Source organism: Coffea arabica, chromosome 6e (genome assembly GCF_036785885.1).
Source record: "Coffea arabica cultivar ET-39 chromosome 6e, Coffea Arabica ET-39 HiFi, whole genome shotgun sequence".
In the NCBI taxonomy this organism is placed as follows: Eukaryota; Viridiplantae; Streptophyta; class Magnoliopsida; order Gentianales; family Rubiaceae; genus Coffea; species Coffea arabica.
In genome coordinates this window covers 829760-1084773 of record NC_092321.1, presented here as the reverse complement: position 1 = coordinate 1084773, position 255014 = coordinate 829760, and the positions used below count along the sequence as shown (strand labels likewise).

At 36.8% G+C, this 255014-nt stretch overlaps 32 protein-coding genes, 3 long non-coding RNA genes, 1 other non-coding gene and 1 pseudogene across 57 annotated transcripts; 18 read left to right on the top strand and 19 right to left on the bottom strand.

Annotated features, from left to right (window-relative positions):
* The first annotated feature begins 7188 nt into the window (after positions 1-7188).
* Positions 7189-11125, top strand: LOC113697066 (PHD finger protein ALFIN-LIKE 1-like). 2 transcript variants are annotated; one of them, XM_027216507.2, is made up of 6 exons: positions 7189-7424; positions 7606-7722; positions 7893-7925; positions 8612-8834; positions 10101-10221; positions 10665-11125. In XM_027216507.2, exons 2-6 carry the CDS (start codon positions 7629-7631, stop codon positions 10914-10916), a joined length of 723 nt encoding a protein of 240 aa, XP_027072308.1. In that variant the 5' UTR covers positions 7189-7424; positions 7606-7628; the 3' UTR covers positions 10917-11125. The 2 variants fall into 2 exon arrangements, with proteins under 2 accessions (XP_027072308.1, XP_027072307.1); XM_027216506.2 differs by lacking the exon at positions 7189-7424 and having other exon boundaries at positions 7443-7722.
* A 515-nt stretch (positions 11126-11640) lies between these two features.
* LOC113695803 (protein PHR1-LIKE 1) lies at positions 11641-14114 on the top strand. Its single transcript, XM_027214963.2, has 6 exons — positions 11641-11951; positions 12098-12174; positions 12913-12952; positions 13130-13190; positions 13332-13401; positions 13491-14114. The coding sequence occupies exons 1-6, from the start codon at positions 11777-11779 to the stop codon at positions 13893-13895; spliced, it is 828 nt and encodes a 275-aa protein (XP_027070764.1). The 5' UTR covers positions 11641-11776; the 3' UTR covers positions 13896-14114.
* A 4370-nt stretch (positions 14115-18484) lies between these two features.
* LOC113695056 (jasmonate-induced oxygenase 1) lies at positions 18485-21497 on the bottom strand. Its single transcript, XM_027214013.2, has 3 exons — positions 20167-21497; positions 19061-19391; positions 18485-18815 (listed from the first exon to the last, which is right to left on the bottom strand). The coding sequence occupies exons 1-3, from the start codon at positions 20676-20678 to the stop codon at positions 18567-18569; spliced, it is 1092 nt and encodes a 363-aa protein (XP_027069814.1). The 5' UTR covers positions 20679-21497; the 3' UTR covers positions 18485-18566.
* Positions 21498-22672: 1175 nt separating this feature from the next.
* LOC113695633 (F-box/kelch-repeat protein At3g23880-like) lies at positions 22673-23284 on the bottom strand. Its single transcript, XM_027214757.1, has one exon. It carries the CDS (start codon positions 23282-23284, stop codon positions 22673-22675), a length of 612 nt encoding a protein of 203 aa, XP_027070558.1.
* Positions 23285-29091: 5807 nt separating this feature from the next.
* Positions 29092-30121, bottom strand: LOC113694704 (uncharacterized). The gene is made up of 2 exons (XR_011817267.1): positions 29636-30121; positions 29092-29335 (listed from the first exon to the last, which is right to left on the bottom strand). It is a non-coding gene; the product is annotated as an uncharacterized lncRNA (long non-coding RNA).
* A 7162-nt stretch (positions 30122-37283) lies between these two features.
* On the bottom strand, positions 37284-43315 carry LOC113696189 (calcium-dependent protein kinase 13). Its single transcript, XM_027215569.2, has 7 exons — positions 42451-43315; positions 41182-41325; positions 40844-40996; positions 39479-39594; positions 39211-39378; positions 37810-38040; positions 37284-37731 (listed from the first exon to the last, which is right to left on the bottom strand). Exons 1-7 carry the CDS (start codon positions 43085-43087, stop codon positions 37582-37584), a joined length of 1599 nt encoding a protein of 532 aa, XP_027071370.2. The 5' UTR covers positions 43088-43315; the 3' UTR covers positions 37284-37581.
* An 11028-nt stretch (positions 43316-54343) lies between these two features.
* On the top strand, positions 54344-56226 carry LOC113695345 (trihelix transcription factor GT-3b-like). The gene is made up of 2 exons (XM_027214401.2): positions 54344-55154; positions 55521-56226. The coding sequence occupies exons 1-2, from the start codon at positions 54873-54875 to the stop codon at positions 56088-56090; spliced, it is 852 nt and encodes a 283-aa protein (XP_027070202.2). The 5' UTR covers positions 54344-54872; the 3' UTR covers positions 56091-56226.
* A 3812-nt stretch (positions 56227-60038) lies between these two features.
* Positions 60039-63025, top strand: LOC113696143 (selT-like protein). The gene is made up of 4 exons (XM_027215510.2): positions 60039-60426; positions 60565-60638; positions 61245-61563; positions 62612-63025. The coding sequence occupies exons 1-4, from the start codon at positions 60235-60237 to the stop codon at positions 62732-62734; spliced, it is 708 nt and encodes a 235-aa protein (XP_027071311.1). The 5' UTR covers positions 60039-60234; the 3' UTR covers positions 62735-63025.
* A 987-nt stretch (positions 63026-64012) lies between these two features.
* LOC113695889 (uncharacterized) lies at positions 64013-77078 on the bottom strand. The gene is made up of 24 exons (XM_027215078.2): positions 76881-77078; positions 76475-76602; positions 75558-75642; positions 74771-74824; positions 73648-73739; positions 73454-73545; positions 73017-73092; positions 71489-71939; positions 69967-70299; positions 69654-69860; positions 69382-69480; positions 69223-69292; positions 68232-68359; positions 67845-68124; positions 67526-67758; positions 67327-67451; positions 67018-67135; positions 66725-66780; positions 66518-66611; positions 66240-66429; positions 66081-66152; positions 65896-65999; positions 65754-65816; positions 64013-64670 (listed from the first exon to the last, which is right to left on the bottom strand). Exons 1-24 carry the CDS (start codon positions 76944-76946, stop codon positions 64563-64565), a joined length of 3324 nt encoding a protein of 1107 aa, XP_027070879.1. The 5' UTR covers positions 76947-77078; the 3' UTR covers positions 64013-64562.
* A 2768-nt stretch (positions 77079-79846) lies between these two features.
* TRNAA-AGC (transfer RNA alanine (anticodon AGC)) lies at positions 79847-79919 on the top strand. Its single transcript has one exon. It is a non-coding gene; the product is annotated as a tRNA-Ala (tRNA).
* A 789-nt stretch (positions 79920-80708) lies between these two features.
* Positions 80709-85441, top strand: LOC113697179 (acyl-coenzyme A oxidase 4, peroxisomal-like). The gene is made up of 13 exons (XM_027216669.2): positions 80709-80880; positions 81690-81797; positions 82014-82120; positions 82300-82377; positions 82469-82592; positions 82710-82783; positions 82869-82928; positions 83031-83140; positions 83457-83616; positions 83873-83949; positions 84425-84596; positions 84677-84769; positions 84936-85441. Exons 1-13 carry the CDS (start codon positions 80853-80855, stop codon positions 85065-85067), a joined length of 1323 nt encoding a protein of 440 aa, XP_027072470.1. The 5' UTR covers positions 80709-80852; the 3' UTR covers positions 85068-85441.
* Positions 85442-89233: 3792 nt separating this feature from the next.
* On the bottom strand, positions 89234-90774 carry LOC113695630 (protein ZW2-like). Its single transcript, XM_027214754.2, has one exon. It carries the CDS (start codon positions 90301-90303, stop codon positions 89536-89538), a length of 768 nt encoding a protein of 255 aa, XP_027070555.1. The 5' UTR covers positions 90304-90774; the 3' UTR covers positions 89234-89535.
* Positions 90775-91805: 1031 nt separating this feature from the next.
* Positions 91806-99238, bottom strand: LOC113696123 (phosphoinositide phosphatase SAC8). Of its 5 annotated transcripts, none has more exons than XM_072054222.1 (20): positions 98700-99238; positions 98409-98480; positions 97492-97619; positions 97294-97385; positions 97134-97191; positions 96318-96374; positions 96141-96172; positions 95886-95968; positions 95678-95784; positions 94780-94884; positions 94583-94660; positions 94118-94182; positions 93644-93742; positions 93444-93543; positions 93289-93334; positions 93011-93083; positions 92844-92937; positions 92667-92753; positions 92188-92254; positions 91806-92111 (listed from the first exon to the last, which is right to left on the bottom strand). In XM_072054222.1, exons 1-20 carry the CDS (start codon positions 98851-98853, stop codon positions 91975-91977), a joined length of 1734 nt encoding a protein of 577 aa, XP_071910323.1. In that variant the 5' UTR covers positions 98854-99238; the 3' UTR covers positions 91806-91974. The 5 variants fall into 5 exon arrangements, with proteins under 5 accessions (XP_071910323.1, XP_071910324.1, XP_071910321.1 ...); XM_072054223.1 differs by having other exon boundaries at positions 93226-93334; positions 98409-98505; positions 98700-99237; XM_072054220.1 differs by having other exon boundaries at positions 93226-93334; positions 98700-99234.
* A 4466-nt stretch (positions 99239-103704) lies between these two features.
* Positions 103705-105827, bottom strand: LOC113697117 (bifunctional monothiol glutaredoxin-S16, chloroplastic-like). Its single transcript, XM_027216585.2, has 2 exons — positions 105262-105827; positions 103705-104300 (listed from the first exon to the last, which is right to left on the bottom strand). Exons 1-2 carry the CDS (start codon positions 105679-105681, stop codon positions 103797-103799), a joined length of 924 nt encoding a protein of 307 aa, XP_027072386.1. The 5' UTR covers positions 105682-105827; the 3' UTR covers positions 103705-103796.
* A 4161-nt stretch (positions 105828-109988) lies between these two features.
* On the top strand, positions 109989-112323 carry LOC113697116 (protein trichome birefringence-like 3). Its single transcript, XM_027216584.2, has 6 exons — positions 109989-110524; positions 110611-110848; positions 110945-111116; positions 111225-111424; positions 111529-111687; positions 111840-112323. The coding sequence occupies exons 1-6, from the start codon at positions 110353-110355 to the stop codon at positions 112171-112173; spliced, it is 1275 nt and encodes a 424-aa protein (XP_027072385.1). The 5' UTR covers positions 109989-110352; the 3' UTR covers positions 112174-112323.
* Positions 112324-115386: 3063 nt separating this feature from the next.
* LOC113694965 (uncharacterized) lies at positions 115387-117283 on the top strand. The gene is made up of 5 exons (XM_027213904.2): positions 115387-115543; positions 115659-115757; positions 116647-116708; positions 116846-116895; positions 116981-117283. Exons 2-5 carry the CDS (start codon positions 115678-115680, stop codon positions 116996-116998), a joined length of 210 nt encoding a protein of 69 aa, XP_027069705.1. The 5' UTR covers positions 115387-115543; positions 115659-115677; the 3' UTR covers positions 116999-117283.
* A 390-nt stretch (positions 117284-117673) lies between these two features.
* On the bottom strand, positions 117674-129214 carry LOC113694951 (AMP deaminase). Of its 11 annotated transcripts, none has more exons than XM_027213881.2 (20): positions 128392-129213; positions 126150-126328; positions 125740-125923; positions 124923-125101; positions 124706-124757; positions 124483-124610; positions 124200-124379; positions 123949-124016; positions 123672-123814; positions 123292-123368; positions 122406-122519; positions 121238-121378; positions 120716-120868; positions 119904-119957; positions 119723-119833; positions 119470-119643; positions 119307-119387; positions 118742-118840; positions 118111-118232; positions 117674-118008 (listed from the first exon to the last, which is right to left on the bottom strand). In XM_027213881.2, the coding sequence occupies exons 1-19, from the start codon at positions 128798-128800 to the stop codon at positions 118164-118166; spliced, it is 2595 nt and encodes an 864-aa protein (XP_027069682.1). In that variant the 5' UTR covers positions 128801-129213; the 3' UTR covers positions 117674-118008; positions 118111-118163. The 11 variants fall into 11 exon arrangements, with proteins under 11 accessions (XP_027069682.1, XP_027069681.1, XP_027069683.1 ...); XM_027213880.2 differs by having other exon boundaries at positions 117674-117934; positions 128392-129212; XM_027213882.2 differs by having other exon boundaries at positions 117674-117934; positions 123307-123368; positions 128392-129211.
* Positions 129215-135825: 6611 nt separating this feature from the next.
* On the top strand, positions 135826-141022 carry LOC113697261 (chlorophyll synthase, chloroplastic). Its single transcript, XM_027216809.2, has 15 exons — positions 135826-136080; positions 136221-136265; positions 136440-136540; positions 137464-137551; positions 138051-138136; positions 138231-138317; positions 138395-138460; positions 138529-138612; positions 138702-138763; positions 138962-139037; positions 139112-139174; positions 139266-139347; positions 139985-140061; positions 140470-140517; positions 140734-141022. Exons 1-15 carry the CDS (start codon positions 135966-135968, stop codon positions 140794-140796), a joined length of 1143 nt encoding a protein of 380 aa, XP_027072610.1. The 5' UTR covers positions 135826-135965; the 3' UTR covers positions 140797-141022.
* Positions 140500-141872, bottom strand: LOC113697262 (protein SLE1). Of its 2 annotated transcripts, XR_011816629.1 has the most exons (3): positions 141655-141872; positions 141155-141486; positions 140500-140942 (listed from the first exon to the last, which is right to left on the bottom strand). XR_011816629.1 is itself a non-coding variant. In XM_027216810.2 (2 exons), the coding sequence occupies exons 1-2, from the start codon at positions 141770-141772 to the stop codon at positions 141260-141262; spliced, it is 345 nt and encodes a 114-aa protein (XP_027072611.1). In that variant the 5' UTR covers positions 141773-141872; the 3' UTR covers positions 141146-141259. The 2 variants fall into 2 exon arrangements, 1 of the variants encoding a protein (XP_027072611.1); XM_027216810.2 differs by lacking the exon at positions 140500-140942 and having other exon boundaries at positions 141146-141486.
* Positions 141873-144323: 2451 nt separating this feature from the next.
* Positions 144324-147686, bottom strand: LOC113695525 (wall-associated receptor kinase 2-like). The gene is made up of 3 exons (XM_027214651.2): positions 146557-147686; positions 146241-146411; positions 144324-145681 (listed from the first exon to the last, which is right to left on the bottom strand). Exons 1-3 carry the CDS (start codon positions 147494-147496, stop codon positions 144465-144467), a joined length of 2328 nt encoding a protein of 775 aa, XP_027070452.1. The 5' UTR covers positions 147497-147686; the 3' UTR covers positions 144324-144464.
* A 6335-nt stretch (positions 147687-154021) lies between these two features.
* LOC113696092 (uncharacterized) lies at positions 154022-168608 on the bottom strand. Of its 6 annotated transcripts, XM_027215429.2 has the most exons (26): positions 168058-168608; positions 167805-167914; positions 166685-166757; positions 166431-166492; positions 165313-165454; positions 163905-164123; positions 163713-163779; positions 162370-162769; positions 161501-161648; positions 161245-161405; positions 160026-160125; positions 159587-159661; positions 159322-159456; positions 158656-158745; positions 158067-158243; positions 157869-157973; positions 157631-157789; positions 156889-156933; positions 156550-156771; positions 156014-156120; positions 155865-155921; positions 155675-155732; positions 155336-155593; positions 154523-154636; positions 154366-154411; positions 154022-154219 (listed from the first exon to the last, which is right to left on the bottom strand). In XM_027215429.2, exons 1-23 carry the CDS (start codon positions 168196-168198, stop codon positions 155432-155434), a joined length of 3015 nt encoding a protein of 1004 aa, XP_027071230.1. In that variant the 5' UTR covers positions 168199-168608; the 3' UTR covers positions 154022-154219; positions 154366-154411; positions 154523-154636; positions 155336-155431. The 6 variants fall into 6 exon arrangements, with proteins under 6 accessions (XP_027071230.1, XP_071910313.1, XP_027071229.1 ...); XM_072054212.1 differs by having other exon boundaries at positions 154366-154636; XM_027215428.2 differs by lacking the exon at positions 154022-154219 and having other exon boundaries at positions 154239-154411.
* A 6881-nt stretch (positions 168609-175489) lies between these two features.
* Positions 175490-180171, top strand: LOC140009250 (dnaJ protein ERDJ3A-like). Its single transcript, XM_072054211.1, has 7 exons — positions 175490-175826; positions 176336-176391; positions 177140-177213; positions 177528-178048; positions 178133-178474; positions 178612-178965; positions 179535-180171. Exons 1-7 carry the CDS (start codon positions 175740-175742, stop codon positions 179820-179822), a joined length of 1722 nt encoding a protein of 573 aa, XP_071910312.1. The 5' UTR covers positions 175490-175739; the 3' UTR covers positions 179823-180171.
* A 403-nt stretch (positions 180172-180574) lies between these two features.
* On the bottom strand, positions 180575-181430 carry LOC140009251 (uncharacterized). The gene is made up of 2 exons (XR_011816627.1): positions 180947-181430; positions 180575-180756 (listed from the first exon to the last, which is right to left on the bottom strand). It is a non-coding gene; the product is annotated as an uncharacterized lncRNA (long non-coding RNA).
* A 2838-nt stretch (positions 181431-184268) lies between these two features.
* On the top strand, positions 184269-188950 carry LOC113697320 (dnaJ protein ERDJ3A-like). The gene is made up of 7 exons (XM_027216900.2): positions 184269-184605; positions 185115-185170; positions 185919-185992; positions 186307-186827; positions 186912-187253; positions 187391-187744; positions 188314-188950. The coding sequence occupies exons 1-7, from the start codon at positions 184519-184521 to the stop codon at positions 188599-188601; spliced, it is 1722 nt and encodes a 573-aa protein (XP_027072701.1). The 5' UTR covers positions 184269-184518; the 3' UTR covers positions 188602-188950.
* A 5631-nt stretch (positions 188951-194581) lies between these two features.
* On the top strand, positions 194582-197987 carry LOC113694903 (pyruvate decarboxylase 1). The gene is made up of 6 exons (XM_027213809.2): positions 194582-195356; positions 195462-195625; positions 196202-196852; positions 196938-197055; positions 197253-197441; positions 197550-197987. The coding sequence occupies exons 1-6, from the start codon at positions 194838-194840 to the stop codon at positions 197718-197720; spliced, it is 1812 nt and encodes a 603-aa protein (XP_027069610.1). The 5' UTR covers positions 194582-194837; the 3' UTR covers positions 197721-197987.
* Positions 197988-198528: 541 nt separating this feature from the next.
* On the bottom strand, positions 198529-202582 carry LOC113695831 (transcription factor bHLH140). Its single transcript, XM_027214997.2, has 6 exons — positions 202391-202582; positions 202074-202225; positions 200962-201917; positions 199404-200166; positions 199125-199295; positions 198529-199011 (listed from the first exon to the last, which is right to left on the bottom strand). Exons 1-6 carry the CDS (start codon positions 202428-202430, stop codon positions 198685-198687), a joined length of 2409 nt encoding a protein of 802 aa, XP_027070798.2. The 5' UTR covers positions 202431-202582; the 3' UTR covers positions 198529-198684.
* A 2474-nt stretch (positions 202583-205056) lies between these two features.
* Positions 205057-205609, bottom strand: LOC113695833 (uncharacterized). The gene is made up of 2 exons (XR_003449631.2): positions 205473-205609; positions 205057-205334 (listed from the first exon to the last, which is right to left on the bottom strand). It is a non-coding gene; the product is annotated as an uncharacterized lncRNA (long non-coding RNA).
* Positions 205610-206862: 1253 nt separating this feature from the next.
* LOC140009249 (receptor-like protein 6) lies at positions 206863-210018 on the top strand. Its single transcript, XM_072054210.1, has 2 exons — positions 206863-207000; positions 207432-210018. The coding sequence occupies exon 2, from the start codon at positions 207556-207558 to the stop codon at positions 209890-209892; it is 2337 nt and encodes a 778-aa protein (XP_071910311.1). The 5' UTR covers positions 206863-207000; positions 207432-207555; the 3' UTR covers positions 209893-210018.
* A 5341-nt stretch (positions 210019-215359) lies between these two features.
* On the bottom strand, positions 215360-216024 carry LOC113692077 (transcription factor bHLH87). The gene has a single exon (XM_027210416.2). The coding sequence runs from the start codon at positions 215941-215943 to the stop codon at positions 215458-215460; it is 486 nt and encodes a 161-aa protein (XP_027066217.2). The 5' UTR covers positions 215944-216024; the 3' UTR covers positions 215360-215457.
* Positions 216025-219638: 3614 nt separating this feature from the next.
* On the top strand, positions 219639-220570 carry LOC113694494 (uncharacterized). Its single transcript, XM_027213311.2, has 2 exons — positions 219639-220188; positions 220372-220570. The coding sequence occupies exons 1-2, from the start codon at positions 219745-219747 to the stop codon at positions 220444-220446; spliced, it is 519 nt and encodes a 172-aa protein (XP_027069112.1). The 5' UTR covers positions 219639-219744; the 3' UTR covers positions 220447-220570.
* Positions 220571-222423: 1853 nt separating this feature from the next.
* LOC113697322 (BAG family molecular chaperone regulator 4) lies at positions 222424-224606 on the top strand. Its single transcript, XM_027216902.2, has 4 exons — positions 222424-222748; positions 223404-223660; positions 223743-223889; positions 224222-224606. Exons 1-4 carry the CDS (start codon positions 222610-222612, stop codon positions 224417-224419), a joined length of 741 nt encoding a protein of 246 aa, XP_027072703.1. The 5' UTR covers positions 222424-222609; the 3' UTR covers positions 224420-224606.
* A 617-nt stretch (positions 224607-225223) lies between these two features.
* On the bottom strand, positions 225224-225843 carry LOC140004479 (ammonium transporter 3 member 3-like). Its single transcript, XM_072055663.1, has 2 exons — positions 225660-225843; positions 225224-225570 (listed from the first exon to the last, which is right to left on the bottom strand). The coding sequence occupies exons 1-2, from the start codon at positions 225841-225843 to the stop codon at positions 225224-225226; spliced, it is 531 nt and encodes a 176-aa protein (XP_071911764.1).
* Positions 225844-225968: 125 nt separating this feature from the next.
* LOC113695623 (ammonium transporter 3 member 2-like) lies at positions 225969-227419 on the bottom strand (annotated as a pseudogene).
* A 1979-nt stretch (positions 227420-229398) lies between these two features.
* On the top strand, positions 229399-230758 carry LOC140009248 (uncharacterized). The gene is made up of 3 exons (XM_072054209.1): positions 229399-229726; positions 229820-229917; positions 230034-230758. The coding sequence occupies exons 1-3, from the start codon at positions 229645-229647 to the stop codon at positions 230223-230225; spliced, it is 372 nt and encodes a 123-aa protein (XP_071910310.1). The 5' UTR covers positions 229399-229644; the 3' UTR covers positions 230226-230758.
* A 285-nt stretch (positions 230759-231043) lies between these two features.
* Positions 231044-233330, bottom strand: LOC113695622 (uncharacterized). Its single transcript, XM_027214748.2, has 5 exons — positions 232608-233330; positions 232424-232500; positions 232272-232308; positions 232017-232125; positions 231044-231815 (listed from the first exon to the last, which is right to left on the bottom strand). The coding sequence occupies exons 1-5, from the start codon at positions 232849-232851 to the stop codon at positions 231257-231259; spliced, it is 1026 nt and encodes a 341-aa protein (XP_027070549.1). The 5' UTR covers positions 232852-233330; the 3' UTR covers positions 231044-231256.
* Positions 233331-239679: 6349 nt separating this feature from the next.
* On the top strand, positions 239680-244600 carry LOC113691450 (ethylene-overproduction protein 1-like). Its single transcript, XM_027209583.2, has 5 exons — positions 239680-240015; positions 240101-242171; positions 242657-242948; positions 243041-243350; positions 243858-244600. The coding sequence occupies exons 2-5, from the start codon at positions 240124-240126 to the stop codon at positions 244088-244090; spliced, it is 2883 nt and encodes a 960-aa protein (XP_027065384.2). The 5' UTR covers positions 239680-240015; positions 240101-240123; the 3' UTR covers positions 244091-244600.
* A 2361-nt stretch (positions 244601-246961) lies between these two features.
* Positions 246962-251663, top strand: LOC140009247 (importin subunit beta-1-like). Its single transcript, XM_072054208.1, has 3 exons — positions 246962-247290; positions 248177-250601; positions 251155-251663. Exons 2-3 carry the CDS (start codon positions 248182-248184, stop codon positions 251348-251350), a joined length of 2616 nt encoding a protein of 871 aa, XP_071910309.1. The 5' UTR covers positions 246962-247290; positions 248177-248181; the 3' UTR covers positions 251351-251663.
* Positions 251664-255014: the final 3351 nt, after the last annotated feature.

Below are 255014 nucleotides of genomic sequence, written 5' to 3'. Positions count from 1 at the left end.
TTTTTAAACAAAAACATTTTGATATCAAAGAATTAAAACACTGAATAAATTATTGACGTTAAACAAAATAAAAATTATTAATTCACGAGTAGCTTCTTTAATTTTGCTTGCTCTAATCACTGTTGGTAAGCTAAAATGGAAGGGGAAGGGATATATTAAGGAATAGAATAGTATGTGTTTACTTTTTTAACAAAAAAATATAAGAATCTATACATGTTTAGAAATTATGAGGTGATTGATAAATATGTTTGGAGGGGCATAATCAATACAAACTTTTATCAAGTGAGAAATTAAAATGATTGATTGAAAGTTGGAGGTGAAAAAGAAAAAGAGAATAAGTGGAAGAATAAGTAGGTGAAAAAAATAAAGATATAATTGATTATTACCAAAATTAAAATACTTAAAAGCTTTGACAGTTGCTAAATTTAAGGACGTGTAAAAAGAAAGGAGAATCGTTGATGATACTGCCAAAACCATAATTTTCTTATTAGAGCAATTTTAATTTGAATGCCAACATTACCCTTAGTTAGTCAGTCTCATTTATCTTCATTGATTATGTTGGGATCCATTGTCCACTAATTACTCTTTTTCTTCTTCCTCTTATTCGTTAACACAACGAGGTTTTGTCTGTTTCTCTCATTTACCCTCCTATTTCCGCCTTTCAATCTCTTTACATCTTTCCTTTTTTTATAATTTCTTTTCATTTTCTTAAGACCTCTACAATATGTGCTCTTGCTATTTTTCCATCACTATTAGAAAGATTTTCTTGAATTTTTTTCTTTTTTCCTTTTATTCCATTATTTTTTTTCCCTGCAACCAATACATTACCACAAATTGATGAATTTTTATCAATTTGCTTGTAACTCCTTCTATGTTCCAGGTGCTTCTTATTACAAGCGCTTTATCTACTCTTGCACGACTTCATCAGTTTTAGCTAAACTTTAAACCGTTATGGTGTAATGGTTATTTTAATGGACAAACTCATATTCGTTAGCAAGAGAAGAGAGAGGCCATTAGGTCACATCTAATCCTCCATACTATAATCTTTTTTCCGTATTATAAAATTACAATATTGAGAGTCTACTATGTTTTTTTATTAAAGACCATGGGAAAATTGTGTGATTGTTATTGTGATGTCAACTCAATTGCATGGTACATGCAACGCGTTTTATTTCTCTGAATTTTGCTTATTTATTGTACTTGTGTGTGGTTGATCTGTTTACAAACTTCACAATTTTTTTTTCACTTTTCTAATTATTATATAAATATTGACTTCGACATGTGTCCATATTTTCTTATAATTAGATTAAAGTATGTTTAAATTGCATTATGTTCTATATCCCATGAATATTGAAGGGGAAGTGCATCTATATATATTTTTTGATTATTTTTGTTTTAGATTGTTAATTGTTTGAGTTAAATCTATTGTATTTGCAAAAAATAGTAACTTTTAAATACAACCTAAAAAATTAAAAATAATAGTGCTTCAAAGTAAAAGAATTACAATATAAGAACAAAAATATGGTAAAAACACAATATAAGAAAAAAATATGGTAAAAACTCAAAATCAAATCAATGAGTTACAAAGATAATTTTTTTTTTCAACAAGGTATACAGATCTGACTAAACCAAATAGGTGCTTCGGCCTTCCTTTGGATTTTTTTCAATGCGTACCCTCGACCTACAGTCCAAAGAGGGACTTAATCCCTTTTTGGTAGCCACAGAGCCAATACTCAATGGTTGAGTTATAAAGATAATGGATAAATAAATTAGAGAGATAGAATAATAAGACAAACTAGTCAATTAATTAGAAAGAGAAGAAAAAGAGTAATTGGTGGATAATGAATCCAACAAATTAATCAATGAGAATATATGGGATTGACTAATTGAGGGTGCCGTTGGTATTTGAATAAAAATTGCTTTAACAATAAATTATCATCCTGACAGTATTGCCAGCCAAAGAGAATAAGTAGGTGAAAAGATAAAAATAGAATTAACAGTCACAAAAAATAAAATGTTTAAAAGCTATTCAAATTAAAAAAAATTTAAACATTGACACATGACGAAAAGATAAGAGCATCTAATTGGCAGAAACCAAAATAGGAACACAAGAGTGTGAGGATCCGAAAATTTTCTTATTTTCATCATATATTACTGGTTTATTTAAATAGTTATTCACTCATTTCTCCGAATTATTTAATTCGACTACTTAAAATCCATTTATATGAAAAAACGCCTCTCTTATGTTTTTAAAGCATTTTGTTAGAAAATTTACTTTTCGAAAACTCGTTCAGTTCGGAACAACGAGTACACGTTTTTCGAGACTATATTTGAATCGAGAGTGTATTAATTTTGGAGAAGTAAGAATGATCAATAGTAGATTAAGAAAAGTTAAATTGAGATTTGAGGAGTTAAAACTCGACTCACGTGAGGACTCACAAAATTTATCTAATTTTAAACTCCAAATTCTAGCTCATTTTATTATTTACTTGGCCATTTACTCCGAATATTATTTTCTAACCTCTTGAGACCTAATTACATTGATCTATGACTTACTTATATTTTTAGAGTTGTTCGTTTCAAAATTTAATTTCTGAAGGCTCGCTAAGTGAAAATAGTGAATACGAGATTGGAGTAAATAATTGAATTGAGAATACAATAAAGTTGAAAAATTGGAGACTTGTACATTAGTCTCAAAATAGGTATTTTTATGCTTAAATGCTCAATTATTAGTTAGTAACACTATCGTTATAAGAATTTCTTAGAGATTTCGCTCTATCGCGTATAAATTGGAAGTACACGTTTTTACGCGCGCGATTAATTGAAGGACCTTAGATTTTTATTTTGGGACTACTAAGAGTGAATAATGATGATATGAATGTAAGTGCATTAGAGGTTTAGTGCACTAGTGCAACAAATTTAAGAGGAATTGAGCACAAAACGCGCGCGTGCACGCACTATTCCTAGTTGACTTTGAAGCAACTTTTGGCCACAACTTATAAAGCTTCTCACGGAAGCTTACCTTCAGCATTAGCTCTTCTTTTTCTGCTCCAATTAGCCGACCAAGAGGAAGAGTAAAACAACCTCAATTTCTTCTCAATTTCTTCACTAAACCTTCATCATTTCACCTCAAATTTCAACCGTAGTTAGCTCAACACTTGGAGATTACATCTAGCTAAGAAAAGGAGCTGTTGTCCGTGGTTTTTCTTGAGCACATTTGGACCGAAATTTCTGCTTGGTTCATCTAAACAAGTAAGAAACGATTAACCCTTGGAAACTCGATTTATGGAAGTAGTAGAGCGCATTTAAACTCATGCATGCATATGGGTAGTTTGTTTATGTTGGAAAAATGGTTGTGTGGATTCTATGAACTTCCACCTTGGATATATGGACTGATTTGTAGTGTTTTACTGGTAATAATGTTTATTTAGTGCCTAAACTAGTGGATTAATGTTGGGTTGTTGATAAAAACTCAAGGTGGTGCAATAACCAAAAGTGACCATTTTGCCCCTGCTTTGTTCGAGCACTTTGGTGTGAAATTTTGAGGTTCTAATAGCTTGTTTATGTTGTTTACATGTTATATTGTGTGTGTAAAAAGTTTCATTGAAAAATAACTTGATTTGGTCACCCAAATGTTGGAATTTCGGAAGCTTAAAAATCTGGAATTGGTTCCCGTCACTGCCCAGGCAGTCATCTTGTTTTGGCTATAACTCATCGCTCCGATATCGGAATCGAGTGCCGTTTGTGGCACTGGAAATTAGACATTCCCAGCTTTCCGTTGGAATAAAATTCTTGTTCTGGTCCCACTTGAGCATACCAAACCATTCTTTTGAAATTAGCTGTCCTGTTTCGTTGCTTCCTGTAAGGCAGCACATGAGCTGTAACTTGATGCTCACGAACGAGCTAGTTATGGATAGATTTTGAAAATGGTTTCTTCTGAGAAAATCTAGCCTTATGAGTCTATTTTCCAACTCCACCAACCATGCTCAATTCTAAATTAAATTGAGTAAATTATGACCAGATTTCGAAACCGACTCTGTAGGCGAAAACCCTCATTATGGGCAGATTGTAACCAATATTGATTTGGGTCTTGCTATTTGAAAGTTTTGGTGTAAATCACCTACCAAACACATCTTGGATGATTATTAGACCTTGTCAACACCAATGAACCATGTTTGAGGAATTTTCCTTAGCCAAATGCTTGAAAACGGAAAAACGGAAGTCCAAGGCAGATTTGCCTTGAAACTCCTTAGAAATTTAATGGTTTCGTTAACCATCTTCCCGTACGTATTTTTCTACGAAATTTTTCAGAGAAATAGTCCCTATATGGTAGTATTATACTGCTAAATTTGGTACCATTTCGAATCCGTTTCGCTACTCAACTAAACTTCCAAAGTTCCTGATTTGAGTTTGGAAAAACCCTTGATTAACAATGAAATCTTAGTAACTTTGAACTACCATATCTTGGTGCTCAAAACTCCGAATCTCGTTCCGTTTGTATTGTTTTAAGCTTGGATTGCAACTCTAATAGAATACCAAATTTCAGAGGTTAGTTCGGATCAAGTAAATTTTTCCAAATTTTCAAAGTTGGTCAAAAATCAACCTAAACCTGTCTTCAATGCCCCAGAACAGCAACTTTGAGCTAATTTTTGGATACCTTCCATTTGGAATCATGGAAAATTGTTTTCTAAGAACTTTTAGTACTTGGAAAGTAGTTTCCAATGGTCCAAGTTTTCCAATTTTGGACATTCAGGGAGTGAGTTATGATTTTTTCAAAGAATGCCCAAAAAATCGAAAATTCTTGGCCGGATTGTGACGTGGCCTCTTCACTTCGATTTCGATCGTTCATCTGAAAATTTATTTATATGATTTCATACTTACTTGTTTCCATCCAATGATTTTTAAGGATAAAAGTTAGATTTTTCTTGGGTTTTTGAACCCCACATTTGAACTCGATTTACAAAGAAATTAATGCTCGTTTTTGCGATATCTTCTAAATTGTACCAGTGTACGATCTTTCATGATAGTTGGGTCTTATGAGTGATGGTTCATTATCAATTACTAATTGCTCAGGTGTTCAAGAAGACATTCAAGAGGATCTCGAGGGAACCACCTAAAGGCTTAATTGCACACTCACTCTCATATTTTGATTGGTGAGTGTCAAGTGCATGAACTTGTTGTTAAGTGGTTATCTGTTTCTTATCCGTTATATGAATTTGAAATTTTGAGAGGAGGGTGTACTTTACCGCACTCGTTCTCTTTTAAATGAAATTATATTCGTATTTTGCTATGAGAATTTATATCCGATTTGTACATAGTAATGTGGATATGATTCGAATTTGTGATTCGTATTTGTAATTCCTATTTGGAATCGTCGATTCGAGCGTTGCTTATCGACTTATATTCGTATTCGTATTTGGGGGACGCCCAAACTCGTTGGTTAACTTTGCGAATCGAGCCAGCATGGGATTGGTCGATAAGCTTAGCAAACCATGAGATATTCGTAGAGCATGATCTATTGGAGAGATCTTGTTCGGCATTACTCGTGTAGTATTGCCATGATATATTCGAGTATTATCAAAACTTTGATAAGCGGGCCCGGTAACGGGGGTGTAACGGTGACGGGATTCGAAGAAAAGTGGTGTATCTACGGATTTGATACTTATATGGTTGACAGAGTGTCAACATGAGTTGTGATCAAGATTTTAACTTGACTACGTGGAATTTAGCCCCTGAGAGTTACAGTATCCTTGAATTGTTTCTGTTTAATTTTCCTAATCGAAATGTGAATTATTCGAATTTGATAGCTTTACTTACAATGTAATTGTTATTACTACTTGGATTATGTGTTTGCATGTGTGTTTCTTGGCCTCACTGAGTATTGGCTCATCCCATTAGTTTGTTTTCCTTAACAGGAATGGAGGAAGTGAACTTCGGAGGAACCCCTTTTGATGTATTTTGGTATTAGGGTTTCAAATGTTTTGGCTAGACTTGTGATTGTTGTATAGTTTGGGGAACTGATGTATCTTTTGGAAACTTGATGTAAGGATTGAATAACTGATGTATTTTGAACTCGTGGTGTGAGTCTTGGATGGTTAATTATGGAAGCGACTTTTCTTTATTTGACTCGTATTAATTGTTAAATATCGATAAGATTGAATCGATTTGTCTGGAGCCCTAACGAGAGTTGGGCAGGCGTCCCGCGAATACCCTTGGATTCGCCCTTGGAAGAAGTGGGGGTGTCACAAAGAGTGTAAGAGATAATAACATAATTAATATGAACATATGAAAGGTATAAAAGGCAGGTCATTAATAGATTGGTCACAATTTACAATATATAAGGATGTGCAAAAAAGATTAAAATCAATTATTACCAGAAAAAAAAACATAAACTAAAAAATTCAAGTGGCACATAGATAGAATGTCCATTTGGCAGAAAATTAAAGCAACCAAATCAACATACGGGTGTGTGTTGCACTCGTTTGGTTCGATGATGATTTAGTTTTCATGGGTTCTCTCGACTCAATTGGGCCACCCTTAGAGCAAGATAGAGTAAGAGTAGAAATAGAATAGGAATGATTAGATGTGCAGTTATAGGGAAAAAAAAAACTCATGCACCTGGTTTGATGTGGGTTGCGAGCGGACGAGTCATCTCCATTTAGTTGGTTTTTTCTTTTTCTTTTGGAACTTAAAAAAAAAAATTCATGAATGCATTCGTGGGTTAAAAAGATTATCTTAGTTTTAAAATCTCTTCAATGTTTATAGAAACTAACACGAAATAAAGGGATATTTTTCAATACAAAAAATAGTATTTGTGTTAATTGAAAGCATGTGTTGTGAATTCTTTACGGATCATGCAATTTGGTGTATTTGAATGGCAAATTATTTAAAAAATTTTTTGTTGCATTACAATATGTTTTCTTTTTTTCCAAAACGGTAACATGCATTACAAATATGTTTCCAAATCACCCTTTTATTATTATGTCAATTATTTTTTTTATGCCACAAATAATAGAAGAGAAAAGTAGTATAGTGTTGTTTTAAAATTTCCTTTGGCAAAAAAAAAAAGTTTTTTTTTTGGCTTACGACACTCAAAAGTGTTTTTGCTTATCACACTCCGCATTTATTTTGACCTAAAAAAAAGTGACACGAGAGGAAAGAGAGTATAATTAAGAAGCTTGGCTTGAGTAAAAATTAGGTGCTCCAAAATTGATTCTTGCAGGAAAGAGTTAAAAGCGATAGCGTTAATCCCACTTCTCAAATTCCGTCCTCTCTCTTCTTCCCCTTCTTCTTTATTGTCTCCTCTTTTTAAGTTCAAAAATTTAACTTAGCGGTATTGGATTGGGCATGGAATGGATCCAATAATACGCTAGTAAATACTAGAGAGTACAGTATTACTACGCAAACACAAAGTGAAGCGGCAGGTAATTTTTTAGAGCTGTGCTCGTAATTGTAATTAATAAAATCCTTGTCTTCTCAATCCTCCTCCTGCCTGTGGGTGTAAAATTAAATTGGTTTTTTTTTTTTTATAAATAATACTACTCAATAGAATAATTAAAAAAAAAAAAGGAGCGGGTTGAAAATCAGTTAATTTGGGGTTGTTAGGAGGAGGACTTATAGCTTCTAAAATGTCTTCGGTTTCCTCAAACCCCCGAACTGTAGAAGAGATCTTCAAAGATTACAGCGCTCGTCGTGCCGGAATAGTTCGTGCTTTAACATACGGTACTCAATCCCTACCTACCTTTCTTAATCCATTCTAATCTTTTCCTTAGTTATTCAGTGTCTAATTTATTGTTATCATTTTGCTTAATTTCACGCTGCAATCAGCCTTTTCTCCATTTTTTATCCTGGTATTCAAAAAAGCTCTTTTTTTTTGGGTTTTGTGTGATCAGATGTGGATGACTTTTATGGACTTTGCGATCCAGGTAAATTCTGCTTTTACGAGATTTACGGTTTTGTTTACTGTAGATCGGAGCGTGTTGGTTAAACTCAGTTGCTTTTCAAGGAAGGTACAAATATTTAAGATTGATCCTATAGTAGTATAAAACTGCATTTATCCTCGTATCAAAAAGGCTCTGTTAATTCAAGGAATTCCTACAATTTAAAAGCCGGTGCTCTGATTTTTTGCGCTCTAACATTCATATTTTGATATCGAGCTATACGCTTTTAAATTACTTTTACGTTGGAGATTTGAAAAGATGATTGTATCGCTGTTCCCTGGGAGAATTAGGGAAAACTTTTGACTGATCATGATGATAGTATTATTTTTAGCATTTTTATTTTCTTGAAAACATATGAGACAGAAAGTCAGCAAGTGAAGATTCCTTTGCGCAAGAAGAGTCATTTACCTTGAATAAACGGTTGGAACTGTCTACTGAGTTGAATTGCATTATATGCTTTGTTTTACGCGATACATCGAACCAAAAAGAATAAAGCACCTACCTGCAGTATCTTCGATTGAGATATATACTCCTTTTCATTTCTTAAATATGCATAAACTAGGCCCTTCTGTTCGACTTCCATGTTCTAACTTTGCTTCAGATTTTTTGGCTTTATAGTTCTTGCTTTCTTTGTGGTATGATCAAGTCGGTCTGTTTTCTGGGCTGTGTAGAGAAGGAAAATTTGTGCCTGTATGGTCACCCAAATGAGACCTGGGAAGTGAATCTTCCGGCTGAAGAAGTACCTCCAGAGCTTCCAGAGCCTGCACTCGGGATCAATTTTGCTAGGGATGGAATGAACCGTCGAGATTGGCTCTCGTTGGTTGCTGTGCACAGCGATTGTTGGTTGCTCTCTGTGGCTTTCTATCTTGGTGCTAGGCTTAATCGAAATGAAAGGTTAGCTGTTTCAAGGCACTGTCTTTGGAATTCCGGGATTAGACTGTCAATGATAACAATGACCTCATTTGAATTGGGTAGTCTCCAAAGTTGGTGTTGCATGCTTAAGAATGTTCTATGGCTGCATTATTCGCATCGTTTATTTCAAGATTGCTTCTTTGTGTGTGATGTGTGAAGAAAATGTAATGTATATAGATTTATTTGCCTTTTTGCAAGCGATCTTAATTACTCAAAGGCAAAACAGCATATCTTCTATGAGTTTAAGCAACGTTTCTGATGTGCCATCAAGCTTTTGCAGTTTGCCTGGAAATATAATGATCCTTGTGAAACTTTCAATTGGTCAGAGATATGTTTGTCTATCTGATCAAGCATATTTTGCTTAGATATGAGCGCTGTTACTAATATCTCGTACGCAATCAAGTTCATCAATCACTAATTATTCTGTAAATGCTTACACACACACACACACTCTCTCTCTCTCTCTCGGGGGGGGGGGGGGGGGAGGTGCTCGCTGCGTGGGGTGGAAGCTGGGTTGCGAGGTTTTGGATGCTTAATTGGCTTGTTTTGGCATTAATGACTAAGCCTTTTGTCCTGATCTCACCTTCAGCCACTATGGCTTGTTATCAATATGTAAAATTTAACTTAAATTTGCTATGGTGCAATCAAATTCTTCTAAAGATTCAAGATGTCCTACACATTGTTTTGACTGGTATACCTTGATTCAAAACCAGTTATCTGTTCCTTCACTCCAGCTCTTTCAGTTCTGGGACTTCTTAATATTGCTTGATCTTAATTTGTACAGTAAATCAAAATTAGGTATGGTAATTAGTCAAATTCTTTCCAATATGCAAGATGTCCTAATCTGCTGTTTTGGCTGGTATACTGTGATGCCTTGATATTTCATAGGTTGTGCACTTATCTTCAAGGTAGTGAGCTTGCCACATTACTAGAAACAATTGTTAATCCATCGTTTTTACTCTCTCTCTCTCTAGCAGACCAAGCATGATATTATACTAATTCGAGCTCTTTCAGAGAGGTAAAGTATCAAATCAGCAGTTGCATGATATTATTGTGAAAGTTGGCATATGCCTATGACGTGAACTAATGTAGTGTTGTGTTGATATGCATGACCGCCTCTTTTTGATCCTCGAACATTTAGTTAATCGTTTATGATTCCATTATTTCTGTGTGTCTGTGTGGAACCAGATTAACAGATTGTGGTATGAAGTTACTAATCCAAAACTATTTATGCTGCTTTCTGGACAGGAAGCGTTTATTCAGCTTAATCAACGATCTTCCAACTGTCTTTGAGGTTGTGACAGACAGGAAACCTGCAAAAGAAAAGCCCAGTGTGGATAGTGGAAGCAGATCTCGTGGCAGCACAAAGGTATGTCGATAGTAATGAAGTTCAAGTGGCTGTTGTTTGTTCTCTAATTGTATTTCTTTCTTTCTTCCCATTTAAATTGGGGTGACTTCTTTGGCTGATGAATTATGCTGTGGAGATAATCTTCTAATTCTGATTGTATGACCAGCACTTAATGGCGCATTTTATATAACAATGTGTAACTTTTAGATACTTTTATTTGAAGTTTGATTTCTGCAACTGGCTTTTTCAAGGAACCAGCACAACTGACCCAAATTTGTCTATTACCCTTTCCTTGCGTGTCCTCCTTCCAAGGACTATATGCTGCATTGTCATTTATATACCATGAGACAACTAGATTACCCTCAGTCACGGAAACAGAAGAAACTAATTTTTTGAACATTCTTCTGGTTTATATTTGATTTACATTTGCACTTCCATCCTTGACGTGTGATCTTTATTTGCAGAGATCAAATGATGGTCCGGCTAAAAGCAATCCAAGATTGGCAGATGAAAGTTATGAAGAGGATGACGATGAACACAGCGAAACACTTTGTGGCAGCTGTGGGGGAAATTATAATGCAGATGAGTTTTGGATTGGTTGTGACATTTGTGAGAGGTGGTTCCATGGGAAGTGTGTGAAAATTACCCCTGCTAAAGCTGAAAATATAAAGCAATACAAATGTCCATCTTGCAGCTTGAAGCGAGGCAGGCAGTAGTTGTCACTACTCAAGGCCAACTCAGGATCAGTGGTGTTTTGACAAAAGTAGTATAGAAATATCACTTTATAATGTCTTTAATGGACTTATATTATGTTTGTTTGCAATTTAGGGAACAAAAAGCTTGGCTGCTTCCCTACCAAACCCTTGCTCTGATGCTTTGTTATATAGAAATCTCTTCATTTTAATAGATATTCTTACAATTTCAATGGTTGGTTTTGTTGTTACATCATCATTTAATGAGGGGTGCGCCTATCTTCAGTTTGGTTGCATTACTATGTGAACAGGCCACGCAAGAAATATTTATTTACGGGGTCAAGATCAAATCTTCTGATCCTGTGAAGTCTTGTTTATGTTTTAGAGTCTTACCATTATCTTCTTTTAGAATTGTTCGTTAGCAAGTTGGCATTGTCGATGTAAGCAAATTTGCAGAGAATCTAGTCTGTCGAGGCCCCAATTGGTAAAAGGTAAGCAAATTTTTTAGGATCTCGCAGGTCAAGGCTCAAATGGTAAACGCCACAAGAGTGTAGACAAGAAAAAATGACTCTCGTATCTTCTATGTCATAACTTTATATAATTTGCAGTAGATTTGATTTGGGCATGAAGATCACGCTTACGAACGTATCTTGTCTGTTTATGTTCTTGTTCCGATCTTTATCCATAGATTTCTTCACCAAGCGATGCTAACTAGAGAAACAAGTCTCGAGTTTGAGAAAAATAGGACTCTTTTCGTTGGCTTGGTTTGTTCCGAAAATTGAAGACAATCTACGGCATCCCACCCCACGCCCGCTTAGTGCCTATCGCCCACATAACATCATCTTCACTGGCAACAAGTCCTTTAGTGCCTTTTTATCTCCTGCATGACAATACCGAGTCCGGAGGGGCGGGTTGCTGCACATTTTCATGCCCGGGAGACTAGTGAGGTCAACATGGGGGCGAGTCGTTCCGATGGCTCTTCGAAAGAGCGCTTGAAATGGACCCAAGAACTTCACAGTCTCTTCGAGAAGGCGGTTAACCAGCTTGGTGGTCCAGACAGTAAGTGAGCCAATTGAGATATTCTTCTGCGCAATTTGGTGCATGCATTAATGTTCTTCTGCGTAGCCTGCCGAGTTTCTCCTCCACAATCTCGTGTGTTGCGGCAGCTGATTGATTTTGTCATCCTCTTGATGTCTATACTGCAGGGGCAACACCAAAGGGTATTTTGAAGGCTATGGGCATTCCTGGACTCACTATTTTCCACGTTAAAAGCCACTTGCAGGTGCTCTCCCCTGCCTTCATGAGTCACTCCGCTCCATTCAAATTTTTTGATTGTTCAATTTGATCCAACATTTTGGCTGGAATCTTGCTGCTGCTTCTCCCACCCTGCCCTTCTGTCTGTACACGGAGAAAACAAGATAGAATATGCATTAAATGGTGCGGGAGGGAAGGACTTGCATTTCTATGATCGGAAGCAGTTAAAACTCTCTTTTCTACCATCGCGATCATCATGGGAAATTTTCGTCTCTGTCACTAAAGAGTTTCTCTGTTTCCCTCCCGTCTGCACTTTTTTACCGTTTATGCATCAAAAATAAAATCCGATATGCAAGTCGTCGTCGTCAGCCAGCCGGTATCATCACATATTCGCCTGAGATGCACCATAAATCATGCATATAGATCGATCAGGATCAGCATATAGTTAAGAACTAGTAGTGAAGAAATAGTAATTGTCAAATATCTCTGAATGGCACTTAATAATTATTAAGCCTTCTTGATTTGGCGCAATATATAGGTCCAACTTCACTTTAAAATGGTGCTGTAAGATAAACCGAAATAGTGAGAGCACTATTTTAGGATTGAAATGAGATAATTGTTTAACCAAAGCGTTTTGCTTGGCGTCCTGTAGATTACGTCAGATTTTTAGAAACTTCAGTACATATGACTTGGCAACCATTTTGGAGGCATAGCTTTAATAATAATATATTTGCTTGTATTCTATGTGTCTTTTTTATTATTCCAGAAATACAGGATGTCAAAGTTCATCCCAGAATCACCCAACAGTAAGTTTATCCAGTTCGAAAAAAAAGTATATATATTTGGCTTTCATTTCCCTTTCAGATCTCTGTTTCCGTACGTCCACCAGGAACAGGAAGAGAAAGGGCCATTCCCATTCGTTTAGTTTAGTTTAGTATATTGATTTGATGAATGATGGGTCTCCTCAATCCATTCATATTCAGGGGGCAACAGGTTTGAAAGGAGAAGCATATCTGAAATATTGCCAAACTTCAGCGCAACATCGTAAGTAGCAGCCATCACTGTTGATTTTCAGATGAATAGCAGCAAGTCAGATTCCAATTAACAAAATCTATTCTCCCCCCCCGGCGCCGGGGGATCCAACCTTTTTTTTTTTTTTTTTGCCCTTTCTCCCTGTTATTACAGAGGCGCTCAACTTAACGAAGCACTGCAAATGCAAAAAGAAGTGCAAAAGCGGCTGAGTGATCAGCTTGAAGTAAAGCAAATCGTCCCCTTATTCTATTCCCCAAGTTGGAACTTAAGATCAAGTTGGAATTTCATTCTGCCTTTCTTATCCTATTTCAGGTTCAAAGGAGTTTGAAGATGAAAATCGAGGCTCAAGGAAGATTTCTAGAGAGAATTGCAAACGAACACAAAAACAGGGCGGCAAATGCAAAACCAAGCAAGCCTTACTCTCCAGCTGCATCCCTGCCTTCTCTGTGCGAGGAGTCCGACTCTGAGGTAGACAGAAACGAAATACGACCTGCTGTTGCTGCTGCTGCAGAATTTCGAGCAGCAAAGAGGATAAGGATAGAAGATGACGATGCTTTGCTACAAAAATGCGACCTTGAATCCTACAACAACGGCCATCAGAGCCCGTTTCTCCTCAGAGGATTGAACAGCCCGTGTTGGGCTCATGAAATGGGATATCCATGGGGCGTTGCAACCCAGTCTCCCATGTTGCCAGCACTGTATGATCCTCTAAACTGAAAAAAGCATTTTAGAGCTTTGACAAGATAAATTTGCAGCGGGAAAGTATAGGCATTTACTCTTTCCTTTCCTGCTGAGAATCAGTCCATGGCATGGGATTGGACCAGGTGGAAATGGGCTTAACTGGTATAGGTGTTACAAACATGTCATGAATCAATCAAATCAGATCGTGTGTAATTCAAATAATGGCGATTACAACAATAAACTTGATTTAATCTATCCCAAGTTTTCTCTTAATATCATTTAGTACTCCTAATGTTTTAAAAATATTACTACCACCTCTTATTTTTGTTATTTGCATAACAGAGTTTTTAAAAATTCTAAAGTACCCTTTTGCTCATTTTGTTAAATCAAAATATTCCTAATGCTTACTTTTAGAACTTTATAAGTGACATTAAGAAAAACTTCAGGGGAGGTTTCGGATATTATCCAAAAAAGGGAAAAACACTCTCCTCCTTGATAATTAAGCACGACTTTATACTCTGTAATTTGTGCTTAACCATCGGGAATTATTGGACATTGATCCAATGATTAGGGAGAACTTCTTTAAAACTCTTCTACAGAATAGCATAAGAGTTGACGGGATTCAAATCCTGTTTAGTGCATCACGCAAGAGAAGCAAGCATAGGTGCTTCCTATTTGTTCATAAAAAATGCAGTTATACACTTAGTTTGCCTTTTGGAGTAGGACTAAGAATAATTGCCTTTGCAAATTTAAAAAGAAAAATAATGAAATGGGAATCCGGATATGGACAATGCCTAATGGGCTTTGACACTTTCTTTCTATTGCGAGGGGAAGCTTTGGGTCTTAGACGGTCAACTTTCTTAGCCCCGAATCCATTATTGAGCGTCCAGTTTTTAGATGAGTCCTAGGGAACTTAGAACATTTACAGTCGACGAGGGATTTCCACTTGATCCAAATACTCGATCTGCTCGTTTTAGGGCCCCAAACTCATGGCTCAACAGGAATCTTAAAAAGGAACAAAAATGAAAAAGGGCAAGGGATCTTTATCACCTGGAAATCTAATAGGAAAGCAAAAAATATGACTGTACCAAAGGAGCCCAACATTTACTTGCTCCACTGAGACAATTCGCCCAACTTATTCTTCATTCTTTTTGGAAATATATTTTTAATCCGTTTTGGAGTTTATTCACAAGAAATGGCTGGGACATGAGCAAAGGAAACCATTTGCATCAAACAGCAATGGCCAGTACTAATCTAAGGCCATGAAATATTATGATCGGTCGCTCCTTGTCTGGTGACGGACACCGGACAAAAAATGACGCGTCATCATTTTCCGTTGATAGGTGCTTGGTTTTAATACACCGTATCATAATCCAGCTAATATCTTCTCACAAAGCAGATCGTTACCTAAATTTCATTGTAAAACAAGCTTTTTCCATTTGGGTTGTTCCTTAGTATTCCTTTTGGGCCTTTGAAACTCAGTTACAGGTCGTTGGTGGCACGAGGTATCCCACGGGCGTACAAGATGAAGTAAAGAGGTCGTTTTGTGCCCTACTGAGTTATCTAAAATGAGTAAACTACTTGGATAGTCACTAAAAATTTTTTGAATAATCGAGTTTTGACCACTCAACCATTAATAATATGTTTGTATTCACTAAACTATCAAAAGTGTAAATTTTGCATCACTCCGTCTATCTTCACGTTGAATTCTGTCATATTTAATTATTAATAGTATGGCTCGTGAATCGTGTGAACTCTTAAATTTGACAGAGTAAACGGTGGAATAAGATGGAATGACTCAAAATACATACTTTTGATAGTTCAGTGGATAAAAATATACTATTAATAGTTGAATGGTCAAATCTTGACTATTCGAAAGTTCAGTGGCTACCCGGATAATTTGCTCTATTTAAAACCGTTTAGCTTTTCTTTTGGTAAAAAGAAAATTTTATTAACGAATTATTGAAAATCGTCCAACATGCTTTAGTATATGTCAGTGTCGTAATGATAGGTTAAACATGTACTAAAAATTAAAAATCTACAATTTAACAAAAACAATAAATCTGAAAAATTATGAACAGGATTGAAAAATACAATAAATTTTAAAACTGTCTTCTAATAAGATAAATAGCTGCAACTCCCTTCTATACATGTTACAATTACAAGATCTGCTAATCAATAGTTTTAAACTCCAAAATGACGTTCAATTTTGTCGAAACAGATCCGAGATTCGAAAAAAATTTCACAACTAGATTTGAAATAAATTTAGATCTAACAACAAAATAAGAAAAAATAATGCAAAAATCTCCATAGGAAGCCCTTGGAGAACATAAAATTCTTATTAGAAACTAGTAAGAGAAACAAAAAATTCTCACTAAGCATGTTACTTATAAGAGACTCTATTTAAAAATAATTTTAAAAAAATTAATGAGAGGAAGACCATCAGAACGGGAGAAGAAGGCCTTTAAGAAAACGAGAAAAAGTAGAAAGAAGTTGGAAAAAGGGAGAAATAAGGAGAAGTATTTAGCTAATGCAATAACAACTGTAGCAATGTACTATTAATTATAGCCGCAGATGCTAGATTCAGCAAAGAATACGTAGTTCATCTTCCTTGTTATCGACCTCAAGAAAGCAAGTCACCCAAACACCACATAAAGTCGAAGCTAGTGTTAGCCAAGTGTTGCTCTTACATTGATCAAATGAGATATTCTTTCTGATGTATTTTAAAAAGGGGGGAAAGAGAGAGAGAGAGAGAGAGAAGGAATATGATCAATTACGTGTTTCCTTTTTCCCAAGATTTGTATGCTTGAAAATTGAATTGCATTAAGCAATGGTCAATTAATGACTAAATGGACATACTGGCTATCCTACAAAACCTTCCGTGATAGTCACGGATATGCGTGTGTGTGTGTTTTTTTTTCAAAAAAAAAAAAGGGAATGAAAATACAGGTCGTAGGAAATTTGCGTGGCATTGGTTGGTGAGTAACAGGAAAATTGGGCTTGAGGCGATTGGCCATGGGATTTAGAAGAGACTTTGGTGATAGTTCTGGTGTTCATACTTAGCTGTCTCGGCTGAAAAGTGAATGACCGTGACTGTCATATTACCATGCCAATAAAACGTGCTTCTTTTCAGAGCGCCTAACCTCTGGAATGTGGCAAATAGCCAGCCAGCCCGCCCGCCCTACAATATTTACTATCCACAGGGATAAGAGTAGGCAGTAGTATTACTTTTCAAAGCTGACTAATTCTCCAAACATTATTGCCTCCGACCTTGATATTCAATGAATCGAAGGGTCCGCTATGCTTTCTCAATTTGACCGGTAACTTCTCCCCGCCTCAGTTGAGTTGAGGACGATTAATTCAAGCTATCTACTCGAAAGACACTGCAGCGGCATATGACGAAGCATTGCGAAGACAGGAACGAGGAGCAGTGCGTAATAGATAAACACGAAGGGAGGAGTTAGACACTTGATCCAAGCAAAAAGGATTAAAAGAATCAAAAAATTTGAATTCCAATTTGTCGACCGGTCCCAAATTCTCTCTTTTTTTGAAAGAAAGAGTAAAGCTCAAAAGGGAGGGAGATTAGCCTATTGATTCTAAAGTTCGGCGGTCCCAAATGGAGACATACAATACTTCTTACACAATAATGTTTATTGACGAGGGAATGAACAAAACTTGAATTCAAATTTCTCTAAAACTAAATGGAGGATGTTCGAACTTATTATTTCATCCGAACCTAATTAAACTATATGAGTCCACCTGCACAAATCGATTGAAAATCACGGCATTTTTTAGCAATAGACACAAATTAATGTGAAATCCCTAAAATCAAGGAGGCGTGTTATCTTTTAATTTCATTTTATCATTAAGTTTCATGGTCGCTTAGTATAGAATTTTACTTAAATTATTTATATGACCAAAAAACAAGCGGTTTGTTCAAATCAGGCCGAGCCCAGAAGAAGATCACTAGAGTCTACGCTCTCGTAAGCCCCCATACTGGTAGGAGTATACAAAGCATTTGTTGGATTTTGAACGGAGGCATCGATGTGTAAAATAGTTTGCAAATTTTAATTCATGTATTCACTCTCACCCACTTGAATTTAACAAGTAGCCTCTGCCGCAACTTGTATTGAATATGCGTTTGGAATGTAGGGGCTTTAAAGCCCTTCAATGACCACCCCCCCCCCCCCAAAAAAAAAAAAGGGAAAAGAAAAGAATATATATTTCCTTCAATTTCATCGAAGAAAATTATATGTTCATACAACTAAGTTGGTAATTACACCAAAATTATACGAGTTTATACCAAATGTGATAAAAAAAAATTACACGAGTTAATTTGAACTGGATACAACTCAACTTGTGAGACCTCTGATCCTTACATGATTAGGTTATTGTTCAATTTAATCATCTTCATAAGTTATTAGCCTAAAATTAAACATAATGTTTAAATTATAATATTGTCAATGACGTGTAGTAGTTTTTGTTTGAGAATTGGAATTGTATCCTGCCATGTGTCTCATGTAAATTAAATTTGCTCAGATATGCACGTGTGATTAACTATGCTGGCCGTCCAGTTGATTAATTTTATAGCATTTGTTCTGGAAGTCAAACTTGCACTAGCAATGTGAAACTGGGAAAATAAGGAGATTGATTAACTATAATCAAGCGCTTAGATGAATACAATACAAGATACAATGGATCATTCATCTACTTGGGGGATTTGAGGGATTCAACTTGGGACTTGCCACAAGGGCCCCTTGTTCTGATGAAAACTCTGTATTCATTGTAGGTCATGGGCGAATATAGGGCAGGGGAGTCCTCCGCGACCAGCTCCGGCGCAGGTTGGATAAGCAAGTCACCCCTTGGATTGTAGAAAAATGCCAGCGACACTCGTTCTTTGACCGAATTCACGATTACTCGGTGCTCCACGCTTCTGTACCTCGCGTTGCTCAGGACCTGCAAATTCCTCGCGTGCTTAATTCATTTTCTATACTTTGACTAATTACGGCTCGAGAAAAGACAGCGATGAACATAATGCAGAATTTCTAGAAAAGCAACGTAACCACTTTTGTCCCCTTTTGGTAATGTTTTTCTTCTCTTTTATATATACATATATATATATATATAGAGAGAGAGAGAGAAGAAGAGGAAGACGAAGAGGAAGACGAAGAAGAAGAAGAAGCAAGCCAGGATGAAGAAACCTGAATTTGATCTCCAATGTTGACAATGAAGGCATTAGGAACCGGTTTGACCGTTATCCAATTACGGGCACGGCGGACTTGGAGGCCGGCGACATTTTCGTCAGGGAGGAGAAGGGTCATGCCACCAGGATCAGAATGTGATGAGAGGCCCAGTGTGAGGTCCGGTTGTGGACATTTCGGGTAAAAATTTATCCTCAAGCATGCGCCCACTTCCTCACCTCCGAAAGCTTGCTGAAGGTACTCCTCTTTTAGTCCAAGATTCAATGATAAAATCTTCGTCAACTTCCCACAGAGTTTAACCAGTTCCTCGTTATACTTGCCTACCAATTCCCTGCGTCGGACACCAAACAAATTCCTAATGTTAGAATGAATAAACAAATTCCTAATGATAAACTTAATTTTAAATTGTAAAAATAAATCACCGCCGTCTTTTTAACCTCCTTTTTTTTTTTTTTTTTTTAAGTTTAAAGGGAGATTTCAAATCTTACAAAAGAGAGAGAAAATGATAAGGCTTGAAAGTCAGATGCAGGAACTTCACCGTACGTATTAATACTAAACGCACGTTTTGTAATAAACAAGATGCCTCAGATATATATACCGTGGATCAATTTTTAATGGCCGAAGACAGCAGTTCCTTTTCAAGTTATTGTGGTGCAGAAGTCTAGCTACGAGACGACGTAGTATTACACGAAGTGGTACATGCTAGCAATAATCTCGAAGTGGTACTATTGAGTTGATGTTGCATGATCAAGAAGGTATATATGATGCATCAGAGTATCAGCAAGCATATCTTACCTTACTAAACAAGTAAGGTTAGACATGGAAAGCTCACTTTACTTATTTGGTAGAAAGTAGCTGTGCATCTCTCACTCTCAACTCTCGAGTGACATATTTTGAGCATGCAATATTGAGATGTACGCATGTCAAAGCAATCTTCAAATCAGATGATCTCACGTCGATTACTCCGAAAGACGATATGACATGAAATCAATTTGGGGAGGGTTGGATTGGATAGACTTCTCATGCAAAAACATCATCCATGCCGCAACAACTGGCGGATTGGAAGAGGGTTCAAGTGGAAAATAAGAGACGCGATCATTAATTACCTGCATGAAGATGGAAGCTTAGGCCACTTGTTTTGGTCCCTCAGGGAAGTAGGAAGGTAATGAAGAAAGAAGTAGTCACTCCAATCCAACTTTGCTCCTTTCTCCACCCCGAGCCGGCTGCCGTAACCTTCATAGGTGCTCGGGGAATTAGCATATTGCTGCTTCTCCTCCAAGGGAAGGTGAAAGAATTCGCGCCACACCTCCCGAGTGCGGGCCATGAGCTCATGGCTAACCCCATGGTTAACCACCTGGAAGAAGCCCCACTCGCGACACGCAGTGGCTATGCTGTCCAAGGTTTCTTGGCGCAGCGAGTCATCCTGCGGCAGGCCAGAAAAAAGACTGTGGAGGTCAATCACGGGAATTTGCACATCGCTGCCTGCAGAGGATTCTATAAGCCGGGAAGGCCTATCGGATGGACCTTTCACGTAGCGTTTGGGGATTGCCCGAATGCCACTGTCCGACAGTGATTGGACCCTCACAATTGGTTCCGGCCAACTCTGTAAGCAGTTCATGCTTGCTGCTACCTAGTTGGTGTACAAGCTACTACTCAGTGAGAGCTTCTTCTGCGTAGTAGTGCTTGTATAAATTTACCAAAAGTTGTGGGTATAGTGGCGGTGGTGGTGGAGGGGTAGGGAGGCGGATGGTTCTTGAGACTTGGAGTCAAGTGCAAGCGTTCTTTTTAGCAACTAGTACCACTACCAACGAGTTCAACGTGACTGAAAAAGTCCCAAAAGGCAAGGGAAGCATCTATGCAAATAGCAGCAGTAAAGTAGAGTAGCAGCAGTAGATAGTGAACGTGATATTCGTGTGGAGTTAAACTTAGAATAGAAGTAGTGGTGGTATTACTACTACTACCTATATATAGAGAGCATAAAAGTTGGAGGCAGTGACAGTCCAGTCCAGTCCAGTACTTGTCCACTCACTCAGACCATACAGCTAGTCTTATACATGCATGATTAGTGGACATTGTAATGAAGGAAATGATCGACTTCCTGATGGACCTTTATGCATGAAGATATATGCTAACGATGTTGCTAAGGGCAAACTTGGGATCTGGCTAGTATGAACTGAACTAAAAGAGTAGATGGAGGTTACATGAACACTAAAAACATTAGAAAAGTACACGAGCTGTAAAAGTAGGGTTGGTGAGCTTTTCTGTGCAAAGAAAGCTCCTTGGAGAGACCGATGAGGAGGAAACAGACCAAAACCATAAACTAATAAACTAACAAAGTTCGTGTTATATGGTGTGCCTCGATGGCTGGCTACCTGCCTGCTCAATATCCGTTTTGAGTGCGGTGACTGATGGCTGATGGAACTGTGATATACATTACATGAGACACGCACTCATATATATACACACACAGAGAGATAGAGAGAGATGAATAATGGTGGAGCTCATATTTCCGGCGCCGTGATGGTTTTGACTAGCTCTCTGCCTATGGGACAAGTACAAGCACATGCACATAAATGTTTAAGATGGAGAATTTTGGATTGGATTAGATGCTAGTGGCACATTAACGCTACCTTCCCTGTGGCCTATACCAACCACTTCATTCTTGATATGGATCCAAGTGGTTGCACCTATTATTAATTTGGTTGGCCGGTATTGATTACTATTTAATACTATGATCGGTTATGCCTCAAACAGGGCATAGTTTCTGGTGTTACAGCAACAGGGGTGTCCTTACCGTTATCTCATGTCCTTACTGTTAGAATTTTTCCCAAGTTTGTGCTTTCAGTGATTAATTTTGATTTATCAAAAGTGGGTTCTGCTGATCAATTTTATTTTGTAAAAAATGAATTGAATGAAAAATGATAAAGTTCACTACAACTTGGAATCTACATGTAGTCAATTATTAATGGAATGCACTTGGTATAGGAATAGTTATTAAGATTAAAGTTAAGATTAAAATTTTTATGCACTGACACTCTGACACTGACAGTGTAGTGATTTTTTTACACTAGCAGCTTTAGATGTATATTACATGCATATGATTTAAATTTTAAATTTGAATTCATGCGTTGTGATATAATCTAGCGTATGAAAAAATTATCCTTAAAATTATTTTAATAAAAGATCCAAATATAGAGTAAGGTTACTTTAATGGGAGGTCACAGGTGTACGAGTGATCATTACATACGCCATAAACTTTGTGGAAGGAGGAAAGGCAAATTTTGAATTTTATAAGGACCTTATTATATATTTTGTTTGATCTGCATGAGGGAAATTTTACAATTTAATTTTTGATTTTATGAGGAAAAATTTAGGGCAAATTACATTTTAGCCTCCTGTGATTTTCGCAAAAACCACATAACCCCTCCATGATTCAAAAAACTATACATAAACTCTCTGTGATTTGGGTTAAACTGTCAAATAGACGGAATGAACACTTCGTGACGGTTCGTGGGCAAAACGCGCTTGTACTACTGGTATCAATAAGAACCATTCCCATATTACCCTTTGACCCTGATGTGGACAGGATGCTAACTGTATACAAAAAGAATGCTAACTAGAAGTTTCATTACTCGTGGGTTCATCACACGAGACAGTAACGATCTTGTAATCATCATTAGAACTATCATAACCCAATGCACCCCCAATTCGAACAGCCTCCCGAACCAAAGGGCTAGCGGGCAATTTCACGAACTCCATGGTCGTGGGGTTTATCAAATACATTGTATCCCGGAAGCCTATCTCCATTCTGAATCCTAACACCAACACCAACCCGTTGCAAGAACCAACAATTGAGGCGTACTTCGAAGATGTATTCTCTAAAATGTTCTCTGCAAGGGTGAGCTTTTGCAAAACAGCTTCGGAACCAGGGTTGTCAGCGGTAGTGAAAGTTAGGGTGTAGATGCTGCGTGAAGAGAGAGGGACAGGGGAAGAAGAAAAGAAGATGAGTTTTTGGGGGTAATGGAGATGAAGAGTGAGGTAGGCTGTGATGAATAGTGGGTCGGAGAGTAGAGATCGCCATGACTTCGAGACGCACCTGAATTTACCGATAGATTTCGGCGGAAGACGTAAGAGTATGTCGACTGTGAGTTCTTCGGGAATATTTGGGGCTAAGGCAGCCTTGGCCACCGACATTTGAGATTGATGGAGTTTCTTTGGGGACATCGATTATCGTACTCTAGTTATGTACTGAATTGCAGATGGGGAAGACCCTGCGTCCACATCATGGGTCAAAGGGCATCTCTTGTTTTGATTGACTGGTCCTTCCATTTCTGGTTCCGAAATTCACTCTCATTTCAGGGGTGGCACGAGCTTGGGTTGTCGGCGGTGTGAAGGATACAGTAGAATGTTATGGTGTGAAGACACAGAAGAAGAAGAAGAAGCTGCTAAGTCCTCTGGCTGTGTCCTACCATATCTCCCCAGTGGCTGACAGATTCTTTTTACAACACAATTCTTCACGCTACCCATAAATAACAAACCCCTTCACAAGACTCAAAAGGAGGGAATAAAAAATAAAAGCGAAATAATACAAAAATAAGGAAAGGAGCTGTAAGAAGAAATCCCCAAAGCAGCCAAATTCCGCAAGCCAAGATCCCCACCACCCTTATCACTACCCACCAGTCACCGAACCTTCTCCAAAGTCCGAAGGTAAAAGCCGATAATCTTCTCTTTCTCACGACAAAGGCCAGAGCAAGGGAGAGTCTGACTTCATCTGCTTTCTTTTTATATTTATATTAGGGTAATTTGGACATTTTGCCCACGAACCGTCACGATGGCTTCTTTCCGTCTATTTGACAGTTCAACCCAAATCACAGGGAGTTTATGTATAGCTTTTTGAATCATGGGGGGTTATGTGATTTTTGTGAAAACCACAGGGGGCTAAAATGTAATTTACCCAAAAATTTACAATTCTTGGGAGCTTAGGTTAGCAGCTGCTCCTTGCATTCTTCCTTGTTGGTTTGGATGTGGATACATTTTAATTCTGTGGTATCATCATCATGGGAAAGGATTTGTATTGTCGAATATTATTTGGAAGTCCTCGCGAATTGCAGTAGTAGGACTATGAAAACCCTGAGCGCTTAACAAATAAAATCTTTGATTGAATATCAACTGAATTTATACCCTCTAGGCTATTATTATCAGACGCTAAACCTTTTTCCAGCCAAGGATCTACTCAAGCTATCTATCGAACTCAACCTGACCGTAGTTGGTTTCATCTTTGGAAATTCAGCCCAAAAGTCACGTTGACCAAACACCAAAGTGGATGGTTTTGGTTTTATTAGCAAGATATCTAGGAAAGGAAACCATCATGCTGTTGTAACTTGATGGCATACAAGTAGCTTCATTTTTAATACTGCACGTTTTAATAATTTTAATTCTCGGGTTTAAGGTAGAGATGATGCAAAATTAATTATGCCATGTTTGATGTAATAGATGACAGAAGTTGTACGCATTTCCTTCTTGTTGCCGATGATGCACATATAACTGGACACACAAGAACACTGATTGTGAATCCAAGACTCGCGTCTGGATTGCGGATCGACAGAAGAAGAATGATACAAAATTTAATTATGCCATGTTTGATGTATACCCACGCATAATAATGATCAATGCTGATATTTGATCCAGAAGAAGAATGAAGATTGCACGCCAAATCCCTTTGTTGCTTGCTTGTATTTCGTAGCATGCACTTCGATTGACTCCTTGTTTCTTTTCAGACTTCCTAATCACGAGTAAGTGTTTTAGCCATTCTTGATCATCTAACTTTTTGCCAGCTTTTCTAAAAGGGAAATAAAACTTGTAGTTAATTCCATCGTCCAGATATCGTCCACATTCATTTGAGGATTATAGCATAACAAACGAAATGACTCTCGATCTTTCTATTCAAATATGCGCAAAATAAAACCAAAGTGTATATTATGCAGACACACATTCATTTGCCTAAGTTTGTACGTACTACTCATGTCTATCTCACTATTTACATTAGTCAATTACCATAGTGAAATTTCTACATGTGTGGTTGTCAATCCATTTTTGTCAATCGACAACATCTATCTCACTGTTTATATTAGTCAATTACCATAGTGAAATTTCTGCATATGCGCTTGTCAATCCATTTTTGTCAGTGGACAACATCTATCTCATTATTTATATTAGTCAATTACTATAGTGAAATTTCTGCATATGTGCTTGTCAATTCATTTTTGTCAATCAGCAACATCTACTCTACTCCTATTCCTAGTATAGTTTATCGAAAACAAGACTTAAACCCCTCATCTTCAATCCCACCAAAACTTAAATCTTTAGTGGTGATCAACAGCCCAAAGCGGGGTTGGCTTCATCATCATGCCAGTCCCAAGGGTCTAAGATAAATGTTTGGCCGACTTCAATTTCAAACTCTTACACAGGCGGAGTCATAAGATATGTCCACGTAAGTATTTCACGTGGCCAAATTGCAAATCTTGGTAGATGCATCCAGGAACTGCGAAATCTTCATATGATGACCCAGGAACTTATCATCGAAATCATATGATGATTATAGGAAGCGATAGAGTGCAATGGATCCAAAATCACTGGACAAATCGGGGTAAACGGTTTCGGATCTACCTATTTTTGAAGCATCAATTGAGTTGGGCAGGATAGAAGGCAATTGGTACAGATGAGTGTATATGGATATAGAATTGATCTACATACTCGTACAATAATTTCATTGGGCAAAAAAAAAAAGAAAAAGAATTGATCTCCATAGCTAGGCACATTACTTCACGTTGGACTGTTGGAGGATAGCAATGTGGGAAGCATGAAGTATGGCGTATATACAGGTTCACCATACTATCTTGGCAGTCTGCACCCAAAAGAAATAAAAATCTCAAAAAAAAAAAAAAGGGAAAGGTATAGGAAGGGACATGTCCCACTTTGCGCAGCCATTGCAACATAGGCAACTGACTAGATTATGTCGAAATGATAGACTAAACCCGAAAAAAGTGTTCATGGATTTTTTTTTTTCAGTTTTCTTGGGAACTTAAGGCTTAGTTTGGCAGTTTAGGATAGAAAAGAGAAGGAGAAAAAACTGAAGTTACGAGAGAAGAGAAGGGATTGTTACGTACGTTGTTTGATAGTTTTAAGAATTAGTGAAATGATTTTGAATATGAAAGTTATTAAATATTTGTTCAAGATCATTTTAAGGATAAAATAGGTATTTTAAAAAAATTTCACAAGTTTCCTCCAACTTTCTCTCCATTTCTCTTTAATTTAGGAGAAAAAATTTTACCTATTATTTATCCTTCCATTTTTTTTCTTTTCTTTTCTTTTTTTACTAAAAACTCACAAACAAGGAAAAATCAAACTTTCTCTTACTTTCTTTTCTTGCCCAAATCCTTAACTCTCAAATGAAGCCTAAGAGCATAAACAAAGAAAAAGAAGAAAAAAAAAAATCAATCATATGGAGACAAACAATACAAGTAGGGATAAGGATTGGCGCAACTCAGTCAGTTAGAATGTGTCATGTCGACGCTGCCACGAGCAAGTTCGGCAATTGTCCAACTCAATTTGGATTTGGACAGCAAATTTTATCTTTAAGCTCTGGCAGCCGACAACCAGCACGAAAAAATATATATAAAAAAACACACACACACACACACACACAATATCAGTCTTTATATATATTATTGTAGTGTTTGAAAACAAAATTCTCAGATTCGCCCATTTGCAAGTACGTAGTAATGTGCGCGCGTTACTAACACACAAGTATATATATATATGTGTGTGTGTGTATATATATATATATGTGTGTGTTAAATGCACGCATACATATTAGTCTAATAATGCAACTGCAAACACAAGGTCACAAGCCATGGGCGCGTTTGAAACGTCCAGAAAAATGAAAAAAAGAGGCCTCTTGGGTTCTATCCAGTTCAGTGTAATTGGTGTTAATTCCCACAATTTTTATATAAATTCACATAATTCTTGTGTAATTTTGGTAAATTATACACTAAAAGTAAAAGCTATATGAGTGGACAAATTTTACAATTACATCAATATGATGCAAGTTTATGGTACCAAAATTGCAGGACTAGACCGAAGTGAAGCAGAGATCCAAAAAATGATGCGCGTCTTACGTCATAAATCAAGCGTCATCTCATTTCATATTTCGCATCATCTATACGCGAGAGGTCGTTGGTTCACACCGTTCAAAACTGTCATGCTGCTGCCTAGTGCCTACAGCGAAGGATCGCACGGATTTTATTACCAATCGCGCAGGGGAGCGTCGGTGGTGGTAGTCCAGCACTTTCCGCTGCTGACTTTTTGTCTTGTCATAGACAAATATATGGTTTAGTTATCCTACTTGTCTTCTTCCATGCCTTAATTTCTAAATTAGACACCGTAATTGTTTGTTACTCAAGATTGATAGATGATTGGACGGTGATTTTAGCCCTATCACTTGCATTACATTGAAAGCGTCCTATTTTTCATTTTAAAATGTTTCAAAATATTTATCTTATTAAAAAAATCAAAGTGTTTTTTAGTCCCTTTTTCCAATATAACCCCTCATTCTAATATGCACGTTATCATTCAAATTCAAATTGAATTTGAATTTGTGGGAGTAAAATTGAAAAGAAAAATGCAAATATCACGATCAAACCACTGGGTTTGTTTGGATAGGGGTTTATTTGAAATAATTATGATAACACTTTTTATGATGTGATGTATGTAAAATAAAAATTAATTAAAATTTATGAAATAAATTATTTTATCTCAAATCATCTCAATCCAAACACACTCAGTACTATATTTAAAAAGTTTGATTTTCAAAATAGGAACAGATAATTGAGACGGAAGGAGCATTTGAAAATGATGATACCTCTTTTTTAAAATGATGAAACTGAGACTGATGACCAGGCCCACTCTCATCTCTTTTTTCTAATTTTGACGAGCGTGAATGAATGTCAAGTTTCGCTTTGATATTTTGGACTTTGGAGCCATCAGCATTTAACTTGAGGATGAAATAAAACTAAAGAATCTAAATCAAGGACGTCACGGTTTTCTTTTCTTCTTTAGTTTTAGTGATGCCATGTTTTTTGCAGTTCCAATGAACAGCAATGGGTAATTGATTCAGCACCTTCTCGATAACGAACGGCCATTGGAGGGTTGGACTTCTTCTGTACGAGAGTGGAAGTCATGTACAAAATACTCAATAGGTGATCTGGTGGATATGTCTGATTGATATATTAACTAGTAAAATCTCTACAAATTAATACCTGATAATATCAAATAACATATAGCCAATGAGATATGTACTTGATATATCTTCTAGTCCCAATTTGGGCCAATGCGATAAATTAGTAAGATAATAATTTCAACAAAATAATAAGATAATAATAACTTTTTAAAAAAAATCTTATATAATACTTTGGTTCCATTCATACCATAAATTAATAATTCACTAAAATTACATATCATATTTTCCTAAACTATGAGGCTATCATTGATTTATGAATATCTTTTTGAGATGGAAAGCCATACTTTAACAATGAGATATTTACGAGAAGACCTTATGTTTGTTTATTATAAGAAGACTTCTTTGTCATTTATACACATAATGTTGTTAATTTGATTTATTGTATTTATTTAATGAAATGGAAATATTTCTAAGTCTTTTAACCTTTTTTTGTCAGAATATCAATTCCTAAGACCTAAGCTAATCCCACAAGCCCAATCAAAAGGCAATTGCTGACTTCTGGCTACACTTATGGAACCTCTTGATAATAGAAATATGATGTTAGTTAAGTATGTACATTGAAAACATTAATAGAATTAAATTACTCTTACAAATCAAGTAGATACGATTAATTTACATTCTTGAGACTTTTAGCCTTATTTTATTAATAGAATAATTCATATTTTTTATAAAAAAAAATAAAATTTTAGTTGATTAAATGAGTATTTTTTGAGTTGTAAGTACACTTGATAAATTAATAAATTATAACATGCAATTTGTTCTATGTGTAGCTACGTATATTGGACGGTACAATTATCACTGACAATTCCAAATATCTATAAGTGTAATGTCTATATTTGTTCTAGCAGTAGCTTCCACTGCAGAGTTCGGTGCAATTACAACTGACAATTCTAAGATCGCTTCATCCTCTGCCACACACTCCCTCTTCGGGAATCTTCCCCCCAGTCCCCACTCCTCCGGCCAGAACTGACTTCTAGCTGGCAAAGACAATAGGTAAACAAATTCCAGAAGGAACACGTGAAAAGTGATTCCGATCAACTTTTAATGCTTAGTACGGTCGACGTACACAAGATTTTCTTTCATTCTGGGTGCTTCTTTTTAACCCTTTCATCCAATTTTGCTGTTAACGTCGACGGAAAATACATCACAAATTGTTCAAGGGACAAATCGAAGGGGTAATTTTGTCAACATAGTACAGAGATGAGCGAAACCCAAAAAATCTTTGAACGAGATGTACTTGGACAAAAAACAACCACAATTTCTGCCTCCTTTCTTACCTTAGCCATGCCGGGATCTGGTGGATAATTGGAAAAAGCTTATGGGAAATACGTCGTCTCCCCCAACCCTGACCTCTCCAAGATTCTCTTCATGAATCTTCTTCTTCTTCTTCCGGGTAGTATTCTGCTGGACCCCTAGTGGTTATAGATGATTTGAGGGCGTATTTGCAGATTATTGATGTGGCTTCAATATTGATGTTTCATTATGACATAATTGGTCACGCATTTCGCTTGAGAGATCAAAGCGTTGAAGCTCTTGCTATTGTTGTACCTGTTTAGGCCATCAGAGAAGCTCGAGAACCCAAAACCCTATGGCATTATAATGGGTTTGGGTCATAATTATATTTGATGATTATCTTTTCATGCAGGAAAATTCCCAAAAAATTTTGAAGACTTTTAGGTTTTTTCTTCCTCGTTCTATGCTGACAAAATCACCCCTTCAATTTATCACGTGAGTAGTCTGCGATGTATGTTCGTCAATCTTAACGGTAGGATTGGACAGAAGGATTATTAGCATATATATTATTAGTTGGAGCACTAAATAGGAAAAATCATTCAAAATATCCCTCATATTTTGTAAAATGGCTTTTTTCGTCTCTTACTTTTAAAACTGTAATTTTACGTCCCTTACAAATTTACATTAATTAAATTTGGTTCATATCTAAACTTTCGACTAGTTTTTTTATCAAAATTTACCACATGCCTTGCACGTAATCATCTTTTAAGGGCAAAATTTTCAAATCAAACTTTACACAATTCGATCTATAGCCTCTCATATTTCACAAAATAAATTTTTTTGTCCCTCACATTTCACAAAATATTTTTTTTTTGTTCTTCACATTTTATAAAATAAAATTTTCCATCCCTCATATTTTACAAAATAAATTTTTTCGTCTCTCACATTTTATAAAATAAAATTTTCATCTCTCATTGATCATGTGTATGAATAATTTTTTTTTTAAACTCATGTATGTATCTATTGAATTTTATCTAAACAATACGAATAGCATGTGTACGACTATAATTAGCTATTTAAACAAAATCAAATAGATATATATTACATGCTATTTATATTGTTCAGATGAAATTAAATAGATATATACATGAATTTTAAAAAATTATTAATTTCTCACTCATGTTCATTTCCTGTTACTCAAAAATTGAAAACAAAGAAGAGATTTAATTCTAAACATTATCAAGTGTTTATATCAAATTAAAATTGGACAAAAAAATAAACAAAGGAAAAGTATGATAAAAAGAAGTAAGTAATTGGCACTTTCAAATTTTAATATAATCACAAGACAAGTAATTCAACTGTTGGTCTTAAAAGTGGCGAGTAGAAATTTTAGATTTAAATTGTAATTTATTAGCATGACTATAGAATTCGAACTAGAAACCATTAATAAGATAATCTTATTATATAACTCAATAAATAAATTATTTTCAAAAGAAAAAAGGCCACAAATATTGAACAAGTACACATGGTAAAATTAAATAGATATATACGTGGGTTTAAAATAAAATTGTTAGTTTTAAACTTATGTATATATCTATTGAATAATATGTGTACAATTATAATTAATCTGTTTAGATGAAATAAAATAGAGATATATTACATGCTATTCGTACTATTCAGGTCAAATCAAATAGATATATGTGTGAATTTTTTTTTTAAAAAAAATATTCATATACATGGTCGATGAGGGACGAAAAAATTTATTTTGTAAAATGTGAGGGACTATGGATCGGATTATGTAAAATTTGATTTGACAATTTTATTCTTCAAAAATAATCACGTGCAAGGTGCATGGTGGATTCCAACCAAAAACTAATCGGAAACTTAGGTAGGGGCCAAATTTGATCTCTGTGAGTTGGTAAAAGACGTAAAATTATACTTTTAAAAGTGAGAGACGAATAAAGTTATCTGGCAAAATGTGAAGAACGTTTTGAACGATTTTTTCCACTAAATATACACACTTATTTGTTGAAGAGTGAAAGTGCGCCAATGAAAAGTTCGAGGACCATCGGGGTTTTTTGCCCCTAATTGTAATAGTAAACTAATTAGGAAACGGAAGTGAAAAAAAAAAAAAAAAAAAGAAAGAAGGGTCAGAACTCAGAAGGGTTAATTATACCTTTGATCCTAAGCAGTAACTACTAGAATTGCTGATATCAGAGTAGAGTATTACTGGAGTGAAACCTCTCACGTTTGCTGGGAAGGTTTCTGAAATTATCCTTATTTGTTTTCTGCCCAACCAAAGATCCCTGATCTATCAGTTCATGTTCTATCTTTCCTTTTGTAAGCGATCATTCGTGACTGATCAAAGTCACACTATCCACGGTCAGGCCATTTGTTGAGTTTATTGTATAGATATTTAGATTGCCTTCTTGTTCCTTGGCTTATTTGTTGAGATTTCAATATTACTTTTACTGTGTAAAAGTTAATGCCAGCAATGCTGAAGGCATATGGCAGAGCACTTTGATGGATACACAGTAGTATAAGCTTTCTCCGGCAAATACTTTCTTGTCTTTTCAAGAAATTGGAGAGGTTTGTCCGGTGCTTTAGTGGAAACCTGAAAACAAATTGCTCAGAAAAGACGTGCTCTCTATTCAGGGCGCACGTAACCATGTCGGTCGCACGTGAAGAGATGAGATACACATTTATTTGCCATGTTGATCAGAAGCATCAATCATTGAGTTCCTCTTCGGCAATGCTTATTAGTATTAAGGTATAATCAGCCAGCATCTTTGCCATGTTGAATAAACACGCAGTCAAAGCATTTCAGCTATGGTCTATACTTCTCTTAAAGCTAAAGCCCTGCAACTCTTTTAACATGCGTCCCTCGATCTGGATTCTTAGGGGTGTGTGTCCTCATCTCAATGTTGGAGTTGGATCGAGTTCATCTTCATGTTCATCTTCATCATGGGCAACTCTTTCATGTGGGCAATGCTAAATTATCACTTTCCCATTCCCAGCCACACTTCCTGAAAGGGAATGGGAATGCACCAATCACTGAGTTGGTTGGCCCTTCATTATCAGTACTTCGTCCCAAGTTCGAATTAACCCCGTATTATGATTATCTCATCAGCATTTTGTTGACGGGATCACAGTAAATAGTACTCCAGTATCCTCTCTCTTTTTTTTTTCAATTAAAGCAGATTCCCTTTCCGGTATTTGTCCAAAATTTGACAGTGACAAGGAGGCCGTGATTCATACCATTTCATACTTGCCGACTTCATAAAGAAAGTGCTGCTATCAAGCAAGCAAGCAAGCAACAGGTAAAATGTGCTTTGAAATTTCAATGTCAGGCCGATGCCACCACCATTCTGACGCATTGACAATGACAAAGTGGCCATACCTTAATTATCAACCAGCACACGCCTCCCTCCATTACATTACGGAGAAACCTTTCGATCTTCCCGTGTTTTCAAAATAAATATAATAAGCACACACAGTTTTTAATTTGGCGTGGAACTCGTTCTGGTCCATCATCTATTAATAGTGGGACTCCTCGTCTTTCCACCGCTCTGATCCAGATAAGGTGTACAAAGAAAAAGAAATAATCAAATTGTTCTAGTTTTTAACTTGTTCATTGATTTTTCAAAGCAGTGATGCCTGTGTGATGAATGGTATCTACAAGTTACACATCAATCATAAAATTAAATGCACATGGATGATATGCCGCACAGCTGAGGTGATCAGAGTCAGATGAGGCCCCTGCAGATTTCAGGTCAAGATTTGGTACTGCATGCTGGAGACGTTTGAGCTTTCCTTTGCATGTGCCTAACAACACCAAATTAAGCCGGCTCACTATCCACGGCAAAACAAAAAACCACTGAGCCAAGCTCAGCCGCCACAAAAAATGGACTAAATCCTTCTTTGGGTTATAGAGAGGGAGTTCGAACCCCATCTGAGGTGAAAAAAATTCAAAAGAGACACCAGAACACTTATTTGATCTAATCAGATTCTTATACTTACTAATCCCTCGTACATAGCCTCTTTAGGTTTCCCTCCATCTAGATGCTAACTCCTTATACATAGGCTCCCCTCCATCTGGATTGTTGCTGTAAGAAAAAAAAAAAAAATTATCCACGGCAATTATTTTTTGGCACTTTTAGTAACTTCACGAATATACATATAGTTGACAAGAATACTTAAATTTCACTTTAGACAGTTCAGACAGAACCGATATTGGTGCTCTGCTTCAAATTTTTAAGAGTTCTTCAGCTATATTAAACAATTTCGGGGGGAAAATATTTGCTTGTCCACAAAATATTCTGAGACGATCGGGACCAGGGATAACTTACTCCTTTTACCAGCTTTTCTTTTTGGAAAAAGAAAAAAATGATTATGATCAGTATTTTGCTTTAAAAAAAAAAAAGGACAAACTGGTTTGAAATTTTGCTCCTGGGCTGTTCCTGTTAATAATGTGAGTCGGAATGGAAAAGAATTTGCGAATGAATATGAGGACGACTAAATCATTTCACCGACATCTTTTACTTGGACTAGCGAGAGAAGAGGGTAGTATTTGCATTTTTCCACGGGAACCAATAAAAAAATCGAAAAATCTTATTGTCACTCTGTCAGATTTCACATTCAAATTGGCTACTACCCACTGAAACGACGGCCTCATATGTGCTCACATGTAGATGGTCTTTCTCGGCAAGCACATGTAGAGATGTAATTGAGCCGAGTCGAGTCGAATTCGAATAACGAGTCAAGTTTAAAAAATTTGGACTCGAGCTCCTCGATTTTTTTAAAGTCGAGCTTGAGGTCGAGTTCGATTTTATTTTGCGTTACTCGAATTCATGGCCAACGAGTCCAATTAAGTTTATTTTGAACTTAATCGAATCTAATCAACTTTAAAAATTATAAATTTATATTTTTTTTACACAATTTTAAACAAGGGACAAAAGACATTTCATACTAATAAATAAAAATTAATATATGTATGTGTGTGTGTGTGAAGCTTGATTGAATTGGATTAAACTCAACGACCTTTCAAATTTCACATATTAAGTTCAATCTTGACTCGTCAAGCAGTTCGAATTTGGTCAATGCAAATTTGAACTCGGGTTTTGACCGAACAAGTTCGCAAGTTATTCGATTAAACTTGACTCATTTACACCCCTCAACCCACAGATGTTCTATACTCATTTAGTCATTCCCTTGGAAAAATGGGAGGATTTCAAATTTGTTTGGATTGTAAATTATTTACCAAATTTTATTTGTCTGCATCATCAACACATCTTTCAACTATCTTTCTATCTCATATACATCATATCAAAAAAGTGTTACAATAATTTTTTAAAAAAATTACCTCAAATAATTCACTATCCAAAAGTCTGCTGCTAACACCTTGTGTTTTTGGATCTCGTGGCCGTCTATTATTTGCATTTCAACGCAAGAGTAGTTTGTAGAAAATTAGAGAAAATTGTTAAAAACACCCCTCATATTTCGTCAAATAAATTTTTTCATTCTTGAATTTTAAAATGTTAATTTTATATCTCTTATAAATTCAAGTTAGTAAAATTTGGTCTCAATCTAAATTTTTTTAGCACTTTTTTTAACCTAAAATCACCATATAACCTACATGCAATCATTTTTTCATAAACAAAATGGTTAGATCTCACTTTGTTAATAGCAATAATAAATATGAATATGATCAAATTTCAATTTTTTAGAAAAATAATGTATACAGTATGACTTAGATCCTATTTTTTTTAGGAGTAAAAATGAATATATATTGGGCAATTTATTTAACTACAAATGGGATCTAACCTTTTTGCAAAAAAAAAAAAAAAAAAAAAGACCATTTGTTTAACTACATGCAATCATTTTTTATGTATAGAAAACTTAGACCTTACTTTTTTAGTGGCAAAAAATGAATATGAATTGAATCGAATCTGACTTTTTTCAGAAGAATAGTGATGGTTCTGTTTATATCTTATTTTTTTAGGAACAAAAATAAATATGGATCTAGCCTTTTTGCCTCTAAAAAAAGGACCATGTGCGAGTTATGTAATGAATTTAGGGTAAAAAATGGTCAAAAATCTAGATTGAACCAAATTTTACTGACTTGATTTTGTAAAGGACAAAATGTTACTATTTTAAAAGTAAAGGACAAAAAAATTTATTTGACTAAATGCGAAGGACGTTTTGAACAACTTTTCGTTAAAATTGATGATTCACTTTTAGTTCAATTTCAACTTCCTCCTCTATTGTAAAAACAAAAATAAAAAGAAAATCATTTCCTCATTTTTAGTGCAAAAGAGTACAATTGTTGGGGCCAATATAGTAGTCATGAAACCCTCTAGGTTCCACTAGATTTGCATGATAGATAAGAAGTTAGAATTTAGAAACAATTCCAAGCTCTATGCTCAAAAAATGCAATGCTGTAAATGCATAATGTGAGTCAATCTAGTCCCAATCTGGATTTTCATTCACTTTTTAGTCTGAATTTACCACGTGATTTATACATAATGAACTTTTTAGGTGTAGAAAAGATCAAATCCCACTTTCTAAGGGAAAAAATGGATATGAAAGACATATGGGTCACCTTTTGTATTTGTGCTAAAAAAGTGTGAGAAACTTAAAACCAAATTTGGCTAACTTGATTTTTGTAAAGGATGTAAAATCGATATTTTAAAAATGAAGTACAAAAAAATTCATTTAATAAAACATGAGACACATTTTCAACAATTTTTCATTTTGTGTGTCATTAATCACTGTCTATTGACCAAATTCTGGGTATAAAGGATAGAAATCCGAATTTCATTGAAAAACTAGAATGCAGCCATAAAACTAAAGGTGTCAAAATAGATGATTCAAATAGATTTGAACAGGTCATAATTGGATAATAGATATAAATAAATACCCTTTAATAAATAAGTATGGATATATCCCAATTATCAATTTACGAGTCAGTTAAAATTTTACTTATTTTTTCTATCTTTTCACATATTATTGACAAAAGATAATGGTATTTTATTACTATTAGATTGATAAGAAATTCAAATTATTTACTTAACACTAACTAAAAGTTAAATTTATATTTGTAATTATTTTTAAATAGATATAAATGAATAAATCGAATCAACTCACTGCCCATCAATTAAATGAATTTAATTGAATATCCTTTACACCCATTCAAAATTAATTAGCGAATTTGGATGGATTATTAGTGAGGGAATTTGGATGGATCATTAGAAAGGGAATTTGCATGGATCAACATAATTAGATTGTGATTGATACCTCTACATCAAGCACGACTCCAAGCGCTAAGCCAGCAAGAAACCAAAACACAGGGAAAAAACCAAAATTGTGAAATTATAATTGGGTCCAGATATACACTTCATCAATTTACCAACAACTTATCCACATCATAGACTACTGACTAACTTATGGCCAACAAAGATTACCAAAGCCAAATGTGCAACGCTGAAATAAAAAATCTATAAATGCAAAGCACTCATATGACATCAACTCCTATATATGGATAAAAGGCCACCCCCGAGGAAGGGGGGAGAGAGAGTGGGGGGGGGGGGGTGTTGTGTGTTTGAAAATTGAAACCTTCTCTGCAACAGAAGACAAACTTTTTCAAAAGTAAAAATTCCCTAAAACATATGAGTTCCATCCACACGCTCAAGAGATGCTAACAGATGTCCGCATTAACAACACCGAGATCACAATTACATCTGACAAAAAATAACACTATACCATAATAGAGAAGCGAGGGTAGAATCATACATGGCAACTCAAAAGGCCAGAAGACTATGAGTTCCCTACTCGGTTTTCGATGAGGCTGGTGAGTTTACCACCATAGTATGAACCTCATAAGCCACCAATTAGATGGAACCCACAAACAATGAAAAATGCATCAAGTAAAATACATATCGGCATTCACTCGATACTGTGTAGCTGAATGACATCGAAGCTAAGTGTTTCGTTATTCACTTCCCAAGTTAAGAGAACCATCCTTGATCAATTTTATGCTCAGACTGTTGAATCTCCCTCTCGAGTAATGCCTAGAAGCCTTCCTCCAATCGGTCCCAGTTCTCATCATGGCCACAAATTCGTCAAAGCTGATTCGCCCATCCTGCATTTGTTATCAATATTAGTGAGGTTGAAATCTACTTCATCTAATCCAATGAACCGTACTGAATCTAATATTCACCTTGTCTGTGTCAACTTCCTGAAATATATCATTAGCTACATCTGTACAATCATCTACTCCATCCTCCATTAGGGCATTTCGTAGTTCATCTGGCTCTATATAACCATTTCCATCCTTGTCAAAATATGAGAAAGCTTTATGGAGATGTTCATCGTTAGCCATCCTCTGTAGATGGAGTGAAACCGCAAGGAATTCTCCATAATCCAAACTTCCTTTGCCGTTTGTATCTACCTGTGAAAACCAAAGTGTTTTTTGCTCATTTCATGTCTCTTTTACAATGGGGAGGGAAACTGTAGCCAGATTTAAAAAATAAAGTACATAAGCGGCAAAAGTTCTTTGTAAAGCTAGTACTCAAGAAAACTAGCATTTACTACAATGCTTTTCTTCTTCATGTATCGATACCATGAAAGTTAAGGACCAACAAAATGAAATAGTAAATATAAATTTCACCTAAGACTTAATGGGGGGGTAAAAGATTGAGAAGAATCACACCCAAAAGATGGGAACTGTGGATAAAGTAAAACAAGAAAAGCAAATAAACAATTTCCCGCAAGTAAAACAAAAAAAGCATAACCAAAGAAATGTAACAAGAAATAGAAAAACACGTCTCAAAAGGTAAGGGCTGACAAATAACACACTGTTATCCAAAATAAGCATGTATCCTAAGTTAGCTTGTTAAAGAATTGCTGCACAGACCGCTGCTGCAACCAAAGATCAAAGAAATGCAGACAGGTATGCATAATCAACATAGATTCCAAAGATACACCAGATGAAATGATATAGATTTCAAAATCAAGCCCTGTACAGAAAAATTGCTCTATTACTTCTTTCCAATTTCAATCCTCATCCTTAGTATCTATTTTCCTTTTAATTATGTGTATTTTGTATCAACTTCCTCCACCAACATATATCCTTTGTCATTCTGCTCCACCACCATAACAAAATTGGGGCAAAATGCATAACCACCACCAGTCCTCACTCCCCATATATTCTGTATCTCACAGACAAGTCATGACACTGAATTAATCATGAAAAGACAAATTACCCACCTCACCCACATCACCTTCCTTAAACCTTGGCCAGCAATGCAGTCTTCTTGAATCAGCAGGTCTTTAAATTGACTCCAAACAAGAGACTGTCCACCAAGAATAACTAATCCCAACTCGAACTCACTAATCCACTCACAGCACCCACTTCCAGATGTGACTGAACTAACTTGTAGTTTGACTTTATGTCCATTACCACCTTTTATAGAGAGAGGTGCAACTACTTCTAAATAACATCATCGATTAGCAGCTAGCCAGCACAGTCAAGGTGACAGCAAGAGTACAGTTCACGAATGCCCATATGCATAATATATTCTATTTCTATTCAACAAGACAGGCAAGGAAGAAAACTCACAGCTTCGATAAGCATCTGTATTTCAGATTCAGCCAGCTTTGAATTGGAACTCTGAAGTCCAATTTTTAGTTCTTCAACAGAAACAATCCCATCATTGTCAGTGTCTATCTTTCTGAACATATCCTTTATATCCTCAACTTCTTCAGTAGACAAGAAATCAGCAATGACCTGTGTATAATCCAAAGTTCAAAAAGATTCTTGAAAAAATGAAAAATATGTTTCAAAGAAAGGGTTTTTAAGACTAGAACATCTAGATTGATGAACCAACCCTCAAAGCTTTTCTCTTGAACCTATTCATCAGCGAGAACTGCTTGAGCCTGGACTTCACAACATCTCCAAGAGGTACATTTGGAGCCTTTTTTGCATTTTGCAGCCAAGGATGTTCTGTAGTCATAGAAAAGCTATTAGTGAGCAAATAAACCACAAACATTTAAGCTACACGAGCAAAGGCCAATGGCACAAGTCATTTATCCGAAAATAACAGCAAGCTACAACTACATTCATGTGACTCAAACCTGAAGAAAGTCTAGCATGACTGAATTAGTCGAAAACCATACAGCTGTTAGGGCCTAAATCTTGTTCAATTACCAATTAAACATCCACTATTAATCTGAACGTCACTTCTGATCCCACAACCTCTGTTACACTAGTCTCAATTAAGTGTGGTTTCTTCCACAGCAACCAACTTCTCAAATGTGAAAAAATGCCTCTGTGAACCTAAAAAAGCAGCTCGAAATTAATCACCAAGACCTACAAAAATCAACCGCATTGCCAGCCACCTAAAGGCTCAACTTTACATGCATTAGCAAAAAAAGTGTAAACCAAAATTAGTTTAGTTTTCCAACATTGAAAATTGAACATTAACAGGTTTGCCTGCCGACTTGAGAAATCGATAACATGCATAGAGAAGATCCACTCTCAACTGCCACTTCCATCATCATGACTACAGGTTGTGTATTTTGACTATCACATGGTATGCAACCTTAAAATGCTAGACTAGATAAACTTTTCTCAGTTAATAAGTATTTATTATATTTTCTCCACCAATGTCTTACAAAACCCTTTCTTCTATACCAAGAACTGCATGACCACATTACGCAATCTCATTAATAGAGGTGACCAAGAAGTCTTGTATCTATAGAGAATACAATTGACAGATCAGAACGCATCAACAATATAAATTGCCTTTTTTTCCCAGAGGACCAAAAAGCTTCAAATTCTTCAATTATGAAGCATAGGTGGAAAAAAACTGTTCATCTGTTCATTTCCATATGACCCAATTTAGTTCCAGGACCAAAAGTTGTCAACTCTATCTAATACCCAACCATCATTCCACTAATTAGGTACAATGTGTTTACAGGATGGAAAATAACATTATACCCAGGCAGAAGTTATCCTAACATCCCAGAAACTATTCTATAACAAAATCTTGGGCATGTTCAAGCTACAAGTACTTCTGTATGAAAGGGTTCAAATGTACACAGTTCAAGCACATAAAAAGAGTGCACAGCTGTGTTTTAAAGTCGAAAGACTGCTTTCATTGTCAACATACAAACCAAATAGTAGAAGTGCAATAATGAAATTGTTTTGAGGAACTCAAAAGGAAAGCACGCAAATACATAAAGCAACTCACCAAGAACTTGCTTTGCAGTAAGTCGAAGTTTAGGATCTGGCTCCAACATTTGCCGTACAAGACTCTTGGCACTCTCTGAAATACTTGGCCATGGTTCTCGTTTGAAATCTATTAATCCACGTAATATAGCTTGGGCAACACCTTGTTCAGACTCTGTACCAACAAATATCATGTAAGAAAATGAGAACTATTCACTAATAAAAGAGATAAAATGAAACACGGTGAGACAGGAGGGAATCAGGAAATCATTATTTCTGTCAAGAGTTGCAAAGGAAGAGCTTTGGGACTAGGGGATTCAGGCAGACATATACAGAGAGCACATTAGTAATGGAATTTACCAGCCCAAAATGGAGGAACCCCACACAACAATATGTAGAGGATAACTCCTGCGCTCCATATGTCAATTTCTGGCCCATAATTTCGCTTGAGCACTTCTGGAGCCATGTAATACGGGCTGCCGACAATCTCAGAAAACTTCTCACCTACAAGTTTATTAGATAAGTAGTTAAACAACATAGTGACATTAACAACTAGTAGACTGACACTATTGGAAGCTCATTACATACCAATTACCCCATTGGTGGATAACTGGTAGACACATTATAGTATCATTTAAAAGGTCACTACAGCATATTATCTACAAGCACAAGAGCTTAACTCATGATTGTCAACAAATAGCAAGAGTAATAAATTATATATCCGCATAGACCTCTGTAGAATTGAGTCTATAGCTAAATGTCAGATTCTTCAAACCATAAGATATTAGCTTTGGAGGAACTGAACTTCTTCAGGATTGACAGAAAGGCACGAGAGTTAATTCCAAATGGAATCAACAGAAAGTATAGCTAATAAGTTGCCACTCTCACAATAACTGCATAAACAGCTAAATGTTGAGCATAGGTTCTTATAGACCATATTTTTCAAGCAGCTTTTCATAATGTCAATCACTGTAAAAACCATCATCACTTACAATTCATGGCATCATCATAATTTACCATTCATGACATCGTCGTAACTTACTGTTCAGTGCAAGTCTTGCTTATTGTGAACGTCACAAGGACAGAACAATAAGGCCAATTACTTCCTAATCAGATGCCTCTAGGTTTCATAATTGTGCGACAGAATGCACAAAGGGAACAAAGACAAGTTGATTCAATTACTGCAATAGAAAAGATTAACAAGCACTACTCCAGCTACCTCAGATAGCACCACACGGTACAAGCTTTTCTTGAGTTGTGCAAATAGGAGTTAGAATCCAGAGAGGTCAGGGTGAGATCATCAGCTGCAAATAGTCCTTAACAGGGCGTGACTCTCATATCTAAGCAATTTCACTCGTTATCTAGTTTTTTAGAAATTGCACCTTCCAAACACCCTCAAGTCAAGTTTCTCCAGTTTAAGTTGAACTCACCTAAATCATTCTGCCCCAAAAAAAGTATCTAGCTTATTACAGATGGTGCATCTGGAAGCCCAACGAAAAGTCAAATACAGGAAATATTTCTGTGAAACTGGCATCAGTTTTCAACATACTCAGACTCCCAAAAGCTCTATTTGAAATTCAGGACAAAAAAACAGCTGGATAAAAAGCATAAAACTGCAAATTCATTTACCTGGCTTAAAGAATATCGACAAACCGAAATCAATTGCTTTGAGAGGCGAATTTTCCTTTTTATTGGCGAACAGAAAATTTTCTGGCTTCAAGTCCCTGTGGATCACTCCATGCTTGTGGCAGAGTTGCACGACCTCGACGATTGTCCTGGTGACCGCGGCGGCAGCTCGCTCGGTGTAATGTCCACGGGCCACAATCCTGTCAAAAAGCTCACCACCCTCGCACAACTCCATGACCAAATGAACGGCATTGTCATCCTCACAGGCCTCCTTCAAGGTAACAATGCTGGAATTCTTGGGCAGATGCTTCATTATAGCCACCTCTCGCCTGACGTCGTCCACATCGACGGCCGTCCGAAGCTTCCTTTTGGAAATGGACTTGCAAGCCAATAGCTCCCTGGTATCTCGATCAATGCACAAATAAGTCACTCCGAACTCACCACGACCTAACTCCCTGTCCACCAAGTACTTCTCCTCGACGTTCTCCTTCTTTAAATCAGTTAAGACAGTGATGGGCTTCTTGCTGTTGCCGGGGCCGGGGCCGGACTTGTCCTTGCGGGCGTGATCGTGGGCAGAGAAGTTGGAGGACTTGACGTCTTCTCTGGCGACTGCGGCGGGAGATCTGCAGCAGTTTCCCATGGGAATGGAATGGAGCCGGGGATAGGAAGAAATTGGAGGTGAGTGGAGCAAAAACCCTAGGCTAGTCCAAGACCTGAGCTAGGGTTTCACATGACTGGAAGAGTAAAGAACAGTAGCGTAGGTGGGGGAGGAGTCTAGACAACTTCTTCAACCAATTATGGTACTCTACTTGTGTTCAGGGATCAAAAATGGCGAGGAGGAGAGAGAAGGAGAGGAGAGGAATGGGTGGGTCGACGGAGGGCAGATGGCCTTGGGTTGGCTCCTTTTTTTTTTTTTTTTTTTTTGTTTCTAAAAGCAATCAGTGGGGGCGTACGGTAACGGCTCAGATGCTTTTGTGGAGAAATGGCCTTCTTCTTGTTTTCTTCCTCCGGATTCATCCCAGACCAGACCACTGCGTCTTTTATTTATTCTCTAATAATAATGCTAATTTTAAGTTAGTTATTAATTCCTTCTTTTTTTTCTTTCTATATATAGTATATGATATAATAACTAGGGATTAACAATTGTTTATGGTAGGACTTAGGAGACGGAGCACAGGACCGGATAATTTATACGTTTTAATTAAGGTGTGTATCATCCTTTTTCTTTTTTTTTAATCTCTCTTAAGTATCAACCGTCCCTGCCAATTTTAGCTCATTTCAACTGCGCGTAACATTGGTTCAATTGCGCGTAACTTTTTTTTCACAGGATGTATTTTCACAACAGATAGTGGTGGGCCCCACACTTGGCGCGAATTTCGAGTTACATGGTGTTATTTCAGCCGCACAAAATTTTGAGGGCCAATTTTCAGCCGCACAAATTTTTAACCGTGCAGGGACGGTCATACTGATGACCGTCCCTGCCCCAAATCCTGTTGTTGTAGACTTGTAGTAGTAAAAAAATACGACTACTACTAGTAGTACGTAAGTGTGTGTGTTGGTATGCGTGGGATTTTTTTTTTTTTTTTTTTTTTTGTCAAATGTGTGGGATTTTGTTGGTTGTGTGAGTTTTGTCGGATAACTCAACGGTCAGGACGGGACGGCGAGAGGAGGGAGGGGAGAGTTGCTTTTCAGCTTTTGGGTTGGATGGATCTCGACTTGCATTCCTTTGTCTCTTACTATTATTCTTCTCTCACACACACACAAACTCTCTCTCTCTCTCTCTCTCTCCACGGGACGACTGATTGCGGGCCTGCGCTAGCCTTTTTCTGTTTTTCTTTTTCTTTCCCCCGCAACCAAACTTAAAAGGGTTGTTTGGACCAATCTAAAAATACAAAAAAATAGATGTCATAGCCAATTTCTCCTGTACCTATTCTTTGTTTCAGAAAGGAAAAAAAATGAAAAACTGAAATGAACCGCGGTTGAGAAAATGATCAATGCACTGGATAGCTGTAATCTTCCCCCCCCCCCTCACCCCAACAAAAAAAATATAGACAACTGTAACTTTTGAGTTTGACTATATGTCTGCAAACAAATCGAATTGTTCACTAATCGATTCGATCAACATTCAGCACGAGTCAAGTTCAAGTCAATCAGATTGAACGGTTAAATTTGAGGCGAATATAGAGAAATTCATCTCATTAATTCGTAAATCGATACAAATGTATATATTTATTTTAATAATAAATTTATATATTCCTAATATTTTTATTATTGATTAAGAAAAATAAGTATTTTATTTATTTTTTACAAAGTAAATTTTTTTTTTTTTTTACTTTTTGAACTCGAGTGGGTTCGAATTCCAGTCAAGAGCTCTCAATATACTTCGAATTTGAGTTTGATAAAATTAAGTTAAAACTCGGTTTGATTAAATGAAAATTTGATTCGATTCAATTTATTTATAGCTTTACTTGAGTAATATTTTATTCAGATCAAACGACAATACAAGGCTCTCTTTTTCTTGTATACATTCATATATATACATATATATACTTTTTTTAGTCTAGTAGGCTGTTTGAAATAAATTTTAATCAATAGATCAAAAGTATACATTTTTGAATAGTTTAGTGATCAATAAGGTGTAATAAAAAAAAGGAATAGAGTGATCAATAACATTTTCTTCTGTTCTTTAAAATACCACTCCTACTGTTAGTATCCTACATGATGAACCATCAGCCTTTGGACTGGTGGCCACCATCAAGCTTTTAAGGCTTGCCTCCCACCAATTGTCACATTATAATGTGGATTTGCTTTAAAAAATTCAGGCGGGTGAGTAGTGCAAACTATTTGATCCGATGGTGGTTCAGTCCCCTCCGAATTTCCCTTAGACCTCATTAGGTCCACCCCCTCCCCTAATATAGAATAGATTAGGATATACTATAGTTGTCGTATCTGAAAAAAAAAATCTTACATAATGACGTTAAAAGCTATCAAAGTATAGGATTTTTTTGACAAGCTAATTCGTACAGTGGTAAAAAGGAAACTATTGAAGGATTTAGCTACTCATAGGAAGCGCGAGCCAATTCACTTCGCTGAACCCCCCAAAAAAAATGAAATAAATAAATAAAGAAAATAATATCGTCAGGTGGTCTTCGATAAGTGGATAATTTAGTTTATTGAAGTCAAAGACTAGTCCATCCCAGTAAATAATTAGGAAATCCCTTAAACAAAGGGCCTTCAACAGACATTTTTGAAAACACACAATTTATTTTTTTTTAATATATGAATCTACCATGGCCTTAGGCAGTTACCTTGAACTTGAAGGACTAATTTAAGGATACAGATGCAACGCTGGGCTTCTTCTTTTCTTACACCTTTCCGAATCTGAATATTCATTTACAAGCTACTTATTAACCATCATGTCTTCCATTGAGATTTTTTTTTTCATTTTTGGATAAAAAGAATTATTTAGTCTTCCCCATGAGATTTGAGACTTGAATCCTCTTTAATTTAGGGGCATCATCTGGTTTTGCCGTCGCGTCCATGTTTTACATGTGAAGATACTCAGTAGGGAAGGACACAAAAAATGTAAAAATCAAAAGCATCATTTCAAGGCCCATTGGACCATGTGGTCCAAGGATCTGGGCTAGTCATTAAAATATGAAACTTGATCATGATCAAAATTAATGATGATGCAAATGCCATTTGCGAGAGTTAAAAAAGGAAATTTATTTTTTAAATGGAAAAAAAAAAGAAGAAGAAAGAGAGAGAGAGAGGGGTAAGAAAAGGAAGGTCAGCACTGATTCCTATGTTTGATGACTCAAACCCCTCACTCTTTATGATGTTTTCCTTCTCTCTCATACCTTAGTTAAGAAACACACACACACACACCAGATATAAACTAAACCCACGGCCCAACCCAAAAGGCAATTGCTGACTGATGGGTTGAACCGAGGAGCTTATATCCAACACACACACACCTCTCTCTATCGATGTGGGAGGGAGAACAACGGAGGGAAAGGGGACGGGGATGGCTTAGAGCCTTAAGGAAGAACCCACACCACACACCAACACACCTCGCCTTGATTTTGTTTTCCTTCTCTCTTGGTTTGTAGTTTTTTTACTTTACAATTCTTCTTTATCTCTGTACCTCTCCCTTAATTCTTTTTTCTTCTTACCGAAAAAAAAAAGGAAGGAAAGAAGATCCTAATCATTTTTTTCAAACCCATGCTTGCGAGCTTTGTATGGCTTTGTGGGTTCCATGTAAAAGACAGACCTGAAGCAACAGAGGTTCTTTTGGGCTTGGCCCCATGGTTTTTTTGACTGTAAAATGGTTTGAAAGGTGATAGTAATACATGACTAATGCTGTGCAGCAAAAGAGTTAGTCTGCCACACTCGGTTAGCAATGACGAGGTTGAAGAATTATTTTGTCTTTTAATCAACACATATGACCAGATTGATGACTTTTTCTTCTTGACTTCACCACCAAGCCAGATGTAGAAGATTTTTTAGTAATGAACCTTCGACTATTCGAGTCAGCTCATCATTTTGCCATGCAATGTATCATATTTTTATGGGTAAAAAAAAAAAAAAAATTTCATGTGATAAATCTAATATATAGAAAAGTCTCTTATGATTTTAAAATGTACAACGTAACACCTTATATTTCGAACAAAATTGTAAAGGTGATGGAATCCGTTAAAATTAATAAGGACGGACAAAATAACAAAAATGCCTTGATATAACTAAGTAAAAGATAGTTCAACACTTCAACAAAATTATTTGTTTTATTATTTGGAGAGAGAGAATTGGTGGTTAAGGGATAATTTTAACGAATTCCATCATCTTTACAATTTAGTTCAAAACATGAGATGTCATTTTGTACTTTTTGAAACCACATGGGATTTTTCTATAAATTAGGTTTACCACAAGAGACTTTTTTTTTTTACCCTATTTCTACTATACTACTATTTTCATATTTCATACTAAAGAATAGAAAGCCTGTAGATAATAGATTTATCGTGCGTTTGATAAAACTGAAATCTGAAATCTGAAATATAAATTCATTAAAATTATTAAGTATTAAATCTAATACATTTGAGTGCATATCATATTCAATGATAAGTGAATAGTTTATCACTTCATTTTAGGAGCAAGTTTTGTTTAAGAAATTCAGTGCCACTTAATGAATTCAGATGTTCAATATTTGGATATTAACTGTCTAAATATATTAAAATACGAATCCATTAACTTTAAATGCTGAACTGAGTTATCAAACAGGATCTTAGTCTTTTTTTTTTCTCTAATTCAATGAAAAGTCATGAAAACAATGTTATAATTCATAAGTAGAAGATATTTACCACCGACTATAAGTTTCTTGACCATACGAAAGATTTACTAGCATTTGTGATTAGTATTACCTCTCTCTCTCTCTGTTTTTTGGCAACCTTCCTTTCCTCAAACCTCACTAGTGTTTTTAACACCTCAAATTTAACGTACTACTAAGGCTAGAATGAACTCCCAACAAATCCCGAAGCCAAATACGAGGGGCATTCATCAATTTATTAAATACTGCCGCTAAATGCTAATTGCACTAGCTCCTGTACTTTGAAGTTTGAACCTGAACTAAAGCATGGAATTCGCGAGTCTCATAAATTCTCCACCGATGTTTGGCAGACAGACGACATTTATGTGTTGGCAAAGCTTGGGGAACCAGCCGACAAATCCCCGCAGCAACTAAAAGTCTTTACATACATTTGCGATACATAAAGATGACTGCCATTTGTCTTGATTGCAAGCGAATGAAGTATAGGGTCAATGTACGCTATAATTTCACATAAACAGTCCGTTTGAATTAGTTATTTTTTGAGGTGTTTTTAAAAAATTTTACGTAGCAGAGTTTTTATAATATATTTCAAATATTTTTAAAAAATATTTTGAAATATTTAAGAGCAAAAGAGTTTTTAGAATATATTTTGAGATATTTTTTAAACATAAAAAAAATTAGACTACTTTTTAGAGTATATTTTAGAGCATTTTTTAAAAAATTTTATATGTATTTGAAAAACTCAGTAATCCAATCTAGTTTTTTGTCCGGTTTAAACCGAAAAATAGTTCGTTGTTTAATCGTTGGTCTAGCAAATAAGGGAGGTAGGTAGATAGCACACTCTATGGTCTAAGTTTTGTAAAATTTTCAACCACGTTTCATTCAATACCTTGCTCTGTATCAATTGCCATAAAAAGTACAAACTCTTCGTTGGATATCTAGAATCTTGGTGAATGGACAGTCAGCACTTAAAACCTTTGGAAAATAAGAAAAAGAATGCACGACTAAGAGGAGAGAAAAATGCATGACGAAGACTAATTACCACTATTGAAAGGTCAATTACCACTTTTGAGAGCATATTGAAGGAGGTTAACTTTGAAAATCAACGACATTCAACGGCCAAAAAATAGTAAATAAATGAATGAGACAAACACGAGAGAGTTGTACGTTGAAAAAACCAGACAAAGGAAAGATGGCAATTGGTAAACTTGACAGAAAATTTTTGACAAATTGATACAACACTGCTGTTCTTAGGCGAAGGCGGCATAGCATGCGTTGGACAAAAGATGCCTTTGCTGCCCTTTTTTTTTTTGGGTTAGAACTAGAATAAATGTTAATTATCGGACCCACAATCTAGAGAAATCACTCGTGATTATTGCCACCATTCTTCAATCCGTAGCCAGAAAATAAGGAGGAGGGTAATCCGACTATGGTAGGGGTTAGTGGGTATACAGATCCAACTTAATCAAGAGAGTGTTGTGACACAATTTTTAAATTTTTTTCGCTGCAGGTGAAGTTTGAACCCTCAACTACAGCCCAAGGAGGGACTTAAACCCCTCCCTGGTTGGCCACTGAGCCATTGGCCCAGTGGTTACTGTGCGTTGCCTTACTTCTTATTCTTTTTTTGGCATAATGCCCATCGCTGACAACTTCCCTGTCACCATTTTTGTTGGTAATCAGGCCAGCGGGCACCCTCAAATCAAAGGCCAGTGGGCACCCCATGAGTCCATGACCACAAAACGCCACTGTCTTGGGCTCTCAAACGTGGATCAAAATCCTACCATCCAAACAAACAGAAATTTGGTAAACGATTTACTATCAAACAAACCCAATTATTAATGTTTGGCTATAAAAGGCTGACACAGGGGAAAAAAAAAAAAACAGGGAAAAAAGAAGCAACAATTAACTTTCAACTCCTGGTTTAGACCAAAAAAATGCCATGTAGCAATGGAACTTGGTGTTAAAAAAAAAAAAAGGAAACTTGAGCTTCTATTATTTATTTATTTATTTAACAACAGCAATCTACTCTACTCCTATGCTATGGAAAAAGATTTGTATAGGGTTGGAAGTGAGCTTTCAGATCAGAGTCATCAGACAAATGTACTACTTTACTCTCTGGATTTTTTAACAAAAGGAAGCACTATGCTTGCCTTTAATACACTAAGGGAAGTTTGAACATCTGACTTAATGTATGGAAAGTTTTAAGAAACTCTCGTTGATCGTTGGACTAAAAAGTGCTCAAGGTTACACTAAGCCCAAGAAAGCAAAACACTGAAACAAGGTACACTACTACAAACAACAAATTAATTTGGAAGGCCCATACAGTTATTCTCCTGATAGAATAGAATGCAACAACAGCCATTCCTGGCAGTTGCCACTCTTTTGTAAATCTGCTGTGCAGACATAGCTGTAACTTATAACATATACGGAAAAAAACAGCCATTGCGCTTTGCCGTCCTGACGAGGTCAATGTGTGAAAGCTAGCTGACGGCCTCTACAAGACAGTCCATTCATGTCTGCGGCCATGGCGCCTCCTCCAGTCTGAAATATAAGCAGCAGCTGCTGCAGCCGCCGGAATAATCCATGATTTCATTCATGAATTTTTGATAGCCAGACATATAATTCAAGAAAACCCATTCTCCCGTACGTATCTTTAAAGCTGCAGTCTAGATATTGGACAAATGTAGAACCATAACGTAAGCCGTTATATTCCCTTTCGACATAGTCATTTAGTGGTTTCACAGCTCGAATGATTGAAGCCATATTGGCTCCAAAACTTAACGATGAAGTTACAGGAAGATGGGCCCGGGAAGGGGGGTGCGGGATTGGTGGTCAACGGTCGCGAGTCAACAGTCTCAAGACTCCGGACTTAAAAGGGCCACTCCTCGTCTTCCCCCCCGCCCCCCCCAAGGACAGCCCGGGAAGCAGCGGCGGGGTAAAAAAAAAAGGGTAAAATATAAAAAATTTCAGTGGTAAATTTAATATACATAAAAATTCTCCGTAGTTTCAAAATATGTAACACGACAATTCATGTTTTGAACTAAATTGTAAAAGTGATATAATTCATTAGAATTAACAAAGATGGATAAAATGACAAAAATGTCCTGATATAACTAAACAGAAGACCGTCCAACAAAATCATTTGTTTCATTCTCCAGAGAGAGAGAGAGAGAGAATTTGGAGTTAAGGGGTAGAACATATATATTTGTTGAAAATTACGTATAAAAAATTTATTTTTAAATTCCAATAAGTCATTTTCATTAATTTTAACGAATTCCGTCACTTTTACAATTTAATTCAAAACATGAGTTATCATTTTGTACGTTTTGAAATAACAGGGGTTTTAGTATATATTAAATTTATCACAAGGAATTTTTTTATTTTTTTACCAAAAAAAGTGGTTTTCGCCCCTGCTCTATACAAGGTCAATAGAAGAGCAGTAACGTGTAATTAAAGCTTGTAAATTTTAAATGTTACCTGTCAAAATCTTCTTAATTTCACCCAGAAACCGGAAGCGTTTATGATAGGGTCCGTCAGCATAACTCATCAGTTAAAACTTTTGTCAACTTGACGCATATCTTAGAATGTTAAGTTGTTGAAATTACATCCAAATATCCAATCATGTTGGAAAACATTTTTGTAAGCATGCCAAGTGGTTGGAATTTTAAAAGAAAGAGAATATCAGGAACTCGTAAAATGCTTATTAAGGGGCCTTTTCCGGTTTAATGAAAGCCAAGGATGACAAACACAATAAGATAAAAATAAAAAAGATTAAAAAAAATAAATGCCATTTTTAAAAGGTTAAGAAAAGGGTACCGCGGCCTGTGTTACTCATGGCACGCAACGACATACATTATGCGGGAATACAAACACAAAATGGTTTGTTAATTGTGGAATAACATGTCAACCCTACTGTTCTGTACCATGAGGACGGGCCAAAAATCAAAGTCGTTAAGTGTGAACTTGGGGAAGGTGGGTCCGACAAGTTCAACTCGCTGCATGATCGCCACCTGGATGGGGCCGAGTTGGCCGTCCACACGTGGATAGTGGGCCAAAGCAACAGAATAACGCGTAGATTTTATAGCATTCCAAGCAAGCAAGGAGTAGTAGTACTTTGATTACGAACAGCAGCCCACAACATATCCAGATCCACGATTATTATTATTAGTACAGTAAAAAGATGGCATCCCATTCCTGCCGCTGCCATCTCTAGATTTGGAAAAATTCTCACAGCGCATCGAGAAATAATCGTGTTACAGGATACAAATAAGTCCTGTTACAAGCTCCAAGAAGGCCTTCCTTTTTGCATCCCAATACGCGGTTTATTTGGAAAGGTCATGTACACATACAAAATATATATTCACATTGTGTGTTCCATGTACATGCATTTAACATCGGCACTTCTTGATTTTTTGCGTGCAACGTCACGCATCATAAAGCTAAATGGGAACGGGAACGGATTAGATGATTCTCACTTACATTTTAAGGGCGAAAAAAGACTACTCGAGAAATATTTTATGGTTATTAATTATGGTTGTCGTTATAGTTTTTTTTTTCAGTATTTTATTTCTTTTTGTTACTTTCCCAGTTCATAGTGTGTTTGGGTAGTAAATTATTTGAGATAATTTTGTGAATAAAATACTGTAGCACTTTTTTGATATGATGTACGTGAGATAAAAAGATGATTGAAAAATGTATTGATGATGCAAGCATCTGTTTTTTTTTTTTGTTGCTAGTAATATCCGTAATTTATCTCTTACTACTAGTTTTGTACCTATACATAGGCCTAGTTGTAATACATCTTTTGACAATTATTATACAATTTTGGTTGGTTATTCCAATTATTCGCAGACAAGATTCTTTGAATCTTGCTTATTAAGACAATCCTTTCGATTCTATATAAGTTCAAAGAGTTATGTATATATTTATTGCTTGGAAAAAAAAGATCCATACAATTACCGTTGTATTGCAGCACCATCAACGAACAGCAATTTCAAACTTTAACGTTCTTGCTTTTCTTTTCTTAGATCGATTAACAAATGCTACGACTTTCAAGATTGTGGAATTATTACGGGAGCTAATTTGGCCTCCGTCGTTGAAAAGTAAAACATAAATGTCTAAATCTATCCCTCCGATATTTACATGTAATTTTCAAGTAATTACTCCGATCATGACTTTATAACAGCCTGGATTCGCAATCTAATTTTGGTTTATTGTATGCAGCTTATACCACTTTATTCTTTGTTGTGTAAAAAAAAAATAAAAATTCTTGGATAAGTATATATACTCCCAAATGGTTTTTTTTTTTAAAAATTTTGTTGGATCCACTACATGAAAGAAAACCAGATTGAGGTTCCTAAGTGGCACGCATACAGCCGTACCGGGGACAGTTGAGTTGGAATTGCATCCGATTCATTTTTATGCACGCCATGACAGGGAAAAACAAATAAAATAAAATCTGTATCTACTATACTATCTAGTTTAATGTATGGAAAGAGATACACTTGCCTAAAAGAATGAATGGCATTGATCGGAAGATCTTGAAATTAAATATGCTGAAATGGAATATCAACGCTCACGTTACCGATCAAATAAACGTAACGAGTTTGACCAAAGAACAGAAAATGAAAAGATTTTTTTAAAGGGAAAAAATGAGAGAGAGGGTGGACACTGGACAGAAAGAAGAAACTCGCTTTTTTTTTTTTTTTTTTTTTTTAAAAAAAAAACCCACGGGTTATAAACTGCTGGCATGCTCATGTATAAAGAGTCCATCTTAAGTTTCAAATCCGTTGATATCGAATACCCGTTTATAAAACTCTTTATAATGCCCATCCCTTTTATTTATTTATTTTTTTAGGCCTAGTACCATAGTTATGAGAATAGACATTATGAGCATAATTTCAAAAATAGGTGCTCAAGGGAGATTGGATACATACAACACACAAGTTATAAAACTCTCTGTTTGTGATGTAATGTACGTGAGATTAAAAGATGATTCGAAAAATAAAAAAAATATAAATAAAACAAGTGCTTATGATTGAAATACTACTGTAGCACTTTTTTGATGTGATGTGTGTGAGTTACAAAGGCGATTGAAAAATGTGTCGATAATGCAAGCAAGTCAGTGTGTGTAAATAAGATGTAAATAATTAATGTGTATACAAAGCATACTAACTAGTACTTCGCTAACAGCTAATTAAAGAAAATTTGGCAAATGAGATATAAATTTTGATCCATAGACAAAGTAGGAAGGAGGAGGATATGTTTTATGTTGGATGTTTTGTGTTTTTGGGTGGCACAAGTCACAACAATTAGGATAGGATAAATTGATGGATGGTAGTTTAGGATGGGCAAATGGGAAGGGAAGCTTAGAGAACAAGAAGGATTAGCACTGGACACACAGAGACGGGATAGTATAGACCACCCGAGGGCCAAGGCAGCCCATCCCCGGATCCGTTCACTCGGCGTAAGCGTGACGACAGCAAAGCGCAATATGAACAAATGTGGATGTCCTAAAAATAATTTATTTTAGAAATATATAAATAGAGAGACAGAGTAGAAAGAGTTTCCGCGTAGAGAGATGAGACTGGAGAGTCCCGGGGGGGAAGGATACTACTGTGTAAGGGACGAAAAGAAGAAAACCAGGGGGAAGGGAAAGAAAAAGCCGCTTCTCCCCTAAAATTATAACCTTTTTGCCTTTGGTTTTCTTTCATTTTCTCTGATATCTCTGTGCGAATTCTTTCGAGACAAAAGCATCAGCAGAAGCAGCAGCAGCAGCAGCAGCTCCACAGCATCACAACGCTCCCCCTCCCCCCTTCTGACACCTAAGCTTCTTTCAAATCATGATACTAACTCTTTTTCTTTTAACGATTCACACCTCGTATTCACACCCCCTCACCATCCTCTTCCTCGTTTCCGTCTACCACTAAAATCCTCCCTCTCCTATTCTCCTCCTAAATAACACAATTATTTTTTGATCTTCTCTTTTATGACTCAAGAATCATGACTGCGTTCTTTCCGCGGCAAAAGTGATCGATCCGTCATCACCCATCACCTTCTACTCATATATTTTAGTAGCAGTTGCTTTCGATCTTGACCTACTATGGAAAGTCATCAGCATCATCATCATCATCAGTATGGCAGCAGCAGCAGCGTTCATATTGACACGGGTGGTGGCGGTGGTGGCGATAGGTTCCCTCAATGGAGTATTCAAGAAACCAGGGATTTCTTGATGATTCGGGCAGAGCTGGATCCTACCTTCATGGAAACCAAGCGGAACAAGCTTCTCTGGGAAGTCATCGCCACCAAAATGAGGGAAAAGGGTTACAATCGCAGCGCTGAGCAGTGCAAATGCAAGTGGAAAAACCTCGTTACCCGATACAAAGTTCGTCCCCCCATAATGTTCACTACTAGTATATATTTATTTATCACTACATTCCAGCTTCACAAAATTAAAAAAAAAAATAAATTCGAGTATTCTTGATCAAGGTCCTCACTCATGACGGACTTACTTCGCCTGCAGATTAAACTTTTTATGTCCGAATAAGCACACATATGCCTCCTTCCTCTTTTTTTTTCTTTCTCATTTTTTGTTTTCGTTCTTCAACAAGTTTTGCTTTTGAGTTATGACTTATGTGCTTTTTTACCATTATTCTGACTTTCGCGGTTGACGGGTATCAGGATTCAAAACTATAACCGTGTGCTGATTTCTTTTTCTTTTTTTTTTCCTTACAAAAAAATATATATTTAGGGATGTGAAACCATGGAACCGGAAGGCGTACGACAGCAGTTTCCATTTTATAATGATTTGCAAACAATTTTCGCTGCTAGGATGCAAAGAATGCTATGGATGGAGGCCGAGGGCGGAGCTGGCAGTTCGAAGAAGAAAGCGGCACAGCTTTCCTCGGACGACGAGGATGATAACGACGACAGCGAGGTTGAGAGAGCACATAAAAAGAAACGGAAGCTTAAAGCGGGTGGCGGTGGCGGAGGTGGAGGGGCGAGTAGTGCTTCTGCATCCGCCGCAGCTGGAGGAAATGTTGTGAATAGTTTGAAGGAAATACTGGATGAATTCATGAAGCAACAGATGCAAATAGAAATGCAATGGATGAAAGCGTACGAGGCAAGAGAAGAGGAGAGAAGGAAAAGGGAGACGGAGTGGAGACAGACGATGGAGGCCTTGGAAAACGAAAGGTTGATGATGGACAAGAGGTGGAGAGAGCGGGAAGAGCAAAGAAGGATTAGGGAAGAAGCCAGGGCCGAGAATAGGGATGCCCTCATCACAGCTCTTTTGAACAAGCTTCAAAGGGAAGACAGGTGAAGAGTCACCTGCTCTAGTCTTTTCTCATTCTTTGATCTTTTGTTGTTCTCGAAAGATGAAGAGCACCCTTGAGAGGTTTGTACTGCTCCATCTAAAAAACTCTCATCTTTAGAAATGAAACATTATGCTTATTAGACATCGTTTATTACTAGGACAAAAATTCAGACCTGCTTTCCTCACCTCCATAAAATGTTTCCCTTAATTTCCTTGGACTGAAATCTTTTCCATTTCCATCTATTACTGGTGCTTATGTTTTTCTGCATCCAAGATATACTACTGACAATCAGTCTTTTCCCTTTCTAACATGAATCAGTAGTTTAAAAGCAGAAAAATATGGTGATATCCATACCCGTCCCGAGCACTTGCAACTATCTGTCAAAATACAATTAGGCTCCTTATGTTATCCCTTGAAATTAACCGATCAAAAGGAGTCAACATTGATGCTTAAGATTCTATTAAGGTCAATGAATGTTGTTGAAGTTTGACGATTGAGGCAGTCCGGGGGCGTGTCAAAGAGATCTGCTCGATGTTGCTCCTGCTCCTTTAATTTTCCATTAAAAGTTTTCAAATCTGTGCGTGTTGCAGTTAGAGGTTAGAACATTAAGGCCGACGCATGCATGTCCCTGTCCCCACTGCTCCAAGTTTTACACTGGTGAGTCCTTACTTATATCAAGTTCTAGTCTTCTTGACACCCATTAGATCAATGGCCACAACTTAATGTGATTAAAACTATTATATATGCGGCCGTACAAATAGAATCCAAACTGATTGGCACCACCCATAAGAATGCCTACCACTGTGATGCCTCGTCTTCCCATGCATCTTGGACATATTTGGCATTGCTTCGGTTTACTCCAGAAGAATATATACAAAAGATGGCAGATTATAGTCTAATTCTTCTTCGACAAAACTACAAGAGTCTAGCAAATTTGCCGTTTATTCATCTCTACATACTTTCGTTTTTTTCTTAGGACGTCCTTTTTGTGTTTGCGTGCGTTTTGTTTTGTTGCCCCCCGCGGGGGGGGGGGGGGGTGTTGGTTGTGTGGAGCGTGGGGTATTTCATCTCTACAACAAAATAGTGAATATCTAAGCTAACGCAAAATTCGAGAATTCTTAAATTACCGCAGAATTTGTGCATGCATGTATCGTAAAAAGATCGCATGCATGCATGCTTGAGGGTTTGATTAACTGGAATATTTGACAGAAAAAGAAAAAGAAAACAAAGGTGTGCAGCTCTTCCTAATATTTGTGATAGTAAAAAAACACAACACAAATAAAAATGATGTATGTTCCCTGATTATAAGCTCAAATCAACCTTTTGTGCATTAAGATAACGTGCGACCAACGTACACACTAGTATGATCCAGGTCATGAGAGAAATTCGGGCATTTCATCTTCATGGTTTTAACTTGTTTCGAATGTTCTGTAGCATGAGATTTCATTATTGGTAGTAGTATGAAGTTAATGGTATATACTTTTGATGAGCAATGCATAGGCAATTATAATGTTGTTCAATTTTCATGTATAGTTTGGTTACCTGATCTAAGTTGTAGGTCCCTTGGAAGGGCATGGCCTGGTACATATAGCTATCAGTATCAGGTGCCAATATTTCTGTCTCAAGAGATGTGGAACTCACATTTGGTGCTTGTGCTAATCCGCAATATATGGTTCTTGGAGAGAAGTGTTTTTTTTTTTTTTTTTTAACTTTTGCGAGTATGCAGTAATACAGATCATGAAGATATCAGCCTAGCTACACGGTAGTCTTGTGTTTGCTTTAAATTTCATTAGGAGGCTGCAGGTTGGGGATATTTCATACATTTAGACTTCAATTTAGATCCAATATCCATGTATATACCAAAGAATTTGTTAACATGTCTGAGTAGTACTTTGATAAAATTATATGACGGTTTCCCCGGAAGAATTAGTAGACGATGAGGAAGATTTGTGATGATATCTCGTATTAGGGTAGAGAAGTATAGTAGTGCTATGTCTTAATAAAAAGGCTCATAATTTATGTTTAGGAGATGATGCTCCAACCTTGGTGGCATATACCTGAAATAAACGCTACATATGGATTTAAATCGGATTTTATGTGCGTTTAGAACAACTACTAAACATACCTGATAATACTATAGTAGCTCGTCCAAGATTAATAGGAAAAGCTCCACGTCTTGCTAATTCGCATGCTAAGTGAAGTGAGATCACTTGACATGTTAAATTAAACTATATATAACGCTCCACGTCTTGCTAATTAAGCTGGTAAGCGAAGTGAGGCCACTTGACATGTTAAATTAAACCAAGTGTAACGCTTATATGTTCACATGAAACTCGTTAATTAGTTCGAGAACAACCGCTAAATATGTCTAGTAATTGCTTCAGACCCACTTAAAATTTTCCTTCTAATTGGTTTTCTAATGATTGGGATTGGACATCCGCACCGTGCATAAAGGTTTAATGCTCCAATTGTTCTTGAGTGGAGTTCCCCATTCTCACTCTACTTAGTACGGGTTCAATCGATTCGTGTGAGCAGCCAAGCGTCTCTGGTTGAGAACTCCCCCTCCTTTCCTTCTTTTAATCGGCAATACGTGTAGTATCTTCTAGTTTAATTCAAGAATTCAAAATTAATTTTATGAATCTTCGGATTCAAAGTGTTTTTTTTTTCTTTTGACGTTTGTACCTTTTTCGAACTGATTGAGCATAATGTTTGACGGCAAAAGTCAAAATTATGCGTTGATGATTTCCCGACGTAGCCAGGGAGAGGGAGTCGAGGTGTGGTTTTCGTGCAAGTAGCACCTGGAAATTCTTCTCCTTGAGATTTTACCGAAAGCTACGGTCAACGGTGGTGACGTCCGGGATGACCTTCAAATTTGCTCTTTTTTTTGTTTGTCATTATTCAACATTAATGGCTAAGTTTTGGTGAAATTTTTGCTTTGACGACAGGTTAGGAATTATTTCATTCGCTTCTCATCGTTTCTTCTTTCCTTTTTCTCTCGACAAGAAGCTAGTGGTTTTGTTGATTGGGCCAGCTGAATGATACGAGGTGGGCTCACACAGGGAAAGTCGGTTATTCTCTGTCTTCTGATGGGAATGCTCAAACATTGGCGAGTGGTTTCCATCCCTAGGCTGCAGGTGCATGGTGCACCTTTCATGACGCGGCCCAGAAGCAAGATCTGGTGGAGGACTACTTTGGGTGGGCCTCTAGTCAATTAAAACCATGCATTCTTCAACTGCGAGTGTTTGATTAGTGGGAGAAACTGATGAAACGGGTGCAAATTAGAGAACGGCGACTAAATCTGTCTTTTGAAAAAGTACGAGGGCTATTTTCATTTTTGAGTGCGTTCCGCCAAATCTATATCCATATGTATCGAAGGGCGGAGGGTTTCTAATTACAAGCCTCCACAATTTCAATCCCTTTTTTCTAGAATTTTATATTTATTTTAATTTGAAATTGTTAGTTACTAGTAATTAAAATATCAGACACAAAACTAATGAAACTAACCAAAAAAAAAAAAAAAACTTGTAAACACGTATAATTGTAAAAGAATTCTTATACAAATGGGTTAAGAACTTAGTCAAATATCCTCATAATAACTAGTATACAAAATTTTAGAGGTATGAGATTAATCCATGCGAAATCTGATATAATTTTTTAAAAATAAAGAAATAGCGATTGTGTTGTGCCTGATACGTGATACAAAATTATCTCAAATAATTTATTATTCAAACGCACTCGAAGTTAAACTAGAAAAGTTTTCAAAAGCTTTTTCAAAAGAAAAAGGTTTCAATTTATTTTTGGGTTTTTTGAAAGGGGAGGAAAATGGAAGAAACAGATTTCTTTCCAAACACGCTGTCGCTTGTCAAGACGACAGCGTTGGGGGTGGTGTCATGTACTGCTACAGTGACAGTCAAGGACACTTTTTTCACACGATCGGATTCTTTGCACAATTGCACCAAGCCACAAAGTGAAAAGACAAATTTCCCCACCCGCCCCGACTCTCTCAGCCAACTGAACTAAAGTAGCGATTCAGAATTTTCTGACCACACCGTCGCTCTGACCCGTGGGGTTTAGGCCAGCGAGTAGGGAATAAGAAGAAGAAGGCCTCCCCGCCCTTCCTCCGGCGAGCATAGGATATATAGATAGGCTATGATGGACCGGACTCAGCTTCTCCTGGTGGGCCTGCCCCTCTTCCTCCTCTGCTCAGACCTCTTCAATCTCTTCGCACCACCTCCTCCCAAGCCGGCCCACCACGACCACCACCACAACCACCACCATAATTACCAGCCATCCAAAACCCAATCCACGATCCAACAACCATCCCCGGACTTCACCACCCATGTAAGATATCAGAACCCCTCTCTCTCTCTCTCTCCCCCCCCCCCACACAAAAAAAACCCCCAAAAAAAAAATCCTTGAAGAAGAAGAAGAAGGAAACTTTATTCTTTTTCTGGATTTAATTTTTAATCGAATTTGCAGGCAGCGAGTGGAGCTGGAGCCATTGGATTTGGTAACACCGTTAATATTGACTTCTGCGCCTCTTGTTCTTACAGGTTCTTTTTCTACATATATGCTACATCTATGTTCATTATCTGATTGCTTTGTTGTTTTCGTTGCTGCGGGGATGTTTAGAGTACTACTGCTCTTTGTCTGTTTTTTTTGGGTTACTATCTGTTCACTTGGAAAATTGGGTATAAATTCTGTACTCGAGGAACGGCAGACTTTCTTGAGGGCTTGACAGTTAATGTAGTGTTACAGGATAAATAGCGCTGGCCTGACTCCTCTTTTATTGCATTAAAGTAAATGAAGATTATTATGTAAGCTTCTTTGACAATTTAGATACCTGATTACCTTAACCACTGTCTATGTGACTCGAGGCTTCTCCTTTGTCTTCCTTAACAAGAATGCGTCTAGGGAGGTAATGGTGTATACATGTGCATATTGTAGGATTCATTTCGCTCTATCCTAAACTCACTGCAGAGCAGGAGAACGTTGAATGGTTGACTCTTACATGTTATCTACATCTCCTTTTCTTTCATATGGTTACAGTCTACATTAATGTAATGCTTTGTTTCTGCATTTTATTGCACTTGTCACACATCAAATTTTTTTACTTGCTGCTCCCGAGTCAATTACATAGTTTTGAATGAACTTGGCAGAGGAACTGCAGTGACAATGAAGAACATGTTAGAAACTCAATTCCCTGGGATCAATGTTGTTCTTGCTAATTATCCTCCTCCGCTTCCAAAGCGTGTTTTGAGCAAACTGGTTCCTGTTGTTCAGATTGGTGTAATGTCTATTGTATTGGCTGGTGAACATATTTTCCCACGTTTGGGGTATGCAGTACCACCTCCGTGGTACTATTCGTTGCGTGCAAATAGGTTTGGAACTATTTCAAGCACTTGGCTCCTCGGAAATTTCCTGCAATCATTCTTGCAGAGTTCTGGTGCTTTTGAAGTATACTGTAATGGAGAAATGGTAATGTCGTTTTTTCTTGAATCAACAGCTAAACTTTGTCTCTGTCATATTGGGGTTTCTTTTATGAATATGCTTTTTTAAGTATGCAGTATATATTTGCAAATAACTCCAAAGTTTATGTTATTGGAGAACTTTCAGAGAGGAGGCTCATGATTTATGTAAATTGGAGCTAAGGCAAAGCAAATTTTACCAGATGAAGATTGTTTAGCAAGGACATAAACCCTGTCTTTTATTGCTGATGCGTCTGAGATTGCTGACATGCATAGTTTAACCATGCTAAGCATATTAAATGTCCATGAAGCACCTCATAACGTGGATACTGTGTATCAACTTGGCAGATAGCTAGGCATTAGAGTGAGGAAATTGTGTGTCATTGACACTAAGTGGGGTTGCCTTCTATTGTCCTGTCACTTGAACCTATCTAACCGATTATTTGCTTGTTTGATGCATCCTTTGTGTGCGGTTGATATAAATTTTAGGCTAGGAAAAGAGATAAAAAAGAGCAAACTCACTGTACAGCTAGGGTTTGAGGCTGAAAAATGAAAAATGCAGGGGATGTCTAGCCCTACTTGCCTCTGTAACCCTAGAGGAGGTGATTGTGAAAAAACATCCTTCCCCTCAAATTGGCTTCAATGATTCGATTTCCCTTTAACTAAATAAAGGAATAGCATAAAGATCTTTAAAAAGAAAAATTAATCTTTTATATACTGATAACGTATGCACTGTCAGGTTGGATAAATGACAATTATGCAAAATTTGAATTTGAAATCTAACTTTTACATGTATTATGGATCTAACGATGATAGTATATACATTGTCAATATATATAAGATTTACTCTTAAAAGAATGGTTTTTTGCTTTGTGTGTGTCTAGTTTAATCAGATAAATGCACTTGTGATGATCTTTTTTGAGTTCAAATTGTTCGCATCTTAATTGTTCCCTGCAATTGCATCTCATTTAGGATTTGACTATTGTCTAATTTGAATTGGAAGGGAGTGCATGATCTAGTTTTTTTTGGTTTATTGACTTACGTTTTGTATAATCCAGGTATTCTCTAAACTAAAGGAGAGCAGGTTCCCTGGGGAAATTGAGCTTAAAGATCTCGTAGCCAGGAGGATTGCTAGTTCACGAGTTGTGCATGGTCTGGGTGGAGCTAACTGGTCTTCCTAAAATAAGTTGATCACCGTTCATACAACTACGTTGACCGAGTATTAGCTTCATTTGATTTTGGTATATTCCGTGTATTCACAAACGGAGTTTGTACTTGTACTATTGGCTTAAAGATTTTCCTATTTGTTTAAACTTGTAATTTTGTAGGCTCTAAATGCCAAAGTTAGTGAAATTGCAACACCCTTTTAAGTGGACGGATATGCTAGCTGCTGGGGCAAACATTTGTAAACTTTTCTTGCTCCGTTCATTCATGCATAGGGCATCGGATCAAGGGATCCTAGTTTTTGGGTATATTACCCTACTGCCTCTTGAAGTTCTCCTTGTATTACGTTTTGTCCCAAAAAAGCTTAAGTTTCTTAATATCCCACCACCCAAACCATTAGTAACTTTACAAGTGAGGATTCCTGCCAGTGTCCTTGATTTAAACAAAAGACAGTCATTTTGGTTATCTTTCTTCATTCCTTTTGGACTTTTTTTTTCCTACCTAGTTTTTTGCACTTGTGTGCACTTCATAAAACTCAAATTAACCATGAATATAGCTTAAAAAATGACAGAGTTTGTGAGGAATAGCTTATCCAATTTACTTCTTTTGAAACAAAAATAATGAAGACAATACAAAACCATCAATCTTCCATTGAAATCAATTTGTTTAAGCTCCGTATTCTATAATTTGGGTTTTGAGAAGTTCTTATAATTTAAAATCCAACAACATATCAAAACTAATGTCATGAATAATTTAAAAGGAAAGAAAAAGAAGATGGAAGGATGAGCAAGCATTAAACACATAGAAAGTGGAAAATGTAAATTGGAAATGTGCAACACATTAAATGATATCAAAATCCTATTAACAACATATCATCAATGATTTCATGAAGTTTTAGCGATTTCTCTTTTTCTCTTTTTGCTTCACAAAAGTTATAACAGGATATTTCTATGAATTAGCAAAAGAATAAATTCAAGCCACTTCACATAATCTTTGTGGTTTTAAGCTATTCTCATTGTTAGTTTAGATTAATTTGACTATCGTGCAGTGGATGAAATTGCATAAAAGCACAAAGTAAAGAGGAAAAAAAAAAGAAAATGAAAATGGCTTCCATTAGTTTTAGCATCAAATGTCCTTATTCGAAACATAATATGGGATGTGACAAAACTTTGTTAGGGGAGAAAAAATACAACATGGAAGCGTTCAGGGGGCACCTGTGTAATTCATCCTAGTTTTCAATGTTTGAGCATTTACCTTTGTACATAAAAGCTAATCGAAGTCATTTAGGCCAGGTATGCCGAATCTATTTTAAAAGACTGAACATATGACACGCAATTGTCTTCCAGGTGATGATAATTAAGGAGCAAAATCACATCCCTAAAAATAGTGAAGACCACTATAGCCAGATGACCACCAGTTTCCGTGTTGCATTTTTCCCTCATAATCCCAAGACAAGTCTGAATTGAAGTCAGCGGGTTCCTCTGGACTCCAAGCAGTTTCCCGACATTTCACTAGTACAGGACTCATCATCACCAGAGAAATTTTACAATACTTTGAATTAGGCCATATACAACTCAATCCTACAAACAGACACTCCAAGTTTAGAAACAAGATAGTAACTTTTAATAGGAGGATGTCTCCACATCCATCCATCCCATGCACGGAATCAAACATTGGTTCATCGAGCTACTGCGAAACCAAGATTTAGGCCGACGCCTTTGATATAGCTGGTTGACACGAGGAAAGAGTGCACACACATCCATACTTCCACATTAAATCTTCTCCCAGCCAGCAGATGAACAAATTATTGCTTGAAACCACAAGTTGACTTAATTTACAAAAGTGTCATATCTGCCACCATTTCCTGTTTTCCATTACTTTTACAAGCTCATTAGCTAAAGATGCAAAGTCTTCAGCTCCATTTCGCAGATCCTCTGTTTGTTTACTGATCCTCTGAGGATGAAAAGAAGCAGAATAAAGTATACCGTCTCAAAGCCCATTTAACTGGTGATACAATTAAAGAAAGTGACACGGTAATGCTAAGTTGTGTCCGTAAATATATCAGAAAGAACAACGAAGAAAATGCATAAATATGTGGATCTCTCACTTGTCATCAAATATTAAACTATAAGACATAAAGCAAGGCCCTGAGGTATACTTGAATGAACAGGATGTTGCAGAAAAGGTCCCCATAGCCATAGAATACAGATAATCCAAATTTCATGGCAAAGAAATCGATGACTACCGGTCTACCATCACCAATTGCTGTGAAGTATTGAGGCAGGGAGCGCTATCATCTGAGAGCCTTAGCCTAGAAATGAAAACTGGATGTACTCTCTCCTCTCCTCTCTCTCTCTCTCTCACACACACAAACAAAAAGAAGAAAAATGAACTTATTATGAAATGGAGTACTATCATACAAGAGCCTGAACTTAAATTTAGATATACTCTCCCTCTCGAACAAAAAGAAGAAAAAAGAATATGCTCTGTTATTCTGCAAGCGTGAATGTTCTTGCATAACATTTTAGAGCATTTACAGCCTACAGGTCAATTGAAGGGAAATACTCTCAGAGCAAGCATCCCCCTTCCTCAATCGGTAACAGATGCTTTGTCACTCTAGAGTTGCAAGGTCTTTTTAAATCATGGAGGAAAACAGGAAAAAGATTCTCGATATACGAAAAATGGTCTCTCATCCTTCTGTGAACAGTGAACCTACATCCTCTAGTACCCATTCTCTACTCTGGAAGGCACCAAGCATATATTATCATTGAACCCATACCACCTAACAGTATCAACACCTTTAACAATGCCATGACCAAAATACCACTAACAACCGCAAATTTCTATCTTCGTATATCTGCTAATGTATTCATTATATATGCTATCAGTCCCTTCATGGGCTTCTTCCCTATTTTTTATTTAACTTTTTTGGGTTTCTTCCAACTTTACAGCCCTGCCTCATCTCACCTATTCTCTTGAAATCTAACTTTGAGAAGACAACTTTTATATGTCAACTGCAATAATAGTAACCTTTACCTGAAGTTTTTCCTGGCGTTCCAAAAGTTTGTTTCTTGCTTGTCCAGCCACTGATGAAGCATCCTGCAATGAAAAACCAGATCAAATGACCAATTAGAAACCAATTCAGTATTCCAGTCCATAAGCCAATTGATGAAATCACCCCAGCTTTTCTGTATGTTGCTAAAATTTCTTCTCGAGTTCTAAGTCTCGGTTTCATGTCACTGCTGTCCTCATTAAACAACTTCTCTCGATCCTTTCTACCTTCTGCACAAAAGTAGACATCTAAATTCCCAGAAACTGAAATGTTTCTGAAATAGCTATCATGTAAAATAACATCCGAGTTACCTCTATTATCATATTGCACTTCATGAGATGAAGTAGGTGCCAGATGCACAGGTTCATCAATTTCTATGTCATCTGCACAAGAATAAAATCTTCAGTTCTATAGATTTCCTAAACAGAAAAGAAAACCCTCAAGGTTATAGAACCAGAAAGACAGAAGACCTATATTAAGTTCAGCAGCATCCTGATAATCTTTAGACATTGCTGATGGATCGGGGGTTAGATTCCTCACAAAGACGTCTTCTAAATGACTTGAACAAGGTTCAGTAATACAAGCAAGTTCCATTGCTTGGTTTAGTTTTTCTCTCTTAAAACCTTTGACAATACCACTGAGAATTCTGGGGCCACCACCCTGCAGTTCGAGTAGTAAGCAAAAGGGAAAAAAAATACTAAAGAATATTCACAACACAAAAAACATGAAGCAGTAATATTCTCCCAACTGGTTTTTTCTTATGCTTCAAAGAATACGTAATAGCAGCCCTGGTTGCAGATGCAAGCACTTCATCATGGAGAGAAGGCAAAGAATCTGGAATCCTAGCACAAAAATTACAATGAGGATTAGCTTATTGTTGGATGTACAAATCAAGCTTCTGAGACCGCTTATTGATGCACATGCACATTGAGGTTGCCAAATGCAAGTGAAGTACCTGTAATCATTTTCACTCAGCAATATGGAAAGGAACACCAGCTCAGACCCATTTACCTATGAATAGTACTCAGTTTGAGAAAGAATAGTCGACAATAAACAAGGAAACTGCAAATATGCCTTAAATAGATACTAATTGAACAAGTTGAACTAAAATGATCCAAATTCCACACTTGCTCTCAAGATTTGAGAAACCTGAAATTTAAAACTGGGCCATAGATAAAAATCACTTTAAATACTGATTTTGCATCAGATAAATAAGCCTCTAGAAAATTTTCAAGTAAACACATTTACCAGTGTAAGATGCCCAGTTTCTGTGGAACTCATTGTCTTCTCCATATTTGCCTTGAAATTCCACCTCAAAAGTGAGGCCAAAGAGGTCTCTTTTACTAGTTCTAAATAGGGTATAGATCTGCAAGAACATATTTCTAGGCTTTAGTTTCTTAGTTGTGTTCTGCCTATGTAAATGGCAACTCATTGATCTCTGACAAATAGGAAATCTTGGATATGAGCAGATAGTTTTCTCATTACCAAACACATTGAAAATTATTAAATGAAACTGGAGAAAACTATCTTTCATTGGCAGCTAAAAAAGTAGAATACCTGATCTCAATTTCTCCTGTTTGATAGAGCAGAATCAGTCCACAAACTCTATCATCTTTCACAAAAATCGTTGTCCAACAACAAGGCTTTGTCAGCTTGACTTTGTAAATGGGTTTTTTGTCTCCCTAATGGAACAATATAAAACTTTAGTTCAGAACAAACACTAGTACAGTGAAAAAAGATACTGGATAAGAGTTACCCGAACAATATGCTTTGCAGTACATAAATGCAACATATCCTTGCAACAAAGCAAAACCAGCAAATCCTCTAAATGCTGGGAGGACTTATTATCTGAAGACTGATTTTCAGTCTCAGATTTGTCATTTCTATTCGTACTGATGTCCTGAGTAGGTTCATTAGTGACCATTTCATCCTTGCAAGCATGTTCCTTCTTCATTCCAAATGATGTACTGGACTCTCTGCTACAGCTTTCTGAAAAGACCAACAATATTCTAGTATAATAAGTCCACCCCAGAGCGTGAGCAACTTGATACCACTATATCAAAGGTTTCACTTGCCTATAACATGCATGGAAACTGCAGTTCTATCTTTGCTCAAGCGCATTGGTCGAGAGCTGATTAAGTGGCCATTATCAGCATCAATTGTATAAACTGCTCCATCCTTCGTTAAAATTACCATTAGATTCTTTGTTTGATCATTTGCATTTGACCCAGATCGGTATGAACTACCAACTTGGTGTATGACTATGTCGCAAATTACTGACATCATGGAGATTGGGCAGGATACTGTGTCAGCTAAAAACAAGGTTGAGAAGGAATTCATATCAAGCACTGCAATCTGAAAATTGGAGACATAAGAACCAAAGGCCTTGTAAAGGGAAAGCCAAGTAACATATAGAATCTAAATTACAACTAGAAAAAGATGAGAAAGAAAGTCAAACTTACACGACCACATTCATATCCGGCTGCAAGTTTGGCCCCCGAGTTTGTAAATTTTAATGCTTGAACTTGGGAATCAATAATATTAAATGCAGCTCTGCAAATGGGTCCTTCTTCCTGAGCCAACTGTTCAACTATAAAATGCACAAACAATTTGGATAAGAGGGTAAACTATAACACTAAAGTTGTATTGGAGATGAACCACCCACCCTACAACCCCAAATTTAGAAATCAAGAACTATTATGAAACCGACTTCTGGATATAGGTCGTGGATGTGTGTGGTGCCTGTAAGCACAATATTCTTAATCCTGTTGATTAAAAAGTCTTGTTGGCCAAAAAACGGTGCTATATATTTTGGTATAAGATGATTGCACATCACCTCAAGCACAACTATCCTGCAGGACAAGAATGTTCCACTTTCTAAATATGATTTCCAGAAGCAAGTTGATATGCTACTGCAACAGAAAAGTTTTATCACTCTATATTTTCCATGAAGACTTTTCCATGGGAATAGGAAGACACATTTTGATAAGAAACTAAGAGTTTTACGATCTTTGCACGGAAACCACCTCCTATACTATATATTTGAATGGTGAATAACTGCCCTCTAAGTTTGAAATGTTTAAGGCACTGTCCAAGAAGTTCAATGATGCTTCTTGAGACATGTTAACCTTCCACATACGGACAAATGACAATTAACATTTAGATTATAGATGAATTTCTTATCATGGATGTAAGTTTTCAACGGGCACAGGAAAATATACAAAATACTAGGTCTCATGTCATGGTCACTTGCAACCTTCTCGTGCAGAGAATACCATAGCGATTGAGTAGCCAAAACTTGGGTACCAGCCTCTCAGGTAATTTGATACATACTGACTAAGAGTTCCCAAATCATCCAACTTCAGAACATCACATATTCTTCCCATCTAAAGGGAGGATACATTAATCAAATACCAAATGGATTAAAAAGATGATTAACTGTTAGATATTTACCTTCATTTTTAGTCTCTGTAACAAAATGGAAGTGTGTTTCTTTGCTGCTATGCAAATCGTATATCCGGACCTACATTAATACCAACAGCGCACACAACTGATATAGGAAAAGAATATAGATTTCCAGGGAAAAGATCTAAACAAAGGGAAATTTCTGACCAGACCACATTCATCACCAACAGCTAATCTAAGAGTATGGATGCAAAACTCCAATTTTGATACTGAAGCAATTGAAATAGCTGCATTTGTGCCCCTAATCTGTCAATTAGAACGTTATCCTCAGAATGAGCATGATGAATATATTTTTGAGACTAGAAGTAATGGAGCTACATAACATTGTTCATGAGTGCTAAATAATAGTATAGCTTGGAGAAACAGCATAACGTTCTGTTGGAGAAACTGAACAGTTGCACGAATTATTTGATTCTCACCTCATTTTGCAATACACATAAGGATGACAGAACTGGATAAGTGGCATCCCATATACGAACAGATCCATCGTGATAACCAGCTACATATACTCTCCAAATCCGGTAATCTTTGTCAGATGATAAATGAGTGCATACGCCTCCAGTCAAAGGGAAGCTTGTGCCTCCAGACAACTTCTTTGTTGAACTAGATTTCCTAATTCTGAATATCTAACAGAGGCCACAGTTACCTCAGCAAAACAAGTATAAATAAAGCAATTAAGTGCAGTAGACGAGGAAAATTGAGGAGTTGCTTGTGTTTATACAAATGAATTACCTCAGCGAGAGCCTTCGACGAGTCTTCATCTATGGGTAAACAGAAGAGATTAGCCACAGTTATGAGAGGATTTATTGTCGGTACTACTGGAGGGATATCTACAGCAGAAACAGATAATTTCTTTTCCTGCTGTGACTCTGAGGCAGATGAGTCAGCAACTTCAAATATTTGTAGGTGCCCAGGGTTTGTCAATACAAATAGAGAAGCAGTTTTTGCACTCCTCAAGGTCCCAGCGGTTATTACTACATCAGCAAAGGGACCAGAAAGAGAGAGGTCCACACGACTAAGACATTGGATAGTCCCCATTCCAGATGACCACTCAACACTGAGAACCTGTAATAGGCAAAATGCATTACATGACAAAATAATGCTAAATTTCCTAAAACCAAATAGACCCTTTTAGCTCAATAGATATGAATTGAGTTGCATGTAGTTGACATCCAAAATTACAGAAAACTACCATTTTCTTGCTTAGCTTCATTTTAACTTGTTCTTCTTCATTTTTTTCTAAATCTTTTGGGGCTTTTCTAAAAGAAAGCTTCTCCTGCTTTCATAGTTACATGGCCACCATTCTGATTGCCACGTATATAGAGATAGCAAATTTTAACACTTGCTGGCTGGAGATGAAACGTGGTTGCACCTTGATAAGACATCTAAATATGATCAAACCAAAAAGCTAAATCACATGTTTTTTGTATACTCATGAAAGCATAAAGATTATTTGAGACCTATAAGGCCCTATCCTAAGACTTCTTGAGAACTGAACAAGGACAGAGATCCAGCTGTCAGCTGGTGAATGAGGCTTTGAAAGGATAAGAGCTGTCTTCAAGTGCATAGTCAATTGACTACAGAGATACAAGTTTTTGCTCGTGTGTATCAGAGAGAAAAAGAGGTGGGGAAGTAGGAAGTACTTCAGACAATTTATTAGGATACAATTGAGAATGCTTATGAATAAAAAGTTGCATGTTCATATTGATTTTTAACCTTCTTTGACACAAGAAAAGCAATGAGCATGATAAAATAGTTCATAATTTCCTTGAATTGAGCCATTCTATGTATATGTTCCTGTTGCAACCTTTCAAATATTTGATGGTATTTGAATAGGTTTTGAAATTAATGATGCCTAGAGACTCTTCCATCCCCATAAAGTTTCACTGGAAGTTTATTTCGTAAAACCCTTCAACAACAATTTAAATAGCTAGCTTTTAAACAGTTTTAAACAACAATGATAGAAAACTAATATTTTCACAGGTGTAAATGTGGAAATCACAATGCTGCAATTTTATTCCATAATCAATTCATACATTTTTCTGCCATCTTATGTTACTACTTCTCCCTAAAGTAATCATATCGAGGAAAAAGATAGTTTTTACAAACATATCTATTTACTTTTCTGAATGTAGAAGGAAATTGGTGGTAAAGAAGATCAAATAAATTACGGTTACCACATGTTGAAAAAAGTAAATGCTAGTCTTATATGCTTGATTACAGAAGTCTCTATATAATTAAGTAAATTACCCACCGTCAGAACCTCCTCAGATCCTATCTCGTCACCGCCATAAATAAGTAGTTGACCATCACTGTCTCGGTGAGACTTGTAATTTGCCCACCAGTGCAACACTATCACTGGAAGCCTCTTTTCAGCAGATGATAATTGCAGCTTAACCACCTGCTCTGATAATCCAGATTGTTGGCCTTTACCAGGGACAGAAGTCGACGTTTTCCAAAACAAGATATCTCCATCTATATATCCAACAGCAAGAATGGATCCGTCACAGGATGCCCAACAAAGAGCAGTTATCTCTTTCTCCTCTAATTCATGAGATGCATCATGTGGAAGGCCCAAATCTCCATTACTTGGATTGTCAACTTCATTCTTCAACCACAGAACCTTATTACCTCTAACAATGACAATCTGAGCTTCAAGAACATCCCAAAGAATAATTAATCCAGTCTGATAGGCAATTAATACTCTGCAATAGAAAATTTCAGTGACATTCTTCATCAACTTCCAAATAGAACGTTTTAGTTGACCCAAAAGAACAAATAAGCAACTAGATAAGCATGCTAATAGATTTGGATTTTATTTCTTTCCCGTTACTTTTATGGTTCCAAAATTAAACCTAGTAAAAATTTGTTGAATTGCAAAAATATAAGAGGACACGCAAATGGACTTGATAATTTTCAATGAACAGTATACGTGCATGAATAACTTTGTACCTCTTTAGTGACTCACTTCTGATACTTTTCGATCTTAATTAGAAGCCTTTGTTAACTTAAAAAAATGAATGCAAGATGTTAGAATAACAGAGACCCAATGAGCTCAAAATCGTGTCCATAAGGATCTGCACCAAGATAGTTCTTCAGAAAGGTTATTGAAAAATCAAAAAATGGATACAAATTCTTACAGCTTCCAAAACAAGAGAAACTTAGCTTGCAAATAAGGTATGAAAATCTCATAATTTCCATGCTAGGACAGATGTTAACATATATATGGCAACTAGTCTGGATAAAACCACACGTCATTTATCCCATCTGGTCAATTTTATATGCAATATTCAGCCTAGGACAGAGCAAGGACACACCACAGAATTGGGCTATATTTGCCTTTTAGATACATTTATACAGAAGATCACTGAAGGCCACCATTAACATAATCCAACAAGCTTAATAAGGAGCACATTATGGATCCAAGAATACTATTATCGGTGAAGCTACTACCATCTTGTGGTGTATATTGGGCAACAATTTAAAATCAAATCTTCAGAACTTGGCATTAAGATCTACTGCTTCTTCATCAATTCATCAAAACCAGAAATACTTCTTGATTTAATTGGTAAAAAAGCCTTGCCTTAAACAAGAATACATCCAAGTTGCAAGCAAAGATGGCATCCGAAAAGTTGTAATCAATTGCTTGATCAAGAACTCAAACTAGGTATCCTTGAAAAGACTAAAGGGAAATTAAATGGAGACCGTTGTTGGTCCTGATTTGGGCTACTACAATAATACAAAGCAAAGGCAACAGAGACTCAAGTGAGAACACGTCTTGCCTAGTTCCAGAAGAACAAGGTTGGGGAAGAACTCCAACTACAGGTTGATGAAAAGGAACTGAAAATCCAACTGCCTCTGTGAAGTAACAGAAAATGGTGCCATGAGATGTAAGTAAAACCTTGTCAAACTAACCATATGCACTTTGAACTTTAAAAAAAACATACTAACACATTTATCTGTTGCAAAAACAAAAGCTTAAATTTGAGGATTGGGAGAAGAAAGTTTGAACTAAATCTGATGCAGTTAAAAGAATTGCTAAATTTTGAGCATTTACAGAAGGATAAATATTTTCACAAGTCTCTGACTGCAGAAGATACTAGTTGTTATCAAATAAACTATTCAACACAAAAATTGGAAATTTGTTCAAAAAAAAAAACTAAAAATTGCATACAAGTAATATCAATTGAAAATGTACAATTATGATCAGAACGAGAACCTGAAGGTATATGATATGGCAAGTGCAAAAGCTCAGCGTTTTCTGCGTCATACTTCACAACAGAGATTACTCCATATTCATCTCCAACATACCTAGTGTAGCATGGAAATTTCAAAAACAACCACCACTAGCCCTTTAGCAGCCAGAATCATTAGAGATAAAAACAATGTGGAAAGTCATTGTAATGAGCATACATAAGATTGGAGCTGCTGATTATTGAGAAAGCAGTTATATTTGATTCCCAGCATAAACTGCATGCTAGACACCTACTTTTCAGATTCCATACCTGCAAAGGAGCGGTAAGGTAGTAAGCATACAGAGGGAGCGAACTTTCTAAAAAATTGCTAACCACAGGGCTTTCACAGTATCCATCATGTTGACTCTTTCCAAGAGATGAGATGCAGGAGCATCTTTCACCAAATCTTATGGTAACAAAATGTTATCCATATCTCAGAATTAGGAAAATATATAAGAAGATGAAGAATTTAAAACAGAACATACTTCATCATCTATTGGAACCAATTAGGACCACAAAATACTCATCTTTCTAACAGAGTGAATAGCTTGATGACAACCTGATCAACACCAATCATTTAACAATCAAAATTGCATCAAGTTATATCTAAAACTAACATAGGCCGACATGAGTAAGCAGTTTGGTTAGCTCTGACACCAGATGTGCATGCAAGTGATAAAGGCATGTTGCTAGGTGAACCTCTTTGACATCTCTCCGGAAGTAGAAGGGTAAATAGTAGCCATAGAGATTCAAAAGGTTTTTATTTATTTTCACATTGCTTTTATAACCGTGATAACTTTTCTCTATCTAGTTATTGGTCCAGCTTGCAGCCAGAAGCCAGAAAAAGTTTCAATCAAAATCCAATTTGGCTTTGGATGGCATCATATTAATCACAAGAAAACCACGACTCATTTGAAAGTAAAGCTACATGACTGGTAAACATAAATATACATCAGTTAGGCCCAAAATGTTTCAAAAAAGACTTAACCAAGTTTAGTCTTAGAGGGTGGTCTTTGTAAGTCTGAAAGAGATTTTAATCAAGCATCGATCAGGAATATGTTGGAGTCCATGGAATACTTCAGCCACCAAAAGTAGTAGCATAAAGAGCATTATATATAAAGAATATAACATAGAAAATTTGATTCTATGAATGTTTAATAAACAGTCTAATGTTGGTGACAAGCAGGCACGTTGGAGGAAAAAATGCATCTAGATGTCTAATTAAAACATCATTGATCTACAAGCTGCATTGTGCCATCACAACATATCTAAAAACCATATGACCCACAAATAATCAGTACCTGAATACTGTTATCAATAGTTATGCTGATCAAAGAACCTTCATTGTGAATAAACTGCCAAAAAAAAAAGATAGATAGATAGATAGAATCATAGATTATAGCAATGCGTTTCTTCTGAAACAAAAATAAAGCTAAAATTCATGAAGAAATATGCCTTAAATTGTTAGGTAAATAATTGGAATAAGTAACTGTAGATAGCACCATCAAGCGGAAAATATTGCACAACCTTATAATTCAACATGGAACGAGCTAATAAAAATGTGGCTATTACCGACTCACAAAAAAATCAGATCGAAGAGACATCTGTGCTCCATCTCAGATAAAAAGGTTAAGAGAAGTTCCTTATGGTTTGAAAGCCACGATAGAGAAAGAGGTTAACGAAGTATTAACACCTAATCTGAGGATCAGTCTCATGACTAGTCAATTTATATATGTAGGTAAACATGATCTGATAGGAGAGAGTAACAAAAAATTCAAACTGGTAAGATATGCAAATAAAGAGGGACACCTCTTTGCAATTCTAGTTAGGTGAAACTCTCAAGGATACATCAATTCCAAATAGGCAACCAGTCTTCCTAGAACACCAAGGAACTCCAGGTTGGAGCATATAATATACAGGAACAGAGAAACAGAGAAGTTGGAACCATGATAAATCCCAGATTCAATTGAATTACGGAAAGAGTCCTAGAGGCATCAGAAGACATGTAACACCAAAATGACATGGAAGCAAAAATTTTCATAAAGACCACAGGGTTGAAAGACTTTCTATGTAATATGAACCACGCACCTCCAAATATTTGTATGCATGTTGCTCAGGAGAAATCAAGAGGCCTTCTATATTATCACCACCAATCAATTTTATCCTACCATCCCTGCATGGGAATGAAAGAAGAAACATCAATTGAAAAATATAGAGTTGAACATGTGTCTTAAACTAATGGAAGTTTCATATTGATTCATTAATAAATCACCAGCAAGTGATGCACGAGATTTTATGTTATAAATGGGTTGGCAGGCAAGCTATAATTTCCCACTCCAAATCCCAAATTATAGAAACAAAGATACAAGAAAAATGTAAGCTAAATTTTTGCACTACCCAATGCCATGCTATACATCCCCCAGAACAGTCCAAAACAGTTTAAATGACATATGTAGCTCTCCATACGTCATATGTGAATTTTAGAACATAGCTACGACGCTATCAACATTTGGCTAAAGGATTAAATGATTTCCTTCTCATTTTGTCATTTCCTCCTCCAGTTTCATTTTGATACTGCTTATTCGGGTCTAGAACTGAATAGATTAGTATTAACTGGCAAGGCACAGCTTTAGGACCTAATTTAGGTCATGTAACACATTATCGCATTCAAATAATTATCATGAAAGAATGAGTGTGCATTTAATGGTTAAAACAGAAGAATGTTAATGAATTGTAACGAAAGAAACTAGAAGTCCAGGATGCTGCTATTGGTCAATTTTGCCCTAAGCCTAGAACCCAGAGGATCAATCTGGCAAGTAAAATTACAATTGTCGATTGCAAATAACTCTGCAATGCACTCAGTATATCGGACTGCATAGTCGTACACATGACACAATATGCATGTGCACAAACAGAAATAATAAGATGGACTGAAGGAATTGATGGAATTTTTAATTGAAATTCACAAGTTATCCCATGTAACCTTGAGAAAGAGCTAGACTTACAATGTCCCAACCGCCAATAAATTCTGAATAGGATCAAAAGCGAGAATGGATGCTGTCGACGGGATACCATGATGTACATTGATGCGGAAATCCACATCCTCCGGTGTAAGACAACTGCCTGCGTTGTGCTGAATGTAGAAAAAGATAAGTAACAGAGCAGAGCCCATGGCCCAAAATTCTCCAAATATTTCGAATTTGGTTGTGAAGAACATGATAAAAAAATTATTATTCCCATGAAAATGTATGAATTGTGGATGACCGGCCGGCTAAGGTCGGACGTTGACTAAGTCGCTGCTTTGCAAAGCAACCCAACTATGTGGTAGAACAAATAATTTAAGCGTTCGATCAAATTACGGTACTGACGAGATATGAAGCAAGTAGGAAGGCAATAGAGTGGTAATTGTACCGGAGGCGGGGGATGATGATGGTGATGAAGCGCTGCGGCCTTCTGAAATAGGCGTTTTGCCAACATGCCTGATGCTTGATGATGATTATAATGCTTAGCAACTGAGCAGTGATCAAGGAGCAGACTTGTTTCTTTTTTTTTTTTTTAAAGGAAGATTTGTTTCTTTAATGGTTTGGTTTTGATCACATTTTATTGCTTGCTTTGTTTGTCGGCTTCCTTCCGATTTGTTTACCATTCCTTTAACATTTTTGTTTTGATGTGACGATATTGCGTGCCCCAAAAAAAAAAAAGATTTTTTATTATTCTTCTTTTATTTTTTAAATATTTTTTATTTCATATATATCAAATATTTTTTCTTTAAGATAAGTGCGATATTTCGAATTTGAAATATTTTACTTATATTTTTTCCTTTGTAACACTCAATTCATTCCTTCTTCGTTATATACATCGCATGCTTCCGAGTAGCCAGCCTCTCACGACCCGAACTCTCGACAGTGTTACTTCAAAAAAAAAATTCAAATAATTTCTTATCAAAACACACTCTAAATGAAAATATATAAAGAATACGAAGACATAAAGAGCAAAAATTAAGCATATAACTACTATGTTCATTAATTGAAAATATGGAAAGAAAAATATATTGTGCATGTCAACAATAGCATATTCAAAGATATTTACACAAGTATTACATAGAAAGGACATGATGCGGACGATTTTTGGCAAAAACTTTGGTAGATCTGGTGTAATATAGACCGTATACATACACTGGATCTATCCAATTGTTTGTCAAGATTTTTAATTGCATTTGCCTGTATATGATGTGTGTGTAAGCGGCGGGTAATTAGCTCTATAGCTCTATAGTTATAGTAAATTTGTATAATTTAATTGAAAAAATCGTTCAAAACATTTCTTACATTTTGGTAAACGAACTTTTTTGTCCTTCATTTTTAAAATGATAAATTTACATCTCTTATAAATTTAAACTGGAGGAGAATGGGATGGGTTGTTTAGAGAGAGGGCGAGTAAGTGAGAGGTTCAAGTTCAAACCCTCCCACTTATACTTAAAAAAAAAAAAGCAAATTTTGGTCCCAAATTAGTCTCCAACCAATTTTTAGTTTGAAATCACCATTTAAGTATATTTTTTTATGTGCAAAAATATCATGTCCCACTTTTTTTTGTGGTAAAAATGAATAAATATAAATTTGGTACAATCCCTTTTTTTAGGAAAAAAAATGTTCGGGTCAAATCCTTTTTTCTAGGGATAAAAATAAATATGAATAGGTTCATTTGTTTAACTATAAATACAATCTAACATTTTTTCCCTAAAAAAAAATGATCATTTGCAAGTTACATGATAAATTCAAAGTAAAAAGGAGTTGAAAACTTAGATTAAGACTAAAATTTACTGAATTAATTTTATAAGAGATGTAAAATTATTATTTTACAAGTGAAGGACCAAAGAATTCATGTCACGAAAACGTAATGGATGTTTTAAATGATTTTTCCCAGGTTGATCATAACTTTAATTTGGAAATATATGAACCATTTCCACGATTGCCTGTTTTGTTCATTTACAATGGCTAACGACATTGTTTGGATTGGATTGCGGTTTATTTGCCAAAATATATTTGCTTACATCATCATTACAATTTCCAACGCACATTTTTATCTTTCCAATTACCTTTTTATCTCACATACATCACATTACAAAAAGTGCTACAGCGAAAATATCTCTAATAATTTATAATCCAAACAAACCCGTTGACCAATTTTTATTCAATTATATATGATATTAAACATTTACTAACATAGAGTAACTCATTCAACTTTGTTTGACATGATACATACCGTTAAGAAAGTACATGGCTAACTATAAAAAGTGACATACATTTTTTAAACAAGGATTACGAAATAAATTTCAATTGTGAAAAATGTCAAGGATAAAAATGTATAACAAAAATATTGGAAAAAATGAAATTGGAATTAGAACTAAAGATATCATTCCAAACCTTCATTTTTTTAAAGTTTTAGCAAAAGTTAATGGTAATATTAAAAAAAAAGCCCTCAATGGTTTGACATATATATACACTTTAGTTCTCCGTAGTTTGAAAGCATACAATTTAACCACTTAGTGACTATAATCAAAGTGAAACCATTAGATTTTCCATTAATTTTGAATAGTCAAACATATCAAATCAAATTATTATAGTATTACAGAATCACTCCTCAATCCAAGGTTAATATAATATTTTAAAAAATGAGAGCAGACTAATTTTTAAAAAATTATGAGTTAAAAATTGAAAATTCAGAAAAAGTTTATATTTTCCTCATTTCAATGCTATTTTTGGACTGTTACACCAAAATAAAAAAAAAATTATCTGCTTATCTGCTTTATCGTTGTCACTGTGATTTGTTCTTATCCTTTTTTAAGAGGTGAAGTAAATATAAGTTTAGCCCAACAGAATCATTGAAAATGAAACAAACATATCTTTTTTTCCCAAATTGTTTTTCCTCAAAATTTTTTAAAAGTATAGCATCTCTCAAATCTTATTTAGAATATTATTTTAACCTTAAATTGAGGGGTGATTTTTGTAATTTTATAATAATTTTAGAATAATGTTATTTGCACTCAATTTTTTGTTATTTGAACTCTCACAATTTGTTTTATCATATAATCTAATCAATGAAAACGATATAGTTAAAATAGTAGTGACAGTATGATTAGCAAAATTGGGAGTGCAAACTATATTTTCCTAATTTTATTGGAAAAGTTTGACTGCTAAATCTAACAATTTCACTTTGATTATAATTACAAGGCGTTAAATTATATGTTTTCAAAGTATAGAGAGCTAAATTACATATACACCAAACTACAGGGAATTTTTGTGTACTCAATGCAAAAATTAAAGGTGCTCTTATCAAAGAAATCAGTCAACAGAAATTGATAGTACCTGTAAACGCAAGGTGGGGATGTAGCTCAGATGGTAGAGCGCTCGCTTAGCATGCGAGAGGTACGGGGATCGATACCCCGCATCTCCATGTTTGGCTTTTGGTTTTGTAACTGTTTTTGTAAGAAAGTGTTATTAGTATTTTCATTTTTATTAATTACACCCCCACTATTGTTCCAATTGTGTAGTTTTTGTAATTATTTTTGTTAGAAAAATGTTATTTACATTCCTATTTTTATTAATTGTACACTCCCACTATTATTGTAATTGTGTAGTGTAGTCCGATTTTGATTTTTGTAATTATTTTCATCAGGAAAATATTATTTACACTTCTATTTTTGTTAATTATATGCCTACAATCATTCTAATCGTATAATTTTCATTTATTAGATTATATGATAAAATAAATAATGGTGGTGCAAATAATGTTTTCTTTTCATTATTATATCCGATTTTGGTTTTTGTAACTATTTTCATTTCGTTATTACATCTAGTTTCAATTTTTGTAACCATTTTCGTTAGAAAAATATTATTTACACTCTTATTTTTATTAATTATACTGCTACTATCATTCTTTTTTTTTTTATAATCACTTCCACTATCATTTTCATTGTATCATTTTTATTTGTTAGATTATATGATAAAATAAATAATAAGAGTGTAAATAACAAAAAAAAAAAAAGAATGATAGTAATCAAAAAAGAATATAATAGCCTTACATTATTATCTCCGTTTTCAGCTTTTTTTTTTTTTTTTTTTGTGTAATGGGACATACCCCTGGTTACGTCATCAATCAAAATTTCCAAAATAAAATACAAATCCACCTAAGGTTGTGTGCCATTTATTCAACTATGTCGTAATAGTAGTAGTATCCTATTTTCTCTTTCGTCAACTCGGTTCAGGTTCAGGTGCAGCAGCATCATCTTCAACATCTCGATCCGTTAGCAAGTAGAGCACCTTACTCTTCCTACTAGCACCATTCCGAAGTCCAAAGTCAGGAGCCGCCCGCCCTCACGCGAGCACCATGAAGTTTCCATCCTCCAAAGCTCAAGGTACAACCCCATCCCACCCTTCTGTCTCTTCCCCCCCTCGTGTACTGATGTACACACACACACACACACACACACATATATATATATATATATATATCTGTGCTGTATAATCGTTAGAGTAGGGTAAGATTGGTTTGGTTGACCGGCTACGTATCTTTTGTTAGAGAAGATTCCTTAAGGTTTTGATTGAAATGAAGTTTTTGCGGTTGATATCATCGTGATTACTGGGTTACCTCTTTTCTTGTTTATGGATAACATGAATTGTAGCAAGATTTAGTTCCGGAGATCTAGTTTAAGATAAATTAATTGACCTAAAATTACTACGGATTCTCCAGAGGACACCAACACCAAATATTTTTTTTATTTTTATTTTTATGAACGCTGTTCACTAGACAAGGCGTGGCATTTGGTAGCTGTGGCCGTTGATTGCTTGCCTACTAGACTTGCTTGAACAATTTGGATACCTTCTAAAAGCCGAATGAAATCGGCGCATGATGTACTTAAACCCCTCTCGGCCCCACCACCCTCCACTCAAGTACACGATCTATTTAATCAATCATAAAGCTAGGTAGGAATTGTATAATGAACCGTGTGATTTGCATAATTTGGTGTTTGCATATTCTGTGATTTGCATAATTTGGTGTGATTTGCATAATTTGGTGTTTGCATATTCTGTTGACATTATTGTTGTACTGATTTATCATATAAGACAGTTCATTATTTACATTAACTTGTGGAAGATTGTGTTTGCAAGTTTAGTTTTGTCAAATTACTATTTGATTGGTGTGTCTTCTGATAATGTAACCCAGGAGATATGTATAAGGAGGCAAAGAGGAGTTCCTACTTTGATTTACCTGCACTTGATGTTTCCATAGCATTTCCTCAAGCAACTCCAGCATCCATCTTCCCTCCTTGTGGTAAGATTTTCATTTCTACTCTCCCTAAGAATTCTGTATAAATGTGTCCCTTTCACGTCTGTTGTGTGCCCCAAGCCCACGCAACCCCCCAAGGCCCGCGCGGGGTTGGCAGATAATATCAACTGTAGGTTATATATCTAGACCAGTTAAGTGTGTTTCTTGGTGTCTTTTGATGGAGTATTCCTTGAATGGGTTCTCCTGTACATCAAATCACAGCTTCGGACTACTACCAGTTTGATGACCTTTTGACCCCTGACGAAAAAGAGACCAGACAGAAAGTGAGAAAATGCATGGAAAAAGAAGTAGCTCCAATAATGGCTAAGGTACTTACTTTATTTTTAGCTGCAATCTTCTGCCACATTTAATTGACTTGTTGTGCTGTCAAAAATTTTTTCTTTATACATCTGATGTGAGTGGAACTTAGAAATTGTAATAAGGTGGTTATGGCTATTATTCTATATATTTTACCTAAAACATTTATTCATTGAATTTATCTCTTCAGTACTGGGAGAAGGCAGAGTTTCCATTTGAAGTTGTCCCAAAGCTTGGTGCCTTGTGTATTGCAGGTAGCACTCTCAAGGTATTTCAGGAATCCTGGTAGTTTGTTTCTAAATTATCATCAGTCACCATTATCTTGACAAGTGAATTGTCTGATTAATCATGCCTCTCAGGGATATGGCTGTCCTGGTCTTTCTATCACTGCAAGCGCTGTTGCTACTGCAGAACTTGCTAGAGTTGATGCAAGCTGCTCTACCTTCATATTGGTGCATTCTTCTTTGGCAATGCTCACTATTGGTAAAGCCTCAGCATGATTTGCTTACAATCAAATGAATTCTAGATTCAAGGGAGCTGGTATTTTCTTGAAGATACTGATGTTGATTATTTTATGCTCAAATGCTCTGTCAATTATAGGAATGTGTGGATCAGAATCCCAAAAGCAAAAATATCTACCTTCATTGGCCAAACTTGATACCATAGGTTGTTGGGTGAGAACATCTTATGCGCGCATTCATTCATGTAAAATCTTCCATCTTGACATATTAAATTCAAAAATACTTCTGCTGGATCCAGGCTTTGACTGAACCTGACTACGGAAGTGATGCAAGTGCCTTAAGAACAACTGCAACGAAGGTTCAAACTAATTATTTCACATTGTCATTTGAGACAATATGTGGTGCAAGAGGTTGATGTCTCTCAAACTCTTGTTTTTCTTTTGCTGACTTCAATTTCCAGGTTGCAGGCGGTTGGATCCTTGAAGGCCAGAAGAGATGGATAGGAAACAGCACCTTTGCTGATATATTGGTTGTATTTGCTAGAAACACAACCACAAACCAGATAAATGGGTATGTGAGGGCTGTAATATGAGAATTTAACACTGTTTGCTCATGATGCATAAAACTTTTGCATGGAATTGTAGATTCCCTACTTGCATTCTGGCCTCTGTCCTGCTTCAAATTCAGGATATTTGGAAATTTTTGTGGTGCGTGTTCTACGATGTCTGTGAAATTTTGTGGGTGGCTGTGTCACTGAGTTCCTTGTGTTGATAAGAGAGTTAGATTAGGGTATAAATCTTGATATGGTGCAAGATAAATATCTCATTCTTGCTGGCAAAATTCATCTACATGTCCTATTGCTTAATAAGAGTGATGCTTCTTACAGATTTATTGTAAAGAAGGATGCTCCAGGACTACAAGCCACAAAGATAGAAAATAAGATTGGATTGCGAATTGTGCAAAATGGAGACATTCTACTGAAGAAAGTGTTCGTCCCTGATGAAGACAGATTATCTGGTGTAAATTCCTTTCAGGATACAAACAAGGTATGGAGGTAGTAGATGCCACTTTCTTTAAATGGCTCTTCCTAGTAGTAATAAAATCTTCTATGCCTACCATTAATAAGAATTTTGCATTTTCTTTTGTCTGCAGCAGCTCCCGATATTAAGAATTTATGTCCGGAATAAAGTTTTTTTTTTCTGCATTTTCACTGTTGACTTGCTTATGTCTTTTTTATAGGCTCTTAAATGTCTCATTTATGCATTCATATCTAGCTGATCATTGACCTTGTCTTACATTCAGGTGCTTGCTGTTTCACGTGTTATGGTTGCTTGGCAACCTATTGGCATAGTGATGGGTGTTTATGACATGTGTCACAGGTAGTGCTACGTACTAGTCATCAAATGCTTGCTTAATCACATCTATTAATGAAAAAATCTGGCCTTTTGGCTTCCTTGCAACTTTTCCAATATAAGGAATTTCTGCAATCAGCTATAATTGGGCATCAGCGATGATACATTTCCATCACATTCATTTTTTTCTCTGCCATAACATGTCACCAAAGAAAAAAAAATCACTTCTGGTCAATTACATGTTTTTTCTCGTTGATAAGATTGAAGTCAACTATAAGGCATACTTCGTCAACTTTTGGAATCTTACTTTTGCATCTTTGTTCTTCATTTAGAAAAATCATAAGCTAAAGTGGATGGTAAAAATTAATCTTGGTGTTTTCACCTGAGGAAGACCTTGAATTGGCTTGGAAGTTGATAATTTTCTTGTAGCATGTTGGATTGAATCCCATTTTGCCTTTCCAAGCCTTTCATTTGACCAACTTTGTTTTCTATAATCTGAAAGGTACTTGAAAGAGAGAAAGCAGTTCGGAGCTCCTCTAGCAGCTTTTCAGATCAATCAACAAAAACTGGTTCAGATGTTGAGTAATATTCAAGCCATGATTCTGATTGGGTGGCGCCTATGCAAGTTGTATGAGAGTGGTACGATGACTCCTGGTCATGCCAGCATGGGAAAGGTGAGAGTTGGCACTTTCTTTTGAACTCTTTGCTGGTGTAACATCGCATTCTTCACTGTGTTAATGGTCTGTTTTTCCAGTCATGGATTACCTTGAGGGCCAGGGAGACCGTGTCTCTTGGTCGTGAATTACTTGGTGGCAATGGGATATTAGCCGACTTTTTGGTTGCAAAGGTATACCCGTTGATTTTATTATCACCCGCTAGCAGATTTTCTGTATGTTGCTTGCACTAGTCTCACCTCCACGTACGACTTTAAAATCAAATCCAAACTTTAGCAAAATAATTTGCTGGAATTCATCTCAAGTAATGAAGCCTTAATAATTCATATTTCTGTCCAGGCATTTTGTGATTTGGAGCCGATCTATACATACGAAGGCACTTATGACATCAATACCCTGGTAACGGGTAGGGAGATTACTGGTATTTCTAGTTTTAAGCCAGCTGCCGTTAGACAACAAAGCCGCCTTTAAATTGTTTACTTCTACATCAAAGAATTGCTCTCTGTTCTGTGTGGGCATCGTAAGTTGCGAGGGAACTTTTGAGAAGGATTAAGGAAGCCGGAGATTACCAAGTTGAGAAAAAAGTCCATTTATAATTAGGGGTTGGGCGGGGGGGGGGGGGGGTGTGTGTGTGTGTGAGGGGAAGATGTAAATGATGTGGGCCATCTTATCAACTACTGTTGGCAGGTCACGAAACTTGAACTTCCAAGTTCTAAGCCATCTTTTCTGTTGATTGATCTTTCTTGAACACGGTACAACATTGTTTGGATAGAAAGTTATTTAAAATAATTACTATATTACTTTTTTGTGATGTGATGTATGTGAAATAAAAAGGTGGTTGGAAATTGTGCGTGTATGATGCAAACAAAACAAAATTTGAAATTTTTATTCGAAAATCTTGACACACCTGCTTGAGCAATGCCTTGATGCTCAAAACATCATTGTTCTGTTGTCGACCTTATCATCGACAATCCGCTAGCTAAACTGGGACTTGCACCTGCAACTGGAGGCAGTGACTGATTACTATAGCTGTCAAACAAATCTATTTAATTAAGTTTATTTATACCCGTTAATAAATAAATGGGTATGAGTATCTTAAATTTTTACATATAGGTATAAATGGGTTACTCAATAATATCCACTTAGTAAATAGGTATTATTGGATAATCCATCAAATCCAATTAAGCCATTTAGAATTGTCTTCCCTCAAATCTTCTCTCTTCTTCTACCCATTTTTTTTCAAAATTTTTATTTTGTCATGATGTTAATTACTTTTGTGATGTTAATTACTTTTGTTTCATTATTATTATTATTTGTTGGTTTTATCTTATCATTGTATTTGTTCTTAGTTTGTTAACTTGTTCATTTTTCAGCATTACCAATTTATGATAGGTTTTAACCTCTTTTCTTACTTTTCCAAAATGAAATTTTAGATTTACACACGTAAAAATATTAGAGGTTCAAAATTTTTGGATTAAGTTTTTATGTTAATTTTTATAGTACTTAATTCAAATTTTTATATTCTTGTTGTTTAATTATTAAATAGTATGTAATTTTGCGACATAGAGTACAGATGAAAAAAAATTGATAATTAGGTTTATTGAGTATTATAAATAAATATTTAAAAGTAATGATGGGTGCAAAGGATAGTATAAATTGATAATTTAGTTTGCAAAAATGAATTTAAATGAATTTATAAAAAGTTAAAATAAATGGATTATAAATGGGTAATTGGATTACTCAATTCATTTTTTTATTCATCCATTTATACCCATCTAATTAAATGGGTTAATTCACTTATACTCATTATCCATTTTATCCAATTCAAACCCATCCAAATCACCCATTTGAAACTTCTACTGATTACTCCCTCTAGATCAGTCTCCTTCAAATGAATTTTCTCGCGTCAATCGGTGCGAGTTTTTGTTTATCCACTCTGCTCAAAAAGATTAAAAGTTCGGCAATTTCACAAATCATGGCAATATGGGGTTCAAAGTCTTTGCCCCTGCGGAGCTCCAGCATTGCTGACCTAGCTCTGTAGGCGCCTACCCAACTGGAAATTAAACGGACCAAAAACAAAAAGTGCTTGATGTGCTGCGTACACGGTCTGTAGCAGCAGTAGTATAATACAACTCAAAATCGTAGGAGATATGTGTAGGTGAAGAAGGTTTGTGTGTGTGTGCGTGCAGGTGAAGAAGTTAAAGAATATGTATTTGGATGGTATATAGGAGAAGAATAGAAAGATGTATATCGAATTTCAAAGGTAGAATTTTCAGGAAAAATCATTGAAAACATTTCTCACATTTTGTCAAATGAAATATTTCATGCTTTACTTTTAAAATATTAATTTTACACTCCTTACAAATACAAATTAGCAATATTTGGTCCCAACTTAAGTTTGTCAAATGAAATATTTCATGCTTTACTTTTAAAATATTAATTTTACACTCCTTACAAATACAAATTAGCAATATTTGGTCCCAACTTAAGTTTCTGAGCACTTTTTAGCCTAAAATCATTATATGACCTATATGCAGTGATTATATATATATATAAAGGTCAAATCCCACTTTTTAAATGACAAAAATGAATATAGATTGGGTCAAATCTCACCTTTTTAAGAAAAAATAAATATAGTTCGGGTTAGATTATATTTTTTTAGGGACAAAAATGAATATGAATCGGGACATTTATTTAATTACAAATGGGATTTGATCTTTTTGTCCTAAAAAGCTGACAATGGATGGGTTATGTGATGGATTTAGTATAAAAAGTGATAAAAAATTTAAATTGGAATCAAATATTACTAATTTAATTTTATAAGGGATCTAAAGTTACTATTTGAAAAGTGAAGAACGAATAATTCATTTCACAAACGTTTTGAGCGATTTTCTCAAATACAAACTATAACTTCAAGTCTCTTCCAATTGTATAAGGAAATCATTTCAAAATCCCATTTCAATTTCAATCAAGGCAGCAAAACTGGAGACTGAAAGGGAGCAAAATAAGTTTCAACCATTGGAATTTTCTTCTAACTTGAACTTAAAAAGTGGCAGCAGTACGTAAGGCTGCTGGTTGCCGCCGTGTCAATTATCATGGCCGCAAACTACCCCAAACTATTGTCATCAACAAGAAGTTTTGAATTCCTTTTCGCCCCTCGCATTTTCGGCATGCTACGTCACACTAACAAGTGTAAATTTTTGTCTCCTCCCCGCCCTTTTTGTAGTAGTATTTATCTTATCACCACATTAAAAGAGATCAGAGCAATAAACCGGAGCTTCCCGCAAAGGATGAAGGAAAGACAGGTACCGCCGTTTGGTACGTAGGAATGGTGGCCTTTCCGCGCAAAATTCTTTCTTGCCAAAATGGGTAGAAAACTATTTTATCGTTCCAGCGTCAGCTAACTGAAATCATAATGAGATATGTATTTCTTTTTCAGTGTTTGGTATAATTATGTGGAGAAGGCAAAATGAATTGAAAGTTTTATTATGTTGCTGTTATTGTCCTAAATATGACATAAATATTTCTTCTTTCATTTCGTTTGATACTAACATCTTAAGGTAAATGATTGATTTTTTTTGAGTTTGATTTGCAACTACGCTACCAAACACCAACACATTCCATAAATATTTGAATTAGAGAAGTATATGACTTAATAATAATAAAAATAACTTTTGAATAACATAAAATTGCACTAGTTGAATACTAATTTAGCCAAATTGAATAGTCAAATTGTGTACATGTTAATTCTTATGTCCCTTTGATTTGTTTCTATTTGGTTTTGAAACTATTTATAAACCAAAAAGTATATTTGTGACTTAGTGGATGGTCTAGTAGTGTTTTTTATTATTATTTTTATTTTTTAGAGTGCATATGAATAAATATTGGTATGTTAATTATTACTTCTTTTGAGTTGACTCATGCCATTACATAATCCAATTTTGTAAATAAAAAGATATTAAAAATTTTAATTAGATACATTATTTGACAGTAAAAAAGAGGGGGAAATGACATTAAGTAATAGAACTAAAATTATTTATGACTAAAAAGTAACGGACATTATTAACTAATAAATAACTAAATATTCCTAACATTTGATACATATATAAAAGATAGAGACACGTGAAAGGATAAATTTGACCTATTACAATTTAGGCATTTCTTGGATAGAGTTGGAATGACTTTCTCTAGATTTTTGTGGGGAATGAGATTTTAGAAAAAAAAAAGTAGGAATAGATATTCCAAGAGGAAAGGCATTTTCAACCAAAAAGTTGCATACCAAATATTGGAATGAAATGAATAAATTGGAAAGACCTTTCTATTCTAATGCTTTCCGGTGTATCAAACGATAGTGTATTCTTATTCTTTAGTGCTGCCAACTGTAAATATGTGTGTGTTAGACCTTTTTTACAAAGGTCCAATAGTTCAAATTGTGTCACACCATCTTACCAAACCATCTTACCAAACCAAACGGCGTTCTTACCAAATGACATTCTTACCAAGTGGTGTGATATAATATAGATTATTGGGTTTTTGAAAATCGGGTTTACCAAATTTTGAGCAGAATTGTTTAAGTACTGAACGTGTAGAAGTTGTTTCTCCTCAGCTCTTAAAAGCATTAGAATTTAGAGCAACCATTGACAACAACCCTACTACTAACTAACAAGCAACAGGCGACAAGAGACGGACAAACTTTAGGCAGTTCCAAACCGTGGAACCTACTGCATGCAAAATTACCTTTTCCCGTTTTGGAAGGAAACACTATCAAAAGAGGGTGGCGGGGACCCCCGGGGGGAATGCCAATCTCTTATTCATTTCTGGCAGCCCACGTCTAAAAAGTCTAAATTTCCGTACCAAAAAAAAAAAAAGAAAAGAACACGCCGATTACTGCTTCAACCCCGAAACCTTTTTTAGTTAGATTACTTCTGGGGGTAAAAATCTACCAGCCATTAGTTGTGGAACCGCGCTGCCTATCTGCCTCTCTCTGGAAGCCGAGCATCCGAATCCTAAACTGCAGCCGAGCAGCCGCTGACAAGAACCTTACATTTTGAAGGGGAGATAGTATTCCAGCCATCGTTTCAGCTGTCCTGGTCCTCAACCCGTCTGCATCCCGCAGGATATTTTGCATGGCAGATTTTAGAGGCTCTATCTGATTGTCCACGTCATCAATGCCCCCCTCAATATCGCTGCCGGTAGCAGATTGAATTTGCATTCCTTCCCTCCTCGCCAGGTCCACCAGCGGCGGTGAAGCCACGCTCTCCTGGATCTTGGCCATCTTTTGATCCAACGATTTCTCTTGCCAATTCGTCTCCCGGCTCAGTCCATTGATTCTGTGGATTTGATCCTCCGTCAGATCGTCCAAGGAGCTAAGAGCCAGACGGCACACTAATCCGGGCTTGAACCCCGCAATCCAAAGGAAAGTTCTTTCCAGGGGAGTAAACCAGGTCGGAGAGAATGCAAGAAAAACGTTTCTGTGGGCCATCCTGGATTTTTCATCATAGTATTCTTGATAGTGGGCCAGAACTCGAGCAATGAGATCCCCGACAACATCAGTGTCGTCAAACCTACTGGTGGTGGTGGTGGTGGAGGAGGATTCTTGCGCTGATAGGAGCTCATCAAGAAATCGTTGTTGGCGGACCAGCCAGTCTTCAAAAAATGCCTGAAAGGAGCCGGCGCTGCCAATAGGCTGCCTGGAACTGGAAGGCATGATCTATACTCGAGAAGGACGAGGAAAAAACAGAACCAGGTTTAATTTGTGGCTTGTGAGATTGGTCTGGACATTTTGCTTGTGGTGGGAAAGTATTCCTACGGCAATAAGTCTACGGCCACTGCACCGCTTGGAACACGCTGAATGAAAAGGATCCCTCTTGGCCGCTCACTCACTGCCACTGGTGTCTTAATTATTAGTATATTGTACATGTAAAAGCACTAAGTAAAGCCACTTGGCTGTATCAAAACTGGAAGCAGACCGAGGAAGGAAGAAGTGCCAATTTTAATTTTAATTGCTCGCTTCACACCGAGGAAGATTCGGATACGCACATACCCCTAGAATTTACGGATTAGCTACTAGGAGCTTCTATCATGTTCGTTTGCAATTATAGGATATGCATAGACATAGAGTTGCATCGACTAAAGACTATCAGAAAGCAGAGAGAAGGGAGGAAAGGATGGGGGACCCAACTTCCAAGTGCACAATGGCCCAAGTGTATCGGTGGTTTTTGTCCTTAATTCAGCGACACTTGTTTTTTTTTTAAAAGAAAAATCTTTCTCGCCAATAAGGCTTCCACATTTTGCATATGCGCTGCTCATCACCGGAGAGGGATCTTCTCATTATTTCTGCCAACTTCTCATCGCTTTACAGATTCAAACTCAGGACAGCAAGCAAACGGAAGAGGATAAACACAAAATTTGGTCATTTTAATACGTTTAAAATGTGTGCCCCTTGAGGTTGGCTCGGATGGTCTCGGAGTAGCCTAGTTAGGTTTCGAAATCGTGTGTTCGAATAATCTCTCTATCGCTTGTGTATCCTTGGAGGGCAGGACAGGGTGCACAGGCGCAGGAAAATTAGTCAGGTAAAAGTTGGGATACTTCCTGTGTTGAATGAATGAAAAAAAAAATACGTTTAACCAGCGCGATGTAGTTATTGGTTTCAAAGAGGAAGGAGGATTTAACGGACACACGTACCATATGTTACAGTCCGGATGTTGAGTTTTAACTTCAACTCTTGGAAAAACATACATGTGAGTTAAGTTTGAGCGAACTTTTATAAAATCGAATTCGTTTAAAATATCTGAGTAGTTTGATTATCTTCCAATCCTAGCTATAGATGGCTCGACCGACCAGCATATTTAGAGACGAAGAAGATTCATAACAGGGGACAACAAAAATATCCATCTCCCCTCTTCTTCTTGCTCTCGTCTTTGATTCAAAACCAAGACCGAGAGGCGAGAGGTCGGTGACCCTGCCTACATTCTTTCCACATCTAGGGTCAAAGTCCATCCCCCAGGATTATTTTTATCTTTTCACGTTGGAAGTCAAACGTCGTTGGATCATGTGCAACATCCAAACTTCAACAAGTCAATAGTTGTCTGACACCATCCAAATTCAGTAGTGTGAATTTCAGACATACCGAGCAAAAGCGCGTTAAAAGTCAAAAAAGTTAATTGAGCTTCTGCCTTTTGAACGGTAATTTTTATGGTACACAATAAATACTTTTAAAACCATAGAAAAGCTTTGCTTATTTTTCCTCGTTTGCAGCTCATCTTTATCACATTATGCATCAGTCCAGTCCAATACAACTTATGATAGAATACAAGTAATGCCTGAGTAAACAGTATTCCGACGGTACGGCAATGTACACTAGCCTGATGTCACGCGCTCAGATAAGTCTACACAAGCGAGGCTTAGAACAAATCTGCCGTCCATTTGATTTGACTACTGCCATCAGTCCAGCAGTTACACCGGCACATATAACAGAGGACACAATGGTCTGTGCATTTCGTCCCGCTACACCAACTAAAAAGAAGAGAGATTGTGTAAAACCAACATAATCAAAAGGAGAAAAATGAAGTCGACATAATAATCTTTGTACCTTGGTTAAGTGTAATAGAGGTCACTGTCAAACCTCCGATTAGCAAAGCTGATGCCACTGGGATATACTGCACATCATTTTACGTGGAATTCAGTCACATTGGTAATATATCACTGAACACCCAGATTCCAGGAGCATAACTTATAGCATTTTAAATATCCATTTCCATTGTTGGGAGGACTACCAAGAAGACAAAATAGGGCCGTCTACATCCTAACATAACAGCTGTGGCAATCCTGGAAAAGGATTTGAGATGGGATGGCAAGGCTGATTCTTAAGTCTCTTAAGAAGGAAAACCAACAAGCCAGTAAAAGCTAAATTTACTGCACATACATTAATTGGGCTTAATAAGCAAGAGATGAAGTTCGTCACAAGATTAATTGCGATTCGTGAATTATACTAAGAAGATGAGGGGAAAAACATGCGCTAGGCTTTAAGTTAGGTCACTGCTGAGATGCATGTATAGATTGATTGCTCACAGAAAAGGTCTCAAATCCGTTAAGCTGGGCAGAGGAGGGTCTGCTCGTATTGACATCACATCGGCCACTGATAAGATCAATTGCATCCTAGAAATAAATGGCAAAGTATGTCAACCAAATTTTCCAGAAAAAGCAACGAGTTAGAACCAATAGGCTGTCAAACAGAAAACAACTAGCCTGCCGAATCCCATCCTGAAAATTATTCAAATAGTATCTTGACAGGGCACTAATCCCATCTTTAATCATTCCTGCCATGGTCTGTTTCCCATATCTGCAAAAATGCACTACAAATTAGTAGAGAAATTCCAAGGCAACATGTGATCTCATCTCTGTCCTGAAATTACCTGACAAGGTCCCGTTTTAATGCATGGGTTCCAGAGTATTCAAGGCTTATCTCATCACCTTGGTCAACCCACACTGCAACAAGCAGCATAATAATGCTTCAGAACAGACAGACTGATTCTCAGACTTGTATCACTGAAAAGTTACTACAATTGGTATTCTTTTATAGAAAGCACAAGGGATGATTTACAGACAATCAATCATGCAACGTGCTTACAGTTCTTAAAGATTTCAAAATCCTCGCTGAACATTGAAATGCAATCAGTTGAAGAAAATATACCAACTCTCTGCAGTTGAGAATTCAAACATTTCCGAGCCAAAAAGCTCTGCAAAATAAAATGTTCGACATTTACAATGATGATGGCCTAGAGAAGACAGAGCTCTATAAAAGAAACTATTTGCAAAGAAATTCAATTTACAAAGTTCTCCTCAAACCTGTGTAACATTTGTTCGATCAAGACAATCGACGCAGTTTGTCCTCATGATACCTTTCTGTTCGGATAGTACTTCACCTTCTTTGCCAATGAAGAAATATCTGCTCAGCTGGAACAGTAAATATTATTATGAAGCCCCTGCAAAGCTGCATTTGCAAATCAAAGATAAGTAATCAACACATTCTTAACGGTTTTTATTACCCTTGCTTCTCAAAATCCTCTGCGACCTGATCATACAAAAGTTCGATGTTGTCGAAATTTGAGTTGCCGCAAGAATGATGAAAGTCAAATGAAACATATCTGAATCATAGCAATAAACAAAGAGTAATTACAAAATGAAGTCATTTCTTCTGGTGAAACTATAACATTTCACAGTTTCAATAAGCACAAGAGCACAGAGATGTTATCATTTTCTTCAGATGAAGACTCACAGCAATTGTGTGGTACATCTCTTTTAACCACACTAATTCAGATGACCCAAAACAGGGTCAGGCAGTGAACTTTAGAGCTTGTTACCATTCTCTAAAAGATTTACTAGGGAATGAAAAAAAAAAAGAAGTTGATTGCAACTCTTACAGGAATTCTCCTCCCATTTAATGGGTTTTAGCTCATAACTAGAAGAAATCAAGAAAATGACCATATATAAGAGCAAAGAATTAATTCAAGGAAAATCACCTAATCTTTTGCAGCTTTTCCATTTCGGCAGCATAAGCCATACTTAGTCGACCCTCATCACCATTCTGAAAGTATAATGAAAAACTATAAGTATACTGGGGACATGGAAAATGCATGTGCACAAAAATCTTTGTGTATGATCAGCAGATAGGTTGAGCTTGGATATCTCATTAAATAGCAAACTGAACTTGGCTCCAAAATTTTCCATAATGACTGGCCAGATAAGATAACTGGATTATTCAGACAATAATATGCAGGACACTAGTGAATCTAACTTGCAGCTGAAAAAATCCAGTCCAGCATATTAAATGGTTGTAAACAGAATGCAGCGGCAGATGGACACCTCTAGATAAAGTTCAGCCGATGGATCTAGAACCTACATGCTCCTTAAAATCGCCATGGTACAGACGCTCAGAAAGCCCAGTACCCAAGTGCTCTACAAAGAGTACAATGAAAAATTCTGACCTTATCTGTCAGGTCAGCAACAAGAATATCTCCGTATCTTTGACAAAGATCATTGAAATGGCGCTCCACAACCTTTGACTGAGATAGATGCATGGGCAAGTATATCAATTTACTGTACTCAGAGTTAGAACCTGTACTAACTTAAAAGAAAAAGAGAATAAAAAAATTATCCAGGTGTTGATTCAGAGGGCAACTACCGTTTGGTCATGATCAATGATATTAAGGCGGGGTTTATAGCTCAAATCAACAATTTGCTCCCAGAGAAGAGGAATGGAACCCCGAATCTGTAAACAGGTAGATTTCTAAATATTGCATAAGCAGCACTATGAACAGGTTGAATATGGGAGTGGATCATGCGATGATATTCTGTCAGAACAAATCACCTACTGCAAAACTTACCCGAGTGTAGTGTGCATCGTACATGAAAAACTAGAGACAGATGATACTTATATGTGGAGATATTGAAGGAAATGGAAAAGTTGACAACACAGATGACCCTCTTTCTTTCCCCTAATAGTAAGTAGATAGTACAATATGAGCACTCTGTCAAGAAAGTGGAGGAAAGCTGGAGCATAGAACCCAAAGTACTATCAGGCAAAGATGTGAAGAACAAGAAGCATAAACGAGAAAAAATAGATGGTAAGCCACATTAAGGAAACAGTCATGTTTTCATGCACATATATGCTACACTTCAGAAAAGGAAATACTTTTTGAACTAGCAGATCATGTCTTTGGACTTTCTATTAGGGGAAAAAAGGATGAGAAACTAAAATAGTTATAATAGGTATAATACGCGAAATAAAAGAATTGGAAACATAAAGCAAATTGGTTTGAGAACAAAACATGATCTAAATAAGGTGTAAGGGAATAAATATAATTTTATTTATTATTTCTCTTAATCACACCAAACTGCATGAGAACCAAGATGCATGCACAACACCATAATACCAAGAAGCAACTCTTTACATTTTGCTTGATGTAGTAATAGCATGATAACTAGTATATGGTAGAAATTACAATTCATATTGTCTTTTAGTATATTCCACAACTTAGTAAAAGATATTTAACCAAAGGGCCCAGTGCTCAGAAGCTTACTTGTAAAAAGGAGATCCTCGCACCTTCAAACTCAAGCAGCTGCTCGGTTTCAATGAAATTGGCAGTGTCTCCTTCTAGATTGGCTCCTCTTCTCCACATTCTTGTCCCTAAATGTGTTACCATACACAGTCAATTTAGTCTTTGCAACAATCACATCCGTGAGGCAACACTAAAGAACCTACAATTGCAAGTTGCAACAATGTTTTACCCAGACGTCGTGTACACCTCCTTGAAATTAAGGTTACTGTGGCTGGTGAATTTTTCAGCTTGAGTAGTCCTGTTTGAAAACTTAAGCCTTAGTTAAGCACAAACATTTGTCTACTTTTTTCCTTTAAACGTTCGAATTACAAAAGTCTCTTTAATTTTTTAATCATCTTTAATAGTCACAAAACAGATGATGCATGCATTGATAATTGCAAATTATAAGGCAGCATGGTGGCAGGAATCAAGATCTAGGATATTTCCTTGTATCAGAGGGATGATGAATCCATCAACCTGTAAGAAGAGACAAGCATGTCAGACAAATTAATTAATTAGGTGATTTTGTGCTTTACATCCTAAGGAGACAATTCAAAGTGATTAAGAATGATACAAGTAAATGAATTCGAAAGACATATTTTTCTTTCAATAGAGGTCTGACCTTTTTCTCAATAAGCTCCTCTAGTATATTTCTATTCCAAACAAACCGTGGGTCAGCCTGAAGATAAAGTAGAAACCCTTTGGTTAACAAGAATTACACATATGTTAGAATCCCAACTATTTGACAACAAAGTAGTTTAGTTACCCAGGTTCTCTAATCTACTCTTTTACTTCTCAAAATGCTGATAACTGAGGAATAGATATCATCGCTATGCCATCAAGTACTTCTGAAAGTTGATTAACAAAGATATTTGTGGCACTAAAGAAAGTTTTTTGAGCTCTTAATCAATGAAGAGACAAATTTATAAGAGGAAGCACGAAAAGAAGGTTCTTTAAGGAGTTCTAAGCCTAGGGTAAAAAGCTGTTAATGAGCGAACTCAAGGAACAAGCTGGCCCACCTGTCCTGTCCACCTCTGGCATAGAGGAGGTTAGAGTTAGAGTAGAAGAATCAATTTTGATTTTGAATTTCGGTTCTGTTATCTTTTATGATCCAGTTTGCCAAACCTTCACCTAAGAACTGGCTGAACCAGGGGCGGTTGTCAGTCAATGGGCAAGGTGGAATGAAAAGAAAGTCAGAAAGACCTGGGTGGCTTGTCAAATTGATCATCAAGGGTAAAAATTTGTCAATACACTACCACTTTAAATAGATTTTCCAAAAGCAGCATCAAGTTAATACCCCAGTGAATACATGGTTTCTTTCACAGAGAATCCACAGCTAACTGAATAGGACATCTACCAAAAAGAAACTCAAAGGGTGTAACAAGCAGTCACTTTGAATATATCAGATGAACTGTTTGGAGACATTTCAAGTACAGACCTGCTTCCAAATAGGTTTACTCATCCATCCATCAGCCAATTTGAATCTCCTCTGCAAGCTGGAAACAGTATCAGATCCCTCGGAAGAAAATGAATATGATACTGTCATCAAACTCAATTAACAGAAGAACAATTCATGAATTAATTCCAAAATGACGTACTTAAGTGTAATATCAGTGTCATAAGAGTAGTACAAGCCCATAGTAGATTCGACAACTTTTAACAGAGTCATGAAGTATGACTCATCCCTTTTCTGCACCCCAAAAAAAAAGGAACTTGATTATATAATCGTAATTGACAAAACTTTTACAGTTAATCCATTCCCATTTCTTAACATCCCAAAAGAAAGAAAGTAATACCTCTTGATTAGTTAAAAATTTTGAAGCCTCGTTACAAGATAGAAACTTCATGGACATCACACGATAAACAGGGTAACCAAGAAAAGTTCCAACTTCCTTCCGAGAAGTTATAACCAATACATGTAGTCCTATATCAAAAAAATGAGGAATTGTTCAACCGTTGTGTTTCTATACCAAATAAGTATAATACGATGGTAAATAACATAACAAAGACCTTAGTAATCTCTAATGGACTGTAAATGCTAGAATAGAAGCTGTACTCAGGGCCTGTTGCATAAGTGAGATGGTTATAGCTTTTTTTTTTTTTGTCAAGCTAAAAAATTGAATTGAGGCCTCCTCGGTTTCTCTTGGCTTCTGTCTTTCAGCTTATTTAAGCTGAAAAATGATAATTATTAAACAGTCCTCAATAGGTTTTTAAGACCAACTTTTAGCTTTTGAAATGATTTCAGAACAAGAACGTGCTTTCAATCCTTTTTAACCGAAATTTTCAAATTAAATTATCAGTTTTTTTATGATCAGCATCGGATAAGTAGAATCTCGTAATACTCTCCTCTTTGAGCTAACAAAGATGTCTGCAACTTTTGGTTTCCCTCCCTCGTTTTTCATATTTCTTGGGAGTTTCTTCTGATTTGTCATCTTTATAGTTTATATTGATCAAGACGCTTGAAAAAGGCAGAATGCCACTCCTCCTCATATATGTGTACCAAATCTTTAAAAGCTCATTCTGCAGCTTGTTCCTAGTCATGGTTTCAAGTTTTGTTAAGGATTAAATGAAACTTTAGATCCTGGAACTTGGCTCACTGAATTTATGGCTCTTAAAACCCCTCGCTCTGTCTAACGTTTACCCCGTACGAAATGTTCACACCAATTAAACGGCTACAAAGATCCTCTGTTTTCTTTTCACTACAGGTACATACCTGCTAGCAATCTAATTGTTCCAGCTACTCCATATATTGTAGAGACTTTGCCACTAGTATTTCCAAGGTCACCTGCAGCAAACCAATTCCACTTATACTGAAACAAAAAGCCAAAAAGAATTTTGACCCAAAATGTTTTTGTTGCAAAATCATCATGGGAGCAACAACACCTAGATGTATTCAACACAAAAGAAAATTTTCAAATTTCAGCCGCTCTCTTTTTTTTTAAAAAAAAAAAAACTAAAATTTACCAGGAAAATCATCAGCTCAAGTCATCCCAAGAAAACTAACCATTAAGTTTCTCAATATTTCCATCGAATCGGCTTAGAGAGAAGCCTTGATCGGGCGATTCGACGGGTTTGATGACGAACCTGTCACTGAATTCGTGTAATTCCAATTCGCTCCAGAGCTTAAAATGGCAAGGCGACGATTCTTGAATTTCCATTTTCTTCTCTTGTTCAATCTCGGAGAAGCCTGCAGAGGGCCGAAGAAAGAAAGAAAGAAAGAGAAATCAACCGGGAAGGAAGAATTGACCGGTGCAATGATTGACAGGTTCCCGGTGGGTTGAACTCTTAAAACAGAAAAACGACCCAACCGTTTAGTCTGAGTTGGTTTCTTAAACTTGCGATCTGGCCGATTAAGCCAAGGTTAATAATGTTGAACAACCCAACCGTTTAGTCTGAGTTGGCTTCTTATTTCTTAAACCTGCGGTCTGGCCGATTAAGCCAAGGTTAATAATGTTGAAGCTTACACGCAACGGTTGAACATCGCTTCACTTTTTGTTTCCTTCCAAATGACGTTTTTCACCTTCGAGTCGATCAATTTTACAGGTATAAAAGAATCTGTTGTGTTGTGCCACTATGATTTTGGTCCACAGACCCCCATTATGGCATAAAGCCCATGACCATAACTGTAAAATCAAGAAAGCCAAATGGTACAACTTATCGTTTCAACTTTCAACCAAAAAAAAAAAAGTAAGCCAAATGGTACAGGATCTTTGGGTAAAATCTGTAGGACTTTTAACCCCCCCTCTTCCATCTCTTGTATGCTGTACATATTGACGATTAACGATTAGCAATTATGGGGGGTTCCAATCATTGCTCGCTACATTCAGCCTCGGACAAAAACTTGACGGTTCGTGTTTTATGTATAAAGCCTTTCTTGTTTTTTGGGGTTATTTAAACACTGAAAAAAGTTTTCCCAGCATTTAGAAAACAATTTTTTTAATATATTTCTCAATTACCTCGTACATATCACATTTTAATATGTCATGCAGCGTTAATTTGTTTAGAAAAATTCTCAAAAACTGCAATCGCTCTTTAGATCTGTTTGACAAATAAGTTTTTAACTAAGTTTATCTGTTATAAGTTTTTTAATAATTTTGATTATAGTAACATCAAAAAATTTCTCAAAAATTTTAGATTATACATTTTAAAATATCTAAAAATTTATATACTTCAAAAAATTTTCTTATAACTTCTACAGTAAATTACATTAAAATTTTAAACAAATACTCAAAAAATTCATTTACTAAACAAGGCCTTTGTTCACACGTAATTGAAAGGAAAAAAAAAAAAAAGCGCAAGGAAAGATGAAGGGTCGTGACTAAAAACATAAATAGTAGGCATAGATTGATTACCAAAAGTCAGAACGAGATGAGTACAAATAAACTCATCATTACTAGTACTAATGACGCTATCCAAACCACTATTCAACTCAGCCATATCGAAATACTCACCAGTACTAATTCACCTAGTCCGGAAAGCAAACCACGTGAACTACTTAATCACGAAGTTGCTACCGATGAAAACTGAACAGATAATGCCATGCATGATTCAAATCCTCGCGATGAAAACTCGAGAAATGAATAGAACAAGGCAACATCTCTAGTAGATTAATTAATTATAGTAGTACTTTTTGTAACTAATAATTACATCAAACTGCAGCAACCAGGGCGGTCATGGATGTAGCGTGGAGCGTATACCCTGCGAGGCCTTGGTGCTAAATAAGGCGGCGGCGGCGGCGGCGGAGGTGCTGCAAGCTTTTGGCGGAGTTCATAAGCCAACCTTGCGAAAGGTCTGTTGTACCTGTATCCGCCTTGATGATCATAACCATTCATGCGGCCGCAGTAACCGCCGAATCGGGTCGAACACAGCAGTGCTCGATAACCCGCTTGCGCGAGCTTCCAGATGAGCACTTCTGGATGGACGTCAAAGCCTGAAACTTCAACGAAGCCGTATCCATCTATGTTGACGGTCCTGACACCGTGGATACTGTACAACAAACTCCTCACATTGTATGCCCATCCCGGAGCACTCGCGTCCACCCTGATGGTGCAATTCATCAGCGCCATAATTCGCAGTTGAAGAAGATGACAAACCTAAGTTGATAGTTGACGATATGATATTTTTGAAGGACTCCTACCCCTCGCATATATAGCTGCGTTAGTGATAGGAGAAATGGCAATAAAAATATTGTAAATTAATGAGTAAAGATTCCACGGAGTTTAATATGGTAATGGAACACGGGAATAATTCGGTTGGAGATCTAATTGAAGCTGCTCTTAATTTCTCAAGGAAAGGCATACCATACGGAATTCAATTTTTGTTTCCACTTCAATGTTTAATGGCGCAGTTTTTACGGTTAAAATTAACGAGATCTGAAAGAACGAAAAAAACGAGAAAGATTTTAGCCAATGATGAGATTTTACCGGTGCCTTGACGGTTGCTTGCAACTTTAGGCCTTGTTTGGCAAGTAAGTTTTTGACCAAATTTGTCTGCTACAAATTTTTTAGTAACTTTAATTACAGTAATCTCAAAAAAAATTTTAAAATTTTAAAATTATACATTTTAAAATATCCAAAAAATTATACACTTCAAGAGAAAGTTGTTTTTTGCAATTTCTACCAAACACCCAAAAACTCATTTACCAAATGGGACCCAATTTCCGTTTGCCTGTGCAAGGGGGTCTCCTCGTTAATTAATTGCGTGTTAAATCATAAAACAACTTTCCTTTCCAGCTTAATACTACAAATAATTGTCTATAAACACAAATGGTAAATACTTGTGCATCAAGATTACTCCTCCTTTCCTCTAAGTCATTCCATTATTAGATATGGTTCATCGGAAAGAGAAAATAAAAATAAAAAGGGAAAGAGAATCCTGGAATAATTCCGGCTCACTACTCACTACTCATCTAAGTTAACATTTGTGAGTTTGGAATTATATATTTTGTTTGTGTCATTGTGGCTGTGCGTATCTCCAACCCAAAAGGCCAATTTTGGTAGCAGATACGGCGGATCGAAAAGAAAGGAACGAAATGGAATCGCGGTATAAGCACAGTCCCCAATTATCGCTTGACTATCATATTATTCAACTGCATTCTCATTTTCATCCTCGTCTAATTGTGCGTCGCCATTGCACAAATCATCTATTATAGGAGGAGATATGAATTAGGTGGTATGTGAAGCAAATATAAGTGAAAGATTTCAAATTTAATACCTCCAGATTATACTAATAAAAAAAAATCTATTACAGGAAAGAGAAAACTGAATTGTGCTATAATTAATCCCTAAATGCCTTACTCTCATTATTTATCATCGGTCGCTTACCTTATCCATTTTAAAGTCATTCAATTGTTTCGTGTGCTTCTCTTTGCTCTTTAGCTTTAATATTTAGGGTTCATGCACTTTATCCCCTTTATGTATGGGTCATTTCTCAATTTATCCCCCAACGTTTGTTTTTTCACAGTTTACCCCAAAGACTAACGGTCAACCCTAACGGAGATAAATAGAATAATGAAAAAAAAGTAATATCCTTAAGAAAATGATGAACAACCCAAAATACCCATATCTCTAGATTTATGAAAGGGATAACGAAAAATTTCCAAAATTACCTTGGAATAATGGAGGAGGGAAATTTCCCTCCATCTGGCACATGGGACAAAAAGAAAAAAAAAAAGAAATTCGGAAGACAAAAGGTAGGGAACCTTTTGTCATTGTTGGTCATATTTTCTCTCTCCTCTATCTACCCATGAAAAGTGCCCACATGCATGCCGGTTCTGAATAAAAAGAAAATATAGCTGTCTAAAACCCTTTTTGATTTATTCATGTATAGAGCAAAATTAAAGACAATAATACCAGATTATTAATGAAAAATTCTTATATTTTAATTTGAGCAGCAGTAAAATCTTCTTCCCGAATTTTCAAGTGTCCAAGAGGTGCACAATGGTGCCTCTTTACCACATCCACACATTTTTTGGGGTGATCTTTCAATGTTATTTGAAGCACTTTGTAACATTTTTATGATACTTTTGGTTGACAAAGAAAAATTTTAGAAGCTACTGGATCTGTTGAAATGAAAGAGAAAAAATATGTTACAACTGGGTGGAAGCATGAAAGAGAAAAAATAGGCTAAAAAGCATCAGACACCCCTTTTGATAACTCATTGAGGGACATTTTACTCAGCCAAAACAAACGGCTCCCTTCCAATGGCAATTTCGGCATTTTGAAGTTTTTAATGGTGCAATTGCTAAGCTGGACTGACGGAGGGGGTAAACTGTGAAAAAAAAACGTTGAGGGTAAATTGAAAAATGATCCATACTTAAAGGGGATAAAGTGTGATTAACTCTAATATTTACTACCCCTAACCCTTTCTTTCGTAGGGCCTATAGTCATAACTAAGAAGGCGCTGATGGACAGCCAAAAGGAAAAATAAATAAATTTCCTTTTTGCATTTACATGAAAATGAATTCAAAAACTGCAGAATGATGCTAGTGATATTATGAAAACGTCAAAAGGAGGTTTCTCAAATTACCCCTTAAAAAAAATCTTAAAAAAGTTCCTTCCCTTGAGAGAACATGTAATGCTTTTCGAGTTCTTCATTTCTCAGTGCGACTTCAAGTACCGCAAAATCTTCAACCTTAGTCAACATCCAAATGGTAAAAGAAACTTTTGCTAAATAATTTGTTTGGATATCATATTATTTTAAATAATATTTCGTCTGTATCATAAACAGATTTTTCAATTCACTTTTTATATTTTTAATTATTTTTTTATCTCACATACGTCACATCACATCACATCATAAAAAGTGTTACAGTAATTATTTTAAATAATACTTTATCCAAACAAACCGCAGGTACTCGTTCATGCCTCTCTCAAGATGAATAATGCATCGAACAGAAAAAATCCCTGCTGGTAGCAACCCATGTGATTTCGCAGCTCCAAAGGGGGACTCGTTCATAATGTTTATTTGTAAAGCAAAATTTGGGCGTACTAGGTTTTCAGCATTGCGCATTAAACAAATTAAATGACCTTAAATTATTAGCCGCTATTGTCAAACCATGCTCGTTACACAAAGCTCCAATTCTACAAAGTTGAATGCAATTTTACTTTCTGAACAAACCTGCAAGTTCCCTCTTCTCGTACATGGAGGACAGAATATCACATCCACCAACCAATTCGCCATTAACAAAGATCTGAGGGAAAGTAGGCCAGTTACTGTACTTCTTCAATGTCTCCCTCAATCCAAAATTATACTCTTCATCAAGCACATCAACACTTTCATACTCAACCCCCTCACTCTCAAGAATTCCCACAACTCTCTGCGAGAATCCACATAGCGGAGCACTTCTGGATCCCTTGATAAAGGCCACCACCTTGTTCTCCTTCACAAGACGGTCAATGAGGCCTTCTAAAGGGACCGTCAACTGAACATGGCGTCCTGGTGTTAATCTCAGATCAGCCTTCTTTTTTGGGGGTTTCCGCACCCATGTAGAGTTTCCAGGTTCATTGCCAGGTGGGACCTTTCCCGTGGCTGATATATGTTCTTCCATCCATGTCTTCCAAGCCTGGGTTAAAGCTGCTCTATCTGGCTCATCTACAACCCCAGCCTGCAGTTAAGAATAATAGCAACCGGGTAAGGTATTCTTACCCTGTAGATTAATTATTGAGGATATGGTTTTTTGACAAGCAGCAATACCCAAACCCAAATATGAGCCTGCAAATTTTTACTAGTAGAAGCTATGAAGAGCCAAAAAGAAGCAAGTATACTAAGTCCACCATGCTCATTGGCTTCCATTTATTTTCTTCACCTGTAGCCTTTAAAGCAAAATGTACACTTACACAGCGTAGATGAGAGATCTACAGCAGTTCTTCTAGGCTAAGAGGGCACAAGTTAAGCTAGACATCTGTCAATAGGAGGGAGAAATTATGAAATTACAAGAACTTCAACAGCAGAAGGATCCATAATGTCTTCTGCTTCAGACAATCAACAATTTAATTTAGGATCAGCACGAGTATACAACCCAAGGCTAACCAATTTGTTCGTGAATCTTTCATAATTTTTGGCTGCTGGTGTTCAAGAAGCTTGTTAAATTGAAATGCTAATTTTGTGATGAAACTTGCACCATCATTAGATAACTAGGCAGATATCAAACTGATATACTAATATCCCCTAAAGAAAACAAAACTTGTGCCAAACTACCTTACGACAGCACTTCTTCATAGCTTAATAATTTTGTTTTCATTTATGTACGTAAACGTGATGTATCTTACAAGAATATTACAGCCCAATTTAAGTTCCAAAGTGGAGAAGTATCTTAATGGCCAAGAAAAAAATGCAAAGTCAATCTGAGACAGACTCGCATAACCTCCAACTGAGTCTTACTCTTCACGAGAGAACATTTTTGGGAGCAAAAATTGAAGCTCATGACAACCCCTGGATTCATCTTGGAGTAGCTTCACACTAGAGCTGTATATGAGAGTAAGAAAAATACTTATCCTAAAAAGCACAGACCCAAAAAAAAAAAAAATCGTGAAATACTTTGTGGGTATAATTAAAGGGTGCATAACCTTAATAGAGGAGCAGAGTTCAGGTACGGATTTCCTGTGACCGACGACACTGGCCGCGATGTTTCGAGAGATGCCGATGAATTGGAGGTCGGTGTTTCCGTCGTAGACAGCGTAGACACCGGAACTCGACGGGAAAGTTCCAGGGACTGCGTCAGTTTCAGGTGGGACGGCCACCAATTCGGTGTCGGAGAGGTTCTTGAGCGCCGAAACCACGACGCTAGCATGGCGACGTTTGATTTCGGTATCAGATTTAGGTCTGGGTCTGGGTCTAGGATGAATGGAACGTACTGATGGAAATGAGAATTTGGGAATTGGATAAGACGAAGTGGTGGAATTACAGTTTCGATGTACTAAAGTAGGACATACGAGACGAGAAGGATGGGTGTGTGTTGGAGAAGTGAAGTTGAAAGAGGCCGCCATGGAGACGGAAATTGAGTAAAAGAGAAGATGAGGGACAGAGAGTCAGAGAGGACGAAGAACAAAGAGAGGATCCGGTCTACGGAGCAGCAAAACCTGAAGCTTAGGCTCCTATGCGTGTTTACGGAAAAAAAAATTCACCAGAAAAAAAAAAAAAAAAAATTGGCTTGGAAATGACAGATTAATAGACGAGTTAGGGAACCTTTTTTATCAACCCCTCTCCAGTCCACACTCTTCTCATCCCCACCTGCCACGCTCTGGATTCGAACCTGAATTTAGCGTAGGCCTTGATTGAAATGGAATTTTTCACCGTGAATATATTTTTTAATCACCTTTTTATTTTATATATATTAAATTATTATAATATATTTTTTACAAAATTCCAAAAAATTATAATTCAAACCGGACCTAATAATTTTAAGTGGTCATTTCCATCTTTACGCCCTTCTCACCCCCACCTGTCATACTTCAGATCAAACTCTGAATCTAGTGGATGAAACTCTAAAAAATTTTCTGGCCATTTCCATCCCCAAGAGCTAGGTGAGGAACCCTGGACCGGGCAATGGCAGTGGAGAGAACTCTAAAAAATTTCTTTGGCCAATCAAGTTTGCTTGACCAATAGGTCAACGACAACAAAATTAATACCTTTTGATTTCAACATGTTTGATAATAAAAATGGCTTACTATTTAATATGTTAAACATGATTTAATTTGCATACAAAAATTTAACTGAAAGTTATATTGCATTGCTTATACATATAACACATTTTCAAACATGTTTTAGCATAAAATACACATTTACTCTATATTTGTTTGACACACTTTTTTTTCCCTAATCTTCATCTTTCCACACATTTCTTATTCCTAACTATTAGATTCAAAATTCGAACCATAAATTTGACCATCCTTTTTACCCCTAACATTTTGAATCCTGTTAGACAGATTTGAATCCTGAACCTGATAGTAAAAAGAATTCCAAACACACACAAACAAACACACACACTTGTGCGCACACACTCACGTACACAAATTCATAGACTTAACATACTACCTCTCAATTGTTTCATTATTTTCTCTCAAAAACACACTTTTCTTCCTCTCCAAATGCACAAAAAAAGACAATTATTTTTAAAAACAAAAAATATTATTTGTTTGATATTTCAATTCAATTAATTATGAAACATATATAACTTAAGTAATTCAGTAACTTAATATTTTCAACACTTAATTTTCAAATTTCAAAATTTAGAGTTCGTTTGGCACCCTTATTTTTTGCATATTTTTCATAGACAAAATTTTCTTCAACTTTAGCTATAGTTAACTTGTTAAAATATACTAGTAAATTAAATATAAAAAAAACACATCAAAATATTCAAAAAACACGCATCTCCTTTCCCTTTCTACCACTACCCTCCTTAACCATTTCCATCGATGCCCCCACCGCCACCTCATCCTACCACCGTCACAACAGGAGTGGCAAGGGATGTAGCAAGGGTAGTGGCAGAAAGGTTAGCTCTAGTGTCGTGGTTGACAACCTCACTGTCCCCATATGATATGTAGCAGCCGGAAAACTACAGCCAATACTTCATTTATTCCATTAAAAGTGTAGTGTTTTTCATTTTGAAATATCTCTAAATAGTTGTTATCTTTCTAAAATTAAAGTTATTTTTTATCACTATTTTCAAAGTTGTCTCTACTTTTAGGTGTATGTCATGTTATTTCCAAATATGAATTTAAAATTTTTGAAGTAGATTTGGAAACAAAAGTACTACCATTACAATCAATTCATTATTCTTAAAAAGTTAGAATCAGGAAATGCAACGAAAAATATGGGATGAAGGGAGTATATTTGATTTTAAATTTAAATTCAAAGAAGTTATTAGACACCTAACAATATTGGTGTTTTATTAGCAGAAAATATATAAGATCGTCCAATCGGACGGAAAGCAGTTTTTTTTTTTTTGTTGTTGGAAAATGTTCATTTCATATAACATCTTGCATGGATAAAAGTCAACAGGTATGAAAGCACAACATGCAAGTAACACAAAAATGTATTTGTGGAAATGGTTTTCAACAGAATTGGTTTTACATTTTGACAATAAATGTGTAAATAATTTTATTTAAATAAAAATATGAAGATGGATAGTCATTTAGTGGTTATTGATGATCCTAATGAAAAGTTAGGGATATATTTGAATGGATGTGTTTTTCCTAATTTTGTCAAATAAATAATCAATGGTCATGAGGCAGTAGCACCTCAAAGCGTGATTTCTTATGTTCTTCAAACAGTGGCAGCAATTGGAGAAGTTTCAGCACAAATTGTTTTTCCGCAATTGGAAAATGACTTCGATTGTTCTCTCAGGTCTAAAAGTTTTAGAGGTTTGTAATTCTATTTTTCTATAACCTAGAGTATGATTTCAAACCTCATCTTCACACGCCAATTTTAATTTTATGAGGTTTAATCCCTCAGCATTGATTAAGAACAGCAGATTGAACAAACAGAAAATTCTGAGTTCAGCTTAAAGCAAAGATAATTGGCTCTGTTTGAATTGCTGAGTTTTTCAAATACTATTAAAAATTTTTAAAAAATACTCTAAAAGGTACTCTAAAAAGTATTCCAAATTTTTTTAATATTTGAAAAATATATCAAAATATATTCTAAAAACTCTTCTACTCTTAAATATCTCAAAATATTTTCTAAAAATATTTTAAAACATACTATAAAAACTCTGCTACAGTAAAATTTTTCAAAAACACCCCTAAAAACAGCTAATACAAACCCACCCAATAGAATCAGGGAAAGCAAGATTCTTACGTGCCATGTTAGCAAGTGCAGAAATTTTACCAAAAATAGCAAAAAAAAAAAAAAAAGGGACGAAATCATCATGGGGGCAACTCTGGTTTATGATGGGTGACCAGCAAGTTCTTCCCTGTGAAACTCAGCAACTAGAATTGCTGCAGTAACGTCCATTCAAGTTTGTTCGGGAGTCATGACGAATGGTCCAGTAAACGATGTGCGATCAAAATAGTATGGACCTTGGACGAGACTGTTGTTGGGCCATCTCCCTGTCTCCGCACATCACGTATATGAAGCACGTTTGTAAACATGATTGAGGTAGACAATAAAGAACTTAAGACTGCTTTAGAGGTAATCAACATGCCAAGTTGCCATTAGCTACATTGGCCAAACCATAGATTCTTCTGCGCTGTTCTAGCTCACAAAATTTTTTTTTTTTTCCATTACAGTAATAAAGAACCTCAAGAGCCAAAACTTGTTAGAATGTAGGCAAGCACAGCGACCCTTCTGGTAAGTTATATATATATATATATATGATCTCTAAGTATTTCATCAAGATATTGAATTCTATTGTATGGTAAAAACCAGTAACCTTTGTGCGTGTGAGTGTGTGTTTTATTTTTCCTTTTCTGATGTCAAAACAATAATAATAAGGGCAAAAAACCTCAACGACCACTAAACTATTGATCAGATCATGTTTTGGCCATCAAACTATTTTTTTTTGTCAGTAATTGACCACTAAACAACTTAATCAGTAAATCCGTGACCATTTAGTCGATAATCGCTCTTAATCTGTGAAATTAGCTGTACACGTGGCAAAGTGCAGGGTAATTTTGTCCAACAATTACGCGACCCTATTTCACAGATTAACTGCTAATTTTATAGATTAAGAGCAATTATCGACTAAATGGTCATGAGTTTACTAATTAAGTTGTTTAGTGGCCAATTACTGACGAAAAATAGTTTGATGGCCAAAACATGATCCGACCAATAGTTTAATGGCTGCTGAAGTTTTTTACCCTAATAATAATGAGACAAAGTGACGTCATTTTACGCAGAATCCACCTTTAGAGATGTAGCATCCATATACAATGGCTTGCGGATGGAATTACATGCCATTTCTAAACCTACACAGTGCAAAAAATGAACAAAAATATTTTTTAGTTGTTCTCAAAAATCCCATATAGTCGTCAAGTCACTTTAAAGGTTGTCGTCTAAATTCAACATTAGGCAGAAATGATGGGCGGTGGAGAGTTTTAAATCAACGATCACTTTCATGCCCTTATCTTTTCAGCTGGAAGAATCAACAACAGCTTGTGGAAATCTTTAAAACAACTAGTATCCAACGAATCCGGCTACTGTTTGATTGAGAAGTCGAACCTGTTACGGGAGAGGAGATATGAACAGCACTTGTTTAACTTCAAGTGCAAGTTATTTGAGAGAGGCAGACATAGACATTGAATTACAGTTGACTTAATTCCTACAGAAAACCTTTCCTACGTAATGATTACCCTGAATAATGAAGCAGCTGCTTCTACGGAATAGTTGCTTTGCTTCTTTTCCTTTTAGGAGCAGAAGATCGGAGGAGGCTAAATGTCACCCTTGCAACTCACTATAACTCCATCACTGAATCACTTTTTAGTATTGTCCACCAAAAAATAGAGTCTAGTAGTGATAAACCGTACAACAATACATGGCATGGCTTTAGCTTCACTCCTACTCAAAAACCAATAGAATAGTTCACAAAAGCTTATCACTCATTCTAACTGTCGGATTCATCATTCTGTTGCAATATCACTAGACCTCCAAACTTCGCTTTAGTTTGTGCCCTCTATTTCTTTGTTAAACTTCTCATCTTCCAGAGGATTTCCATCAGCATGGGAACGATGAAAGCCCCTAGAGGAAAGATACCATTATCCATAATTGCCATATTATTCTGCGTTTTTGCCTTCATGGCTCTTCTGTACACTGAAAGACTGAGTTTTCTTTCTTCCGGATCTATTTTCAAGTTTAGGCCCTGTGCAGCCAGGTATAAAATGTCCAAAACAGGTATTGGTTCGCATGCCATTTTTCTTGAATATTCTTTTCCATTTGTCCCCAGTGGCATTCCAATTAATGGCCTATTCTCTTGACAGATAATAAAAGGTCAGTGAACAAACAAATTGATTATGCAGCAGACGACCGGTTCGAATTTGATCCAGAGGAATGCGACATTGGTCATGGGAAATGGGTGTTTAACCGCTCGATTAAGCCGTTGTATTCGGACAGGACGTGTCCCTATGTTGACAGGCAAGTTTCCTGCGTGAAGAATGGTAGAAACGACTCCGATTACCGGCACTGGCAATGGCGGCCAGATGACTGCATGTTACCTAGGTTAGCAACTCGCTTCCGAATCCTAATTCTAAATCGGATGATTCAGTAAATATGAAGGAATTTGCTTAATTTTCTTTGTGATGCCTTGAAGCTCAGGTTCAATCCAGATATTGCCCTAAAAAAACTTCAAGGAAAGAGGCTGATGTTTGTTGGGGATTCACTGCAGAGAGGGCAATGGCAGTCTTTTGTTTGCCTCGTTGAACACATAATTCCTAAAAGCCAGAAGTCCATGAAGCGAGGCCGTGTTCATTCAGTTTTTAGAGCTAAGGTATTTTACTCTTTTTAAGTTATGTTGATTTCCTTCTGATAACTCTGAAGTGCATATTTGTTTCAGATTCATGAATTGATGACAATTTTTTTTTCCTACATTCTTCAGGAGTACAACACCACAATTGAGTTTTATTGGGCTCCATTTCTAGTTGAGTCGAACTCAGACGAACGCATAGTAGGAGATCCAAAGAAAAGAATTCTAAGAGTTGATTCAATTGCGAAACATGCCAAACACTGGGTAGATGTAGACATTCTTGTTTTCAATACTTACGTCTGGTGGATGAGCGGTCTCAAGATCAAGTCTCTGTAAGCTTTCTTTGCATAACTGAGCTAACCGTGACCTATATACTAGAACCCACCATTTACCTGCTGGTCCATAACTCCATGTATCAACGTCTGGTGAAGCACAGATGGGGTTCATTTGCCAATGGGGAGGAAGGTTCTGAAGAGCTGGACGCACCTGTTTCGTACAGAATAGGATTGAAGACATGGGCGAACTGGGTTGATTCCACAATCGATCCTAATACAACTCGAGTGTTCTTTACTACAATGTCTCCCACGCATCAGAGGTTTGTAAACATTTCTTATTAAAAATTTCTTTAGCTGGATGGAGACTCTGTTTTCCTTTTCTTCATGATGGCCAATAGTTTTTTTCATCAAACCCATGTTTGAATTGAAATATAAATACTGATGCGAGTTTGTGTTCAATAAATATTATCAGGAGTGAAGACTGGGGCAACAAGAATGGGATCAAGTGCTTCAACGAGACAAAACCCATCTTGAACAAATGGCACTGGGGAAGTGGTTCAGATAGAAGGATGATGAATGTGGTGGCCAGTGTAGTTGAAAAGATGAAAGTGCCTGTCACATTCATTAACATAACACAACTATCCGAGTACAGGATTGACGCTCACTCATCAATTTACACAGAGTTACAAGGACAATTGTTGACGGACGAGCAAAAGGCTGACCCGTTACACAATGCGGATTGCATACACTGGTGTTTGCCGGGAGTCCCTGATACTTGGAATCAAATACTTTTTGCACATCTGTAGCAAACAAAAATGGATACCAATTTAAATTGGCAGTACAGTCTAGGTGGTTGTAAACTTCCCCAAGGAAATTTCTTATGCTGTAAATGCAGCATAAGATTCAGTGTTGTTTGTACTTTGTATGGATGGGGTGTATAAAATCTCTTGCTCAAACCAGGACACCTGCGATTCTGTGTTGTTTGTATCTTTACCGCGTTCGCTAACATCTCTTCGTACAAACAATATAGGTTGAAAACGAACCTCAACGACACAACGCAGACAGAGGTATGTTTAGAATTGGTTTGAAGATTAAAAAGAATGTTTGAACTTGGCTTGTGTTTGATAATTTTTTGAAAAAAATTGATTGAATTTAGCTTAAATTTCTAATGTATGTTTATGAAAAGTTTGGCTTAGCATGTCTTAGTATTGAGCTCAATGGCATACAATCAAAGTTTGGCTTGAAATTTCATGTTGTATTATATAGAAATTTTCACTCTAGTTTCTTACTTTTTTTTTCCCTTAATTTTTGCTCTCTAATATTCAAGAAATCTATTACGATGAATTAGGGATGTCATTGTCAATTATGCCTATTCAAAAAATTTATGACTATGAATTATAGATGTAATTAAAATCAATTATTTCTATTCAAGAGATAAGAATATTATTATATGCTTGCTATTTTATAAGATAGGCAATATGCGTGAAGGAAACAACTAGAGTTAAGGAAGGAAACTTTAAGAATATTTTTATGAAATTTACTTGTTTTATATGTTCCTGAATACATCGAGTCGAACAACGTGAAAATCGTGATAGATTTGTTAATATTTTTGAGTTTGAAATTATGCTCGGGTTTGGATGAATACCTAAACAAACAAACTTGAATGAGCTTGATTCGAGATGAGTTCAAGTCGAGTATCAAACTACTTGGTTCAATTTACAGCCCTACAAACAAATAACTATTTATAGTGGCCAAAGTAATGAAACTGACGGTAAACTTGAGAAACTTTCACTAATTCCATCACTACAATATCCTTTTTTGAAAAAAAAAAATATAGAAGTAAATAAGTAGAACAACTACAAATGGAAAACAATCTCAATTGAACCCTTTACACGTGTTTTTTGGAAAGTGATATTAGCATCCCTAAAAAAATTTCAAGAACTTTATCCCTTCTTTTGCTTTAGATGGGAGGATGGAGTGCTCTGATCTTTTTTGCAAGTGCCAATATCAACTGGCTTTTGGCATAAACTAAAATGATGCTTTTAGAGCAACTTTTATGTTTCAAAAATACAAAATTAGCTTTCATAATTTTGTTAAATATTTTAAACTAAATAAAGACATAAATTTGTTTTAGAATTCAAAATTGCATATATCAAATAGAAAAATACTTATGCAACTATGCACGTAAACAATATAATTAAGAACTTAATAAGTACTTTTGACCGAAAGGTCTACTAATTGAAGTACTTTTTCGTAAACCATCAAAACCCAAAATGGCCATTAATATTCAAATGCTGTTCGCCTAAATGCAAGGAATGATGTTAACCAAATACATTAAAAATGTTTTTCCATGAGAAGCACCATAAAGGGTTATGGTGTTTTTGCTAGAAAAGTGCTTTTGGAGGATAAAAGTTAATGTGTGTGGTAAGCGTAATTCCTCGAATTTAGGAATGAAAATTTTGAACATTAAAGCACTGTCAACACAAGTTAAAATTAGTGTTTTAGAGGAACTTTTGTGTTTTAAAAAAAAATAAAAATTTTCAAATTTTTATTAAATTGAACATTTTTTATTTTATTTAAAAAATCCTTTAATAATTTTATTATAAATTTGGAAACTAAATGAAGAGATAAAAATATTTTAAAAATTCAAAGTTACCCATTATCAAATAAAAAATCACTTATGTAAGTATGCACCCCAATAATATATGCATCCAAATAATAATGTGAGCAAGCATTTCATAACTACTCTGACTAAAATCTCTACTAATTTAAGTGCGTTTTGATAAGCCACTTTAACTCCAAACAGAGGCCCTTAGTGAATTTGCAGAGAAAATGCACTTTAAAGGGAATAATTTATCACTAACACTTTTGAGGGTTAATATTCCTTCTGATTGCTCTTTAAGTGTGGAGGAAGGTCTTGAAGCTTAGAGGATTGGCACAACCTTTTGGTTCAACATTCTGTTGTATTCTGCGCAATGCTACTGAGGAAATTATAGATCATTTATTTTTTGAATGTCCGGTGACTGCAATCGTATGGCAAAAGTTTCAAGCATTACGTGAAGAGTGCAGGGGCGCTAAACCATGATCTATTGAGTCCACCTGCACTGGAATTTCAAGCCGTTTGTTGGCTATTAGTACAATCTATCAGGTTTGGAAAGCCAGAAATAAGGCTATTTTCAAGAATGTTCCTGCTCCTGCTGCTGCTGATAGAATCCTTGCAACCATTGTTGACACTACTGTTAGGCTTGTTGGAGCCTGATGGAGGAAAGTTCCACTTGTAAAAGCGATTTGAGATTCCGTTGTAGAGTGAGGTATAGCACTGGGATGTTTTGACTGTAGATGAATGCCTTTGGTAGATAGTCTAGATACCATGATGCGACTGGGCAATCTTGCTCTTTGTATAGGCTTATCGTTTATTTTATCTTTGGAAAGCTTATCTTTTGCTAAAATTATTTTTTCTTGGTCAAAATGAGGCCAAAAAGCCTCGTACGCTATACCATAACATGCTAGAGCTTTCTCTATTCTATTGCCCGCCTAGACAAGCATCCATTCATTTTTTTTTTTCTTTTCAAGCCTTTGCAAGTAGAAAGAGAAGAGCTCGAGGAGGGAATGCATCCCTATTTGAGTCTTTATGACAAATTTAACGGTGGCAAAAAACTTGGGTAGATGTAGTCTTGTAAATCATGTGATTCAAATTTTGTCACACCATTAATTTTTGAGTCCGCGTGATGATATGACATATGACAAAATTTGAATCGCAAAATCTATATAAACCGAGGGTTTATCCAAGTATTTGCCATTCCTGATAACTTTACGTTTCTGAATCTGAATTTTACATTCAAAGTTAATGGGTGCTGGCCTCTTATTTCGTGCTCTAATCAACAAGAAGATCCGTACAGTAAGCATATTAGACCTGCTATCACGGATGGGCTCTCTGGGCTCCGTTGGGAATCCCAACCCAAAACTCCAAATTGCGCCCATTACTGGTAGAAGCCCATTATAGTTTATATGCCCAGAGACCCGAATTTCCCGGGGACCCACCCAACTTAGAGTTTTAGGAAACCCGCCTCTTGTTGGCGTCAATCCAGCTCCAGCCTCCAGCCTCCAAATACAGGAGGTTATCGCGATTTCTGACTCTAAAAACCCTAGTTTCCGATTTCGGCCATCGCATCTCAGGTTGAAGCCCTCTCTCTTCATTGTCGTTTTGCTATTTCTATGACCCTTAAACTCTTAGCTTTCTCGAATATATTATCTAATTGTCCAATAATTAACATGTTTTTGACTTGATCAGTCTCCGAGAGGAATCGATAATGGCTGGAGGAGGAAATTTCATCCATCGGGTCATGTCTTACGTCGCCAACGAGCTCATCGTGAATGGCCTCGCGAACAGGTTATCATTATTTACAGACTCTATTTTCCTGAATATTTTGGCGTCTCTGGAAGCATTTTTCTACTCTTATCCACGTATCTCATTAGTAGTTTCTACTAAATTGATGCGGCTTCCGTTTTGAGCTATTTGGTCTGAATTTTATTTTAGTGAAAATGATAATCCTTTTCCTTTAATGCTCGCATGCCGATGATGACTTTCGTAGGCTTGTAATGATTTGCGGAAATGATCGCAATTGTTCTTTTCAAACTTTAGTGCTCTGAGGCTGCCTAGTTTTTTTTGAACTTGTTATACGGTCATACAATCTGAAGCATTTATGTTTTACAAGATTTTAATGAATCTGGTTCATGTACTTGTTCTTTTATATTTTAATTGGACTTGTTTTTTCGAGCTTGTTGTAAATTGGCATTTGTATTGACTATACTTTTGGTGGCTTTAATTGCCTAGGAGTTTGGTGTCTTCTTCTTCTTCTTCTATTTTTTTTGGGCCCCGCGGCCGCGGGGGGGGGGGGGGGTGGTTGGGAGTTCTTTGGTGTTGGGGGCAGTGATTCATATTATTTGGTTAAAGATAACTTATTTTGCTATCAAGTATGATTTTTTGGTTGCTTTGAAACTTGAAGCATACGCAAATTATTAGCTTGATGGTATGTTGCTGTCAACAACTTATTGTTTTTTGGTAGGGATAACTATAGTCGTTGGTCATATTTTTGGTTAAATACATTCAGGGATTAGTACTGAACTTATGGGTACTTTCTTTTGTTGTGAGATTTGGACTCTAGTTGCTCGTGTACATTAAATTTCTATATCCTTGTGGACTGTTTTTGCTTGGACGGTGTGAAGTACTATCCTGATCTGTTCTGATGTTTCCTACTAATTCTTATAATCTGTTTCAGTCCTGCTTTCCAAAGATTTGCAGTTAGGACATCGAAGAGGATAGAGAACGTTTCTGTCAAAGGCATGCGCTCGTATCCCATGCTGCTCATCAATTCTTTTGGTTTTTGGTTCTTTGAGTGCAGCACTCTTCTTCTTCTTCTTCTTCTTTTATTAAATTGGGCTAACGTTTTCTTCTTGACGAAATAATGTTGGATGCAGCCGCAGAGGTGAAGAAAAAAGTTTCGGAGCAGGTGGCCAAAAATTTCGAGGTTGGATGCTCAGATCAATGCTGAGTTTTGTATGCTTGGATAAGTAGATGTACGATTTGTTGATTTCGTTCGTATCTTTTTGCAGTCCTTCAAGAATGAGTGAGATGGTGGAGTTAAGTATCAGATGCAAACAGCCGGTGTACATGGTAGTGTTCAGTGCTTGGATTTCCTTCTAACGGCGAAGAGGAAGGCTAAACTAAGAAAGAAAGATGTTTGACGATGATGATGTATTAAACTTCACATTTTAAATAATATTACGGATTTCTTCCAGCTTGTTGGTTGATTTGTATGCAGCTGGTTAATGGTACTTCTGTCCAGCCGAGCATTCCCTACTTTGTTGGATGAATGAGCCATTTGCTGATGTACATGATGATGATTGATTACTTTAGTCTCTCTCTATTCATTGATGTTCTGCTAGTATTTGTTGTATGTTCCAAGCGCGACGGTACTGGCCGTGAATCTCCTTTATTATATTTATTTGCACATAGTTACTCCTAATCGGGAGGTGACATCCTTCGGCCAAGTTCGACCCTGCCCCTGCAAAAGAAGTGTAATCTAAATATCTGAAGTTGCATGGTCCTACACGCCTTGACATATCACGGCCTTAGCCTTTGTGAGGAGGGTGATATTTTGCTCTCTTGCCCGAGTTTATGTCACGCCTTTGAGACTGCCTTTTATATAATAATAGCGTCCAACCGGGGTTTGTTAGGAGGTACCCCTAAGACTAAGAGGCAGCCCACTGTTACAAAAGGGGACTTAAATCTTCCCGTTCATAACCTTGGCAACAACTGAGTCGCAACTCAAGAACTCATTATTGTGTTTTCAAATAAGCTTCAACATTCAGTTGCCGTGGGTGACGGATCACATTATACATGTTTATACAAAGTAAAATACAAAGTTACCTTGTACTATTCTCTATTACATGGATATGTCCTGTTTGGCTTTTGCTTTATTTCTTTTCTTTAATTTTTCTTGAGATGCATATACTACTCTGTTCTAAAGTTCTATTCCGCAGGTCCTTGGCTTTTTTGCACTTTTCCTGAGAAAAAGAAAAAGAGGAGCAGACGTGCAGGCAACACCATCATTAATTTGTAGTACCGTTGCAGCCCTTATCTGATATGGAATAAAAAGGAAAAAAGAACTTCTACAGAAATAACAAAAATAAACAGAGAATGGAAAATTTCCTCAGTTCTAATGGATAAATTTTAGGGATACCTCCACATAGAATGTAAAAGTTCCAGCTCGCAAAAGAAAGCCAGCCAAGCTTATTATGGGTCAATATGTTCAGCAAATATAGAATTTCCCAAATAAACCTGTTGCATCTCCTCTCTCCAAATCTGCAATATTGAACACGTAATTTGTCACCTTTATATTCTAACACCTGATCTGCTTTAAAAAAAAAAAAAAAAAGGCGTCGCTAGGAGAAGCCAAAATTTATTCAAATGACAATATGTAACTTCACGATAAGATTTGCTTCATCTGATCCAACTTGGATTTTGGAAGCTAATCTTCAAACAGAGGCCTCCATCATCAACCAAAGACCATTCCAAAAGGTAAAACTTCTGAAAAATGCATTAGGATAACGCGATAAGGAGAGAACGATTAGAATTTGAATCAGTTTCCTTCCTTCAAATCCACTGATTAGAAGGAAAAGAAAACCATATTTCCTAGTACTTCCTCTTTACCAAAGCTTTTCAAAACTGCTTGTTTATGACATTTCAGACTGCCTGTACAACAATGAATTTGGTATAGACATATATATATATATATATATATTATATAGCAAAGATATTGATTCTCTCATAATGTGAAGACATTAAAACATAATTCAAAACAACTTCCATACCATATCACGAAATTCAAGGCGGATATGAGGTACGTTTGTCTTGTGAATATCATTCCCGTCTGGTCCTCTCTTGTAGTATTCCTTCCCGACCCAGTGAGACTAAGAACAGATGTTCATAGTTCAGACATTACAACAGGAAACATATATTTACAATTGTTATAAAGGATAGGCTTCAAAAAAGCAAACACAGGCAGATTAAAATATTTATTGTACTCTACAAAGTACCATAAAAGGGCCTGCAATTGGCCCCCATCCAAAATAGTAGGAATTAGACTTGCCAAATGAGAACATGCTTTCCCAGTAAATTAGTGATAACAAAGCAGCAATTGAATGGCATCAAGATTTAGGGTATACGTAGATAAGGCAAAAGAACTAAACAACTTGGCCAAAAAGGCGTTTGCTGCAGCATATTCCATCTGGCATGTCCACCCAAAAATAACAATAATGCAAACTATGAAGCACTGTGTTAAGCGTTACTCAAAAGAAATAAAATAGAAAATAAATTTGGTGGAGAATTTATATTATTGCAAACACAAATTGTACAACTTCAACAGGACTAACTTACCTTCAGTACATGAGAGAAACCAGATTGATAAACTGAATTCCGTGCAATCTCACATATATCACATGAACTTAACTTCCAAACCTGCACCAGATAGCAAACTTATTGGACAACCATAACAGTTCACAACTCAAATATTTTCTGACAAAAGACTTGAAGAACTCACAGAAGCTGCAATGCTGTATTCTTCCACGAGGGGCTCTTTTGTTAGGTGAATCTGCAAAGGATCATCAGTTGAAAGCGACACATTGAGGCCACGCAGGAAAAACATGGGAAATGGATTCCGATGGTAGTCCAAAAACAATGAGTTGTTGCTCAGTGGAGACATGGCAAGACCAATCTGAAATCAAAGAAACCATCCCAATGCATTACAATGTGCACACTTTGGAAGCTAATCAATTTGACGTGTGTTGTTTTACCTGGGCCAGGTAGTACAAATACTGAAGTACAGGAGATTTTCTCAAGTTGATTCCATGCGCAATATTATGAGCAGTAAGAAATGTCGCTGCAAGGTGGTCAACATCACCAGCCTAACAAACTGAAACCATCAATAACACAATCAATCTAACTTCAGATCACACAGAATGAACATTTATGTACCTCTCCAGAATGTGGACGGAGTTTGATAGTGGTCATTCCTTTTGACTCGCGAAGCTGAAATGTTATGCAATTAATTCTCACAAAACAATGCCAGCAAACAGATTAACCATATAATCATATACACCGGTGAAAACACCACCATCTTTAGGTGAAGGAATCCTTAAACCTTCCTCTTCTGCAATGCCAAAACACCTCCCCCCTCCCCCCGGGCCACAAAAAAAAGGGAAAAAATGCAAAACTGTTACAGAAAAACAGTGGAAAGCAGAAAAGGCCCTGGAAAATAATGTTAGGAGGATTTTTGCTATTGCATCTTACAAGCAACAACTCAATCATAGTAACAATTTAAGAAAATACTATTTATATTACAGTAATCCTATCTCAAGTTTCCATTCCTGGTATTAGCCCCATGAGTCATGACAGAAGTGAAAAACAATAGTCTAACAGAAAAAAAAAATTAGCAAAAACACCAAAAAGCTATTGCCTGTATTGTAAGGCAAAAAAAAAAGTCTAGGAAAAAATCAGGACAAAGACCAAAAAGCTATTGCCCAAATCTTAAAGGCCTCTTACAGTTGATAGAGATGTAAAGTAGTGCTGTAATGATAATATTGAAATGTGGTAAGCCCATTATCCCCAACCCCAACCTTTATACCATCCATCAACCCCACGGTGCACTGCCTAACACCACAACCCCCCCCCCCCCTTTCCCAAAAAAAAAAAGGAAAAAAACAAAGGAGAAGCAAATCACACAATTGGTAAATTACTTCATTTTTCTCAATTTCTGGAGAGTGCATAAACAGAAACAACTTCTTTACCTTATTTAAGGTGTATAAGTTAGCATAACAATAGTAAATGTAGTATGAGTATGCAGGATTGAATATGTTGGTCCACTGAGCAGGTGTCGGCATGTGTTTTGTAGGACGTCTTTCTGGCTTACTTTCATCGTCCACCAAATCAAATCCAACCACCTGAATATCCAGGAACAGGATTTAGTTAAACCATCTTAGACATTATACAAAGACTATTGTTAACTAAAAAACATGAATTTATAACACCCACATCTGGCAATGGTGAATAGCTCATCATTTATTCACTTATAACTATCTCCTAGACACTACTACAGGGTTTTAACCCTATCATCTTTTTACATGCTACCAAAAGCCACCTCTTGTCTGCCTTCAAACATTGTCATATGGAACAGAAAAAGGAATATTGAGGGAACATGAAAAGGAACCCAGCTTTCAGGGAGATTAACCCGGAGAATTATCAGTATTCAATGAACATGGTTTATTACCCAATAAAGCAGAATAAAGTTGATGTAGTGGTAGTATGCATACCTGCTTCAAGAAAACATGCAACTGAGGATGTGAATCTGGATCCACAGTAACCTCAAACAAAGGAAGGAAAACATTATCAAGAATGTTCTGAAAAGATGTCACAATTCCCATTTCCTTGTAGACATTGTAGAGTCTTGGAAGCTGAAAAGAATTGAAATTCAATACGAAAATCACTATTCAGATAGCATTTAATATTCTGATTAAACAAGATGCTTAGGGAAAAAAAAGGGCTGAAACAAGAGATTTTATACCGCCTCAAACTTAGATGCTTTTCTCCCTAATCATAATAGGCTTCAGACCTGACATTGTGTCCATTGGACAGCACTCAGAGACTCTGAACCTAGTTATACAACACGAAACCAATCTCCTAGAATTTCCAAGTCTGACAGCATTCATAATGCTCCCCAAAAGTTAGCCATTTATGTCTGACAGTCAACAGCATTATCCATTTTGACAGCATCAGATGCATTGCAAGACTATACACAACTTCAAACTTTAAACCATAAGCATAAAGCAGGCCCCTATTATAAAATTGTAGTATAAGGCGCCTATTGGTATTGATTCTTCTTTCCCCCTCATTATGATTGTTCTTAGAACCAATTACAGAAAAGTTAAACATCAAAATTAAACATGAAAAGTTAAGTAACAAGTATTTGAATTATAGTCATAAGCCCTTCAATCAAGACAGTGGAAGAATTCAAGAAGAAAAGGCAAAACAGAGAAAAAGAACAATAGTAAGTGGCCATAGATGGGCGAATGACATGCAAGACAAAATCTTGAAATTCCAGGGTTTTGTTCCTGCAAACAGAACCAATTTTGACAAATAATAAATAATTTTCTTATTAAAGCACACGACTAATTATAAGATGAGAACAGTGTTTTCCAATTAACATAGGAAAAGTAATCAGAACTATTTGGGCAATATACAACGATTTGCATAAACATAACATGGTATAGAGCATTTCTGAGAACCCAGGGGTACGTAAAAGCTTTCCTTAAGGACATTATTGCTGTCCAATTGTTAGAGAGAACAAGTTGAGCAGAAAGGAGAAGAAGGTTGTTTTAATCGACATTTAATAGTATCGACCTTCTAGAGAAGAACTAAGGTTCTTTCCACAAAGTTCTTGCCAAGGACATCAACACAAATACAGTTGGTTCTGTTGGATACCTGAATCAACCAGACAACATTCTCGCTATACAAGTCATTGTTTACTATCCAACTAGCCAGCTGGTCCCACTCACTCTGCTTTCTGCCATATATGGATACCCTGTATTCAGCCATCTGCATCAGAACCAAAGGAGAACCACCAATACTTAATCCAAACAAGAATAAGGAGTGAAGAAGTTTGGACTTTAACTGGCATAATCATGGAGCGTTGTACTGGACAGAAACCCAAATCATAACATCAAAATGCTCATATAATTTTAAAAGGAAAAGAAGACTACAACAAAAACAACACCACCAGATTCATTTTGCAAGTGATGTACTTTAAAAAATCTTCCAAGTTTTGACACAAAATTACCAAGATATTCCAACCTGCAGAAACTTTACCCTAGAATCTAAATATCATTTGAAAAGTATATAAAACGTGCTTGAAGAAAACAAGGAGACCAGACACCTTCCCTCATCAAAGCTAAAATTGTTGTGCAGAAGTCTTGTCATCTCAGCCAGAAAGTGAAGACAATGCAGACTTCAAGCAACAATCTTCACATATTTTTCAAGCGGTACAAGCATCTTAACCTTAAAGTTCTTGCTTAACAAAAATACAAAAGATGACATAAGTACTGGGAAGAATACTTAATTTAAGAAGAAAAAATGACATAAGTAAAGGCCCACTCTCCCAAAGAAAAAGAAAAGGAAAGGATACAAGATAAACAAATGGAAAAGCTTTCACAAAATGGACAGAAGAGAACAAAAATGGCCGCCAAGAAGTTTCGTTGTAAGTCAGGGTTGCTCAGTGTGTCACAAAGCAAAAGGAAGAACTATTAAGGCATTGCTGATCTTCTGCACGGTGAAAAATAAAAATGAAAAAGCAGATGATAAATTTCATTACACACAAAGGACGCACTTGATATTTGCTTGCTTCAAGATCAGAAAAAACTTGCTTAGTCAGCTCACCAAGGAAACGACCTGCAAATTTGCAGATATAATAAATCTTAAACTCAATACATCTGATAAACAAATATAAAGCTTCCAAGTAAACAAAAATTGAAAACAGAATCAAGGGGACAATCTGGCGCGAAGTGGAACTTGAGTAACAAGAAAGAAAATGACGAAGAAGAAACAGAAGAATTGGATGGCTTATCTTAATTCATATTGCAAAGGAAATGCATGGTGATCGAAAGCAAGTGGTATGACCTAGAATGTGGAAACTTCTTTTTCACTAAAATGAAGATCTAGTTTTTCAGGTCTGAAGAGAAAATATGGCAATACCCTGTATAAGGTTTTCCTGCTTCAGAAAAATCTCCCTTAGCCTACTTTGACCACAAGGGTTGTACTTAAGATTAAACTTGTCAAATCGATGAAAGGTGCTCTTGTCAGCATGAACATCCAGTAGGTCAACATTCAGATCATACCTGTTTGGGAAAAAAAATTATCAGTGAAACAAAAAAGCGAAAAGCAGATGTCAAAAAGCAATGAGTCAAGTCAAAAGAGTTGAACTGAGAGGCGAGCAATTCTTCAAAGCACAGAATTTAGGAGCCTCTCATACCCAGATAAATCCAAGCTCTCAAAAACTTCTTTCAATGTCAAATAGGTACCATCACGAAATATGACAACCTGAAGAAAAGGTATACCTATGTAAGATACTCAGAAAAATGGCACTATCTTGATGGATTTGTGAAAAGTTCTACAGATTTTATTCCATAAAAACTTTTGTTAGTGACACTTTTAATCCAGAAGAAGAGAAGTATATATGATGCTTTGAAAATGGCAGACAGCTCAAGTAGAATGACCCAACACCTCGTCAGGCTCTTTCCTCAGCTTTGACTTTATAAACCTCAAAAGATGCTTCTGGTTCATGCAGGCTGAGTGGTGAACGTGGGTGTCGACTTTCCTGACATTATAGAAGTCACGGTGTGGGGCACTTTTTTGAGCAAGGAATTCCCGATCAGCATTAAGCATCAAATGGAGGTTGAATTTCTGGACAACATATAAGTCAGTATTTTGAAAAGCAAACAATTTTAGGTCACTAACAAAACTCAACACACTTCCTACAAACAACTATCAAAGTCATAGTATCTACTTGTTCTAAAAGTACTAGGCGATGGTGACATAGTGTCCGAATATTCCCCGCAGCAATAACTTTAAGGATGTGGTGCAGGTCAGTGAAAAAGGTGGTTGCATCAGCTACTGGGAAAAGTTTCTCCGTTGCTAGATGAAGGAAAATAATAAAAATCAGAGGGGAAAAAGGGCAAAGATGATACACTATTATACCAAAAAAATGACAAAGGTACCAAGCATCTTACCCTCCTTATTAGCATAAACTTGCACAACTCCATCTTCCATCTGAAAAGAATGCTGTAGGAACACTCAACATATTAGTGACTCGAAACCCTGTACTTAATAACAATGTGCCAACACAACAAAGTAAAACAACAGGAACAGAAAATAAAATCCTCAAACTACTCACACATAAGAAAAATCAACCAAAAAAAGAAAAAATTCTAACGCATTTTATCTTACATCAGATTTTCGTTCTGGCATATAATCAAATGGATTTGGAATGGGCTTTGGTGTGCTTGGATCAGTTATGATTTCCTTTTCCCATGGCGCAACAGCTTCCCTAAATACATATGTCTTTCTCATTTCTAGGCACACTTGCAGATTCCGATAGACGTCCACTTCATCAGGAGATGGTGTCTCTGAAAATCATTACAAAGAAATAAAATATAGGCTTTGGCATCCATGTACATTTATTACAAGCAAGGATAGATTCCAATGTTAATTCCAATAGTCTGAAAAGTACATAAAGTGCACACTAACAGTGAGGGGGAGAATAGATACATGGACGACCAAAAATAGAACAGAATTATCGTCATGATGCTTTCACACATACAAAAATGAACAGAACAGTCAATTTTGTACTAATATGGTGATATAGTTTATTCACAAGCATCGGTATTATGATTATTGCTTCTTAACTTCTATGAAAACCAAGGCTGAAGATTAAAGCTCAGCTGTTGGAAATGAAATGCTGCTACCCGACTGTTTGTTCTTCTTTTCCATTTGACCAAGAAGAATGAAAAAAGTATGGATGGGTACATTAAATGTTAAATTAAACAAATTTCCACAAATCCCTTGGTTTCAGCCGTGATATTAGTCAATCAATAACACCTGAAGGAAAAATAAGGTAGTTTAACTGTAACATGACACTTAAGTTTTCATCAAAGCATAAATTATTAGCCTAATCATTAGCAAGTATGCTGCAGGACAGAAACAACCAATGGGCTGACAAAAGCTATACCCTATAACATAAAAAGGAAAGAAGAGGATGTAATACCCCTTGGGGCAATTTTCAGCTTCACAAAGGTTTCCTGTTCTGGTTCTTTTCTGAGAATGTCCGCAGCCACAGGGTCTGGTTGCACACTGTGCAGATCACCAGATACGCTATGGGATCGAATCATACTTGATGCAGACATAGCCATTTGCTCTCCATTATTGGCATTCCTGTGATCCGGTAAATCCTGAAACATACTTTAACATTCAGGACCCAGCTCGTTATAGGGTCAATTTAGTGAATTCCTGGGGACTTTATGTAGCATCATAAATGAAAAGAAATTATACAACATTGGCAAGACTCGAGAAAGTAAATCCTTGACAGCACAAGGACATTGATTGAATCAAGAAAATACAAGGAATAAAAAAAACCAAATGGAATTGTGCACGCCCAAATCTATCATTAAGTATTACCGCATTCCCATTGGCATGTAGATATGCATCGTTTAGTCCAGCACTGTCAGTCATATTATCTTCATCATCTGATCCTTCCACACTTTCAAAAGCACTGACACTAGCAACAGGAGACTTGGGAGAAGTGGGTCTGATAAGATGCCCAGATCTCTTGGCAGAACTTGCATGATTAGATTTCCCTGCAACAAAAAATAGCAGAGTTATTCAACAAAAAGAGTAGAAGATAATTAGATTTTCAGCATCTAAAATGTTACTGGAGCAGGACTGAGTCGGATTTTATAGCATCAATAAAAAAATATTTAAAACATCATACATCCATTTTTGGTAATACAGAATTGTCGGCCAAAACTTTTCATCCATGACTACTGCTTGTATTATTGTCATGTAACAACACAATGAAATAACGCCTTTAACCAGTACTTCAAAGGGAAAACAAAAAGGATCATCCTCTCAAAAAGAAATTTCACATCAACATCTTGGGCATATATGTAGAAACAAGGCTAGAAAATTCTAGTAGAACAGCCAAAAGTTAAAACAATCCTATTATAGAACACATGATAAAGAAGACAAATAAGGTAGAACACAGGGCAGACAGTATGAGAATCGCCCTTTCCACATCAAGGCCTTAAAGATAGATATTTACAAACCCTCAAGCTGCACACATAATAACCTGTTTACCCATATATTCTTCCACTGTCATCCCGCTGTCGGCCAGATGTCAATTAGGGTAAATTCCTAACATGCTTCAGCTAATCCCCTTTTCGTAATTAAGTTCATCAAAAGCACAAAATATATAAGAGCAAACATAGCATACAAATTTTATGACTTTGCAATTATAACTCAGCCTCCTAGTCAAATGTAATAACATAATTTGCACGAGAAGTAAACCCATTCTAGTGTTGACTACCCCAATCACAGGCATCAATCCTTAGCCTCTTGAAACTCTACTTAAATACAGCAACAATAACTTCCCTATCCCCTCTTCTTTACGAATTGCATGCACCAGTACTTCTTTTAGCTAGCAGTAGTATAAATCATTTTATACATGTAAGCAGAAACGGTTAGAGCAAAAAGATATGATAGGCCAAACCGCAATTGCCACAAAACCAACCTAGGTCGGAATGTTGAACAAAAGGTCAAGTCGTACAAAATTAAACTCCCATGGACTTTAAATGTGTGCATAAAAAGTCGGTGGAACAAAAATGATACCAACACTCATAGCCACAAAAGTAGAAGCCTGCCAGCCCGCTGCAAGCTCAGCACATGCAAGCAAACTAAAAAAGTCATTGGTAGAAGATCAAATTAACCTAATAAAGGAAGGGGAAAGTTGAACAAACAAAGGGGACAAGGCAGATCTTTTGTAGTAAATACAACAAATACATTGGACAGCAGCGTTAAAGTTTCTCATTTATCATTGTAAAATTTGCAGACACAAAGGAAAAGGATACCGACAGAATTTATTTTCTCGGTGCTAGTATGTAATTTGCATCATATCGTGTGGGCCCCCAGCGAATCCAGCAGTCCAATCACAGCTATGCCACCTTTGCAACTTCTTCCAGCCAAATTCTGTTACCTTCTTCCACCAAGAAGAACATCTAAAAGTACCGCTCCCGCGACCCAGTGGATAAATCACAGGCAATGAGTTCCAAAGGACAAAAATACCAAAAAGAGTGACATTTTTCAAAATTTGGTTTCAATCAGGCCACTCTGAATTCATTTTATGACCATAAAATTGTGGCAGCACAAGGGAACTACATTTGCAAATCACAAGTGCTCAAGTGCACTATGTGTGGATAAAAGTTTATTGGGAGATGGTCTTAAAGTGTTATTGAAGCAAAGTTATCTTACAGTCAAATCCCTCCTCTTCAGAAGATACACATACTGCTTACAAATCCAATTACGCAGCAAAATCGTTGATTAATAAACAATTACTAATTCTCATGCTGCCACGATTTGACTCGAAATAGTTCTGGTTCGAACCAAGAAATTACGCGTATACAGCATGCAAGTTCGACTGATTCCATACAGAATCACAGCAGGATATCGAACAGTCAATTACACGAGTGGCAAATTACTGAAAAATATGGAGCCAATTGTCGCACTAAAAACGACCCAGCCTAACTAATTATTTGAACCCTGCAATAGTAGAATATACATACAACCATGTAGTACATCAATATGTAATGGTCGATAGAGGAGGTAAGGTTTTATTATTCCGGCGAGAAGCCCGACATTTGCATACCTTCAGGAAGCGTGTGGAGCCTGGGTAATCCAGTCGGAATAGAATCAACATGAACCGGACCATTCCTCCTGTCGTCAAGGATATCCATCCCTCCGGAAATCGCAGTGACGTCCGGCAACGAAGCGGAACCTCGACGGTAGTAGCCGCTTCCCTTCCGTCGGCCGTGGTTGCGCCTCTTATCGACGGAGCCATACCTTTTGAAATGCTGAGGCGAGTCAGCACCACCGCCGCCGTATCCTACTCCACCGTCCTCCGCAACTGCGTCCCCCCTCTCTCTTTCTCTCTCTATAGTCTTGGCGAACTCCAGCAGATGGTTTAGGGTTTTGCGGTGCATGTAGTAGGCAGACACAGCCACCGCGGATGCCCCCACCAGCGCGGCCATAGCTAAGTGCAAGGCGTACGTGTCCATCACACAAACAAACAAACAAACTCTTATGTAGTGCTTAGACTCAAGCTCAAAAACTTTGTCGCCGGAAATGAGAAAACCCTACTGAATAATGTAGATAGACTAAGTGTGTGTCTGTCTCTGAGAGAGAGAAGGAGAAGGAGAAGGAGGAGGAGCTGTGTTTTATTCGGGAGAGGAGAGAAGAGGCGAGCTGGCTATTTATAGACGGGACAGTGGGACACGGAAGCTAACATCATATTCGCTTAATGTGCGTTTTCTCCCGCACTTTCTCTTTCTTCTTTTTATTTCCCTTTTCTTTTCTCCTGGGGGGTTATTGAAGGTGCTTTTCCCGCCTTTTTGTTGGTGGCGGACTGCGGTGGTGGTGGTGGAGGAGGTGGAAGGATAGAGAAAATCAGATTTGCTGCGAGTGCCGCGTTAGTATAATAGCCGCCGCTTTTTATTGGAGGTGATGAAAAGGGGCTTAAATTTATTTCCAAATTAGTACTACTAATATACTAATAAAATACTTTGCACTGATTAAATAAGAATTAATCTTTTTATACACTAACACTAGTGTGAATACCTATACTATATACAATGATGGCATTATTGAAAAAATAAAATAAAAAGAGAGGGTGAATTGAAAAAAATAAAAAAAATCGCAACATAATTAAAATCTAAAATTTGTCTAGCAATAATTTGAAGTATGATAAAATGTATACGTAATTTAAGACGACAAAAGGAGAAGCGATAAGGATTACTGAATTAAAAAAAATCTAAAATAGTAATAAAAAAGGGATTTAAATTTGTGATGCTTGTGAAGGCTCCTCATAAAAAAGCTGCTCTCTATTACATATAGATATAGATATAAATTATATATTATCGAGTGTTTTCTGTACACTAGCTAGCAGCTTTCAAAGTTTGACACATTTACATAAATTGAATTTTAACTCATGTTATTTGATATGATTTAAATCTACTCACGTAAAAACATCTTTATACTGAGAGTATATGATGAAAAAGTTATCCATTAAACAGTTACTATCTTTTATGGACTGAGTACTTGGGTTCAGAAACTAAAATGATACCCACCCCACTCCAAACATTCTTGGACCTCTCGTCTTGCGCTCGCATTTTGGTTACTTAGCCATGCGTTAAATAAAGGTTGAGTTGAGGGGTGCCGCGTGGTGTTGCATCATGTTGGCGCGTTCTTTTTCCCATGTTTTAGTCGTGTCATGAAAGCATCGGCGATTAGCGTATTACTTAGACAGATATTAGCGTATTACTCAGACGGAAAAGACTCTTTGCGGCTTTACATCTTAAGCATATTCGGAACGTTGGAACGAAATGGCGAATTTTGGTGGAAGGATGTAATTAGGGATGGCAACGGGGCGGGGTTGGGACGGGGGATCCCTCCCCCATCCCCCGCCCCGCTGCCTACAAACTCCCCCCGCCCCGTCCCTGTCTCGCCCCGCTTCCCCCGCGGGGTTAATAAAATTTTCTCCGCGGGGTTAATAAAATTTTATTATAGTTCAATTTTAATAAATAACCAAGTACTAAAATATCAACACATTATCAAGTTATTATTCATTTTAATTTTACAATTGAAACTCATAAAAACAATCAAACAAAAGTTATTTGAATACAATCCAACATGATGAAATAAATACAACTAAAATAGTTAAGTTTTCACTTTTGGTACAAATACAATCACTAATTCATTATTGTGTTTGTTCTTTTTTTTTTAGAAAAAAAGTGTTATTCTATTAAGTGTAATTAGAAATTTAGTATAAATATATTAGTAAATTTAGTATAACTAATTAATAAATTCTATTTGTAGACATGTCTAATTATTCATATAATTGATAATATCAATTATATTACATGCACTAATATACATTATATAATACATCTAACTAATAATATCATTATCATAGCTTATAACTAATTAAATTACATATTATATATAATTTTCCCGCCCCGAGAGCCCCGCGGGCACCCGCCCCCATTGCCATCCCTAGATGTAATGCCATTATTGAAGATAATCCTTTTCCCTCTTTCTTCTTTTCTGGGGACGGTTATTCTTTACATGCTTACATGGCATCAAATAATAGAAGAGATTCCACTTAAGCTGATTTTTATGTTCGACTAGTGTTTCTTATCAGTGCAAATGATAGAAAGATGGCAAGTAAAAGCGGTAATCGCAAGGCTTGCAGCATTCTCTTTTCACAAATATTTCGCAGGTTTGTTTAGATAGGAAATTATTTGTAAAATATTATATATATATATATATATAATTATTTGTTTTACATTTCATCAAATTCCAAACAGGCTTATCTCATCGACAGGGCCCATCTCTCCCACTTTCTTTGTTTTCAAAATATCTTCTCATCTCAATATTCTCAATTCTATTTTCTCATCCAAAACTCTTAATTTAAATAAGACGAGTGTTAAGGACACATCTAATTTGCGTGCAATTAGGGAATAGTTATTAAAATGAACCAATTTTGTATAAAAATTTTGTTTGTTACATACAAAAAATTATATAAATTATTCATGAAAAAACTTTGATTTATATGATTATAATAATTTGATAATTACAATATTTAGAGTATTTATTAAGAATGTGACTTGAGTATCATCATAATTGAACTCAACTCAACATGCAAAAATAATAATATACTCGAGTTCAAGCTTGAGTGGGCAGCATTATCAGAGTAAGTTAAGGAGAAAGATACCCCACTCTGCGGCCCAAGTTCGGGATGGATGCTGGGTACCTCTCAGCAGGGACGAGCTGGCTTTTTAACGTTTTGCAGCGAGCCAAGGGCGCGCTTACGTTCTGAGGTCCATACACGTGGATTTCTTCCCGTCACGTTTTTTTATTCCCCCGACCACTTTTCTCTTTATCTTTTTTTTTAATTCCCTCGTCACTTTTCTCTTTATCTTTGTACCGACAAAAAAAAAAAGAGGAATTAGCTCTCTAATACACACGGATGCCTATACCTACTGACTAAATTAAATGTTTAATTAGTGTAAAATTCCGGATTCAATACGACATAATACAACATAAATCGTCAATATTAATTGGCTTTTCTATCACAACTGCGAATAAAATGTATAATGCCAAACGCTGCTCCAATCAGCAGCCATCCATCCATCCAATCAATCTTTTTTCACAATACAATTTGGGTTTAAAATTTAAATACTCTTGTAATCCGCCTGGAGAGGCTAATTACTCAGAATATGGTTGAAAAAAAGAAAACTCGGACATCTATTACTCTGATATTGGTCTGGTGCAAATCTATGGGTACCGGGCCGTGTCAGCCCGGCACCCAAAAGTCAGTCAAATTTTTTTTTTCAGCTCTGACATACAGCCCGACAACGGAATTTATTTTTATTTTTTTTTTATAGTTGTCGGGTGCCAGGCTGACAAGGCCCGGTAGCCGACAACTTCTGCAAAGCCAGTCCAATTTTTTTTAAAAAAAAAATGTCAGTCAAGCATTCCGACTCTAATCAAGGCAGAAGCATTTAAGCAATGGGGGTTAAAGAATAATGCATTTAAGCAGAAGCAGAAACAATAGGTTACGTCTACGGTGGAAAGTTCATTTCGGGATAATTATGATAGACATTGTATATGACTATTTTGTTTTTATATTGCATAATAAATTTATATTTATAAAATTATATTGTACATTAAAAATTACATAACAATTTGAACAAATAAATTTTCAACAATTTGAGAACTGCATCTTATTATAAAATGAATGAGATTTTTTGTTTAAAACGGCCTTTGTTTAGTTTAATATCTTATAGAAGTAATTATTAATTTAACAAACCTGTTTTCATCTATTTCTGCTGTTCGAATTTTGAAACGTCATTTAATTAACTTAAAAGACTGTCGGATTTAGTACGTCAAGCGATAAGTTTTTAATAAAAAAAAGGGTGAAATTGTTGTATTGGAAAATGGGTGAAATTTCAACATTATTTAGTGAATTTTGTACATGTCAAAACAAATATTGTGGTAGATTTTATTTTTTAATTGAGTTTCATATTTCAAATAATTGAGGCGTAAATATAAAAGAAAGGGTTGGGATATCAAATATGATTAAAATAAAGGAATATGTGCAATTTTGGTCCCCCAACGTTTGGTCTATCAGTTAAACTAATCCGTGATATTTTGACAAAAATAATTATGATAACAAATTTTTTATTTTAGCCAAATTTAGGACAACTAATACAAAACTATAATATATAACGGTCAAAACAAGTCAGAATTAGTCAAAAGTTTTACTTCGTATTTTTTGGTCCCTTATGATTTAAATAATTATATTTCAAATGACATAAAATGTGAATTAGATTGAATCCATAAAAAATGTGGTCTAATTCTCATTAAAAGTAATCCACATTGTCAAGACATATTAGCCTAAATAACATCTTTTCGTTATATTAATTATCAACAAATGATAACACATACATCATATATAAAAGAAAATTTAGTGAAAAAAAGAAAATTTTAATTTGAATATATAGTAACTTTAGTTGTAAATAATATTAGGATATGAATTTCAATCAGTTATGATCAGGTATTATGATTATAATAACAAATAAAGGTGATTACAAATATAAAGAACTCACATGAATTTTTAAGCCATTTCTTCTTGTCTTTCATTCATATGAAATCCAATATTTCAATAATACAATTTAATGTATTTATATTTATGTTCATCTTAAAATGATTATTTTATTGAATAATTTAAATAATTATAAAATCTTTATTTCAATTGAAACTTGATAGACAACTAGTTGAAATGCCAAAAAAAAGAAAAAATAAATTATTATTCAATCGACTCAATGACATATAGTTACTTATATTATAATAGAATATTTAATTAACTATTTTAATTTACCAAATATAAGTATTGGACATTAGATGATGAATAAATTTTTAAGAGGGGTTTTATTATGATTTTAATATATATAACATTTTTTATCCACGCATAATCCGCTTTCTCCAGTGCCCCAATATACTTCTTTATGCGTCTCCACATATTACAGTTGGCCTCCTTGCATTGCTTCTGCTTATTATGCGCAGAAAAATGAACTTTTCACCGTAGACGTAACCTATTAAACGCAACCTATTGTTTCTACTTCTGCTTAAATGCATTATTCTTTAACCCCCATCACTCTGCCTTGATTAGAGTATGAATGTTTGACTGACACTTTTTTTTTAAAAAAATTGGACTGGCTGCCGGGCTCTCAGTTTTTTGCAGAAGTTGTCGGCTATCGAACCTTGTCAGCCCGGCAGTCGACAACTTTATAACAAAAAAAAAAAATTCCCGCTGCCGGGCTGTGTCGAGATGTCAGAGCTGAACAAAAATTTTGACTGACTTTTGGGTGCCGGGCTGACACGGCCCGGTACCCATAGATTTGCACCGGACCAATGTTAGAGCAATAGATGTTCGAGTTTTCTTTTTTTCAACCATATTCTGAGTAATTAGTCGCCTGGAGACAGAGCCTGGCAAGTTAAATTACGAGAATATACCAATACGAGGAAATCAAGCATCGAGAGGCTTTTTTTTTTTTTTTTTCAAAAAAAATGTTTTGTTGCCAAGTAGTCCTCTGAACTCCTCATGACGTAGGCCTGCATGTCGATGCACAAGTAACTTGAATCATTTTAGCATATGCAGATGACCGGGAATCGCACAAATTTCTGCTTCAGAATATGTCTATTCTCGCAAATGCATGGGAACCTTCACAGGAGGGGGAACAGCCTACTTGATCCTCCTGGCCTTGGGGTGGGTTCCAGAATCGTATTCGCCTGAATCACCGCCGGAATGTTTCGTTCTGCAGCTTAAGCTTGCAGCAAAAGGGAAGGAATTTTACGAGCAGTACAATTGGTCACCAAAGCTAGATCCATTAACAATTGGCCGCCACCCCAGCCTGTTTTTTCAAAGATAAGTGGATTTAGTATTCTGATTCCTCACTCTCCATGGAAAGAAGTAGGATTATTTTTGTGAGTATTTTTACGATAAAAAAAAAAGAGAGAAAAGACCCAATAAATGAGGTCAACTTCGTTTGACTTGAAGAGTGTTAATTGGTTCAGACTGAATCAAACAGGCCTGCAATTTATATGGCCAGTGACATATACATTTTCTTGTAACCATTTAATAAATGTGTTTGGATAGTAGATTATTTAGGATAATTTTTAAAACCACTGGTTATGGGATTATTTGAGATATTTAAAACAAGTCGATCGTTTTAATTCAACCAGTGGTTTTCGAACCGGAATGGTAGGATTGCTTTGAGCCGAAACCAATATGGGCTTCTCAAAGGATTTCCATTCACATTCTGGAATCCTCTTTGTGTTGTATTGGGCTTAACCAAAAATCAATATCAGCCTTAATCAGAGGCCACAACCACTTTCCTTTTAGTCATACTATCAAATGCATTTTTTTTTTAAAATGATGGTGTCATGATTAATGTACGTAAAAAAAAAAATATATATATATATATATATATATATATCCTTTTGAGTATGCATGATATAGACCATTGAACTTATAATAAAAGCCATTATAAAGTGTTTAAATACTTTTAAATATATCGTTGGAAGACATAATTCAATAAGTACTTATTAAATTGAATAATATGTATTTAAAAATTTTTTAGATGTACTTATATCTTTATTTAGTTCATGATATGAGATAAAATGATTAAATTTAATATTTTATTTTTTAAATTACAAAAATTATTTTAAAAGCACAAAATTTGAACTTTTACTAAAAAGTGCTTTGAACACAAAAAAAATTGTTTTACTCCTAATCTTATTATGAGACATTTTAAAAGTACTTTTGATGCCTAAAATAAAAAATTTTTTTTTTTAACCGAAAGCACAATAAGGGGCTTTAGTCAGTACGCCGCTGACCAACAGACAAATGATGGAGTACCAAAACTTTCAAACGAATCCTCCAACCCAACCCAAGCCCATAAAATTAAACCAGTCCTCCCTATATTCGCGAGTGCAGCGTCGCGAGAAAAAGAAGGGAGGAGTCCAAGTTATACTATAGGATTCACAGCGTACGGGTTGTAGGCGTCACGGAGTTGGTACTTTGTAGTACTTTTGTAGAAGTAGTAGCACTTTCCTCGGTGCCTTTGTAAAGCTTCTTCGTTCTACTTCTATCATTTGCCCATGGCGTCTGCTCTCAACGGCATACTTTCAATAAGATTATCCGATGCCAGCTGGTCCATTTCCAACCCACTTCGAACTTCTCAACTCGCTTCACCCCTTTCCGTCTCTTTCACTCGTAATCTCTTCTCAACTCTCTATCTCTCTCTCTTTATCCATTTCATCTTGCTTCACTTTAATTAATGTTCCCAAACTTCTCCCTTTTTTTTTCTTCCTTTCCTTTTTTGTTGACAATTGACTTGCATTGAACTGATTTAGCGCGAAGATTGGTGGTGAGAGCTACAGAGACTGATACTAATGAAGGTATGTCCGCGTCTGCATTTTGGATTAGCTTATTTTCTTTTTGTTTAAAAAAAAAAAAAAAATTTCTTAAACCCGATGGGATACAATCTATGAGATTGAGTGGAGCTGAGCTGCTTTTGTAATTATTTGGGTCGGTTTGGGTTTTACATCTGCTGTTTGGAACATGTGTGGCAGTAAAAGCTAAGGTACCGGATAAGACACCGGCGGCCGCCGGTGGTAGTAGCGGTTCAAGCATTAATCAGATTCTTGGAATTAAAGGGGCCAAGCAAGAAACGGTTAGTTATCCACCCTCCCCTTTTTTCTGTTTTCCCTTTTTCTACGAATTTTGGATGTGCCTATCTAAGGAATAACTAGTCCTTGCAATTATGATGGCCCCAGTCTCCCATAGTACTTTTTTTTTTTTTCATTTTTTTGGGGTGAGAGGCGATTCTAACAAGAATTGGGATCCCGAGTTAATCAATAGCTGCTCTTGCTCTTGACCCAAAAGTCAAATAGTTCAGGCACGAGTTATTTATCTGTTCTTTTCTTGTTTACATTTCTCTTTAAGGATATGGTTCTTATCTCACAATTTTTCTCGAACTAATTAAACTGGTGGTTGCTTGAAGACTTGAAGTGGCTGAGTTAAATACTTTTAAAGTGTTCTTGGTTTGTTTCCTGGTTTACTTCTTCCCGTAAAGGAAGCTGGGAGTGATGACATTTTAAATATTTGGGGCACAAATTTTACTGAGAGTGTTCGCTTGTTTAATTTTGCTATAGTGTGGGAAATGTTGTTTCTTGCATTGCAACTTATGGAGGTAACTAAGAGAAATATTTGGAAAAAAAGGGTATTCATTGGTGAGCGTGGAGAAATGAAGCGAAGATGCAGACTTTTTTTTCTGCAATAAAATAAACCAATTTATTTTCATTTCTTCAAGCTTCTGTTTGACTCATAAAATTAGTGACCAAAAAGGCAAAAATTATAGGAAAACCACTCCTCCCTTTTTTTTTGTTAGTGTTCGGGGTCTAGGGACTGCAAGAAAGGAAATGAAATATCACCGGAAGTAAGGAAACTACTGGTACATGCAGTATAATGAATTCTAAAAATGAAATAAGAAAAAGAAAACCAAAGAAAGATAAATCGGAAATGATGAAGAATTTTTGCAGATTGCATTTGCACAGTTCTATGTACTGATCTAGAATTCATTGTTCTTACCACAAGGATAAATGGAAGATCCGGGTTCAACTTACCAAGCCAGTTACTTGGCCTCCACTTGTATGGGGCGTGGTATGTGGAGCTGCTGCGTCTGGTACTTTCCTAGCATTTCTGTTTATACCTACACAATTATTATCACTTTAGGAAGTGCAACTCTGCCTGATTTCCTGAAGAGCATTTTGAGCCTGTGGCCTATTATATCACTGCACTTGGTAGTCAATTAGCGCCTAGACATAGATAATTTAATGGTGTTTTGACAGCTAGGACAATGTCAGGATATCCGTGGATGCCAGTAAAGATATTTTCTGGAGTTCAGTGAGAGTATATCATCCTTTTTCTTAGCTTGAGACCTGGCTATAAATCTACTCATTCAGACAGTTTACTTTTAGAAGTCTCTCCCATTTTGCCCGGCAAGAGCATTGTTTTATCTGTGACTGTGTCATTGTTGCTTTTGTGTCCTAACCAGTGCCAAGTTTCTTTCCCTAATATTCTAAATTTCCAGCCATAAGCACATTATTTTTGGAGCTTATTTCTCATCTATTCTATGGATCTATTCATCTGATATTCTGGCTCTAACAAGAATTTGCTGATAGGGAACTTTCATTGGAGTTTGGACGATATGGCCAAAGCATTAGTCTGTATGTTGATGTCTGGTCCATGTCTAACTGGCTATACTCAGGTACTAATGCCATGGATGCTATTGTGGTGCTTTTCTAGCTCAATAGGCTTCTGGAAACTTTCGAAAATGTAACTCTAGTTGCTTTGACCTCCAGACACTTAATGACTGGTATGATAGAGAGATTGATGCCATCAATGAACCTTATCGTCCAATTCCTTCTGGAGCAATCTCTGAGTTTGAGGTTTGTAATAGTTGGAATCTTATAACACATTTTCTTTACTTAAACTAAAATTTGACTTCTTAAGACTTGGCTTTCAGGTGATTACCCAAATATGGGTGCTGCTTCTAGCTGGCCTTGGTTTGGCTGGATTATTAGATGTGTGGGTAGGTCTTTAAAACTCCTAGTAGTGTGTTACACTAAATCGTGTTCCTAAAGTGTTTTTACTTTTTAGGCAGGGCATGATGTCCCAGTGCTATTCTACCTTGCTGTTGGTGGGTCCTTGCTATCCTACATCTACTCGGCTCCTCCTTTAAAGGTTATCTCCTTTCCGCTCTCAAGAGAGCGTATGAATTTTATTTATTTGCTTTTTGTTTCAAACCCCAACCTGAGTTTCCTTAATTGCAGCTTAAACAGAATGGATGGATCGGCAATTTTGCTCTTGGAGCAAGTTATATAAGTTTGCCATGGTGTGATATCTTCTACTTTATGCCAAAAAATTTACTATTCCATCCTGAAGCTGATAGTTCAGCTCCATAGTACTGTTCTTTATATGGTTTCTTGTATCTACCTAGTTTTTCTATTGGTCTAGTCAATTTCCAACTTCCTGGTTTCAAGTTAACTCAACATCCACTGACTGCACATTTGCTTCAATTTCTCACTTACAGGTGGGCTGGTCAAGCTTTATTTGGGACCCTTACACCTGACATAATTGTTCTCACACTCTTGTATAGCATAGCTGGGGTATGTATCCGCAGATGCATCATTTGACGCCGTCAAAATTGGCTTAACTAATTTCATCTTTTATTTCATTTTAGCTGGGTATAGCCATTGTAAATGACTTCAAAAGTGTTGAAGGAGATAGAGCACTGGGGCTTCAGGTTTGTTTCCTTTCAGTTTTTCATGTTTATGCATGAACACTTGCTGTCTAAAAGCATGCATGTTAGTTGACATTGATTATGTGCATTACAGTCTCTTCCAGTAGCTTTTGGCACCGAGACTGCGAAATGGATTTGCGTTGGTGCAATTGACGTTACTCAAATATCAGTGGCAGGTAAAAGTTGTCCTTTTTAGTAAAATGTTCATAGAAGTTCCATTCATGTATTAATACATTGACCATAAGTTTTAGTTTCAAGACTCTGTTAGCCAGCAAACTTGCATTTATATTTTTTCTGTTCCGAAAAAAGGGTTTGTTTGTGTGTAGAGTTGGATTATCTGCCGCGTCTATTGAAAGTCTGGATGCAATTCATGCACAATAAATTACAAATGCACCATGCTCAGAGAGTGCTTCATGCCTGATTTTCCTTTAGTTTGCATTTTACTATTCAAACTTCTCTGGGATAATGCTGTGGGTTATGCATGCTGAAACATACCCTCAATTCTGCCATTTTGATCATCTCTGCCATCTAAATTTGGAGAGGTCCAAGTGACCTTGTGGAGCTAATTCTCAGATCTGGCATGGTAATTGTCTGCTCTAATGCAAATCTGTTGCGGCTTACCCTTACGGAGTTTTAATTGACAGCGCATGGTAACTCTACACAGAATCACCGTCCTATGTCGAAGCACTAGTTGATTGCTGGTGTGGTTGTGCTTTTGTTCAGTTGTAACAGATTGTTGATTTTCCACTGAATTGATAGTGTTCAATTAACATATTCAGTTCCCTGCTCGATTAAGACGCCATTCTATTGTAGGTTATCTTCTGGGCAGTGGGAAGCCGTATTATGCATTGGCACTTCTAGGTTTGATCGTTCCACAAGTGTTTTTCCAGGTGAGGCAAGTTCTTTCCAGGGGTCCATGATTAGGTCGTTTAGGTCTCTGTAACGATTAAGCCATTTCTCCGGGATCAGCTAGTATATGTCTTTTTAGTGATTAATCCTTTCTTAGAAGTGCCATTATGGTTAATAACTGAATTATAACAACAAATAACAATTAGCAAATTTGTCTTTGTGGACCGACACAGCTGAATTGGTTGTGCAATAGTGACGGAACACAAAATCCTAAAGGCACATACATGCCTTTGGCCTAGACTCAGAAAAGGTGTATGCATATGCCGCTTGCAAAACTGTCGATGCTGATTATTCCACTTTGCATGTGCCTAGCATTTTAAAGCCTTCTTTCATATATGGACTCTTTTTTAAGTTATCCTAAATCTGTATATGCACGATTCTTGTTGCAGTTCAAGTACTTCCTCAAGGACCCAGTGAAATATGATGTCAAGTATCAGGTATGTCTTTCTTTTCTTTCCCTGTGGCAACATGAATGATGCTAAATCTAAGTGCAGGCTGCAGTAGCGCCCTCTGCTTGCCATAGAATGAATTCATTTACCAAGAAAAAGAAAGTAGGCGCTATGCTTCAAACATGCATTTGACCATAAACTGAGTACTGTTGAGACCTTCATTCTCCTGATAGCTTTGCCTGATATCTCGTGACTGGTTTCCAGGCTAGCGCACAACCATTTCTTATTCTTGGCCTTCTGGTTACTGCTTTAGCAACTAGCAGCTGATTTTGTTGCCGCGCCTACCCTGGTATCGAAAGGAAAGGACAGAGAGCAGAAAGAACAAATCATCGGGAATCAAGGGCCCACGCAGGCAAATTTTTTTGGACCGTTTCTGCTCTCGTCGGCCCTGGAGCTGTCTGACCTTGGGCCATCTGTATAATAATTTTGTGTTAACCTTGAAATAAGGCATTGTTGTAACGTAATACAAAATCTTTGGCACTTTTTTTTTTTTTTTTTGGGGTTCCTTTTCAGTGTGTGTGTTTTGGTTTCGCTTTTTGGGGAGTTTTGGGGAATGGAGGGAAGGAGAAGGATTTGCGAGATAAGTGGGACAGGGAGTGAAAGTGATCGTTACGACTTGACTTACAAGCAAACAGTTTTATGATTAGTTCCCTCTCATGGAGAGTCGGATACAAATCACTCCGATGTCAAAGGAAACAAAGTACAGGAAGACTTGTGCTCGACCGTGGATTCAGCGGTTAGAAGTCCGGAACTTGGACTCATGTATCTCAACGCCTTCTTCAGCTGCACGTTCACCTCCAGACTTGTCGATGGTACTCAGTCCACCCTTTCGGCCCATCTCCTGATACCCTTCTCTTCCCAGCTGCTCTTTCCTAGTCCGCCCTCCGCGGCTTCCCATTTCTTGATACCCTTCCGTTCCCAGCTGCTCCCTCCTGCTCTGCCCTCCTCGGCTCCTCCCTTCATCATTTTTATTTTTAAACAAAAAAAAAATAAAATTACACATCCATTTTACATAATCCGTCGGAAACACATAGATTAAATACTAGTAACCAACGAGCTGAGCATGAGTGAAAAATAGAAATGAGGGAGTGAGTTAAGGAGACGTGACAAGAATAATGATGTCACCTTCAGCGAGGTGCTCCTGGGCTTCGAGGCTCTTGCCGCCGGTGCCGCCAGGGACGACAGTTTCTCCCTGCCTAGCCCTGGCATTCAGTTCAGCTCTCTCTTCTTCTGATGATGCCATTCTCACTCCCTTCTCCTTTTGGGAATCAGTATGCAACGTTATGAGGCAAAGGTTTTACGGTTAATTTGCTGAAAGCTAGCGCGGTGGACTTAGCATATATACTATATACTATATAGAGAGAGACCTTTTATTTATTTATTCGTGCATGGGTGCAAGAAGATATCGGCACGAACGGCTTGGGAGTGACATGTGGCTGCATGATGCAAATGTTGGAGCAGAAAATCGACGGGTTTGTTGCCACGCACTTGCTTACTCAACAGTCAATCCAATCTCTACTGGCATTAATGGGCTACCAGAATGTCGATACGAGTCACCTCGCATGCCATGCCATCTTTCTGTTTCTGAATCCCCTCCTCACCAACGCTCTCTAAAATACGAAAAGTTTAACCAAGTAAATGAAAAGAAAAACATGCATGCCTAAGAATGAAGCACCAAAAAAAAAAAAAAATGATGCGGTAACAAAGAACCAAGATAAGTTGATTAAATTGCATTTTGAAGGAAATTAAATCAAATTATATTTATTTTCTAATTCTTTTTTTGTGTCTTGTTTGTCTAGTTTTCATATTAGAATAGAAAACCTCAAGTCAGTTTTCAAATAAATTTTGATTTATAATTGTATTTGTTTTAGAAAACTTTGGAGTCTATAAATACTACCAGTCTAGCAGATTATTATTTGAAAAATTGAGTCGAGTTGAGTTTTGAAAATAAGTTTGAGAAAAAGTCTAATAGTTGAGATTTGTGAGTTATCGTGAGTGAAAAGTTACAATTTGATATTATTATTATTAGGTTTTGAGTTAAATAAAATTATTGAGCATTTGTTGAGTATTTGTTCTCCTTCTTTTTCCACAAATTTTTATATGTGCTAAAATTAATTCCACTGCACGCATATTTCTTGTGTACTAACAAGTGGTATTAGAGTTCTATATTCAAGAGTTTAACTCTAGGGTATCTATAGTGTTTGGAGAGAGTGCAAAATTTTTTGATAGAAAAACGTATACCATAAAACGGTATAAAGGTTGTGGTAAAGTACTCATATATTGAAAAATTTGATCACGGGACTTGGTCTTGAAGTATTCGTTTGTTGATTGGAATTAGGGAAAGACCCGAATTGGACAGAGGTCTAAAAAGAGGGACTCTGTCATGATTATTGATATTATGCAGTTATTAAAAGAAAAGAAAAAAAGGTCCTGATAGATTGTCAATTGTTACAGTGAAATTTGAACAAATCTGAAGTCAGGGAGGCCAAGAAATTCAAGTACATAAATTGTTTTGAGTTACCATGGACATAGAATTTATAAATGGTGAAAAATTCAAAATTTTACCCACATTTAGTGGTGATAAAAAAAGATTTGAATGGTCAAGAATAATGCACAAATATCTTAGAAAATGTGATTTGAGTGAATTTCTTGAGATCAATTTAAATAGTGATCAATCAAAAGAACTTAAGAAAAGGAAGGTCAGATTATTTTTCAAAATAATGTGAAAAATCAATGGTTGAAGAGTATTATAAAAGACTTATCATCTCTACTCAATCGCCTCTATGGTTTTGGTCAGATCTCTTCTATATTTTGATGATAGAATTTTCATATGAATCTAATCCTAAATAAAAAATTGGTTTGAAATGAAAAGTTAATTTGGAAGAGGGTGTGTTTATTGGTGATAAAGAAACTTTTAATATTTTTAATATGGTTGAAAATTATAATTTGCGTACTTTGTTGGAAATAATTGATGAAGAAGAAATTTGTAATAAGGCAAATAAAGGAAAAATTGTGGGTGCATATGAAAATAAAGAATTTGTGACTCAAGAAGAAATTTCACAAGTAATTGAGAAAAAAAGAGAGTGAAATCATTGGTCAAAATCAAGAGGTGACTAAAGATCGTGACGATGTAGAAATTGTTAATTTTGTCGAGATTGATGAATTTTTTGAAGAGAAAAATCATGTGATGGAATTGGTTGATGTCAATTACGAAATGGACGATTTAGTTGAAAATTGTGACACTGCTAAAATTGATACTGTTGTCAATGTGAATCAATAAACACAAAAGTATGATGATATTGAAAATATTGATGGTGGCAATTATGATTTTGTGATTTCAGAAAATTTTCTTGGTGATGCGGATAAATTAAATTAAGGAGAATGTAATGAAGAATGGGTGAACATATTTGAATTTTTTTATAAGAGTGATCAAGTGAAAAAATTGTATCTGCCGCAATTGAGTTTTTCATGGAGATTGAATCTCGTGATAGTAGGAATAGATGATTGTTGTCGAACAAAAAAAAATAAAAAATAAAAAATAAAAAACTGCCTAGAAACATGTTATCATGGTCATAGCCATTTCCTCCTGAACCAGTAAAGTAAGCCGTGATGAAGCAAGGCCTTAGAAGCTTCGAATCAACCTTCAGCAGGGATTTATCTTAAGAAAAGAAAAGTTCAGTTTTCTCTCTCTTAATTTCTGAGCTATTTGCAAACTGAAACCAAGTTTTCTGGAAATTTATTTGCAAAAATAAAACCATGAATGAAAAAAACACTGTCCAGACGAAAATATTTAGACCAAATACAGACTAGGTTTCTTAAAACTAGCTCATTAATACTCAGATATTATTGAAGATTGACGTAATTCAAGAACACTGAAAATTAGAAAATTGAGGATACGAAGAACATGTATATAGTAGGCAGGCTAAGACCGATCATCAGCGGGGGCTGTTTGCTGGGAACATCACCCGAGCTGTGTCTGAGCTGTATTGCCCAGATAGGGGTACGGTATCTGAATAAGGGCTCATTGGGACGGTGTAAAGGTCTGATGCTTCATTCTCTGTCATTAAGCCCATTGATTCTTCATGACCATGTTGATTAGCCCAAGGATGTCTAAGGGTAAACTTTCTTAATCCTTCCAGTTCCATGGCAACTTCCTTCATTGTTGGCCTATCCACGCCACTTAAGTAAAGGCATCTCTTTACTAGCTCACCAGCTGCTTGGAGCTGCTCTAAAGACCCCTCCCTTACAACTCGTGGCTCAAGAATTTGAAACAATCGATTTTCCTTCATGGACATGAGGAAATATTTGGCTAAGTTCCTTTCTTTTTGGCTTCTCTCCATACAAAGCGGTTTTTTACCTGTTAAAAGTTCTGCAAGGACCACACCAAAGCTATAAACATCACTTTTTTCTGTCAGCTGACTTGTATGGAAATATTCTGGGTCCAGATATCCTAATGTCCCTTGCACTAGCGTCGTCACTTGAGTTTGATCCAGCGGTACTAGCCTCGAAGCTCCAAAATCCGATATTTTTGCAGTATAATATTCATCCAGCAGTATGTTGGCAGACTTAACATCTCTATGAATTACAGGTTTTGAAGCCGCTGAATGTAGGTAAGAAAGTGCACCAGCAGCCTCAGCAGCTATCCTTAATCGATCCTCCCAGGATAACCAAGTCATTGCACTGTTTTGGATATGGTGGAAGAGAGTCCCGCTAGAGACATACTCATAAACCAGTAAGGGAACTTCTGCCTCCAGACAACACCCTAAGAGCTTCACAACATTACGATGATTAACCTGCGTAAGAATAACCATCTCATTGATAAACTGCTCTATCTGACTCTCGTCCATTATTCTCGACTTCTTGATTGCAACAATGCGTTTATCAGGTAGAATTCCTTTGTAGACTGTTCCATAACCACCTCGACCGAGGATCCTGTCATCTGCATATTTGTTGGTAGCTTTCTCTAGCTCTTCAGCCGTAAAAACTTTTGTTGATTCCACACCACCTCCATTTGAGGACAGTTGTTGCTTCAACAGCAAGCCACCATTTTGCTGAAAGAAGTTCTCTCTGAGTTTAATAAGCTTCCTCTTTTTGATGCCAAAGTACAGCCAAGTTATTCCCACCAGCAAAGACAGAAAGCCAAAACCCAAACCTGCAAATCAATCATATTTTAATCGAGAGCAAGGAATCGTATATAACAGCTTTTTTATGTGATCAGATGAAGGTAGTTTCATTTATCAAAATCTATCTTCACATGGGATGATATCAGCATCTGCTGATAGCTTTGGATCATGCAGTCATAGCAATGAAGCATGCCAATTTGTTCTGTAGACTAACAGGGCATTATGATTGACAGCAGTTAATTCTTCTCACAAGCAGCTCAGATGTTTGGTCACAAGTGATGTCATGAAGTAAATCTTCCACAGAAGAAAACAAGCCGATTATTTGAAGAGATGTAGAACTATTTAAAGGATGTTAATTTATCGTCTCGATTGTTTGTCTTTGCATTTGTATTTCTTCTTGGTCTGAATAGCAGTTTGCTAGACTCAGTAAATATTGCCGTGATGTGGCCATGAAGGATTTTATTCTTTTTTTAATTTGTCGTATCTGGTGTCATAAATTAGAGCTTCATAAGATAATCATAGCTTGGTACCCTTAGCCAACTTTAAGATACATACGTAATTCTGTAAGAATGAGCATCATCTAGTTACCTAGAGAAAGCTTGATTACTGGGAGCTCTTTGTTGTTGGCAATGCAACCACGGCCATCTTTTTTGCCATCACCATAATATCCTCCAGGACAAGAGCAGTTGTACGCACCTGGAGTGTTGATACAGATCCTTTCACAGGGATTGTTATTTGGATCTGCACATTCGTTGATGTCTGGCCAAAAAAAAAATAGGGAAGTACAAAAAGAACAAGAAGCAAATCAGGTCAGAGTAAAATCATGCGCAACAACGTTTTAATTTCACCATCTCTTGGGATTTGATTCAAAGAAAGCAGATAAATGTATGACTATATGACCAACCTTGGCAGCCTGGACTGACGTAAGGATTGCCCTCGTAACCCGGATTGCAGCTGCAGCGATACCCCCCAAATCCGGTCTCTGAATCAACGCAGTCACTGTTAGCTTTGCATGCATAATCATTTGCTTTCTGGGCTGCTGAGCAACTCAGGTTTCCAAGTGCCCAGTCCAGCACTATCGGAACGGTGGCCAAGGTCCTCTGCATGAAATTAGGATCAGAAAAATCGGACGCCCCGCGGAATATGAATCGATCCTGCTCACCGAGAAAGGCATAGCTACAGGGATCGAATGAGGAGACCGTCGTATGGTTCTTCAAGGAGCTGAGGGAAGCAAAATAGTACTTGAGACCCCTGGGTATGGATGTTTGGCAACACCCAATGCCGGAACAGTACCCATCTGGCACGTCCTCGGCTTTGGAGCAGAGAGATACGCATCCACTAGTGAAGTTGAGGCCTTCAGATCCTGTTATGAGAGCGAAGTCATCGCAGCCGATGACAGTGAACTTGTTTAGTTCCGAAAAGCTGTATGGCGTAGTCCCTAGGTTGGTCCAGGCTGTGTTATCCTGGACCAATGCCCCGGATTGACTGTAGCACTTCTTGGCCATGACATTGGAAATGCGGATCTGGCTATCTGATATATCATAAATCTCTAGCTGACCTATGAAAGGCTTGGGAGGGTTGAAAGATGTGTTGCATGTAATCTCAAACCAAGTCCCTATAGCACAACCAGATCCTGGGCCAACTCCAAATGGATATGGAACTGTCAGGTTTCCACACTGGCGCTGACATCCTGGTGATTTGGTGATGTTGGCACCTTTGGTGATGGTGGTGACGGGGGCGGTGGTGTTTGTGTTTGTGTTGTTCTGGGCTGCCGATATTAATGCAGTCAACGCTAGGCCGCAGAGGTAAAACCAGGCAATGCGGATAATCAAAATCCTTGGCATGATTGCAGATTGGTGCTTAACTATCAGCGTCTGCCCTACTAAGCAACAAGCATTCTTATAGGCTATTGGATATCAAGAAGTTGCACATATATTGTTTCTGCTCTATAACATCGTTTGAAAATCATTTCATCGTTTATTTTTTAACTCTTCAGGAAAGCACTGTCTAACTCAGAGCTTTACTGTCAAAGCAAGGAAAGAGCAAGGGAATACTCTACTACTGCTAGGAAAGGAAACAACTAAGAAGCAATTATCCTGTTTACTTGTTATTCTGGTCTGATGCGGCTATTTGGTGAAGGTTAGGACTTTGGGATGGGGGAGTTAAAATCGTGCTGAATCATGGTCCTTTAAATAAATGGATAATAATATCTATCTTGAATTGACTGCCACGAAAAGAAATTGCAGGCAGCGCAAGTCCATTGCCCGTCTAGTTCTTCGCTCGCCCATTATCATTGTACGAAGTAGGTAGCAATGGTCGCCACAGCTGGTAAGTGTTAAATTCAACTGGGAAGAATACTTAAAAACAAAAAAAGGGAGTGAGCAACTAAGCAAGGCGAGTCGACCTTTTGCTGTGCGTAATTTAAAACGACGACTGACTTTAAGCATGTCGTGCGCCTGGGCTGTGGGTCAAAATTCTTTGGAAGGTTCGTACATGTGATAGAATCAGATGAGTTGTGGCCGAACGATATATATATATATATATTTAACAAGAAGGTTTTGTGGTGCCAAATTGGGTGGTGAGACGAGAGATTTGCTCTAGACGCAAAGTTTTTTTCATTCTTGTACGCGGCGTCCAGAACCAGAACCAGTGGGACGACGAGCCGCTACCCCATTGTCAAAAGTAGGCGAGATACTGCCTTTGACAATTGCGGTCGGTATCGTCCTATAATAATCGTCGACATCCAGATCCAGTACTGAAGAAAGGAGTTATTAGAATGTCAAATAAAACCCTTATAGTAAAGTAGGCAGCCGCGTTGAAAAGATTTTTGCAGAATGATAATCGTTGACGTAGTGTACTGGAAAGCGTAAATCCCGGCCGGTCTTTGGTCAATTTGAAGAAAGAATTATATGAATTCATCTTTTATATATATATATATATATATATATATTTTTTTTTTTTTTCTCAGCATGAGCGATAATGCAATAATATTAATGCATATGCTGCAGATTCTGCGATCTTCTTAATTTCTTCAGAAACAGGACTAGAAGTCAAGGAGGGGCCCCAAATTAATGCATGGCCCCGCATTATTGCGGAAAAACTAATTGAAGACTTCCAAGTCAACTCTTATCATTTTCATTGCTCCTGTATAATATATAGAAAAATTTGCTAAATTGTTCCCTAACATTTACACAAAAAACTTTTCTTTAATTCATAATATTTAAAATTAGTTAGAACACTCTCTAACATATAAACTATGGTCCATTTTTATTCTAATACTCATATTTGCCCATTTCACTGACTAAAAATAGCATGCCTTTCTCACGTGAACATATTTTCAAGAGTAAAACTGAAAAACACACTTATCATCAGTGTAAATGTGGAATTGAATCTTCTGTTGTTGTTGTTGTTGCTTCTGCTTATTCTTTCAGACACCTCCGAATACAAGATGCAAACTATGACAATACCAAAAGAACAAATAGCATTTATTTTGGTTAAACTCCATTTTAGTATATTCAGCCCACCATGATTCTCTTCCCACTTAACCTCTCTTTGATTGTCAGCGTCATCCATGTTGTTGCTGTTTTTCTTGATCATCTTTCCTTCTGGGTCAATTTTCTGTCTTGGTGAGGAAATCTTGGTTGTTTCCAGAGTCTCGCCAGCATTTTTATAGGCCTTTGCTTTCTCCTCCAACTGAAAAGCACCCGCGTCAATTTGAGGCTTGATTCCCCTAGCGGTGTGGCTGCTGTTGTTGCTGTTGTTGGAGTTGGGCGAGTCCAATTTCATGTCGGCAAATAATTCAGTTTCCTTCATTTTCTTGAAGAAAACTTCTGAGACCAGATCTTGATCAGCTTCCCCTATTAACATCCTGAGACTTCTGATGGATGTGTCAAATGGGGCCTTAATCACTTGTTTCAACCCTTGATCGTCAATTTCGGGGATCTGATTCTTAAGTGCTGGCTCCAGCTGAATTTAGATAGGCATGAGTTGATTAGGCACTCTGGCTGCTGTCTCTGCAGTAGTTTCGACAAATTTTGATGATTTTGGAGATGGGCATATTTTCTTGTGGTTGTAATTTGAGGGGAAAAGGTGAATGGGGGGTGGTGGTCCGATGTATTTTTACTTTAGAAGGGAAATCAAGTCTGTTTTTCGATTTTGCCCTTGAAAATATGTCCACGTGAAAAATACATGCTATTTTTAGTGGAAGAAATGAGCAAATACGAGTATTAGAACCAAAATGGATCATAATTTATATGTTAGGGACTATTCTGACTAATTTTAAATGTTAGGAACTAAAAATATTTTTTTGTGTAAATGTTAGGAACCAATTTGACAAATTTCCCTAATTATATGCCTTCACCTCGTACTAATTATTTCTACATGCGATCCAATTAATGCTCCAAGTCTTGAGTTACTACAAATAGGACCCTTCCCTTCCCTTCGCTTCCCTTCCCTAAATTGCTTCTTATCGATCAGTACACAAAGTTCATACATACATACAACACACATGCTAACATCCATTAATTGTCAAATACAGAATTAATACTCTACAATATATCAATGAAATCGATCTCAACCTGCCCTTTCACCTGTAAGCATATATCTCTTTCAATGTCCAATAAATTTATCAGTTAAAATTGAAATTCAGTTTTAAAGTTTAATCATACACTAAATTTTTATCAGTATTTAGCCATAACTTAATTGAGGCATTTTACTTTAAAACTCAACAAATTCCTTAATAATTTTGTTTAATTCAAAACCCAACAAAACAATAACAATATCAAGTCGTAACTTTTTGCTTACGATAACTCACAAATCTCAACTATGAGACTTTGTCTCAAATCTATTTGTAAAATTTAACTCAATTTTTTAAATAATAACCTACTAGATTGATAGTATTAATAAGCTTCAAAACTTACTAAAACAAATATAATTGTAAACTAAAATTTATTTGAAAACTGATTTGAGATTTCTTAATCTAATATGGAAACTAGACAAACGAGACACCAAAAAGAATTAGAAAACTAAATACAGTTTGGTTTAATTTCATTCATTGCCTCTCTTAAACCAAACTCTTGATATTGTCATCTCCCCTACCCTTACACTTACACTTGAGAGAGAAAGGAAGGCCATAACTGAACGGCGAGAACACACCTCTCGACCAGGTGCACTACGGTACATTCTAGATTTGTAAATAATGAAGCGTTACACTTCTCCTTTAGTGCACCTAAGTCCAGCTAGTTTTGTGCCTAATCTATCCCAGTGAGATGCTCTAGTCTAAAATTTTGGCCATCTTTAATTACTTCAATTGGCAGGGATCAATTTTACAAATACAATGGATACTTGTCTTAAGAACGGGGAGCAGCGCAATTAAGGTTTTATAAATAGTCGAGTTTTTTTTTTGAGTTTTTCCCTTGCTTGGTTACACTATAAGCACTCTCACAAAAATGTTTAATGAGAGATAGCTCTCTGATTACATATCAATCTAATTCTTATGCCAATGTTATTAAACTCAGACTAAATAGCGACTCCGCTAAACTATTAGGTTAGGAGTTAATTGATCGAATCGATTGGATCGTTCACAAAAACTCGTTAACGTCAGTATGATGTCATAATTATTTTATATTTTTATAAGTTTTATAAATATTGAAATTAAGTTCTTGGTTATATTCGACCAATCATAAATAATGTTTCAAAAATATTAGACTTGCAATCAAATTTACACCTAATAATTATATCTAAAAATGCAAGTCCATGGATAAAATATGTCCATTCACCAAAACTACTTGAAAAACTAAATTAAAACAAATTAATACAAGTTGAAATCATTGATACTAATTTGATAAGATCATAAGGATGAAATATCTTGATTTAGAAATCATTTAAGAAAGCGAGTAATTTTGGAATTTACACTAAGTGGGTGGCGTTTTTTTATTCTTATTAATAAATAAATGTGTTACAATTTAGATAATTCAAATTATATTTGAGAAAAAGAAGAAATAAAAGTTTGCGAACATGATCAATCAATCGAATCAGGTCACTGATTTAACTAATTTCTGATAATTTTGACTGATTTTTAATCAAAGCAATTTTATACTATAAATTAATTTAAAAAGAAGGCTAATTTATGATCGGACCTATCGAATCAGCCAGTCCGATTTGGATATAACAACTGTCTTATACACGACAAAACGAGAGAGGCACGTCTCTCCAAGAAAGTGGAGGATTTTTTTCCACTCTTTTTCCAATCACATGCTCTAACAAATACCAAATAAGTAATTGTTCACATATTAAATTCATTCTTGACAAATGAGAAACAAATCAACAATACAGAGGGGATTGGTGAAATTGGGGCAAAAAAAAAAGTTTAAGGGTCTTGTTGTAATTAAACCCAAAGAATAGATAGGAAAATAAATAAAAAAGAATACACCAACGAAACCCTAATCCGCAGTTGCCCGCCCCATGAAGAGGGAAGAAGAGTAGTTACAACCTCACAGGCTTACAGTATATAACACAGATTAGCAAACACCTCAGCTGTGGCCAATGCGCGGCACCTCTGCTAATAATAATATCAAATCCCAATCCCCTTCTTTTCTTATTTATTCTTTGGTTGTAGCTCCGTGGAAAAATCTCTAGGTAGATGCATGTTAGTTATACAAAGAGCAGTAGAAGTTAGTTTGAGGGGGATGTTTCCGGATGATGAAAGAGGTGAGACGGAGAGGGATTTGGATCTCACCTCTCTTGAATTGGTCACCAAATATGAATCCGCCGCCGAGTTCGTCTGCAGTTACTTTCCTCGCCACATTTTCTCCCCTCCCCCCCCTCCTCTCTGTAAACAATTCCACTATGGTACTTATCTTTCTGTGTCTGTGTTATTAACGCACACGATTAAATGCTAGTGTAGCATACTAATTGTACATGAAAAACCGGTGACTGGAAGAGCAGCTGATATAACTGCTGCTGAAGTTGCTCTGAGGCTTGTCAGGCTCAGGCCTGAGAAAAAGGGAAGGCGTCTTGCACTGTAAACTTCAAGGGGGGCTTTCGTTTAATTGGGTTTCATTTTCATCCTGTATTGTTTGGTCAGGAATCCAAGTGTTATTCTGCCATTTTGAAATTATTCTTTTTGCCCTCGTTAGGTGAAGAAAGGACATCTCTGTCAGCATCAAGCACAATTATATCTGTTATTTCTTAAATTCTTTTTCCCCTAGATGATGATCACTTTGAATAAGCAATGGATTAACTTCCATATGAAGCTTTTGTCATAGTTACTCTGATAGGGGATGCTAATCCTTTATGCTGTCCTGGTTAACCACACATTTTTCTAAATGCTAGTTTAGCCCAGATAATTTTTGGAATTTAGTGCTATATCCCGAATAGCGTCCCATTGTCATTTAAACTGAATGTATTATATTAACCCAGATTGGAAGAGTACTTCAGGAGCTATGACGTTAGAGATCTTTGGAATTGAATGTTGGTATATGGACAGACCATTTTGAAAATTAGACTTCTTTGCAGCAGGGGAAGTATATGATCTTGTCCTTCAACATGTGCAGTAAGCCATGGTGACACATGTCCTCGTGCATGTGATTGGAAATGCAAAAAGACAGTCTACAATCAAAAAGGTTCTAAAACTTTTACCTAGTTGCTAGACTTGCAAAATTGGATAAAAAGAATACGCCTTTTCAAAATACACATATATGATACAGTAAAGTATAGTTTTGTCATTGGGAAGTCTCTTTTCCTCAGTGGCTTGTGGTGTTGTATCTTTTCTGTGTTTATGCTTCGATCTGCTATCGTAATAGTTTTCTGGAAGTTGAAATGGAATTTTGGATGAGAAGTGACTTCTTCTGTCAATCCTGGGCATATATATATTTTAAGTGCAATGTGAATCATATCGATTAGAGATATAAGCAACGTTTGCCATCTATCATTTTTAAGGCAAAATCATGATATTAAATGAATAGATAGAAATTGTTGACAACAGAATAAACTTTGCTATGTGTGAGCTATATTTAGCTTGATTTTTCCTTTTTTATATTAAGCCCTAATAATTAATATTAGCCTCCTAAGATTGAAGCCTAAATTGTATAATATCGACTAAACTGATAGAAACTAGGAACAACAAAATAGCATTTGATTTTTGTGTGTGAGAGCTATGGTGGCTTCGTAACTGCGCATAATTAGCGCTAAGACGTCCAAGAGCATATCCAAATGCGTTCATGTATGTATGTATGCATAAAGATACTCTTGTACGATACTTTCTTTTCTTCAAAAATGGTGTTTAATAGGGTGCAGAGTTAAAGTCATATAGTTTGTGTAATGCAGATTAGCATAATTTATAAGCAAGTTTTAACGTCACATAAAACATGTGCAATCAAAATGAACCTTTTTTTCAGATTTTTTTATTAAACAAGCATCATCCAACCACATCCAAAACTGTTATTCCGGTACTTTTTTTTTCCCTTTGGAAAACTGGAAAAGAAACACAAAAAGCACGAAATCAGATGACTCAACTTCGGCACACAAAATATGCACATAACTGGAATCCCACGTGGCAGAACCAACACCTGATAATGCACAGAAACGTTCCAAAATGACTCCCTTCCTTCATACTTAATGGAGAAAGAATGAGCAAAAGCCTCGTACATACATTTACATAAACTATTTTTTATAAAAAAAAAAAAAAGGGGAAGAAAAAAGCCTTGCACATCACCTGAAAGCCCCACAAATTCAATCATTTACCCTCAATTACCGTACATCTGCCATGAACGAGCATGCAGACCTGGTCAGCCCTACAGATTCTGATCCTCATGCCTCGAAAAAAACATGCATGAATGGATGACAAAAAGGATAATGAACAGAATGATTACCATGCTGCAGTGACTCTCGTTAATGGATAACAAGCCTATCCGCAAAACAATATTATCTAAATACGAATTCATTGCAGAGCACTCACAATCTGGAAGTTCGAGTATTTTCAAAACCTGTGCAAAAGGAGGATTTAATGTTAGAAAAACTAACTAATAGAAATAGAGCACCACGTAGGGCGTAACAAACACAAGTTGGAAATTTGTATCTTATACTCATTTAAGATTTGAGTACAGTTTAACAAGAAGCATAAACCAAGCATATGTTCCATGATAAGAGGTCGAACCCAACAAATTGACCAAAGAGTTTATTAGGATTATAGGAATAAAGTAAATGGAGACCACAGGATAGGCATAGTTTGATATGATTTTATTTTGAGCCCTACTCTGAATGAAAAAATATAAATTAATCCACCATTTATTCCGTTCACTTATTCGAAGTTCAACTTGCAAGATTTTGAACCTTGAACACCTGGAATTATTTCAACTAGTTCTTATGACACGCCCAATTTGTGTGCAATAGAAGAGGAAAAATAAAATTTTGCGGATGCAACTATCAAAAATAACTAAAATTTATCAAAATGAAATGTTACATATTAGGAAAGTTTTTCGCATGTTAGCATGTATATTATTCACTGTGGCAGTTACTATATTTATAGGAGTTCAAAACCACAAAAGAGTTAATCTTTTCAAGTGAAAATGACAAGCGTGAGACCTTAAACCAAATGGTGCAATCCCTATATATGCATATAGGTTATGTCGGTATCTCATGCAAGGCTTGGCTACATTAGCATTAGGTTTGCAGATGACAAGTACCTATACTGTCCTCAGCTTTTTGGGGATCATGGAAAGCATGTAGACCCCTCACATAATAAAAGGCCCCAGCCTGAAACATCCAATCTAGCTTCTAGCTTATGACATTTTCAATGCTTGCTTCAATTGGGCTAGGGCTGCAGGATGCATTTTACCAATAGCTGAATTAAATGCCTCTCCATGAAGAGCAGCGCATGCTTGAAGATTCTCTCTCACCGAGTTCTCCAGTGATACTAAGTTAATTGGGTCTGAAAGTTTGATCTAAAGAAAAACAACGGATGAGCAAGAAATAATTCCTACTAGTAAAATCCTCACCTTCAAGTAAATACCAATTATGTTTACCTGTCTCCTCCTGAACTCTCTGCTTGGGACATGAGGCTGGCCAGAGCTAATATCGCTGCTATTGTTGCATGTAACAATTTAGAACACACAAAAGAAACGAGATAAATTATCATGCCATTTCTGGGAGGATCAAAGCTAATACAATTGAACTGTCATGGAAATTTAAATATAGGATGCTGGAAAATCAAACCTGGACTCTTCTTCTGTTAAGTCCTCACTCTCACCCAAGATTACACTTGTACATGCACTGCCACACAATATAAATGAGCACTGCATGATTAAAAGGGTCATACTACATTGAGATAACAGGTAATCAAATGTTTACAATTCATTGCTTACCTTAGGATCTGATCAAGCCTATCTAATACCTGAGGCAACCGCAGAGTCAAAACTACAGAGAGGGCTAAACCCAATGTCTTCCTCTGAATTGAAATTACGTTGTCAACCTTTAACAATGAAAAAACAACAGTTAATTGATCAACTATCTAGAACTCTGTTTAAAGAACAGTAATCAATGATGAAATTGGGTCCTCATGGAAATGGCAAACTCGATTGAACATCTTCATATCAATGGTATAGAGATTAATAATATTGAGTTATAGTTACTTTCAAAAAAAAAAAGAAAAAACATCATCAGGGGAAGGGTGAGATTTAAGAAGTGGGAAGGGATTCAAGTTATTGTTATCGTCATTGTTCGTATTAGACGTGCTAGGTATTACAAGTCCTCGAATCTACATTAAAGACCATAACCTAAGAGCTCCCCTTGTGCATAACACAGCAAATCAAATGCAAGCTGATATTCTGAAGAAATTTAGAAGCTAAACATGCATAATAATGCAAATTTATAGGCATTATAAGTTTTCAGATAAACAAACCTTGTCAAGCCATAAGTCTACCAGGCATAGAAGGATATTTTCTTCAACTGAAAGACCAGCTCTTTGCAGATGCAAGATTAACCATGGTTCTGATGTTAGCTGCGCAAGGTAATTGGTGTTCATGACCAATGTCCTTGCAAGTATAGCTGCCAAAGCCGCCTTTACAGCTGTCCGAGAAGGATCATGATCATCTTTTCCAGTCAAGCATGTTAAGATTAGTTTCTGGTGACACCAAGAAATATGCTCAAGTTTTCAAGACTGTCTCTCAAAAAAATTAATAGAAATCATCAAGGAGATTATGAAAAACTAGAAAAGATATAGACATATAACAGGAACCACCTGCAGAGTGGAGCTGATCAACTGTGGAGCATCAACTGGGAAACACTGCCAATGTGCAGAAGCAATTAGATTTTTCTCAGAAAAATATTAGGGGAACTGAATGTTATACATTATAGTAGTAAAGAACACTTCGTGCTGTATGCAACTTTCCTAAAGTTCAGATATTTTTCTACGTAATTTTTCACAACTAAACATAATCTATTTGACCTTCTGGATTAGGAAGCATAGAGCCCATAACAGCAACACTCTCATTTCAGCAATTATACAATACACCATTTTCTTGAGCAACTTACCAATTACAACATAAGTTAAACTTCATACTTGTTTTCTTACCTTAATATTCTCAACTATAGAACAAAAGATCTACATACACTTGTGAGGTAACAATGATTGATCGAGAAATATATGCTTGACCTTCCTCAGATTTATTTATAGTTAATTATTGCAGGTGCTCTAAACCCCCCCCCCCCCCCCCCCAAAAAAAAACAACAAAAAAAAACCCAAAAAAATCAGTAAATTTTCATTAACAAAAAGCAATCTTCTACAATGGTATGCATTGTAGCATTAAGCTACCTCATCAGTCCTTACTATGTGCGCCTGTATGAGAGACACTACAGTTTGCATATTGTTGGACACAAGTCAGCACCCATGCCATGCAAACACAGAAAACAAAGCAGGTGAACGTCTTTCACCATGCTACAAGGAAAAGTTCAAAATTCAGTCAGAAATGTATATCAAATACCTGAATTAAAATGTCAACAACTGGAAGAATACAGAGCAACCCTCTATCATTGACATTCCCAACAACCAGATCAAGAAGTTTAGCAATATTTGATGCATGCATAGTGAGAAAATCACTTCCACCCAATATCACGTACCCTTCGATTATATTAGCGGCAACCTGCTTTTGAGATGAAGAGTGAAGGCAATATCATAAAGAAACAGCAAAAATACAAGACAAAGTTAATTCCCATCTAAACCTTTAAATGGTCAAAACTTTTCTCTAATATCTCCACCAGACAGGGGAAACATCCCAATAGCTCAGGTACCATTGATGGAGCATGTGAGATTGTGGCTTCCCATAACTGCTTAAAGACACAATGAAGTTAGTAGGATGAATTGAACTAAATGCTAGCGAACCTTTTAGGGGAAGTATTCAGAATCACTTGATCACTGACCTGCATGCTGTCTTCAAGAAGTTCATCTGGGCTATTTGCATCAATACTACTTCGTAAAATTGGTAGCAACATGTTGTAGCAGATAGGTAACTGATAACCAAGAGCACATACAAAGTTCTTTAATGCAGAAAGAAGCTGAATCTGCAGAAGACTTTCACCAGAAGATTCCTCCCAGGCCTAATTAATATATGCAATAAGTCAAAAAGTAGAATAAAGTCAATTTAGTAAAACATCAAACATCCCCCAGGATGCAAAATTCACAAACAAATTGCAGGGAATTGCAGGGAAGTAGCTGTTGAATATTTTTGGCTGGGTTATTGCAGCAGCGAGAATAACGGATTCTGCTTCATAAAGTATGCAAAATACCAAGTGGATAACAAGAAAATTTGAACCCTTTAGGAATTAATAGTAGTTATCTTCTCCATCTCTCATTTTTCTTTTCCCCAACCCCAGAATTTTCTTACAGAGAGGGTGCAGGGACATCAAAAGGCACAAGCACAAGTGCACAAACCCAATTCTACTAACCATGACACTAATGGAGCCAAATTTATCAGTCAGCGCCAAAGTAGCCATAAACAGTAACATTTACCTTCTGGAAAAACTGCAACAACTTATTTGTGTATGGGATAACCGCATTCACATGCGCAATAAGGACAGAGATTGTATTTAAAACTTGAACCTGGAGAGATAGGAGATAGGCAGGTGGAGAATGAAGAAAAAAGTTCTGTCAAACAGATGACATCTATATAAATATGCAAATTTAGAAATAAGCAGAAGGCATATCCAACAACAGAACATGAAAAGTCCCAAAACTATTCCAGGCTGCTTCCATTTTAAGCTAACATCTCGGTACTGTCTATTTAATCTGATTTAAACATGAAACTACTTTTGCCCCAAAATCAGGTTGTGGATACATGAAGCAAGCAGCCATATACTGCACTGTATTTTTCTTCTGCCATAACAATGCAGTCGGCTTTAATAAAGAGACAGTTGCATTAACTAATTGATACCATTGCATATCAAAGAAAACAAAGAAAGCAATACCCACAGGCAATAAATGGATCAGATTCTTGGAACTTAATAAGCCAGTATACAACAATATTTCATTATTGCTGAAGGAAAACCAAGAAAATTAGCAATTACAATCAGAAGAAAGCAAAAATTGGCAGGACAATTAGTGCGAGAGAAATAAGAGCACAATTTGACCTTCACGTTATAGCTATGTGCACTTTTTTGAGAAGAAGCTTTAAAGTACCTTTGAGTCAAACTCTTGTACTTCCTCCATTAGATTGAAACATAAATCCCAGCACACCGGTAGAAGATCTAAAAAGTCATGCTCTGAGAAATTCGCGTCTTCAATGTGAAAATATACAGATCGGGATGCAGCCAGCTTAAATTATGAACCAGAAAAAGTTATCAATGACAGATTGGGAAAATCTGAAATTAGAGAACAATTATAAAACATAGAAGGGATAAAGACAGGCACAAGGAGATAGGACTTGGTACAATCTGCATTATACCCTGACACACAAATCTCTGTCCTGAAGCAATTTGATCAAAGCACAATACACTGATCTTCTCATGTCGTCTTTTATCTGCAAACAAATTATCATTAGATATTCATTGTCAGATGCTGGATTATAACATGATACAAAGAAAGCAAATGGCATCAGCATCTACTATAATAATTCAAGCCCATAAATTACTACAGATGCATTGTCAGACGCTGAATTATACCATGATACAAACAACGTAAATGGCATTCAGTATATGCTCTACTAATTCAAGCCCATAAAATACTACAATCACTTGTAGAAAGATTCAAAGAAATTTCCTTGAGAGTTGATTGATCAACTCTAGCATAACAGGACATCTGCTATACACCAGGTTATATTGCCAAGCTCATCCAGCACAATGACTGCATACTTGCACATGAATCTACAAAGAGCGTCATATTACCTCTGATATCCATTGCCCAAGAATTAATGCCACTTTCCGATGGATGATGCGCATATTTGGATGATCATTTGTTAGTTCTAGAGATAGTGCACCATTGAACCTACAAACAGTTTTGAAAGAACGGCAAGTCACAAAATCACCTTAAAGGCTACAATCATTTGAAAGTTCTAGAGATAGTGGGCCATTGAAACCTACATCACAAATTCAAGGAATGTGAAGTCATAAAATCACCATACAGGGTTACTAAGAAATTTTTAATACTGAGTTAACTACAGCATACAAGAGAATGAAATAACAATACATTTGAAGAGCAAATAGAATTAGCCAATCTATTTCCCAGAACCTGTCATCATGTTGCTTACACAAGCATGTAATGGTCTGACTGTATCAATGATTGGTTCTTAATAATAATAATAATTTGTAATTTTCAGCATTAGCTAATATTTCGGTTGGTTAGGAGTACAGGAGAAACAACTTAGCCCATAGCCATCCCTCCCCCGTTCCCCCAAAAAAAGAAAAACATAAACTGTCCCCACAGAGGATAAAAAAGAAGCAAAGAGGAAGAGGGCAAAAAAGTCAGATTTGCAGACCAAGAACATTGCGAGTTCTTTCGCCAAATAAACTAACCTAAAGTGCTGACACTGACTAAGAACCTTTAACTTGAGAGAATGTTTGGAACAAACTGTTTCCACATAATCAGGGAGGCTGTCCCAGGTTTTTTCTTTATGGTGAGTTTTTTCTCTCTCATATTTTTGTTGAGATGTCTGCTTATATGTCATTATACATGTATATTGGTTCATTCTCACATGCTTAACATTACAATAATTGTAGAAGCTATCATTTTAAAACTATGACAACAGAAAACAAAACTTAAAATGCAAAGGATATGACTGTAGATTAATGACAAGAAGAGAGTTAAAAAGCAAAAAAAACTGAAGAGTATTTATTCACATATTTGCATACAAGAAGTCAAATGCATAATTACTCTACATTCAAATACCCAATACAGGATAGAATAGGCTAATAAACTATGTCATGCTCTTACAACAGTGTCCAAACTGGTTTTTACATGCAAAATTTGCAATCAAACAACACTTCAAATTCTCATTCATAGCTTGATTTTAGACATTTGCATAGGATACATTGTTCACAACAAACACATCCTGCAGCCAAGCAACAAGCATATGGTCCCAAACATTGCTGCAGGAAAAGTACTTACCAGTCTTTAAAGCTCAGATGATTAGAAAGCTCATAATAAACATATGCTGCCGCACCATAAGCAGCATCCTTGAGGAGCAATGCCTGAGTTATGTCATTTACTGAAGAAGGGCAGCCATTCATCGCTTCCTGAAGAATGGAAACAACAACAGGACCTAGCAGCTGCACATCTCAGGAATATAAAAAAAATGCTTTAGAAAAAACAGACAGGGTGCCGAGTAATTGTGAGCTAAACAAAGAGACTGAAATGCACCTACTTGGCTATGATTTTCGAAAAGAACAATGTATAGAGCTTCAGCACAGGGCCTTAATTTCTCAGACCACAATACTGAATCCTGCTCGTGATGAAAGGCCTCTGGGTTCTGGTACCATTCTTCCAAATCACTTGCTTTTAAGACAAAATACCTGTTAAAAAAAATTAGAGGCCACAGCAACAAAACCATGAGATGATATTAATTCTGATTAAGAAGTAAAGAAAACATCCAATATTCAGTTTGTTAAAGATTACAAAACTGCATCAAATCCTGTTTTGAAATTGGACCAAGTTTTCTACTTCCTTCACTAACAAGACAAACAGAGAGAAAATTGCAGCTTAACAAGAGGCACAAATAACAGTAGAATTTTAATGCTCTCTCACGATTAAAGGTTGAAGCAAATCAATTATGCTTGAATAGCATCCACCTCTTGCAGAAATGAGGTAGTATACCTAAAAGCTGTTACCATCCCAGAATGTATAATAGATATTTTGTAATGGTTTAACAGTACCCACATATCTAGACCTTGTTCTCAATTGCAAGTGATATAAACATACTATTCAGCAACACCAAAGCAACTCAAACCCTCCCACCAACTAAATTAAATGAAAGGGTTGCCAAAACTAAATTTCATTAGGAAGAAATTGACTGAGACATTTGAATCAAATGAACAATCAACAACCATAAAGGTAATTATTATAAATAGTATTAAGAGGCAGAGGACTACCATTTTCATCTTATTTGAGTTACAATTTCTTCCTTACCAGGAACTATGTATTTGGGTTTAATATCATCACAGATATTTAGATAGACACAAAACTTAAAACTGCAAGGAATAGAAGGCACATTGAATTAGACAGAAATGCTCTTACCTCTTAATGAGTATGTTACACAAAAGTACCACACGATCACTGGGGAGGAGAGAAGCCAGTAAACCAGCAACTGCACTAGAAACTTTTTTCTTCACTTGCTCAAGTGTAGCTCCATTTTCATCAATCACACGCCCAGTCAAGCTTGGTTTATATTCTTTACATTCTAGAACAGTTTTCACCATTGACATACATTGAATCAAGAATTGGTCAAACAACAATAGATATGGTTCAGGATCCATAATCTTTTTCAAACAGAAGTTCATGACTGCAGGAAGGACAGATTCATGGCCAAATGAGTAAGGATGCCTGAGCTGAATTGCAACTAAAATCTTCATCAACTTGATAGAAGCCCTCTTTAAGAAGTCCCAGAATTTGGGATGTTGCTCCTGGAAAGATGCATCTGTAGTTAAACCAAAATCAGGGTATCTCCACATTTTGGCAGAAACTTTTACAATGCAACCATGCAAGTTACCAGGAGTGTGCAGACAATACTTCCAATAAGCCACGCTCTATACACTCACATGTTATGGTTTAGAAGTTCACAAAAGGATATGTTTCACATTTAACCAGAGAAAATGGAGCTAACAGAATCTTATACTTGTTAAATCAGTAATCAACAAGCTTAATGAGCAAGTAAATTTGCACAGCAGAGCATCCAAAGAAAGTGCTGACCCTCAAGTAAACATGTAAAAGTAAAGCAGACGATAATGTCAAACCAAAATCAGGGTATCTCCACATCTTGGCAAAAACTTGCAATACAACCATGCAAATTATTAGGCGGGTGTGTGCAGTCCATACTTCTAGAACCCATGCTCTATACACTCATAAGTTCTACTTTAGAATTCATAGGAGGATATGTTTCAATTTCAACAATGGGAAATAAAGCTAACACAATCTTATACTTGTATCAAATTCAGATATCTCGGATTACAGAATCACGTTAGTAGATCAGACCCCCACCACTTCTCCTTTGACAATGTTTCTAGATCAAGAGTTTTTTGGGTGTTTGTCTAAAACTTTACTGTAACTTACTGTAGAAGTTTTTTTAAAAATTTTTGAAGTGTGTTTTTTTTAATATATTTTGAAGTGTATAGCTTAAAAACTTTGAGAAGTTTTTTGAGGTTATTGTAGCTAAAGTTTTAAAAAAACTTGTAACAGACAAACTTGGCAAAAAACTTGTCTGCCAAACAAGTCTATAGTTAGAATGTTTTCCTAACAAGCTTGAGACAAGGACTCCCATGCACTGATTTGGTAGGAACTATGGATGATTTTCAGGTCAAGCAGAAAAGTCAACAAACTAAGAACTAAATATCCTATAATCAACATCAAGAATGAAAACTCACAGTATGGAAGAATTGATTGGATGGCGTTCAACATCATAGGAGAGACATCCTTGACCGGGCGTACCTCCTGAAAAGAAATTGAATGAAATTAATGCTGTCAAATTATATGCCAGTCTTCAAATACCTCAAAAATAGATAATAGGCTTAAATAATCTGAATTTGATAAAGAATAGATATTACTAGATCAACTACCTGTATAACTTTTGAATCACTGGAAAAGCCAGAAACTATTAATTGGCGTACTATCTTTGAACAAAGAAACCATCTTTCACATGAAAGGTAAAGATCATCTTGGCGTAACTCAGAAGCACCAAGACTGGAATTTTGAACAAGAACTGAGAAACCCTGCAGTATAGTTTGCATATCTCTCTGCCAAAGGTGCCAGCAATAATCAAAAAACTTGGCTGATATCTGCCAAAGATAAATGTCGAACTCTTACAACATAGGCCAGAATTGCCCGAGCCAAACCATCATGAGAGGTGTAGAAGATTAGCATATTAATAAAGCATCACACATCACACAAAAATAGCATATGCTACAACAAAATAGATTTCTATCACAATGAAGATGGCCAATAAAATGTAGTAAAAATCTTCAATAAAGTTTAAGCTCACACGACAGCTGCATAGCTCCAGATGGCATGATCAAAACAGTCTAAAAGAGCTGCATTTTTCACTTTTTTTTCTTTCATAAGTATCTAAAAGGACTTCAAAATGGCTAGAACTCTGCAGGAAGGTTAAACAGTCAAACAATCTAGTCCACCATCCAAATCCACCCCTTTAAAACAACATCAAATCATTCCAAGCGCACCAGAAAACTGTTTCAAGCCCAAAGGAGTCCCAGGGAAGAAATTGTCAGTATGTGCTAAGCAGAAGACCTCAACTCTCAGGTACAGAACAAAGAGAGAGACAAGCCTAAAGAATATAAATTGAAGCCAAGCACTGCTGTACTCAGAAAGGCAATTAGTGAAACTCTTAAGGAGGTCGATTTCAACACAGCTACCTTGACTGCAATTTGAAGCAACTTGCCAAAAATTTAAAAGAGTTGCATAAGGGTAGATGTTATCTAGTAAAGTCAGCTTACCAATTTCAAATCAAAACAAACCCTAATTTCCAATATTTTAATGACCTTATTCCAAATCAAGTATTTTGTGTCCTCCAAGCTGCTTCTGTACAGTAAGATAATGTTTTACATTCTACAAAGATAAGTGAACAAAATATCAAGAGAGAGGAGTGAGGTATCAAGCTATTAGGACACTATACCAACCTCTACTACCTAACAACAAGTGGATATGGTGATTTAACTTTCTCAAAGATCACTACGCCTCTTCAAAATGCTTTAGTTAATTACAAGATTTTTAATGTGTATCACATATTCAAATAGAAGAAATAGTAAAGCATATTACATAGAATAAACTTCTTATTAAAAGTCATCTAAAAGACATAGTAAAGCGATTAGAAAAAAAAAGTAATTTATTTGTAAATTTCTTGCAAATCCTTGATAAAGTAAATTGTGCAATCAAAACTATTTTTGTTAACATTAAAATGTAAAAATAATAATAATGACTAAGTGTAGGGCAAAATGTAACAGTAGTCTGCACCTCAGCAAAGTTTCTTTGATCTGCAGTAAGACGTTTAGTGGACAACTCCTTCAAAGATCGGAAGAGAATCATAAAAATTCTGTGTGAACTAAGAATATCAGCTGATTGAAGTTGTTGTGCTAGGACAGAAAAGAGATCTGGCCTGTAGAAGAAATTATGAGATAGTAATGTAAGAGATGAAAAAAATTGCAGAAAATAAACAAAAGGACTTTGGAGTGCAATAAGTGCTAGTAAAATACCCAACTGTGAGGAGAAAAATCCACCCACAGAATCAGTATTCCAAAATTTCTTTCTTCTTTGTCATTGTCTTTTTTTTTTGTGTTTTTGTTAGTACATATGAGAAATGAGAAGGTAGGAAGGCTATCCACACATCCCCATAGGAAACAATGACCTCAGTTCACTAGCCTCAGAAGAAAAGTGACTATTACTTGTTTACACAAATTGAATATGTACAGACCAATGCCTCTATAGCGCGAGGTTAATTATTTACTGATACAAGGTAGTTACTCCTCCATGAGATGACATTCAAGCAAAATAACTTCTCAGCTTAATCTCATTCAACAGACAAAAGCTAGTTTTGGCAATTATATTTCTCCTTCCATCCAGGATTCCACAGTCACAAAAGACGGATCAATCCTTATCCTCTTGTCAATGTGCAGCCTAACAACACAATCCCTGATTGACTAGTCCATTTATACCATGTAGCTCTCCTTTTGATGACCTGGACAATATTTTATGCTCTTCAACAATCAAATATCAAAATAAGCATAAAAGGAATTTCAAAAGTAAAAATGAAGAATGCAACCAGGATGCATTGCAGAAATTTAATGTCTTAATACATGGCCGAAAAGTTAGAGGACAGCTGCTAGTCTTTCAACAATCATCAACTAAGTAAAAGAACCATAAAAATGACACCACTTTGGCCCAGAAAATTAATGATGTCTAACAGATGCAACAAAACAATTCTTACATTTAGTAAATATTAACTCTTTACAACTTAAAAGCAATACAATGCTTCCAATTATTGATTTCAATACTCTTACTTGCAAATTTTGCTCAGAATTTCTAAACATATAGTGGACCTAAGAAAAGAGTTATATCAGGAGCATAGATTTTACCAATCTTTTGGGTAGTCAATCCGAGCAATTTTCGAAATAAGCACTGCCAAGGTAAGAGCAATCTGTACTCAACCAAATCAAGTAAGTAATCAATGAAATCAGACAGAAATGGCTTTAAACAACTGCAAATGCCAGAAATTAGGGAGCACAATATATTATTTCCAGAATTCCACAAAAAATTAAATCGAAAGTGATTTAGTTTAGACATCTAGATAAGATAGATATGATGCATACAAACTGAAAAAAAATAGGACCTGATCATTTTCTTCTCTCAAGTGTGATAACAGTTTCTGCCGCAAATGAATCTTCTCCTCATTGCTAATTCCCCTGCCAAGAATAAACAACAGACAGTATCTCAGAAAGCAGCAAATGTCTGTCTGTGCCAACAACATAGAATGAAGTTTAAATGAAAGGGGTGGCAGGAATAAATTGTACCATTGCATCTAAAATCAAGTGAAGGACTGAATCTTAGTCCCTCTTCCCTGACCCAATCAGAAGGTAAGTACAAATCCAGTTACCATCATGAAAACACACATGAGAGAAAATGTTGCATCCTTTCTTGCTTCATTAACAACCCAATTATGGCTCAGTTTTTTTTTTAATCCTTAGTGCGGTAATAATATAGCTATTGCAGAATATAAAACAACGTGGTGAGAAAAGGCATATATTTCCACTCTTGTTTCATATGCAAATCACCTCATGTTCAAGCAGCAGAATGGCCCGGATGATCTAAAAGCTCTTCAGATTGCAGAAAGCGTTGGCACAATTTCAAATATTTCAAAGCTTAAATCAACAGCTATACCGTTCTTTTTCTTCTTAACAAGTAGCCCTCACTTTTGGATATCTTGAGTACAGGCTTGAGAATGGATCAGTAAATGGTACAAAACCAGTGTCTATCCTAAAGAGTTACATCATCATTTTCAATCCCATATACTTGCATTTTCTGCTTTGCCTAACTGATAACTCAAAAACAGAGAAAATTATTCCCAATCAACCACACAAGATATTTTTTAAGCAACATATAACTTAATATAACAATAACCTAATACAACAATAAATTTGCCCAAATAATTTATCCAGTGAAGACTTGCTCCAACCGCAGACCATTCAGAATGTGTACCACCTTGCACCAAGTACACGCCAATCGCAAATGTCTAAAAGCACCTTCTGGTTTAACAACAACCCACACATGCGAACTTTTCTTGTCTAAGTAGTCAAGAATATCTCAAGCCAAAATAACAACAATAACAACAACTATTATGCTTGTCAATATAATAACAGCAAACTAGTTAATAATACAAACATATTTCCTATAGGTACACAGTATAAGCATGAAGAACTCAAAAGCTCGAGAAAATAGAAAATGAAACTCACAAAGAATCACGCCTGTTCCTCCAATACCGATTAACACTGTTTTTGAAATATACGGATGCCATTAACCGGATATCCACCTGAGACACTATATCTTTTGCAGTGATAACTTCCTACATTTGTCCAAAACAACGACACGATTGAGATTAAACCGTTGAACTATTATATGAACTAACACGCGATATTAAGGTAATTCTTAAACCCTAGGAGTTGCTAATATATACGTATACATATGAATGATATAAACGCTTATTACCATAAGGCAAGAGCAGAAACCAGGTCTATTCTCGGATTGAGCTAGGGCAGCTTCGGCTGGCTTACGCACGCCTTGATCGCCGCTCAATGAATTTGCGAGAAGCGTATACATCATCGGCAAGTCGGAAGCTGATAGCGCCATTATTATCAATCGGTAAACAATCAAAGCAATAAATGAAGAAATCAATCAACCAGTTTTCCCAGTTAGTCCAGGTAAGCGTGATTGTGTGTGTCTGGAGAGAGAGTAGAGGAATAGCGGAAGAGTGATTGCTGATTGGGGATCGGTCAGTAAACAGGTAAGAGTAAGTAGTATTTCAGGAGAGAAAATGCAGGTTTTTCACAAGGTGTTAGTGCAAAATTTTCTGCTGGAAAATTGTACACAGCGGAACTGAGAGAGAGGTGCATTTGTACTGTGCGTGCGTTTGTTTTGTGTCCGAGGAGAAAAGGAAAGAGGCCAAGAAGAAAAAGGAAGGGCAGAGCGGTTTTGGGAGGTTAATGCCGCTGGATGGGTAGGGCTGGCTGCAAACGAATCTAACCGATCGCGAGCAGGAGTCCGAACTCAACTTCAACTCGATTAATGTCGAACTCGAGTTGAATTTAAACTGATTAAGTTGAACTTGAATTAAAAAATATTATTGTCTGCTTATTTAGAGTTTGTTTGGATGATTTATTTGAGATAATTACTATAGCACTTTTTGTGATGTGATGTATGTGAAATTAAAAGGTGATTGAAATTTGTGAGGCAAATTATAGGGTCTGTTTGGATTGTGAATTATTAGAGATATTTTTACAGTATTGTTTTTCAAATTATCTCAATCCAAACACACTCACTAGTATAGCTCAGAAGCCGATTCGAGTTTGATTATAATTTTTTATTTTAATAGTAAAATTACATATATATATATATATATATATATATATATATATATATATATATATATATTCCTAATTTTTATTACTTATTAAAAAATATTATTTTATTTATTTTTAAAAATAAAATAATTATTTTTATTTTTTTAATATCAAACTTGAGCTCAAATTTGACATTTTGAATTCGTCAAGTTCGATATTCGTAAAGTTATATTGAGATTCGGTTTAATTAGATTTAAACTCGACACGATTCGACTCGTTTGTAACCTTACGAAATGAAGGATAGATATTCAGCATTTGACGTCACTCACGTGCATTTTCATCTAAGTACCGGTGATTAGTGATTACACCTTCTGGCCCTTCTTGAAAGAGTTATATATTCCTAATATTTTATTACTTATTAAAAAATATTATTTTATTTATTTTTAAAAATAAAATAATTATTTTTATTTTTTTTAATATCAAACTTGAGCTCGAATTTGACATTTTGAATTCGTCAAGTTCGAGATTCGTAAAATTATATTGAGATTCGGTTTAATTAGATTTAAATTCGACACGATTCGACTCGTTTGCAACTTTACGGAATGAAGGATGGATATTCAGGATTTAACGTCACTCACGTGCATTTTCATCTAAGTACCGGTGATTAGTGATTACACCTTCTGGCCCTTCTTGAAAGAGTTGAAATAAATAAAGGTCATGGAAGTTAATCGAGATCCGTACATGGGCAAAGACACTTTCACAATGCCCGAATGGGTAAAATTTGATCATTGAACCAAACTTCCTAATAGTTAATATTTCATATTTCTGTTTAGAAGTTTTTCAAGTATATTCAAATTTTAGTAATTTACTTGTTTAAGGTATAGAGAAATTATTTAGTAATTTATTGTCTTATTAATTTCTTAATTACCAAGCCATATGGACTATATATATATATATGTATATATATATGTTTTAATATTGTATTAGTTGAGATGAGCACGAGAAAAATTACGATAGACTAGTGAGAATTGTGATTGTTTTAAAGGCAATTTTATATAGATTTTATGCTGATCTCAAGAATCAGATATGCTTATTGCCTATTCTCTCGCATATTTTTATACATGTCAAATATATTTCTGTTAAACGATTTTAATGCATACAATGCATTGATTTGTTAATTTCTTCACTATTGTAGATTTTAGAAGGTTTTGACAGAACTTTTTTTAGAGGTTTTTTGCTATACATATGCACATATACTATTAAGTGATGTGTTTTAACTATTTTGGTTATATTAATACCCCAAAAAAAAATCATCGATGTTGCTTTGCAGATATGAAGTGGCAGACAGACAATATGGCGGTGAACCCTCAAATTAAGTGACTATTTGCTATCCATACAATCAGATACGTAACACGTTACACGCTATGGTGCAACCTTTTTTGTTGGCTATTGCGATTTTCATTGATTTTCCATCGTTGTCACTTTTAACGAAATTATTATTAACTTGAATTATAGTATTGATCTGGTGTATAAAATTTTGGCTGTAGACTGCGAAAAAGAAGATATATACAGGAACGGACATGATGAATTATGTTTCGAGTTTTTAAAAATATTAGAGAAAAAGCACGGCAATTATAGAGAAACTAGTATGGTTCTGGCCGTGCTACGCAACGGCCCACCCACTGATATGATCAACTAAGTCTGTAACAATGAGGATAATTTGCTAAGGTTCAAGAGCAACTAAATCTGTAACAATGAGGATAATTTGCTAAGGTTCAAGAGGTAAATAATATTAGAGATAATGATATTAAAAAATATTTTTCTCCATCCTAGGACACGAGTTCAAAATTATTTTTTTATTTAACGTACATCATATTAAAAAAATAATGATTTTTAAAAAAATTATTTTAAATAATTTTCTATCAAAACATGCTTGCTTAGGGTCTATTTGTATCGATGGAAAATTTTTTCAAAAATATGTTTTCCCTTTTTTCTAATGTTTGGTTGAAAAAGCGTACAAAAAATTTTTTTCTAGAAAAAAGGTTTTACTCTATCCAATGGAAACCAAACTTCTGCAAAAGGTTTCAGTGAATCTAAATCAACAGTATTGTTGGTTACATCATCTTATTCAATTGTTCATAGAATTTTCTATGAATGCTTTAAAAAGATTTTTTTTTTTTTACCGTTTTTTGACTCTCAAATTGATTGTGGTGTTTAACATGGATTGTCTATAGTAGTAGTAGAGAGATACTAACTGATAATTATATTAGAATGCGAATTTTTCAAGAAAATGATTTTCAGCGAAAAGATTTTCTTGGGAAATTATTTTACAAGCAAACAGACGGACCCTCAAGTGGCACTACTTTACTACTGGACGTTGTTGCGCCCCGCCCACCCGCGCCCACATTTTACCATGCAAAACCATACACACAGTAGTGAGCTCTCTCTCGCGCCTCTCAGTTGTCACCAATACAACCTCTCATCAAAGTGGAGCAATATTTATTTTTAATCAGCAGAAAATAGCACCAACCGAACTAAAAAATGAATACAACGGTGGTAAAATGAAAACACTTGCGACGGTAAGATGTCATCTTTGGCTTAAGTTTTCTTCCGCAAATGAGATGAAAAGATGGCAAGTTCTCGGCAAATACAAAAACTGCAAATGCTCCCAGCACTTCTTTTGTTGCGTATAACTCAGGTAGACGGCAAAATTTCAAACACTCATAGAGCAATAAAACATTGGTGGAACACAAACGGCTACTATAGTTCAAAACTTGCTTCTTTGATAACCGAGTACACGACGCTACATATCGACATGGTTGGTCAAATGTTGATCATCCACACATATGTTTCAAATTTTAAATAATCACATTTCACTTCTAGAGCCAACAGGTCAATGTTCATCAACTCCCACTTTGCTAGGAAATACACAGCTAACCTTGCTAATGCATCTGTTGCGTTATGCTGCTTGTATTCCATCCACTACATTCTTGGGGATCCGCAGATATTTGGACTCTTTCACCCAGTTTCAGCCTTCACAGTAGGGCACCTCTTAAAAGTTGGGTAACCCTTGAAATTAAAAAATAGAAGAAAAAACAAAGATAAGTTAATCCAAAGAATTATCATCATAATTATATTCTTTTATGCATAACATCAAACACATAACAGCCTTTAATTAACGGAAGACAATACAAACAGAAGGTAGGAACATTAAAAAAAAATTCCAGTCAAAATAGGAGGAGAGAATATAGAAGCGTACCTATGTTTTCTTTGCTCGGCTGAATGCTGGCAAAACTCGGAAACAGAAGTATATATAAGGCTGGCAATAGTAAGTTTTGGAAGCTGTACCATAGATGATAACTCGGTACAGCAGTCATCCCTAAATCCCTAAAGTGAGCAGATTTTGGGGGAAAAGAAATTTCAGTGAGCCGATTTCCAGGACAAAAGAAAACTTCAGATGCATGTGGAGGATTTTTTCGGTGGCAATCGAAAGAAAGTACAATTAGTTGTTGGACGATTGGTAGAAAACTAAAGATTTTGCAGGATGATAGATTTTGGGGGAAGAGAAATTTAACTGAGCTGAATTTTCGGGCAAAAGAAAACTTCACGTGCATGTCGAGGATTTTCTGGGCTGCAATAAAAAAGAAAGACAATTAGTTGTTGGAAGAATTGGTAGAAAAGTGAAGATTTTGCAGGAAAGACAATTAGAAAGGGGAAGCAAGTTCTAGCTACCTATCCGATGGAAAGAAAGGGAAAGGAACTTCACTTCACTGACTAATAAGACCCTTAGGTGGTGTTGACTAACTTACATGACAGAGCAACCAGTTCTAAGGGGCATGACACAGCAATATTTTAATTCCAATCAATAATTCAAAAACAACCCATGTGGTAAAAGGAGCCCATAAATAGTCCACAACTATTTGCATTTGACCAGGAAATTGTAAAAGAAATAATTTGAAATGTACAAAAATAGCCCTAAATAGTTAGCAACTATTTAAAGAGCTAGTTTTCATAAAAAGATGGGTAAACAACAAAAAAGCCCCCTGTGGTTAAGCAATCATACATAAAAGCCCCCTGTGGTTTGATATCATACCAGTCGATACCCCGTGGTTTGAATTAACCTGAAAAGTGGACAGAAATCTGCAAAACAGACGGAGCTGAGTGAATAGACGAAAATACCCTTTTGAAGAACGCAGCTTGCATGTAAATTTTTTTTTTTTTTAAGTAATTTGTTAAATAGCCTGCCTGAAACCCGCTTGCGGGTTTCCCCCTTATGTAAAATGACTAAAAACTGCGTTTCTGTTCTATTTATATCAAACACATACTCTCAAACCCTCACCTGAAGGGTGAGGATGAGAGGGGAGGTTTGCTGGGCATCCTAGGGCCCTCCGATGGGCATGTGCAACTCAACGCAGCTTGCATGTAAAAAAAATTTTTTTTTTTTAAGTAATTTGTTAAATAGCCTGAAACCCGCTTGCGGGTTTCCCTCTTTTTTTTTTTTTTAAAAATAAATTCTATGCTAAAATGACTTAAAACAAAAATAAAAGACTAAAAGTAAATAAAAACTAGCATGAAAAATAAAAATAACAGTAAATAAAAATACACTAAAAATTTGGTGTCTACAGTAGTTAATGAATAATCTGGAAACAGATTGAATGAAGACTCAGAAGAAACGGAAGCTGGTCTCTTATTATTAAAGAGTGAAGGCTAAAATAGGCATATCAGGTGAAAGTTTGTGGTGGAAATCTGTTTTTCGCATATGCACGCGCCTTTGCAGTTCGTTTAAGACACACGCCGAATATTTGACGATTTCCGTCCACTTTTCAGGTTAATTCAAACCACGGGGTATCGACTGGTATGATATGAAACCACAAGGGGTTTTTATGTATGATTGCCTAACCACAGGGGGCTTTTTTGTTGTTTACCCTAAAAAGATTCAATTGACCTTTCTGACCAATTAAAAACCAAACAAAAGGAACAAATGAAAATAATTAAACCATTGTTACCAATTAGCCCCTAAATAGTAAGGAACTATTAAGTCTTTGAATTTGAATACCAAGGCTCAAATAGACATTTCCCTCTCTTTAATGTCCAAAATAAAGAAATGAAATTTGTTTCCTCAAATGAGACCTTGACACTTGGCATCAATGGAGAACTTGAGTTGTTCTCTTATCTAGTTGGTAGATATGTGAGGTTCTCTTGTTAACCACTTAACATTGGAAATGATACTCAACGTAACTTTAAAATCTATAATTTGACATATTTTTATTTATTTTTTTCCTTTAAGGGCAAATTTAAGCCTGTATTGGCTTACGAACTTAGAATTTACACTACCTTAATTTTAGACTTCTTGTGACTTGTCGAAGAATTGCAAGGCACAAAAAACTTATTTCTTAGGATGTGAAACTAGAGATAGTCACAAAAAGTATGATTTTTAAGTCATAGAAATGACATTCATTTATGAGTTACATTTAATATTGTGACTTGTAAATTATGATCACCATTTACATGGTCACAATTGATCTTGCGAGTACGTAAACGGTGACCCTAATTTACAAGTCACAAGAATGATCGTGACTCTTGAATGAATGTCATTTATATTATTGGTGACTTAAAATCATGCATTTTGTGACTTAAAACTAACTTACTGCTATATCCATGAATTTCATGTCATGAAAAATAAGTTCTATGTGACTTGCATTAATCTGAAGAGCCATGAAAAGCCTAAATTTCTTGTAGCGTTGTTAGATGTCATATGATTTATAATTTGTTTGGTATAAATGTATGTTTACTCGATCATATTGAAATTGTCCTTGGGCAGTGTGAAGTGACATCAATACTCTTTCAATTTATAAGATGAACAATAAATCTTAAGAGTAGCATCATAAGAACTATACAAAATAGGAGAATTTTGTAATTTGCTTTAAGTGTTGTGTTTAAAGAGTTTGCAATGTATGGATTATTCAATTTGATCGTAGTATGATGTTGTCTAAAGGAAGGGGGAGGTGTTTGCAAGTTTTTTTAAATTTGTCTTCTTTTTTTTCGTTGTTATGAAATTTCAGTTTACTTCGAGACACTCCAATTATATATATATATATATATATATTTCAAAAAATGTTGTATAAATATGTAGTGTGATTTTATAGAGAAACTAGCTAGACGTACAGAAGGCAAGAAATGGAGGTATAATTCATGTGTTAGATTTTTGAAGATTTCATATGCTACTCCATCCATATTAGCAATTTCAAAACAAAACAAAAATTGTATTCAAAATTGTTATACTCTCATTTGTCAATAGTTTACTAGAAAATTTTGGAATTTAAGGTTGTGGTAAATGGACTATAATGGCCAGGTTTCAAACTGTTGTTAAATTAGACATGTTACGAAGCTCTTCTCTATTCTCGTGCAAAGGATGGGATAAAATCAAGTTGGCAAGGTGCCTATTATTTTTATTGAGGGGGACAAAGTGTTCTTATTTGTTAATCCCTTTTTTTTTTTATGGAAAGTCATGCAATTTAAGCAATGCAGCTCCTTCCTTCGAGCACGTGAGAGCGTGTACGCGGGTTGATGGACAAAAGCCTAAGTCGGTCGGTCCTACACAAATCAAGAACTCTAACACCTTATTGGTTAAACGTCGTGGATCCCTTAAAAGAGGCCACGTGTATCCAACGGCCGAACCGTCTGGAAAACGAATCCCGCGAAATCAATTAAATGGGAGTTGCTCTCCAATTCTCACCTCCGTTGCTTCTGAAACGCATCGTTATTCAAATCTCGGCCAGACAGAATTCGATCGTTCCCAAATATCGCAGCTAGGCAAATAAGCATCCAGCCATGAAGGCCTCATTAGCCATGCCGATTATTGTCTCTGTCTCAATCTTTCTCTTTGCCGTAGAATCAAAAACCCTCGACCCCTACAAGGTAACTTCGTCTCTCACTCTCTTGGTTTTGCAATTTTTTTGTCTGCTGGAGCTTATGTATTAAAATTTTGTAATCTAGTGTTAAACCATGTTTACATTTACAGTTCTAGGTATTGCTCTCGATTTATCTTCCTTTCTGTGGAGTTTTTTTTTTTTTTTTGCCCTTTTGGACAGAAGGACAATATAGGATTTATATGATTTTGATATTCGTATTTTGTTAGCATTGGTAAGCGTAGCAAGAACGCCCGACTGGGAGGGAGAGAGGGCCTAGTTGGGTTGTCACTCGGAGAGTTAAGATAGTAGTCAATGTGGGAGTTACAGATTTTAGTCAAGCCCAGATTAGCATTCAGTGAACTTTGTGTTTTGCTTGGATAAGGATACGTATTGCTGTTCAGAACATCTGGTTGCTTTGAAGATAGTAATTTCTTGGTGTCATTGCATCCTGGGTACTAGTATCCGGCTTATTCCTTACGTCACATTGTCACTTACATGTTGTATGCTTTCTACTAGGTACTTGGGGTGGATCGCAGCGCAAGTCAACGTGAGATTCAAAAGGCTTTTCACAAGTATGTCACATATAAAAGCTCCTTCCTCATGTGTCATGCTCTTTCATTCCTTGGTTCTTAATTTATGGTTTTATACCTGTGAATGAAGACTGGCTACTCTTCACTGTCATGCTACTGTTGTGATTTTGTAATCTTTACTTTTTTGCCATGTTATGGTCTAATTTTATGGTATATGAGGAGGTGTAATGCACATTGATACTATGTAATTCTGCCTGGATTTCTTCTTGAAAGCTTGTTCAAGCTTTTGGCACGATCCTAATAAATCCAGGAAGTATGGTGTACATTTGTGAGCCAATCTTGGATCCCGGATCCTGGAAGGTTTTTTTGTTTTCTTTTTTGATTCAGGGTGTGGAGAGTGGGTATAGGGGTGGAGGATGGGTATAGGGATTGCCTCTTGCAGATATAAGTATACAACGGCTTTGCCTTGTCATAGCTTGTTACTGGTCTAATTTGATAGTAAACAACATTTATATGGTGCCCTCATTGGACATGCTGACAACGGCATTGGTCGTGGACAGTGGTTGGGCATGCATGGGCAGTGATCTTCTTTTGTGACCAGCATACATGCACACTGAATTGATGACAGTATTCCAAACCTTCATGACTCATGATGATGCTTGGCTGAATGATACTGAACTGATTTTCTTAGCAGACCGATGATCTGTCGGCTACTTCTGTTAGTAAAGCCTTTCGTTTTGGGTTTCTATGTTGCATTTTCCCACTAATGTTGTCATGTCTTCTTTTGCAGGCTTTCTCTTCAATATCATCCGGATAAGAACAAAAACAAGGGTGCACAGGAGAAGTTTGCAGAGATTAATAATGGTATAATGGCACTTCTTTTCTTTCCATTCCTCTCCTGCTGTTCTCCTCCTCCTTTCTATGTAGCCAAATGGTTGCCCCCCCGGCCCACACCCCCCCGCGCAAGCAGCTTTATATTTGTCTATTGAAGGAGACATCAAATTTATAACATGGCATCCTTTCTTTTGTTTGATTGCATGCATTCTTCTCCAATTAAAGTGGTTTATAAATCGAGCATTTGGTGGAGGAGGGCATGTAATTTTTCTAGCAATCATCTGGAGCTTAGATTGCTTTGCTTACTAACTCTTTCACTGGAAATATCTTTTTACTGTTGTCAGCTTATGATATTTTGTCTGACGAGGAGAAAAGGAAAAACTATGATCTCTATGGAGATGAGAAGGGCTCTTCTGGATTTGATCCTGGCAATTCTGGACAGCATGGTGGATATACCTACTTCACAAGTGGTGGACCAGGGCAGAGTGGTTTTACATTCAGGCCTGGTGATTGGCAAAATATGGGTGGACAAGGAGGATCAAAATCATTTTCATTTTCTTTTGGTGGTCCAAGCAGCCAGAGCTCATTTGGTTTTGGTTTAGATGATATTTTCTCTAATTTCTTTGGGGGTGATAGAGGTGGGAACCATTTTGGAGGTTTTGGTGGTTCAGGCAGGTCCCAATATGGTGGAGCTGGAAGTACCCCTAAAAGCATTCCACCTGTGAACTCACTAGTTTACCAGAAAGAAATATCTGATAAAGGAATTACCTGGCTTTTGCTATCATATAAATCCACTTCAAGGGGGATGCAATACTATGAATCTGTGATAGGCGAGGTGGCAGCCTCTCTAAAGGGAGCACTGAAGGTACTTCCTTATTATGTTGTTTTGTCATTTTTCATTGATGCTGATTTTGCAATATTTCTAATGAATATGACCTTACACCTGCAGGTTGGAAGTGTCAATTGTGATACTGAAACATCTTTCTGCAAGGAACTTGGTATACACCCTCACCGTACACCAAGGCTGCTTGTTTATTCTTACAAATCAAGTGAAAGTGGTACTCTGGTGGAGTATAATAATGATTTGGATGCAAAGAATTTGAAAAGTTTTTGCCAGGATCATTTGCCTAAATTCTCGAAACGTGTCAACCTGGATCACTTTGATTTTGCTTCTGAGACCGTTGGAGTTCTACCAAAAGTTATGCTTCTCTCAACGAAGAGAGACACTCCTGTTATCTGGCGTGTTTTGAGTGGCTTGTATCACAAATCCTTTGTCTTCTGTGATGCTGAGGTAGTTCCAGCTAGGCTGTTGTTGAACTTCCTATTATGGCTTAATAGTTTCTCTAGTCATAAAGTGTGTGTGTGTGTGTGTGTGTGTTTTGGGCTATATTTTAGAAAGATGTAACAGCTACTTTGGCTTATTCATAGGTACATGATGTTTCAGATCCAATGGTCAGAAGGCTAGGTGTCGACGCTCTTCCTGCCATAGTTGGTTGGCTATCAAATGGAGAGAAGCATAATTTGAAAACTGGCATTTCTGTAAAGGACTTGGAATCAGCAATACAAGATTTAAGTGCTTTGCTGGACAAGTTTGAGAAAATGAATGAGAAGGCAGCTACAGCAAAGAGTAAAAAGGATGGGACAAAACCAGACGATGGAAAGATCCCCTTGCTTACACCATATAATTTTGGTGATATATGTGGGCAGGAAACTCCTGTTTGCATTATTGGAGCTTTTAGGTCATCCAAGGCAAGGGACAATCTGGAACATATTTTGCGAATGGTAAGTGTTCTGAATTTGTTGACAAGCATAAAAAATAGTACTCAGTGGAGTTTACGAATGTCTGCTCATCGTAAACATTATAGCTAGACATGACAAACCAATTTGTTATGAAATTGTGAAATGTAATAGGAGATTGGGTGTTGTTGACTGAAGGAGATGAACATGCCTCACATTATAGATGATTAAACTAATTATTTGTGACATGAACAAAGACTTAGTTGGAAATTATTTGAAGTATGAATAAGATAGATATCCAGGAAGAGCCTGGTTGTCAAGTGTTAATCATCGACAGATGTACTAACATAAATACCTCAGGGATGGGGTTTAGTTGGACTTCAGGTGTGGTGGATATAGCTTATACCTGCAAATAGTTTACTTCTGGAGTTTGATTTCTAGTTTTAGTACTGTTTAACCCGTGTAATCACATTAACGATTTAGATTGACAATGTCATTGTTACTTCTATTTTTCTTTTCTATTCAGTCTACCTTCTTTCTGGCAAACTTGTCCAAATGATGAGCATTCAGTTAAATTTAACGTTTTCCTCTTTTTTGCTTCTTTGGATTTTCAGGTGTCTCAGAAATCACTATCAAGACGGCGAAATGTAGCATTTGGCTCAAGGGATTCAGTTTCCTATGCCCTTCTGGATGCTGCAAAGCAGCAATCCTTTCTAACCGCTTTAGATAAATCTGGATTTAAATCCGTTGACCAGCTTCTTGTGGCCTACAAGTCACGGAAAGGGAAGTTTGCAACTCTACAAAGTGGCTTGACAACAGAGGAGGCAGAGAAGTTCATCAGTTCTGTATTAAATGGGGATGTACAGTTCACAAAAATTAGACAAAAGCCCACATTAAAATAGTAAGAGCTTTTTAGGGTGAAATTGGATAATTTTTCAAAGGACTACCGTGTATATATAGGAAGAGTTGGTGCTTCATCGATTGGTGATCCGACATAGTGGGTATTCTGCCATTTTGCTGCTCTCCTCTATCTTCCCCCCATTGTGAAGATGTAAAAATGAAGAGCACAAAACACACCTGTGAGAGAAGTTCAATTTCACTGATATACAGAAAATGTAAGGGTTTGTGCTCTGAGCTTTTTAGACCCTCGTAACTGTTAGTCCTATTGCTGAAATGTAATTTTAGCTCTGGATAGGCAAATTCTAAATCAATGTCTTTGAATATATGCCAGATCCCTGACTTACTTCTGTACGAGTGTGGTGGTGATTACCTCCATTTTGCATTCCTTCTAACAGGAGGCGTGTTAAAGGCATGGACTTTGTCTTGCTGTCCTTACCCAGTGTCTGTCTAACACAAGTGAAATTTTCTTATCTCTCGAGTAGACCTGGCAATTATGCCCAAAACCCAATAATCCACCCAATCCACCCACTAATTTGAGAGGTTGGGTTGGGTAAGTTGGGTATTGGGTTAATTTTGGGTTGGGTAATAAAAATTCACATATATTTTTGGCGGTTTGGATATTTGTGTTAGGCATTCATTATCCAACTTATGCTAATTGAATCAAGTGAATAATCAACACAATCTTAAAAGGGTGAATAGTTACTCAAAAGCATCAACTGTAGACTTTTTTTTATTATTTTTTGCTATAAACATCTTTTGTGATTATTTATGCAACTCCCACTTTGCTAGGAAATACACAGCTAACCTTGCTAATGCATCTGTTGCGTTATGCTGCTTGTATTCCATCCACTACATTCTTGGGGATCCGCAGATATTTGGACTCTTTCACCCAGTTTCAGCCTTCACAGTAGGGCACCTCTTAAAAGTTGGGTAACCCTTGAAATTAAAAAATAGAAGAAAAAACAAAGATAAGTTAATCCAAAGAATTATCATCATAATTATATTCTTTTATGCATAACATCAAACACATAACAGCCTTTAATTAACGGAAGACAATACAAACAGAAGGTAGGAACATTAAAAAAAAATTCCAGTCAAAATAGGAGGAGAGAATATAGAAGCGTACCTATGTTTTCTTTGCTCGGCTGAATGCTGGCAAAACTCGGAAACAGAAGTATATATAAGGCTGGCAATAGTAAGTTTTGGAAGCTGTACCATAGATGATAACTCGGTACAGCAGTCATCCCTAAATCCCTAAAGTGAGCAGATTTTGGGGGAAAAGAAATTTCAGTGAGCCGATTTCCAGGACAAAAGAAAACTTCAGATGCATGTGGAGGATTTTTTCGGTGGCAATCGAAAGAAAGTACAATTAGTTGTTGGACGATTGGTAGAAAACTAAAGATTTTGCAGGATGATAGATTTTGGGGGAAGAGAAATTTAACTGAGCTGAATTTTCGGGCAAAAGAAAACTTCACGTGCATGTCGAGGATTTTCTGGGCTGCAATAAAAAAGAAAGACAATTAGTTGTTGGAAGAATTGGTAGAAAAGTGAAGATTTTGCAGGAAAGACAATTAGAAAGGGGAAGCAAGTTCTAGCTACCTATCCGATGGAAAGAAAGGGAAAGGAACTTCACTTCACTGACTAATAAGACCCTTAGGTGGTGTTGACTAACTTACATGACAGAGCAACCAGTTCTAAGGGGCATGACACAGCAATATTTTAATTCCAATCAATAATTCAAAAACAACCCATGTGGTAAAAGGAGCCCATAAATAGTCCACAACTATTTGCATTTGACCAGGAAATTGTAAAAGAAATAATTTGAAATGTACAAAAATAGCCCTAAATAGTTAGCAACTATTTAAAGAGCTAGTTTTCATAAAAAGATGGGTAAACAACAAAAAAGCCCCCTGTGGTTAAGCAATCATACATAAAAGCCCCCTGTGGTTTGATATCATACCAGTCGATACCCCGTGGTTTGAATTAACCTGAAAAGTGGACAGAAATCTGCAAAACAGACGGAGCTGAGTGAATAGACGAAAATACCCTTTTGAAGAACGCAGCTTGCATGTAAATTTTTTTTTTTTTTAAGTAATTTGTTAAATAGCCTGCCTGAAACCCGCTTGCGGGTTTCCCCCTTATGTAAAATGACTAAAAACTGCGTTTCTGTTCTATTTATATCAAACACATACTCTCAAACCCTCACCTGAAGGGTGAGGATGAGAGGGGAGGTTTGCTGGGCATCCTAGGGCCCTCCGATGGGCATGTGCAACTCAACGCAGCTTGCATGTAAAAAAAATTTTTTTTTTTTAAGTAATTTGTTAAATAGCCTGAAACCCGCTTGCGGGTTTCCCTCTTTTTTTTTTTTTTAAAAATAAATTCTATGCTAAAATGACTTAAAACAAAAATAAAAGACTAAAAGTAAATAAAAACTAGCATGAAAAATAAAAATAACAGTAAATAAAAATACACTAAAAATTTGGTGTCTACAGTAGTTAATGAATAATCTGGAAACAGATTGAATGAAGACTCAGAAGAAACGGAAGCTGGTCTCTTATTATTAAAGAGTGAAGGCTAAAATAGGCATATCAGGTGAAAGTTTGTGGTGGAAATCTGTTTTTCGCATATGCACGCGCCTTTGCAGTTCGTTTAAGACACACGCCGAATATTTGACGATTTCCGTCCACTTTTCAGGTTAATTCAAACCACGGGGTATCGACTGGTATGATATGAAACCACAAGGGGTTTTTATGTATGATTGCCTAACCACAGGGGGCTTTTTTGTTGTTTACCCTAAAAAGATTCAATTGACCTTTCTGACCAATTAAAAACCAAACAAAAGGAACAAATGAAAATAATTAAACCATTGTTACCAATTAGCCCCTAAATAGTAAGGAACTATTAAGTCTTTGAATTTGAATACCAAGGCTCAAATAGACATTTCCCTCTCTTTAATGTCCAAAATAAAGAAATGAAATTTGTTTCCTCAAATGAGACCTTGACACTTGGCATCAATGGAGAACTTGAGTTGTTCTCTTATCTAGTTGGTAGATATGTGAGGTTCTCTTGTTAACCACTTAACATTGGAAATGATACTCAACGTAACTTTAAAATCTATAATTTGACATATTTTTATTTATTTTTTTCCTTTAAGGGCAAATTTAAGCCTGTATTGGCTTACGAACTTAGAATTTACACTACCTTAATTTTAGACTTCTTGTGACTTGTCGAAGAATTGCAAGGCACAAAAAACTTATTTCTTAGGATGTGAAACTAGAGATAGTCACAAAAAGTATGATTTTTAAGTCATAGAAATGACATTCATTTATGAGTTACATTTAATATTGTGACTTGTAAATTATGATCACCATTTACATGGTCACAATTGATCTTGCGAGTACGTAAACGGTGACCCTAATTTACAAGTCACAAGAATGATCGTGACTCTTGAATGAATGTCATTTATATTATTGGTGACTTAAAATCATGCATTTTGTGACTTAAAACTAACTTACTGCTATATCCATGAATTTCATGTCATGAAAAATAAGTTCTATGTGACTTGCATTAATCTGAAGAGCCATGAAAAGCCTAAATTTCTTGTAGCGTTGTTAGATGTCATATGATTTATAATTTGTTTGGTATAAATGTATGTTTACTCGATCATATTGAAATTGTCCTTGGGCAGTGTGAAGTGACATCAATACTCTTTCAATTTATAAGATGAACAATAAATCTTAAGAGTAGCATCATAAGAACTATACAAAATAGGAGAATTTTGTAATTTGCTTTAAGTGTTGTGTTTAAAGAGTTTGCAATGTATGGATTATTCAATTTGATCGTAGTATGATGTTGTCTAAAGGAAGGGGGAGGTGTTTGCAAGTTTTTTTAAATTTGTCTTCTTTTTTTTCGTTGTTATGAAATTTCAGTTTACTTCGAGACACTCCAATTATATATATATATATATATATATTTCAAAAAATGTTGTATAAATATGTAGTGTGATTTTATAGAGAAACTAGCTAGACGTACAGAAGGCAAGAAATGGAGGTATAATTCATGTGTTAGATTTTTGAAGATTTCATATGCTACTCCATCCATATTAGCAATTTCAAAACAAAACAAAAATTGTATTCAAAATTGTTATACTCTCATTTGTCAATAGTTTACTAGAAAATTTTGGAATTTAAGGTTGTGGTAAATGGACTATAATGGCCAGGTTTCAAACTGTTGTTAAATTAGACATGTTACGAAGCTCTTCTCTATTCTCGTGCAAAGGATGGGATAAAATCAAGTTGGCAAGGTGCCTATTATTTTTATTGAGGGGGACAAAGTGTTCTTATTTGTTAATCCCTTTTTTTTTTTATGGAAAGTCATGCAATTTAAGCAATGCAGCTCCTTCCTTCGAGCACGTGAGAGCGTGTACGCGGGTTGATGGACAAAAGCCTAAGTCGGTCGGTCCTACACAAATCAAGAACTCTAACACCTTATTGGTTAAACGTCGTGGATCCCTTAAAAGAGGCCACGTGTATCCAACGGCCGAACCGTCTGGAAAACGAATCCCGCGAAATCAATTAAATGGGAGTTGCTCTCCAATTCTCACCTCCGTTGCTTCTGAAACGCATCGTTATTCAAATCTCGGCCAGACAGAATTCGATCGTTCCCAAATATCGCAGCTAGGCAAATAAGCATCCAGCCATGAAGGCCTCATTAGCCATGCCGATTATTGTCTCTGTCTCAATCTTTCTCTTTGCCGTAGAATCAAAAACCCTCGACCCCTACAAGGTAACTTCGTCTCTCACTCTCTTGGTTTTGCAATTTTTTTGTCTGCTGGAGCTTATGTATTAAAATTTTGTAATCTAGTGTTAAACCATGTTTACATTTACAGTTCTAGGTATTGCTCTCGATTTATCTTCCTTTCTGTGGAGTTTTTTTTTTTTTTTTGCCCTTTTGGACAGAAGGACAATATAGGATTTATATGATTTTGATATTCGTATTTTGTTAGCATTGGTAAGCGTAGCAAGAACGCCCGACTGGGAGGGAGAGAGGGCCTAGTTGGGTTGTCACTCGGAGAGTTAAGATAGTAGTCAATGTGGGAGTTACAGATTTTAGTCAAGCCCAGATTAGCATTCAGTGAACTTTGTGTTTTGCTTGGATAAGGATACGTATTGCTGTTCAGAACATCTGGTTGCTTTGAAGATAGTAATTTCTTGGTGTCATTGCATCCTGGGTACTAGTATCCGGCTTATTCCTTACGTCACATTGTCACTTACATGTTGTATGCTTTCTACTAGGTACTTGGGGTGGATCGCAGCGCAAGTCAACGTGAGATTCAAAAGGCTTTTCACAAGTATGTCACATATAAAAGCTCCTTCCTCATGTGTCATGCTCTTTCATTCCTTGGTTCTTAATTTATGGTTTTATACCTGTGAATGAAGACTGGCTACTCTTCACTGTCATGCTACTGTTGTGATTTTGTAATCTTTACTTTTTTGCCATGTTATGGTCTAATTTTATGGTATATGAGGAGGTGTAATGCACATTGATACTATGTAATTCTGCCTGGATTTCTTCTTGAAAGCTTGTTCAAGCTTTTGGCACGATCCTAATAAATCCAGGAAGTATGGTGTACATTTGTGAGCCAATCTTGGATCCCGGATCCTGGAAGGTTTTTTTGTTTTCTTTTTTGATTCAGGGTGTGGAGAGTGGGTATAGGGGTGGAGGATGGGTATAGGGATTGCCTCTTGCAGATATAAGTATACAACGGCTTTGCCTTGTCATAGCTTGTTACTGGTCTAATTTGATAGTAAACAACATTTATATGGTGCCCTCATTGGACATGCTGACAACGGCATTGGTCGTGGACAGTGGTTGGGCATGCATGGGCAGTGATCTTCTTTTGTGACCAGCATACATGCACACTGAATTGATGACAGTATTCCAAACCTTCATGACTCATGATGATGCTTGGCTGAATGATACTGAACTGATTTTCTTAGCAGACCGATGATCTGTCGGCTACTTCTGTTAGTAAAGCCTTTCGTTTTGGGTTTCTATGTTGCATTTTCCCACTAATGTTGTCATGTCTTCTTTTGCAGGCTTTCTCTTCAATATCATCCGGATAAGAACAAAAACAAGGGTGCACAGGAGAAGTTTGCAGAGATTAATAATGGTATAATGGCACTTCTTTTCTTTCCATTCCTCTCCTGCTGTTCTCCTCCTCCTTTCTATGTAGCCAAATGGTTGCCCCCCCGGCCCACACCCCCCCGCGCAAGCAGCTTTATATTTGTCTATTGAAGGAGACATCAAATTTATAACATGGCATCCTTTCTTTTGTTTGATTGCATGCATTCTTCTCCAATTAAAGTGGTTTATAAATCGAGCATTTGGTGGAGGAGGGCATGTAATTTTTCTAGCAATCATCTGGAGCTTAGATTGCTTTGCTTACTAACTCTTTCACTGGAAATATCTTTTTACTGTTGTCAGCTTATGATATTTTGTCTGACGAGGAGAAAAGGAAAAACTATGATCTCTATGGAGATGAGAAGGGCTCTTCTGGATTTGATCCTGGCAATTCTGGACAGCATGGTGGATATACCTACTTCACAAGTGGTGGACCAGGGCAGAGTGGTTTTACATTCAGGCCTGGTGATTGGCAAAATATGGGTGGACAAGGAGGATCAAAATCATTTTCATTTTCTTTTGGTGGTCCAAGCAGCCAGAGCTCATTTGGTTTTGGTTTAGATGATATTTTCTCTAATTTCTTTGGGGGTGATAGAGGTGGGAACCATTTTGGAGGTTTTGGTGGTTCAGGCAGGTCCCAATATGGTGGAGCTGGAAGTACCCCTAAAAGCATTCCACCTGTGAACTCACTAGTTTACCAGAAAGAAATATCTGATAAAGGAATTACCTGGCTTTTGCTATCATATAAATCCACTTCAAGGGGGATGCAATACTATGAATCTGTGATAGGCGAGGTGGCAGCCTCTCTAAAGGGAGCACTGAAGGTACTTCCTTATTATGTTGTTTTGTCATTTTTCATTGATGCTGATTTTGCAATATTTCTAATGAATATGACCTTACACCTGCAGGTTGGAAGTGTCAATTGTGATACTGAAACATCTTTCTGCAAGGAACTTGGTATACACCCTCACCGTACACCAAGGCTGCTTGTTTATTCTTACAAATCAAGTGAAAGTGGTACTCTGGTGGAGTATAATAATGATTTGGATGCAAAGAATTTGAAAAGTTTTTGCCAGGATCATTTGCCTAAATTCTCGAAACGTGTCAACCTGGATCACTTTGATTTTGCTTCTGAGACCGTTGGAGTTCTACCAAAAGTTATGCTTCTCTCAACGAAGAGAGACACTCCTGTTATCTGGCGTGTTTTGAGTGGCTTGTATCACAAATCCTTTGTCTTCTGTGATGCTGAGGTAGTTCCAGCTAGGCTGTTGTTGAACTTCCTATTATGGCTTAATAGTTTCTCTAGTCATAAAGTGTGTGTGTGTGTGTGTGTGTGTTTTGGGCTATATTTTAGAAAGATGTAACAGCTACTTTGGCTTATTCATAGGTACATGATGTTTCAGATCCAATGGTCAGAAGGCTAGGTGTCGACGCTCTTCCTGCCATAGTTGGTTGGCTATCAAATGGAGAGAAGCATAATTTGAAAACTGGCATTTCTGTAAAGGACTTGGAATCAGCAATACAAGATTTAAGTGCTTTGCTGGACAAGTTTGAGAAAATGAATGAGAAGGCAGCTACAGCAAAGAGTAAAAAGGATGGGACAAAACCAGACGATGGAAAGATCCCCTTGCTTACACCATATAATTTTGGTGATATATGTGGGCAGGAAACTCCTGTTTGCATTATTGGAGCTTTTAGGTCATCCAAGGCAAGGGACAATCTGGAACATATTTTGCGAATGGTAAGTGTTCTGAATTTGTTGACAAGCATAAAAAATAGTACTCAGTGGAGTTTACGAATGTCTGCTCATCGTAAACATTATAGCTAGACATGACAAACCAATTTGTTATGAAATTGTGAAATGTAATAGGAGATTGGGTGTTGTTGACTGAAGGAGATGAACATGCCTCACATTATAGATGATTAAACTAATTATTTGTGACATGAACAAAGACTTAGTTGGAAATTATTTGAAGTATGAATAAGATAGATATCCAGGAAGAGCCTGGTTGTCAAGTGTTAATCATCGACAGATGTACTAACATAAATACCTCAGGGATGGGGTTTAGTTGGACTTCAGGTGTGGTGGATATAGCTTATACCTGCAAATAGTTTACTTCTGGAGTTTGATTTCTAGTTTTAGTACTGTTTAACCCGTGTAATCACATTAACGATTTAGATTGACAATGTCATTGTTACTTCTATTTTTCTTTTCTATTCAGTCTACCTTCTTTCTGGCAAACTTGTCCAAATGATGAGCATTCAGTTAAATTTAACGTTTTCCTCTTTTTTGCTTCTTTGGATTTTCAGGTGTCTCAGAAATCACTATCAAGACGGCGAAATGTAGCATTTGGCTCAAGGGATTCAGTTTCCTATGCCCTTCTGGATGCTGCAAAGCAGCAATCCTTTCTAACCGCTTTAGATAAATCTGGATTTAAATCCGTTGACCAGCTTCTTGTGGCCTACAAGTCACGGAAAGGGAAGTTTGCAACTCTACAAAGTGGCTTGACAACAGAGGAGGCAGAGAAGTTCATCAGTTCTGTATTAAATGGGGATGTACAGTTCACAAAAATTAGACAAAAGCCCACATTAAAATAGTAAGAGCTTTTTAGGGTGAAATTGGATAATTTTTCAAAGGACTACCGTGTATATATAGGAAGAGTTGGTGCTTCATCGATTGGTGATCCGACATAGTGGGTATTCTGCCATTTTGCTGCTCTCCTCTATCTTCCCCCCATTGTGAAGATGTAAAAATGAAGAGCACAAAACACACCTGTGAGAGAAGTTCAATTTCACTGATATACAGAAAATGTAAGGGTTTGTGCTCTGAGCTTTTTAGACCCTCGTAACTGTTAGTCCTATTGCTGAAATGTAATTTTAGCTCTGGATAGGCAAATTCTAAATCAATGTCTTTGAATATATGCCAGATCCCTGACTTACTTCTGTACGAGTGTGGTGGTGATTACCTCCATTTTGCATTCCTTCTAACAGGAGGCGTGTTAAAGGCATGGACTTTGTCTTGCTGTCCTTACCCAGTGTCTGTCTAACACAAGTGAAATTTTCTTATCTCTCGAGTAGACCTGGCAATTATGCCCAAAACCCAATAATCCACCCAATCCACCCACTAATTTGAGAGGTTGGGTTGGGTAAGTTGGGTATTGGGTTAATTTTGGGTTGGGTAATAAAAATTCACATATATTTTTGGCGGTTTGGATATTTGTGTTAGGCATTCATTATCCAACTTATGCTAATTGAATCAAGTGAATAATCAACACAATCTTAAAAGGGTGAATAGTTACTCAAAAGCATCAACTGTAGACTTTTTTTTATTATTTTTTGCTATAAACATCTTTTGTGATTATAACATAATTCGCCAAGCAAGTTAAAATTTTTTTACTTGGCCTATTTTTAATTCCTTGGTTACATACTTAATAGGGTATCACCCTAGATATGGAAAAGGCCAGATGTGTTAGAATAATTGCCAGATTCATAGTGACAATGTGAGTTCGAATGCGACTTTTTTTCATTCATATTATCGTCATCAAAATGTGCAGTATGAAGAATTTGAACATTATTAAATTCGAAATTAATTTTGAGACGTTAATGTCAACTTACAACTACTCGTGCCCTCGGTGCTTAATAACTACCACATAACTCATTCATGCTAAAATATTTTTTTTTTTATAAACCGTATTCTCAATATGTAAAAACTACATAAATCCAAAATTACCATACTTTCTTTGTAAAAATATTAGCATAAAATCTTTTTTTGGGCGATTTGGGTATTTGTGTTGGGTATTCACTTAAAATTTTTTTTTGTACGTGAAAATATATTTGAGAGAATTTATGTATCAAAATATATTAAATTAATATATTGGATCATGGGTTTGAGATGACCCAATATGACCCAACCCAAAATTAACTCAATCTAAAGTTGAGCAGGTTAGGTGTAACCCATTTAAATGAAAACCCAATATTAACCCGTCCAAAATCCGTCCAACCCGCTCAATTGCCAGGTATACTCTCGAGGAAATGGCAATCTAGGGTAAACATTCTTTTTTTTTTTTTTTTGACACGAGGGTGTCCGGATCAATCCTTACGGGATCTGATTAATCCCCTACGGCCCAGTCAATCTGGGGTAAACATTCTCGATAAACAAAAAATTACGGACAGAAAGTCGTACTAATATGATCGAGACCATAACGTGTATCCTGATGAATTTTCGGACTCAAAAGGAGTTTTGGGTGCGGGGAAAAAAGCATGCGATTCTCAATGTTTTGAAAATCGGACCGGGCCGGCCGGTTCGACCGGTTGAACCGCGAACCGGCCATGGCACCGGTCCGGTTCTATGCTTTGATTGACTTTGCTAGAGAATAGGTCAAAACCGTGAAAACCGGTGAACCGTGTTGAACCGGTTTTTGAGTTTCCTTCTTTTTTTTTTCTTTTTTTTAACTTTTTGCAAAATGCTTCTATCAAGATTCGAACTCAAGACTTTGCAATAGAAGACCAATGTAGTAACCATTGCACCATCACATTTTATTTGTTTTTTTTGATAACTTATTTATATAAAACAAACATCTATATTTCATTTTTCCATTTTTCTTACAAAACCTCATCCTGTCATGATTTTTTCTTATTAATCTTCAACTCTTTCTTTCTCTCTCATCTTTTCTTTTGTGACTCCATTTTTAATCAAACCTCATTAGTTTTAATTTATTGATGTTTTCTTCTATCTTTTAATTTTGTTTTTGTCCATTAAATTGAAAAAAGTTAAAAAAGAATTATTTTTCTTTAACCCAAATTATTTAATGCCACAACCACTCACTTTTATCTCATTTTTTTGTTTCTTATCAAGTTTGCATTTCTATTTTCAATTCTCTTAACTTCTTTCGAACTCCAAACTTTCTTTTTTAAATTACAATCTTTAAATCTCAAAGACGTAAATTAAAATTTAAGTTCACAATGTCAAATTCTCATAGACGTGAATTTTGTATAATTTCAAAATATTGTGATATTTTTGGGTTGGATTTAAGATTTTTTTGGTAGATATAATTGAAATTGAGATGAAATTTATTTGTTTTAACTTATAATTTAAAAAATTTATTTTTGAAAATCCAAATTATTCAAAAATAGTGAACTTTTCATCATATAAAGTTTTAAATTAGTCCATTGCATGCCTTATTTTGTGCATATCTATATTTATATAAATTATTTTAAAAAAATTTCATTGAACAGAGGTTGAACCAGTCCGATCGATTCAACTTCGACCCTTTCATCTCACCGGTTCAATTGACGGTCCGGATTTTAAAACATTGGCGATTCTTTTCGTAATGGAAGCAATTTCTTGACCGGCTAGGCCCGATAGGCGATAGGTGTGGGTCTTGTGGATCCACATGGGGTGCGATGAAGGATGAATTAATATTTATTACCAAAAAAAAAAGAAGGATGAATTAATAAGGTGATGAAGAGTAATGTATGACAACACACGACACCCATGTCACTTGGAAATATTACTCATTAAATTATACAACATGGCTAAAGTAAAAGCAGCGCTTCGAGCCGTACCTATTTCATCCCCCCGGATGAAACTTATTAAATCTACACACTTTTTTTTTTTTTTTTAAGAAGACCACTGATAATCAAAATTCAAAAGTCGCAAGCAACCACAGCATGATACGCTCTGGAACGATCAAAAACCAGCATACGCGCCGCTGAAACCAGTCTTTGCATAAATTATAGTAGTACCGGAAATTGGTAGTCAGATGCAATTGGAATTTTGCAACTTTCGTGTGACTGGTCTAAGACCAAGGCAATTCTCTAGTATTTGACGCGTTGACCGTTGTCTTCTATGGGCCTAACAGTCACAACGATTGGACAAACTGTAGTTACAAAACTAGATTCGGCAGTCAAATCGGCCAACCCGATAAACCCGTTATAGAAGTGGATTGGATTGCTAATTAGACTAAGCAAGCAAGAAACTCATTGATTAGTTAATGATTCGATGGTTAAATCGATGAATCAAGAAAAAATTGTCGATTGAACCATTGGCTTAAAATTTTATTATTATTTTTATAATTTAAAATATATTTTTATATTATAGAATATAACTATTGTATAACCTGCAATTGAACTGCTCAATTCATAGTTGAAATCGATTACTCGATGACTCGCTCAACTTGTAGTTGAACCGTAATCCAGTGACTCGATCACTTCTCTGAGTCGAATTTCGACCAGAATTTAATAACTATGGGACAAACTATTCTTCAGTTTTGATCTTTTTTTTTTTTTTTTTTTTTTGGGAAAGGTCAATTATGAACCTTTAGAATTACCAATGGTAAAAAGCATAGGATGGGTGCAATATCGATTAAAAATTTGAAGATTGTGTGCCTCGATAATATGAATATATTATGATCATTGTAATTACCCGATTATTTGATTTTTTCCAAAGTATGAATGTCAAGAGAGTTATTGTATTTTTTTTTCCAAGACAGTTAGGAGTATTTGATTTTTTCCGAAGTATGACTGTCAATCATTATTTATGATCATTGACAACGACATAAGCTACTATTGTCTAGTAGTTCTATCATGACATTCTACATATCTAGTATTGCAATCTTTATTTTTTTTTTGAAAAAAAAAAGTATTGCATTCTACATTTTTTTTTTTCAAAAAAAAAAGTATTGCAATCTTTATTTGTGATCACTATCACGGAACTATTGCTTAGTAGCTGTGTCACGATATTCTACATATCTACTATTGCAATCTTTATTTAAGATTCGGTCTCGAGTTTGAAACATATTATTTACGCTCATTGTTTTATATCATTCAACCCATCCCTTCGTTCACACAGTATCTAATGTTAACAAACTTCACTAATTAATCACTACTTTGTGCCCCAGACCTCACACTGGTAAGGACATTAATCAATGAGTGTTTCTTATTTTACTCCTCTTTATAGGTCTTTGAGTTTCCATTGAACCAAAAATATTAATAATAATAATCACAGGTTTTATATCATTGATGTTTCTAACGCACTCATTCATTAATTGGATAAAAGAGACAATACACACACAGACTTGTATAATATTTTTGCAACGAATTATACAAAATAAAGCATACCCCGTTTTGATCCCACTGACTTGGGATACTCGTAGTTTATATCAAAAAGAAAAAAGTGCCCTTTTCGAAAATTCGCTAATCATTTACTATAAAATTAAAGGTCCATCTAATACTAGCCATCAATAGGAAAAAGAAGTTAAATTGGCCTTCCCGTCGAACAGAAAAGAAAACAAGAGGAAAATGGCAAATGGATTTTGGAATGGCAGCGTAGTTAAGACGTCATTGATGAAGAGCCCATTTTCAAATCTTCGATGAACTTAGACCTTGGGGAGGGAGGAGGGTTGGGTGAGTCAGCAATTAAGCATCGAATCAGCTCCGACGGACGAGGATCCAAATTTCAAATCCAATCAGTCAAACCTTCCACAGGCATTTGGAATGCTTTAGACATCTGTGGTCCGGTCATTCAACGCCGGCAAGTGTTTCTGTTTATAATGTAGGCTATTCGTGTGACACGACCCCCTTTTTTTTTTTTGGAAGGAAACGTGTGATACGACCGGAAAATGCAGTTCTTGTGAGTATCGATTGCCTTGCTGCAAAGGAAAAAAAAAATTTGTACTCTAGTGCTCAATTTTATTGTTTACTTAACATAGAAGAGAATTTTTATTTTTTTTTACGGAAAAAAAGAAAAAAGCCTCCCATACTAGAGATTTCTGACGTGCACGATACATACATTATTATTATTATTATTTTAATATGAGTGAAAATTGTAATCGTACAATTCAATTTATTTTTTCTTGTGTACGGTACATGCACATGAACCATAAACTCGACATACATTCGTTCGATATTTTGACCACAAATTAATATGTTGCTCAATATTTCATACATAGCCACTCTTTAAAATCAATTTCCATCAAAATTTGATCACTAACTTATATAGACGAACTTATCTTATCATGTCCTGCGGGTAATTTGAGATTAGAATTAATGCAACAGTCTCACTATTTTTTTTTTTTTTTTTTCGTTTGGGATTGGTGATAGTGATACTAGGGAACAGCGAGGGGAAACCAACGGGGCATCGAACTCAGTCTTTATCAACCCGGTAAAAGGGGGCAGAGAATTTGAGATCCCAGTTGATTAGTGAATATAACTGTGTAAATGAGTGGAGTTTAATTGAGTAAATCGCAAGCCTGATAGGTTAATACTGAAAATGACAGAAGGATGCACTAATCATGTTTTGCTGAGCCTTTTTTTTTATTGTCCTTACCAAAAGAGAGATAAAAAAAAAGAAAAGAAAATTAGGATTCAGCTGCTACGCTAAACCAAGTGCGGCGTGCCTCAACCCGATCCACACCGCCATGGCAAAAAAATCAGGCACCCTTTGTGTGAGACCGCCCCTGGTTTCCGGTTTCCTCCGTTTGTTTTTCTTTCTGCCAAAACAACCCTTATGGGCTTGAGAACTGAGACCAACCAGCCAACCGCGCGCATATATATATTTGCGCTCCCACATTCATTCACCGATCAACACCCATTCCAAAAGAACGAAAGGCCGAGACCTGCTCCTCAAGGCAAAAAATTTCCTTCCTTATTGAACCCACCCAAAAAAAAAAAAAAAGGGAGCAAAGGTAAATATAATACTAATAGCTCAACGGACTGGAATTCCTTCTTTTCACCCCAACTTTCTCGAACTTTCTCATTTTTTCCTTCCGCTACTCTTTACTTGCATCTACAACCGACATCTTAGACGTCGCCGTCCTCGTCTCACCGTCGCAAACATGGACACTAGGATCGGAGCACTGGACACGTGTAAGCCACTCAGCAACGACGTCGGTAGTCTCCCCACCAATGGCGCCGTCACCATCCACCAATCTCCCATTTCTTTCAACTCTGCTGACTCCACTCTCGGACGCCACCTCGCTCGCCGTCTCGTCCAGGTCGGCGTAAATGACGTCTTCTCCGTTCCCGGCGACTTTAACCTCACACTCCTCGACCACCTCTTGACTGAACCGGGCCTCAATCTCGTAGGCTGCTGCAACGAACTCAACGCCGGCTATGCGGCTGACGGCTACGCCAGGTGCCGCGGAGTCGGGGCCTGCGTTGTCACCTTCACCGTCGGCGGCTTGAGCATACTCAACGCCATAGCCGGTGCCTACAGCGAGAACCTTCCAGTAATATGCATCGTTGGCGGTCCTAACTCCAATGACTACGGAACCAACCGGATCCTCCATCACACCATCGGATTGCCCGATTTCAGCCAGGAACTTCGTTGCTTTCAAACGGTCACTTGCTACCAGGTCTAATCCATCATTGTCGTGTTTTTACTATTGGTACTCCTGAATTTAACGAGCTCGAGCATTTTTCCTTATTTGTATTTTGGTTTGTAAATTTTTTAATTTTAGGCTGTCGTGAATAATTTGGAGGATGCGCATGAGGCTATAGATACGGCAATATCGACGGCATTGAAGGAGAGTAAACCGGTGTATATCAGCATCAGTTGTAATTTGCCTGCAATTCCACACCCAACCTTTAGCCGCGAACCAGTTCCGTTTTCACTCTCTCCCAAGTAAGCTTGCTTTTGCCCGACTCCTCTTACTATATTTGACAAAACAAATAATCTTCTAACATTTGTTGTGTGAGACCTGGAGACGAGACTGGTGGTATGACTTTTCTCGTATGGAAGTACGTAGATAAAATCTTCAGATCATGTACAGGATTGTAGTTAATTAATAATCATTAGATCTATATTTACTGCTAAGATGTGGGTGTGGTATACGTGGACCGTGAAATACTAATACTATAATGTATAAACCACTGCATGGGCTGCGAAGCATATTTTTATGACTTTTAGTGGGGTTTGTCTTTGTTGATGCACACAGGAATTTATAAACTAATAAACACTAGATGCTTACATGTTTTTCAGGGCATGTCTGTCAAACTCTGGGCGACATTTTATTTTTCTTTATTTCCTTTCTTTTTTGGTGCTTTATGCTGTGGAAAATGAGTCTATTTGAGAATTTAATTTCTGGAAAAGATGGAGACAGATAGAGTGAGTTTCTCCTGATGCCTGCTCATGTGCATGTGGATAGATAGTCCAGTTATCATGTGGAATTTGCATTTGATTTTATTTTCTTTGATGTAGATTGAGTAATCAGAAGGGATTGGAGGCTGCAGTGGAAGCAGCAGCAGAGTTCTTGAACAAGGCCGTGAAGCCAGTGATGGTGGGAGGCCCCAAGCTGCGCGTTGCAAAGGCATGTGAGGCGTTTGTTGAATTGGCAGATGCTTCTGGATATGCCCTTGCAGTGATGCCATCGGCCAAAGGGCTAGTTCCTGAACAGCATTCACATTTCATTGGTACTTACTGGGGCGCCGTGAGTACCGCGTTTTGTGCTGAAATTGTGGAGTCAGCCGATGCTTACATATTTGCTGGACCCATATTCAATGACTACAGCTCTGTTGGCTACTCCCTGCTTCTGAAGAAAGAGAAAGCTATCATAGTGCAGCCCGATCGTGTCACCATTGCTAACGGCCCTGCTTTTGGGTGTGTTCTGATGAAGGATTTCCTGAGGGAGCTGGCCAAGAAGCTAAAGCGCAACACAACTGCTTATGAGAATTACGAGCGGATTTATGTTCCAGAAGGACATCCTCTGAAATGTCAGCCTAAGGAGGCATTGAGGGTTAATGTTCTGTTCCAGCACATTCAGAACATGATGTCAGGCGATACAGCGGTAATTGCTGAGACAGGGGACTCCTGGTTCAATTGCCAGAAGCTGAAATTGCCTGAGGGATGCGGGTGAGCATTTGCTTGAAACAAGGCATGTTCCGTGTCTGATTGTACTGGAATTGATATTTAATCTTCCTGGTATATGGTTTTGCAGTTACGAGTTCCAAATGCAATATGGATCCATCGGCTGGTCAGTGGGAGCGACTCTTGGATATGCTCAAGCAGCGCAACAAAAGCGTGTGATAGCTTGTATTGGGGATGGTAGCTTTCAGGTATGCATAGATTTCTTGACAGTAAGTATGAGGGTGGAGTTTTGGATTCGATGTGAACATTGTCAACTATGGTGCTTCATAAAATCTGTTTATTGTGCTAGAATTTTGGCGATAACTTGTCAAGACATTAAATTAGGCCACGTAATTAAAGGTGGCAATATGGCTCTGGTGCCTCATTACAGAATAAATGCTTGCAGGTAACCGCACAGGATGTGTCAACAATGGTACGATGTGGTCAGAGGACTATCATCTTCCTCATTAACAATGGCGGTTACACTATTGAAGTTGAGATCCACGATGGACCTTATAATGTTATCAAGAATTGGAATTATACTGGGTTGGTTGATGCAATCCACAATGGAGAGGGAAAATGCTGGACAACCAAGGTGAGTGCAATCCAGCTAAACATTTCTACACCATCTTCTGATTTTTTGCCAAATTCAAACGCTCTTCAAATGTCGTCCTCACAAATTTCTTTGGCTTCGAACTTGTAGGTCCGATGTGAAGAGGAACTCATAGAGGCTATTGAAACTGCAACTGGTGCAAAGAAAGATTGTTTGTGCTTCATTGAGGTGATTGTTCACAAGGATGACACGAGCAAAGAACTGCTCGAATGGGGTTCTAGAGTCTCTGCTGCAAACAGCCGCCCACCAAACCCTCAGTAAACTGACATGGCGGTGCAAAATGTTAATTCAATCTGCTAATGCTCAAGTCAATATTAATTTCTTTTGCTCTTGTTCTGTCAAATCGTCCTTGGTATCTCTTTCCGTTATTTCAACGAATGTATTCAGTCTACTACCGTTTCAATGTGGAGTACAAGATTGTCCTTGGCATCTCTGTCCTTCCTCAAGTCCAATCCACTTCGAATTGTGACGGCGATAGAATTTATGGATGGGCCCTTAAATGGCCCAAAGCATTATTTCCCCCCCTCATTGAGTAGAGTATTAGAGAGTAATTCAGACTATCGGATGAGTTGTTCACTACTTTGCTTGGTAGACTGCTGCTACTTGGCACGCTTAAATCATTATGCTTGGGTGGTAACAAAAAATTTGAAACATATTCTACATGAAAAATTAGCCATGAATTTATCGAGGGATACGTTAATGGCACTTTATTTTTTTTATTAATTGCATTTTCGTCATTTGTTCTATCAATATATAATAATAATATAACAAAAATTATAGTAAAAATGCGAATAACATTTTGCTTTTATCAAATATTTTTTTAAAGGAATCCAACTAAGCGCCAACGGTCTTAGCCGTGGGGAAGGCAAAGGCCGCAAAGCAACAAACACCAACAAAAGTAGTTTGAGACAGGATTTTTCATACGAGCTTGCCGTTCTGTCACCTCGGAAGATGACATGAGACGGCGATGTTAATGTTGTTGTTGATTTTTATCCGACAAATATCAGGCGGGCATACGACAAAACGACTTGTAGCCTTACCCAGTACCTTTTCTGTGTCCATTCCATCATTATCTTCCACGAGGGAGAACAAGCTTGTTCTTGTTTTCTTTTTGCAGTTTCAAAAGTTTTCCTCCATTTCTCTCAAGCAGCCATACATCATACATGCAACATAACCAGTAAACGTATGAACCTATAACGAAGCAATGATTAGAGTGATCTAACAACTATCTAATTTTACCTGGAGCAAACACTAGCTTACCGTTGTCAAGCATAACCCCCGGGAATGGTGCTTGACAAGAGCTAATATGCGTTTTTAGGCGGGGTATGTTCGGATGTGCACTCCGACATCTATGGCAACGCAACTCCATAGAGCGGAAGCTGTCATCATCTCTTATTATGGCCTTACCGTGTTTACTTACTTCCTGCAGTACGTCAACAGAATCTCGGAAGAAAGGAGTGTTGAATGAGTTCCAATGCTTCTTGTTTTTGAGATGTTTTGAATCAAAATCTTGGCTAATAACATGGAGGTGCAATTGTCTCATTGAAGGCTCCTGCAAGAATAGGTCGTCTCTTAGCAAAGAAGGGAAAAAATGAAACAATTTTGAATCTTTCTAGCAAGTCCTCCAGCTGAAAGCCTCAGCCAAAGTTTAATATCATTACATACCGAGTGATAACCCAGACGGAATACTAATGATTCATTCTCGTTCAGCAACTTTTCTGCCCACTTCAAGCCAACAGCATGCATTGTGTTTAATAGAGGAAGATGCTCTTTGCTTACATCTGCAAGACGATCAAGACCTTCAACTCGTGCCAATACCAACAGATGCTTGCGTGCCTACAATAACAGTAAATTACAAGTTCCTAAGCTCAAAGCCAGACTTTGTGTTTAGACGGATAGTGAGAAACTATAACAAAATGATAGTTAAAGGCAAAGGTCAAGAACCTTTGGATAAAGATCATCGAGCACCACAACATCATCCAAAATTTCTCTCAAATCATTTCTGTGCCTCTCTGGATGCATAGCAAACTGGTAAAGAGACTGAGCCCATGGGCCCCAGGCCTTATTCATGCCTGTATCATCTCTACCGTCTACGTTTTCTTTTCTATCTACAGAATGGCTAGCACTAGGTTTAAGTTCCTTCAAAAAGCCCCCGGAATTTTTGTTTCTTTCAAACTCATTCAGAGATTCGACATTCTTTCTGCCCTCTATGTTGCCTTTTCTATCCACAGAATGGCTAAAATTAGGTTTAAGTTCATTGAGGAAGATTTTAGATTTTTTGCCTCCCATGCATTCATTTAAAGCTTCTCTCTTGACCTTCTGATCACCATCATGATGTTTACTCTCAATCTGATTTTGTGATTTCAGTGACTTTTCATTGCTTTCTTTTGGCATCCAGCCTTGTGTGCTTAGAATGGAAGCAAAACCTTCAAAAAGTGATGAATAAGCTTCACCTAAAACCTTGCAGCCCTTCACATAGTCATTGTTGAGACAGTTTGGTCTTTGTGCATTCATATTTGGTCCAAGGACGTGTATAACATGGGTTACCCCCTCCTTAATGGACAACGGTGAAGTTGAAGGAAGAGGAACAACCAAAGCTTTTCCAGGTGCAAGAGATTCAGCCCTTTCCTTGGTTGCAGTCTCAAGTGCAGGACCAGCAGCACTAAATATAGCCGCATTTACTCCTCCACCTCCAGGTTTTAGGCGCCTGCAACAAGTTCATATTCAGGCTAACTTCCATGCGGAGGAAATCACACAGATCCAAGTTTCTTGCAACAGCAAATTGACACATCTCTAGGACATTCAAAGCCCAGCAAAATCAATTTTGCATTCACTTTCATCTTAATGCAGCCATGACTATAATAATGGCACTATTTTGTGTAATCAGATGTGCTTTAGGCGAACACCAAGTGCAACTTTATGATACTCACAAACAAGGGGTTGTTTCCTGCAGTTCAAAACAACCTTCTTGTACAACGTCTTTGAATATGACTTCTCCAACTTTCTCTCTGCCTCGTATCAAATAATTTAGCTACTTTTTACTAGGATATTTTTCCACCCTCTGCCTCTTGGTTTACACACGTGCACTACTCTGTAACTATTTTCCTTCTTTAAATCTCTAAATGTGCATACAAATAGAAACTTACATGTCTAAAGTCTAAATCTACTGAGAAACCTTATTCAAGGTTAGACACCTCAAACAAGGCATATGAGGCACTTAATATTGGAGATGAATTGAGGAACCATCCATTCAACTAAATGCAACACGACCCTTGTGTTTTCCAATTCACAAAAGAAACTGGGAATCTATAATCTATCTATACACCAAATGTAGCATCAAGCACCCAAAAGCATAAAACAAGTATAAATCAGATACTTCAATAATTATTAAAGAAAGCCTTCCTCCGTTGGATCTTAAGAAAAATAAATAGTTGAAAGCAATTTGCGAAAGCAGGAGCCAGAATTAAACACGGATGACATTAGTCAAGAAATAGTCACATACCAGTTAGCAGCATTAGCAATTACATTGCATTTCATACCCCCTTGAGAATAAAGCCGAGTAATATCTCCTACGAATGTGAAGAACTTCTTCGAGTCAATGCTTTTTCGTGCAGCTTTAGCCTTAACCAGGGATAATATTTTTGAACCATGAGACAAATCTACCAAAACAAGTCTAGCATTGCCCAATTTACTCACAAACTCTTCAACTTTCTCAACAATAATATCAGATGCCTTGTCAAGATTGAACTGGAAATCAGCTGTAGAGATAGATGGAAATGCTAAAGTTGGAATACTATATACAGAATTGGTACGAATGGAAGAGCCTGATTCCTGGGATACAGTGTTCTTCACGTCCATGTGGACATATTCAGATGGAGCTGAATCATTTGCTGGTCTTCTCGAGCCGGAGTCTTTTTCTACAGTGCTTTGATTGTCAGAGGAATGCTGAGGATTACTTTCCACCAATCCATCTTTACCAGGGATATCTACCTTTTTGAGGAATCTCATTATACCTAGTTGAACTTTGGCCTCTGGGTTTTTCTGACCAAAACATCCCGATGGAAGGACGGCAAAAAGACCAAGTGTACTATAGGTATTCATTGCAGCTTCAACATCTTTTTCATTGTGGCAAAATGTAATTCGAGTGAACCCTTCAGCCAGCTTGGGAAATTCTTTCTTTTGCAGCATCCTATTCACAACTGCAGCTGCTTTCCCACCTTGCAAATTTCCTTCATGGCCTGTTCGTTTGACAGACCGAGATATACAAAGCTTTGCAGGAAGATCAAGCACCACTGCGTGCTTCTCTACTTCAGGATTACCGAGCTTCAGAAAATCGCCTCGCTGCTCTCCATCCATATTGCACCTATCAATAAATACGCTTTTGCCCTCCTCCAATGCGTTGGAGGCACTCTTTATGCATGCAATTTTAGTCCCAGCTTTGCCATTTCCAATGGTGTCCTGCGTTACAAAGCACGCAGCAGAACGTAATTTGTTACAATAAGCATACAGATTTATGCTGATCGAAGATCCAGTGAGACATTTTAACAAACGAATAATAGGTGAATTTACAAACAAAAATCAACAGCAAACAAAAACAGGGAAAAAAATTTTCACCTGGCAGATTCGGACCCAGGGCCGGGCAGAGGTCCGGATAACGTGGTCGCAGAAGGTAGACTTGCCGCTACCAGGTGCCCCAACCATGATCACCACTACCGGTTTTCCATTCTCTACTTTCACTTGCGCTCCCTCTTCTTCTTTCGCTATCTCTAATTTTTAAAATAAAATAAACAAAATTACGAGGGGCAAAGGGAAAAAAGAAAAAGAAAGAAAGAAAAGGAAAAGACGGGAACGGTTTCATAACTCATTGCAAGTCTTCTGCAAGGGTTTATCCGAGAGGATTTGTAGAAAACCAGTTGGAGGAGCAACGTTACCTCGAGAAGCGGTTTGGGGATGAAGGTCCATTGGTTCCATGGTGGGTTGTGGAAGTCGTGCTCAGCTGCTGCTGCGTCGTCTTAACCGTAGGATACAACCGTGCGTTGGTCGCTTTGAATCGAGGGATATGGACGCTTTCTGCGCCTTACTGTTATTTTTCTCTCTTTGAACTTTTAAACCATCTTTTTGTTTGGAGTCGGTGAATAATTGCGGTGCTAGCCTACGCTTATTACAATTTGCGCCATGCGGGAAACAAAACTCAGCAGCTTATGATATCAGACGCGATAAGACTCCAAAGCTTAAGATGAACTAACTAGAGCTGTTTTTTATAAACTCAGCTAGCACAATTCACTAACTGTGTGTTTTGTTACGAGGTTTACAGCCTTTACCCTTTTATATATATATATATATATATATATATATATATATATATTATTTATTTATTTATTTTTATGTGTATATCCGTCACATGGCCCGCCTCAATAATAGGAATCACGGACCAGTTTTACCAAAAAAATAAAAATAAAAATAAAAGACCAAGAGTAATTTCATTTTGATTGGTCCTCCCCAACACACTTCTGTTAATTGTAATTTCTTTTTTCTCTTTTTGATTTTTGGGAGCTGGGAGGGTGTGTGTTTGATGTTATGGTTAATGAGGTGACCCATTGTAAAACGTCTTTCATTCAGCAAGCTCCGGGTAAAACAAGCGTATTATCATTCTGAAAGAGAAAATACAAGTCTTTCGCATGGAGTGAGGATTAGCATCCTCTGTCTTTGTCCTTCAAAGGGCTTGCGATTTCACCGCAAATTTCCTTTCGTCCCCTTTCTTTTGCCGGTTTAAACTTCTGGAATCTTAAGAAAGTGCCTTTTAATACTACATTGGTGGTTTACTGGCCATGAATGCAGTTTCTCCTCCTCCTCTAAACATTCGAGAAGAAACGAGTTTCAAAAAAAACAAAAAACATTCGACAAGAAACGAAAAACAAAGCTAATTTCAAATTCCTGTGACTCATGAATAATGCATGTTGTCCCATCCCAAATACGATCCTCAACCGCCTAGCGTGCAAACATATTTCAGTCACCATACGCCTAATTCAGTACCAATCTGGCCCGTTTGACGTGCAATATGAACTTGCTGCACAGCAAGCTACTTGAGCTGAATAATTTTCCAATCGAAACACAACCAAAGCCCTGCAAATGAATTTTTTGAATGTTTATCTAAAATTTTACTGTAAAATTCTTTAAAAAATTTTTGAAATGTATAAATTTTTGAATATTTTGAAGTGCATAGTTTAAAAACTTTAAGAAGTTTTTTAAGATTAGTGTAGTTAAAGTTTTTAAAAAACTTGTATCGGACAAACTTGACAAAAAACTCATCGCCAAACAGGGCCCAAAGTTGCCAACTTCAGTTATAAGGAAGCAAAATTTGAACCAGATAAATCTTTCAAGCCAACCAATAAACCAGAGCCAGTTGACCACCTATCAAGATCCAGTTATCAAGTAAAAGCGCAATTTGGCGACTGACCTATATCTGTGTATGCCATGCATATCAAGCAAAGTTTACCCATGAGCGTAGTAATTAACTGCCAAGACGTTGCCTAGCTATGAGAAGCTGCCCTGCTAGACTTGGCAAGTTAGTGTAATAAAAACTTGAGAAAGGTAGAAGATCCTTCCACAATGCAACGTAGTTCCAGGCAGTGACAAGAAAAGTTATCCAGAGCAAGGTCCAATTGCTACAACTCGCGGTCTGAATTGACCGGAGAAGTGGAAACAAATTATAACAAGTTAAAGTAAGTACTGGATATATAACAAGTCAACCGAAATACAAGCTATACCTACCCATTCCATGTAGAAAAGTTTACCCTGTAATATACCAATCTGCTATTGAATTTCTATTTCAGTCTGCACTCATCTTTCACATTTCCTAAACTTTGCACCAATCTTCCAGGAAATGACTGACCATCTCCTCTGACAGAATCTTATCCCTAATTTCGGACCTCTTTAACTTTTTCTGCATTAGCTGGAAGAATGAGCTTACAAAATTAATCTCGTTAATAGAGAAATAATTTATCCTACTTAAAGAAAGCTAGTTTTTGAGTGCTTCAAGTATGCTTATTCAACATCATTGTTCAAGGAATATTAAAAAAAAAACTAACGCAAATGACTATTACATGAAATCCTACACAACATCTACAACACAAATGAAACCCCAACAGTTGCAAAAAACTGAACTCAACCAAAAGCTTAATATGTCAATCAAAAATGACATATTAATCAACCATTGAAAAGCCTGAAGAATTAAGAACTGTACATAAATTGTCAGACAGATGAAACTTAAGCAGCAAAACCCAAAGACACTCATCTGGTTATCATTAACCGAATATTGATAACAATTTAAAGCTACCCAGAACAAGGGGGCAACAAAACGAATTCAATTCTCAACGGTGGGGGATTGCCTTTCTTTCCCACGCTTGGTAGTGAGAAAATAAAACTCCAAAAAAGTGAGCCTACTCTGCAGAAAGTATGCATCGTTCCTCAAGAGGGAGAGTGTATTTCATGGCAAGATCCAAATCTCTAGCTAAGTAGTAGACTGTGAAACGATAACAGCAGTCATGGCAAGGGAATTCAGACGAAGGCAAGTACCAGTCTAAACATAAAATGAACATTTCTCCAAAAGATAAAAATTTCCATTAGACAGGTGGATTCAGCGAAACTGAAACTTCATATCATTACAATCAAAGTCTGCAAGCCAAAATTCAACAAAATGAAGACAGGAAAATCTAAAATATGACAGGACAAAAAAGCGTGATAGAGACAGCATAAGCAGAGCCTAGGATCTAACAAAACGTAAGAACAAAGACTCTTCTGGTACTCCTCCTACTTAGATCTCTGCCTCATCTTTCGGCGCTTCCTCTTCAACCTCCTCATTCTCTTCTTCTTCCACTGCAATCAAGGTCAGGAGCACCCCACCCGCATAATTAACAAAAAAGAACTCAATACCAAAAATATCACTACTTACTAACTACACAGTCAGAGATGGTTCTAATGACACTTAAAAGGTCAATGAAAGAAGCGTCTAACCTTGGCTCTCATGGCGATAAACAAGGACGCTCTCGAAACTCCGACTTCTCTTTCAGAACCCCGTCGAACAAGAGGCGCAGCGCAAGATACAAAAGCCCTAGGGTTTCTGGTGTACTTATAGGGGACTTACGTTGTGCTAGATGGACGACCCAAGAGGAATCCGTCGATTGGGCTTTTTGTGACGGCGGGACCTATACAGTTTATCGCGTTTTTCGAACCCTTTTGCACAGTGAATTAATGTCCAGTGATATTAAAATGTTCGCGAGGCCTATATCAAATGGGCTTTCGGACTGAATTCAGGCCTGCTCAAATTGGAAATGTTTTATTTTTGAAATTTTGAGGATTTTTTTTTAAATTTTTTTTGGTAAAATTAGCATTTTAATGAGAATATGAGACTTTAATTAAGCAAATAAAACGTTTAAATATTTTATGCAAAAATAGTTTAATTAGAGGTATACATTTCTTAATTGAATGTAATTATTTAAACAAAAGCTCTTAAAATTGAACAGGCCGGGCCTAACCCTGACTATTCCTGAATTGATTGGTTTAATGGACTAACTAGATATGGGTCGGAACAGCTAACTAGATCAGTTACTACATACTTGTCTCTAATTTTTCTATAGGCTATAAGTGATTATTTACAATCCTTAAACTCCGGTTGTGATTCCGTTGTTCTACTGCACAGGCTTCAAAAATTACCGCATAATTTCTTTAGTTGAAGAAAGAGGTTCATGTACACAAAACCTGAATGTTAGGAGTCCCAAACCTTTAGTTCTTTAAGTCCAGATCCTCGATTGCCAAGCTTGAGCTTGATTTCAAATGTAAGTTAAACTCACTTGAATTAGTTGCACTTAGCTTTGGACCTCAATTATCTCCTATCATTACTAGGCTACAAATATCTTGTTTGGAACCCAAGTTTTTTGTCAAGTTTGTCTGCTACAAGTTTTTTAAAAACTTTAGTTACAGTAACCTCAAAAAATTTCTTAAAGTTTTTAAACTATACATTTCAAAATATTCAAAAATCACACATTTTAAATTTTTTTTTAAAAACTTCTACAGTAAGTTACAGTAAAGTTTTAAACAAACTTCCAAAAAACTCACATTCCAAACAGGACATAAAATTAATTTGGAGAAAAAACCCATTGGGAAAAAAAAAAAAAAAGAGTCAATAATGTTCTAAAAAATCCAGTAGAATAAACAAACTCCGTCATGACCCTAAAACGACAAAATGGTTCTATGTCAGATAGGTCCGGCAAGTCGAATATGTATACAGATTTCGCAAACCATGGGCTGCATGGATAAATATATTATTGTTTTTTCTGGTGAATTACGTAAGAAAATTGATAGCTGTTTAGTCCAGAATCATAAGTTATGGATGGGAGACAGTAAACAAGACTTCTTTTTCTCGTAGAACAAAATATGGACAGCGGTAGAGTTAGCAGTACTGATAATCAAGTCAATACTGGCAGTGAAAACCAAAGAAGCGTCTGACAACACGGTTGCATCCAAGATGGCCAATATTTTACTGGTACACATCAATCATGAGAGCTTATGCTTAATCAGTTAAATCTTTGTGATCTGAGTTTGCCGACCTATAGCTTTAAGTTAGCTACTCCGTTTTAGTAATTGTCGACAGAAAAAAGCTATAGACATCTCATACGCAAATACGATAAGGCCACCAATCTTGACCAGAGTAGAATTGAATCATCATATTGATGAAAGTTAACTGCAAGTTTGGGTTTGCACTTATGTTATTGATTGTTATCAAATATTCGATAATCTACTCATTAATCAGTGAATTGCACCAGCCCTTTTGAGATTTTGTGGTGTAGAGCACACTAATAATGAATTCTTTACGCGGACAGTCGTCAATTGCTCCCTGCTATCATCCCATAAAGGATGATGCTTTCCCACATCACGCACCCTGTTCACTTTATTTCCCACTATTGACTATATCAGGCAGGCTGAGGCTCACGCTGCCTACCCACAGTGATATGTTCTACTGCTGACAAATTAAAGAAATTCAATTCTTCAAGATCTTTCCCTAGCCTAGACAAGAAGATCTGATTTACCGGTTAAGAAGATGACATCTCAGATGCATTTCCGGCTCCTTTTGGTCCTGGTTCTCTCAGATTTGTACAGCATCATTGATGTCAAGTTGGCGTCAGCCCGATGCCTGAGTGAAGAGATGGATTTGTTGCTTCAGTTGAGGAACAACCTCACGTATGACGCTTCGCTTTCTACCAAGCTGGTGAGCTGGGATGAACAGAGTGATTGCTGCAGTTGGAGAGGCGTGCGTTGTGACGATGCGGGCCATGTTATTGACCTCGACCTTAGCAGTGATTCAATCTCTGGCAATCTTGACGATTCAAGCAGTCTTTTCCGCCTCCAATTTCTCCGGAGATTGAACTTGGCTGGAAACTCCTTCGACTCTACGCAGTTGCCAACGGGGTTTGGAATGCTAAAGGAATTGGTTTACCTGAACCTGTCAGAAACAGGCTTTGCTGGGCAAATCCCGAGCGAGTTTTCACGGATTTCGAGGTTGGTAACTCTGGACCTCTCTACTTTTTCACCTGGCTACATCCTCTCGCTCAAACTTGAGAGCCCAAATCTTAATATGTTGGTTCACAACCTCACAAGGCTTAGAGATCTTCGTCTTGACGGCGTAGATATTGCCGCGGCCGGGGATGATTGGTGCCATGCACTGTCATCTGCACTGCCTGATTTGCGAGTCTTGAGTTTGTCCTACTGCAATATTTCAGGCCCCCTAGATTCCTCTTTGGCAAAACTTCAGTCTCTTTCTGTTATCAAGCTGGATGGCAATATTTTTTCATCTCCACTTCCAGATTTCTTTGCAGAATTTGCCAATCTAACTGCCTTGAGTGCTGGATCGTGTGGCTTGATAGGAGAAGCTCCTCAACGGATATTCCAATTGCCAAGTCTACGGACCATTGACTTATCAAACAATAGAGAACTTGGTGGCTCTTTACCAGAATTCCCTGAAAACGGGTCCCTAGAGACTCTGGAGCTTAGCTACACTTACTTTTCGGGGAATTTACCAGATTCCATTGGCAATCTCAAAATGTTGTCCAGCTTGAGGCTTTTTGGTTGCAATTTTTCAGGACCAATCGCTAGTTCAATATCTAGCCTTTCCCAGCTTGTCGCTATCGACCTGTCCGTGAATCATTTAACCGGTTCACTCCCATCATTTAGCCTGTCCAGGAAACTTCGTTCTATAGGCCTTCGCGATAATAAATTGATTGGCAAGATTCCATTAGAATGGGAAGGCCTCAAGAATCTGACCTTTCTTGACCTGAGCGACAATTCACTTAGTGGAGAACTTCCAGCATTCCTGTTTTCTCTGCCATCACTAGAGACCTTAACACTTCCGAACAACCGTTTTTCTGGTCAGATCAGTGAATTGCAAAGCCCATCTCTATCTCCACTAGAACAACTTGACTTGAGTGGCAACAATCTTGAAGGGCCTATACCCAAGTTTGTTTTCAAAACCACTGGTCTCTCGACTCTCTCTCTTGCTTCTAATAAATTTACAGGCACAGTAGAACTGATCGAATTTATGGAGCTCAAGAATCTTTTCAGTCTTGATCTGTCATACAATAAGCTGTCAGTTGGCACAAGCGGAAGTGACTCTGCCTTTTCTTTGCTCCCCCAGTTTAATAGTTTGATGTTAGCCTCTTGCAAGCTGCAAAAGTTTCCCTTTCTGAAGAACCAATCAAGATTGAATATGCTAGATCTTTCAGAAAACCAAATAACTGGTGAGATACCAAACTGGATATGGGAAGTTCATGATGGTTATCTCCCATATGTGAATCTATCTTGTAACCATTTCACGGGCCTTCAAGAGCCTTACCATTTTCACACTCATCAATATCTTGATTTGCACTCGAATCTGCTTATTGGAGGCATCCCTTTACCACCGCGATCAGCTGTCTATGTGGACTTCTCAAGCAATAAATTTACTTCTTCGCTTCCAGCTGATATCGGTAATCATCTCTCATCTGCCATGAACTTGAGCATCGCAAACAACAGCATTGTTGGCGGCATTCCTCTTTCATTATGTAATGCGAGTCTTCTGGAAGTACTTGACCTGTCGGGTAATAGTTTAAGCAGCTCCATACCTTCATGTTTGATAGAAAAGTCCAGATCCCTCGTGGTACTGGATTTACATGGAAACAAGCTAAGTGGAAATATACCCGATACATTTCCGAGGGACTGCAAGTTAGAGACATTGGACCTGAGTTTTAATCAATTAGAAGGCAAGGTTCCAGAATCTTTGGTCAACTGCACAAAGCTAACGGCATTAAACCTCGGCCACAACAGGATTGGCAGCTCACCCTCCATGCCATGTTCAGTTGTTCACGTCCGCTTTGAAACTAGTATTGGCAAATTGCAACCCTAAAGTAAGCTAATTAAAGTAATTAGCACTGTACTAGTACTCCTTTCTAGGTATTTCATTTTTCAAGGATATTGAGAAGTAATAAATAAATTTTACAGTATCAGAAATGAAGTAATTGTTGAATGTTGAGCTTGGCTCCATGTTCTTTCCAACCATGCACAATAATAATAAAAAAAAAAGAATTTGGCGTATAAGTTATAACTTTACTTAATGAGAAGCTAAATTCTGTCTCGTTCTTCTCTTCACAATTCCAACGGAGCTAATACAATTAAGGAGACACAATATTTCATAATCTTTTATTGTCTATTGAATCTGTTGTTCTATCTATGGTGTGTCTGTATGATACTTGTAGGATATGGGTTGATCCTCCTATATATGCCTTCAAGCAAAGCAAAAGGATGAACTAAAGAAAATTTTTAATAATTTTACCCTTTCCTTATCACAAAAGAATTTCGGCACTTAACGGATTATCTGGGAAGTCAACCAATGAGCCCAGTTGAAGGATAGACGTTCGGCAAAGAGGACAATTGGACCGAGTCCTGAGCCATTTATCCACGCATTGGGAGTGAAAACCATGGTGGCACCTTGGCAGAACTTTCACTTTGTCTCCGTCCTGAAAAAGACTCAGACAAATAGAGCACTAGGATTCTGGGCAAGTCTCATGATTCAACCTGGACCGCTAAGAGAAGATTGGCAAGCCCCTGATGGTAGCAGGGTCTAACCCAATTGGCGGGGGTGATCCTCCATCCTGGTTCTGGCTGCTGGAGGAGGAGCTAGCTCTGCGATGGATGCAAACATAGAGAAAGTAGAGAAACAAGAAACTAAACAAGAAGAAGAGGAAGAACAGAAACAGGGCACCAAGAAGGGGACCCTTTTCTTCAGATTTGTCCTTGAGAAGATTACTGAAATGAATCGGATCAATATCTTGAGAATCCATGCAAATAACTTTTGGGAATGTGTTCAGTTGGATCATGTGCATATTGTATGCGTCTAGATTCTAGAGACTATATATGGAATATCAGTTTTAGCATTTCAGATTACTACTACAGGATACCGCTCCTACTAATTAGATTATAGAGAGGTGAATTCCGAGCACATGGGATTTCTGGTGACTTGGGAGAGGTTGAGAGTTGAGACAAAAAATGTGTTGCTTTTTTTCGTAATGCAAGTTGGTGGATCCTCCTCATCTACTCCGAAAGCTTTATTCCAGACTTCCTCATTGACATTTACTCGCTCCGGCTTAGAATAAGGACGACGCTGCAACTATGCAAGACAATCGACTTAATTAGGTGGAGCCGATGATTCGTCGACAGTCGAATCAATAGATGCTAGGACTGCCTCCTTTGGTTAAAGAAGCAGATTCAGATTCTACAGAGCAACTAATGAATTCTGTGGATTTATTGTTGTTAAAAATCCTCAGTTCCAAAGTATTCCTTCTTTAGGATAAAATCGAAATAAATTCCCAATTCTTAGAGGTTGATAACCTGGGAAGAATAACTAACCTCTTGTTGCATTCTCTATCACTGTTTCTTTTTCTTCCTTTTTTATATAAACATACTCTGACATGATAATATCATCATAAACAGATCAATTAGCCCTTACTAATTCTATTAAAATTTTTGACTAATTTGCCATATTAACATCATAATAGAAGGACTATATTGCCCTTGGACTAAATTACCCTTACTAACCTTATTTTCTAAACAAAATTTATATAAATATATAATCTTATCAATTGGACTTTATGAATAAGGACTTCAATAAACTCAAACTTGATCCAAAGAAAAATATTTTGTATTAGCTTGAGTTCGGCTCATTGAAAGCTCTTAAATCAATTAGGTTTTAATTAATTTAACCTTAATTTAGTCATGTTGACCTTGGTCGATCAATCCTTGGTTTTGATGATTAACAAATCAAAATGTAGATTTGGGCTAATGTTTTTATGTGAGCAATTTGTTAGAACAGATTCTTGTGGCACAAAAGAAGAAGCAAAAACAGGGCACTCATGTGGGACGTCCGAAAGGAAGTTATCGGACGTCCGAAAGGATGAAGAACATTAGGAAGGATATTCTGTCGGACGCTCGTGAGGAAGCATCGGACGTCCGGAAGGATCGGACGCACCCATCGGACGCACATCAATCGCATCGGACGTCCGAGAAATTTCGCAAAGATTTGATGACTCTCTGACGACGTTTGGACGCAGGGTTCGGACGTCCGACAGGTGGTTTGGACGCAGGGTTCGGACGTCCGACAGGTGGTTCGAACGTCCGACAGGCCAACGGCTAGTTTTGACAGCATTTAATATTTGACCGTTGGAGAGCCTTTTGGAGCCATTTCTCACCTTCTATAAACACCCCAAAGCACAAGAAGACACGGGACTTTTGCCAACACAAAATACAAGCTTACAAGTGAGATTTTTGAGTAGAAAGATTCTTTGTTGGTTGTATAAGGGGTTGGGGAAGTTGGGTTGTGAGGTTGCTCAAGTGAAGGTTATTCTCTAGGAGGAGTAAAACCTTGGTGAAGGTGAACCTATCACTTGAAGTGGTAAAACCTTGGTGAAGGTTGCCTCATTTGTATAAAATAGTTCTTAATTGGGTGAGTGGTCTTTCAAGTGTAGGTTGTTGAGGGTTAACTAGAATAGTTGTAAAACTCTTTGGCTCAACCAAAGAGTGTTTGGGGTGAGGAAGGAGTGAGCCTTCACTTGTACATCTTGGTTAGCATCACCATCAATTGAAAAGGCTATTGGTTTGATATTTGGTTTGCATTTCTTATCCTTTCTCTTTAATTAAGTTTTCTTTATTGTGCTTAAATTTGATATATCTTTGTGCATCATTGTGAATTTGTTTGTACTCATTGGGTTGCACCGGGCACTTACAAGTCAAAACTTGACCCATTATTTAATTGAATTTCAAATTTAGGTTCGAAAGCTTGGTCAAAATCTATTTTTAAGGGCTCAAATGGGCTAAGTTTGAATGAATGCGAATTTTTATATATCAAAATCCTTGATTTACTTTGTAATTATAAAGTTTTAAACTACTCTATTTTAATAAAATTTATAAATATTAAATTATTTATTAGGTTATTTTATTAAATAATATTAAATTATTTTATTAATATTTTATAAAATACCAAACTATTTTATTAAAAAGAATCTACAAATTAAGGGATGCTTTGGTCAGTAAAATAGTAATCATTTCTCATCCAATCTCCAACCAAACACAGGATAGGATTATTTTCAACATATCTTATCCAACCAAGAACCAACCAAATATTAAATAATTTAGGTTATTTATCCGGGGATGACTCAACCCAAGATTAATAATTCGAGAATGAGTCATCCCATCTCATCCGGTCCGTGAACGAAACGGACCCTTATGGTTTAACCTAAAGTGGAAAATAGACAGAATCGGCTGGGTTAACGATAATGAAGAAAATGACATAACTACCCTCGGTTAAAATATGAAGTAATGTGAGACAACTTACAATCTTTCCTGTTGTTCTTCCTGTTCTTTCTTTTCTGTCTTTTTCTTTCACCAACCACCATCTTCATCCACCACCCTTTGTAAGATAACAATTTTGTCAAAAATTCAACCCACAGTTCAATTTTCATGTAAATCATGATTTAGGCACGGGAGCAATTGCATTTCAGCTGATCCGGAACCAAGAAGGTCATTTTCATGTTGCTCCTATTATTAGGTCAGCGAAAATGTCATCCGCGTGTTAATTACCAATAAATTATACTCCTCTAGCACTAAATAAAATGAGTAATCAATACTGAACAGATTATCAGAAAACGACGCATATAAATGGAGTAATGAACATCATAGGATATGGTCGTCTGTTCAAGGGATGTGACAAAAGACACCTTTTTCCGTTTTTTTTTTTAAAAGTACGAGCTTCACACTTGCTAATTTTCCAACATTGGAGTTTGGGGTTCGATTGAGATTTAAAAGCATAATCAATTGATGGTTCAGTTTTCACCCTTGAAACGTAGTGCCAGTTAAAAAGATTCCTTTAAAATGCCTATTCTTCAGTTCCTTTAGATTACAGTACTTGAAGCGTTTACAACCCTGTTTAATTTTTCCCCCTTGTTATTTTTAAGTTTTTACTTTTGAATTCAGAAATCAAATATTCTTTTTTGTGAAATACTGATTTTGATTTTTAATTTTTTGCAAAATATTCTTTTTTGTGAAATTTTGATCTTGATTTTTAATTTTTTGCAAAATAATCCGAAAACGAACAATTAGACAGTACAATGGTACATTACTAACATTTTGGCTGTGCCTATATATCTTGTCCCTTTTTTGCTATTCTTTTGGTGAAATTTTGATTTTGATTTTCAATTTTTTATCTTGTCCCTTTTTCGCTATTCTTTTTTGTGAAATGTTTTTTTTTTTTTGCCAAATAATTTGAACCTTTTTGCTTTTTTTTTTTTGTGAAATTTTGATTTTGATTTTGATTATTTTTGCAGAATAATCCGAAAATTTTAAAAAAAAATTGACATTACAATATTTTGGCTGTCTGTACACCCTTTTTCACTTTTAGAACGGTGAGTTGAAACTTGAGGTGCATGGTGGCGGCCAGGCTTGAACTCGCGACCTTTGGCTCATATGACCAACGCTCTAACCGATCTAGGGGACCTCAGTACATCAATTGGGATATGGAGGTAAATATCATAAAACTTCAATTCTTATGTCTTTTATTTTGCTTTAATAGCATAGGCAGAGAAGCCTTAACGGACCATTTGGCAAGCAAAACTGGGGTGAGGCTTTCCGGTGCGATTTACATGTTGTATGCAACCCCCTAAATGTGTACTAAATTTATTAAATTTGAACTTAATTTGTGTACTCCTAGACTTAATTCAGGTTTGAATTTTCTTTAGTGTAAGCGGTGTCTCGAATCTGAAACTCCTCACTTATACTCTCTCCTTCTGTAACACCTAACCTATCTCTCTCCCAATTCAAGCTTGAATTTGGTGTAATGTTCATAAACAGATGCTCAAAAAGTACAACCAAAAAAGGGTTCATAAATAGACAAGTCATAGAGAAATGTTTCATCACAAGATCTCGAAATAGACTAACTAAAATTTTGCTCATCTATGCGCATTTCGAATTTTCGATCAAGAAAATTAATCTTACCTATCAGTACACGTAAAATCTCAGATTATGCAGACGTCGGCCAAATTAGCCCTTAAATTTGTTAGCAATTGGAAATTGTTGCATTAAACATCACGGTGTTCTGCTCACACCCTATGAAAGCCACTTTTTTGAAGGACTAATTACAAATCTAGCATCTATACAACTTTAATCTGAAGGACTAAATACAAATCTAGCATAACAATATACTTATTTGGTGACATCAACACTCTGCATATATACTTTGATAGCAATGAACATTAATCACTTCTAGTAATTGCGCTAAATGGCGTAAACTAATTATAAGTTGCTAATCTTGATTAATTTGCCAAATACAAGTACGATATATAAGATATGTACTACTAACCCTCACCCCTTTATGTTCTGAAAATTTTTAATTACCATCTAGTTGATTAAAGAAAGGTACCAGAAACTAGTAAAGGAAAGTTTTGTCAAGCGATATACTTTCTCCGCACAGGGGACCAGAATATGCAAATCCTAGCTGCGGTACTGCTGCCAATGCATTCGTTTGATCGCCCTGCATATTGAGCCGTGAACATAGATCATCAGCTTGGTTTGCAGGAAGATGATATCCTGAAGGAAGGGGCAAGGAGGGATCAGTATCCACAAAATTGATCATGGTCTGGTGAAGCCATATCTGTGTCTTGAGGAACTTGACATAGTGAATGGCCTCCTCCAACATGGAAACCGTATCCATCTTACTTCCACCGGGGACCAAGCTCTGCAAAATCTTGAACCTTTCACTGATTCTGTGCCTCCTTTCCCGAGCAGCCACGCTTTGTGCGTCAGTTGACAGCTTCGCAGCTTTCCCAGCCGGTCTTTTCCCCCCGCCTTTCTTGTCTTTGCCGTTGCTTGCCAAAGCACAGGACCGACGGTCACGCAAGGAAGATCCTTCCATTTTTCTCCAAAATTAAACTGTGTATCTCCTCACTTGGATGCCACTATCCAATGAATGTACGTAGAGTTCATCCATGCAGCAATCAGTTTATATAGGTGGATGGAGAAAGGGGTTAGGTATGCTGAAATAAATGATGGATGGAGATATTTCAATTCGAGACACACCACGATCCAATCTTTGCTGACGGATACGGGTGTCTAGCGTAGGCGTACGGTCATAGGCAGCAAAAAAGAGGCTTAGCCATGCAGGAAATCAAAAGACTCGACGCACTGGTCCTTGATTACCTTGCTTTATTTCATTATTTCTCCGGGCATAGTCTATTGTATACTCCCTATAATGTACTGTATATGTGTCCCACAAATAGGGAAAGAGGAGTAAACCCCGACTAACAACTCTTTTTATGGCTTTTGCCTTGGAATGATGGGAGGCCTGAAGGGCCAAATCCCGAAGGGGAGAGACGCTGTGGGGGGCCTCAACTGAAATCGAAGTAGATGTCATGTCATGTGGACTTATTGCATCTCTTGTCTGATTTGATTTGGGGGAGTCGTTTTTGTAGGCTTTTTCATACCAGAGCTCTTTGGATAATCACTGTACTACTATTTGCGCGTTCCTTTCTCGTGAAAGAGTAAAGGCTCGTTACTTGATTATCAGCACTTCTTTTAGGGGATTTTGGGGTGGTATCAACAGCAAAAGGCAACCTCTAAAATTAAGTCGCGTTACACAATCTGAGGACTGACGAAAAGCTCAAATTTGCCCTAGCAGAGGTAACTAATCAAGTGTAGTTACTTGATCAGTTTAATTACGTCGAAAGGAATTTAAGAAAAAATGATGATGAAATTAGTAGTTACCTAACCAGTTGGTCATGAGATCTTCTTGTGTATTTGAAGAAAGATTTGATTATGCTGTTTATGATTCTCTTTCTACCCATCAGTTGTTTTTCTGAAGGACCCATCAGTTGTTGTGACAAAAGGCTCTGAGTTTGGACTGCTGGGAGACCTTAATGTCGTTGCTAAAAGATCATATCTTGGTGTTCCTTTTTTTTTTTTTTTTAAATCACTTTTTTTCTTCTGTTCTACGGTTGTGTCAACTGCATGCGAAGATATATACGAAGGACTTGAGGCACTGCTGCGACTCTGCGAGAACCAGGGGAGAGGCTGGGCGGTTGGTTGTCAGGCAAAAGCACATGAGGCTCCGGATTTCGCGTTGATAGTTGGTAGAGCCCTAATTATTGTTTCTTGTTCAACTGAATTACCTGCTTTTAACTGTCCCCCCAGGCCGGCAGGCCCTCGAAGACTCGAAGGAAATACGACCATCGATCATCGGTCAACACGTTCTGTCCTGAACTAACATTGAATGAAATAACATATGTAAAAAACATATGTTTGGATATTTCAGTTTTTCAAAAACTAATTTTTTAAACACTATAAAAAATTTTAAAAAGTACTTTAAAAGACACTCTAAAAAGTAATCTAAAATTTTTTAATATTTAAAAAATATTCTAAAATATATTTTAAAAACTCTACTATTTTTAAATATTTTTTAAAAATATCTCAAAATATAGTCTAAAAATTCTGCTACAATAAAATTTTTTAAAAATACCTTTAAAAACAGCAAATTCAAATGGACGACCGACAGAAGTTCTGTTACATAACCCTATGTATGAAAAGGAGATTAAAAAGAAAAAAAAAAACACCATGGATTGACCTTTGGGCGGTGAGTCGGGGGGACACCGAGTCAAGGCACGTACCATTGCAAAGAAAGGTGTGGATCGCTGGAAAAGTGCACGTGATTTCACAGAATTTCTTGACTATGGATAATACTGCATCTGGGAATTGTCGCGCCAACATTCACATGGGCAAAATCTTTCCAATTTATCTTCGTGATTCCCTATTTTTCCATTGACAAAAACACAAAAAAGAGGGCAATGTAAATCACCAAGTTGCAAGTCTCGCCAACCGCAACTAGGCCACGAGGGGAGAATAGGAGCCTAACAGCAGTAGGGGGGAAGGGGCGGTGATAATCACCACTTCATTTTCTTCTTCTTTCTTTTTTAACGTGGGACGAAATTCTAAAAAGTTTGGGCATCATATCATATATATATATATACATATACATATATATATAGAGGCAATCTACGCTGTATATTTTTCAAATTTTGATCAAGTCTTAGCCGCCACTAGCTTTTGGAAATGGTTGCTAATACACGTTTGTGCCCTTATTCCTTCGAGCCATTCCATGATTTTTTTTCCGGAGTCTGAAATTCTGAATGAGTAATAATTATTCTTATTTTTTTTTTCTCCCACTTGAGTTGTTGCCACACAAGATTCAAAATGCAAAAATTTTCTGGAGAACGTAATTTCAGACTTTTCAAGATTTTTGTCGCCATGCAGGTCAGGTGTTTTTTTTTTTTTTTTGGCTTTGTGTCAAAGGCCATGTAGGTTCAATATACACAGACTATTTCACCTTTGCACAGTGTGCCTTCACATCATTTTGCTAGGAAAACAATATATATATATATATATATATATATATATATATATCTATTTATTGAAAAAGTTAGGAAAACAATTTCACACTATAGACTCATCTCAACTTGGAATGCAAACGAATCAGCCGTCCGCGAGTGGATCGAGTCTGAACTCCACTCAAATTCAATCAACATCAAGTTCAAGTTGATCAAGTCAAACTCGAATTCCAAAATACTAAAATCGTTCGTTCGCGAGCCTACTCGACGTTGATTATATGTATATATTTTTATTTTTTATTTTCATAGTAAACTTATATGTATTTCTTATATTTATTTAAAAAATTATTATTTTATTTATTTTTAAAATTAAAATAATTATTTTTTTATTTTTTTAAACTCAAGCTCGACCGGAATTTGAGTCGAGCTCGAGCTCAAATTGACATTTTGAGTTCGTCAAGTTTGAGTTTTGTAAAATCATGTTAACACTCGATTCGATTAGGTTGAAACTCGATTCGATTCGACTTGTTTGCATTCGTAATTTCAACGGCATACATAAGGAAAAGATAATTAACTACACACGAAGCATGGCCGTGGGAATAGCATAAAAAGATAATAATACAAGATCTTGGTGGGAATAGAATAAGTTTTCAGGTGGGGCACAAATTTAATAAAAAGAAAGTTCTCTTAATACCTTTAATAGAATCAGACTGTAATAGCAAGTAATGTAAATATACATATGCATTTAAGTTTATAAACAATAACACAAAAGAATGTAAAAAAAAAACCCACTAATGCTCCATATCACATCATTAAGATTAGGAACTTAGATATACGTATAGAAAAACTGACGAAACAAATAGCTACCGATACAAAGAGTCATCATAGTGATGATTCGTTCGAAGAATGCATGTTTTTTTTTTTTTTTTTTGCTTTTCCAAATACGTTTAAAAAAAAAAAAAAGAGTCTCTTTGGTGGCACTCACCCGCTCATCACGTTGGGCCACAGAGCATCGAAATGTACGTCCAGCCCGCAACTGGAAGCGGTGAGATGAATTATTCTGCAATGACCAACTTGGGCCCGAGAAGGCTAGAGAACTCTCCAGGTGCACTCCACGTGTCATGACTCCGTACACCGCGTGTCTTCTCCTGCCAACATGAAACTTCTTACGACACCTGTCCTAACTCCGCAGTCAAAACGTAACGAACCAATATATATATGTATGTGCTTTTGCCCGCTTAATATCCATGATAGATTTTGTGAGGAGGGGCAAAGTGCATTTAATATAATCTCCTATTTAAGCAGGAGTATTAGTAGTATTACCAAGAAGGAAAAGAATGGCGGCAGATGGAAGTGAGGAATTTCGGCTGGTATCTCCCGGTATAGATAGTGAGGGAAGGCTGCCGAGAAAGTATACTGGGGAGGGACAAGGTGCTAGGAAGAACATTTCACCCCCGCTGGAGTGGTACAATCTGCCACCGGGGACTCAGAGCTTGGCGCTGGTGGTGCAGGACATTGACGCGTCGGACCCCGATGGACCCATCGTCCCCTGGGCTCACTGGGTCGTCATAAACATACCTCCCACCATTAAGGGCTTGCCCGAAGGATTTTCGGGGAAAGAAAAGGAGGAGGAGACGGCCGCCGGTGACTATGCTGGGATCAAAGAAGGTCACAATGACTGGAAAGTCCCGGGATGGCGTGGCCCCGTCTTGCCAAATCATGGACATCGCTTCGAATTCAAGCTCTATGCCTTGGACGATCAGCTGCATCTCGGGAACAAGGTACCTACTACCTACGTGACTTGATTACTGATTACTCGTCCTGCTCAAGATTTCTGTGTAGAATAGAATCAGACATTAATGATGTGTGTACCCTATTTTATTTTACTAGTACTACTAAGTTCATTGGAAATATAAATGTGTAATTAATCGATATCTACTTTATTACTACTATAATAAATGAAGGTGACGAAGGAGAAGGTGATGGAAGCAATCGAAGGGCACGTTCTTGGGGAGGCAGTTCTGATGGCCAATTTCTGAACGAACGATTCAGAAATTTGTAGAATCGGGAAATGTAAAACTAGAAAGAAAATCTATCAGTGTGAAGTTGTTAAGAGTCTTTATGAATGCCTTTCAATAAAGTTTTTTTTTTTTTGACCTTGCATATAGCTTAAATTCAAGCTAAATATGGTTGTTTTCTTGCCTAGTCTTTAATTATTAGTTCACAAAACCAACAAACATCTAAACAGTAAACAAAATATCTCGTCTTAAAAAAAATTAAAGTTGCATGTTTCTTTTGGCTTATCCAGTTCGAAATATATTTTACAAACAAATGGAATCAATACATCTCTTCTAAACTCCAAGGGCATTGTGCGAGCGAAGTCCTGACTTTCTTTCTTTTTCTTCTTTTAATTCGCTAAAGATCCGAAAGTAACCGTGAAAGTGTGTAGATGCAGAGTCAGAGAAATATCGGGCGTTAAGCATTTGTGGAATTTTTTTTTTCACTTTTCCACTCTTTTCTACACCATCTCTATTTTTAATTGTCATGCATAGGATTTGAACTCTGAGAAAAACTCTAATAATTCTTCTTTTCTACCCTACCCTTCTATTATTCATTTCAGAAATTTTTGTTGATTAATCAATTTAAAGACAAGATCACACCATATGCAATTTCCGAAGTTATTCTTCGCCTCATTAAGTAACAAAAATGTAACAAAACCATCAATTGAGTATCAAAAAACTCAAAACTTGCCCACAAAAATGCGGAGTGTTCGTGCTTTCAAACTGCGAGTTTCGGACTCGCTGCTACGAGCATGATTCGAAGACTCGGCCGAGAGTTACAAGCATGGTTCGAAGACTCGGTCGAGTCGCTGACGTCTCGGCCTAGTCCGACGAGATCATGACGAAACGTTATCGAAATACGTGACTCGCCGATACGTCACCGTGAAGGGTTGAAACGGTCGAGTCATCCCAAATCAACTCGAATTTTTATTATTTTTACTAATTTTTTAATTATTTTTATTTATCATATTTTTTATAATTTTTAGAATATTAAATATTTCAAAAATTTGCGTCTCGTCGAGATCGCGACCGATATGCCGAGACCGATATGGAACGATCCAGGCTGCGACCGCGACTTTGAACCATGATTACGAGGCCCATCTAACTTCCAAGTGTATCAGGGCTTTGGACTCATTATGAAATCGAACAAAGCACATAATTGTCAATTAATACATAATTATATCTGAGCATCCTTTTGGAATGAGACAAAATTTAATTATGAAACACCCTAACTAAGGCTTAGTTTAGTAGTTTAGGATAGAAATGGACTCATTATGAAATCGAACAAAGCACATAATTGTCAATTAATACATAATTATATCTGAGCATCCTTTTGGAATGAGACAAAATTTAATTATGAAACACCCTAACTAAGGCTTAGTTTAGTAGTTTAGGATAGAAAAGAAAAGAAGGGAAAACTTTAAAGTTATGAGAGAAGTGAAGGGATTATTATATTGTTTGGGAGTTTTGGGAATTAGTGAAATGATTTTGGATATGCAAGTTATTAAATATTTATTCAAGACCTTTTTATGGATAAAATAGGCATTTTAAAAAAATTTGACAAGCTTACTCAAAGTTTCTTTCCATTTTCGTCCAATTTGGATGGAAAAGTTTTGTTCATTCTCATGATTCCTCCCATTTCTTTTATTTTCTTTCTTACTGAAAGCTAACAAATAAAAAAAAAAACTAAAAATGTGTTTGGATAGCTTAATTTTACTAAATAATATTTCGTTTGCATTATAAACATATTTTTTAATACATCTTTTTATATTTTAACCACATTTTTATATCAAATACAACACATCATAAAAAGTACTTTTATAATTATTTTAATTAATACACTTTATTCAAACTTTCTCTTCTTGCCCTTTCTTTTCCGTCCAAATCCTCAACTCCTAAACGGAGCTAAATGTTTGACTGTGTAACCCTAACTAAATGTTACCATCCGATGGACAGATTTTTCAAAGAGAGTAAGGAAAAAAAAAAAAAAAACACGCGCGCGCGCAGGCAAGATGGGAAACGTTTGATCTGTGTCAATTACTGCTAAAAGCCTTGTACTAGGAGGACAGGCAAAAGCCCGTATTTCTTCGACTCAGTTGCATAGGAAATAAGGACTAAGGTGAATAAAGTGCGTAACCCTGGATGATGGTGGGTTCGAATGAGCGGGGAGAGGGCAGCAATTCTGTCCAGAGGAGAGATGATGAAGGCCAGGCGTTAATGGTCAAGGTCTCCCATGGTTCTACACTTGTCGACATCTCTGTACGCTCCAATTCTACTTTTGGTACTTCCTCTCTCTTTCTCCCCCCCCCCCTTCCCGCGCCGGGCGGGGTACTTTGAACTTGCTGCAATTGAGCTTTTAGGCTCTTTTTCTCTTGTAGCATGTTCTTAATAAAAGGGTAGTGGTAGTGCTTACAGTTTTTGAAGATTTCCAGTTAAGAATGCGTTTTGTGCTCCACCGAAATTGGAGAATTTTGTCCTTATAGCATAATTGGGATTAATTACAATCACGACTCCAAATGCAATTGTAAGGGTGATTGAGAGCCGAAAAAAGGCCGATTCTCATAGGTAGATAGCTATACGTGTGTATCTTTGTCCACCGCTGCAGCTGTAATTTCTAATAAATAGATTGATCTTATCATCTTGTGTTATGGTGGGTTGCCTTACTATGTATTTTTACCTGTTTGTTCACTGCGTTGTCAATCTTTTTTTTTTTTGGGGTTTTTGTTGGGGGAGAGGGGGGGGGGGGAGGTTTGGTGGCGGCTTTTGCTTAGAGTAGTAAAGGTGATTAAAATGCCCTGTGAGAATTAGATATTTTAGAATAAATTGGCGCTCCTAATGGTTACATTTACAACGAGGTGCTTGGTGTTATGATATCTTTGGATAGGCTTTTGTTGGAGGTGTTTTATGACAATTTTGGTTCGTATATGAAAAATTAGGGGATTTGAAGAGAGTTATTGCTCAAGAAACTGGTTTGGAGCCTCAGCTACAGAAGCTTTTCTTTAGAGGGAAAGAAAAGGAAGATGGCGACCTTTTACAGATGGCAGGCATCAAGGATAATTCAAAGCTAGTACTCATGGAGGATGCAGGAGATAAGCAGATGAACCCACAAGAGATAAATGAACCTAGTGAGGTATCAAGAGGAGGTGCTGCTGTATTTGAGGTTAGAGCAGAAGTTGATAAGCTATCCGAACAGGTTAGTACTAGTGTTCCTGTTGGTATGTGATTTGCTTCCTCCAGGATGCGCTGGGTTAACATATCTTATTATTTTCTTATAGGTGTCTGCCCTACAAGCAGTTGTGCATACTGGGAACAAGGTTGACGAGAGGAATATTGTTTACTTAACAGAGATGCTTATGAGACAGTTGCTGAAATTGGACAGCATTGAGGCCGAAGGAGAAGGGAAAATTCAAAGGAAGCTGGAGGTTAGTTGTTGATGCTTCTAAGTTTTACATTTTGGCATATATCAACCATCAAGCAAAGCATTTGGGAATTCACAATTAGAGGTTCCCATTTTTTTCTGGTCATATTATAAAATCCAATTTCCTTTAAACTCACTTGAGCATGGTGAATTTAGAGCACAATTGTTTATGCCAGCTGTAAACTCTTATGTGCATATGCTTACCTTGAAAAGAAAAAATTTGTGTGTTTTACAATAGTCTATTATTTGCTTTTCTTGGATACCAAGAGTATTTATTTGAATGTGTTAGGATATCAAATTGGAGGATACAATATCCGTTTATGACTCTTTTTGCAGGTCCGTCGAGTTCAGAGCTTAGTGGAAACAATGGACACCCTCAGGGCAAGAAACTCCAACCCCTTCAGTGACTGCACTAATGCTGTATCTGTAACAACTAACTGGGAGACATTTGATTCTGGAGTAGCTGATCCTAATGCTCCAACCCCTGTGCCATGTTCCATTAAGGTGAACCAGGAGTGGGAACAATTTGACTAGTTGTAGCTATCTCCAGTTTGGAGTATATTACTGGGGAGTTTGCAATGTGTAAGGTGATGTACACACTTTCATGTGGTACTATTCTTTTTGTTTTTAATTCTTAGACTTTAGCCTTTTTCGGATGCAAATCTTCCCACATTAGAGAATACGTGTTATGCTTTAATAATAGATGGTTTCTACTGTTTAATTTTGTCTCCAACTTGGATTGCATGTTGTGATCTTAATTTTGTTTATCATGATAAGTCCTTATCTTCCTGTATTTTAGGGGAAACATTGCAGTACTTGACTATATACTCAATCCCGTGATTTAATATACTGTGGTAGTCTTCATAATGCACCCAATTGCCTTTTCTAGAGAATGAATCAGAAGTCAGAACAGTTTTACTATTTATAGCAATCTGGATTTGGATTGGGTGAAATATGGGCTGCACAAACATCAGGTTATGCAGGCACTTATTTGACTCACTTCTTTCAATAGCTAATAAGCCAAATCTTATTTCTTGAGTGCAAACTCCGTCTCTTTGTCAAATAACTCAATATGGTTGCTTGGCTGTTTCAACTACACATAAATTTTTTATTTTTTCAAATCTATGAAAAGAATAGCCTTACTCTAATTATGATGGTTCTTTCCTCATCTTCATACAATGGATAGCTCTGAGCATACGAAACTCAAAATTCAGGGAATTTGGCCATCTAAATAATGTTGTGCTACCATTGTGTATGGTTTTCTCCTGTTGCTCTTGTCCAGCAAGAGCATAAGCTTCTTCTCCATCGGCTGCATTATCTCCAATCTTCAGTTGCTCCTCAGACATGCGGAGGGGATAGAATGACACAGGTGATGACTACATTCCAGCCAATGATAAAGCTTGCTCCAACCAACTGCTTGAGGAGTTGAATTCCTCCTTTGCTTCTAGAGAAGGTCCCTTTGGAATCAGGAACTGCTAAGAACATGCTACAAAGGCTTGGATGGGCAAATAGTCCTGTCAGTGCCCCACCTAAGGTTCCAGCAACAGCATGAGTATGAAATACACCAAGAGTATCATCTATCTTTTGTAGTATTTTTAGTTTCCTGGTCAAACTCATCATGGTGTACCAAGGAATAGCTCCTGAGGCTATGCCCATTACAAGTGCTGCCCATCCTTGAACTGAGCCTGCAAGTCCAGTGGGAACAATTTTTAAGAGAAGCTCCGTTTACTTACCAGAATCCTTTCACTGACGTGTGATTGGGAAAGATTTATACAAACCAACCCCGTTATCGTTCCTTGGATTGCTCCAATAACTGATGGTTTCTTGAAGAAAATCACATCCCAGCAAGTCCACATTAGGAGAATAGTTGCTGCACAAATATGAGTATGGAGAACTGCCAGGGAGGAGTCAACATTAGCAGCAAATGCATCACCTCTGTTGAATCCGGTCCAACCCATCCAAAGTATACCTGCTCGAGTTAGTGCTAACAATAGATTGTTTGGCGGGAATTCATCTCGATCTGCCTGGAACCTTGTTCCAACCTGTAGAGGACAGCAGACTAAATATGATTTTGTGACGAGGTTCAGAAGGCGCGGATGTCAGTGGCTCTGTGACAGAAAAAGGCACCTACCCGGTAAGCAGCCGTGAAACTTGCAGCTCTGGAAGCAAGACTCACAACAGAACCTCCTGAATAGTCATGACTCCGCACTGGAAGAGGAAGCCTCCAGCCCCCATACTGTATGCCCCAACACTGTAGGGAAACGGGATCCACAATGGCACAAAGGCCATCCAAGCTTTAATGCTTATTTGAGCAAGCACCGACCCAGCTAGAAGGATGACAGTTACTGCAGCAAAGGCTTACTGGAAAAAGACCATGGTAGCTGTTGTATACCATGGTTGAATTGCGGCTGATTCAATGTTACCATCTTGGTAGTGAGTTGACTGCAGTAAAGCTTGGGGAATCAAAATGTCTTAGGAGACAGCAAGACCGGCCTTACCCCAGAGAGGGATAAGGCAGTGGCCAAAGGACACGTTGTAAGCCCAGACTACCCAGCAGGGCATGACTGCTGCGAAGGCATAAAGTGTCATGAAGGCTGAATTTAGTGCCCATTTCTTCTTATCCATTCCGGCATGCAGAATTACTAGACCTGGCATCCCTTGCATGCCAACCGGTGCAGCAGAAACAATTTGGCCATGCATTGTTGTCCTTGTTCAGCTAATCGGGCACTGTAGCTGAACTGTTTCTGTATGCAATTGGGATAACCAGATAAGCATCAGCGAGCTTATGGAGTATTCCTTAGGCTCTTCTAAATTCTTACAGGTGGGGCACGATTATATAGTTATATATTATTGGTTCAAGGTTTGAAAGTTTTCCTTTGACCGTTGGGATGGTATTTGTGAGAATGTTATTGACTTGCAAGAGCAAAACTAGAATCTACCATCACACGGAGTCATGTTGGAAAATTTGCTCCAAACATGGAGAAGTCAGTCGGAAAAGATGCAAAGCTTGAAAACAAGAGAGAATGGTTTGTGGTACTCCTAAATTAGACTGTTCCATTAATCTTTTCATGGGAAAAAGCTAGGATTATGATTTGATGATGGGTATTGGTTTGGGGTGAGTAACATGACATCTCGTCAAACACGAATTTTGTATGCAGATCGGGCAATGTCCTGGCCAGTTTTCTTTTATGAGGATTTCAATCATTTTGTAGCAGTTGCGTCCAGCTACAGGAGAACGCCTTGCCGATCGCATGAGACAGCGGCCTAGTTGAAGATGCTAGGAGTATCCTTGCCAGCGAGCTTGGGCATTACACTAGAGTAACTTAAATGTTTTGTACTATCAATTTAATATGGTGTCTGAACGTGGAAATTTGGAATGTGGAAAATTTTGAGCGTGGAAAAGTCGCTTGAGATCTAATCTGAGCGAACCACCGAACGATTGACAATAGATTGTGCGGTAGGATGTTTGTGGTGCGCTTGCGCTGTCAACCATTTGCTACACGTAGTACCTTGTTCTCCTTGCGATATTCTCATTGTGCGCTCTATGTACATGAAGTATTGAGTAGACCCTCTTCAACGTAAGGTCATTCTAGTATTTTTCAGCAGTTTATAATGGTTATTAGCAAGATTGAGGTAGATTACTCAAATGTTATTCAACAATTTAGTGTAATTCTCACAGATCGCCGATCATTGAAAGGTAATTGCCAACAATTGGACTCTCAACTCGAAATCCAAACTTGCTTCAAGAAATTTGAATGAGCTTTACCGACTAAGCCCACTGTTTTGAAACTCAGACCATCGACTCGATCAAGGGCAGGGGTCAGGGTCAATGTGTTCGATCCAAGAACCAGATAATGTCATAAATATATTTAATTTTAAAAATTAATATATTATGTAAAATTTCTAAAAACATATTAATACTAAGAAAGGTAGGTTTAATGTATGTTTGATGTTTCTAAAATACTTTACAAGAAAATACAAATAAGGTAGTATAATTAAGTAGCAATTGAATGCATATTCAACAAGTTTAGAACCAAATTGAAGGGCTTATTTGAAAAGAAATACAAGAATTTAGGGCTATAGCTATAAGTTCTAAAATGCTTATAGGTATAATAATAGTTTTCTAGTACTCTTGGGGTCAAATCATAAAATTGATAAAATGTTTCTAAGTGAAATTTTTACTTACTTTTTTTTTTAAATGTTTCATCCCTTTTTGAACTTAGATCTTCCATTGGAGTTGTTTGAGAGAGATTTATGGAAGGACATGTGAAAAGATTTGAGAGTAGTTAAAAGAAAAAATAAAAAAAGGAAAACAAAAAATGTAAAAAAGGAAAAGATGGAAAAAATAATCCAGTTCGAAGCGGTTCTTCCGATTTCTAGTCAAACTAGATTTTTGATCGAGTTTGGTCGAAGGTTTGTTTGACGAATCTTTAGGACAATTCGGATTGAATGCCTACTCGGTTCTCAGTTCAATCGGTTGAACCGACCGGTCCGATCTAAGTTGAAAAACACAGACTAAGCCAATCTTAGTTGGCCTATCGACTTTTACTGCGTTGAACAATTGACCTTTGGTCCCCGTTTATGCAAACTGCAACTGTTTCTCTTGTGCAAGTTTCTTCTGTTTTTTGTTTCCCTGGGTAGGTTGTGGGTACAAGGTGGCTTGGTTTTTGATTTGGGGGGGGGGGGGGGGGCTAATGCATTAGTACTTGACAGACTACTGTTGACTTGTAGAATTACTTGCACGAGTGAATCGAAAGCTTATTAAATTTCTTAGGCCTAGTTGTGCAAATTTGAGATACTAACAATGCATAAATGATTTATCACTGTTTTAGAAAGGTACAAGGATAGTTTCACACCCGGTAACTCTGAGTGATCGGATTTCTTTTTTCTTTTTCTACTTGATCATGGAACAAGAGTAAGTGCCACGCCAATATTTTGCCTCAAGAAATTTGAGTTGGCCATCTAAACTGTCATCTTAAAAAAGGTGCGAGTCTAATTAAGTCAAATATTCTAATGTTTAAATTTGTTTGATTGTTTTAAGGATCTTACAATTTTGGATAACACAATAGTACATATATACTACTGTAAACTTGGCTCCTCTCTAGTGGATACCGTGGCTCGACCTACACATTTGGAAACGTGGTTAGAAAATCAGAAATTTTTTTTTTACATAATAACATGTCCAACTCCTGGGAGACAACGGCTGTGTTTGGATTGGAGATTATTTGAAAAAAAAATATTTGGAATAATTATGTAACACTTTTTTGTGATATTATGTATATAAGATAAAAAGGTAATTAGAAATATAAAAAAATTAGTTGAAAAAATGCATTTATAATTCAATTCAAATAGTATTTGAAAAAAATTCCATATATAAACAGGGCCAAAAGTTGATATCGGATAAGAAAAAAAATCTAATGATTTTGTTTAGGTTAGTTTGATTTGGGTAACCACTAAATAAGACTTATATGTACCGAACATAATACTTTCATGAATATCAACCAAACTTATATCTAATCTCAACAGTCTTATCCCTTCCACGAACCATACAACCAGTGGCTTGCTTTTGGTTTGAAGCACCTAAGGGTATGTGCAGGCAGGCACTATAGATGGCATATATAAAAATAAATCGCCCTGGTGCAGATTGAACGGTAAGCCTCTTTCCCTTGCAGTTTTGCTTATCCTATGGATAGTTAGAAGTCGTTCAATGGAATTTCTGTTCTGCGAGCTGCCCATAATTTGATCTCCTCTCGAGATCAATGGATACTCGTAAGCACATCCGGATGAGTTCGGAGCAAAAACAGCTGACAGACTCTGAAAAGCTCCACAGAGGCACGGAAGGTAAGAAATTCTTTGCATGGTTCTCTAAACTCTGATTTTGCTTTGTTCAATGACTCCTGGCTAACCTGATATTGAATGGGTAACCTCTGTTAGGGTTTGCCAAGGTGGCTCATTCCTATGCTTGTGTTAGGAAAATCATCTCTGCCGTCCCCCTCAGGCTCACAGCGGTCCATGATCTTGCTGAAGATCCGGTATTCCTGTTTCCATTATCTCGCTCTAGTCTCTACCCACAATAATAAGTTTTCTTTTTTTTTTTTTTTTTTTTTTTGGGTTCTAACACAATAATAAATGAACTGCTCTTACACAGCTATACTGCATATCTCTACTTGTTTCGGTTACGGATATCACAATGCATGGTGTCACTCTCTACCGAGGTAAAAAGCTTAAAATAGTCCAAAAAGTGGTTGAGGACTTGGATACATCATATTGGTCACTTGTCACACGAAAGAATTTATCAGTCAATTATACTATTGAAAACATCAAGGAAGAGCAGTCCTGACATATATGATATAACGGGAGCAGGTCTAATATACAGTGGAGGTTCATTCTCCTGCTAAATATGGTTTGATGAATTATTGACATACGAAGGGTGAAAATTTTCTTCTTAGTTTCTTCTCTACAATGCCCAAATAACTACAAGCATCTACTTATCTGAGTACATTTTCTTTCTTGCCTAATATGTGCCCAAGTCATCAACAATGCCCAAATAACTACTAGCATCTACTTATCTAAGCATATTATCTTTCCTGACTAATATGTGCCCAAGTCATCGCATATATACTGGCAAGGCACACAGCCAGATTTGGGTCATTTCAATCGTCCAAGTTGGAAAAAAATCCTAGACATTGGATGGTCAATTTTCTTCCGTACTGCCTGGGTAAACTGCCAGAATTCTAAACGTGGCTGCCTGCATTACACTAATATTAGCTGTGTAAACATTGGCCTTCCTAGAATTTTCATCCAAAATGAACTTCCTTTCTGGCATTTAAATTTTTTTTTTGGCAATAAAAAATTTGGACCGATTCGACTTTAGTCACCTCTACATGTTAGGATATGGGTTTAGAACCATAGATCGTTTATAAAGATAAATTAACACAGTTCTTACATTGACAGTGAGATTTAAATACACAATATTTTATGAAAGCTGACCCATTATTTTCAATTAAATTTACTTGTGTTGGCACCCTTTTAAATACCTCTCACGAATAACATCGAGACTTGTTCAGAACGTGGATTTCATTTGAACGGAATGTTGTGAATGTATCATTTCCCGGAGAAGTTGCTCTCTCCTTTTCTCTAGTAGGACATTAAATCAACTAAAGTTAAACTCTGTCCGAAGTAATATGATTAATGATATAAGTGGAACGCTAGACTGTACTAGCTAACGTGCAATGTACTGTTACTGTAACATCAACAAAGAAACATGGAAAAGTTATGCTGGCTGTTACCTTATATGTAACACGCTACGAGGTATTCAGCGGGTGCCTTCCATGAAGCAAGTACCTCAAGATCTCACTTAGAATGTGTCATTCATAGAGTCAGATCCAGAGTACTTGCCCCACTTGCATTCTCTTTACTAGCATCATCTATCAACCTTGTAATCTTGGAGGAAGATGGTGAGCACAACGACAATGATAAATGGCCGTCATCCTCCTCCAAACTGTCCTCCTGGTGGCCATCGCCAATCGGCCCTAGACCAAGGGATAGATTCAAGTGGATGTTGCAATCTGATGCCTTCCTCTTCACTCCTGCTCGCTTTTTCTGAATCATACTTCTGCCTACGCCCGGAATATTACTTCTGCATGAGCTGAAGTCTTGAACTTTTAATTGCACCTGAATTGAGGATTTTAACTGATCTTGCCAGTATTCTTGTTGGGGAAGTGATTGCATTTTGGATTGTAATTCATGAGTTTGCCAAGACCATAGTTGATTTGAATTCCGGAACCCGGAATAAACTTCATTATTCCTTGAGCCAACGATCCTTCCAGTCCATGTATCATAAAACCCTGGCCTCTTCTTGTTAGTACTCTGTCTCACCGCGGACATTTGCATCGAATTCTCTAGGCCATTCCAAGACGCATCTCCGTACCTTAAATCCAACGGACACATTCCAAGATGTGAGATTAGACACCAGAACCAAAAACTACCACCCAAACCCCCAAGCTTGACTAATAGTAATATATATGTTCACATACAGATGTTGTAGGGCATTTGAAGGACTTCCCTTTACTTTTTTGCTCTTATTTGATCACATAAATTTTCTGTTGAAAGCTGAATCTGTATACTATACCTGAAGGTGGACTTCCGGTTTTGATGAAGACCTGGAAGCATGGGAATTTGGCCCAAGTTGAAAATATTTCGATCCACACCTTCCCAAAGATGGCTATGATCTGTTACCCCTGTACCAAGAAAGGGCTTTTTGCATTTATAAGATGCCTTCTGAAATGGTATTGTTCAACCAGTAACGGGAAACCCTTCAAAAAGTAGGGACACTGAGGGAGAAGTGGGGAAAAAGCAGACAGAGAGCCAGAAATAGCATATATACCTTGACTGGGGTCATCGATCTTCTTGCTTCTATACATCTATTGGATACAACCATTAGAACCACAAAAAGAGGAAAAAAAAAAAGAGGAGAATATAATCAGTCGAAGACCATACGATCTGTAACACACCGATTGAGAGAGACCCTTGAATTACCTGCAAATGACTCTTGACATGAGCAATGTTTAGCCCTTTAATATTCATCAATTGAAGAACTAATTTAGGTGTCGCTCCTGCACCAAAAGGAATTAATACCATCTCCTTTAACAGATTTCAAGGGTATAATTTGTTTACAAGTCCAGGTGAGTTGACGAGGACAGGAATTAGAAAGACAGCTTACTCTCTTGTCCACCAAGTCTCTCCACTGCATGAACGAAGCGGAGATGAAGATCAGGTGTCCAACGGAGTCTAGGCATCTTGGATCGGACATAAGGCCTCACAGAGGGCTTGTTCTCATTCTCTTCAACTGTGCTGTTGCTTGAGTTTCCTCCGTCTTTCTGTTTATCACCGTCGTTCTCGTCCACCTCATCTTTCCCAGAAGAAGGGCATGTCTTGGAGCACTCGGTGTCCTCACTTCCCTCCATCTATCTTATGGTACTTCGAATGGCCTTTTTCTTTTGCTTTTTTCTGTATCAGGTTTTATGGGTCATCATTATTTACAAAAGAAGCCACCACGACTGATGAAATCCGACAGCTAACGTGATTAGGGTATCTGTGTGTGTGTGCGCGCGCGCGCCTTCCCTTCTACCTAGTTAGCTGAAGAGAAACCTTTGCCATATCTCTTATACCCCTTAATTCCGTCTCGTTCTTGCCTGAGGGTTACGGAACCGGAGACAGTTCTCTTTGAAAAATGAGATCCAAAAGACTTTCTTAGCATGAGTCTTCCATGTAAGGGGGGCCTCACTCAAGAAATGCGAGTTACAGTTGCTACGTACAACAAATGGGAAATGGAACCCTAGACCTTGACAATAAAGGAAGAGGGAGGGAAGACCTCTCTTTCTCTCTCTCTCTCTAGCGTATGTAATTATTTATGCGATGATGTATGAGGAATGACTACTAGTACTTGGTACATCTTTGCATATGGGCATCCATGCACATGAGGTTTTAAGTGGATGGAAGTAACATGATTTGAAATTAGGCTCATATATATCGGTCAGATATCATACATATATTGGGTCCAGTTCCTGTAGAATTAAACCCTGCAGCCATTGGCAGTTTTGAATTTTAAGAATGCAGATAAGATTGTTGTCATTCCAAGAGAGTATGCACTATTTGTGAAGGGATTATTAACGATAGTTAGAAGGGCAAATTTAGATGTAGCATGCAAAGGTACAGTTTTCTTATTTGGATGTAATTAATAGACATACAATATGAATTTTATATGTTATGAAAGTATTTCTTATGCTTTGAGAAGTCTAGTAGATGCAGATCTTAAGGGAATTTGTTTCCATCGTTTTGTACCTATAACTTAAGTTTGTTTTAATATATAGTCCCTTTTATTACAAAAAAAAAAAAAAAAAAAGCTGCAGAAAACTTTGGACCAGTTCAACTCCATTGAAATTCAGACCTTCCACTAATTTCAACGACGCAGAATGCGAAGGCCAAGAAATTTCTGTTTTGATTATTAACGAGTCCAAGTAAGTTCAAAGTAGACTTTTGCTCTTTTTGTCCCTTTCATTTGAGGAAACAAGTCTTGGGACCACCCACCTATTTATATTTTTGCTCGATGATTTTATCAATTTCTGTACGTTGACGGGCGCCGGGAAGGGGAACATTAAAAAAAAAAAAAAAAAAAAAAACTGATGCCCGGGAGAGATTTCTCTCTCTCTCTCTCTTCCCCTTTTTTTAAATTTTTTTGGTTAATTTATCAAGAGATTGTTCGTGTTAAGCAATTTATTTTTTTAGTACGTAAGATGATTCAAATGGTTTTGGAGGACTTCAACAATTACAAGCTTGACCTAGAATTGAGTGGATGAGATTGATAGCGAGACACGTATTTTTTTTTTCTTTTAAAGAGTATCAGAATATATTATTGTATTTTTACCCGTTATTGTTTTAATGTGTAAATCAGTTGTGTTAGTATGTAGACTGTGCCATACAATTGGAATTGATAATTTCAAAAGGAGTCGCAGTCAAATTGAGATGCCTTGTCGTGGTGGACGATGATATCTGCAGCTCACCCAAACTCCGGGTTAAAAGAAAATGGTGTGCTTGTTCCATGGATTCCATTTGTTTCCCTTTTTATTTTTTGGTGGGCTCTTAGGCGTATAGCACCTGTTTCGACGCGAATCGCGGGTTTATTCATTCTTACCCATACCATATGTACGCTACTCCAATAATTTATATATACAGTATATATATATAGTATTATCCTCAGCTCAGTCGCAGTCACCACCGCTCCATGGCTCTAATTAAGGTCCAAAATTACATTTTTTTTTTTAAAAAAAATAAAAATAAAATCCATCCAGTTGCAGTGGCCGTTGAACAGAGATGCCAACGAGTCAGTTAAAAAACACGAAGCTTTTACTTTTAGCCGTCTCATCGAAACGAAGATCTGACAGCTGCCTAAAAATCTTCTTATGATCCGCTGCCTAAAAATTTCTGCCAGCCAAAATGGCATCAGTGACTTTGACTAAAGTCTCATGACTCTTTTGAACTTAACAGGATAATATATGACTACGAGTCATATAAAAAAAAAAAAAAAAAAATGAGTCACGACGAGTACTTTCTTCTCTAACGAATCATCCATCCCTCCTCCTGATATGTGTCTGTCTCTTCTAAGGTCCATTCCATCATGACAGCTAAAATGGTGGCACTGCTGTTGATCTATCATCTATCACGGGCTTCTTGAGTTCGGGTAACTTTTGAAAAGCGCCTTCATATCAGTAGTATTGTAATGGGGCTGGTTACAAGTCCAGAACTTCGTTGATTCATGTTGTCTGTCTCTCATATGGGATATGATGCTTCATTAGGAGGAGTATACGTATACTGACTCTGACTCTTAAATCTGGTTTTGTTGAGTTCAATCAATCATCCGGTAAGGTAAAGGGAAACATTTTTTTTTTAAAGAAAGACTGATGCCGTCTGGAAAGATTCATCTGAGTACGGTGTGAAGTGTGAGGTCAACCCCGCAAGACAAGGTTTAATTGTCAGTGTTGAACACACTGTAACAAACGGAATCCTGGGAATGTGTGTTCCCTAATAACGCGGGGGATCTTTGGCATTATACGTACTTGAGAATGGATCAGAATGAGGATGTCTGTCTTTTTTTCTTTTTCTTTTTCTTTTTTTTAACGCTCTGCTCCCCGCAAAACAAGTCTGAATCTGGCTATAATACTGCTACTATATAGTCAGTAGTGTCAAGTGTGTGTCTATATATATATATATATATATAAATTTATATATGTGCATGAGGCACAGTGTGTGGACGCCCCCCATACATCGTGTTCTTTTCATGTGCATGCTGCTAGTTGATGGATGCTAGCAGCATGCACATGAATAGTAGAAAAGAACGCGATGTATGGGGACATATATATATATGCATATATGTATTTATTTTATTTTTCTGCCTAATGTGAATAAAGAAAAAGAATAGTACAGCACAGTTTTTCAACGAGATAATACTAATAATAATTTTTTTTTGGTTACTAATTGGTAGGTGGAGTTATTCCATTCTGTCTGAGTACAATGAAATATTTCAAGGGACTGATTATATTATATACCGCCAGCCATGCGTATTGAACGTATCAGTAGCCACAAAAAGAACCGGCTTTACGGATCGATTCCACAAAAGAAATTTTGACGTCATTCCCATTCCCAAATTTATACTATACATATAGTTTGGTTTCTCTTTTATTACGTTATTATAAAGTACTGGTACTTATTTTGGGCCGGGTTTCTGCAAAACATTATATGCAATTTTACTCAATCTATATTATATCTTTCTATCTTTTCTTAATGCATTCATTTTGTTTTCCTACTCTTAATAGACTGTTCTGACTAAAGAAACGTTCTTCATCATGCACAATTCTCAGGAGAGTCGAGGTGGGGATGGGGCGTTGGTTTTAGTTGCTGAATTTCTCGATGTGATGGGTGTAATATTAGTCGTATTAGTATAACAATTCTTGATTGATTAGTCCCATAACATATGCTGAACTGATACGCAGCAGAAGTCAGTTTTGCTTATATTATAAGTGGTATATTATTCACCAAGGGAATTACTAATTTAAATAATTTACCTATATATATATATTTTTTAAGACCACTTGGGCATTTTCGATTAAATTGGCGCACTCCTGTTTCTGATAGTCAATCCGATTACGGAAATAGAGGATATACCAAGATTTGTAAAATCGGGATCCTACGTAGGATCGATTTTAGTTTCACAAAATCGGATCGTAGGATCGTAAGATCTCACCAAAAGTTCCTAAATTTACTAAATTAATGAATTTAAAATTCATATATCATTTTGTACCTCCTAAAAGATATCAAATAAATAAATTACTCATAAATATATCGCATTTTTTACTTACTATATGACAAGTAATAAAGAAGAGAATATAAACCTGTTATCTGTTATGATTTCAAGTCTTAAAATCAAATGCTTTACAGTTTACACAATCATAATATCCAAATATAAAATAATTATCAACCTCCAATGATGAAATCTAAACACATGGCTGCCATCTAAGCAATGACATCTGTTGGGATGCCTTGAATCAGATCTTCAATCTATGGCAATTCGACTATGTCACCGTGTCTGTTTTTATTTTGAATCTCGGTTTTGGACTTATTTTTTGGTGTTTTTTTTTTGACTTTTTTTAGCAAAAATTGTTAAAACTTGCAATTAAAGACTGCAATTCTTTGATAAATTACAAGCCTACCCCAAATGTTTTCATTTACTTGCAAAATGGAGTCTCGTATTTCACATATTAGCAAAATTTTGTAGGATCGTACGATTCTATACGATTTTACACGATCCTACTCGATCTTATGGTCGATTAATGCAATTTGCGATTCTAAGTGCGATCCGGATCGATTTTGATTATCCGGATCGTAGGATCGTACGATCCTACGATCTGGATCGTGATTTTGCCAACCATGGGATATACTATCAAGTATGGATATTTTAGCCACATCAAGTCTTTAAAACGATATTATTTGAACTAATTTAAATAATTTAACAATCTCTTTTCACAAAAGAAATTTGAATTAAACTAGGGGTGCAAGTGAACCATACTAACCGCAAATGCAGCTCCGTACTTGGCTCGAAGAATACTCGACTCGACTTGAAACAAAAATTGAGTTTGAGTCTGAATTTAAATAGCTTGATTAAGAAGTCGAGTCGAATTCAAGCTTCAAAATCATAACCTCGAGTTACTCACGAGACTTATCGAGTTTTATACATATCAATTTATCTTTTTTTTTTATAGTTGTAAAATTACTTGTACATCCTTCTTAAAATTACCCAATGTATAGCTCCAAATTCCCTCGTCTCCCTTTTCCTTTGTGATAATTAGGACTCTTGAGGACGCTGGCATCAATGAACCTTCTTGTGGGCCTTTTGCGTTCCCATGAATCTGAATATGCAGTAAATTATATATATATTTTTTGGTTCTGGATGTTCTTGATTTTTTTTTTTTGGCTTTGTAAACTTTTTTTTTCCTTTTTTGACTATTTAAAACATGAAATTTCTGGATTTATGACTTGCTCGACTCCAACTGGGGCTTGAGTTGCAAAATTTAGAACTCAATGAGATTGAGCTCACGTTCAAATATAGCTATTAAGGGTCGAGTTGAAATTCGAGTATAATAAAACTCAAGTTGAACTCGACTTGCTTGCTCCTTTAGACTAAACAACGAAAGGATAGAATGTTATAGAGGTGCATGTCATTGGTATCTTTGTAATTGTTTTCACAAAAAATACTCTACTAGATTTTCGGCTTGGAGTAGCATGAACAGAAAACTATAAAATTTTTCTGCTGTATCATTAAAATGTTTCCAAAAAATACTCTTACTGAATCCAAAATATTTCTACTGTATCATTAAAATTTTATATTATATTTCATATACATTAAAATTACAAAAAGTGCAATGACATCATTCTAAAAACATTTTATAAATAATATTCTACCCAAACAAATCCATAATCTCATCATCCTCTTTTGTTTTTTATTTTTATAATAATTATTTTTAATTTTTTAATTACATGACAAAGTGATATGAAAAAAAATTACATGATGAAGTGATATATCCAAAAGATGCTGGTCGACAAATAAATAAATAATATATATATATATATATAGAAAGAGAAAGAGGAATGCCGTGCACAGTGACTTTAGACAGGCCTTCCTTCATTGGTTGCCCATTTCTAACGCATTTCTATACACCCCTGACCCCACCAACACTACTATTACTAACACAAGGGTAAAATACAAAAACACCCTCCAATAAAAATATGTACACTTTAACTTTCTTTGATTCAAAAACCTATAATTTAATTTCTTATAGTTATAATCAAAGTGAAATCATTAGATTATACAACAGTCAAATTAGAATAGTCAAACTTTTTCAATGTAATTATTTAAAAACCACAAAAATCATCTTTCAATTTAAGGTTTTTGTAATGTTCTAAATAAAATTTGAAGGCAAACTATACTTTTTTAAAAAATTTTGAGGTAAAAATAAAATTTTAGAAAAAAATTTATATTTGTTTTGTCTTCAATGCTATCTATTGAACTGCTAATTCCATGATAAAAAATTCAAAATACTTATATTACATCTTAAAAGAATACAAGAACAAATCACGTTCGGAACTCGGAAGAATAAATCACAGGAGCAAATATAATTTTTTTTTTTATTATAGTGGTAACAGTCCGACAAATAGCATTGAAGACGAGACAAATATAAGCTTTCTCTAAAATTTAATTTTTAACTCATAATTTACACTCAAAAAAAATTTTAGAATATTGAGGGGTGATTTTATAATTGAGTGTGTTTGGATATAGAGTATTATTTGAAATAATTATTGTATCACTTTTTGTGATGTGATAAAAAAGTATTTAAAAATATAAAAAGATGGATTGTAAAATATGTTTATGATGCAAGTGAAATATTATTTAGAATAATTCAACAATAAGTTTATTTGAAAAGTTTGACTGTTAAATTTAATAAAACATCTGAAAATTTCACTTTGATTATAATTACAAGGATTAAATTTAGATTTTTAAATTACAGGGAATTAAAGTTTATATACATCAAATTATAGAGAGTTTTTTTTTTTATTTTATTTTTTTGGGGTACTTTTTAGCCCCAAACACAACAATTATGTACGAAACAATTGTAGAGGAGAAGAGGAAAAGAAAAATTGGATAGGAAAGCGGAAAAGAAGTGACGAACCTCTCACCTGTAATCCATTTTATAGTTGCATTTATAACTTATTTACAGACGGGAAGAGAGTACATTGTGGCCGTTCTATCGGCCACCACCACCACCACCCCATCATCAACATCGTCAAAATAAACTCAGCCAAACAAACAGGGAAAAAAAAAAAAATTCCATTCCATTGTTTCTCCACCCAGCACTGCCTTTTTTTTTTTTAGGAAGGAAAAAAAAGAAAAGAAAAGACAGAGAAAAATCGGGAAACAACCCTCGATTGTTAAGACACCTACAACCTGCAGCACCATTGTTTTGGTTTCTTCCATTCTACCTGTCGCGTCCTCAACCCGGGTTCTCTCTGTCTAGTCGCAGGTAAAACTGTTGATCCCTCCCTCTCTTCATCATTTGGGACATTTTAGAAAATGCATTTCTGAATAAATTTGCATTCTGTCTTTAGCTGTTTCTGCGGATTGAGGAAAGATGCAGCACAACATTTTTACCACAATGCGTAGCCTGAAGATGATAGATGGATGCAAGGGCACCCAAATATACGCCCTTAATCCATTCGCCGGGACCACCACAAATACGGGAACTGGTGGTGTAGGGGAGAAGTTCCTACACCACATCCATGATCACCTCAGGGTCAACTCCATCAGGTCCAAATCTAATCGCAACTTTCAAAACTTCCAACCCAATAATTATGCGAATTCTGATAACGTCAAGCAAACCTTGGCGATTTATGGCCTCCCCCAAACTGATCTCATTGAGCCCCACATCGAGCCTAATCTTAAATTTGTCAACTTTGTGGAAGCCTTAGCTGATCTTTATACCAGAATTCAGGCCTGTTCCGAATTCGAGAAATCAGGAATGTATCTTGAGCAATGTGCAATGTATAAGGGGTTGCCCGACCCGAAATTGTTTAGGAGGAGCCTGAGGTTGGCCAGGGAGCATGCCGTTGATGTGCATTCTAAGGTGGTACTCTCCACCTGGTTGAGGTTTGAGAGGAGAGAGGATGAGCTTATTGGGATATCGGCAATGGATTGTTGTGGGCGAAGCATGGAATGCCCTAGGACTTCATTGGTGTCAGGTTACAATCCCGAATCAATCCATGATCCCTGCAGGTGTACTAGGAGTCCAAAGGAAGATGAGGATGACGATTTTGCTGCGACAGACGAGGAATGCTCAACGTCATGGAATCACGAGGAGGTTGATGAAGATGACTTGGACATGTCGTTTTTTATTGGGGACGATGAGATCAGGTGTAGTAGATATAAGATTTCATCGCTTTCGAGACCATTCTGGGCAATGCTGTATGGTGGCTTCATGGAATCACGTAGAGAGAAAATAAATTTTTCAAAGAACGGCATATCTGCAAAGGCAATGAGGGCTGCAGAGGTGTTTAGCAGGATAAAAACCGTGGATTCTTTTGATGAAGATACTGTCTTGCAACTTCTAGGGTTGGCTAACATGTTCTGCTGTGAGGAGATGAAGTCTGCTTGCGATGCATATTTGGCATCTCTGGTCGTTGATATGGAGAGTGCCATGCTACTTATCGAGTACGGCTTGGAGGAGACGGCACATCTCCTGGTGGCAGCTTGCTTGCAGGTGTTCTTGAGGGAACTCCCAAGCTCAATGCACAATCCAAATGTCATGAAATTTTTTTGCAATTCTGATGCCAAGGAAAGGCTGGCTATGGTGGGACATGCGTCGTTCTTGCTTTACAATCTTTTGAGCCAGATTTCAATGGAAGAGGACATAAAGTCAAACACAACGGTGATGCTGTTAGAAAGGTTGGGAGAATGTGCAAGCGAATGCTGGCAGAAACAACTTGCTTTCCACCAGCTGGGATGCGTAATGCTTGAAAGGAAAGAGTACAAGGATGCTCAGAAATGGTTTAGGGCGGCTGTAGATGCTGGTCATGTTTACTCCACCGTTGGTTTTGCAAGGGCTAAATACAAGCGCGGTCACAAATATAGGGCATATAAGTTGATGAACTCCCTCATTTCTGATCACACACCATCCGGGTGGATGTATCAAGAAAGATCTTTATATTGTAATGGAAAAGAGAAACTGATGGATTTAAGTACAGCGACTGAATTGGATCCAACTCTTTCATATCCATACAAGTACAGGTCTGTCTCAATGGTGGAGGAGGAGGATAAGCTTGAGGCAGCTATTTCAGAGATCAACAAAATAATTGGTTTCAAGGTTTCTCCTGATTTCCTTGAGCTGCGTGCTTGGTTTTTAATTTCCATGGAGGATTATGAAGGAGCCCTAAGAGATGTTCGAGCACTTCTAACTTTAAATCCCCACTACATGATGTTTCATGGAAAGATGCAGGGTGACCATTTGGTGGAGCTCCTGCGTCATCATGTTCAAGAGTGGAGTCAAGCTGATTGCTGGATGCAATTGTATGACAGATGGTCTTCTGTAGATGATATTGGATCACTAGCTGTGGTACATCATATGTTGACTATTGACCCAGGAAAAAGCCTCTTGAGATTCCGACAATCTCTCCTACTTCTACGGTGAGTGTTTATTGTCATTATCATGTGCAGGAGCTTAAAAGATATTTTCCACCCTGACTATCATCGATCTTTGTTAAAGATTTACATTTCATGAAAAAGATCGCCAATTTTGTATTAAGCAACTTCTACTTGTTTGCTGTGAAAGGCAGTGTTCCTTAATTTGATCACCATGCATGCCAAGTACGTAGGAACTTGTTTTTCAGAGTACCATGCTGCATTCTGAACTGAGTCTATGACCAATCTATATTAGAGCGTTGTTTTTTTGTCTATCTTGAGTGGCTCAAGATGAACTTTGGTGGTCTCTGGCTGCCCTCCTATTCTATTCAACGGTGCTATTAGAGAAGCAGCTTCATTCCTTGACTTTTTTTGCTGTAGAATGTAGAAGATCATAACATGAGTCATTTGTTTGTTCCTTTATTTTAACATATTTTCCCCCTTTTCTGCTGCGTATTTGAAACAAATCCTGATTTTCACAAATCTTACAGGTTAAATTGCCACAAGGCTGCAATGAGAAGTCTGAGGATGGCGCGAAATCTTGCTACGTCTGAGCATGAGAGGCTTATTTATGAAGGATGGATTTTATATGACACAGGTTATCATGAGGAAGCAATAGCTAAAGCTGAGGAATCCATCTCTATGCAGAGATCATTTGAAGCCTATTTCTTAAAAGCTTATGTTTTGTCTGAAACAAATCCAGACGCCGAATCTTCACTATATGTTATACAACTTTTGGAGGAAGCTCTTAGGTGCCCTTCAGATGGCCTGAGGAAGGGACAAGTAAGTCTTAGTCTCGGCATTATCTTTAATTTTCTTTTCTTTTTTTTTCGCTGCAATATATTACTCCACTGCGTAACCATGTGGTTCTGCAGGCATTAAGTAATCTGGCAAGTATCTACGTAGATGTTGACAAGCTGGATAATGCTGTTGATTGCTACATGAATGCTTTGAATATTAAGCATACAAGAGCTCATCAAGGATTAGCACGGGTATACCATCTTAAAAATTTGCGGAAAGCTGCATATGATGAGATGACTAAGTTGATTGAAAAAGCAAGATATAATGCATCAGCATATGAAAAACGCTCAGAATATTGTGATGGTGAAATGGCTAAAAGTGATCTAAGCATGGCAACGCAGTTAGATCCCTTGAGAACATATCCATACAGATATAGAGCAGCAGGTAAACTGTGACTCAAACTTTTAGTATAATTCCTGTCTTCCTTATTCACTTAAAAAAGAGCAGTTGGACATCGAAGTGCTGTTCTGTTTTTGTATGATTACAATTTTCTTTTCTCTTCGTAATTAGGCCTGGAACAAGTGTCTAGGCAGCAAAAACAAATGCGTGTATGCAGCGACTCTTTTTTTTTTTTTTTTTTTTTAATGTAAATAATCACTACTTCCATGAACCACTTAAATTGGTATTATGTAACATACCCTCCTTTACTCTTTCCCAATGTCAAAATTACTAAAATCTATATACCACCCAGAGTTGTATTGTCACAATTGTAGATTTCCTCTCAGCTTTTATGGCTAATATCACACATTTTGCGTTTATCTAGCTTTAGTAGGGCTGCAATTTTCTAATTCAAACTACCATAGGCAGTTATTTTTGGTCAGTTTTCTTGTTAAATCTTATGCTTATATGTTATGGCCTTGTTTTGCCAATGCTTATGCGTATGCCTTCCAGTTCTAATGGATGACCACAAGGAGGCTGAAGCAATTGCAGAGCTCACCAAGGCCATAACTTTTAAGCCAGACCTACAGCTGCTCCATCTCCGAGCAGCATTTCATGACTCAATGGGTGACAATTCTTCCACTCTCCGGGATTGTGAAGCAGCACTGTGTCTTGATCCCAACCATGCTGATACACTGGAGCTGTATCAGAAAACACGGGAGCGGGCTAATGAGCTGCAAACATGAGGAAGCAAGAGACTATCAGATTCTGCTTGATGGACTCCTGAGTGGGGATCAGTTTATTGCCACCACCTTGTTGTTCTTGTCGCACAAGGGCCACCATTGTCCTCATTAATCTTCTGGATTTGTCTTTTTAAGAATCCAGCTTAGATGGTCAATGCCCATACATCTAGCAGGAGAAGCTAGAGGAATTTCTAGATCAGAGAAATGACAGAGAAACTAGCATGGATCAGATTGTAAATACAAGCATACAGTTTTCTTGTCAATGATGTATCAAACTCATGCACTTCATAGCAGAGTGCTCTTGTTCCCGTGCTCTTAATTAACACATCTCAACCAAAAGCTCAAAAACAGTTGCAGTTTCATGACCCATTATACCTGATAGAATTGCTGTTCGTAGTGGAGGGCCAGAGGCCGTGCAGCAAGAATGTAGCAGTAGTATGCTGCATCTAGTTCTTCATCCCCTCTGTTCTCCAGAATTCTTTTTAGTGAAACCTGAATTGCTCTATGGTTTAATTTGCTTCTTGTCTTAAAACTTGTAAATTCATTTTTTTTTTTAAAAAAAACTCTTCTTTTGGTTGGACAAGCAGAATATTTGGAATCTGCCGGCAGCTATAGCATTTTGCTTATTCTAAAGATGCAATATTCTGAGCAATCTATAACTCTCTTCAAAGTTCAAAGAAAAGAAAAGGAAAGGGGAAAAGGAAAATAAGAAATGGCAAGCTTCCTGTGGAGATGGACTTCTACAGTCATATTGATTTTTGACTCCAGGCTACTGGTCAGGTTAAACTGAAGGCAATATGTCCTTGTTTTACTTGCATTGCATGTCATCGTCATGTAGTAGGTTCACTCGGCCAAGACTATTTGCACTGCTATATCCTAGTTTACTTGCATTGCATGTAGTGTTGTGGTACTAGGTTAACTTGGCCACGCGGGTAATTTACATATGGCGCATGAATGGTACGTCCTTCCCCAACACATCACCTGTGAACCGTTTTAAGTGAAACTTTTCAGCTGATTGCACGAGAAACCCATATATAGTTCCAGCTGTAATATATATCTCCTGCACTGCAACTACCTCTTTTAAGACAGTTCATCTTTAATCGTTCGCTCCAGTCTTACGTCTGCTTCATCTAAAATTATTTTCGCCTGTACGTTCGCTTAATACATATGCCAATACGTACATGGAAAAAGAAGAAAAAGCAGCCCTGAATAGGAGGAAGTGGCCTGCAGGAAAGCTGAACTTAAACGCCCCACTTCTATCGACGAGGCGAACTATTGGTGTCAACAGACTGGAGGATGTGCAAAATGCAATTTCGGTTCGCGTTTCTTGGGATAAATTCGAGAGGATACCTTTCTCTTGGGAGCAAACTCCTGGCAAGCCCAAGGAGATGGGTGAAGAAAGCGACGGCGAGAACGCTGAAGAAATAATACCCCCTCCAAAACCACCGCCGGGCTGCCGATGGCTTCCAACAGAGGAAGAAGCCGATCCCAAGCGCGATTCATGTGAAGGTGAAGCGGAGCGGGGGCATGATTATGATGATGGTTGCGAGGGGGACGTGGAGGATGACGGTGGAGTAGGGGCCCACGAAGATTGGAAGGGCGGTGATGGCGTTTCGTCGAACGAGCTGGACATATTCTCGTTAGCCCAGTCGGTCGAGACGGTTGACACCTGGAAAGAACTGAGGAGGAAATTTGGGATTGGAAATGGGGATATGGAGGAAGGCATAGGCTGTCATTCGCCCAGTTTTATGATCCAGCGATTTTTGCCGGACGCCAAAGCATTGGCTGCTGCGGCATCATCATCATCAACCAGCCTGAACAAGGCCCTAATTAATTCAGATGATGAGAAGAGGAAGAAGCATCCTAAATCAAGCAGCGGTGCCGGCAGAAGGAGAGCTTCCGGAGCTATTAGGACTGCGACGCAATCGTGGTCATATTCGTCCTGGAAGGGCTGCGGCCTCGATATTTTGTTGCCTTGGCGAATGAAACCCAGGCCATGCGGGTGTGGGGTGAAGGGTGGACCGGCCATGGCGGCACTGGCAACATCTAGACCTCAGTGGAGCGGCAGCAGCAGAAAATAGTAGTGTAGTGTAGTGTAGTAGCAACCGGTTTAGCATTGCAGTAATCTCTTCATTTGCGTTTGCGAATTGCGATGATGAAAGTAAGTGCAGCCACAGCCAATTAGGCCGAAGAAAATTCGTTTTAAGGGAGCTCAAAGTCTTCATTACTCCTTCTTTATTTAGTTCTTTTTATTGACGTGAATAATTCGTCATGGTTGAAATATGTGATTTGACATTTCTATTTGGTTGACATAATACAACGAGTAACCTAAAAAGAAAAAAAAAAAGCAATAAATGACATATATTAGAAACATCAGGGATTCATCAAATTGTGGAGTAAAATTAGAGAATAATTCTGAATGCGAGATTCCTCCTTGTTTTCTTTCTTTTTTTGGGTTTTCTTTTCTTTTAGGAGTAATTGCTTTTCACAAAAAGTAGTAGTAGGAGTAGGACTAGCATATAAGTATAACTTGGAGGGCCTCATGGGCAGTCTCGTGTTATGTCAAATGGGTCTATTCACTACTAGCCAATTGGGCTTCAATAGCTCATGAGAAGTAATTTTAATTCAAACAAAAGCCCAACTCCTAGCACGTGGTAGGACCTGACACGTGCAAGACTACAGTGGAGGAGTGGTATAGGAGTATTTTAATTCAACTGACCAATTTTATTATTAAAACCCTTTAACTTCAGCCTTTAACTTCAGCTTTCAGGGGAGGTTTATGTAATTTTATAAATTTTAAGGAAGATTATTGAAATTGTTAGAAACCTCAGGGAGGTTTCTGAAATTATCCCTTAATTCTAACTGCCTCTCCTCCCTCTCGTTATTGGGGCCCCCCATTTAATTCAACTGCCCTTCCTCCCGCTTCTTCCACCTATTTGAAATTTTTACACGCAACTCTCGCCCACACTCTCTCTTCTGTTTCGCCTGCCGCTCTCCATCTCCCATCGAATATCCGCTTTTACTCTCAAAATTAAATAATAATAATAGAGTATGTCAACAACGAATCGATTCAAGACTTGACCGTCGGGAGAGAAAAAGAAAGAAAAGGCCTCTTATTACTCTCGACCTTTTGGTTGCTTCGTTTTGGTGCCCTAAGCAACTCAAATCTATCCATCTTCCTATTGTGGGTTTTCCTTGTTCAGGTAATTTCCGTTCATCTATAGGGTCTGGATGCGTGTATTTTCATCTTTAATCGAATCTGCTTATTACTTTTCTGTTTTTTCTCCTCATTTTTAGTTGTTTTTTTGTCTCGCTAGGGTTTATTGCTACTGTTGCTTAAACTTCCTTCAGGTGGAAATAGGCTACTTATCAGTTTGTTTTTGCGTCTTGATGAAGTAATGGCCGGCGAATTAGTTGAATTTGAAGAGGGGACAATAGGCATTAACATTTTTTTCAAAAAAAGGAATCCCTAATTGATTGAGATTCAATCTCTACTTGGATTCACCTTTCCACTTCGACGGGTGTTCATGTGGACCTTCTTTTCCCCCTTTCAGCCTCTTTCCCTTCATTGATTGTTCTTATTATTATCATTATTGCTTTAAAACTAGTTTTTTGTTCGTCGCGGCGGCGGCGGCTTGCAATAGTGTTGCTTTAGGAAACTCGAGGCTTTCTCCCCAGATCTATCTTGGCAATTAGGGAAGTTGCTACGTTTTGGTCACAAGGGAAGTGCTAGAAGTAATTCCTTTTGAGTATGAAACTGTTTTTCCAGATAACTTTATTTATTCTTGCATATGAATGGAGCGCTGCTCTTCATGAGGCTAACTATTTTTTGTATTCTTTTTTAAGTTACAGATTAACAGAAGCATTGCCTGCATATTGCGATTGCTCAAACTTAGCATTGCTACATCAAATTATTCCTTATACTGTGTGCTTAATGTCAAATTTTCCTCACTTAGCATACATTAATTCTCGTTGTTTATGACTGTCATTGGTTTTTCATGGGGCGTACCCTGGTATTTTAGTTTCTACATTCATTTTTTGCTGCATCTTTGTTTGAATATACTCATTAGCATTTTTATTGACTTGCAGGAACAATGGCCTTGGAAATCACTCAAATCCTTTTGGCTGCTCAGTCAGCGGATGCAAAAGTTCGAACCGATGCAGAAAGTAACCTTACTCAATTCCGAGACCAGAACTTGCCGAGTTTCCTTTTGTCATTGTCTGTTGAGCTCTCCAATGAGGGTAAGCCAATGGAGTCTCGTAGACTTGCTGGAATTGTGCTTAAGAACTCATTGGATGCAAAAGAGGCCTCTCGGAAGGAACACCTTGTGCAGCAGTGGTTGACAATTGCTTCTTCTTTCAAATCCCAAATCAAAAATCTGCTTCTGAGCACTCTTGGGTCCTCTGTGCAGGATGCAATTCACACAGCTGCCCAAGTAATTGCTAAGATTGCCTCTATAGAGATTCCTCGTAAGGAATGGCCAGAACTCATTGGTTCGTTGCTTGTCAACATGACCCAGCCACATAGGCCTGCCTCCCTCAAACAGGCAACCTTGGAGACTCTTGGCTATGTGTGTGAGGAGATATCTCACCATGATCTGGTGCAAGATGAAGTAAACTCTATCCTCACTGCAGTTGTCCAGGGCATGAATGTGACTGAGCAAAATCCTGCAGTAAGACTTGCTGCAGTTAGGGCTTTATACAATGCCCTTGATTTTGCACAAACCAACTTTGAGAATGAGATGGAGCGGAACTATATCATGAAGGTGATTTGTGAAGCAGCGGTTGCAAAAGAGGCTGAGATAAGGCAGGCTGCTTATGAATGTCTTGTATCCATTGCATCAACATACTACGAGGTCCTTGATCCCTACATGCAAACCATCTTTGAACTCACATCAAATGCGGTCAAAGGAGATCAGGAGGCTGTTGCCCTTCAAGCGGTTGAGTTCTGGAGCTCTATCTGTGATGAAGAGATAGAGCTACAAGAGTATGAGGCCCCTAACAGTGAGGACTCTACTGCTCCACACTCACACTTCATTGAGAAGGCTCTACCAACTCTAGTTCCGATGTTGTTAGAAACTTTACTAAAGCAGGATGAGGATCAGGACCAGGAGGATGGGATTTGGAATCTCGCCATGGCTGGTGGGACATGTCTTGGTCTTATTGCAAGAACTGTAGGGGATGCTGTCGTACCCCTGGTGATGCCTTTCGTTGAAGCTAACATCCTGAAGCCAGAGTGGCGATCCCGTGAGGCGGCTACTTATGCGTTTGGCTCAATTATTGAGGGACCCAGCATTGAGAAACTCTCTCCAATGGTGAATGCTGGCTTAGATTTTCTGCTTAATGCCATGAATGATGTAAATAGCCATGTGAAAGATACAACTGCATGGACTCTTAGCCGTATTTTTGAATTGCTGCACAACCCAGCAACTGGATTCACTGTAATCACTCCTTCTAATCTCCAGCGAATTGTGGTGGTTTTGTTGCAAAGTATAAAGGATGCCCCACATGTAGCTGAGAAGGTTTGTGCAGCCATTTATTATCTTGCCCAGGGGTACGAAGATGCGGGACCTAGCTCCTCTCAGCTCACACCTTTTCTTCCAGATCTTGTTGGTTGTCTTATTGCGACTGCTGATAGAACAGATGGCAGTGACTCCAAATTCAGGTCCTCTGCTTATGAGACCTTGAATGAGGTTGTTAGGTGCTCTAACCTTACTGAAACATCTGGTATCATTGCACAACTTCTCCCTGTTATTATGACTAAGTTGGGGCAGACAGTAGAGCTTCAGATTATAACATCAGATGATAGGGAAAGACAAGGAGATCTTCAAGCTTCTCTCTGTGGTGTTATTCAGGTCATTATCCAGAAACTAAGCAGTGATGATGGAACCAAACCAATCATTATCCAAGCAGCTGATCAGATCATGATGTTGTTCCTTAAGGTTTTTGCTTGCCGTTGCTCTACGGTGCATGAAGAAGCTATGCTTGCTATAGGCGCGCTTGCCTATGCTACCGGGCCTGAATTTGCAAAGTATATGCCAGAGTTTTACAAATATTTGGAGATGGGTCTGCAGAATTTTGAGGAATACCAAGTCTGCGCCATCTCGGTGGGTGTTGTTGGTGACATTTCTCGTGCCTTGGAAGATAAGGTTTTGCCATACTGTGATGGGATCATGACGCATCTTCTCAAGGATCTCTCTAGCAGTGAACTACATCGGTCTGTGAAGCCACCCATATTTTCATGCTTTGGAGACATTGCTCTAGCAATAGGAGAAAATTTTGAGAAGTATATTAATTATGCTTTGCCGATGATGCAAAGTGCTGCTGAAGTGTGTGCTCAGATTGACAATAGTGATGAGGAGATGGTGGACTATGGGAACCAACTGAGACGCAGCATCTTTGAAGCTTATTCTGGAATTCTGCAAGGATTTCAGAACTCCAAGTCTGATTTGTTAATGCCCCATGCTCCTCATCTCTTGCAATTCATAGAAGTTGTTGCCAAAGACCACCACAGGTATGTGATTGCATCAGGGTTACATATAGACCTTATGAGATGCGGCTAAGGTGCATTCAGATTTGCAAGAATGAGTTAAGCCTAGTGGTGAATCACTAATAGTGTTATACTTGTATTATGAGTTACTAACACTTTCAGCATTTTTCATGGGCTTGTTTGCTTGAGGTGTGTGGTATTGCCTGTGCAAGGTGTGTCCTCTTTATGTTTGTGTGCAGTTTTGTGCACCTGCCTGCACGTTGTCTGAGATAAAGGTGTAAAAAGCTGATGGTGATCATATTGATTTTTTTTCCATAATGTGTAAAGTGGTGTTTTCGATTTATGTTGTAAATTCATTTTGAGGTTTGGTTTGAGCTAATATCTTACTTGCTATAAAGGAGCTTTTTGTTCTGCATTCTTTAAGTCAATGGGTTGTGTTTTACTCTTTGAATATGAGAATAGTTTGGCCAAATCTCAAGTGGTCAAAATGTTTTAATTAATATGAGATTGCTTTTCACCCTATATTTTTGTAGTATTCTCTTAGATTTTTTAATTAATGCTTTCGCATGTTTTGTAGGGATGAAGGTGTGACAAAAGCAGCTGTAGCAGTTTTGGGAGATATAGCAGATGCACTTGGTTCAAACGTCAAGACTTTGTATAAGGATCGTGCATTGTGTATGGAGTTTTTAAATGAATGTCTACAGTCTGATGATGAACAGCTCAAAGAAACTGCTGTCTGGACTCAAGGGATGATTGGACGTGTCTGTGGGTAATATTCTAAGTGTCGGCTGCTATTCATCATCATTTATGGATTTTCAGCTTGAAGCTTTTGGGTGAAGATTAAAACGAGTTACTTTGTTTATGTTTTCGGGGGCTGAGTTTTGGGTCATGGGGTGGAGGTTTCTGTCATTGTACGGCAAACGTGGGTTACTGAGGCGATGAAATTCTTTTCATTGATCAGATCTAGTGTCTATGGGTGAAGGGTCCTGTAAGTGTCCAGCAAGGTCACTAGGTACTGGTGGCCTGCTATTCTGATGAAACTTTATTTGGTCACAAGCATAAAAAACTATTGATCCTTTCTATTAATCTTGTCTTTGGCACTATCAACAATATATACTTTGCCACTGAATTTTATCATTTTAGACATTTGCTTGCTGGATAATATTATCTTGTGCAATTTATACCAACAATTGCTGAGGCCTTGGATCTTGTGTGATTGTAGCAGGGAGGTAGCAGCACCCATGTCCACATTCCAACTGAATTTTACTTTTCCGTTTTTGTATTGATACAAAGAGGGCTTTATGCTTTCCATCTCCATTTTGTATTCAATTATTGATTGAATGGTTTGCAGTACTCTGGATTTTGAAGTTAGAGGTGGCACTGGAGCACAAGCGGCTGGTCCCTCCTACAGCATCTCTCTTGGTTTAATGTCTTTTTTTTGCCTTTTTGATTCTTCTAGGTTGTTTAACTTAATGTTGGAATAGTGTACGTTCACAACTGATGTTTGTCTTTCTGCCTGAATAGCTGCTCATTATGCTTATCTGCTCATGCAGTTCATGCTCATTTGCAGAGAGACTTGTAGCTTTTGCTTGTGTTGAGGGAATATTCTTATCAGGGAGGAATGTTTTAATTAACTCTCTACCCGTGCTTTTTCTCATGGAAACTAGATTTGGCAATTTTTAAAGCGTATTTTGAGATTGGCTTTCCTTTTTCTGTTCCCCAGCTTTTGTGCTATCTTCTGGCTTAAGAAGAGGGCGTTGATGCCTGGCTTGACATTCTCAAACGAGCTTATCTCAAGAGACGAGGGTCTTCACCGTGACTTTGCTTGCCTGTTATACAGGTTGCTCATCATTTATGTCATTCTTAGGTCTTTGATTGGTTCAAGAATTAAAACTCTTTTAGAGTAACACTGCATATGTGATTCATGAGTAGGTAAAAGTTTCAGGATCACCCCCTGTTTTTGTAAATTTTCTACGCATATATTTGACTCTTTTGGGTAGGAAGCTGCTGCTACGCCAAGATGAGCTCTGATATGTATGTGCAGTTTGTTGCAGAGGTAAGTTCAGTGGCATACGGTTCATCAAATGTCCATGAGGCTGTTGAAATAGAGATTGAGTTTGTATGTGATGCCCTTTGTTGTGCATTAATTGGCATGAATGCTGCACTAATGAGCCAATATATCAAATTTGTTACCGATCACCTATTGGTTGTTTGTGTTCCCTTTTACCCTCAACATTGAAAAGCAAAGAGAATATTGAATCTGAAAGATCTACATTTTTTTCAATTTTTCTGCTTTACAGGTTTCATTAGGCTCCCAGAAAAAGTACAATGTAGAAAACCCCTTTGACTGGATGGAGTTTATTTCCTTGCAGTACGTATAGCACATCAATGAAAAATCATTTCCTCCTGTTGGGACTGAATGATGGTATTTACACTTAATCAAGAGTTAGAAGAAACTCATTGATGGATTTCCATACTCAAGTGCCTATATTCATTTGTTGACATCTGGTGTTTTTGGGAGGTTAGTCTCTGGACTGTTGGTTCTACAGTGTGTTCCTGCAAAAGAGATACCTAATAGGCACCATCCTACACTTTGTTTATTGTGTTCTTCTAGTTAGAAGCCAGGGTTCTCTTTGTACATTGTTTGATGCCTGGCCTGCTTGTGATTGATTAAAAGACAATTATCCTGTTATCCTACACAAACTTATATCGTACTATTTGACATTTTGTTTTGTCCTCTGCTGCATGGTGTAATGATACTATTCTGTTTCATGGCATCAAGGCAGTCTCAGCCACCCTGCCACCTCTCGGTATTTCTTGAAGTTACAGATTCCCAAAATACTAAAAATGATTGGAGTTGCTTTGCGAGCCAATGATTATCAGTTCTCAACCAAAAGTCGGATGAAAAATCTGTCACAAAGGAATCTCAAAATCGGTACTCCAAAGCTGCAAAGGACTGGGGTTGGCGTGAATTTATAACACTGATGAGGCTCTTTGTTCAAGCTTCTGGGTTTCTTGAGAAGGACGTTTTTAGCTTCTCTGCTGAAGTCCTTATTTTCAAAGAGACATCAGTGATTTGGGATTTCACCAATCAGGACTCTGTCAGGAAATGCTCTTAGATACAGAATGGCAATTGTAAACCAAAAAAAACCCTTCAAAAACTGTGTGGATGGAGTCCTCTATATGCACAAAGACATGGAATAACTCAGTTCTTCAATTTATGAAGTGTTAGATATGCTGGAAGCAGATGCAGGATTTCTTGTGCGTGAAACAGTTGTCTTTGTCTGTGAAAATTTGGACTGCTGCCCTTGGTTTGAGTTTTCAGACCTAGAGGTTAGTAATTTTTATCTTCTATTTTATGAAATTAAATTCTCTCTCGAAGATGAAAAAGAAATATGACAACTATGAAGTTGGATCCCCTCCTCCAAGGTAGATATATCTGCTAAAAATGCAATGTACCTTGAGCAAAGTGAAGGAATATATATATATATAGACTTCTCTTGACATGTTTATGTCTTGTGGTTTGGGTGAAGTATATGCATGTTGAGCATGTTAGTAATCATCTCTGACAGGAATGGATGGTGCCTCCGGTCGGTGCCAACTTGTAGATGCATAATAAAACTTTTGCTTCTATAGAGGAGGATATTGCATGTGGTTCTGTCATGATAGATAACAGTTGCTTTAGTGGAAACTGTTAGCTATCCAAACAAGAATCTTGATACAGATTGGCAGGCTGAAATTATATTTATTGAGGAAGCTACTGAAGATCATTCACCATAAAGACTCAGAAGATGAATTAATTTAGTTATGAGCTGCAAGTCAAAATTCATGACTCTGACCCTTGTCAATGTACGACTTTGTCCTTGATTGGAGATTAAATTATTGTTTCTTGAATTTGGAAACCAAGTCCCAGAACAACCTTTATTACTGTAACTTCATGGCTTCTCTGTTTTGTAAGCGAGGGGGATAAATATAATCGTGTTTAAGTGTTTGGCGTTGACCTAACAAATGTTTGGTTAGTTTGAGTGCTTGATCACAATTTTTTAAAGATACGTATTGGCTTACAAGAACTATTAGCTCTTGCTTTAACTAGTGCTAATCAGTATCTCGGCTAAGAAACACGGAGGCCTTTACTTATAACTACTTATCATTAACACCATTCCGGTGAGATTTGAGAACTGCGGGAACCATTGCTCTTGGAGTCATTTTGCAATGTTTGACATTTCCGCGCTTTCAATTATTATGTGCCTAGAACTAGAATACAGAATCATCTGGTTTGTTAAGTTTTTTGTGGATGCCTATTTGAGTTGTTCGTGTGCCTTTTATCAGGTTTTAGCTTCCGAGAATGACCAGGATGCTCTGACATCTGATCCTGATGACAACTAAGGATAGTGAAGGGATAAGTGGGGATGAGGAAGATATTTTCAGAAATCTTGT

Excerpts from the sequence above, each read along its gene's own strand:
- LOC113697066 (XM_027216507.2), top strand. The coding sequence starts at position 7,629 with ATGTCTTCGGTTTCCTCAAACCCCCGAACTGTAGAAGAGATCTTCAAA. Across the intron at positions 7,723-7,892 it reads AGTTCGTGCTTTAACATACG|ATGTGGATGACTTTTATGGA; the intron begins GTACTCAATCCC and ends TTGTGTGATCAG. Across the intron at positions 7,926-8,611 it reads TTATGGACTTTGCGATCCAG|AGAAGGAAAATTTGTGCCTG; the intron begins GTAAATTCTGCT and ends TGGGCTGTGTAG.
- LOC113695803 (XM_027214963.2), top strand. The coding sequence starts at position 11,777 with ATGACAATACCGAGTCCGGAGGGGCGGGTTGCTGCACATTTTCATGCC. Across the intron at positions 13,191-13,331 it reads CCAAACTTCAGCGCAACATC|AGGCGCTCAACTTAACGAAG; the intron begins GTAAGTAGCAGC and ends CTGTTATTACAG. Across the intron at positions 13,402-13,490 it reads GGCTGAGTGATCAGCTTGAA|GTTCAAAGGAGTTTGAAGAT; the intron begins GTAAAGCAAATC and ends ATCCTATTTCAG.
- LOC113695056 (XM_027214013.2), bottom strand. The coding sequence starts at position 20,678 with ATGAACTGCTTACAGAGTTGGCCGGAACCAATTGTGAGGGTCCAATCA. Across the intron at positions 19,392-20,166 it reads AAGCTTCCATCTTCATGCAG|GGAATTGGTAGGCAAGTATA; the intron begins GTAATTAATGAT and ends TGTCCGACGCAG. Across the intron at positions 18,816-19,060 it reads ACATTGGAGATCAAATTCAG|GTCCTGAGCAACGCGAGGTA; the intron begins GTTTCTTCATCC and ends AGGAATTTGCAG.
- LOC113695633 (XM_027214757.1), bottom strand. The coding sequence starts at position 23,284 with ATGTCCCCAAAGAAACTCCATCAATCTCAAATGTCGGTGGCCAAGGCT.
- LOC113696189 (XM_027215569.2), bottom strand. The coding sequence starts at position 43,087 with ATGGGAAACTGCTGCAGATCTCCCGCCGCAGTCGCCAGAGAAGACGTC. Across the intron at positions 40,997-41,181 it reads GGTTCCTCCATTTTGGGCTG|AGTCTGAACAAGGTGTTGCC; the intron begins GTAAATTCCATT and ends TTGTTGGTACAG. Across the intron at positions 39,379-39,478 it reads TCAAGAGAAAAGCTTTGAGG|GTCATTGCTGATTTCTTGTC; the intron begins GTTGGTTCATCA and ends GATTATACACAG.
- LOC113695345 (XM_027214401.2), top strand. The coding sequence starts at position 54,873 with ATGGAAAGTCATCAGCATCATCATCATCATCAGTATGGCAGCAGCAGC. Across the intron at positions 55,155-55,520 it reads ACCTCGTTACCCGATACAAA|GGATGTGAAACCATGGAACC; the intron begins GTTCGTCCCCCC and ends ATATATATTTAG.
- LOC113696143 (XM_027215510.2), top strand. The coding sequence starts at position 60,235 with ATGATGGACCGGACTCAGCTTCTCCTGGTGGGCCTGCCCCTCTTCCTC. Across the intron at positions 60,427-60,564 it reads CCCCGGACTTCACCACCCAT|GCAGCGAGTGGAGCTGGAGC; the intron begins GTAAGATATCAG and ends TCGAATTTGCAG. Across the intron at positions 60,639-61,244 it reads TGCGCCTCTTGTTCTTACAG|AGGAACTGCAGTGACAATGA; the intron begins GTTCTTTTTCTA and ends TGAACTTGGCAG.
- LOC113695889 (XM_027215078.2), bottom strand. The coding sequence starts at position 76,946 with ATGTTGGCAAAACGCCTATTTCAGAAGGCCGCAGCGCTTCATCACCAT. Across the intron at positions 66,612-66,724 it reads CTGAGTGAAAATGATTACAG|GATTCCAGATTCTTTGCCTT; the intron begins GTACTTCACTTG and ends TTTTTGTGCTAG. Across the intron at positions 64,671-65,753 it reads AACGCCAGGAAAAACTTCAG|AGGATCAGTAAACAAACAGA; the intron begins GTAAAGGTTACT and ends TTTCATCCTCAG.
- LOC113697179 (XM_027216669.2), top strand. The coding sequence starts at position 80,853 with ATGAAGTTTCCATCCTCCAAAGCTCAAG. Across the intron at positions 82,121-82,299 it reads TAGCTCCAATAATGGCTAAG|TACTGGGAGAAGGCAGAGTT; the intron begins GTACTTACTTTA and ends TTATCTCTTCAG. Across the intron at positions 83,950-84,424 it reads GTTTATGACATGTGTCACAG|GTACTTGAAAGAGAGAAAGC; the intron begins GTAGTGCTACGT and ends ATAATCTGAAAG.
- LOC113695630 (XM_027214754.2), bottom strand. The coding sequence starts at position 90,303 with ATGCCTTCCAGTTCCAGGCAGCCTATTGGCAGCGCCGGCTCCTTTCAG.
- LOC113696123 (XM_072054220.1), bottom strand. The coding sequence starts at position 98,853 with ATGGAAATTCAAGAATCGTCGCCTTGCCATTTTAAGCTCTGGAGCGAA. Across the intron at positions 93,743-94,117 it reads GAAAAGCTGCAAAAGATTAG|ATATGTTTCATTTGACTTTC; the intron begins GTGATTTTCCTT and ends GCTATGATTCAG. Across the intron at positions 92,112-92,187 it reads CTCTATTACACTTAACCAAG|TTGGTGTAGCGGGACGAAAT; the intron begins GTACAAAGATTA and ends TCTTCTTTTTAG.
- LOC113697117 (XM_027216585.2), bottom strand. The coding sequence starts at position 105,681 with ATGGCGGCCTCTTTCAACTTCACTTCTCCAACACACACCCATCCTTCT. Across the intron at positions 104,301-105,261 it reads AACTCTGCTCCTCTATTAAG|GCTGGGGTTGTAGATGAGCC; the intron begins GTTATGCACCCT and ends TCTTAACTGCAG.
- LOC113697116 (XM_027216584.2), top strand. The coding sequence starts at position 110,353 with ATGGGAACGATGAAAGCCCCTAGAGGAAAGATACCATTATCCATAATT. Across the intron at positions 110,525-110,610 it reads GTATAAAATGTCCAAAACAG|ATAATAAAAGGTCAGTGAAC; the intron begins GTATTGGTTCGC and ends TTCTCTTGACAG. Across the intron at positions 110,849-110,944 it reads GATGACTGCATGTTACCTAG|GTTCAATCCAGATATTGCCC; the intron begins GTTAGCAACTCG and ends CTTGAAGCTCAG.
- LOC113694965 (XM_027213904.2), top strand. The coding sequence starts at position 115,678 with ATGGCTGGAGGAGGAAATTTCATCCATCGGGTCATGTCTTACGTCGCC. Across the intron at positions 115,758-116,646 it reads GTGAATGGCCTCGCGAACAG|TCCTGCTTTCCAAAGATTTG; the intron begins GTTATCATTATT and ends AATCTGTTTCAG. Across the intron at positions 116,709-116,845 it reads AGAGAACGTTTCTGTCAAAG|CCGCAGAGGTGAAGAAAAAA; the intron begins GCATGCGCTCGT and ends TGTTGGATGCAG.
- LOC113694951 (XM_072054213.1), bottom strand. The coding sequence starts at position 128,800 with ATGGACACGTACGCCTTGCACTTAGCTATGGCCGCGCTGGTGGGGGCA. Across the intron at positions 125,924-126,149 it reads TACATGCCAATGGGAATGCG|GATTTACCGGATCACAGGAA; the intron begins GTAATACTTAAT and ends AGTATGTTTCAG. Across the intron at positions 124,380-124,482 it reads GCCTAGTACTTTTAGAACAA|AAATTCAACCTCCATTTGAT; the intron begins GTAGATACTATG and ends TATGTTGTCCAG.
- LOC113697261 (XM_027216809.2), top strand. The coding sequence starts at position 135,966 with ATGGCGTCTGCTCTCAACGGCATACTTTCAATAAGATTATCCGATGCC. Across the intron at positions 138,461-138,528 it reads CTGGATTATTAGATGTGTGG|GCAGGGCATGATGTCCCAGT; the intron begins GTAGGTCTTTAA and ends TTTACTTTTTAG. Across the intron at positions 139,175-139,265 it reads ATAGAGCACTGGGGCTTCAG|TCTCTTCCAGTAGCTTTTGG; the intron begins GTTTGTTTCCTT and ends TGTGCATTACAG.
- LOC113697262 (XM_027216810.2), bottom strand. The coding sequence starts at position 141,772 with ATGGCATCATCAGAAGAAGAGAGAGCTGAACTGAATGCCAGGGCTAGG. Across the intron at positions 141,487-141,654 it reads CCAGGAGCACCTCGCTGAAG|GGAGGAGCCGAGGAGGGCAG; the intron begins GTGACATCATTA and ends AAAATGATGAAG.
- LOC113695525 (XM_027214651.2), bottom strand. The coding sequence starts at position 147,496 with ATGCCAAGGATTTTGATTATCCGCATTGCCTGGTTTTACCTCTGCGGC. Across the intron at positions 146,412-146,556 it reads CGTCAGTCCAGGCTGCCAAG|ACATCAACGAATGTGCAGAT; the intron begins GTTGGTCATATA and ends TTTTTTGGCCAG. Across the intron at positions 145,682-146,240 it reads AGTAATCAAGCTTTCTCTAG|GTTTGGGTTTTGGCTTTCTG; the intron begins GTAACTAGATGA and ends ATTGATTTGCAG.
- LOC113696092 (XM_072054212.1), bottom strand. The coding sequence starts at position 168,198 with ATGGCGCTATCAGCTTCCGACTTGCCGATGATGTATACGCTTCTCGCA. Across the intron at positions 157,974-158,066 it reads TTCTTGAAGACAGCATGCAG|TTATGGGAAGCCACAATCTC; the intron begins GTCAGTGATCAA and ends GTCTTTAAGCAG. Across the intron at positions 156,934-157,630 it reads TTGTTGACATTTTAATTCAG|TGTTTCCCAGTTGATGCTCC; the intron begins GTATTTGATATA and ends GCACATTGGCAG.
- LOC140009250 (XM_072054211.1), top strand. The coding sequence starts at position 175,740 with ATGAAGGCCTCATTAGCCATGCCGATTATTGTCTCTGTCTCAATCTTT. Across the intron at positions 177,214-177,527 it reads GTTTGCAGAGATTAATAATG|CTTATGATATTTTGTCTGAC; the intron begins GTATAATGGCAC and ends TACTGTTGTCAG. Across the intron at positions 178,049-178,132 it reads CTCTAAAGGGAGCACTGAAG|GTTGGAAGTGTCAATTGTGA; the intron begins GTACTTCCTTAT and ends TTACACCTGCAG.
- LOC113697320 (XM_027216900.2), top strand. The coding sequence starts at position 184,519 with ATGAAGGCCTCATTAGCCATGCCGATTATTGTCTCTGTCTCAATCTTT. Across the intron at positions 187,254-187,390 it reads TTGTCTTCTGTGATGCTGAG|GTACATGATGTTTCAGATCC; the intron begins GTAGTTCCAGCT and ends GCTTATTCATAG. Across the intron at positions 187,745-188,313 it reads TGGAACATATTTTGCGAATG|GTGTCTCAGAAATCACTATC; the intron begins GTAAGTGTTCTG and ends TTGGATTTTCAG.
- LOC113694903 (XM_027213809.2), top strand. The coding sequence starts at position 194,838 with ATGGACACTAGGATCGGAGCACTGGACACGTGTAAGCCACTCAGCAAC. Across the intron at positions 195,626-196,201 it reads CCGTTTTCACTCTCTCCCAA|ATTGAGTAATCAGAAGGGAT; the intron begins GTAAGCTTGCTT and ends TCTTTGATGTAG. Across the intron at positions 197,056-197,252 it reads TTGGGGATGGTAGCTTTCAG|GTAACCGCACAGGATGTGTC; the intron begins GTATGCATAGAT and ends AAATGCTTGCAG.
- LOC113695831 (XM_027214997.2), bottom strand. The coding sequence starts at position 202,430 with ATGGAACCAATGGACCTTCATCCCCAAACCGCTTCTCGAG. Across the intron at positions 201,918-202,073 it reads CCTGGGTCCGAATCTGCCAG|GACACCATTGGAAATGGCAA; the intron begins GTGAAAATTTTT and ends TTTGTAACGCAG. Across the intron at positions 200,167-200,961 it reads ATTGCTAATGCTGCTAACTG|GCGCCTAAAACCTGGAGGTG; the intron begins GTATGTGACTAT and ends AACTTGTTGCAG.
- LOC140009249 (XM_072054210.1), top strand. The coding sequence starts at position 207,556 with ATGACATCTCAGATGCATTTCCGGCTCCTTTTGGTCCTGGTTCTCTCA.
- LOC113692077 (XM_027210416.2), bottom strand. The coding sequence starts at position 215,943 with ATGGAAGGATCTTCCTTGCGTGACCGTCGGTCCTGTGCTTTGGCAAGC.
- LOC113694494 (XM_027213311.2), top strand. The coding sequence starts at position 219,745 with ATGGCGGCAGATGGAAGTGAGGAATTTCGGCTGGTATCTCCCGGTATA. Across the intron at positions 220,189-220,371 it reads AGCTGCATCTCGGGAACAAG|GTGACGAAGGAGAAGGTGAT; the intron begins GTACCTACTACC and ends TAATAAATGAAG.
- LOC113697322 (XM_027216902.2), top strand. The coding sequence starts at position 222,610 with ATGATGGTGGGTTCGAATGAGCGGGGAGAGGGCAGCAATTCTGTCCAG. Across the intron at positions 222,749-223,403 it reads ACGCTCCAATTCTACTTTTG|GGGATTTGAAGAGAGTTATT; the intron begins GTACTTCCTCTC and ends ATGAAAAATTAG. Across the intron at positions 223,661-223,742 it reads TTGATAAGCTATCCGAACAG|GTGTCTGCCCTACAAGCAGT; the intron begins GTTAGTACTAGT and ends ATTTTCTTATAG.
- LOC140004479 (XM_072055663.1), bottom strand. The coding sequence starts at position 225,843 with ATGGGTTGGACCGGATTCAACAGAGGTGATGCATTTGCTGCTAATGTT. Across the intron at positions 225,571-225,659 it reads AACGATAACGGGGTTGGTTT|GCTCAGTTCAAGGATGGGCA; the intron begins GTATAAATCTTT and ends CTGGACTTGCAG.
- LOC140009248 (XM_072054209.1), top strand. The coding sequence starts at position 229,645 with ATGGATACTCGTAAGCACATCCGGATGAGTTCGGAGCAAAAACAGCTG. Across the intron at positions 229,727-229,819 it reads GCTCCACAGAGGCACGGAAG|GGTTTGCCAAGGTGGCTCAT; the intron begins GTAAGAAATTCT and ends AACCTCTGTTAG. Across the intron at positions 229,918-230,033 it reads ATGATCTTGCTGAAGATCCG|CTATACTGCATATCTCTACT; the intron begins GTATTCCTGTTT and ends GCTCTTACACAG.
- LOC113695622 (XM_027214748.2), bottom strand. The coding sequence starts at position 232,851 with ATGGAGGGAAGTGAGGACACCGAGTGCTCCAAGACATGCCCTTCTTCT. Across the intron at positions 232,309-232,423 it reads ATGTCAAGAGTCATTTGCAG|ATGTATAGAAGCAAGAAGAT; the intron begins GTAATTCAAGGG and ends TGTATCCAATAG. Across the intron at positions 231,816-232,016 it reads AACCGGAAGTCCACCTTCAG|GTACGGAGATGCGTCTTGGA; the intron begins GTATAGTATACA and ends GTTGGATTTAAG.
- LOC113691450 (XM_027209583.2), top strand. The coding sequence starts at position 240,124 with ATGCAGCACAACATTTTTACCACAATGCGTAGCCTGAAGATGATAGAT. Across the intron at positions 242,172-242,656 it reads CAATCTCTCCTACTTCTACG|GTTAAATTGCCACAAGGCTG; the intron begins GTGAGTGTTTAT and ends CAAATCTTACAG. Across the intron at positions 242,949-243,040 it reads ATGGCCTGAGGAAGGGACAA|GCATTAAGTAATCTGGCAAG; the intron begins GTAAGTCTTAGT and ends GTGGTTCTGCAG.
- LOC140009247 (XM_072054208.1), top strand. The coding sequence starts at position 248,182 with ATGGCCTTGGAAATCACTCAAATCCTTTTGGCTGCTCAGTCAGCGGAT. Across the intron at positions 250,602-251,154 it reads GTTGCCAAAGACCACCACAG|GGATGAAGGTGTGACAAAAG; the intron begins GTATGTGATTGC and ends CATGTTTTGTAG.